General features: G+C 48.3%; 1 protein-coding gene and 3 pseudogenes across 1 annotated transcript in view; all 4 read right to left on the bottom strand.

Moving 5' to 3' along the window:
* The window catches only part of LOC149367763 (uncharacterized), a 105,233-nt gene extending 10,756 nt beyond the window's left edge, over positions 1 to 94,477 (bottom strand). The window contains exons 1-8 of the mRNA XM_089567410.1: positions 94,413 to 94,477; positions 81,869 to 82,234; positions 68,297 to 68,593; positions 60,150 to 60,197; positions 59,344 to 59,727; positions 41,315 to 41,562; positions 23,185 to 23,522; positions 16,844 to 17,055 (exon numbers count right to left, since the gene is read on the bottom strand). Of these exons, the coding sequence (XP_089423536.1) occupies positions 16,844 to 17,055; positions 23,185 to 23,522; positions 41,315 to 41,562; positions 59,344 to 59,727; positions 60,150 to 60,197; positions 68,297 to 68,593; positions 81,869 to 82,228 (1,887 nt within the window). The 5' untranslated portion in view covers positions 82,229 to 82,234; positions 94,413 to 94,477. The remainder of the gene's footprint in view (positions 1 to 16,843; positions 17,056 to 23,184; positions 23,523 to 41,314; positions 41,563 to 59,343; positions 59,728 to 60,149; positions 60,198 to 68,296; positions 68,594 to 81,868; positions 82,235 to 94,412) is intronic.
* Positions 94,478 to 122,459: 27,982 nt separating this feature from the next.
* Positions 122,460 to 247,856, bottom strand: LOC149367761 (uncharacterized; annotated as a pseudogene).
* Positions 227,985 to 233,455, bottom strand: LOC149367762 (uncharacterized; annotated as a pseudogene).
* Positions 247,857 to 286,426: 38,570 nt separating the features above from the next.
* LOC149367760 (uncharacterized) overlaps positions 286,427 to 288,358 on the bottom strand; it is a 3,579-nt pseudogene continuing 1,647 nt past the window's right edge.

Below are 288,358 nucleotides of genomic sequence, written 5' to 3'. Positions count from 1 at the left end.
GGAGCGCTTATATGTAGCAGTTTGTGGTTATTGCAAGCGTTCCTAATTCCTGCGAGGATCATCGCGCACAGCGGCGAGTAGGAGCTGCTCAGGATGAATTTCCTGTGCGCGCAAGAGCTGCATAGCACAGTTACAAGTGTCCGCTGTTGCGACCCGGGTAGCATGGCCGCACCGGTGATGGGACGAGGAGGACGGGAAACTGGGTTAAGAGGAAGGCAATGCAAACTTTATACAGTTATTTACATTATTTACAAAGAGCGACTGAGAATGGCTCTCAGTAGAAGGGAACTTCGTCAACCGGAGTCGACGGGAGCTAGCAGGCTTCTCTCGGCCGCACTCACAGCCGAGTTAAATAGGGTTCGGATTCCCCAGATCCCTGGCTGGGGAATAAAGTTCGAAGAGCACTGTCCAATCGGATGGACCGATGTGAACGCTGGTGTTACCACCCACGGCAGGGGCGGTGCTGGCTGTTCCGCTCTCTCGCAGCTCGGTCGATGGGAAGGGGTAGATGCTGACTAATCCAACACGGCTGGAAATGAATCTCCCGCAGACTACCAGCAGGTGAACAAACGTGCTTCCCCGCCGGATGTCCAGAACACGAGACCTCGGTCGAGGACACAGCCGTCTTCAATTAACAGCCAGCTTGACTGTGCGTAGCACCCTTCCGTCTTTCGGCGACCCGAGGGTATACATTCGGCCTAACTGGCGCCGCCGCGTCGCCGCCGCTTCCGCTGCGGTTGGCGGCTGTCTATGGCCCCGTAAGCCCCCTTCGCATCTTCGGCCTTCGCCGCTGCTGCCGTGGTCACCTCCGCTCAAGGAAGACCGCTGCCCTAATCCACTTAGGCTAGGAGGGGGGGCATCACAAGCACTAAACGTGTCTGCCGCCTTCGCTGCTGCTCGTTGCTGCCTGCTCGGGGCCCCGTGGCCAGAAGTACGATCATGACACCGCGTAGTGAAAGTGATTGCGATCGAAGCGCATTCTTTTCCGTCAAGGCAGCGAAATGTGCTCCTGAGAAAACCCACTACGCACGCCGTATTTTCCGAACGCTGAAATTAATTTGGCTTTCCGCTCTAGTTGCATTTGTTGCAGTGACCGCGACCGAAGCGAGCCCACGACGTTGTTTTCGCAACGTATCCAGCGCCGATCTTGATCAGGATTCGTGTAACTACTATACTTAAAAACTGGCGTGTGTGCGACGTTACCCGATCTTTGCTTCACCGCTGTCGGACCTGTTTTCAGCCGCGACAAAAGCAGCATCGCCGTCTCTGTGCGGCTTGGGGCTCCATACAGCACATTTTGTGATGATGGGTGCTTGGGTCACGACTGGCCGGCGCCAGTGTGTAACAAGCAAAAATGTCGGTGTGCAGTGCAGATGTCTCTTCCGGAGCGTCGTCATTTTTTTTCTTACTTCCTGCGGGCTATGCAGAGCTATGTATGCAATAAGTATTTGCGTGAAGAACTGGTGACTAAAAGCAACTTCCTCTGCATGATGATGGGCTGAGCCAGATTAGTAGTTTTCGGTTTAGGTAGTGACAACATGGGACCGCCAGATTAGGAACTTGCAGTATAAACAAGTATCGCCGCAATTAAACCGCGCCTGCTTCACAGTCTACAAATCCCTAATACGTACTAACGATGTAACTTTTACATGAGATTTCGACTTGATTTTATTGGTTATGGTTTATTGGGGGTTTAACGTCCTGAAGAGACTCAGGCTATTAGGGACGCCGTACTGAAGATCTCCAGAAATTTCGATCACCTGCGGTTCTATAACGTGCTATGACAACGCACAGTACACGGGCCTCTAGAATTTTGCCTTTATCCAAATTCGACCGCTGCGGCCAGGATCGAACCTGCCTCTTTAGAATCAGCAGCCGAGTGCCATAAATCACTGGGCCACCGTGGCGGCTGACTTGACTTTATGCCAAAAAAAAAATATGGCAGCAGCTTATGTTTCTAAAGTTATCAAGGCAAGCACCTTATATATCTGTACAGTCGTGCCACTTTAATACTGACACCTTTGTTCCTGATAAAAACTGTCCGCAGAGCAAGTTGTGCATAACAAGTCGTGGTGAAAAACAAAACAACAAAAATTGTTAAGAAAATCTCTGTGATTTCTTTTTCACTTTTTTCTGCAAACGGAGTTAAGTCGATAATGGAAAAATGCTTTGAAATATGAAGTTGAAGTGACATCTTGCTTTCCATTGTAATCAGAAAAGTGGAGTGATCTTGACTGGCCTCGTGGGCCATGGCATCCCTTGTGCCGATCTACCCATGGCTATGAAACTGCATCAACTTAATGATCCCTCGTTTGTTTTTGATGATGATGATGAAGTGTTTGTCTACAGTGCAACTGCTTGATACTCCAATGTATCGCCAGCAGTGCTAACAAGAGGAATTAGAGGCGAGCTCTGCCCTGTAAGTGCTTTTAGTCTACTGTACACTTTATACATATGTGCAAGAATTTACAGAGGAGAAAACGACTGCCAACTTTCCCGTTTGGATACACATCGAGTACGCCTGCCATTTGCTTTAGCGCGCTTGAAACTTAATAAGTCGCCAACTGTAGGATAACAGCGGAATTTTGATCATGCATTATTTTGCTTCTGACGTGCTTTTTTTCCACTATGTGTTCCACCATGGTTGTCGTTTCTTCTGTATTTTACCTGATGTCTGTGGAATGGCTTTCTGTGCAGTGGCTTTAATATCCAGTGTAATCAAGGGTTAATATTCACCTATACCAGAGTCTGTATTTGATGCACAAGGCAATGCTCAGAGTTCCCATAACAACTTCCAGTCAGCAATCTGTTCTTTAAACTTCCTAGTATTATTTACCCTCGATTTATATTTTCTGTGTATTTTAAACAAACGGGAAGGTGGTACCTTTCATAGAGGTTATCAATAACAGCCCCCTGCGAAGCTCCCAAGAGCAATGGAGAGCAAGTAGCGAGGTCTACTGCTTTGTACAGTTCTGTGTAGTATTAAGATATGGTGGTTCTGTTCTATAGAATATGCATGAGCCAGACGACAGTAGTAATTTTTTGGTTAGCGCACCTCGCGAATCGATTCTATCACCTCCGCATAATGGGTGGTGTGCGTTAAAATCGCCAACCAACAGGAACGGCTCCGGAAGCTGGTCAATAAGTTTTTCAAGTTCGTAAACCGACAGGAAATGATCTGGTGGGATATACGAGGAACATGCGGTTATTACTCTGCAGAAAGTTAGGGGTCGTATGCCACTCCATCTAAATCAGTAGCCAGGGAAGGATATCAGAAGGGAATTGAATTCTGAGCCACAAGAGCAACCCCATCCGCTGAGTGGCCACTGCATAGCCTGTCCTTCCGGTGTGTGTGTGTGTGCGCGTGTGCGTGTGCGTGTGCGTGTGCGTGTGTGTCTGTCTGTCTGTCTGTCTGTGTGTCTGTCTGTCTGTGTCTGTCTGTGTGTCTGTCTGTGTGTCTGCGCGTGTGTCTGCGCGTGTGTCTGCGCGTGTGTCTGCGCGTGTGTCTGTGCGTGCGTGTGTGCGTGCGTGCGTGTGTGCGTGCGTGTGTGCGTGCGTGTGTGCGTGCGTGTGTGCGTGTGCGCGCGCGCGTGTGTGCGTGTGTGTGTGTGTGCGTGCGTGCGTGCGTGCGTGCGTGCGTGCGTGTGTGTGTGTGTGTATATATATCAGAGAAGCCAACAACCACAGAAATCAAGGAGCACAGGGGATATATATATAGTGCATTTCCTGTAGGCAACGCATGTTTGGTCGATAGTGCGCAATATTTGATGCATGCCATCCAAGTTCTTAAGTAGCCGTCGGCAGTTCAAGTGAATAATGCTCTCGACAGCCATAGTTCTTAAGAGAGGATGCGAAGACTAGTGGGAGTTATTCAGGTAGCGCCGCCTTTACCAGGCGGCTTGACTGGCAGATGTCTTCTTGGTTTAAGGCGATCTAAGAAACTCTTCCTCTCTCCGGGGGACTCCCTCAGCGTCTCAGACGCTGAAAATCCTGGTGTTACCTCTTTTAGCTTCCGGAGTAGACGCGAAAGCGGCAGTGGGTTTGTCAAAAGCCAGAGACTCCCTCTCATTTGTCTCTGTTTTCCCAGAGGTCTGTGAAAAGTTGACCTCTGGGACATGGAAAGTTGGTGCAGCAGAAGGCTGCTTGGTAAAGGGCCGAGACGGGCGCGCATCAGCGACGCTGTACTGCGTGCCCACCGAGACGAGAGGCCGCCCGGCCTCCCGGCGCGCTGCGTCAGCGTAGGATGCTCCGAAGTTTAGCGAGAGCTCCTTCCGCGCTTCTGACAATGGTATGTTTTCTCTTACTTTGATCTGTATTCCTTTTTTCTCATTTTGAAATGCCTGACATGTCAGTGAGTACGCGGCGTGGGGCCCTTGACAGCTGAGACATTCTGCTCGAGTGGCACTGTAGTTATCAGTTGGGTGCTCATGATCACTGCACTTCGCAAGGGTCAGTTTTCAGCGGCATGTTTTAGATCCCTTGTTGAAGCATCTTCTCAGGTTTTGTACGCAGGGACGGATTTTACATTGAATGAATTCTGCTTTCCCAGCATCTGGTAGACGGGAACTCAAAAATGTCAGGATGATATTGGTGTCATCATCTCTTCACCGTTGCGCCTTATCGTGATGCGGTGAAAGGCAATGGCATCTTTATCCCGGAAGCCTTCAAGCAGGTCTGAATCTGTTTCGTGGATGAGATCGCGTTCTGATATTGTACCTTGTACAGTGTTCTGACTGCGGCGGAAAGGGGGGGGGGGATGGACACCAGGGGGTGAGCGAACTGTTTTTGCTTGAATAAGATGTCTGAGCATACTTTGTGACACTTAGACAAGAAGGTCACCGGATGCGAGTTTTCTTGCAGTATAGTTTTTGCCTATCATTTTATCGAGGGTCCTAGCAGTAACAAACACAGTGTCATGCCGGGAAACCCGCCCGGATTCCAATTCTGCCGGCCGCTAACTTTCTCCTACGAGCGTCCCTTTTGACAAGCCCTGGTGCTGCGCCGCAAGGCACGCGCCCTAACGCTCCCTGACAAGCCACGATGCTGCGCCGTACGGCAGCGGAGTCCTAAGGAGAAGCATCTGCAAGCAACACGCCTGGACCTGTCGCAAGAGGCCAGACAGCGAGGCGCCAGATTCCTTCTCTCTCGGACGCCACCGCGCGCGGCAAAATTTGAAGCGGTTGGCCCGCGCGATCGCTGATTGGTCCTTTCGGACTGCCGTCGAGTGCTGCCTTTGGATTGGCCAGTTCTGAGGGGCCACCGTTCCTCAGGCTATATAAGCCCCAACGCTGCAGCTTGGAAGGGTGTGACGGAGTGACCGAGTGACCGACCCACCGTGAGTCGAGTGCTGCTCACGAGTGGAGTCTGATGGTGTGACGTGCTGGTGTCTCGCTAATCGTCGCTGTGCGAGAACAGTCGCGTTGTGTAGCTCTCGGCCCCCGTGCCGATGTTGAACTATATTATGCCCTGTACATAATGTATAAAGCATTTTCTTAGTCTCACCGACGCCTGACTCGGAGTCTTCGCTACCGCTAAGAGAGCTGGCAACGCTCAGTCACGAAACGGGTGGCGAGCGCAACGGGACCAACTCTATGGCACAACATTGGATGGCAGCTATGGGATCGACCGACATCAGCTACCTCGGCGCGGTGAGTGCCTGAAGTTTTCCTCGAACGCCAGACTTTCTCTAACACAGGTTATAGTAGCTTAGAGAAAGAATTGGTGTAGCATTGTGTCAACCTTCTGTGTTTCAAGCCTAGGAAGAGTGTTTTGAAAACCAAGGGATGCTGAAGGGGTAAACAAGGCAGTGTGAGAAATGCTTGCGCGTGTCTAACTAATAGTGATATAGTAGTGTACGGCAAGTAGTTTCTAAAAAGGCAAACAGCAAGAGCCAGTGTGAACGATGGAGAGTTACAAGGTTAAAGAACTTCTCCAAATTTGTGAGGAGTTGGGCATTGATTTGGGCTCAACAAAAAGAAAGAAAGCGATCCTTGAGGTCATGAGGACTGCGGACGTGACGGCTGAGGAAGCCGAAGAGGCCTGGGCTGATATCAATGAAAGGCGTGAACGGGAGGAAAAGAGAGAAAAGGAACGTCGCGAGGAGGAGATGCGGGAGCGCCAGGCGCTTAGAGAGCACGAGGTTAAAATGTAAGAGCTGGAGCTCCGAAAATCCTCGCCAGCGCCTAGTCTTGCTTCGACGACGGTTCCCTCTAACACTCCAAAAATACGCGACCAACTGCCGCCCTTTGTAGTCGGCGAGGATATGGCTAAATACCTCGTTAAATTTGAGCATGTGTGCGAACGGAATGACATTGAGCGATCCCTCTGGGCACAGAATCTGTTAGCCTTGCTTCCCGGGGAGGCATCGGACGTGATAACTTGCTTATCGAAAGAGGCGTTTGAGAGCTACAGTGATGTGAAAGAAGCGCTATTGCGAAAGTACAAACTGTCGCCCGAAGCTTTCCGGCAGAGGTTCCGGTATGCACAGAAGGGCAGGGAGTCACATGTTGACTTCGCGTTTCGTCTAAAAGCCGACCTGGTTGAATGGCTGAAAGGCGAAGAGGTTTACGACGACCGCGATAAAGTCGTCGAATGCATCGCGTTAGAACAGTTCTACCGTTGCATTGATGAGGATGTCAAGCTCTGGCTGCAAGATAGGCTAAAGGAGGTTAAGCTAGACAAGGCAGCAGAATTAGCTGGAGAGTATTACCTCCGCCGCAGCTTGCACAGCAGGGCAGTGCGTGTAGAAAAAGCAGATAAGAGAGACGGGTTTTCAAGGAAGCCCGACGAACGGAAGCAAATCACGCGTCGCGAGTTTCGGAAAGACGAGTCCCTTACCAAAGAAACTGTGAAGGAAGGGCAGAATGCATCTCAGAATGCTAGCGACGGTCTCAAGCAGCGAAACAATGCGACGCGTTCTTTTGAAAAACGGAAGCCGTTAATCTGCTACAACTGCAAAAAGCAAGGGCACATCGCGGCGAACTGCCAAGAGAAAGTTGCTTTTGCAACGATACGGGAAACAAACAAAAACATGCGACTGTTGGAGCCCTACATGCAGGAAATTAAAGTAAACGGCAAGAAGTGCAGAACACTTCGGGACTCGGCAGCAACTATGGACGTCGTCCACCCGTCTTTCGTCTCCTCTAGTGACTTTACAGGAGAATGCGCTTGGATACGGCAAGTGGCCGAGGATGAGTGTGTCTGCTTACCGATCGCAGCGGTCATCATTGAAGGAGAGTTTGGAAAACTTAACACAGAAGCCGCTGTGTCTGCCGCCCTTCCGGAGCACTTTCCCTACCTGTTCTCAAATAGCTCGGAGCAGATGCTGAAGGATCAGGGCAAATGATTCTTTGCCGACGTGGCGTACATGGCCCTCACGCGATCCAAAGCGCGCCAACTGTCGAGGGAACTGGACTTTGAGTCGGTGAACGAACAGCCGTGCGGCACGCGGAGCGATCAAGGTAACTTGAGTGGCGGGCAGACACGGGAGATGCAGAGCTCGGAGACTGGCTTGGGAGAGCGTGGTTTGGACGAGACTGAGAGGGATACGTGCACTGCTAGCCGCGATCTAGACACGACGCCGCAGTTAGGCGACGCGGGCTCCATACTCGCTCCAGTTTCCGCCGGCTGGCAGGAGCTGGCCGCCGTTGAAAAGGAAACGCTCATTCGCGAGCAGCAGCAAGATTGCTCAATAGCCGATCTGATGAAGAGCGTCAGACTGGGAGTGGAGAAAAAGAGGGTTTCATTTTACGAGAGATCTGGCTTATTGTATCGCTGCTACACCGATAAGCAGGGTCGCAAATATGAGCAGATTTTGATCCCTCGAAAATATCGCTGTCAGTTACTGGAACTCGCGCACGAAAATGCGAGGGCAGGGCATCTTGGCTTAAAAAAGACCAAGGCTAGATTGGCTCAGGAGTTTTATTGGCCGTATTGTTGGAAGGATGTCGAACAATTCGTGCGATCTTGCGAAACCTGCCAGAGAGTGGGCAAATCCACTGACAAGTGGAAGGCGCCGATGAAGTTAGTGCCAGTCATAACAGAACCTTTTCGGCGACTGGTAATTGATATTGTAGGTCCTCTGCCAGAATCAACGAACGGGTGTAGGTATGTTCTGACGGCCCTGTGCGTCGCGACCAAGTTCCCGGAGGCGGTACCACTTAAGGAGCTAAATTCTTCCCAGGTCGTGGACGCTCTGCTCTCAATGTTCGCACGCGTCGGGTTCCCTTCTGAGATCCAGTGCGACAATGGCAGCGTCTTCACCAGCTGCCTAACTTCTACCTTTTTGGAAAGATGCGGCATTAAAGTGGTGCACAGTTCTATCCATCACCCGCAATCTAATCCAGTAGAGCGAATGCATTCGGTGCTGAAGCGCATATTGAGAGCCCTGTGCTTTGAGCGTCGCTGTGACTGGGAGGCCTGCATTCCCGCCGCTATGTTCGCCTTGAGGTCTGCTCCCCATGAGAGCACAGGCTTTAGCCCCGCGGAGCTCGTGTATGGCCGAAGCCTTAGAACTCCGCTGCGCATGTTGCGAGAGTGTTGGGAAGGCAGTGATGACGACCCAAATGTAGTCTCCTACGTCCTCGACCTTCTTCAGAGGCTCGGGAAAACAAAAGATATTGTAGAGAGGCACATGAAGGCGGCGCAAATCTTGTCAAAGGGATATTACGACAAGTCAGCAAAAAAACGCACCTTCGAAGTGGGTAGTCAAGTGATGTTGCTGCGTCCGTCGAAGAAAAACAAGCTCGAGGTTCACTGGGAAGGACCCGCGAAGGTTGTATCGAAGCTTTCCGATACCAACTACGAAGTGAAATTAGGGAGACGGCCCAACAAAATTTATCACAGCAACTTGATGAAGCCCTACATTCAGCGTCACGCGATTGTAAGCATGACGATAAATGCTGCCGATGAGGAAGGGGCGGAAATCCTGACGACAGCTGACATGAAAGATTGTGGTTTAGAGCTAATGTTAGAACAGCTGACTTTGGACGCGCGTCTAAGTACCACCCAAAAGGAGGATTTAAAGGGAATAGTTTCCGAGTTTAAGGAGGTTTTTTCGAACCGTCCCGGAAAGACCACGGTCTTAGAGCACGACATCGAGCTAACATCTGAGCAACCGATCCGCAGTAAACCGTATCGTTGTTCACCCCTGCAGAAAAAAATCATGGCTGAGGAGATTCAGCGCATGCGTGACTTGGGGGTTATAGTGCCAAGTGAGAGCGACTACACATCGCCCCTGATACTTGTCCAGGTTCCGGGAAAGGATCCGAGGCCATGCGTCGATTATCGGCGTCTGAACGCGATCACCCGAGATCAGACATATCCGATACCGAACCTAGAAGAAAGAGTGGAGACGGTGTCGAAGTCAAATTATATATCTACGCTGGACCTCGTGCGAGGCTATTGGCAAGTACCCCTTACGGAACGGGCTAGCCGTTGCGCCGCGTTCGTTTCCCCGTTCGGAACCTTCCGCCCACTCATGCTGAGCTTCGGACTTAAAAACGCGCCGTATTGTTTCTCTAGCCTGATGGACAGAGTGCTTCATGGTTTGGGCGAGTTTGCATCGCCATACCTCGACGATGTTGCCATCTTTTCGGACACTTGGGAAGAACATCTCGAGCACTTGCGAGTTGTATTGTGCAGGTTGAAAGAGGCAGGCCTCACTGTGAAACCAGCTAAATGTCACCTAGGTTGCGGTGAGGTGACTTATTTGGGCCATGTGGTGGGGCGCGGCCGGCGTAGACCTTCCGACATCAAGGTAGCCGCTATTGTAAACTATCCCCGGCCAACCACTAAGACGGATATAAGGGCTTTTTTAGGTTTAGCTGGATATTACCAACACTATGTGAGAGACTACTCTGACCTTGCCAGCCCGCTAACAGACGCGCTTCGAAAATCGGAGCCCGTTAAGGTGACGTGGGACTCGAAGAAAGAAAATGCGTTCCAAATGTTGAAACAAGCATTGAGCCATAAGCCGGTTCTAACGGCGCCAGACTTTTTGAAAGGTTTCATCATTCAATGTGACGCGAGTGATCGCGGAATGGGAGCGGTGCTATGCCAAGAAGATGCTAGTGGTCATGAACGACCAATTTTGTATTTGAGTCGAAAACTAAGTTGTAGGGAAGAGGCATACAGCACCTCTGAAAAAGAGTGCGCCTGCCTTGTGTGGGCAGTTCAGAAGCTGGCTTGTTATGTCTCCGGTTCTAAGTTTGTTGTGTAAACGGACCATTGCCCCCTAACCTGGTTAAGTAACATGTCGTCTAAAAGCGGCCGTTTGCTGAGGTGGAGCATGACCCTCCAGCAGCACAATCTGGTTGTCCGCTATAAGAAGGGAAGGTTGAACGCGAACGCCGATGCTCTAAGTCGTGCATTCTAGGCCTCGCTTCCTTCAGTGACCTCCTCGTTACTTACCTTCTCTCGCTTTGCAGCAAACTATCATGTTCGAAGGAAGAAAGGGGCAAAAATGAATGACCTCATTTGCTTCCTCAGTAGTGTGTTTTCGGTCCAAATGATTTCAATGGGACCAATCTGATTTTCATTATTATTGTTGATTATTAAGTGCTCCTGCTATTTTGATGTGTTGATACTTTGCAAAATGGTTGTTTGAACCTTGTGTACCAGATCGTACACATGCCTCTTGTTGCAGCGGGAATAAATGGGGACATCAATTTAGTTAGGTTAATTTGGATTATGGCTTCGTCTGGTGTTTGATGGGAGACAGAGGGCACTTGCTTGTGTTGGGTGTTGCCTTTTGCCGGTCGGTTTTGTAGTCTGCAGAACGACCAACCATGACCAGTGGCGAGAAGCAAGGGGATCGGAACGACCTCAGCGAAGCTGGTCGAGGTGCCTTGGCGACAACGAGGTCAACAGAGCTCCTGGCCTGCGAGTGGGACCTGGTGCTCGTGAAGTTACCTGGACTGGACGTGAACTTGGAAGAGCCTGACGAAGATGCGCGCCTGGCATCCGAGCCACGTGGAAGCAGCTCGTCTTCCCGGCGCCTTATCTGATGGCGGGGATGCTGTCATGCCGGGAAACCCGCCCGGATTCCAATTCTGCCGGCCGCTAACTTTCTCCTACGAGCGTCCCTTTTGACAAGCCCTGGTGCTGCGCCGCAAGGCACGCGCCCTAACGCTCCCTGACAAGCCACGATGCTGCGCCGTACGGCAGCGGAGTCCTAAGGAGAAGCATCTGCAAGCAACACACCTGGACCTGTCGCAAGAGGCCAGACAGCGAGGCGCCAGATTCCTTCTCTCCCGGACGCCACCGCGCGCGGCAAAATTTGAAGCGGTTGGCCCGCGCGATCGCTGATTGGTCCTTTCGGACTGCCGTCGAGTGCTGCCTTTGGATTGGCCAGTTCTGAGGGGCCACCGTTCCTCAGGCTATATAAGCCCCAACGCTGCAGCTTGGAAGGGTGTGACGGAGTGACCGAGTGACCGACCCACCGTGAGTCGAGTGCTGCTCACGAGTGGAGTCTGATGGTGTGACGTGCTGGTGTCTCGCTAATCGTCGCTGTGCGAGAACAGTCGCGTTGTGTAGCTCTCGGCCCCCGTGCCGATGTTGAACTATATTATGCCCTGTACATAATGTATAAAGCATTTTCTTAGTCTCACCGACGCCTGACTCGGAGTCTTCGCTACCGCTAAGAGAGCTGGCAACGCTCAGTCACGAAACGGGTGGCGAGCGCAACGGGACCAACTCTATGGCACAACAACAGACATTCCGACCACCGGGTCATCGACAAGGGAGTGGATGATCAGTAAACGAGGAAAATGTTGACAGTCAGGTAAGGTTCTTGCAAAACTCATCAGTGCAGTTCCTTTTCAGGGACCAATCAGGTTTTTTTTTCGAAGAAGAATTGCTGATTCAATATGGGTATACTGATGGTTCGTAAAATGTCGCTTGTGTGTTTCCGTATTATTCACAGGAAGGTCCCGGAGCCCCCCGACTGGCCTGAGCTTGACCATGGCCCCGACCGCCGCAGTTCCTAGTTTCTACCCTTCACCTTAAAATCTTTCACCACGGTGAGGATTACAGGAATCTTATTTCCTTCAAAACGTCATTAAACTGCCCACACGCGTAACTCCCTCGTCAGCAACAATGCTTGACCTGTTAATTGTCAGCAAGTCGACTGTACTTATATCGGCAGGAGTCATTGACAGTACCCTCAGTGACAATCTTCTAGTTTACGCAATTTGTACTTATGATGTCACACAAACTAACCCTAGCATGAAAATACAAAAGAAAATGCAGCATATTAATTGTGACACGTTAGATACTTTCAGAAGTGCTGTTATCAAGTTTGACTGGGGGCCTGTACTGAAATATATAAATGCTGATGAAGCATTCCATTTTTTCTTAGAACAGTTCATTTTAATTTATAGAGAATGTTTTCCATACAAGACAGTTAAAGCAGCTAAAAAGGCTCGCAAGCCCTGGGTCACGGCCCATATTCTTGAATGATTTCAAAGAAAAACAAACTGTATCAGAAATTCCTTAAAAGTCGCGACTCAGAAGACTTCTTAGTCTTCAAACGACATCGGAATAAACTAAATGCTGTCCTAAAGAAAGCGAGAAATGACTATCACATCAACCTATTTTATGGCATCAAAGATCAGAAGATCGATTGGAAAAGACTAAACACACTGTTGTGTAAGGAGCAGTCTAATGTGCCTAGCAGTTTAATTATTGATAACGAAACATTTACCGGTAAAGACCTAGCTGAGAAATTCAATGACTACTTCGTTTCGCTTGCAGATTCTGCACATGATCCTAGTGCTATTGATTACATAGGCAATTATAAGTCCAATACTCTCTTCTTTACTTCGTGTGACGACACGTAGGTACTGTCAGCCTTCAGGCGTATGAAGGTTAGTAAATGTGAAGACCCATTTGGAATTAAAATGCAACCAGTTATGCATGTTATAGATATTATTTCTCCAGTTTTAGCTCACATTTATAACTTAGCTCTAGATACAGGTGTATTTCCTTCTGAAATGAAAAAGGCAAAAGTGATTGTCTTACACAAGGCGGTTCTAAAGGTGTTCTAAATAATTACCGGCCTATATCTATTTTGCCAATATTTTCCAAGGGCTTAGAGCGAATAATTTTTGTACGCCTGTCTGATTTCCTTCAAAAATATAATGTCATTACAATGAAACAGTTCGGATTTAGGCAGCACTCATCTACAGAACTGGCACTGCTCCGACAAAAAGAATTCATTCTCACGAACATCGAGAACAAAATGATCACTTTAGGAATATTTGTGGACTTCTCAAAAGCCTTTGGCAGAATAAATCATACTACCCTTCTCTTAAAACTTTCTGCATACGGTATTAGGGATAAGATGCTTAATTTAATTTCCAATTACCTCAGTAACCGCGAACAGTTTGTCACTGTTGATAATTTTCACTCTGCTTACAGGCCTCTTAAACATGGAGTTCCCCTGGGAAGCTTACTGTGTCCGCTGCTATTCAATATATATATTAACGATCTAATAAATATAGATAAAGAAGTTTAATATGTAATGTATGCAGACGACACCACTTTCTTTTTAACTGGATCAGACGTAAATGGCTTAGTGGCGAAAGGAAATGAAGTCTTGGATAAACTGCATCTGTGGTCTATCAAAAATTCTCTCTTAGTTAACTCAAGTAAAACAAAAGCTGTATTTTTCAGAGCCAAAAACACGAATTATAACATAGAAAATCCTCTGAGATTGGGGTGAATGACATAGAAATAGCTAAGGTAGTCAAATCCCTGGGTGTTTACTTTAATGAATACATGCTGTGGGATGCTCATATTGAGCATCTACAGACCAAGTTGTCTCGTACAGTCGGAATTCTTAGAAAACTCCAATATATGCTACCTGAGAAAACCAAGCTTCTTTTCTATATAGCACTGTTCGAATCCAATATAAAATATTCTATCTTAATCTGGGGCAGCACTACAGCCACCAATAGAAACAAGCTGTTAACGGTACAAAAAACCGCTCTGAAAGCAATAGCAAATGTGCCTTCTTTTTCGTCTTCTGGGCCTTTATACTCAAAATATAATATAATTAAAGTTTCCTCGTTTTATGATTTGCGCCTCCTCCAACTGTAGAAATCATTGTCCGAACGTCGAATGCCGTTCTTAGAAGAAACTATCAATTTACGCGAAAATACGCACTCCCATCTAACTCGCCATCATGAAGTTTGGTATGTTCCACGTCCTCGCACTAATTACGGATTTCAAACACTAAATTACAACTTACCTGCTTTGCTTAATCAATTTCGCCTACCCAGCTCTTCCGTTCGTTTACCTTCGAACCAGCAGATGAAAACTTTATTTTTATAATATTTGCTAGCCTTGCCTTTGCGATACCTTGATTGTTGGAATGTGTTTGCTTTAAAATGCCTTTTCTTTTTGTATGTGATGTAAGATATATTATGTTCAATGCTTTTCCGGTTGCGGATAAACCGCACATTCTTATTTTCTCGATTTCTTTTTTGCTATGTTCAAATTGTGAACTAAGTGCTTTGTATGTTTGTATGTATGTTTTATATGATTTCATTATCCCTGCCGCCGATGTAGTTCAGGGGAAGGGAACGTTGTCAAGCCGCAATATTGCGGCTTTTTTTTCCCTCCTCCTGAGCCATGTGATTTTCCTTACATGTCTGGAATAAAGTTGACTTGACTTGGTATAGGGGCTAAGGGTCAGTGGTGACGCCAAGCAGCAAACTAGCTAGCCTTGTTACAAGGCCTTACCGGGAAAGGTATATTCGCTGCATACTGGTTCAAATACTCAGCCATTAATATGGCTTACAGTGAAGCATGGTTTCACCTTTTAATCCTTATACACCCACCCACAACCAAGCATATTTAGAACAGAACATCGCCTTAGCGTTACCGTCTTCTATGTTACTTGTTTTCAAATCCCTTTTGCAGTATCAGCTGGTCATTCTAACGCCACATGACACAAACGTAACTTCGCTAAGATCCTCGGATAAGTCCAGACCTGAGCTGTTCTTTTTATTCTCTCAAACTATTCTTGAAGCTACAGTGTCACCGCACTAAAGGTGAATCTGAAAATTTCTTTGTCTCGTGCACAAACTGCAGCTTTTTTTACTCTTTACCGTGACATAACCAACTAGTCTGTTCCAACTCGTGGTTCCTTCTGCACAACCCGCACAAGCACCGTTGTGCCTCAGTCAGATTATGCCACTGCATTTCAAGATTCCCTTTAGTTTGCGTTTCGACCGTTTAAAATCACTCCAATGTGCTATTTTGAATAACTGAATAATAATTTAAAGCACGCAATCTTAGCTATATTAAAAATGGGATTATCCCAGTTTTAATGAAGGACAGCTGTTAGTAGAACAGTGTGCTGAGCGGCTACTTGGTACGACATTATAAAAACGATAACTGCGCAAAAAGAACGCTAAAAGAGTCTGCGCTTATCCCGTGATCATGTTCTCTCTTTTCCCATGCCTTTTTGAGCAGTTCTTGTTTTTATAAGGTTTTTAGAAGCCTGCACTGCAGCCTGGCTTGTTCAAGTCACTGTGATTGTCCTGATCGAGAATTCACAACAAGAATCGCGTCGTCGCCCTGAAATCGCTATTGTAGGTTTGGGGGCAACATAACTTTTCAGTAAGTTTTAAAGCACAGTACCCTTAGGAACCGCGATCAAAATCTCTGAAGGATACGTAGCAGAAACAACCTCGTGTGCTCGCTTCGGTTGCGATCACTGCAACGAATGCAACTAGCTGCACAAAGCTAAATTCATTTCAGCATTCGAGAAAACACCGCGTGCGTACTGAGCTTTCACAGATGCACTTCCGCTGCCCTGACGGAAACACTTTCACTACGCGGACAATTGTCACTGTGCTGTTCCGCTTATGCACGTAAATTCACTGTGAGCAGTTGTTACTCGCCGTTGCTCATGGTGATTAAAACTCATTGAAATTGTAGCAAGTCGGAATCTTTCAAAGTGCGCAAGGAGGGGCGAGCTTTCGAGCACCTCTCCCCTGAGGTCATGTGACCAAAGTAGGTCTGGGTGGTGAAGGCAGTGCAGAGGCTGCTGGAACAAACTCCCTCGGTCTTGTCCCGGGGGCAGGTACTCGTGACCGAGTTAGGCCTGGCCATACGCGGAGTTAGCGTGGCCGTTCTATGGCGGGGTAAGGAGGCGGACGGAGGGGGGGGGGTGATGCAGGTATTACCTGTAAGCAGCGGACCAGGGGCTGTCATCTGAATTTTTACACTTTGTAGATCTGCTCTAGTCTCTTACAACTCATCCCATCAGCAGCCCATGAGGTTGTTCTGCTGTGACATCACGACTGACGAAGAGTGCACAGCAGTTAACAAGGACCAGTTACAGCGGACATGGAAAGAAAAAGGAACAATAAGACGCCTAAGCGCTGCGCTGTTCGAATTTCTTTTCATCATCTTTTTACTTGGGTAGTAGTAGCGTAAGCACTTTCCCGTTCTCCATGATTCATTCTAAGATGGCTCTAACGTCTTTTTCTTGCCATCCAGGTAAAAACGCGATGAAAAAAATCGAGCAGCGAAGCGCGTAGGTGCCGAGTTCGATTCACTTTTCATCGCGATTGTGGATCATGCAAAAGCTTATAAATAAGTGCTTCCCATGAAAGGCAATAAAAAGGTGGCATTGGTACGCCTGAAGTGAAGGGACACATGCCTTAAGCGAACGCACACAAAATGCACATCGGCGGCTGTCGATTGTTTACTCGGCGTGTTTCCTGCAATGTGAGCAGCCATGCTAAACAAATGTGATGGCCACATCAAGCCGAAAGTGCATTGAAGAAATATTTGATAGACACCTGCACATCAAACATAAGCCGCCTACCAGAGTCATGGCGTTCAGTCCAACTTCATCACTAGGCCACTGGGTCACATCGATGGACGTAAGCGTGTAGCTGCTCTGCAGAACCGTGGCCAACTTTTGCAAAATCAGTGCGTCTTCTTCGTCGGCCAGGGCCAGTTCCAGGCTATGCAGGCGCTGACTGCGCGCAACCCAGTCGCAAAGCACTTGCGCGTCTTCCTCGCTCACAGAAAACCCTGCGAGGACGCGGAAGAACTTGTTGTTGGTCAATTTTTGAAAGAGCACCAAGGAAAATTAAACCACAGTTAGCCTGCCACTCAGTTAAACGCTTAGAGGTACTACAAATTAGCTGAAAAAAGGCGCAAACCACAAAACAAATGCACTAATAAACGAAGATAGAAGGAAGAGGAAAAGGAAAATCAAACTCACGCAGTGCAGATTTTTTAGGGGGAAATGGTGCGCCGTTTTCTGCTTTGGTTTGGTTTGGTTTGTGGGGTTTAACGTCCCAAAGCGACTAAGGCTATGAGAGACGCCGTAGTGGAGGGCTCCGGAAATTTCGACCACCTGGGGTTCTTTAACGTGCACTGACATCGCACAGTACACGGGCCTCTAGAATTTCTCCTCCAAAGAAATTCTAACCGCCGCGGCCGGGATCGAACCCGCGTCTTTTGGGACAGCAGCCGAGCACCATAACCGGTGAGCCACCGCGGCGGCTGGTGCGCCGTTTTCTCAGGTATTAATGGGCAATTTTCGTCGCATTAATAGGGACCAGAACTGCGATTAAGATATGCGTTCATGCTCCCTGCCTTGAAGACGGAGCCAGCGTTACAAGAAACTTGAGGGGACACTTAAGCTCTCCTTGAAGGGTATTCCGCGATAGCATTTATAGGTTCCTTCACTTACCGGCGGTCCTCTTTCCTTATCGCTTCTCAGGCAGGGCAGTTCTCTACTTAACGTGCATAGATCGCGGAAGGTCGTAACTGGCACAGTGGTGCAATTGCTAAGCGATGTACTATCGCGCTCACTAAAACTTGCAACCCGCGAGCGTGTGGCTGCAGCGTTTTCGGAAGCATGGTGGGGCCGACAAGCGGCGCGTTTGAAAGCTAAGTGGAAACGATTCTGCTGTTCCATCAGCCAGGAGCATACCCCGCGTCCTCTCTTTGATTCTCACAGGCGCCGGCCGTCTAGCCTTGCACAGGTGTGGTTTTATGGTGGGGCCGACGTTTTATGCTAAGGCCGGTGGCGTAATTATGAGCTGAAGCAGTGAGCTACGAGAGCGAGCAGTCGCAGGAAGACCTGTAATTAATTCAGCGACATAAAACACCCCTGTACGAACAGTTCTATTTGTCAGAACGAAAAGTAAACAAATGAGGCGGAACGATGACCGTCGTTCGAAGAAAAGAAATAAAAACAGGCTGAAGACGCCTAATAGCGGGTCATGCTTCCATGAGCGCTGATCATTTCACGCATCCTCGACGGAAGGGACGCATAGAGGGCATCAACGTAGCTCGTGTCCGCTCGGACAGCATGCCACGCTGCTTGGATGGCGATCCACAAGTCGTCGTGAGATGCGCTGTGGAAGCCTTGCTTGCATAATGTGCTCTTCATTCGACACCTGAAATGTTCAATAATATTAACGTTCGCACCCTTAGGGATCCATGAAGCTTGGGTACACCACGTTCGTGTAGCAATGTCATGACCCGCCTTGCTGTGTGGATGGGGGATAGATCTTGCTAACAAAAAGAAGTTTTCGTCGGGAAACGGGCCATCCAAGACATAAGGAATCGTTGTGCAGTTCAAGATCTCACAATACTTTTCGCTGGTCAGGAAGCCTTCAATTCGGACCAATGGAACCAGTCCTTCCCCAGACATGATTCCTCATACGTTTGCAGCCGTCCTGCCGCTTGCAGCTACACCCTGAATATATTCTTGATCATAGCGAGCGTTGTCAGGCCGTGCCGTGTCTGGTCCCAGATGGTGGTGAAGGTCGACTCATCTGAAAAGACGACCGTTTCCCACTGGTCAACACTCCAGCCACTGTGCTCACTGGCGAAATGGAGGCGGGCCGCTTTGTTCTGCTGCGTCAGTCGTGGCTTCTGCACAGCCAGCCAGTTCTTTAGATAGCCTTCGGCCAGCTGTCTCCTCACTGTGGAAATGGGAGCCGAAAGCCTTGCAGCATCGGAGAAATCTTGCGCGGTGCCAAACGAGAGAGCGTAAGCAGCCCCGATCAAAACTTCATCTTCTGTCGCTGTAGTTGCCCGCGGGCGTCGGTTATGTGGAGCATCTGAAATGCGGCATCCCTTTCGATATGCTTGCACCGTACGGTTGACTGTGTGTGCTGACCACCACGTCATATCTGCCATATCTGCCATTGTGCGCTGAGTGTAGGACCTCAGGGAAAGTTCTGAGATCCGTATACTTTCGCTTTCCGTAACTCGAGCCGTATTTGCAACAGCAATGTGCACCGCTCCTCCAAAACCGGCTGAAACTGTCAAAACCGCTTCAGTAATACAGTGATTGAAGCGTGATTCGGGCCACGGGTTTATCGGGCATCACAGGTGAAAGTAAAAGGTGCGAAACAAAATCAACTGCGACATGCCCCTTGCATTTGTCACGCAAGCGCCGGCGATTGGATAACGCCATGGTACAGCAAAGACCAGACGGCACAGGGGAGAGGACTGAGTGGTGGAAGGGCAAAATTCTTTCCTTTTTGTTTTCAAGTGCGTCGCTTGTCGGCTCCACCATGCTTCTGGAGAGCGCTCCGGCCACGCTGCTTCAGATTGCAAGTCATATTGAGCGCGATAGTACCACTGCCCATTCAGGTGACTTTCAAAAAGGCCACCAGTGGGGCTTGTCACACCCAGGTTGCTGTGCCCTAGCAACCTCTCGAGACCAGTCGTCATTTCTCACGGTGAGCAGGTACCACGACCCGGATTTTTCGCTCACATCTCCGACAACGTCGACATGGCCAGTGCTGGATTTGCTGCAGAACGGCAGACTAATCGCTGTCGCGTTATTACACTCATGCTCTAACAATCGCCAAGAGATGCCTGGGTATGGTCGAGTTCGGTAAGCAGTAGATATGCGAATGAAGCACAAAGCAAGGATATCTAAAGTGTACGACACTAAGCCTTCAGTTCAGCGGCGCTGATAAGTTAGTGCTGACTCACAATCGTGGCCGAGGCTAGCGTCATAGTCATTAAAACTTCCTGTTGGGCGAGTTGGTAGTTCATCTTGAAGTAGAAATGTTATAGCGCAAACAAAGACACGGACAAGAGAGACGAAACACACACACACCCGCTAGGGTCTTAAACCAAAAAGTTGCCTTGACGGATCGGAGATAAGTTCCGCCGCCACGCGATCCTAAATCCGCCTCGTGTGGTAGAAGCCCAACATGTGGCCTTTTTCTTTCGCTTTGTCCCTGTGACTCTTGTCCATGCGACTCTTTGCCCACAGTGACGGGATTTGAAGGCGTAGCCTAGTTTCCCAAGCCATGCAACCCTAGGAAGCCGAGCACCAGACCGGGGCATAGCTTGAACCCATTTTGAGAAAACCGGTGGGTACCCGGCCGGCGCCGGGAGTCGAATCCACCACCTCCAGAAGCCACAGCGGGTGCTCTACCACGAGGCCACAGATAGCGCGTGTGTGTGTGTTTCGTCTCTCTTGTCCGTGTCTTTTGTTTGCGCTATAACATTTCTAGCGTCATACTGTGGTCGCTGATGGCGGAGTCTCTTGCTTCGCATGTGTCTCGTGACTACTTTTGTCCATTTTCTCCCTGTTGCATGCGCTTTTCGTGAGTTAGTAAATGACTGAGTTAGTGAGCGACTGAGTGAGGGAATGAGTGGCCAAGTGAGGGAATGAGTGGCTAAGTGAGGGAATGAGTGGCTAAGTGAGGGAATGAGTGGCTAAGTGAGGGAATGAGTGGCTAAGTGAGGGAATGAGTGGCTAAGTGAGGGGATGAGTGGCTAAGTTAGGGAGTCAGTGGCTGAGTGAATGGCAGCGACTGAGTAAATGACTGAGCGAGTGAGTGAATGACTGAGCGAGTGAGTGAATGACTGAGCGAGTGAGTGAATGACTGAGCGAGTGAGTGAATGACTGAGCGAGCGAGTGAATGACTGAGCGAGCGAGTGAATGACTGAGCGAGCGAGTGAATGACTGAGCGAGCGAGTGAATGACTGAGCGAGCGAGTGAATGACTGAGCGAGCGAGTGAATGACTGAGCGAGCGAGTGAATGACTGAGCGAGCGAGTGAATGACTGAGCGAGTGAGTGAATGCCTGAGCGAGTGAGTGAATGACTGAGCGAGTGAGTGAATGACTGAGCAAGTGAATGGATGACTGAGCAAGTGAATGGATGACTGAGTGAGTGACAGTGACTTACCGACTGGATGAGTGACTGAGTAAATGAGAGTGAGTGTCTGAGTGAGTAAATGAGAGAGTGAGTGCCTGAGTGAGTAAATGAGCGAGTGAGTGCTAAAGTAATGGTTGGTTGGTTTATGGGGTTTAGCGTCCCAAAGCGACTAAGGCTATGAGAGACGCCGTAGTGGAGGGCTCCGGAAATTTCGACCACCTGGGGTTCTTTAACGTGCACTGACATCGCACAGCACACGGGCCTCTAGAATTTCCCCTCCAAAGAAATTCTAGCCGCCGCGGCCGGGATCGAACCCGCGTCTTTCGGGACAGCAGCCGAGCACCATAACCGCTGAGCCACCACGGCAGCCTGCTAAAGTGAGTAAATGAGCGAGTGAGAGACTGAGTGAGTGCCTGAGCGAGGTACTCAATGAGTGAATCAGTGAGTGCCTGAGTGAATTCTGGAGCCGTACCTTTCTGCGGTCGCTACAACAGACCTTTCCGATGCATTGCAGGGCTACAACGGACCTACAAAGGTCGGAAAGATTCGTTGTAGCGGCCACAGAATGGCAAGCTCTCGTAGTAGCTTAGATTTGAAGAGGAAACGGAGGAAACTAGTGAAACTAAAGGCTATTAACGAGTTAGCATTAAGAGGGAAAGTATATGAATTCAGGATTTCGCTGCAGAATAGATTTTCGGCTTTAATTGAAGAAGACGACTGTAATTTTGAAACAATGAACGATAACCTCACAGCTGTCGTTACGGAGTGTGCCGCAAAAGTAGATAGTAGGATGGTTCGACAGGACAGGATTGTTGCCATCTCATTTCTGCGCCCAATGGCTTGTACTGTCCACTCTGCCCTGTCAATCAGCCGGAGCGGGTATTCGAGGTTCATGCCAGACAGAGCTGCCTCTTGGTGCTCAAGAGTTGAGTTGCGATTCGTCGGGGTAGCTCACGTTTTAAGGAATGAGCATGCTATGCGGTATAACCAGGGGCCACCCTCAGTGAGCTTTATTACGGTATACAGTTGCGTTGATTTCATTTAGAAGGCTATGGCAGGGATTGGCATTAGTCTGCAACTGTCTCCACGTTACCGATCATTCCTGGTAACGTCTTGCTTGGTGGTTTAGTGGTGGTAGTTCTTTTCAGACTCTCCGTTAGCATATACGCTATAAGCACATCTTTACTGAATACGAAAACAAAGGAATATTTAAGTTCTGCATAAAGAGGGAAGGGTGGTGGTACCGGGACAAAACTAGGTGTTTATTCTCAGCGCAGCCACACATGAAGCTACACATGGTCAACATGCACGACAAATTGCGCCTAGCTTGACTAACATGCCAACAATTGATGGTGGTACTGGAGAGCGAAATATACACGCTTGTTATGGTTATGCTTTGTAAGAGCGGATTCATCGGAAGTTGCCAGGCATCTCTGCCAGTACCCTCAATATAGTCTAGGTGAACTAGCACACGTCAGCTGCTGTCAAAGGAGGCATAATTTGCGTTTTCAGGCAGCTCACAGCCAGCTGTTATTTTAAGCTGTCATCTGTGCGGGCGAGCTTTGCAAAAGCTGCAGTAAGCATAGTGAAAGGCAGCGTACACGAGGAAACTGACGCTCACAACAATCAGTATCAAAGAAGTGCTAGAGACTGCGCTAGTTGGAACATGGTCATATGTAAGACGTGCACTCCTTTGGTTGACAAAGACAGTAAAAGACGATTACACGACCATTTAAAGGCAACCTACCAACTGAGACTTTCTTCCATTGCAGTGAAAAACACAGTTCACTTCCGTGTCATCTTTCTTTTCCCATGTATGTTTTTATCAAGATTTCATTATGTGCTCTTGTTTCGTTTTTTTTTTCACTACATCGAATGCAGTACAGATTGCATTTAACTGGTCGTGTTGTCTTTAAGTCTGTCTTTATCAATTTAAGCAGCGCACGTCTGGCACATAACTGAGCTTCACCTCTCAACTTTGCGCACTGGCAGCTGATAGACACCACCACTTACTTACACTTCAAACTGAGATACTCGATGCTGCTGTTCAGAGCGATACCCTCAATGACCAAGTGTGCGCCAGAAGTGGATGCTGGGAAGCGCACGTCGAGTCGCCTCAGACTCCGTGTGAGGGGCAGGTAGGCTCTCAACGCCGGCACAATCTCTGGATCCACGTCTCTCATCCGGAACACCACCTCGAGAGATGACAGATGATCTCCACACTGGCAGCCGACACGGTACGGTGAGCACGGTGGCGTGAACACCAGGTTGATTGGTACGTCAGGCTCTTCTACCAGAAAGTCGCGGAACGTGTAAAGGAGCGCCGCCGACCGGAGTTTGTTGCGAGCGCTCAACCTGGAACCACATGACAGCTTTCAGGTCGTTGCCAATATGTAAAAATGTTAGTTAGTTAGTTATATGGGGTTTTACGGAGCATAAGCAACTATGGCTATCATGCGCCAAACACAAGGTTAGATGATGTTATGTCAAGTGTATAGAGGTTACATTATATTAAATTTAAAACATTGGCTTTCTTTAGAAACTTACTAACAAGTGAAAACTCGACAAGTGTTTGCTCGCCTAAAAGCAATACGGGATGAAATGGAATGTGTTCATTCTAAAATACCCTAAAAAAATTTTTAGAAGTTCTTCGAGTTGCGAACAAGAAATTAAAATGTGATTTACTGTGAGCTCCTCACCACACATTTCACACACAGGTTTGTCTTTTTTTGTTAATAAGAAGTTATGGGTGACGTGTGTGTGGCCTATGCGTAAACGACATAAAATTACTTCGATAAAACGTTCTTTATGGCGGCATGATTTCCATTCTTTCAAAATGTGCTTTACAGTATGCAGCTTGTTGTTTCCTCCATTTTCCCAAGAATCTTGCCATTTGGCTCTTAGTTTGCTATGCACTAACTTCATGTAATCCTTAGGAGGCAAATTCACATGTTTTATTTCCATGGTTCTGGCTTGTGCAGCACACATGTCGGCTCTCTCATTATCCCTAATGCCAACATGACTGGGATCCCACCAGAATTTTATAACATGTTTTTCTGTTGTGACCTTTACTATATTGTGTATGATGCTTCCAATCAGTGGCTCCGTGGCATTTTTGGAGTTTAATGCTTTAAGGACGCTCAGTGAATCTGTATAAATGATGCTGTTTTTGATGTTTTCATTTGTTATTTTCTGTACCGCAGCACAAATGGCAGAACACTCAGCGGTGAAAACTGTAGCACATGAGGGCAGTCGTACTGCATTTTAATTTTTTCCTTGTATTCCTGCGCTTCCTACATGAGCATGGGTTTTTGACCCATCAGTATAAAATGCAGTATAATTTCTGCATTTTTCTTGTAGTCCTAGATATTGTTGTATTATATAGTCATGTGGTGTACACCTTTTCCCAAGGCGTGTTAGTGTGACGTCACACAGTGTGGGGAGAGCGTACCATGGTGGTAGCGCTTCGTGTCTTGGGGCAATATTTTAATTTCATTCAGTATGTTCAGAGCTTGGCATTTTTCTTCGAAGCGCAAGAGCAACAACTTAATCGCGTGAGGCTTGTTGAAGAGTATTCGGGATGGGCATTTCGTGACAATTGGGTAACAGAGATGTTTGGGCTGAGAAAGGATTTTGAGGATGTATGTACAAGTTAGTGCAGTTCTTCGATCTTCTAAGGAAGGTTCATTAGTTTCCACATACAGACTTGCTATTGGGGAAGTTCTGTAAACACCGGAAGACAACCTTAAACCAAGTTTGTGGATAGGATCCAGTCGTTTTATGTAAGATGGCAACGTTCGGATGCGAAACACCCAACGCAGTATTCATAAATGAGCACCTCACCCGTTGCAACAAGCAGCTACTCGGGGCTACAATGAAAAAGAAAAAGCAAGTTGGATGGAAGTATGCATGGTGCAAAGACGGAAAAATTTTTGCGCGCAAGGAAGATGGCTCGTATGTGATCCATATCGCATCAAGGAGTGACCTTGATAACATGACTAGCGATAATGGGACAACGTAGTCATATCTGTTTACCAAGGAGCCAAAGTACGCAGAAACATGAAATTTCATGCCAGTGAAGCCCGACTGCCTTAAAAGCCTGAAACCTGAAGGCACATTGTCTTTTCTTCACCTAAATTCCCGTTCGCTGGAAAATAAGCACGATGACTTTGAACTGCTACTCAATTCCGTGGATATCAAGTTTGATGCTGTTATGGTATCTGAAACTTGGTACACTGAAGCCTCCTGTACCTTTGATCATTCTGATTATAAAAGCTTTGCTCTTTGTCGTCCGCAGAAAAGGGGTGGTGGTTTGCTGCTTCTTTTAGAACACTGTTTTAACGCGCATATTGTTGAAGAATTTTCTGCGTCAAATGAGAACTATGAGGCACTGACTATTCGAGATGGCTGTAGATTTTTCACCGTGATTTATCGCCCACCGCATGCAAACATCACCGTTTTTCTGCGATTTCTTGAGCAGCTTTTTGACTTCATATCTTTAAACAAGTATTTCTTATTTCTTAGTGGGGACGTTAACATTGACCTGACTGTCTCTTCCAGCTATCGAACTAGTCTGTTACCAGTTTTCGATGCATATGGTTTCGTCAACCTCATAAATGAGCCTACACGTATAACATCATCTTCGCAAACTCTAATTGATATATTTGTTGCCAATATCGACAAGCCTTCAACTTCTGGCACCCTTGTGTGGGACATTAGTCATCACTTGCCTATTTTCGCATTTATTCAAGATAGAACAGCACCACAGATAGAAAACTCATCTACATGGTTTTTTCAAAAGATCACTAATGCTTCTTTAAACAGTTTTCGTGCTGATATTCAGGCCCACAACTGGGCTCATGTTCTTGAAAACACTGATGTTGATTCCATGTATGACGCTTTCCTGTCAGATATTACAGACATATACAAAAAGCATTTTCCTTACACGACACGCTCGAGTGCCAAAAACTCTCGAAAGCCATGGATTACAAGCTACCTACTAGCTCAAATTAAATTTAAAAATGCACTATACTGGAAATTCATAAAATCAAAAGATCCGTCAGATTTTAAAGCATTTAAGTCGTTCAGGAATCGTCTAAATGCTAAGCTTAAGAAGGCTAAAGATCAGTACTTAATGGCGCAGTTCAGTGATGCAATTAAAAGCACTGATTTATTATGGAAGCGGTTAAACAGTCTTCTTCGAAGTAAAAGCCCAGCTGTACTCACCAGCTTGAGTGTGGGTAATAACATTGTGGCTGACAAACAGCTATCTGATATGCTTAATGACCATTTTATTAGTGTTGGCACCTCAAACAGTGAACCAGCAATAAGCTCTGCCCCACTTCCTGGACCAAGTGCAGTTAGTAACAGTATGGTGTTCTTCCCCACAACTGAGACTGAAATCATTGCTGCATTCCAGACAATGAAAAATTCTAAATCACAGGATGTGAACGACATGCAGATTGCCCCAGTGAAATATATCCTAGACCTGATTGCACCTGTCCTGAATAAGATATACAACTTAGCTCTGGAGTGCAGCAGTTTTCCCAAGAACATGCAGATTGCAAAAGTGGTAGCCCTACATAAAGGGGGTGATAAAAATGCCATAAATAACTATCGTCCCATCTCCGTACTACCCATATTTTCAAAAGGCTTGGAGAAAATAATGCACACACGCCTTAACAACTTTTTAAACAAATTCTCACTTATCTCGCCGCACCAGTATGGCTTCCTGAAAGGCAAATCCACAGAATTTGCACTATTAACAGAAAAAGAATTCATTATTGACGCTTTTGAACACAAAGAACTTGTACTAGGACTGTATATTGATTTCACGAAAGCATTTGACTGCGTACATCATGTAACTTTATTATCTAAGCTGCAGCATTACGGAATACGCGGTAGTGCAAATCGTCTCCTTCCCTCATACCTTCAAAAGAGGTGCCAGTGTGTCAGCAATAACAATCATAATTCCGACATAAGAACCATCACTTCCGGCGTACCGCAAGGTAGTATTCTTGGACCTCTGCTATTTGTTGTTTATATTAACGACATTTTTTCTCTTCTAAACAATCCTACATGGGTTGGGTACGCGGATGATACTGCTATGTTTTTCAGAGGGGCAAATACTGATGATCTAGTCTGCTCGGCAAATCACGCTTTATCATTAGTTAGAGACTGGTCGCAAACAAATTACCTGCGGTTGAATACCAAAAAAACTCAAGCTATTCTTTTCCGTACTAAGAACACAAAGGTAAACATCAAGGGCAAAATTCTTTTAGACTGCGAAGAGGTAAGCATTGTCAATGAAATTAAGACTCTTGGCGTAACATTATAGGAAACTCTAACTTGGAACAAGCATGTTGATGGGCTTTGCAACAAACTTAATAAGGTTTGCGGGATACTAAACAGAAACCGCAACTTCTTGCCAACAGCAGTTAAACGCTTAATTTATAACGCACTATTTTTGTCGACACTTAACTACTGCCATTTAGTCTGGTCAACTACAACGAAAGAAAACATACAGAAACTTAAAATTTGCCAGAAACGTGCCTTGCGTGCTATTGCTAATGTTCCTTGTCATGCACACACTTCCGATTACTTCTTGCGCTATAAGCTTCTTCCCACGGAATGCATTTATCCTTACCGTCTAGCTTGTACATATCGCCCATCCGTATCGGCGTGCAATCACAGCATCCTGAATTTGTTAAACCTTCGCCCCCGAAGTTACATCTACAATACACGTCATAATGACGCATGGGTGGTGCCTCACTGTCGTACAGAGTACGGTCGCCAGTCCATTTCGTATCATGCTGCTATTCTTCTAAATAGCCTTGCACTCATCGATAAATTCCCGGAAAAATTGTCATCACGAGCGCTACATGAACATTTCCTTGCAGCCAACATCACATGATTCTCTTGTATGATTGCGTTTTGTGTTTTTCTTGGTGCCTTTTATTTTTTTTGGTGCCTTTTTGCTGTAAAATGTCTTAATTTCTGCTACCACTAAAGGTACCGTGTTTTAAGAATTTTTAAAAATTGAAAATTATTAAACTGAACGTGTTTTTAATCTGAGTGTGTTTGAAATTTTTATGTTTAAAACCTGATGTGTTCTAGAATGTGTGTTTCGAATGTATTTAAAACTGCATGTGCTTTCATTTGGAGTGTTTTTGTTCTGTAGGGTGCAAAATTTTAGGTCTGAGATGAAGTGTGAAACTGAATTTTGTATGTGCACGAGCAATACTGCCGAACTGTACAGAGGGGGCCGGGCTTTGTCAAGCCGCAGTTATGCGGCTTTTACCCGTCACCCCCTTTTCTCCTTGAGAGAGAAAAATAAAGACGATTTGATTTGATTTGTCTTGCTGAGCCACATACTATGGACCCATAGTCGAACTTAGAGCGGACCTGAGAACGATAGATGTGTAACAGGCATGCCCTATCAGAACCCCAGCGTTTTCTTGACACTAGTTTCAGCACATTGAGGGCCTGGGAAGCTTTTTTGTTTAAGCTGTTTATATGTGGCAAGAAAGTGAGCTTTTTATCGAAAGTTATCCCTAGAAATTTATGCTCTTGTTTGACAGGTAATGACGTTTGATTTAAATATAGTTAGGGGTCGGCCTGTAGGCCTCGTCTCAAAGAGAACAGAACCGCTACTGTTTTCTGAGGGAAAAATCTAAATCCGTTTCTATCTGCCCAGGTAGACAGTTTATTTGTTATTGCGAAGCAATACTACTTTCGCTACCACCTCTGCCCGTGCCGTGCCGCGGCCGCATAGCCATGCTTGACCTTTCGCGTGACCTCGCTGCATGACGTCATACCATCTGTGTAGAAACGGGGCACCATCTCACGCCGTCGCCTTGCGCGGCGCATAGCCACGGCCTGATTCCCGCTCCTCTCACCAGGGGCGCTGCGCGCTATGTGACGTCATACCATCTGCTTAAAAACGGGGCTCCATCTCACGCCGTTGCCTTGCGCAGCGCATAGCCACGGCCGAGGCCTCTCTGCGCTCTTCTCGTCAAGCCCATGAAATGCCGCCTCCAGCCTATACGCTTCGGCAGGTTGCAAACAGAAAGCATCAGTTAGCTGCGGAGACAGAAGAAGGACGAGAAGAACGGCAACAGAACCACGTATTGCTTCGCAATGCTATTAAGGCGAAAGCCTTTAATGTCTCATCGTTGTCAGCAGCAGTAGTGGACAGAAATGTCACGCTTTTCAGTTGGTCGAAACGGTCGTGACGTCACAGTGCGCCAATTTCAAACGGGGCCGATTGTACTTTGGCTAGTAACCATGCGACCAATTCAAGGGATCATATAGTGATGCTCCAAGTAAGTGGGACTGAGCTTAGTTAATTGCTTAAGTACCCAATTAACCTAATTAACTTTTCTAGTCAGGCCATATAAATAAATAAAACCGAGTAGGAAATTGGTCGAGCTCGGGAATCGAACCCCGGTCTTCGGAGTGCGACACGAGCATGCTCCGCCATGCCAGCTCGATGGTTTGGAATGAACAAAAGCGCGTCTAGTGAATACGGTGTCTTGGCACACTGCCATCCTCCTCCCTTCTCTTCCGGCGAGGTGTAGGTGTCCACCGGGATATGAGAGACAGATACATTTCCTTTCCTCAAAAACCAATTTACCGACGAGCGAGGCGTAGAACCGAATGAGCGATGGCGTTCTATGGACTCCGTGGCAGCGTTGCAAGACGCTGTCGCGTTCCACTCTTAGAGGCGAAGCTTAACATCTTAACCACACATCAGCGACCGCGCTTTAGGTCAGAAAAGTGCACCCCCCCCCCCCCTGAATTTTGACGGGTGTCCACCGAGATGTGAGACAGTTACTGAGTAATTTCCTTTCCTCAAATACAATTTTCATTTTCTTCATAACGGGCCATCTTTGTCTTTCTTCTTTCACTCCCACTTCCTCCCTTCCTCTACGGTGCGGTTAAGGTGTCCACCGAGATGACACAGAATTACTGCGCCATTTCCTTTCCTCAAAAACCGTTGCCTTCAAACGGCAAGGCATCGCGCCGAACGGGTGGTGGCGTTCCGTGTACTCCCTGGCAGCGCTACAACACGCTGTCGCGTTCCACTCCTAAAAGCGAATCTTAAGCGTCATTAATTAGCAGTTAATGAGCAGTCAGGCATTAATCAGTAAATAACCATTAATTAGTGATTTGTCATCACTTAGTAATTAGTACTCAGTTACATGTGGCGCCACCAGTGACACAGAAGCAGTCAAAGTGGTGCGGAAAACGCTTTCGCTTCTACGCACTTTAGACAGTCAAAGGGCCCCCTGAATTTTTGGAGGTCATCTACATAAACTGAGTACATTATGAATTTTGGGATTACTTTTCCTATGGAGTTCATTTTGATGATGAATAAGGTCGTGCGGAGGATGCACCCCTGGGGTACGCCAGTTTCTTGAATAAAAGTGTTGGAGAAGGTTGCGCCTAGGCGGACTCTGAACGTGCGATTGGTCAGGAAGTCGATCAAACAGCTCAGCATCCTGCCGCGGATACCTAGGCCCGCTAGGTCACGGAGGATACCGAACCTCCACGTGGTATTGTAAGCCTTCTCCAGGTCGAAGAAGACCCCGATACAGTGTTGGTTGTGGATGAACGCTTCCCGGACTGTGTTCTCAAAGCGTACAGGGTCAATCACACTTAGCGTGAACACGGCTCCGCGTGGCACCGCGCTCCGCGAAGCGCCGCTTGCAGCGCCCGCAGGAAGCGGCGGTGGATTCTCGGGCAGGCGCAGAGAGCGCGATGGGCGGGGCCACCAGCGCGTCGTCTGCTTCTGCGCGTCGTCTGCTGTCGTGTGGAGTGTCGCCGCGAAGAGCGCTTGCCTGAGGTGCTGACGGGAAATCGTCGACTGTTTCAGACCGATCAAAATGCTCGTTACGCAGCACACACTTCTCTAAAACGGTAGCTCAACATTACTAAAACTCTCTTGGCGTGTAATAAGGCAGTTGCACGGCCCTGACTTCATACTGTAGGAATGCGAAATGGCTGGTGAATGGCAGCCGCATGCCGCGCTCCCTTCCTCGCCTATCTCTCAGGAACAGCGAGGAGAAAAAAAAAGAGTTCGAATTGCTTCTTTGTTTTATTTCGAACGAGAACGATGCATGAAATTATCACATGAGGCATGTTTATCTCCGAGTTCTACTACTGCATTTAAGTGATCGTTACACGCGAATGTAGTCGACCTGAGTTTCCAGACTAGAAGCCACCGAAGACAAGCAAATGGCTGAAAAAATATCTGCAAAATGATCACGCAACACGGAGTGCCGCATTCTTCAAGTCATTGCGCTGTCTCGGCCGGGAGTCGGCACTGATGGTGAGGTTAGATCACTTCGAAAACCACGGTGGCTGCATGTAGTGTGCTTGCACGAAAAAAAAATGCTAGGCGTTGTTATTAAGGGTAAATATTCGATGTGGCAGAAAGAGGCGTCGTGGTTATCGCTGTGATCGAGACCAAGCGCCGCTGGCGGCTAGCCAGCCGAGTCAGCGCAATGAGCTGCAGAATGGCGCACTCGCGGAAAGATTGTGTGATGAGTTTGCAGAAATTTTAGGCAGTCATCGACTTATCACTGGCAGCTTTCAGTCAGAAATTGCAGCCCCTAAATGCAGTAGCAGTTAATCTGTGAACACAGAACCACGTCGTAATGTCTTGTGTTCCAGAGGAGCAAAGAGTACAAATTGTGGAAAAGTGTGTGCTGCGTAACGAGCATTTTGATCGGTCTGAAACAGTCGACGATTTCCCGTCAGCACCTCAGGCAAGCGCTCTTCGCGGCGACACTCCACACGACAGCAGACGACGCGCAGAAGCAGACGACGCGCTGGTGGCCCCGCCCATCGCGCTCTCTGCGCCTGCCCGAGAATCCACCGCCGCTTCCTGCGGGCGCTGCAAGCGGCGCTTCGCGGAGCGCGGTGCCACGCGGAGCCGTGTTCACGCTAAGTGTGATTGACCCTGTACAAGGTGATCGGTTGTGGAACATGTCTTTTTAAAACTGCACTAGTGTATATATAAAAGTTGCTGGGACTGAAGTATGAAGGTTAGTCTGATGTTTAGAATGCTTTCGAATGATTTTGCTATACAGCTAGTGAGTGCTATTGGCCTGTAACTGGTGGGACTAGTTGGTGGTTTCCCAGGTTTTAGGAAGGGTACTATGATCGCTTCTTTCCATGCTTGGGGGATTTCTCCACTCATCCATATTTTATTAAAAAACTTTAGGAGAGCCTCTATGGCAGTCTCAGAGAGGTGGGCAAGCATGGCATAATGTATATTGTCTGGGCCGGGTGCTGTTTTTTGTACCAGACGTTAGTACTGTGTTTAGTTCCTGCATTGCAATAAGCTCGCATAAGCTCGCATTAATAAGCATCGCATTATTCGCTGAATCATGGCTGACACCCGACATTCAAGATTTCGAACTACTTCATGACAATCAGTCATTTAACGTCTACCGGCGGGACAGCGTAGACCGCAGGGGAGGCGGCATCCTTGCTCTAGTGAAATCAAGCTTTTCTTCCACTCTAGTTAGTATTACCAGCCATAGTGAAATACTATGCATTAAATTCTCCTTTCACTCTGGTACCAACATACTAGTCGCATGCTACAGAGCCCCTGACAGCGATCCGTCGTTTATTGATGACCTTCACTCTGTTCTTGAAGACTTACGGTCTCGTTTCCCTCACGCCAATCTTAAAGTCTGTGGGGACTTCAATTTCCCTGACATCCCCTGAGAAAACCTGACTGCATCATCTCGGCAATCCAAAGACTTTTTAGAACTAGTCCTTACCTTCAACCTTTCTCAAGCTGTGTGCCTTCCAACGCGAGGTTCAAACATTCTCGACCTAGTCCTCGTTTCTAACCCTCAATTGATCGAATCGCTTTCGTGTACTAGTGGACTAAGCGATCACTGCCTAATATCTTTCAACCTTTCCATTCAAATTCCCATCCACCAACCGCCTATTAAATTTATCCGAGATTATTCCAAGGCTGACTTCGCGAGCATTAACGCCCATCTCGGAGATTTCCTTTGCGCTTTTGGAATCTCCAGACACACGAAATCGGTGAATGAAAACTGGTGTTTTTTTAAGGAAAAACTTTTATCTCTTATAGATACTTATGTCCCGCTAATCTGCATCCGAGGGGACACCGGCAAACCGTGGTACTCCAATGCGCTGAGAAAATTATCTCGAAAGAAGAAACGCTTTTTCCGCAGTGCCAAGAAATCAGGATGCACTGTGAGGTGGCAGAAATACGTTGATTGCCTACACGAATACATACACCTTTTACGATCTTCGAAAAGAAAATTTTACTGCCACGACCTCATGAACATATCACGAGTGAACCCGAAAAAATTCTGGAGCCTACTCATACCCAATAAAAACCATTCCTACAATATTTCTTTGAAGGCGCGAGACGGCTCCGATGTTACAGATCTCGAGCGCTCCGATGTAATGAACACATATTTCACCTCTGTTTTCACTCATGACCCCACACAAAGCAGCAGCTTTGACCTGCCTAACCTTAATTATGCACCTATGCCACTTATTGCCATCACGTCAGAGGGAATCTTAAATCTCATTGACAACCTGAAACCATACACTTCTCCTGGACCAGACAACATCCCCGCCAAGATCCTCAAAGGAACAAAATACATTACAAGCCAAATCCTACAACTGATTTTCGCCCAATCTCTCGAAACTAGCCAACTTCCGGAAGACTGGAAGATAAGCAAAGTTGTACCAAGTTTCAAAGCTGGAGATCACACCGACTCCTCCAATCACCGACGGATTTCATTGACATGTATCTCGTGTAAACTCTTCGAGCACATATTATACTCACAAATTGCATCTCACCTCGATCAGAATCCTTTTTTCTTTCTCAATCAGTATGGTTTCAGCGCAGGCTTTTCGTGCGAAACACAACTCTTCGAGCTCACTACTGAACTGATGGGCACATCACATAACAAAATTATGCGCTAGCGCTTCCAGGTCACTTGGATTCATCCGGAGATCACTTGCTATGTCCCCCCCAGCCATCAGAGAACTAGCATATGAAACGTATACTCGCAGCAAACTAGAATACGCCTCGAAAATATGGAACCCTCACCAAGTCTACCTCATTGACTCACTCGAAGCCATCCAGAACCGGGCACCACGTTTCATCACCTTGCAGTACACACCTCGGCTCAGTGTTACTCTCATGAAATCATCTCTCGGTCTCAAATCATTAGCGCTTCGCCGAAAAATTTCAATCCTCTGCCTATTCCACAAACTGTACTTCAGTTTTCCAGCACTTCGTGAAAACCTTCTGCGCACTCCGGTACGATCATCTCGCCGTTTATATAATTCATTTAGCATACAGCGCTTGCACGGCTCCGCCAATGCATTCAACAAATCGTTTCTTCTTTGCGCGATCGAATTTTGGAATAACTTACCCGAAAACATTGTCGTTGAAACTAATGCTTCCAACTTTAGACAGCTACTCATCGACCATTTCCAAGAAGAACAAAACTTTCCATGTATCAGCTGCGATGTGCTGCAAAACGATCGCTTTATTGGACGCGTTGTTTAACTGTGGTGCGTATTTCTGTATGTTTTTTTACACATTGTTTTTGATTGACTATATTAATGTATTTACTATTTTGCTTGTTTCTCACATTGTCTTTGATTGACTTCATAATTTGTTTACTGTTTTGCTTTGTCTAGTTTTCTTTCTAGTTTTTATTCTTTTTTTTCACTCTTCTTGTTCTTTTTTTGCCTTTTCTTATGTATGACCGTCGGACACTTGCATCCCCCCCCCCCTTATGTAATGTCCCCACGGGACCCTTAAGGGTTAATAAATGATGATGGTTTGGTTTATGGGGTTTAACGTCCCAAAGCGACTAAGGCTATGAGAGACGCCGTAGTGGAGGGCTCCGGAAATTTCGACCACCTGGAGTTCTTTAACGTGCACTGACATCGCACAGTACACGGGCCTCTAGAATTTCTCCTCCAAAGAAATTCTAGCCGCCGCGGCCGGGATCGAACCCGCGTCTTTTGGGTCAGCAGCCGAGCACCATAACCGCTGAGCCACCGCGGCGGCTAATAATAAATGATGATGATGATGATTGTAGTCTTGATGTATGCATTTTCCAAAAGGAAGTTTTTGTTTTTCTACTATTGTGTTTTGCTTTTGGAATGTGTGTGTGTGTCTAGTTGGATGAGCTTGAAACTGGAAAAATGCTCTCCCAATATGTTGGCCTGCTCTTCTAATGTTGTTTGAGTACCGGGTGTTGTTAGCTTCGGAAATGTGAAAGAAGTAAAATCTCCTGTGAATTTCCGCACCTGCTCCCACATTTTCTTTGATGATATTGAGCTGTTTAACAAGGATATGTACTGTTGCCATGATGCCCTTTCTACGTTGCGTCTAATGTATCGTGCTTTGCCTTTAGCCCTGTTGAAGGTGAGCAAGTTTCCTGCAGTGGGGTATCTTCGAAAGTTGCCCGAGCCTTGTTTTGCTTCTTTTTTGCTAATGTGCATTCATTTGACCACCAAGCTTTGTCTGTTTTTCGTGCAAGTTCAGACGTTTGTGGGATAGCCTCTACTGCTGCCGATATTGAACATGACACAAATTTTTCATTTACTTCTTCTATTGTATGGGTTTCGGCATATTCATTTTCCAGTGTGGCCTTCGTTCTGAAAAGTGCCCAATCGGCGAGGTGAATATTCCATCGCCGTGGCTTCGTAGGGAGGATGAATGTAGCTGATGTTAGCTTTAAAACCGTAGGTAAGTGATCACTTCCCTGAGGGTCGTCTAAAACATCCCAAAGAAAATCGTTAAAAACCGATGAAGATGCAAATGCTAAATCGAGGCAGGTCATTTTTACAGAGCTGGGGCAGCAGCACGTGGCTTTTCCCGTATTCATTAAACATATGCTATTCGAAAGAATGAAATCCTCGATGAGCTGACCGCTGGAATTAGTACACTCACTTCCCCAGAATGAAGAGTGTGCGTTAAAATCCCCAATTATCACATACGAGGGGGTACCCAAAAGAAACCGGACTGATTTTTGTTTGAACTTATTTGTTCACATTTTAAGCACAGACCTTCAATCTCCTTCAAAGTATTCCCCACTTGCAATGATACGCTTGTCGAATCTTTCATTCTATTTTTCAAAACATTGTTTAAATTCATCTTTTGTGATGCTTGACAGTGCCTCTGTCGTTTTTTTCTTCACCTCAGCAATATCAGCGAAACGCTTTCCATTCACCTATTTTTTCATTCTAGGAAACAAAGAAAGTAGCACGGGGCAAGTTCGGGAGAGTATGAGGGTTGAGGAATAGGGGTCATGCCATTTTTGGTCCAAAATTGTCGTAGAGACAGGGCTGTGTGAGCAGGGGCATTGCCATGATGGAAAAACCAGTCACCCGACCGCCACAAATCTGGCCGCTTCCACCGCACACTGTTGCCCAATCTTTTCAAAACATCCAAGTAGAAAGCCAGGCTAACTGTCTGACCCTGCGGAACAAATTCTCAATGGACGACTCCTCTCACGTCGAAAAAACAAATCAGCATTATTTTGAGGTTTGGTTTCACCTGACGAGCTTTCTTGAGGCGAGGTGAATTTGAAGTTTTCCATTGGCATGATTGTTGCTTCGATTCAGGATTCGATTCAGGAACACTTGAGTTGTCCCCATAGCATCGTCCTTGTACGTCTTTCTTAATATTTCAAGAGTTTCCATTCAACTTTTTCCGAGCAAAAATCAGAATTTCACCGGCGCACGCTGTTCACGAAAATCAGCCATTGCAAAAACGACATTCACACAAAACAGTCGTCACTCTAAAACTCTGCCTAAACTAGTCTGACCTCCTTCAACGACGGCAATCGGCTTACTGACTCTGGAATGTTCGTTCTATGCGCTCCTAGTGGCAAAACGCGGTATCACAGAAGCTTTGCCGACCAAAATATTTAGTCCGGTTTCTTTTGGGTACCCCCTCGTATGGCTCAGGCAATTGTTTCAGAAGTTCTTCTAGATCATGCATGGTAATTGTGTTGTGTGGTGGTGTGCACACAGTGCATATTGTTATTGTTTCATGTCTAACGATGTTTTCTGCGACCGCTTCTAAGTTCGTCTTTAATGATACCTCTCTTGCAGGGACATCGCTTTGCGTAATGATAGCGACGCCTCTTGAGAGTCGACTAGCTTGCACTCGGTCTTTCCGGAACATAGTACAATTCTTTAAGAAGTGTGTGTGCTGTGGCCCAAGGTTCGCTTCCTGCAGGCACACAGCTGTAGGTGCCATTGTTTTGAGCATATCGGTTATGTCTGTGTAGTTTCCGTGTAGACCTCTACGATTCCATTCTATTAGATAAGCCGTTGTGATAAGTTGGGGATTGGGGAAAGTTACTTATTCTCAAGAGCAGTGATTCATGGTTTCCCCTTTTTTTTTTTAATGAGACTTGCCGCCGGTGCAGCGGTGGCGAACCAGGAGTTGAATCCATCACCACTCTCGTGCCGCCGGATTTCCGCGGAGACGCCGCGGTTGTGTGAGTTTTAGATGTCGGCGGAATTTCGCTGACATCCGTATCCTCCACGGTGGACGTGGAGGATGCTTCTTGGTTGCGATGGCCGTGGCCTACGCATTAGTCTTTTTTGTTCGCACCGCTTAACCAGTCCCTGCTCCAGTGGCAGACTCAATTGGACCAGCAGTTGCCTTCTTAGAAGGGTTGGGCGACAGGTCCAGTTCAGCAGAGCTGTTCTGGGTGTCTGTCGCCGAGGATGCCGCAGCTTAAAGTGGGGCCTGAGGGCCTCCGACGAGGATCGCGTGGTCTTCTCGCGAAATATTCAGCGCTGTGAACTGTGCCACCGGCTTCTGTGGTAGGGACTTAGATGTCAACACCAGGTCCATCGGATCGACCTCGGTGCCGACAGAAACCGAAGGCCGCGGCGGTCACCGCGTCACCGCTTCAGAGTATGTCCCTTTCCGTTGGAAACAGACTTTTTTTGCCTCAAGGTAGGACAGGTTTTCTGTGGTCTTCAAAGTTATAATTTGTTTTTCTGTTTTCCAGGCTGGGCCCGACATGGAGTACGCGCCATGTGCGCCATTGTAGTTGATGCATTTCGGTGTGCATTCGCATCTTTCCTCGGTATGTGTGTCTTCTGCGCATGTGACACAAGTGGGTTTACCCCTGCAAGCCAGCATGCTGTGTCCAAAGCGCTGGCATTTGAATCATCGTCTCGGATTCGGTATGTATGGGCGGACTTTACAGTGGAGGTATGCGGCGTGAATGGAATCAGGCAGAGTTGTGCTATTGAAAGTTAGGACTATGTGTTTGGTCTTGATTTCAGCATTGTTTCTCCGGATGTTTATTCGTCTGGCCGCTATTAGTCCTTGTTCGGCCAGTTCTTCTATTACCGCATCAGTGCTCTGTAGGAGTTCAGATAAAGATATGACGCTCTTTGATTGGTTAAGGGTGCGGTGCGGAGTTACCTGTACACTCATTTCTCCAAGATTTTGTAATGACAGCAGTTTGTTGCATTGTTCTTTTGTGTTTATTTCTACAAAGAAATCTCCGGTTCGCTGCTTTTTTGCTTTGTAGTTTTTGCCTACACAGCTCTTTAGAGTGTTGGCGATGACGAATGCAGAGAAGTTCGCTATGGTTCATCAGTATTTGAGTGGACCATAAAAAACTTCGTAGATGTTTCTGGCTTCTGTGGCATCAATTTTCTGACGTCGGTGCTAGCCCTTTTCGGGGGCCGATCAGATTTTTTTGCAGATTTGTCCGTACGGCATGTACCGACTGAGGGTTCCTAATATTATGTCGCATCTGATTCACCCTTATGCATAGAGGAAGATCCCGATACATCCCGCCTGGTAGACAGACGAGGAGCCCATCGGCCTAGGATTGACCACTTCCTCGACCGCCACCGTTCACGGTTTCTTCCCTCCACCACTCAACCTAACGCCACGGTACGGATTACAGCTTCGGGCTAAGGGCGCGTGGTGGCGCCAGGCACCAACATCTCGCTACACAAGGTGCCCCTGCGGGGATGGGCACTTTGTGATGACGTCACAAGGTCATCTGACTAAGGCGGCAGGTGGCTGACTTTGCTTCTCTGGGGATTTGTCGCTCACGCCGCCGACGACTACGTCGGGTATTCGGTGAACGGCACCCTTATCTGAAGGATTTTAACGCAAGGATCGTACCTGAACAAAACTGAACACAACCGGAACATGCTAGATGCCGCGACTGCACGTGTGTTTCTTCTGAACGAGGTACTTCAGTGTTCTTGTTTTTCGTTCGGCGCAATGTTCATATTACATTTCAGGCTGCTATGCGAACCAGCGGTAAGCTGTTGACTTGACTATCCGCCTCGCATGCCGAGGCCGCAAGGTTCAATCCCTAGTGTTGCTGGGCACCACCGGTCATGCAGTGGGTACAAGCTTTCCCCTGGCCTCGTGCTACGCTTGTCTAGGATAAAATTCATGGGGCTTCAACGCCGATATAGAATGCATGCAGGAAAGCACTGATGACCAACGATAGCTCCTATACAAATTGCATGCGAAAGTGCTTTGCAGTTAATCGGAAGAACTCAGAGGCGCTGCGAGCTGTTTACGGTGGATAATGTGTAGCTCATGTATAAGGAAAAAAAAACAGCAGTAAAAGACCCTTTCAGAAGAATAAATTCTAGCACGTCCAGCGTCATCCTGTGTACTCTTAGCGAACGCGTCCTTTTCTAATTACTTTTACCCCAATGGTGAATAAATGTTCTAAGAAAACGGAACAGGACGGTTACGAGTGTGTAACACGAATGTTTGAGCGCTTGCTGTGGTGTTGCAGCAAAGAATTTTCCGCAGACATGGCTTGTTTTTTTTTGTTGTTGTTGTTGCAAAGGCAGACAGCCGGAGCTGAATCTTGACTTTGCCCAGGACTGCAGCGGTTTTCGGTAGGGCTCGAACCGACGACCTCCCGCAGCCTATGACGGTCGCCCAAGCCATTAGGCCACTGTCGCCTCCAGCGTAACACTGTTTCCTCTCCCATTTTCTCCTAAGATGGTGAATAGGATTTCCCTCTATTCACATCGCCGCCCATCGCCCGGCACCCTCTCTACCGCTTTCTTTCTCAGAGGGGAATTTCGTCTCTCCATTTAGCCACCTGCCAAGCGAGGCAGGTTGCAAGTGGCGCTGTGGACGCTGAAGGCGACGGCGCGCAACTGGGGCACGTTTTAATACGAGCTAACGCTAAACAATCCTTAATAAGCATCACAACTGCTGTGGCAGGGTTTCACGAAGTTTCGCTAAGTATAAACACGGCCTACTACAATGAGATCGGTCTAATAATAACCCAGCCAGCTATTGAATTCGCAAACGAAACCGTCCAAAAAACGTACATAAGTAGCAGATTATCCGCGTGCTTTTTTTTACATTTTGTTACGAAGACGAATAAGAGGGCAGTGGCGCGGGACGGAGCGCTCGCGCTAGGCCCACAGCCATTAAACCATATTATCATCTGTCATCATGTCGTCCTTTTCCTAGGCTTGCCACCTCGTAACATTTGGTGGAGGTGCGGGTTCCTCCTCGTCATCCCGGTCCCTGGAACATCGCCACCTTCTGCTCTCGTTCGTTGTTGGCCGAGGGGACCTGGACTCCGCCGCCGGCTCAACCCGAGCCCGACCTCACCATAACTGACCAGCCGCCTTCCCCAACCCCGACCACAAGACACGACGACCAGGACCAGACGCAGTATGACCCGACGACGCAAATCAAGACGGCAGCCCTGCCCAAGCTGTCCGGCGAGTCCTTAAACCCTGTGGGCGACCGACCACTGGACCTGAAGCTCCAGGGACAACCGTTCACCAGATCATCTCGTTCATTTTAGTGGCAAGCCTTTCATCTTCTATCTTTTGTGATCATGGTTATCGCCACCTCATCACTGAAAATTTAAGCAGTCGATTGGGGCGATCACTCGAGAGGGCAGTGGCGCGGAACAGAGCGCTCACGCTAGGCCCACAGCCATTAAACCATATTATCATCTTTCATCATGTCGTCCTTTTCCCAGGCTTGCCACCTCGTAACAATATGTACTTCTAAGACTTTCTTTTTTAGAGAATTAAGAAAGCCGCATATGGAGGACCAACCAAACGCACTGGTCACTCACATTCCAACGGCCAGCTTGCCCATGGAGCCCCCACGTATTACGGCGTGACACACAGTAGAATATTGCGTGATCCCAAGGCGCGGAAGGTGCAGCTCCTCGAGCGTGGCGCAGTCGCGAGCTGCGAGCAGGAGATGCTGCATCTCACTGATGGAGAAGGTGAACTTGATGGCGAGGCGCCGCAACGACCTCGTCGCCGCGAGACCGTGCGCCAAGTGGTGTACGCGCCAGCTCACCCGATCCGGGTCCACCTGCGAGTCAATGAAAAACGCCTTCTGTTGCATGGTTACTGAAATCTTAGCCCTAAGCAAATGTTTTAATTAAAACCTTTGCTTCGCATCAATGACTTTTGTGCACAAGTCATGCCCCTTTCCACAGAATACTTGTGACAGTATGAAAGAGTTGGAATGTCGCACTTTAAGTACGCTTGGGCGTTTCAGTGGTTGAGGGCCACAAGTGTGCTTATACCGCACGGGGCGGATTTAGGGTTGTTCGACGGCGGAACTCATCACTGGCTCGTCAACGCAACGTTTCGATCCAAGACCCTTTTCCCAAGCATTTCGCCCCAGAAGAGCCCAGTACCTGGCGGGGGGAAATCTTGTACCCATTACAAAACCGAAGGGTACCCTGCGGCACCGAAAATCGAACCCGGCACCTCCTAAATGCGAGCCAGATGCTACACTTTGCCACTAGCCAACCGTGGGAGGTCGCAGCTGGCTCTTCCATGTACCAACCTTGGCAGTTGGCTCTTGGCACCTGCCTAGGAGATACTTGTCAACTTGTTGTGGTCAAAGTGTGGTATCACTGGTGGGTGTGGGGACATCGGGCTCTTTGCTATCCTATAATCGGGGCGCGCCACTCGGCCGTCGAATCGTTCGAATCATTCCCCGTACAACGTACTACTGCAGGAAGTGAAAAGTTTTCGCTACGTCTCCGCGGTTGGTACCATGACGGGGCAGCTCTTTTCGGAACCGGTGCCGCACTCAAGAAGTAAGATGAGGTTAAGTTTGATCTGTAACTTATGAGAACGGCTGTCCTTGATGATCGAAAGCATACAAATTGGAACGACTGAAATTAAGCACACGCTTTTCGGAGCTCACGTAGCTCGAGAAAAAATTGAAGGAACAACTAGGCTCCGCCGTAAGCGTATGACGCGAAAGCTATAATCGGTCTTCTCAGCGGCCTGGGGTCCTCTAACCCCACCATAAAGAGGGCCCTATACGCCAGCGCTCGCCAGTACCACGGGCAGCTACTCGCCTTCTCCGACACCTACACGGACTCGACGATCACCACCAGCGATAAATTTAGGGAAGGAATCCACGAAATTGTCCACGACGAACTGCGACTACTCCTGCCATCTTTCCCACAGCCTAGAGCACCGACTCTCATAAATGTCGTCATCATCATCATCCTGACTATGATCCCTGCTACGCTTGCCTTTTCTTGGAATACGCTCCATTACCCTTAAGGGCCAGTGGTTATCTTCCTTTGGCATTACATGCCCTGCACATGCCCATTTCTTCTTCTAGATTTCGACTAGAATATCATTAACCCGCATTTGTTTCCCTCACCCATTCTGCGCGCTTCCGGTCTTTTAACCTTACACCTATTAATTTTGAAGAGGAAGTTTCACTACGCCATTTAAAGCCAAGGTCACGGACCGCAGTACTGTGACCATGATGTGAACGCCTTATTCCCGCTTTAAGCTACGAAACCCATGAAGAGCGACAGCTTCGAAAGGAAAGGAAAGGCGCGTAACTGACGCCCTGGAACAGTGGACATCTTAGCCGTGCTTTAAGCTACGTGGTGGTGGTAAAAACATTTATCATCCATTAAATTGTCACAGAGAGGTGATTGGGTAGGGTCCTATTGGCCCTTTCCCCTCACAATACTAGGCGGAGCCAATATTCCAGGGCCCCATTGGCAAGCAACGCCGCCCGCGTCCGGCGAACAAAGGCCTTTTGGTTCTTGAGGTCCTGCCAGCCGAGCAGGGCCGCCTCCCTGTCCTCTCTGATAATGTTGGGGGGGGGGGGATAGCTGGGTTCGATTGGCACGTCTAAACCATATCGGAGGTGTCAGCCACATCCCCACAGAACTGGCACGCGCCGTCAAATGTGTTGAAACACTTAAGCACCGCCGGGAAAAGTACAGTCTTAGTGAGAATTTTGATGAGGACGCGCTCGTCAGCGCGATCCAGACCCTTACAAGGGGCCGGGTAGCGCCGGTGCTCCTTTTTGTAGTAATCGGTGATGTGTATGAATGTAAGGGCCAGATTCTCTGATTGGTAATAGGCTTCCGGGGTCAGGAACATAGCCCGGGGAGAGATTGCGTGGGCGGCCTGATCGGCCTGTTCTTTCCCTGGAACCCCTGGTGACCGGGGGCCCAAATCAGGTTACGTGGTGTTGGATCTTCGCATCGGCACCTAGACTGAAGTATGCGCCAGGCAAGCGGGGGAGCCCACCCCAGCTCATTGTTCCGACAGGACCTTCGCGAGTCGGCGATGATGTGTTTCGACTTGCGATTGGTGAGAGCCAGAGGAATGACGATCTCCTCCGCCTGTGTTGGGCTGTAGGCTTTGAAAGTGAGCGCGTTAGCTGTACGACTGCGGCCGTGTACCATCCCCCGTGGGGTGGGCCGGCAACGTCCACGTACTACGCGTGCTGTTGGGGACCACAGTATCGCGCCAACGCATCCCCGCGCGCCTGGCGATGACCGCTATGGTCTTCTCTGGAGATGTTACGGGGAAAGGGTCGAACCCAGAGGGCGCGTCTCCAGGGTTCTGGCACTCTTTCCTAGTCGTGTTTGATGTGTAGCCAGTGTGAGAGGCGGCGACCGGACGTGCTCTGTGCGAGACGCGTGTATTGGCTGACTAAGTGGGCATCTCAAAGCTCGTGGAAGGCGTTCATCATGCCCAAGGCTAGAAGTCTCCGGTTGGAAGTAGCGACCGAGAGGTCGACAACCAGTTTGTCATCATCGTGTTAGCGCAGGTGCAAGTAAGGTGTCGAGTAGAGGATTCTACTCGCTACGAAAGCATGGACAAGCCGCAGTGCAGTCAGTGAGAGATAAGCGCTGCATGCGCAGGGATTGAAAACGTTGTGGCAGAAACGCGGCATTAAAGCCATAGGGCGTCAGTGTTCATCGTGTTAATTGCCGTTGCCGTTGGCAACGTTTCCGACTCGGACAACTTTAAGGAAAGGAACTGCGCATAACTGGCTCGCTGGGTCAGTGGACGCCTGAATCGCGCTTTGAGGTACGTGGGGTGGTGAAAGAGAGAGATGTTTCATTCATTCATTCATTCATTCATTCATTCATTCATTCATTCATTCATTCATTCATTCAAAGTTACAGACGCCAAGCCACGTATAACTGCTTGATACGCCATAGCTTTCGCTCTCTAACCAGGTTCTGCAGTAGTATAACTACACTGAAATTTACTTTAATTTTTTTTATTTATTTTTCGAATACTGCAGACCCTAAGATGGGACCAAGCAGGAGGGGCAAAAGTACATAAAAAGAAACACGGCAAATTACATAGCAGGAAACTAACATATAAGCAATAGGACATAGTAAAGAACAAGAAAAAACAACTCAGCAATTATCAATAAGCAATTTTGTTGATGGCATCAATGCTGTTTACAACCTCAGGCGGGAGATCATTCTATTGAGTTATTGTGTGAGGGAAAAATGAGTATTTAGAAGCATTGATTCTAGCACTGTACGGTGTTAGTGATTCCGTGTTACGATGTAGTGGTAGTCGCGTTGTGATAGGTTTAAGAAATAAATAAGGGCTCATGGAGAGTTAATTTTGAGTAGGAAAATAAATTTCAATCGTTGAATTTTTCTTCTTGTTTGCAATGTCTATATGTTGTTTTGGGCCATGAGAGCGGTTGGAGAGTCAGTAGAAGGATATTTATTAAAGGTGAATCTAGCAGATTTTCGCTGGATCATTTCCAGTGCCTCAATGTTATGTTTTGTGTAAGGGTCCCGGACGGTGCATGCGTACTCAAGTTTCGGTCAGATGATGGATGTGTATGCTAGAAGTTTTGCACTAGAAGGCGCACCTTTTAATCTATGCCTAAGAAAGCAAAGTTTACGAAATGATGACGTAAATATGTTGGTTATATGTTTATTCCAGCTAAGATTGTTGGTTATAGTAACACCTAAGTATTTGCATTCGTTCACTTCCTCAAGCGGGTGATTTGGAAGGGCATACGGAAATGATAGGCTACTTTGTTTATTGGTGACTTTCCTAAAGACTGTTTTGTCACTGTTAAGCTTCATCTCCCATCGACTGCACCATGAGTGAATGTTGTGCAGGTTAGAATTAAGGATGACTTGGTCTTCGTAGGATCTGATTTCGTGAAACAAAACACATCGGCAAAAAGCCTGATTTGTACTGGTTCACTAATTACATCCACAATGCCACTGATGTAGACCAAAAACAGTAATGGTCCAAGCACACTTCCTTACGGCTCGCCAGAAGTGACCGGAAGGCAGCTTGAACAATGGGCATCAATACTGACGAACTGGGTGCGGTTAGAAAGGTAAGCAGAAACCCAGGCAATTAGGAAAGAAGGAAGACCGATATTTTCAAGCTTAAAAATTAGTTTGGCATGTGAAACAAGGTCAAAAGCTTTCTTAAAATCAAGAAAAATGAACGTCCATCTGCCCTGATTTGTTTAGAATGTCCGCAAAACTATGAACAACAGATGTGAATGGAGTGAAGGTCGAAAAGCCCTTTCTAAATCGATCCTGGCGTGACGATAGAATGTCTCCGTCATTCAGAATGGAAGCTATACAAGTGACTACAATGCGTTCGATAAGTTTACAAGAAGATGTGATACTGGACGAAAATTAGTAACAGATGAGGCTGTACCTTTTTTGGTATGGGCAGAATCAGCGCAACTCTCCAGTCCGAAGGAACAGTGCCAGTTGATGGGCTCGCATGGGAAATTATGAATTGAAATTGGTGTAAAAGTTCACTATAACGGCGCAAGAACATTTCGAATTCCGTCCGGACCAGCAGACACTTTTGTTTTCAGATTCAACAACATTGAAAACACACCTGAAGAAAATACAATGCTTGGTTCAATGCATGGTACAGCAGGTTGACATAAGAGGGAACTTGATTTCGTGAAGACACTGTGTAATATCTGTTAAAATGCCCAGAAATGCTTGTTTTATCGGTGATAAGAACACCATTGTGCAGAATTTGGTCGAAAGGTTTGTTTTTCCTGCACAAGTGTTTCCAAAACTTCTGTGCAGCATTATGAATGAAGCTTGGTAGCGTGTGCTCAAAATAATGACGTTTTGATTGCCCCACAGCCTGTCGTAGAGCATCTGCGCAGATTCAATAGCGTTTCGGCAGGCACGTGCTCGCTTTCATCGCTTTAGTTTTCGTTGTAGATGCAAGACATCACGCGTAATCCAGAGATTATTTTGCATGTTTTCTTTACTTTGTTTGGAACAAATTTTTTTGGACAATACGTGCAGATTTCTTTAAATTTATTCCATAGTACAGACACGTGATTGCTATGAAAAACACTCAGGCAAAGATCAAGGTAATCAAGTACGATTTCATCCCTGGCCCGCGAATGGTCTTTCACACAAACAAGCTTAGCATGGGGAGGGTTGTGGGCCGGTTTTTTGAATTCTACATGAAAAATACACCATACTGGGGTCAGCAAGGCCGTTTTCCACCGAGACGGAAAAATTTTCAATTGATCGGCTGAAAAAACAAGATCAAGTTAGAAGCGCGAGTGCCCTAGACACGCGTTGGTTTCGTAACCACCTTTTGAAGGTTGTGTTGAAACATAATATCAAAAATGCCATACGTGCCTAGGCTGGAACCCGAAACAGGACAATTCCAGTCAACTCCCGGCAGGTTGAATCTCCAAGAAGAATAACCTTATCATGAGTGAATTTGATCATGTGATCAGCCAAATCAGAGAAAAACCGCTGTAACGAATGAGCTGGTCGGTAAACCGCAAATAAAAATAAAGGCCGGCCTCAGCAGCATAGTTTTAATGATACGCTCTCGTGATCATGAAGATGTAACATAAAAGGTAGAGTGCAGAGCTTTAAGTACACTTCAGGAGTCTGTGTAGATAATACCTCTTGTGGGGGGATCGTTTAATATTTCTTGTATGGCCTCCCAGACTGCGTGGCATTCTGCAGTGAAGATGGATGCGCAATGTGGAAGTCGTACTGTTTTCTCCGAATTGCTTCGCACCACTGCACTTCCTACGTAAACATCTGTTTTTGAGTCATCTGTATAAAAAGCTGTAAAAGTACTGTATTTTACCACGAGTGCAAGAAATTCTTTTAGTATATGTTGTTGTGGAGTTTGTCTTTCACGAAACTGCGTAAGGGTGAAATCACAGATTGCAGGATAATTGTACCATGGAGGCAATGGATCTTGTCTTTGAGCAATGCTGGGTAATGTGTCTAGTACGCCGAGGTTATGGCACATCTCTTCAAAACGGAGGAGGAGTGGCCTTATAGCTAGCGGTTTGTTGTTAAACAGTGTTCTTGAGGAGAGAAGCCAACAGCCACAGAAACCAAGGGGCACAGGGGTTTTTTGTTTCTGTGGCCCTTGGTTTCTGTGGCTGTTGGCTTCTCTCATATTTATAACGAGCCCCTCATTCTCCTTCCCTTGTTTGCTTAATTGCTTAGCGAGGGTCTCGGTTCTGGCAGCCTTGACGCCATAGGAAGCACAAGAGGGTTCTCACACAGCTTCCACCCTCGCCGTTCGATGACGTTCTACGTCACATGAGCGGTAACTCAGGACGTGCGACGTCCGCCGCTTAAGAATGTGGGTGGCGCTGGTGAACACTCCCAAGGTTAGGTTATTTGTAAAACATAAATACCCCCGAAAGCAGAAGATTTGACAGCCGTCGCCGTAGCTCAGCGGTAGAGCACCGGACGCGTAATTCGGAGGTCGTGGGTTCGGATCCCACCGGCGGCTTGTGGTTGTTTTTTCTTCTGCGTTTCTAATTAATTAGCTTTAAGCGATAACATATTCAGTAATATTAATAATTGATCAACACCACAAAATGAATTAATGAATTAAATACCTTGGTTTCTGTGTCTGTTGGCTTCTCTCATATTTATAACGAGCCCCTCATTCTCCTTCCCTTGTTTGCTTAACTGTTCTTGATGGGCACTTTGTGACTTTTCGTGACAGATGTGTTTATGTAGTGAACGGATTTTTAAAATGTATGAACACGTGAGCATCGTTCTTCTGTCTTTAAGTGATGGTTCGTTAGCTTCTGCATAAAGACTATTTATGGGCGAAGTCCTGTATGCACCAGTGAAAGGACGCAAAGCTAAATTATGTATTGGGTCCAGTCGTTCCAGGTACGATGATCTCGCTGACCCATGTACTATACATCCATAATCCAGGGAAGAGCGCACTACGGAGCGATAAATTTGTAAGAGAGTTGTCCTAACTTAACCGAAGCGTTTTCGGGAGAGTACTTTAAGTACATTAAGATATCGGGAGGCTTTTTTTTTCAGTGCGTTTAGGTGAGGCAGGAAAGTGAGTTTTCTGTCAAATGTTATGCCTAGAAATCTGTGTCCATTTTTTTACGGGTAACTCTATTTGGATTAGGTGTTGGGTGGGAGCTGTCTGTAAACCTCGTTTGAGTGAGAACAGAATGGCCACTGTTTTCTGTGGATAAAACCGGAAACGATTTCTGTCTGCCCGGGTTGCCAATTTATTAATTGTTAACTGCATTTGTCTTTCACATGTTGATATGTTGGAGGACGTGCTGGAGGTAGCCTACATACACTGAATACATAACGGACCTTGGGATTATTTTACTACGAGAGTTCATTTTTACAAGAGAACGTACTGCTTAAAATACACCCATGAGGTAACCTATTCTACTGAATGAAATTCTTCGAAAGGGTTGAACCTAGGCGTACATGGAATGAACGGTTAGGTAAGAAGTCTTTTAGGCAGTTCAACGTCATGCCGCGGATTCCAAGCTCAGCTAAGTCCTTAAGAATGCCGTACCTCCAGGTCATGTAATAGGCCCTCTCCAAATCGAAAAAGACAGCAAGACAGTGCTGCTCGGGAACAAAATATTCTCGAACATTGTTTTCGAGACTAACTAGGTCATCTCTAGTGGAACATCCCTTTTTAAAAACACAGTGATGGCTGTGAAAAAGTTCAGACGATTGAAGTACAAAAGAACTCAGTCTTATTTTCAGGACACTTTCAAAGGACTTGGCGAGAAAACTGGTTAGGGCGATGGGTCTATAATTGCTAGGCGAAGTTAGTGGCTTCCCGGATTTAAGGAAAGGTACAATAATAGCTCTTTTCCACTCGTGGCTACTTTCCCCGATACCCAAACTTTGTTGAAGAACGGCAAGTTGGGAGAGAAGGGCCAGCATTTCATAGTGGATTTGGTCAGGTCCTGGAGCAGTTTTTTCGCTTGTTTTCTCAGTACTGCGCGGGAACGTAGAGGCCGCGTGCGGCGCTCATGTCGGCGCCCCCGTAAGTTCACTGCGTACGAGAAATTCTTGACTGACTCAAGCTTCAAGGGACACCAATTACTCGCGCGACGGGCTCTCCAAAACTGCTCATGCTGGAAGGTCTTCTAGATGCAAATTCCACCGTCTTTTGGCCTTTATACCTCACCAGATGGATTATAGCGTACACATAGGCAATTTACGTTATACTGCGAGTTCATTTCAGTTTGCGGCTCTTGCCGTAACTTCGTATTTTTGCCGCGGACAATAAATAAATTGGGTAAAATGAGAACACCTCAAAATTTCGAAATTTTTCTTTTATATATTCATGCGCCAGAAAAAGTAAACAGCATAAAATGTTGATTAAAAACCCACGCTCTACATTTTTTTGTACTGAACCCGTTTGAACCCGTTTGAGCCGGTTCAATACGGTCCGAACCGCTTCGATCCGGAACGGAATGTCGCTCTGGAGCCGAACCCGGAACTGAACCCGAAAGGCATGAACCCGAAAGACATGAACCCGAAAGGTATGAACCCGAAAGACATGAACCCGAAAGGAATGAACCCGAAAGGCTTGAACCCGAAAAAATGAACCCGAACCTGAACCGAACCCGAAAAAGTCCGGTTCTACACCCTGATTGGGTATAATTTTCTTAGATACGACGGCCTTGCGTAGCCGTACACAAAGCACACATAATCTATAGGGAAGAACGCTCCAAATAGCGATAAACCTGAGAAGACATGTTCTGTCAGTCCCTCAAAGTTTCCTTGAGAACAGTTTAAGGATGTTCAGAGATTGAGCAACTTTCTTTTCAGTATGCATAAGTGCGGTAGGTATGAGAGTTTGTTTAATGTTATGCTTAAAAATGTGTGCTCTTGTTTCACTGGTAGTACGATTTCATTAAAGCGTAGGGTGGGGTCATTCTGTAGGCCTCTTTTGAGCGGGAATACGGCCGGTACTGTTGGTTGTGGGGTGAACTTGAACCCATTGCTAGCTGCCTAAATCGCTAGTTGTTTAATGCAGCTTGTATCTGCCTCTCACAGGCTGATAATCTGGAGGACGTGCATGCAACATGAAGGTCACCGACATACAAGGAATACATAATCGACTTTGGAATTATTGTGCCTATGGAATACATTTTTATAACGAAGAGCACAGTGCTTTAAATGCACCCCTGAGGTATCCCATTTTTCCTGAATGAAGTTCCTCGGCGTACGTGAAATGAACGAGCGAACAAGGAATCTTTCAAGCAGTTGAGTATCCTACCACGGATACCGAGTACCGAGGTCAGCAAGGCCGCGGAGAATATCAAATCACCAGGTGGCGTCATAAGCCTTTTCCATATTGTGACTTGACAGTTGACAGCCGTGTTGTGCGGACGCATGTTTAGGTGCTCTTAGGATCACGCGTGGAGACCGGCACAGAACAGACTGCGAGAACGACAGCGTTAAATAGATGAGTACTTTCTTTTAATATTTTGAAAGTACGGTGTTTTTAGTTTTTAGGTTGTTAGGGGAAGTGTAGGATAAAGAACAGAATTTAAGTCAGTGGCCTATAATCGGCCGGGTCTATTCTGGCCGGGAGCTATAGTTTTTAAGTGCTTATTTTTTCGTTAACTTTTTTAGAAAGATAGTAATTCCTTTTCTAAGTGATCGATCGGCATTTGTTGTGGGCAGAATTTTATCTGTGCACCTGTTTTTAAGCCTTTTTTTTGTGTTGAGCCTATAGATACCCTAGCATTTCGTGGTAGCAATAATGAGTGCTGCTAAGTAGGTTAAGCTACTGAAGGTTAAATGTAAGGAGTGCGAGGCGTCAATGAATTTAAAAGAAATTCGGTTCGAATCGGTGGAGGAGGCCGAGCGCGCAGATTTTATGTGCAGATGCTGCGTGTTAGGAGTACGCCTGGACAGGGCTGAACAGGCGAACATCAAACTAGTGCTACGTATGGATGCACTAGAAATATAGTCACAGAAAGAGAGGGCTGAGAAGCGAAAGCTTCAAGAACAGCTTCGTCAGTAGGAGTCAAAAATGGCTGACATCGCCATTTGAAGCCACATTGGCGGATATTCTAGCGCCAGCCACATGGATGCGGCTTGCACTGGCATGGACAACTATAAGCAAGTAAGTCAGACAGGTTCAGACAGGAACAGCTACGCACAGGTGGCAGCCAGGAAGTATAGAGGCGATGGAGGGAAGGGGAACAAGCTAAACCAGAGGAATGAGGTCGCAGTCACTGATAAGAGGCAGCAAAATCCGGAAGTTACGAGGGAGGGGCAGAGTACCCTAGTGCTTATTGCTGGTGACTCAAACATGGGGCGCTGCAAAAGAGCTATTCTGGACCGGGTGAAGGGTGATAGGCGGGTAGCAGTCAGGGTATTCCCAGGGAGGACAACGGACGAGGTACTGAGGAAGACTAAGAACTTTCTGAGAATGTTACAAGGCGTAACTTGGTAGTAGTAGGGCGGGGCTAAATGATGTCCTGAATGGTGACGCCGCACAAGTAGTGAAAAGATTAGCTGAGGGAGTTGACGGTATAAGGGCGATAGCGCAGCAAGCGCAGATCTTGGTGTGCACAGTGCCGGAGGTGTAAGGAAGCAATGCAGAGGTTGCCAACGATGTTGTGAGTCTTCAACGAGAGAAAAGGCAGTTAAGCCTCGAGAAAGGCTTTGAGGTGGCAGACAAATAGGGAAGTGCACAGAGCAGGCTTGGGCAGTGGTTTAGACGTGATGCCATTCATTTCAGTGGAAGGGTAGGAGAAGAGATAGGCTGGCGCCTGGGAGGCCGAGTGGTAGCCTTTTTAGGGTGTCCACGGTGGCTCAGGGCGTAGGGATATGTAGAAGCGATGTAGTAAATGTAACAATGGCGGCTGAGCCCAACAAAATGGCCACTAGGAGGCCCAGAAAAAAACTACAAAAAAAGAAATTGAACGCCAGGAACAGTTACATAAACATGCAAGAGGATAGACAGAGAGCGAAATGGCTAAAAATAGAGCAGCAGTTAAAGGACGAAGAAGTATTTGTGTACGCTCTATGGGAAACACATCTGAGGGTTCTAGAAGATCCGCCTTTAATGGATTCCAATGTCTAGGAAGAGTGCAACAGAACAACAACGGAGAAGAAGGGAAGAGGAGTAGGTATGCTGATACTTCAAGGAGTAAATTGGCAAATAATAAAATCAACTTGCAAAGAACATGTCTGAGTATCAGGTACAATTGCTGGTGAAAGGACATGGCTAGGGGTAGTTTATTTAGGGACCGGGGACAAATGCAGGCAAGAAAACAAGGATCTAGTTAACTAGTAAGGTGGAAAGTTGGGCGAGTTGATTCTTATTCATGATGAAGTTTGCGCCAAAAACGATGAGCAAAAGGAGAGAAGACACAACACGAGCGCTTTGTACTAGGAGGCCTCGCGTTGTGTCTTCTCTCTTTTTGGTCCTCGTTTTTGGCGCAAACTTCATCATGGATCTAGTTAAGCGCCTCAGTGAGGATATAAAGCAGTTTGGAGATGGTGGAGATATTATCCTGCCTGGCGACATGAATGGCCACATCGAGGATCTGGATAGATACACAGATTGTAACGGGAAGTTAATGCTAGACTTCTGTGAGCGACACAACCTAGTTATTGTCAGTAGAGAAATTAAATGTGAGGGACAAATCACATGGAAATCCCGCAACAGGCAAACAACCATTGGCTACTCTCTAATCTCGCAGGGCATCTCTAGCAAGCTCGCACTAATGGAAATTGACGAAGAGGGGAAGTACAGCCTAGCAAGTGATCATGAACGTATTAGCCCACAGTTGGGAGCCCAGATCAAAAGTGAATTGCAGCGATGTCAAAAGGGCAGCGCAACATTAAACGACGAGCAAATAGCGCTAACAGCAGCCTTCATAGAGGAAGCAATCGAGAAACTCCCCATGGAAAAGTGGGATTATAAGCAGTTAGAACTGCTCATCAGTACAAAAATTAAACAAGTAAAAGGAGTACACCGCTGGAGCGGAAAGAGGAAGCCACGAAGCTGGTGGAATATGGAAATTAAGCAGTCCACCGAACAACGACGGGTGGCTTCAAGAGAACACAGAGAAGCAAAGAGGGCGCAGTTATCCGAAGAGAAAATAGGCCAAACAAGGGCAATCTTATTGATAAAAGAAACAGCAAGTTCATGTCCTTGTCCAGTCTAAAATAATGTACTCTGATCAATGGCTGGGTGAAGTTCGCGATAAAGTTAAAAAATAAAGGAGGGCCAAGAAAATTCTCGAACTGTATAAGCTGGCTGGGTAAAACAAATAAAAGAAAGCAGGAACAGGTTATAGATGCTGAGGGAAAACGTTTAGAGGGAGACGATGCTGTTAACTACATTACGTCAGTTGTAGCTGCGTCTTTTAGCAACGCCAATAGTGTAATCTTGCCAAGTGAGGGAGCAACACAGGACAGCACATTAGGGAAAAGCTTAGGCCTGACTATTCTTAACTGGAAAAAGGCGGAAGCAAACATTCCTAAAACCACACCCGCAGGGATAGACGAAATTCCATTTAAGCTGATTAATGAACTTGGCTCAAGAACCAAGGAAACGTTGATAAAGAACATTGGAGGCAGTCATAACAAATAAGCTAATTCTGCACAGCTGGAGACAGTAAAATTAATTTCATTTGTAAAAGGAAAGTAGAGAAGATTGACATAAAATCCTTCCGACCGATTACGATAACATCTGTTATATACAGGCTGGCAATGCAGGTGGTGAAATTAAAAATGCAGTCACGGGTAGAAGGTAATACGATACCGGAGAACTCAGGAACGGGTTCAGAAGGTATAGGCCGTTAGATGATAGCCTGTTCGTGCTTACCCAATGCATAGAAATATCCAAGGCGGAAAACAGACCTCTATATTTAGCGTTTCTGAACATAAGCGTTGCATACGACAACGTGAACAGGGAACTCCTGTGGAACATATTAAAGGATGTAGGTGTCGGTAATGAGGTAACCGATTTTCTACAGGAAATCTACCGAGATAATAAAGTTGAAATTACCTGGGAAGGGATAAAAAGTACCACAACTGGGGGGGTACACGAAGGAATAAGGCAAGGTTGTCCTCTATCCCCGCTGCTGTTCATGCTTCGTGTGATAAATATGGAAAGAAGGCTACAAGGAAGTAATGTATGTTATAATCTGTCGTACGCGCTAGGCTGAAATGTCGTTGAGCGATGGCTCCCGGGTTTAATCTATGCGGACGATATTCTACTCTTAGCAGATAGCCAGGAAGATTTGCAAACTCTGGTTATTTGTTCTGGAGACGAAGGAGACGCTCTAAGCTTCAGTTGTAGCGCAACTAAGTCAGGTGTGGTGATTTTCAACGATACAAATGATCAGGTGCTTACAATACTAGACCACGAATTACCGAAAGTGGCCGAATACAAATACCTCGGGATATGGCTAAACAAAGGGCAGATATACACGGAAAAGCATGAACAGCCTCTTAAGTAAAAGGACGAAGAGAATCCAGGATAATGAAACATAGGGCATTATGGGGGTACAGCAAATATGAAGTACTGAGAGGTACTTGGAAAAGAATAATGGTGCCGGGGCTTACTTTCGGGAATGCGGTTCTGTGCTTAAGGGCAAAAGTTCAGTCGAAGTTAGACGTAAATCAGAGAGCTGTTAGAATATTAGCACTAGGTGCCCACGGCAAAACCACAAAAGAGGCAGTACAAGGGGATGTGGGCTGGGTATCGTTCGAAGCATGGGAAGCTAAGAGTAAAATGCTATATGGTTTGGTTTATGTTAACGTCCCAAAGCGACTAAGGCTATGAGAGACGCCGTAGGGGAGGGCTCTGGAAATTTCGACCACCTGGGGTTCTTTAACGTGCACTGACATCGACAGTACAAGGGCCTCTAGAATTTATCCTGCAAAGAGATTACACCGCCGCGGCCGGGTAAAATGCTATATGAACTATTTGAACAACACCTGAGGAAATTGGACGATAACAGGTGGGCAGCGAATCTATTTAAATAATTATACAGAAAGTGCGTTAGCTCACTGGGGCGGAAAAGAACTAGAAAACTAACTAGTAAGTATGCCGGTCATGAGAGCCGAGAAAGGGCATTAAACGACAGGTTAAAAACGCGGAAGTTAAAACTTAGATTAATTCAATGGAAAAGAAGCATAGTGTAGAACTATATCGATACTGGAAAAGGCAGATCAGGAAAGAATTTTTCGATGATAACTCAAGAGGCAGTGCCTTACTGTTTGAAGCCAGGTCATGGTGTCTTAAAACGCGCAGCTACAAAAAATAATAAAAATTCAACGAAGATGATGACACATGTGCTGTGTGTGATAGATCTGAGAAAAGAACTGAACACCTCATACTCAAATATGATGGTATCCATCCGAGAGTCGATGCAGGCACAGTCACTCTTCCGGAGGCCCTATGGTTTAAAGATAACAATGGTCATGTGAATGAATCTGCAGTGTAAGTTAGCAAAAAGCGATTGGAGGATTGGTGGCTGAAAAGCAGAGATGTGACATAAGGTTAGCTGTGTAGAAAACCGTAGTGAAAGAAGATGGCGAATCTTAATGAGAATTAACAACACAGTTGAACAAAAATAGAAAGCTGAGCATGGTGGCAATTGCCATCACCTCGTTTCAAAGGGGGCGCTGCCACCCATCCATCCACCCATCCACCCACCCATCCACCCATCCACCCACCCATCCACCCACCCATCCACCCATCCATTCACTCATCCATCCACCCACCCCCCCATCCACCCATCCATTCACTCATCCATCCACCCATCCATCCACCCATCCACCCACCCATCCACCCACCCATCCATCCACCCATCCACCCATCCATCCACCCATCCACCCATCCATCCACCCATCCACCCATCCACCCACCCACCCACCCACCCATCCATCCACCCATCCATCCACCCATCCATCCACCCACCCATCCACCCATCCACCCACCCACCCACCCATCCATCCACCCACCCACCCACCCATCCATCCACCCACCCACCCACCCATCCATCCACCCACCCACCCACCCATCCACCCACCCATCCACCCATCCATCCATCCATCCACCCATCCATCCACCCATCCATCCACCCATCCACCCATCCATCCACCCATCCACCCACCCATCCACCCATCCACCCACCCATCCACCCACCCATCCATCCACCCACCCATCCATCCACCCATCCACCCATCCATCCACCCACCCATCCACCCATCCATCCACCCACCCATCCACCCATCCACCCATCCACCCATCCATCCATCCACCCACCCATCCACCCACCCATCCACCCACCCATCCACCCACCCATCCTCCCATCCATCCATCCATCCATCCACCCATCCACCCACCCATCCACCCATCCATCCATCCATCCATCCATCCAATTAAAGTCACTGGATAAGTTAACTTATCCAGAACAGGAAAGGTCTATGCTTTTCGCGTGTTGTGTGATGTTTGCGGAGCTTTGTAAGGTTTCCTCTATGGTGCCGTCACTGCCGTGGGTGGTCCACAGAGTAATATCGTCCGCATAGAGGTTGTGTAGAAGGTGAGGCATATTGTGAACAGCGCGCGCTATAGGAATGATTGTGGCATTTAAGAGGAAAGGGGAGAGTACAGAAGCTTGCGGAGTGCCCACTCCGCTAAGGGTGTTACCGTGTTAACCTCATGCGTTCTGTCAACACTTGCCAGTTTCCAAACGCAAGCGACAATAGAGCAGCCCGCACGTTTCCTTTTCTTCCTCCTTTCCATGAAATGTAGAATCACTCGATAAGTTAACTTATCCATCGCCACTGACCAACACCGACATCATGGAAATCCATGAACTCATGAACGTTTAGCGCAGTGGGTCGTGCGGGGACTCAGGGACCTACTTGCCCCAAATACCATGGTCATTAAAGTTATTTCTCTCTCTTACTTTACCTCGCAGCCGGTATGGAACCTGCGAACTGCTGCTGCAGAAAACAAAATTATTAGATATAAGCGCACCGGCTCAGCGCACTAATCAGCGAAAGATGCTTTGCGTTAGAGGCCGAAAGCTACGAAGTGCCGACCCATACTGATTGTCACAAGCGACTTCCCGATTAGACGTCTCTCAGGCCCGTTTTGGCTTCTTGCGTGCACGTGCATACTCAACCTTCTTCGCTTCATTTCAAGGGGAGCTTGCGGCATGTGAATAAAAGAGGCCATAACTAAAGGAACAAACAAGGACATAACTAAGAGGAACTCAAGCACATTTGACTGTCAAAGCTTGGCGCGCGTTGAAAGGCAACAACCTTCGAAAGACATGGGCTCGAAAGTGCTGATTCAACAAAGATACCTGTTTTGTAATTCGCGCCAAAAAAATACGCATGCGGGACGTCAATCAAGGTCACGCACACGTGAGTATGCCACCCGCCCCCGCATCCGGGGACGTTGGGGTGCCTATGAGCCTCCATTTTTGGGGCCAATGGGCGTCTATGGAGCCTTCGCTACCAGGGTATATCCACCTTTTCTGGCGTAGCAAGGAGAAGAGAGGGGAAAGACGGATAACCGCGCCCTGGGGTTAGGCAGGTAGGTAGGAGTGAAAGAAGGAGGAAAGCAGTGCCATGGCTTGCCGAGGCTCAGGCTGCTCGCTCGTCGCGGGGGCAAGGGAGACGGAGAGGCTACCGCGGTGCTTAAACGAGGCGAAGAGGACCACTGGGCAAGGCGGTGGAGCGTATCCCGCAAGAACAGCCGCGGCACATGCATGCATGAGGCTTGAGAATGTCGCAGTGAGTCAGCTGTGGAATTGATGCCGCGTTGACGAGGCGCGATGAGCACGAGAACACGACGGATGTTTGCGAAAAGTATGCGCCGTGGGATGCTCGCAGACTCGCCACGCAATCTCAAGCGGATATTCTCTCTCCCTGCGGGAAGGTCGAAACAACGCTGATATTCGAGCTGAACGTGCAAGGCCGCACAGCTAGCTGTGGGCGAAGCGAAGTAGCCAAACTTGGGTGAAGGCGAAAATGAAGGCCAACTAGCTATGTAAACGTCATGTTGGCTCGTCGCTCATGAGACAGATGAGCTGGATGAGAATACCCCAACGGGCACAAACTACACGCTATTAGCAGCATGTATAACCGCTCCGCATTGCAACAGCGCTGTTCGAGCATTTCTCGAACCACCGCGGAATAAAGCATCCTACTGTAGTAAGTATCTAAAAGCTCAGCTTTTGAAGTTTACTCGGAACAAGAACACGTCTAAGTTGGCCTAGTGTCCCTTCCAGTTACGAACCCAAATTTTAAGTTCGAAATTATGCCGATTCAAAACTGATCGCAGGTTTCCTTTTCTCTTGTGTCTATAAGCGCACAGGCACTGAGAATAATGTTGCCTCTTCCTTCTCCGGAAATCTTAAACGTAGTTTTTCAAGATGTCCCTGGCTGATTTCCTGAAACTTCTTGCGCATCCGCCAAGTTAAGCAAAAATAAACTAAACTACTCTAGGAAGGCGAAATGCTATCAGTTATGCAGCAAAATTATGATCGCAGTCTAAGGCAACCACTTCCACTTACTGGTTGTCCAAGGCGCCGCCTCATCGTCCACTTGATCTTCAGGAGGCTGACATCTTCGATGGTGTCGTTCTTGGCTAGGAGCTTGGAGAATGACTTCGCATCCATGGCATCTAAATAGAAGCCTTCGACGCTAAGAGTTTTCACCGTTGTGTTTGCCATCAGCGCCTCGAACACCAAGTTGGCCTTGCGGCGATGAGAGCGATGGCGACACACCACGGTTAGCTCGGCTGGAGCCCATGGTTTGGCCAGAGTCTGCCTGAAGCTTCCGCCGTATTTTTGAACGGAAAACGAGGCGTCCACAATTAGCGTGGAGAGGCTGGCGTGGGTGATGAGAGCGCCCATAACCGCTCCCGGAAAATCGATAGTGTGCACTGCAAGGGATTTCTGTAAAAAATAGAAACACTTAGCGGCAACCGTTTGCGGCAGTTGCAGCTAACTTGCGAAACAGGCAACGATGTTGGAGAGTAACTGTGATTTGCCCCTCCACGTAGTTAACTGACCCTATGAAAAAGTAAAATATATTCGTACTTTGTACGTTTGCCTATTTAAAGAGTATGAAACAGTACTTTGAGATATGCGGAACCAAGCAGCCGCTGCTCTAAATATTGTCTCCACCGAAGCACCACACATTTCAGGGTGTATGACGATCAACCCATGGCTACACTGCAGTATCGCTAGCGTATTCGGAAATAATTTACTATCTGTCCTACACTGCAGTTGCAACAACCTAGGAGGCAAAGCAGAACGCACTCGTTCATCCAAGAACGAAGACTGCAATAGCTGTCCACAGCGCAGTGTCTACTCACTTGGTTGCGTCGACGACCGCGTGCCGCACTCTTCGGGATATCGCTCTCCTGCACAGAGGCGCGCAGGAAAGCAGGGTCAATACTTTACCTCAGAAATGGACACCGCCGTCTGTCAGCAGCCAGTGGCAGGTGGCAATCTTCCCACCAGGCCGCGAACTTAGTATACTACCTATACGAACTTGGTACACAACCTCGGATACAGCGAACCTTAGTATGCCATTTCGGATATAACAACCTTTCGTATGTTAACCTCGGATACAACAAACTTTAGTGTTCACCTCGAATATAACGAACATCAGTAAGCCGCCTCTGATATAATGGACTTGCGTGTGCTCACCCCGGCATACAATGAACTTTGGCGTGTTATTCGGATATAACCAGCTTTCTTGCCTGGACCTAGGATGTAAGGAATTTATTTCGTTGACGTCGGTTATAACGAACCGGAATGTAATACCTCGAAAATAACGAGGTTTAGTGCGTCGCTCTCCGATATTATGAACGTTTTGCTGCTAATTCATTCGAACGATCGGCCGGGGATCACCTAAGAGTTTCTTTTTTTTTATTGCAAGAGCTCAGCCATAGCGCGCAGTGTACATAGAACAGTCCATTCGTCCGAGCCTCAATCGGGGGCATTGAAACATCTCACTGTGCCCGATTATGCGTAATATGTCCATTATTCACAAGAGCGCAGGAAACACGGACAAAAGGGGGAGAATCGACCACACAAGTGGTCCCCATTTTTCCAGTGTTTCGTGCGCTGTTTGAATAATGAATAAGTACCAACTCACCCAATTTCCTTCACTCGTAATATGTTCCCTCACGCACCAAAGCGCCATCGACAGCAGCTGGCTAAACACCCTCAAACGTCAGTTCTAAACACATGCTGCACAGACGCCGCCCAAGACACCGTGATATTCTTTAGGGTGGCCACCATAAAAAATACGAAGTCGTGCCACAAACCACATACATGCGCTACACGCTGACATCAGCACGCAGAACGTGGCGGAACTCCTGGTCATCACAGATCACGCCGCCTACCTGTCTATTTAAGGAGGTGCAACCTTTTCTGGCCAGAAAACATTTGTCCACTGACAGAAAGTAGTGGTCTACTTTGTTCTGCTCGTGTATAAATTACACAAACACGAAAGCCATCAAATACCTCCTTGGGCTGTGAAGCTTGTTACGAAGTATCGAAGTCGAAGCATTACAAAACATCTCCACGTACTTGGCTCCCCGATAAATACATCTTACTCCGGAAAAAAAGTGTTGCCATGGCATTCATGGAAAAAAAAGACCAAATATCCGCTCCTTCTTGGTGAGAAGCTGCTACCCTACGTACGGACCCAACGATTCCTATTCGACCGAAACCTTCTTTACTCCGTGCGAATAAAGCAGCAGCATCACAAATCTTCCAGTTCATGGCAGTAACACGTTGGGGCTGCCGTTGCCGCTCTAGGTTCTCCTTCATGAAGCATATGTTGATGATCTTTTGCGCTATAGTTTACGGATTTTGCAGAAAATGTCGCCAACAAATATGAGTACGCTGGAGGCCGCGCGAAACACATGCCTGCGGATCTGTCTTGGCCTCCTGAACAGATCCTCCACCTCGAGAACTGTTGCGGAAGCATAATGTTTACCACTGGAAGTCATCGCCGCACAGGTGACGATTCTGACCCATCTACGTCATGTACTATTAGCAACGAATGAAACGCGAACAAGCAAACTGAGGTGGCAACACAAAAACACCAACGTATTAGCTCCTGTATTGGAACTACAAGCGCGGTTGAATAACACTTCTAAAGAAGAGTCTTTGTGCCTTCAAAATAAATTTAGCAGGAGCTAGTATTCAGCTTCCCCTGGCTAAGAGCTGCTTATTTTGCAGTGCGTGGTTCAGTTGTGTTGTTCGCGTTTCATTTCTTGCTCATAGTGCTTCAAGGGAATAAACATTTCGTGCACCGAGTCCATATAACCCACAGCAATTGCGGCTTTGTTCGAGCTGTGCAGCTATTGCATCTTCCTGCGATAAGTCAGCTACGGAATCTACTGGTTCCAGCTTTGTCCCCTTGGACACTCTCACCTCTTGAAATAAAACAGTTTATACCACGTGTCACTGCGAAGAGCGGCATGCCGCAAGCTGCGCTGCTACAGGTTGCTCTGAACTACTTAGTTGAGCAGTATTCGCTAGACGCACAAATCTTCACTGACGGCTCAGCTTGTCGCGACTCCTCATCATGAGGCCTTTACGAGGGGTACCCAAAAGAAACCGGACTAATTTTTTGAATCGGCACAGCTTCTGTGGTACCGCGTTTTGCCGCTAGGAGTGCATAGAACGAACAGTTCAGAGTCAGTAAGCCGAGTGCCGTCGCTGAAGGAGGGCAGACTAATTTATGCAGAGTTTTGGAGTCACGACTGTTTTGTGTGAGTGTCGTTTTTGCAATGGCTGATTTTCGTGAACAGCGTGCGCCGGTGAAATTCTGATTTTTTCTCGGAAAAAGTGGAACGGAAACTCTTGAAATATTCAGAAAGACGTTCAAGGACGATGCTATGGGGATAACTAAAGTGTTCCTGAATTAAATCCTGAATCAAAGCAACAGTCATGCCAAAGGAAAACATTAAAATTAACCTCACCTCAAGAAAGCTCGTCAGGTGAAACCAAACCTCAAAACAATGCTTATTTGTTTTTTGATGTGAGAGGAGTCGTCCATTCAGAATTTGTTCTCCAGGGTCAGACAGTTAACCAGGCTTTCTGCTTGGATGTTTTGAAAATATTGGACAACAGTGTTCGGTGGAAGCGGCCTGATTTGTGGCAGACGGGTGACTAGTTTTTCCACCATGGCAATGCCCCTGCTCACACAGCCCTGCCTCTACGACAAATTCGGACCAAAAATGGCATGACCCCTATTCCTCAACCCTCCTACTCACCCGACCTTGCCACGTGCTACTTTCTTTTTTTCGTAGAATAAAAAGACAGGTGAATGGAAAGCGTTTCGCTGAGTTTGCTGAGGTGAAGAAAAAAACGACGGAGGGACTGTCAAATATCACAAAAGATGAATTTAAACAATGTTTTGAAAAATGGAATGAAAGATTCGACAAAGGCATCATTGTAAGTGAAGAGTACTTTGAAGGATATTGAAGGTCTGTGCTCAAAACGTGAACAAATAAGTTCAAACAAAAATAAGTCCGCTTTCTTTTGGGTACCCCCTCGTATATGCCCTCATCAGGCCAAATGCTTTCATGGCGAATATAGTGTAGGACATCCTCCACCATAGCAGAGCTATATGGAATGAAAGAAGCTGTCTCCTATACCCTGCTACATAACCCAGGACGCTGGGTAATCTTCACGGACACGCAAGGAGCGCCACAAACCTTGTGCAACCTACTGAAGAGAACTACCTAATCACCAGCCAATTTCTCGTGACATTGGATACCTACACCACTTGGCTGTTGCTAAAGGCCACTGTATAATTTTTTTTCAATGGATTCCAGCTCACTGCGGCATCCTGGCCAAAGAGAGAGCAGACGAAGCAGCGCGCAAGGGTCCACAGCACAGTACATGCGTATCTGCGTCCCAACTCGCCAAACGATATACCCAGGATGAAAATGAAGAGTTTTTTTTTCGAAATGAGCCAGATCCACCAAAACAGAAACTTAGAACAAGGCCATAATTTCTTGTCTGAAAGGAATGCGCTGCTATTCAACCTAGTACCTCACAAGTTTTATGGGGCAGATAGAGCAGCCGAACAGCCTTAATCGCCAAAAATTAACCTGCATAGTTTGGCCTATACAACAATGGAAACATTGGATTTGGCTCATATCGAAGTGAAGCATCAGATTCGACCCAGTTTTCTTCTTGAAACTTTATTATTACTGCAGTATGTTTCAGGTTACATTCAAAACAATATGGAAAAATGCTTGTGCTGTGACTTCAGCAGAAAAAAAAAATAATTACAAGTATGCGTCACCCGCCTTACACTCACACATGGATAGCAGGCCTGTCTTCCTGGCAGCATAAGCAGCTTTCTTCGCAATCTGCCATGGGCTCCTTTTCTTGACAGCGACGAAAGGCAGCCTCTAAATACGCAAGTTCTTCGTTTTCTTTCCATGACACACCAAAGTGAGTCACCAGAAGGTTGGTCACGTCTCTCACCTTCAGTTCGTTGAGGTGGTGTGCATACAGCTCGCACTGTTTCGGTGTTTGTACAAGGGTCTTTCCCCTCTTTAGGACCGATACAAAATTAGACACCGAAACCCTGTAGTGGGGTTCGGCTCTAATTTGAGGGCTTCGGCCTGTCACATTTCTCTGAATGTAAAAAACCTTCGTTTCAGTAATCTTGAAAGGCAGGTTGGACGTTGATCTCATTACTTCCGTACAGTACGCCTTCCAGGGAACGTTCACCGACCTCTTCATACCCGTCGCAATCCATGCTGAGTCCGTCAAAGCAAAAGTCTTGAAAAAACAAAGGAGCTCGCGAAACAGACCACGCAGTCCGCGCTATCACGCACGAGCACCGCCGGCACGAGCCTACAAGGAGGCTGCCATGTTGGCTGAATCACGTGGTCTCCGGGTCAGTCTCCTATTGGTTGAACGGATTTCGCTCATTTCGATCCATGCAGTGGAAGGATTTGGCTCGTTTTCGATTTGAAATGTGATCTGCGGGCTAGCTCAGTTGGTGTAATTTGACCCATTTTGTTCCGATCTGTTTTTTAAAGGAAAGTTGACTGGCTTAGCTTGCCACTACAGTTGGGGTTGCGTTACTTTCGGTTTGTGGATTTGGCTCATTTCGAAAAAAAACTCCTCAAATAACCGGCCCTGGAAGTCGCCGAGTCATCGTTACCCCTTTCAACATCACATCGACCGACAGCTCACATCAAGACTACCACTGGGGCTTCGGTATAATAAAGAAGCAATTTTTAATCGCCTTGGTATTCAGATTGCGTTTACAAACAGTCTACGATACCGTTTCAAGCAAGCAGACAGTATGTATGGTGACAACTGCGGCCCAGTTGAGACTGTCTTTCATATTATTTTCGAATGTCCAGCGTACACCAACCAACGTCCGCCCTATGAACAACGCATGCAGTCCGTCACCCAAGTGCCACTCACTGTGGACTCTATAATATGTCCTTTAGGCTGTTGAAGACAGCAGCGACGTGCAATGACATTCTTATTTGTCTGTTTCGACGCTGTTGGTATTTTAGACAGACAAATTGCCCGAAAGCTTTATCACCCCGCTGTATATGCACAGAACCTGACTTCGGTCTCATCGAGAAAAGCCATCATGCACTGAACTATTGCGTTGGAACTATCTTAAATGAATATTTATCCAGTATATTTTCTACTTTCAAAATGACTGTGTACAGCGTGAGGAACTAGAGACCGCCAAAAAGTGTTCTGCTAGTATATCTGCTTGTTCATCAATACTTGTTTGTGTTCCTGGGGCAGCGAGAAAAGTGTCTGTGAAGGCGGAGTAGCTACCATTCAGTTTACGCGTTTGCTTCACATATTCTTCGATGTGGTTGAACTGTTCATACAGTTTTGCCGTGAAGTTTTCTAAGAGCACCTACGGCTGTGCCGGGCTGTGGCTCCTGCCTTTTTAAAACCCTATAAATTTCATATGTTGAGCACCTACAGAAAATTTCCCATGCTTTGCTTTGTTTTTTTTCGCTTCTCGACATTCTTGTGTATACCTAACTTAATGATTCTGTCGCACCTCTCCTGAGGATTCCGGAATTGGCAGCCGTGTGGCAGTGATCATACAAGTCGTGAACATTTAATTCAGTTCGTCTATACCCCGATCATCTGAAAAAAAAAATTCTCCAGACTCGCTTTTTCTCGCAAAAGTGACCAGTCGCTAAATGCAACTTCCAACGGCGAGGTTTTGGTCGGGATAATTGATGGTGAGGATGAAAGGCTCACACTCACAGGCAAATGATCGCTTCCGTACGGGCGAATCTAGACCATCCCACTTAATCTCGTTGAATGCAGATGGCGAACAAAAAGATAAATCCAAGCAGCTTATTTTTCCAGTGCTTGGAGAGAAATAAGTCCGCTTTCCCGCATTCCGTAGGCACACTTTATTCCAGAGAACACAATCTTCTAAAATACGACCTCTGGCGTCCATTTCTTCCCTACACCAAAAAGAGGAGTGTACATTAAATTGCCCTACTACAAGATACGGCTCTGGCAGCTGTTCGAAACGTGCTTCTATATCGTGTAGTGTTACGGATAGATGTGGCTGAAGATATACCGAGAGTATCGTTATTGTTTTAAAATGAAGTAGGGCGATTGCCACGGCTTCATATTTCGTGTTAAGACAACAATAGCAGCCCCTCCAGACAGCCTAAGCGGCGGTTGCTCTGTCACACCGAAAGACTTAATAATTCTTTAAAATATTTTTTGTAGAGGTCCCATGTTGCTCTCTTGCAGACATAGGGCGACCGTAGAAAGCAAGTTCAGAGTGCCTTTTATATCGCTGTATTTTGTTACGTCACGTTAAATTATTTATTTGTATTTTGCTACGTCACGTTAAAGTCACGTTAAATTAGTAGGTGTAACTAAAAACATAGGTCGGTTGTTGGAGTTTTTCTTTTTCGGTCAACCGCCTCCCCTGAAGCGGTGGCAGATTTGGCGTTGTGTCCATCGCCTCCCTAGAGGTGATAGAGGACCGCAGAGTAGGTACTGCTGAACGAGTTATAAGCCTGTCCCGACTGGGAGAAGCCTTGCGGGCTGTCGACCCAGGCGCCGGCGAGCCGGTTGTCATAGGTGACTGGACAGCCTCTGCTGCATCTGCCGGGGCGCGGATGGCCCTGCCACAGGCTAACTGCGTGTGGCCTGGGAGAGAACACCAGGCCGGTGTGGTTCCCCGCCCCGTCGTACCACATCGGTCAATTTTGTTTTTTTCTGTGAGCAGGAGCTTTCCTCGCGTTTATGGATTATGGCTTATGGGGTTTTAACGTCCCAAAGCGACTCAGGCTATGAGGGACGCCGTAGTGAAAGGATCTGGAAATTTCGACCATCAGGGGTTCTTTAACGTGGATTGAGATCGCAAGGTACACGGGCCTCTAGAATTTCGCTTTCATCGAAATTCCACCGCCGCGTCTTTCAGGTCAGCAGCCGAGCGCCATAACCACTCAGCCACCGCGGCGACCGTTCCTTGTCTTTGTGTGAGTTGTTTTCTTGCTTCTTGAGGTGTTATGTTTTCCTTAGTTTTAATAGTTACCTCTTTCTTTTTCTTCCTGGATGGACACGATCTCAAGTATGCGGGGTTGTCCCCTTCGCATTTAGTGCACTTTGGTGTGGCTTTGCAGCCAACGGATTCATGGACATTTGGTGCCCATTTGGCTGAAGTTTGCCGGCCGCGAAAGCTCCGGGAGACAGTGCCAAATCTTTCACCTTTCAAGCACCTTCTTAGATTTGGGATGTATGGCCGGACAGATATTTTCATGTATCCTACTTGTATGGTATCTAGGAGTTTGCCAGAGGTAAAAGCCAGGACTAAGTGCTTTGTTGGTGTTTCCTTATCGTCTTTGCGGGTTTTGATGCGTTTGACGTCAGTCACGTTCTCGTCTTTCAAGCTCTCCAACATTTCTTCTCCTTTCAGTGTCAGGAAACCATGTTCTGAAGCTGCTGCGGAAAATATCTGCGCGGCAATAAAGTCCATCCCCACAGCCCTTTCTACACCATGTCCCTTCCATGACCCTGCCCCACCGTCCTACTGAACACTGGCAGAGCGTGCTGTCCACACGACGCTCGGCTCATGTAGAACTCGTTGTCAGAGCCCTTACATTATGGGGCACTTTAAAACGAAAGGTGTTCGGTCGTTTGCAGCAGCCTATTAGTGAACGGCAACAGATTACAGAAAGAGTAAGAAGCGCCACTGCAGGTGACCGGCCGCGGTGGCTCAGTGGTTGGGGCGCTCGGCTGCTGACCCGAAAGACGCGCGTTCGATTCCGGCCGCGGTGGCTGAATTTCGATGAAGGCAAAATTTTTGAGGCTCGTGTGCTGTGCGATGTCAGTGCACATTAAAAAACCTCAGTTGGTCGAAATTTCCGGAGTCCTTCACTACGGTGTCCCTCATAGTCTGAGTTGCTTCGGGACGTTAAACCCCAATATTACTGCAATATTACTGCAATAAGCCAAACCTTACTTTCATGGCGACGTCCACTTCGACAATCTTCAGCAGCTTGAGAGTATCCGTTTTCGACAGGCTCTCTGTCAAGGCATCCAGCGGTGCCCGCGATGTCAGGACGACAACGACTTTGTCCAGCGCCAGTTCGACGAGCTGCTGCGTCAGCAGGTGCTGCATGGCAGCGAAGGCATTCGACGTGGCCTCGGCGCTCAGCTCGCATCCACAAAGGCGCAGGCTGGTCAGCGACGTGGCCGACTTCAGGGCATCGGACAGAAGTAGCACAAAGCGTCGGTTTTCACGTGATGAAAGGAGAAACTGCAAATAGAAAAAAAAAAACGTTAATTGTCGGGGCAGCTTGCAAACCTCGGACAGAAACTACAGAGAGAGGCCAAGAAAATGACGTACTCAATACCTCCAGAACGGTTTAGCAGTTGTATGAACCTGCGCGGACACTCAAGTGCAAAAGTGAGCAGTGACAGTACACAGTAGTCTGTGAGCTTAATTTTGACTAGTACTAGCGCTGCTTTATCGAAGATCCTTGATATCATTCACGTAGTATATGGAATTACAAAGCAGTTTCGATCTCCCAAACAGGCGCGGGCAATTTCTTGCCTATATTAATCCTGCTGGTCATGTGTCAACTAGTTCAGTACTGTACGGGCTCGTGCCCACCCACGGCGCTTCAAATAAAACCTGCGGGCTTCAGATGCCTCACAACAATGTACGTATATATTAAGGGAGTAATTACTCATTTGGCATCCACCCGAGCGCAGCCATACGGCTACAAAGGAAAGCTGTACAGCTTTCTCAGAAACTTCGTAGTTAAAGAAAAATTCGTCCTGGTCCTGGGTTCGAACCCAGGACCACCGCTACACCGGGCAGTCGCTCTACCAATTGAGCTAACCAGGACGGCAAGCTTATGGTAGGACGAGAGCGAATTGATCAATAACTCGAAGTGGGAACTGTGTTGGTCAAATGTTTAGGGGAATCCCCCAAGGTGGAGTAGATTTGTAATTGTGAATCCCTTGGGGGATTCCCCTAAACATTTGACCAATGTACATATATATTGTTACTGAGAAGCGGGAGTGGCTTTGGACGGAGCGCTCGCACTAGGCCGGCATGCATTAAAAATCGTATTTCATCTGTCATCATGAAGTTCTTTTCCTCGGCTTGCTGTCTGGTAACAATATAATATGCCGCAGGTGGGAACCGAACGGTACGCATGTGGTTGTTTTTTTCTTCTGCACTTCTAATAAATTATCTTTAATCAAAAAAATATTCACTGATCATCTCTGTGAAGTTCGCTGAACTTTCCGATGTGTCATCCAGCGTCCAGCACAGTTACCGAATTCATGTTACCGCGGACGCACCACGGAGACGCGGTGGCTGCTCGATTGTTGCTGGCGGCACCGTCGCCACAACGCTCGTTCTGTCTCCGTCTTGCCTCCCCACCACAGATACTTTCTAGCACGCAGCTTTCTACAGTGCAGTGTTTGAATGCCTGCAGTCGTCGTGTTTGTGGCCAGTGGATGTTTTTTTAACCTTCTCGCGTCCCTGCGGATTACTGTGAGGACGCAGGTGTACGGTGGACGATCGGTATGCGATGCGTCGCCGATGGGTCTATGAGCGTCCGATACTGAGAAGAGGCCCGTAGTTAAGCTGTAGTTGCCACTGGACGCTGGACCCCCTCCGCGACAGCGTTCCTTTCTTTTATAAGGAACCTTCAGTGATTGTTCCCGAGGAACACGTTTGTCCCACATGCACGTGCGGGTAGAGGGAAACGAAGAGGAAGGCAGAGGTTCGGAACGCAGCGAGTTCAGTGCTGTTTGTAGGCGTGCTCGGAACCTTCCCTTTCCCAAGTATTTGATTAGCTGACATCCTTTCCCCAGTCTTTGATCGGCTGACGGAGGCTTTGTTGTCCTTTCCCTAAGCGTCGATTGGTGAGAAGTGTCGCCTGTTGTAGTATTGGTTGCTGTCCCCGCCAAGGGCGGAGACAAAAGGCTTAACACAGAACGCGGTCGGTTGAGTGGCGCTCATTTCGTGTAATCAACGGTTCAGTCATGTTGTATATACTTTTCTCCTTGCTTGATTCTTCTCGTTTATTAATGTGTTAATAAATAGCTAACCTCCTTGTCCCGCCGTCGAGTAATGGGATTGTTTGCGAGTCCGAACCATGAATCCATAAAGAAATCCGATTTCATCATCTTCAAATGTTTCCTCACATCTCCCTTGAAGGGAAACTCAACTATCTCCATTGATCAACACAACATATTGATACATGCATTCGAAGAAGAGACAGAAGTAGCGCATGCGCTAGAAGAGGAAGAAGTTAGTTGGCTCTCTCGCGCGCGCTCGAACCACTAGGGGACCGCCGCAGGTTTTTTTGTCTCTGCGCGGGTGTTCTTTTTGGCGTTGCACGCTACAGTTTGGTGGAGGTGCGGGGTACGCTTCCCGACCTGCAAACTCCGTACAGCGTCACTACGGACCTCACACCGGTTCACCAGCGACCCAGCCGCCGTCTCCGCGGAGAGTCGCCTGAATTTGGGCCCCTTCCCCCGCCAACAAGGACGACGCAGCCTCGACCGCCGAGTCCAACTGACACGGCCACTGGCACCAGGACCCAGCCGCCGATCCAGCCTCTACCGTCGAGTCCAACTGCCATGGCCGCTGACACCAGGCCCCTGGCGCCGATCCTTTGCCACCCACCGCGAACACCGCCATCTTTTCACGGTGACGTGTTCGAAGACGCTGAGGACTGGCTGGAGACGTTCGAGCGGGTCGCACGCTACAACGGCTGGTGCGACGAGCGCAAGCTGAATAACGTCTACTTTGCCCTGGAAGAGTCTGCTCGGACGTGGTTTGAAAACCACGAGGCTACACTTCCCACCTGGGAGACGTTTTGCCGGAGTCTCCTGGCTACGTTCCCCAACGCTGACCGCCGGGAGAAGGCCGAAGCTGCGCTGCACTCCCGAAATCAGCGCACGAACGAAAGCGTGCGCATGTACACCGAAGACATGATCCGTCTTTTCAAGCGCGCCGACCCCAACATGACAGAGGAGAAGAAGCTGCGCCATCTCATGCGTGGGGTTAAGCAGGAGCTGTTCGCGGGCCTCGTGCGCAGCCCACCCCGCACGGTGGCGGAATTTCTAACCGAGGCGACCACGATGGAGACGACGCTGCAACAACGGGCCCGCCAGTACAACCGGGACATCAACTGCATGGTGCCCGAAGGCTTTTCGTCGTGTCTCGGCGGCAGTGCAGACACCTTGCGTTTACTAATTCGCTCCGTTGTCCGGGAGGAACTGCAACGGATCCATCTGCCTCAGGTTGCACCTGCGCCGCTGGCAGCGCTGTCCGAAGTTGTCAGGGACGAGGTGCGACAGGCTGCGCAGGCACCTCCTGTCCCCGAAGCGCCATCCCGGTTCGATGACCGACCCACGTACGCATCTGTTGTACGTCGCACGACAGGCTACGGTCCCATTACCCCAACGCCTGGCGTGAGCAACATCGGCACATGTCACGCAAGCGTGCCTGGCTACGGTGTGACCCCGTCGACCTCCGTGAGTAACATCGCCACGTATTCTGCAACCGCATCTGCTACAGCTGGGCCACGCCCTCGCAAGTCGGATTTGTGGCGTACACCGGACCGCAGGCCTCTCTGCTACCACTGTGGGGAGCCTGGTCACCTCTACCGCGCCTGTCCGTACCGCCAAGTGGGCCTTCGCGGTTTCCATCCCGACGCACCCTGCCCTCAGAACGGCGAACGACCGCATGAGATTGCACAGCATCTCTGGGCACGCCAGAACCCTGCCTACTCTGGAAGGCGCGAGTCCCGTTCCCCTTCGCCTCTCCGTTATCGCTCTTCCAGCCCTGGCCGCCAGAGTAGCTCTGCTGGCCGTCGCTCGCCGAGTCCGCGTCGGGAAAACTAACACCAGCGACCTCTGGAGGCAAGGCCGCTGACGTCGGGACGTGTCAAGATCCTCCATCGCGGAACCCTCGAGCTGACGATACCCGGACAGAGAGAGGCAGCGACAGTATCAGATACGCTGCATCCGATTTGCGTGTGACAATTGATGGCACTGACATTACCGCGCTGCTCGATACCGGTGCTGATTACTCTGTTATGAGCCGTGCCTTCGCTGGAGAACTTAAGAAGGTTCTGACACCGTGGACGGGGACCCCCATTCGCACCGCTGGTGGCCACCTAATTTCCCCTGTGGGCAAGTGCACGGCTAGAGTTGGGATTAGTGGTTTTACGTACGTTGGTGAATTTGTCGTACTCCCCGAGTGTTCCAGAGACTTGATTCTGGGGATCGACTTCCTGCAGTCGAACGGCGCTGTGATTGACTTTCAGGAGGCACGTGTCACGTTCTCGACCAAACAGGCCGTGGCGCGCTTTGACTCCCGCGATCCCTGCAGCAACGCTCTGCGCATTGTCGAGAACGACGTCACGGTGCCGCCGCGGTGCAGTGTTCTGGTGCTCGTGCGGAACGACCTCTTTCATGACTACGAGGGCCTAGCGGACAGCCATAGTCCACTGCTGCTTAAGCGGGGACTTGCCGTTGCAAGAGGTCTCGTCCAACTACGTGACGGCCGCACCCACGTCCTCCTGACTAACTTTGCCAACGAATATCAGCACCTGGCTAAAGGCATGGCTATTGCCTTCCTCCACGACGTTGCTGAGGTTCCAGGTTTGTGCACCGTGGGAGGACCCTCTCCGGAGTATGCTGGCCCACATCACGTTCTTCAGTCAGTCAGAATAAATCCTGCCTTGCCGTCGGTTCAGAGGGATCTTCTGTCGGCCCTCTTGGCAGAATTTGCGGACTGTTTCGCTACGTGCTCGAAGGTCGGCCGAACTCCACTCGCCAAGCATCGTATCATCACTGACGAGACTACGCGACCCGTCTGCCAGCGCCCATATCGTGTTTCCCCGGTGGAGAGAGAAGCCATTCAGAATCAGGTTGCCGAGATGCTTGCAGACGATGTCATCCAGCCGTCCACTAGTCCGTGGGCATTGCCTGTGGTTCTTGTCAAAAAGAAGGACAATACTCTGCGTTTCTGCTTGGACTACAGGAAACTTAACAGCGTGACCAAAAAGGACGTTTACCCGCTGCCCAGGATAGATGACGCGCTCGACCGATTGCGGGACGCCAGATACTTCTCGTCATTGGATCTTAAAAGCGGGTACTGGCAAATCGAAGTGGACGAGAGAGACCGGGAGAAGACGGCTTTCGTGACGCCTGACGGCCTCTATGAGTTTAAAGTGCTCCCATTTGGTCTGTGCTCAGCACCGGCAACTTTCCAACGCATGATGGACACTGTCCTCTCCGGCTTGAAATGGCAGTCCTGCCTGGTGTACCTGGACGATGTCGTTATATTTTCGCCCACCTTTGACCAACACTTGGAGCGGTTGCGCATTGTGCTACAAGCGCTCAAATCCGCGCAACTCACCATCAAAGCGGAGAAATGCCATTTTGGCTTTGAGGAACTTCGCTTTCTTGGTCACGTTGTCAGCGCACAAGGTGTTCGCCCGGACCCTGACAAGACTGCTGCCGTCTCAGGTTTTCCACGCCCAACTGACAAGAAGGCCGTTCGCCGGTTTTTAGGCCTGTGCTCCTATTATAGGCGCTTTATTCAAGATTTCTCGAAAATCGCGGAACCGCTGAACGCACTGACCCGTGACGACACGCCCTTCCTGTGGGGGACCGACGAAGAGGCTGCATTTGTCGAGCTTCGCAGCCGTCTGCAAAGCACTCCGATACTCGGCCATTTCGACGAGCATGCTGCCACGGACATCCACACTGACGCCAGCAATGTTGGCCTTGGTGCAGTACTGATCCAGTGGCAAGACGGTGCAGAACGGGTCATCAGTTATGCTAGTCGGACACTTACGCGCTCCGAGACCCATTATTCTACGACGGAGAAAGAATGTCTTGCAGTGATATGGGCCATCTGCAAGTTCCGACCGTACCTCTACGGACGACCCTTCCGTGTGGTAAGCGACCACCACTCCTTATGCTGGCTGGCGAGCCTCAAAGACCCCTCAGGACGCTTGGCTAGATGGAGCTTACGCTTGCAAGAATACGACTTAACAGTAGTTTACAAGTCTGGCCGCAAGCATCAGGATGCGGATTGTCTGTCGCGCGCGCCTATCCCAATCAATACCGAAGAAACCACCGATGATTTTCCTTTCCTGGGCTCTGTTAGTACCACCCAAATGGCGCAGCTTCAGAGGGCGGACACGGAGTTGGCGCCGCTCATCGATTACCTCGAAGGCAGTGAAGCTCCCATTCCGCGTGTTTTTCTTCGAGGGCTTCACACCTTCACTTTACGGTCTGGTGTTCTCTACAAGCGCAACTTTGCCAACAGCGAAGAAGTGTTCCTACTTGTCGTACCACCACAGCTGCGGTCTGAGATCTTGAGTGCCTGTCATGATGCACCATCCGCCGGCCACCTTGGAGTCAGCCGTACACTCGCGCGGATTAGACAAAAGTATTATTGGCCCCGGTTACTCCCATCGGTGCGGGCCTACGTCAAAACATGCCGTGAATGCCAACGTCGGAAGACTCCTCCATTGAAACCGGCCGGATTTCTTCACCCCGTCGATCCACCGAAGACCCCTTTCCATCAAGTGGGCATGGACCTCCTTGGCCCATTTCCGAAGTCTTCGTCTGGAAAGCGTTGGATAGTCGTTGCGACTGACTACCTCACACGGTACGCTGAGACCACGTCTCTTGCCAAAGGCACTGCTGCTGAAGTGGCGCAGTTCTTCGTCCACAACATTGTCTTGCGTCATGGAGCACCCGCCGTTGTTGTTACTGACCGGGGAACTGCTTTCACGGCCCGCTTAACCCAGTCCGTGATGACTCTCACGCACACGAGCCACCGACGTGCTACGCCGTATCACCCGCAGACAAACGGGTTGGTAGAGCGACTCAACCGCACACTAGCCGACATGCTATCAATGTACGTTGACGTCGAGCATCGAACTTGGGACGCCATTCTGCCGTACGTAACGTTTGCGTACAACACCGCCCTGCAGGAAACAACCCGACTGACCCCCTTTCAGCTTGTCTTCGGTCGCCAGGTGACCACTCCGTTGGATGCTATGTTGCCCGTCGACCCTTACTGCGACTCTGACGCTGACATCGACGTAGATACCTTCGTTCAGCGTGCTGAGGAAGCGCGTCAACTGGCCCGCCTGCGCATCCACCGTCAACAGGAGGCTGACGCCACTAAGTACAACTGTGGACGCCGTTTCGTCAGTTATGCTCCCGGCGACCTTGTGTGGATTTGGATACCTGTTCGTCGCCGCGGGCTCTCTGAAAAGCTGCTGCGCCGATACTTCGGCCCTTACGAAGTAGTGCGCCGTATCAGTGATGTGACTTATGCAGTAGCTCCCGCCCCGACAGCTTGTTCATCGCGCCGGTCGCACCGAACTGAAGTCGTACACGTTGTTCGCATGAAGCCTTACCACGACCGGCTACCTGACTGAACTGCGGTCCACTGCAGCTGTGTTCTACCCTTTCGCTGACTTTTCACTCCCAGCCGCATCGTGTCGATGCTGCAGAAGAGGGGGGCAGTGATACATGCATTCGAAGAAGAGACAGAAGTAGCGCATGCGCTAGAAGAGGAAGAAGTTAGTTGGCTCTCTCGCGCGCGCTCGAACCACTAGGGGACCGCCGCAGGTTTTTTTGTCTCTGCGCGGGTGTTCTTTTTGGCGTTGCACGCTACAATATTAATAAAAAAGGAGCTCCCCTATGCTCGTTCGTTTCTGTGGCTGTTGGCTTCTCTCATATGTTTAACGAGACCCTCATTTCTCTACTTCTGTCTGCTTAATTGCTTAATGAGGACCTTGGTTATGGCAGCCTTGATGCCATAGGAAGCATACGAGGGTTCTCATATAGCTTCCACTCTCGCCGTTCGATGACGTCACGTCACACCAGCGGTAATACAGGACGCATTCTGCCCGCTGCTGATGAACGTGGGTGGCGCTGGTGAACACTCTTGGTTACGTCACATGCAAACGAATTCCCCCGAAAGCAAAATATGTGACAGCCGTCGCCGTAGTTCAGTTGGTAGAGCACCGGATGCGTAACTCGGTGGTCGCGGGTCCGGTTCCCACAGGCGATACATAGTTGTTTTTCTTCTGATTTTCTAATCATTTATCTCTAAGCAGTAAAATATTCACTAATAATCTCCATAGGGGAACACCACAAATTAAAAAAAGGATCTCCCACATGCTCCTTGGTTATTGTGGATGTTCCACAACATTTCGATTATCTTCGTTTATTGCCAACAGTTTCGGACGGAGGACCGTCCTTCATCAGGGTATACAGACGAATGAAGACAGGTTCGCATAGTCAAGGCACCGTACGCAAAGGGAGAGGTGAAATCACTCTCTTTCCCATTACAGGAAGGGGAACCAAAGCCAGTGTAAGACGCGTGAGTGTTCCAGTCCATTTAGAGGAAAGAGGAGGAGAGTTGAGAAGGCCAGGGGGTAAAAAATAAAAACAAACAAACACAAAACACAAGTAGGAAAACAGCGGCAGCAGTGTAAGTAACAGAGCTATAGCGATAGATGGGGAGGGAACGAGTTGCTTCTCAGAAGGCGCCAGCCAGAAATATTGTCGGGAGAAGCTTCCTTCGGTGTGGGTGGCAAACCCTGGAGAAAGAATAAAAACGATCTCCTAACAGGGAAAGTCCGAAGCAAAACAAAAAAAAGCAGTGCACGCATGCATATGTACACTACATCGCAGAACTGACCGCTCCCCAGCGGTGCAGGTGTTCAGGACCGTTCTAACGTGAGTAACGAGTTAGACGAAGCCATTTTGAGCTCCTCAAGACGATCCAGTGTTCGGCACGGCGGAAGCGCGGCGCCGTGGTCGAGGGAGGCCAGACGCCGTGCGGCAACCAGATCCCGCAACCGAGTGCCGCGGCGGCTACTCCTCAGTAGGCCATTCCCTTAGTGCGTTCCGTCGCGAAGGCATACGCAGTACAGAGTGGCCCTTCAAAAGAAGGGGCCAAAAGGAGGGAGTGAAAAAAAAACCTAAAGAATAGATACCTTTAAAAACAGTACAAATAAAAATAAAAAAGGGGACGTATGGCACCCGGAGAGTGCAATCTTCATAGAAAAGGAGGGTTGAAAAAGTTGACAGCGTTCTAGTTACGTAGGCTTTTGAGAAAGGCGAAACTGCCCAAGCTTTCATTAATGTCAAGGGTTAGTGTCCGAAATTTGGGAATGAAAAAGGACTCTTTGTTCTCTTTGGCGACTTGTTTGGAAACCCGACTGGACTGGAGAAGGATGACCGGAACGTTTTCGAATGCATGTTGGCGTAGGCACAGATGCTTCGAAAAGGAAGATTTGGCGGCGCGTGGATGTGGGTCTTGTGGTTGTTAGAACATAACCTGAACGGTGCTTAAGTTTGTCCGATGTACTCTATGCCGACACACCGCAGTGTAACATATATATCACGTTTGCGCTGTCGCAATCTAGGTTGTCCCTAATCCTGAAGGTGAAATCAGAGAATGTACCTTTAGCAATGTTTCTAGTCTGCATATGACTGCAAACATTGCAGCGTGGTTTACGGCATGGTTGACATCCAGGAATCGGGTTGGCGTTGGGCGTTGTTCTGGACTTAACTAGAATGTCCCTCAGGTTCCGCCTGCGTCGGTATACTTTTATTAGTTGTTCAAAAATAAGGGACAAGTGACTGCTTTGCTGGATAATGTTAGAATGTTTTGAAAGGATGTTTTTCACACGTGGTATGTTAGATGAATGAATGAGAATAAGGTTGCTTGCCCTTTCAGTATCCGGCGAGTTTGGAGAATTCGGTATTTTATTCCTGTCAAAACCACCAGCTTTCGGGGTAGCGTCACCGACGATGGACGCTGGATATTCCTTAAGTAAAAGATTTGTTTTTCGTTGCCCAGCCTGGCGGTCAAAACCATCGAGTCAGAGAAAATCCGTCGGTATCTGTGAGCCTGTGGGTACGGTATGCCAGTCTTGCAGTAGCGTGGGTGGCTGCTCTTAAAATGTAGGTATTCCTGGCGGTAAGTGGGTTTTTTACAGGGTTGTCCTAAGCATGCTTCCTTTTTTCTCTGTTTGAACACCCAAGAAGTTTAGAAGTGTTGTGGAGATGCTGTGGGTGAACGATATGGAAGGATGAAACGCGTTTACCTCGCTATGAATGTCAAAAGGCTGGCTTCATCGTGAGGCCAAATGAAAGAGATATCGTCCAGGAAACATTTATAAAGGAGTGGTTTCAAGGACTTAGTGTCAAGGAATTCTGTTTCCAGTGCCGCCACGAATATGTTTGCGTGGGCCGGGGCCATCTTTGTTCCCATCGCCGCGCCGTTGACCTGAAGATAGTGTCTTCCCTCAAAACAGAAGTAATTGCAGTTCAATACTAAGCCCAAGATAATAGAACAAGTTTACTCATCAAGGTGAACAGGTTGATCAGTCCTCAGGTGCGCATCTATTGACGCGCACAAGCCGTCTGGGGGGGGCGAGTGATTTGTGTGCTGAAGGTAGGCCGGGATAGTTGGTATAATGTGGTACAATGTGCTTCAACATTCAAAATACTATGCTTGATGTGATGTTTCCGCTAATATTTTTTTCCTTGCAGGACATAGAACGCTATTGATAAAACCCTGTAAGTGGTTACGTTCTCAGACTTTAGTAAGGCCGATGATGTTGCGGTCATCGAATATATCGATTGCTACATTAACTAAGTTACCAGTGACGTTAACGGTTGTTGGCTTTGATCTTTCGATACATTAAAGGTCTGTATATATAAATTCGTACTTATGAAGGCCATTAGGCTTAGTTTAAATCCCTGGATGAACCGAGAAATCATACATGATAAGCGTAAGTTGAAAAAACTCAGGAAGCACCTTGCTGCTTTGAAAAGCTGGTTGTCAGTCAAGGTCAAACAAGTCGGTCATAACTTCTTTAGTCACGGGCTCGAAGAGTTCATGAATTCGGATTCACAAGAGTTTTGGCGTCACTTAAACACAGCAAAGCCAAAAATATCGATGATAAAAATAATTATATAAGGATATTAGACACGAGTACGACTGATACAAATATTTAGTTTTAGAGTGTATTCACGAAATTTGATGAATTTGAAGCTCAGACTCGGTCTCTTTACAAGTTAGTGACAACTAGCCGACGTGATGGGGCAGTGCTAACTAACCTGTCCAGTTTTATAATTCTTCCTTCCCTCATTTAATTAGAAGGGTCCTCCTGCTTGAGCTGAGCGACGGCTCGCAGTATGTGCAAAGAAAAAAAAGCAGCACCCAGCCCATCCAAGGAGATTTCCTAAGTTCGTCTCGAGACCTCACTGTTTATTGCTTACGGTTTGTGGGGGTTCGACCTCTCAAAGCGCCTCAGGCTATGAGAGACGCCGTGGTGAAGGGCTCCTTAAATTTCGACCACCTGGGGTTCTTTACCGTGCGCTAACATCGCACAATACACGGGCCTCTATTTTCACCTCCGTCGAAATTCGACAGCCGCGTCAGTGACCTAACCCGCGTCTTTCTGGTGAGCAGCTGAGCGCCATAACCACTGAGCCACCGCGGCGGCTCCGCGCCTCCGCGTGAAGTCCCAAACTATACTTTTGTTGGTATCGACTCCGCTCACTTCACCAACCATTTCGTATGTTTTCTCCGCACCACATGTCTCACCCGTATCCATTTCCACTCGGCTATGGTATCACGGACTTGTACACTAACCCACTCTGGTTCCTTCCTCTCTCAGATCCATGCACTCGAACTCCTTTTCTCAGTTACTTAGTAAGGCAACGCCATCAGGAAATCCTGGGTCGAGGTGTGCTCATTTAACTTACCGGGATCTAGCTCTTCGCAATCAAATCCTTTGTGCAGCTTTTGTGATATCATTCCCGATAGATAGTTTGTTGGGGCATTCCACATCCATTGTGAAGACATGAGCATTTTATCATAATAAATGGCAATGTGCATACCGTATACGGTCCTATTTCAAGCCCTACAGCTTTTGTGATATCATTCCCGAAAGGTAGTCTGTTGCGCCATTCCATATCGCTTCTGAAGGCATGAGCATATAATCATAATAAATAGCAATGGTTGGTTGGTTGGTTTATGGGGTTTAACGTCCCAAAGCGACTCAGGCTATGAGAGACGCCGTAGTGGAGGGCTCCGGAAATTTCGACCACCTGGGGTTCTTTAACGTGCACTGACATCGCACAGTACACGGGCCTCTAGAATTTCTCCTCCAAAGAAATTCCAGCCGCCGCGGCCGGGAATAAATAGCAATGTGCATACCGTATACGGTAGTATTTAGAGCCCTAGGCACTCGCAAATGATAGAAGTGCACTTTACTGGCGCGCCGTTCTAGCGCTCTAGACAGATGTGTCGACGACTGAGCAAGCTTTTTCCCCGGCCTTGGGCTCGGCTTATCTACGGTGAAATTATTTGAAACTACGACTTTGATCACACCTCGCGTAGACTAAACACCTTATGCTCCCGTCGGTGTGTATGGTATGCAGCGGTGGTCTCATTCTGTCGCAGTTACCTTATTGAACGCTGTGTAGAGAGCGGATTCTTCTTGTTATGCAGTGCAATTCTTCAAGTCTTTCACATTACCTTTCCTTTGACACAGCATAAGGTTAGCATTTGTTCATGCTTCCGGTGCGCTCGAGGCCACAAGGTACTGCGTACACGGAGTGGGAAGATCTTCTAGCCCAATGCCTCAACAGCCGAACAAATCTGCGCTGACTCGATCATCACCTGCCGGTTTTCTCCTCTCCGTTTCTCTGCTAGGCTTCCGTAACTCCATATTTTGTTACCGCCGGAATTTTCATTTCCTTGGCGCCACTATTACTGCCATAACATCAAGACTGTGTTGACGGTTGTTACCGCCGGAATTTTCATTTACTTGACGCCACTACAACTGCCGTAATATCAGGACTGTGCGGCGTCCCTCATAGCCTCAGTCGCTTTGAGACTTTAAACCCCAAAAAGAAAAAGAAAAGAAAGAGGACTGTGTTGGCGGCTGTAGATACCCTAATCCATATGCTATGCTAATTTTACCGTTTTTCTCCAACTGTCTTTCTTCCTTCTCTCCTCTAATGAGATTTTTGCAGCTTGTTTCTAGTGACGCATGTGTTGTGTTATTTTCACCCATGCCAAATTTCCTGTCCTGCTTTCAGGCTTATCCCCATTGCGTCTGAAATTATAGTCCCCACAATTCTATGGCATCTTCATTTCCCCGTGCCTAACAAACACCTCAACCTTCTTCACAATGCGAGAATGGACACATATAATGAACTCTATTTTATGCACAGCGCCCCATTCAGTCTCTTCTCGGCACTCATTCTCGTTCTGCGGAGGTGGAATTCGTAACTGTTGAATTATTTCGTTCTGTAATAGTTAATAGTTGTCTCCTGTTATGACTTGTATGCCTATGCCAGCTCGGCTTCCTGCTTCTATTCTACCTTCGCCTCGAAGTAGCTCACGAGTAGTGCACTGCTGCTTTTTTTCTTTCTTAGTTCAACGCCCGAACAATCCCAGGATATATCAGGACGCCTACAAGTGCCTAACGGGTCTCACCTCAGCGCTTTCCACGCAGCGGTGATGGGCAAGAGTGTAGTGGAGAAATACGGCCGCATACTCCCGGTACTCTTTGTTGTCTTCCCATATGTTGGGGGCACAGTTCTTGAGCGAGCGAAGGGCGAGTTTTCCTGGGGCGACCTCGGTCACCTCGGTTGCCACGCAAGAGAGCAGGTCGTTAAGCGTCGGCATATTCCTGGCGAGGTGACACGTCCTGTCTTCACTGGAGGTGCAGCGGGTGGGCAGCGCGAGGCCGCCTCCGCCTGGCTCAGGCGGTCGCTCTGCCAGCAGAGCGGGAACTTTTGGTAGGCCACCGCCAGTGTACCTTCGTACCGCCTTCGGAATGGTGCGCCGGACCATCACGACCTGCGAGCAGTGAGAGCAACGGCACACCAAGGTACTTTGTAACCCGTGCCCAAGGCATCGGTCAGGGTTTCTGCAACCAAAAATGGGGGCATCATTCGGGCAGTTATTTCTGTCTCTTTGCTGTGCTGGACATGAAATGTCGGGTATGTTTCGATTTTTAGAAGTACTCAGAAGTCACATCTCTCCGCACTCCTTCTTGAGGGCTATCATTTTTTTGTTGCAAAGGGGGAACCATAAAATATATATTGCTTGGTCATGGAGCCCAACGAGCGGACGGGACAGGAAATTGCAAACAAGTGCTGCCCGCGCTACCTGTACGCCCGAAATATTACCAAATAGGACGCAACTCAGGGCAGTTAGCCACACAAGGTTAAACCTACCCGCCTATGAGAAGTGAAAAAAAAACTAGAAGAGAAGAGAGAACGAGAGTGGAAAGTTGATTTAGTTTGGTTTATTGAGGTTTAACGTCCCAATGCGACTTGAGGCTATGAGGGACGCCGTAACGAAGGCCTCCGGAAATTTCGAACAGCTAGGGTTCTTTAAAGTGTACTGACATAGCACAGTACACGGGCCTCTAGAATTTCGCCTCCATCGAAATTCGACTGCAGCGGCCGGGATCGAATCCGCGTCCTTCGGGTCAGCAGCCGAGCGCCATAACCACTGAGCCACCGCGGTGGCTGCTTTCAAAAGATTTCGCATAACAACTTGTAAGGGTTATACGCGTATAACTACCATAGGAGGTGGGAGGCGCTCTTTCCTGTCACTTCCTCGTTTCGCCTTCGGGCTTCTTCTTTCGCGCTGTTTTCACCAATGTCGGAGGTGGGTGACTTTCCTCGTTTTATGAATGAAACAATAATGCCTTTTTTTCCAAGCCGGTGGTATTTTCCTCAGTTCCAATATTTTATTAAAAAATTTAAGAGAACTTGCATACAGGGTTCGGATAGATGGGCCAGTATTTCATAATGAATTTCTTCGGGGCCGTATGCAGTTTGTTTACATGTAGACAGTACTCTGAATTTTTTGAAATGCAATCAACCTATTGTATGCCTCGGTCGTGGTGCCTACCGTAGGAAGCCTTTGCTTTTCGGCCGCGTTTTTGTGTATTAGGAATAACTGTGTGTAGTGTGAGGAACTATAAACTGTAGAAATATGTTGGCCCAAATGTCGCCTTGGTCATTAATACTCGTCTGTATACCGGGGTCTGTCAGAAGAGGAAGTGTGAACAGGGAGTAGCTGCCTTTTATTTTTGAAGCGAAAAGCTTGACTACGAGGGTCAGAGCCGAGCTCTGCGTACGCCGTGAAACCGAATGGCGAGTTCTGCGCATGCGCGAAACCGAGTGACATCACGCGCGGCGCAGGTGGCCGCAGCCGTTGCCGCCGCCGACTCCGCCACCTGACCTTTCGGCGCAGCCGCGCGCTACTGCGCATGTGCGCCGCCTCCTCACCGCCGCTACTACTGCGCGCTCGCCTCCTCGCCACTGTTTGACCTTTCGTTGCAGCCGCGTGTTTACCACAGTTACTCCGCACGTGGAAGGAGGGCTATATAACGCGCTTGCCTACACCGTTATTGTGGTGCTCCCAGTGCGTTGTGCGCGAACTGCGACAGCCATGATGTTAAACAAAGCATATCTTCAGCTTTTCGCTTGTATGTCCAGGCTTAACCAGACCTGAGCCACTGCCAGTTTTATGCGAAGCATATTAACGTAGGTTTCGGGCCTTCGCGCGACGCACGGCGGTGGCCACCATTGACCCTGAAGTGGGGTCACGAGACATGACGTCACGTGATGACGTCACACCGGCTGCAGATGGGGCCTCATATCGCGCCGTCGGTCGCCTCCCGGCGGTGGCCACCATTGACCTTCAAGTGAGATCACATGATGTGACGTCACGTGATGACATCACACCGGCTGCAGATGGGGCCTCATATCGCGCCGTCCGACGTCACCCGGCGGAGGCCTCCACGCTTCGGTTCGCGCCGTCGCGCGCGACGCGGCGGCCGCGCCACCATCGCTGCATCACGTGATATGTGACGTCACGCCAGGGATGAAGCGGCGCGCGCCCGCCGTCGCGTCAGTCTCTGTGCCTGCAACCGCGCCAGCGTCTTTGCGCCGGGCGTGTATGCGGTCAAGATGCCTCCAGACGCTAAGGACGTTAATAATAGGAATGCCCCATCCACACTGAGGCAGCTGCTTAACATGCTTCGCATCCACTGGGCTTAACCTTGATAAGCCTCCAATTTTTTTTTCTAGCCTGCTCCCACATTTTTTTTTATTTTACTGTGCTTCTTATTGAAGACACATGACTTTGATAAGATGTTTTTCGCAGCTCCGGCGCATTTCTTTCTTCTTATTTCTTTCGGGCTTTAGCTTTTTCCTTTTGAAAATTCTGAGATTCTCATGAGTTGAATACCTACGAAAAACACCAAACGTTATTGTATTTTTTTAAGCTTCCTTGCATTTTTGCGCCCCGATACCTTGTGGCTCTGGCGCACCATTCCTATGGAATGGGGAATAGCTAGGCGTGCAGCATCGATGATACATTTCGTAAGAATTTCATTGAGTTCATTATGCTAAGTGTTCCAGAGAATCCAGTAATATGCGTTGTGGGGCTAGTTGGTTCATACTCAGATTTCTTTTATGCGCACAGAAAGACGACACAATAAGACAAGGTAGACAGGTCCTGTCTACTTTGTCTTATTGTGTCGTCTTTCGGTGCGCATAAAAGAAATCTGTTCCAGAGAAACTTTCTGAACTCGCTTTTTTTCTCTCAACACAGCCCACTGTTAAATGCAGTTTCCAATGTCGTGGTTTTGTATGCATGACAGAGCTCATTCTCCGCGAGGTTGTGGAGCAGTGTGTAGGTTTACCAAAGTTCAACAAACTGACGTTACTAGACAGAATAAAATCCGTTTTCTAACTGCCTGGAAAACAAGGGTGGGCATAAAATCTACAGATAATAAATAGCTATGGCTCTGGTAACTATTCTAAAAGGTTCCATAACTCATGGAGTGTTACTCTGAGGCGTAGTTCATGATGTACAGAGCAAAGTGTAATCATTTTGTAAGCAACCACTGTGGCGGCTACGGGTTCGAATCTAGTTTTCAGTTTCAGCTTGCGAGCTGCTGCTCCAGGTTTACAGAGATAGCTAAGCATCCTGAGAGTCTGCTCTCGTCCCCTCTCGGTCACTGCGGAAGACAGTACATTTCGTCAGCACATTTTTGTGCCGATGGCATAAGCTGGTTTGCTGGAGACATCATACAAAAGGAAAAAATGAGTTCAAAATAACTTTTATGCTAATTATTTCAGAGACATCTGCAATTCCATTTTATTATGAAAGCCATCTTTATGTTGTGTATCTATACACAGCACTTGGTTTTGGCCCAGTGACTCAACGCCTCTTTTTTTGACCGATCTAAGGAGACCCATCGTCCGTCCGACGTGGACGGCTCAGGGCTGCCTTGGGTCGTCATGTCCACACTCCACACAATGTACACCCTAGCCGCCAGAAAAAATGAAATACGAAGACGAGAGTAGGAGACAGGATAGTTGTGAGAAAGAAAATAGAAAAGCGAAAGATGGAAGGCAGAAGAGTAAAAGAAAAAGCGACTGCCGATTTCCTTAAGTCGGATCAGGCCGGAGGTGCCATCTGCGAAAAGATGGGGCCAAATGTTTTGTTGTCTCCGCTGGGGGGCCTTAAAGGTCCAAACGCTCGACATGGGCTCAACGACCAGGACCCCCTTTTGCACGGACACGGCTGAGCCACGTACGGCTAGGCGCGGGTGCTCGGGTCTGTGGTGGCGTACTGCTCACCAAAATCCCCCGCCGGGCATGTAGTACCTTCGGATGCTAGCGATGCTAGGGAACCCGTGGCGCCGCCACTCACCAACATATTCATGTTGCAGACGCCATTGTGTGGCAAGCTGGAGGATGCGCATGCAATGGGAAGGTCATCACCATATAAAGCATACACAATGGACTGTGTAAATGTTCTGCTATGGAATTCTTTTTCACGACGAACAAGGTAGTACTTAAAATGCACCCCTGCGATACCCAGTTTTCCTGAACGAAGTTCCTCGTAAGAGTTGAAGCCAGGCGTACATGAAATGAACGGTCACCTAAAAGATCTATGAAGTAGTTTTCAGCATCCTACCGCGGATACCTACCTCTGCAAGGTCACGCAGAATGCTGAACCTCTATGCAGTGTCGCAGGCTTTTTCCAAATAAAAAAAGACCACAAGACTGCGTTGTCTGTGTATCAATGTATCTCTCACTTTTTTCACGGCAGACAAGATCTCGGGCAATACGGTGCCGGGGCGTTGGTTAGAAGATAGGAACGCGCCGCAAGTGGGTGTCCTATCCTCAGCATGCACAAAGTTACTTCTTTGAATCTGTCTTCTTTTTCGGTAGTGTAACTTCCTATTCTGGTCTTTATGCCTGTAGTTTTTTCTGTTGCTGTGTTCCATTTCTCTTGCAATTTTGTCGAATCGTGTCGCAGATGATTGGTTTGAGGTTCTGGTATGGTATTTTCTCAATGTCTGCTGTATTCCAGTGAGCGGCTCACACTGCGAGCCGATAAGCTGCCAAATTTCCAGGTATCCTACGGTGTCCTGGCATCCGGCACTATAATTTTAGGCATTTATTTGTGAGCAGTCATGAGGTTTTTGAACAGGGAATTCATCGCTGGGTTCTTACGCTGTTTCTCTGAGCATATGGTAGTTACCACATATAGGGAGTCTACAAATTACGGACGTGCATATTGCCACATTCATCGTGCGAACAGATGCTATGTTCTATGCTAGAAACTACGTATACGACAGTGTCCTAAAAAAGCTTCAGGCTGTGTGATTTTGTTATCGTTGACGCAAGCTGAAAAACGCTGCACCGTGGCAAAACCTTTTGACCAGTTTTGAGATCCAGCCGGTTTAGTGCCGGAAGCAAACTGTTGTGTTTTGGGATAACGAGTTGTTGTGTTTTTGGGATAACGTAACAGCAATCTTTATTCACATGGGTTACACGTTACTCATGGCCGGCGTCTGGCCGTACACACACAGCACTTGCTGGGGCACTCGGAGCGCTGGCGCCGTCTCGTGCCATGCACTCAATACACGCACACACTGGCGCTGGAATGGTGGCGCCATCTCTTGCCACACACTCAATACACATACACAGCACTCCTCCTTCCTTAAGAAGGTTATCGGTAACGTAGGGGCTTGCGAACAGTTCTAGTTGAACGTCTCGCAGATGGCATCGCCGCAGCCTCCAAGGTGCTTGCGGTGCTGGCTACGTCTTCCTCGGTGCTTGTAGGTGTACCCGCTGCACTTGATGCTGGAGTGGCCAAGTGCTTTTTCACTTGGTTGTTGTGACGGCGAACTTTCCCTTGAGGGGTTGAAACCGTTACCATCGAAGTTCCGTTCGTTTCATCAACTTCGCCCAACCACCATTTAGCTCCTCTGCCGAAATTGCGAACTGCAACCTTGTCACCTTTCTTGTATTTGGGTCCCTTTTTCGTCTCTTCGCAATGCCTCTTGGATCCTGTCAGCAACTGCTCGGGTGCCCTCTCTTCCTCCCTTCTAGGAATGCAAAGATCCAGCTTCGCTTTCATTGGGTATGCCAACATCAGCTCAGATGGTGACGTTCCATTTGGGCGGGGTGCTCTACGGTACATAAGCAGCCATCTCGCTAGCCGGAGCTTGAGATCTCCACCCGTGGTTTTCTTGAGGCCGTCCTTTACAGTTCGAACTGCTCGCTCAGCCAAACCATTTGATGCCGGATGGAAAGGAGCTGTCCGTAGGTGCTTAATGCCATTTTCCGAAAGGAATGCCTGGAAAGCTTGGCCAGTAAATGGGGTTCCATTGTCTGTTACAATGCACCTTGGCAGCCCAAACCGTGCAAAAATATCCCTCAAATGCTCTACAGTGTTTTCCGCTGTTGCACTTGGCACGATGATAACTTCAAGCCACTTTGACTTGGCGTCTACAAGTACAAGGAGCATTTTACCTTCAAATGGTCCGGCATAGTCCAGGTGCACACGTTCCCAGCATTCATTTGGCTCAGGCCATGACACTGGTTCAGTTTTTGCTGGCATTGGAGAATTCTGCAGACACTGTGTACACTGTCGAGCACACTTTTCGATTTCAGCATCCATACCAGGCCACCAAAACAAAGACCTTGCCATGCCTTTCATGACAACCATTCCCTGGTGTGTTTCGTGTAGCAGTTCCAAGATATGCTTCTGGGCAGGAGTAGGCACCACGATTCGGTTACCCCAGTACAAGAGATTTCTGTACGTGTTCAGCTCATCACGTCTTTGCCAGAATGGCTGTAGGGCTTTGTCCGGGGTGCTTTGTGGCCATCCGTCCTTGACCCACAGCAGCACTTGGCTTAGGGCTTGATCACAACTCGTGTAGTGCTGAAGCTGCTTCACTGACACTGTCAGCTTTTCCATGCTTGAGACTGAATTCACCAGCTCTGGTGGTTCAGGTGGATCAGCAAAGAGCACTGCCAGTGGTAGCCTGCTCATGGCATCTGCATTTCCATTGAGACGTCCAGGTCGGTGCTCAATAGTATACGTGTAGGCACCAAGTGTGAGTGCCCAACGCTGGATACGTGAAGCAGTCATGGCTGGAATTGCTTTATCTTCACGGAAGATGCCGACCAGTGGCTTGTGATCAGTGATGAGGATAAAGCTGCGACATAGCAAGTAGTCTCTGAAGCGTGTGACACCAAATATAATGGCTAGTGCCTCCTTTTCCAGATGTGAGTAGTTTCGCTCCGCAGGTGTGAGAGTTCGAGATGCGAATGCTAGTGGGAATTCAACCCCTTTATCACGATGTGAAAGCACCGCACCTACACCATACGGCGAAGCGTCACAGGCTAGCACGAGTTCCTTAGATGGGTCATAGTGTGCCAACACTTTTGCCTCCATGATGGCTTCCTTGCTTTTGACAAAAGCTTTTCGTTCTTCATCTGTCCACCTCCATTGACTGTTCTTGTGAAGCAGTGCATACAACGGTGCTAGTAGTGTGGACAGGTTCGGCAGAAACTTTCCATAGTATGACAGGAGTCCAATGAAGGATCTCAGCTCACCAACGTCCTTGGGCTCGGGCGCTTCAATGATGGCTTCTGTGTTTTTCTTTGATGGTTGGAGACCAGTGGCATTGATCTCGTGGCCCAAGTAAATGAGAGATGGTTTGAAAAACTCACACTTTTCCTGTTTGAGCTTCAACCCTGACTCTTTGACTCGTTGCAGAACTTTGCGCAGATTCTGAAGGTGCTCTGCGTCAGTTTTTCCCGTCACCAAAACATCGTCTAAGTAGACTGATGTGCCTGGGATGTCTCGAAGGGTTTCTTCCATTCTTCTCTGGAAGAGGGCAGGTGCTGATGAAACACCAAATGCCAGACGGTTGTAAGCAAAGAGACCCTTGTGTGTGTTGATGACCAGTAGCTTACTGGTTTCTTCATCAACAGGCACCTGATTGTAAGCTTCGCGGAAATCCAACGTGGAAAACTTGACCCCGCCTTGCAAGGATGCGAATATGTCTTCAACTTTTGGCAAAGGGTACTGTGTCGTTACCACTGCTGGATTCACCCCGATCTTATAGTCTCCACAAATCCTGACACTTTGGCCATCTGCTTTGAGTACTGGTACAATCGGCGAAGCCCACTCAGAATGGTCCACTGGTGTGATGATGTTTTCACTTTGTAGACGCTGAAGTTCATTTTCAACCTTGGCCCGAAGTGCGTAGGGTACCGTGCGAGGTCTGAAGTATCGTGGCTGTGCATCGGGTCGAACGTTGATATGAACCGGTGGTCCTTTCAGTGTCCCGCAGCCTGGTCTAAAGATCTCTTCAAATTCCTGCAGCATTTCTTTCACTTTCCCTTCAGTGGTGCTTTCGAGCTGTGTCGCATTTACTTGGCGTGGTAGCAGGTCAAATGCTGTAAGCCAATCCCTGCCGCACAGGTTAGGGCTCTTGCAGGCTACTACAAGCAGTGTCTGCTGACATGTAGTCTTGCCAAGACATACGTCAACCGCCAGCGTTCCCTGCACCGGTATTGTTCCACGTATGCAGTTCAGCTTGATGTCTGTCCGTGAAAGCTGTGGCAAAACACCTTGGTGCTGCCGGTAAGTATCTTTTGAGATTAACGAAACGGGAGAACCTGAATCCAACTCCATTTCCAGTGGCACTCCATTGACTATGAATGTCACTGTGATTGGCTTCAGGGGTGACTGTGCACGCAAAGAATGCAGGTAGTACTCGGGTGGCTTCTCGGTCGACTGTACTGCATTCACTGCCGTTGCGCTCAGCTTCTTCCCTTTCTCAGCACCAGACAAACAGCAGCTCGCCAGGTGACCTACTTTGTCGCACTTGTAACACCTTGTGTTGATGTGCTTGCATTCCGGGGGCCTGTGATCACGGGATCCACAGCGTACACACGGCCTGGACTTCTCTTGGCGTCCGGTTTTGATTTTGCCTTTAGGCTTCGGGTCTTGCCCTTTTTGGCCACCGAGCCCTTGCAGGTACTTTTTCTTGTGCTTGACATAATTCGCTGAGCCTTCTTGAACCGGGGAAGTCGGTATGTCCGCGTGGCCCTTTCGCAGCTCGTTTGCGTTGAGTTCCGCCGCCTCTGCCGTTCTAGCAATCTCAAGCGCTTTATCTAGGGTGAGGCGCTTCTCAACTAACAACCGTTGCTGCACGGCTCTGTCACGAATTCCACACACAAGTCTGTCTCTCAGCATGCGGTTCAGCGCCGTACCGAAGTTGCAGTGTTCCGCCATTTGCCGGAGCTCGGCGACAAACACCGCGACGCTTTCATTCTCGAGCTGTACTCTGGTGTGGAAGCGATAACTTTCGGCTATCTCCGATGGAGCGGGGCTGAAGTGGCTGTTGAGAGTAGCCATGAGTTCAGTAAACTTCTTTTCTTTAGGCTTTTCGGGCGCTAGCAAACTACGGAGCGTCGCGTACGTGCTTGTGCCGACCGTCGACAAAAATACCCACTTTTTCTTATCGTCGTCTTCGATGCCATTTGCATTGAAGAACGCATCTAGCCGTTCCGTGTATGACGACCACGGCTCTTTGTTGTCGTATTCTTCGACTCGACCAAACGTCGCCATGTTTGCGCGGGAACGAAGCGTGCTTCACTTCACTGGCTACTGGCGCAAGTTCACTTGCCTGCGTGCATCACAATGCGATGTCTTCGCGCGACCTGCGTGCATCCGATGCGATGTCTTCGCTTGCGTCCGGGTCCCCGCTATCCCATGCTCGTCGCCAGTTGTTGTGTTTTTGGGATAACGTAACAGCAATCTTTATTCACATGGGTTACACGTTACTCATGGCCGGCGTCTGGCCGCACACACACAGCACTTGCTGGGGCACTCGGAGCGCTGGCGCCGTCTCGTGCCATGCACTCAATACACGCACACACTGGCGCTGGAATGGTGGCGCCATCTCTTGCCACACACTCAATACACATACACAGCACAAACAAACATGGTAATTCACACCTGCACACACGTCTTGAACAGCACATCGAGTCCGGGTTGCTGCAGGCTTTTTCTCTAATCAAGCGCGCTCTTCATAGCAGCAGGAAGGATCAGCGCTACCGACAATGCTGTTATATAAGCAGCTTCAGAGGTCCGAAATTCCTCTTTACAGGACTTTTTTCCTGGCGTTCCTCGTAACATCTTGTTGCGAAATAAAGCTGCAATTATGGTTTATGGGTATTTAACGTCAAAACGTGACTGCGGCTATGACGAACGCCGTAGTGAAGGGTTATGGAAACCTGCACTGACATCACTTTGTACACATGCCTATATAACTCGCCTGCATCGAAATCCGACCGCTGTGGCAGAGATCGAATCTGCATCTTTCGGGTCAGTAGCCGTGCACTGTAAACACTGAGCCACCGCGGCGGCAAAAGATGCATCTGCTTTATGGTTTATGGAGCTGTAACGTCCCAAAGCTACTCATGCTTGAGGGACGTTGTAGTAGTGAAGGGCTCCGGAAAGTTCGACCACCTGGGGTTCTTTAGCGTGCACGGACATCGCACAGTACATGGGACTTTGGATTTTCGCCTCCATCGAAATTCGACCGCCGCGTCCAGGATCGAACCCGCGTCTTTCGGGTCAGCAGCCAAGTACCATAACCTCTAAGTCACGCGGCGGGAAGATACGAGGGGGTACCCAAAAGAAACCGGACTAAATTTTTTGGTCGGCAAAGCTTCTGTGGTACCGCGTTTTGCCACTAGGAGCGCATAGGACGAGCATTCCAGAGTCAGTGAGCAGAGTGCCATCGTTGAAAGAGGTCAAGACTAGTTTAGGAAGAGTTTTAGAGTGACGACTGTTTTGTGTGAAAGCCGTTTTTGCAATGGCTGATTTTCGTGAACAGCGTGCGCCGGTGAAATTCTGATTTTTGCTCGGGAAAAGTTGAATGGAAACTCTTGAAATATTAAGAAAGACGTACAAGGACGAGGCTATGGGGACAACTCAAGTGTTCCTGAATCAAAGCAACAATCATGCCAATGGAAAACTTCAAATTCACCTCGCCTCAAGAAAGCTCGTCAGGTGAAACCAAACCTCAAAATAATGCTGATTTGTTTTTTCGACGTGAGAGGAGTCGTCCATTGAGAATTTGATCCGCAGGGTCAGACAGTTAGCCAGGCTTTCTACTTGGATGTTTTGAAAAGATTATACAACAATGTGCGGTGGAAGCGGCCAGATTTGTGGCGGTCGGGTGACTGGTTTTTCCATCATGGCAATGCCCCTGCTCACAAAGCCCTGTCTCTACGACAATTTTGGACCAAAAATGGCATGACCCCTATTCCTCAACCCTCATACTCTCCCGACCTTGCCCCACGCTACTTTTTTTTGTTTCCTAGAATGAAAAAATAGGTGAATGGAAAGCGTTTCGCTGATGTTGCTGAGGTGAAGAAAAAAACGACGGAGACACTGTCAAGCATCACAAAAGATGAATTTAAACAATGTTCGTCTGTTTAAATCTATACGTACAGCTGCAGTCAAAAGTAAATGGAAGGCGCGACAGTGTGGCAAACCATGTCGCAGCGTTTCTAACGCCGGCGCCGGTAACTGATTAGCTCGGTCGCCAGGAAGCCGCGCGAGCTATCAGCAGACCCTTGTCTCGAGCGTACGGCCATCACTTTCGGCGGCTCGAACGGATGCTTGTTGCTTTTCAAATGTGACGCCACGGATTTTGCGGGCGCTGCGTGCCGCTAAATGCGTCATCATCACCAAGCAATCAAAACACGCCGATGATAGCGGCGTCCGCTCGCCGCCACAAGGAGCACGGGCAAGCTGCTGACAATTTTCAAACGGCGCAAATCGCTCTTCGAACTAATCGCAGGCAGCGCCAGTGAAATCCCTGGTGTCACATTTGAAAAGCAACAAGCATCCGTTCGAGCCGCCGAAAGTGATGGCCGTACGCTCGATACAAGGGTCCGCTGATAGCGCGCGCGGCTTCCTGGCGACCGAGCTAATCAGTTACCAGAGCCGGCGTTAGAAAGCGCTGCGACATGGTTTGCCACGCTGTCGCGCCTTCCATTTACTTTTGACTGCACCTGTACATTGCATGCAATCAGAACGAGTGTTGCGCCCAGCACATTCGCCGCCACCAAGTTTCGCAGCCTTCGGTACATTACTCCATCAAACTCGAGGAACTAAAAGAATTGTAAAAGTTATCCCCGTAGTGAGTGCCACGCTCTCCTGGTTAAGAAGAATGGCGAGCTGGCCTAGTCGGCATGGATGGATATTGCAGGCGAACCAGAGCACAAGACGGGACAAAGAAAAGGACCGACGCACACAGCGCTGACAGCGTTGCGTGTCGCTCTTTTCCTTCGTCCCATCTTGTGCACTGGTTTTTATTCTCTACGGGTTAAGTCTTTTTTCTTCATGTCACTACCCAGGAGTACAGACGTAAGACGAGTTTGAACTTGCACCGCCGTAACCAGGGTCTACAGAAAAGAAGCAAACGACGAGAGCAGTAGTATTTTCATTGTAGTGTCAGCCTCAGCCATATGCGGCACTCTGTTCAAGATGGTGCTTGCCGCAGTAGCATTGCTTCGACCACTCTTGTTCGCAAGACAGGAAAGCTAGAAGGTGTATGCAAAACCGCTAGCCAAATATAAATGTTGCCGCCACAGCCGTGAGCGAAGAAAAGCAGTCTTACCTTTCAAGTAGATTCTGCCAAGGGTTGGAATTCCAAACCACACCATGCGCTGCGCTGTACGGCACGGAATTGTTCGAGCGAAGCCCGTCGCTGAAAATACGGCGGTGTGGCACAGCGCAAGATAAGCGGACGACTAAGCAGGCTTGGCTAGCCTTGGCTTTGAGACTGCGCACAAGGTTTGCTTCCGGTTGTGGTTCCTGTCTTCATGTTATTTCAGGAAACCTTCAAGATAAAAGTCGCAGGTCTCTGGAAAAGCAAAGCTACGCTGTCCGCCGCTACCGCATTATTTGACAAGTCCGAATAATAAGTCTCACACTGGAATATGAATGCTAAGTGCGTCGGTCTCAAATACCGACGTAGGACGCGACGTATCGGCTCAAATGAAATAGCAGCAGGTATACTCTGATGCAATGCCGCGCGGGCTTACTTATGTAAAAAAATTACAATATATACAGTTTTAATGCATTTACGAGCCGTCGTTAGGGGAAGTGACAACGACCGCTTGTGGCCTCAAAACGGGCATCAAGTCATCAATAGGCTGCAGCACACACGTATACAGTTTTTAAGCATGAAATGCTTTTAGCTCCCGTTGTCGGCAGTGTGGTGACGTCAAGCCGAGACCGAGAGCCAACATCCGGGCACTGAATTCCACTCATCCGGGCACTGAAACGAGAGCATCCGGGCACCGTACAAGATTTAACGAGACTCATTCGTAATCTGTTAGGGGCTTTCAGAGAGGGCCGCCTGGAGGAAGACCGGATCTCCAGGGCGAGAAGGGCTTTGGGCGGAAAAACTGCTTCGGCGCCGTCCCCAAGGATGGCGCCGCGGTCCCACGCTCACGCATGTAAAAGACCGGCCGCTGGGCCTTCAACTCATGACGTTTCTCCCTTTGGCAGGCAGATGTATACACGCTCGCGGAGTATTCGAACGCGCTGAATATACATCCTTGTCAGGCCGCGTCTCGTCGTGTCCGCGTACGCTGCTGTATCGTCCTGCATTTCAATGCCGCCACCGTCACAGCTGCTTAAGCCGAGCAATGGAGCCTGATGAAAGGAGAGGTAGGAAGCGTCTTGCGGGAAGCGGTCGCTTTGCGAGTGATACGCCACAGCAAAAGACTGCTCGCCCCTGCCGACAACGCCATGACTATGCGGCCGCTCCTGAAGGCGACAAGGCCGCCACGGTTAGCGGCTACCTACCTAACGCACTATTGCAAGCAATTGTTTCGACGCAACAGGAAGAGTGTGGTGTGGTGTGTTGAACACTAGACCCATTTCAAGATTTTGACTAGTACCACCTACAGCCAATGTGTTATGCCAGTAAACATTTCATGCTTACTGTACTTTCTGTTACGGGAGAGGCAGAGATTTTTTTATTGAGGCGTGCCCGAGAGGACGATCATTTTTTGCCTGCCTACGTACTGCGTACAGCATGCACCCTGCCCGCTTTGGATCACTAAATCCTAAACTCAGAGCTCCATCGCATTGGATGTTCTGGTAAAGGTCATTTTAAGGCATCGAAGGGCTCAAGCATGGATGCCAGCTCAAACAGACGTAAACGGGTTTTCAATGCCGAAATATTAACAGTCCCATCCATAACGACAAAACTTAGCCGCCGCGGTGGCTCAGTGGTTATCGTGCTCGGCTGCTGACCCGAAAGACGCGAGTTCGATCGCCCGTCGAATTTCGATGAAGGCGAAATTCTAGAGGTCCGCTTACTGCGCGATGTCGGTGCACGTTAAAGGACCCCAGGTGGTCGAAAATTCCGCAGCCCTTCACTACAGCGTCTCTTATTTCCTGAGTCGTCTTGGGATGTTAAACCATTATAAACCAAACCTAAAGAAAAGCATCACGAGAAAAGCCGGCGCCGTTTGTCTGTGTGAGAATGCGCGAGAGTGCGTGTGTGTGCATCAACTCGCAGACGGTATCCCAGCGATGGATAGAAGAAAACGGTGACGCCATCAAAAGGCAGTATGGCGTACACAGCAAGCTGAACACCACCACTCCAGACAATCTTATACACCCAGTTTGTCTATATACAGGGCGTTTCACCTAAGAGTTTACCTAATTTTTAAAAATATGCTTTTTAGTTACGCATTTTTCTCCAGAGCATTGTCAGCGGTATAGCATATCAGGATACAGCTAAGACGTCCTATCTAGCACGCTGGTTAATTGATATTGAGTCGATAACTTACTTTACTGTTAGGCTCCTTCATTATTGAGAGGCGTCTAGCCCACGGTAAATTTATTTATTTATTTATTTACATACGTACAGCGCCCTTGCCGGCATTAGTGTAGGGGGAAAGAAAAAAAACAATATGAGTACACAGACGATATCATACAAATTCAGCAGCAAATTGAAAAGCATGAAACAAGCAGTGAAAAATAAAACGATACGTATACACATAGTTGTCTTTATATTTGCATCACTTAAACACAATGTATCATGGTAAGTGGAAACACAGGTATGAGAAGTTAAATGTCCACATAAGTTTTTAGAATTTCGAAAACGAGGTTTCCCTCGGCGCTGTGACCCAACGGAGGCGGCAGTAGCTCTCAGAAGGATGTACTGACCGCATAAAAGGAAGTTACGCAAGCCTACCGTCTGGCCCGCAAACAATATCCTGTCAGCCACAAAACCCTAGCTAAAACCCAAGAAAACACCTGGCGCCGCTTAAAGACAAATACGTACCTTCATACCACAATTTCCTCGCACATTTACCCAGGCAAGTACACGGGTACATGTAAATTCTGCCCTCAGCCAGCCAACCTCACGCATATGATGTGGGGTTGCTCAAATCTTCTCAAACGACAGAGCAACATTGAAAATATGGAGCAGTGGGAGGCACTGATGCGCAGCTCAGATCCAGCCGTCCAAGTGGCGCCATGCAAGTGGGCTGCGGAGGCCGCCGGGGCTCAGGGGCTCCCGTCTGCCTGATCCCATCACCCTTCCCTTTTAAATTTGCGCACAAATAAAGTCTTAAACCACAACAACAACAGATTTTGCCTTTTTTCGGCGAATTACGTGCTCTTTAGGAGTTTCTTTGCATGCAGGCTTCTCGAAAGAGCAAATAATTTGGCTCGATGTAGCCAAAATTTGATGGTCCACAGCGACGAGGGCAACCACCTTTTTGAGGTTCTAAAAATTGATAAGGATATTACTTACGGTGGCTGCACACCTGTTAATAATTTATGATCCTAACAGCAATAGTTCAAAATTGGATGTGGCTTAGCTCAGCTAGGCCAGGATATACGTACTGAAAGCAGTTTCGTCTGCTGACATTTCGGCAGCGACTCGCCGTCGTTGGCGGCGTCCCTTCGCGAGACGTTCCTGTCGTTCTTCGGGCGTCTCGGTGCCAGCTTTCTCGCCACGTTATCACGCGGCGCATAAGCTGTGCGCGGTCCGCTACCTGCGCCATCTGCTGGGCCAGCGCCGCACATTGCGAAAGGGATTTTCAGTGGGTGCCGCATGAAGGCGCTTCTACAACAGGCCAAGTAGGGTGCCTCAATGGCCTGTGCCGCCTTCAGGGCGAGGACACCGCTCTCAACGGAGACATGCTGGGTCCCAATCACTCGTTGGGCTACGCTGGGAGCAATGCGGCGGCGGGCTGTTTCGAACGGAAAACTGCCTCTACCGCGTGAAATTCCACAAATTTGGTGTCATCCCACGACAGAGTGGTGCGATAGATTATTTAACAAGCGAATCAACTTTAGTTACGGAAAAATATATCTTCTTTCGCAGCTAATCTGCCTGGAAACTCGGCGCCTTTTGACAAGTTCATTACATTCTTACAACGGGCGCTGCATACTCCAATGGAATCTGTTTATCCGGATGCATTACATTTCATTACTTTGCAAACAAACAGGCTTACTTATTTCGAGCTATATTTTCATATTCGCTATAGACTGCCATTCAAACAGCTTCCTGGTCGACGCGAAGTGAAGTGAGAGAAGTTTAAGAGGGTGAAATGTAATGTTGCGCATTAATTATAACTCCACCCCAAGCAAACATTGCTCTGGACTGGAAACATTTAACATGCCTTGCCTCGCATACTTTGGAGTTCTGTGGGTTGAGAGCCATCTCACCTGACCAGTGATTCCCAATTCTCCGCCCTCTTCCCCGAGCAAAGTGAAATGGCCCCTGCCCTTATCTAGAGTGAGCAGAACACCCGGAAACACAAAATTCCCTCACAGCTTCATTGTGCGGCAGCCTCATGTGCACATCGAAGCTTCTGCACCATGTTGTGAGACGTCGCGTGTTTTGTAGAGACTAGCACGTGCGCCGATGATGTAGGCCGGAAAGCTGTAATCGTCCAGCAGTTAATTGCGCCAAGGGCAGGGGAGGATTAAAACTGGCCAGGCCATATCCAAATTTGCCGAGCGCTTCCTGAAGAATCTGACAGCAAAGGCGTTTCCCAGTAAGGCACCCATATTATTTAGGCGCGCTCTCGCTGGTAAGCGAGTATGTGAGCTGTCTGCAAGCATTTTGGTCAATTTCTTTTCTTTATGTCACAATGGCATTATAACCCCCCTCCCCCCATCCCTCTGCCTCTTTTCGCCAGCTCACTGCGAAATCCTAGCGGCGTAACTACATCCTATGCGCCAGTAAGCAAAGAAATCGCGACTGCATCCGTGACGCCAACGAAAGGAGCCTTTTTTTCTCCACTTCAAAGCAAAAAGGCCCATTTCGTTGGCGTCACGCAGCTGCATCACTAAAATTCGTCGCGCGTGTTTCTGGGCATGCATTTCATATAGTTTAGGTTCCCCCCTCTTGATGACAGCTGTGGAGATGAGAGCTTGTCTTTCCTGTTGACTCGTCCGTGTCTTTCTGTGCGCTTTACGTCAAACGCGGTTTTTCAACTAGCCCACACCCATACCTTAAAGAGAGATCTATTGCCTTGTCAGACTATACTACTGAGTGAGGCGACAAGCCAGCCTATAGACCTTTTTCAGGTGCGCGCGGCCATCTTTCAACAGCAGCGCCATCTTGCGTGTCCGATTTCTCCGCCATGTTACCTTGGGTGGCCGCCGCTGATATACAGGCAGCGAGTACTCGCCGCGCTGTCCAGCCTAATCCGAGTGTTGATTTTTGCTGATTTTGACCTGCAAAGTGTTGCACTGTATGCACTGAGCAACTGCGAACAAACTGACCCGTGCTTCGGCAAGCGGCGACGCGGACGTTTCCCTGTAAGTTGTGCCGAAAATCGACATTGAAGGTGTGCTTCTAAGCAAGTGTGCGCAATTCATTTAACGACTTTCTGGTATCTATAATGGAGACATTTATTAATGCGAGCACGAAACTTGCTGAGCGCTTCTATGTTGTAGTTATAATTATAAAAGAAAAACCACCCATTTCCGAGCTAACAGCAGTGTTGCCGTCAAGCGCTAAAGTGGTCTGCTCTGCGTTGCGCCGGTGACACGAACAGATTGAAACTGCGTTCGACCGCGTCTTTCACTGCATTTTCCCCCTGCACTGTCCTAAAAAACGGTAATTTCTGTAGTGCTTACATGGAGAAGGCACCGCTGGAGCGCATAAGCGCACAGAATTCTGTTGCGGCTTTTGGCTTTGCATAAATTTATTACTTTGTGCTAACGATAAAATAACTGGTGAAGTGTGCAAATGTATGGTGGTCCACTCTTAGCGTGAACATGCGAGTGTGTGGCAGAGCTCTTCGGAGCGCCAGTGCAAATATCGGCGCCGCGCGTCGAAGCAAAGTGTCGCAGGAACAGAGGAAACTAGATTTGGAGCTTCGCGTCGTCCGCCATTTCACTAAACTCGGAAAAAGATGTAGTAGAGAGGCATCTGGCCTTCCAACGCGATGTAATTTATACACTCGAAACCGGTGCACCTGCTGTGACAGTCCCTGAGGGGCATATCTGCTTGGTCCGTCTCGGATGCGGTCGCTGATTAATGCCGAAAGAGCGAGAAAGCGCGTGCGTGTGGTCGGGTGGGCACTGCGTGCCTGCGGATTGCACGTCCCTAATAGGCACATTTTTTTTTAAACAATTGGCACTTTGCATTATGGCGTCAGTTGAAAACAGTATTTGGTCGAAGCATGTGGTGTAGCGACGTAAGGTGGACACGTCAAAGCTGCGGCCTTCAGTTTTTTAAGTCCTGTTGGTTTATCGGATATTTACTGCAAGCAAACAGCTGTGGCATTTGTGCAATGCATCATGGCTTTCAAGCACTGTCAAATAGCTATGTTTACAGTACCGTTCTCGTTAATAATCAGTCGCCAGTGTCGGCAGTTAGAACAGAAATTTTTCACGTAACCCGCAGCGCTGCTGCATCATTTACCCAAATTATTACTTATGTTTTGATTTTGCAAGGGTAACAGACGACACATATCTTAGCGACATCAGCAGTAGGTGCTCGCGCGTAAGGTATGTGTAGCTGAAACAGCCCGCAACCGCACTGCTGTCGTGGCTCTCTGTGTTCCTCACACTGGTCCGCTTCAAGTCGCCTTCGCTTCCTGTAGTTGTTTCAACAGCAGACGACTGCGCACTGGTTTCCCAAAGACCTCGTTTCAGCTAATCGCACATACACCCAAATCGGGCTACTACAGCTAAGCAACCGCATACAGTAAACACAGAGAACCGCAGAGAACGCTCGGGACGCACGGACACCGCCTTTCCGAACCAGCCAGAGGAGGAAAGCAGCATGGCGGTGTTCGGCGCGCTGGGAGCGAGGCTGAAACTGAAAAAGCGCACCTGAAGTTTGCTCCCACTGCACCAGCGCCGCTTCTCCCCTGCCGGTCATTTTGGCGTTTCTATCCGGGCACGTCGCCGGCGGAGCGCAGTCAGCAGCGTCTCGACTTGTACGCGCGTGCTGCTCGCGCCGCTGGCACTCTCTCTTTCATTGTGTGCACGTGCCGTACTGCCACGGCCGCTTGATGCAAAGCGCGCTTTGCAACAAGCGGCCGTGCTACTGCTCGCCGGTGCCCAAAAGGTATTGCCTCTCGCCGGGAGTCATGGCTGGAGTTCCGCGACGTTCAAATAGTGGAGAAACTAACTGTTGTGTCGTGGGCTGTCACAATAGTTCTCTGAACACCAAGGGCCGAGAGCCACCCGTTAAATTGTACCGATTTCCTGGAAAATGGTACGAGACCGAGAGACGCCAAGCACGGATATCTGTTGTGCGCAGGGTCAAGTAATATCTCTTTTTCTTGCTAAACATGTTTGGTATTCTAGACGTGTAATATTATTTCTGATCAGTTTTCGTTGTAATTCACTAAGCAGGGTTTAGTAGTAGAGCTCGCTCTAACGAATCTCTTTTTTCGTGACTGTTCCTCATGGTTATTTATAAATAACCACACAGCAGCAGCATGCTTGCAGTGTCCTTGAATACATACTGCATGAGGTAATACATGCTGTGTACAAATACAGGATATACTTAACAAGAAGCCTCTCGCGCTTCGCGTTATCTATCTTCATAAATAATCCGTCTGTTTTGCAGCGGAGTGTTTGGGAAGCCCGCTAAGTGAAAATGTGGTTTTAAGCAGAGAAAATGACGAGTACCTGTTTCTTCTCAGTATACGCTTCAAACGAGCCTTCAGGGAAGGGACGAAGGAGAGAGGGGGTACAGAAAGTGCGAAATAAGTGGTAGGGTTTTAACGTAGTTAAACCGAGTAGACATGCGAAAGCAGGTGTTTATTGGCTCATGGTTTTGCTTCCCTGGGTTGTCGGCACGTCTGACGATGATATGACTCATATCAAGCTCCGAATGACGTTAAGCTGATCTGATCTCCGCGCCGCAGATGGAAGTTGATGTAGACGATGATGTGCACTGCACAACCCTAGAATATTGCCGCGTATCATTGTAGCGTCCGTTAGTTCGCGCAAAGCTGCAGAAAAGGGGCGTTATCATTTTTGTTCGTGCCGCGAGAAGCGACCGGTCTAATCTCGATTGTTCACAGCCATGAACAGCTACATCTACGTGTTTCCAGATTACTCTAGATGATCTCGACCTGTTATCTCGAAGTTTTCTTGCCGGCCTTAAATTTAACGATGCCGCTAGCAGCGGGCATTCGTAGTTTGACGATTGACGAGCACGCTTTGTGCTTACGTGCCTGACCGCTCTGTGTTTGATGCACTGACACTCACAAGAGACCTGTTCACATTTGCCAGCAGGACGGGCTTCAGCGGGTGCTTTGTTTCGCTTGATCAGGCGAAAGCATTCGATTGGGTGGAACACTCGTATTTGTTCGGAGTCCTCGAAGCCTTCGGATTCCCGCCGCAAATTGTTAGCAGGCTGTGCCTACTTCACTCAGACCTGAATGCTCGTCTCTCCGTAAACGGCCACCAGAGCGCTCCCTTCTCAGTCACCCGGGGCATAAGGCAAGGATGCCCTCTCTCCCCAACATTATTCGTGTTATGCCTGGATCCACTCATCCGGCGCATTAACGACAGCCCTTCCATACGCGGCTTCCCTCTGCCTGGCCAGGGTCAAATCAAGGTTTCAGCCTACGCCGACGACGTGTCGCTTTTCCTCAAGGACGAGTATAGCTACGCCGCTTTTGCGCGGCTGTTTCTCGAGTACAGCGAGATATCAGGGGCCCTATTGAACAGGGAAAAAAGCAAGGCACTAAGGTTTGGCACCTTCACACCGAACCTTGCGGGCGAGGTGGAGTGGGTGCAGGGAGTGAAAGTCCTGGGAGTAGTATTCCTCGCCAGCGGAGAAGTAGCCCGCGAAACCTGGACTAACCTCCGCACGAACGCTGAGAAACGCCTCTCGGTGGCGTCAACTTTCCGCCTTTCAATGGCAGAGCGCTGCTATTTAGTTAAGTCCACAATCCTAGCCGCATGTTTTTTTGTCGCCCGCGTCGCAAACCCACCGCGCACGTTCGCTCGCAGGCTAACCTCGGCCTGTGGCTCTTTCGTTTGGGCGGGCAAAGCCGAACTTGTGTCACGAATGTTCATGCGCCTTCCATCGTACATGGGTGGGTTTGGTATACCTTGCATCCGCAACATGTGTGCTCGCCTTGCGAGGAGTACGCGATCTTGTGCGCAACCCAGACTATCCCGGGAGAACACTCATCGCATAGTTTCTGGGTACAGCGCGTAATGTGTTTTTTACACAACACGTGGTTGGCCCTACAGCCGAGCAGCCACCGGCATTTTTCGTTAATGTGCTTCGCACACAGGCGTCGTTGTCTGCCAGCGTGCCCGATCTGGATGTTGATGAAACCCCGCCCTCCAGGATGTGTGAAGCACTAACGGTCGCTGAGCTGACCCGCGAACAACTCCAGAAAACGAGACGGGCACGCTGGCGCCAACTGACCTCAGCTGCGCTTCCTGCAGATGTCAGGGACTTCGGCTGGCTGCGAGGCTGGCGAGTCCTGCCCACAAGAGACCGCCTTGCGGCGTGGGGCGTGGCGCCCTCCGCCCGATGCCCGCAATGCGGTCTTTTAGAAACGTTGCGGCACGCTGTGTTCGACTGTGTAGTGGCGCGCACCTTTTGGGTACTAGTGTCACGGATGTTTTTAACCTGCCTCGAAGCGCGCACTAGTTCACGCGAACTGTTCACAAATATGCTCTTGTGTGTCGGCATGTTCGCTTTGTGGCGGCAGCGTGGAGCGGCTTCCTTAAATGGGCGTCCGCAAAGAGCAATGTTTCCAATGTTGCAGCGCCTCCGCACGCGCCTGTTTGAGCAAGCATGCGTGGACGCACTGTCAATGAGTGAGGCTGAGTTCTTGCGCAAATGGTCGACATATTTCATCGTCCTGCGCGGCGGTCGAGTGTCGGCTTTCTTACTGCCTTATTGACGTGCTCAGTGCTGCGTCACTGCGCATGTGCTTGACTGATCAGAGCATTGAGTTCAGCAGTTTTGCTTTGTATTTTTGTGACATTAGAAAAAAATAAACTTCTCTTTCTACGCCACCACCGTTTCGTTTGGGCGGGCAAAACCAAACTTGTGTCACGAATGTTCATGCGCCTTCCATCGTACATGGGTGGGTTCGTATACTTTGTATCCGCACCATGTGCAATGTGCTCGCCTTGCGAGGAGTACCAGATCTTGTACGCAACCCAGACTATCCCGGGAGAACACTCCTCACATATTTTCTGGGTACAGCGTGTAACGTGTTTTTTACACAACACGTGGTTGGCCCTACAGCCGAGCAGCCGCCGGAATTTTTCGTTAACGTGCGTCGCACACTCGCGTCGTTGACTGCCAGCGTGCCCGATCTGGATGTTGATGAAACCCCGCCCTTCAGGATGTGTGAAGCACTAACGGTCGCTGCGCTGACCCGCGAACAACTCCACAAGACGAGACGGGCACGCTGGCGCCAACTGACCTCAGCTGCGCTTCCTGCAGATGTCAGGGACTTCGGCTGGCTGCGAGGCTGGCGGGTCCTGCCCACAAGAGACCGCCTTGCGGCGTGGGGCGTAGCGCCCTCCGCCCGATGCCCGCAGTGCGGTCTCCTTGAAACTTTGCAGCACGCAATGTTTGAGTGTGTAGTTGCTCGCACCTTTTGGATATTAGTGTCACGCATGTTTTTAACCCGCCTGGAAGCGCGCACTAGTTCTCCCGAAGTGTTTCAAAATATTGCCACGTATCATTGTAGTGTTTGTTCGTTCGCGCTCAAGGCAGGAAAGGGTTGTTATCACTTTTGTTCGTGACGCGAGAAGCGACCAGACTAATCTCGATTGATCGCAGCCATGAAAGGCTGCATCTAGGTTTTTCCAGATAACAGGACAAGATCATCTACAGTAATCTAGAAAAACCTAGATGCAGCCTTTCATGGCTGCGATCAATCGAGATTAGTCTGGTCGCTTCTCGCGTCACGAACAAAAGTGATAACAACCCTTTCCTGCCTTGAGCGCGAACGAACAAACACTACAATGATACGTGGCAATATTTTGAAAAACTTCGGGAGAACTAGTGCGCGCTTCCAGGCGGGTTAAAAACATGCGTGACACTAATATCCAAAAGGTGCGCGCAACTACACACTCAAACATTGCGTGCTGCAAAGTTTCAAGGAGACCGCACTGCGGGCATCGGGCGGAGGGCGCTACGCCCCACGCCGCAAGGCGGTCTCTTGTGGGCAGGACCGGCCAGCCTCGCAGCCAGCCGAAGTCCCTGACATCTGCAGGAAGAGCAGCTGAGGTCAGTTGGCGCCAGCGTGCCCGTCTCGTTTTCTGGAGTTGTTCGCGGGTCAGCGCAGCGACCGTTGCAAATTGAAGTCGACGAAAGAGATCGCGAGAAGACTGCGTTCATCACGCCAGACAGACTCTTCGAGTTCAAGGTGATGCCATTCGGCCTCTGCTCTGCCCCAGCGACGTTCCAGCGAGTAATGGATACGGTGCTCGCAGAATTGAAGTGGCAGATTTGCCTAGTCTACTTAGATGACGTTGTTGTCTTCTCCTCAAGCTTTGAAGACCACCTCAGAAGGCTTCGGATAGTGCTCGAAACGATCAAGTCTTCAGGCCTGACACTGAAACCAGAGAAGTGCCACTTCGCCTACGAGGCGCTGCTCTTCCTTGGTCACGTCGTAAGCAAGGATGGAGTTCGCCCAGACCCCCAGAAGACGGCTGCGATCGCAGAGTTTCCACAGCCTAATGACGAGAAGTCTATACGCAGATTCCTTGGATTGTGCGCTTATTACCGGCGATTCGTCAAGAACTTTTCCCGCATCGCTGAACCTTTGACCCAACTTACCTAGGCTGACGTGCCTTTTAAATGGAAAAGGCCACAAGAGGAAGCTTTCAACGAGCTGAAGCGCCGCTTACAGTCCCCTCCTGTGCTCGGGCACTTTGATGAAAACGCCGAAACCGAAGTTCATACCGATGCAAGCGGGGTGGGCTTAGGAGCAGTCCTCGTTCAGAAAAATGGCAGACAGGAGAAAGTTATCGCGTACGCTAGCCGTTCACTGTCGAGAGCCGAAGCCAACTATTCGACGACAGAGAAAGAATGTCTCGCCATTATTTGGGCCACGTCCAAATTTCGCCCCTACCTATACGGACGACCATTCAAGGTTGTGAGCGATCACCATGCTCTGTGCTGGCTGGCCAATTTGAAAGATCCCTCCGGCCGCCTTGCTCGTTGGAGCCTGCGTCTTCAAGAATTCGACATAACTGTAGTCTACAAATCTGGCCGCAAACATTCCGATGCAGACTGCCTATCGCGAGCCCCCGTAGACGCAGCACCGGAAGAAGAAGACGACGAGGCTTTCCTAGGACCGGTAAGCGCCAGCAGTTTCGCGCAGCAGCAGCGCTCGGATCCTGAGTTGCAAAGCCTAGTTGATTATTTGAAAGGCAAGACCGCATCGCCTCCCCGGGGGTTCAAGCGCCAACTGTCGTCCTTCGTCCTTCACAATAATGTCCTCCTGACGAAGAACTTCGCGCCCAACAGGACAGTACATCTTCTTGTCGTGCCCAAGAATCTTAGGCAAGAAATTATGCAGGCATGTCATGATGAGCCGACTGCAGGACATCTCGGGATTGCTCGCACGTTGCACCGCATCCAGGAGAAGTACTATTGGCCACGGCTAGCTACCGACGTTTCCCATTACGTGAAAACGTGCCGTGAGTGTCAGCGACGCAAAACGCCTCCGACTAGACCATCCGGACTCCTGAACCCCATACCACCGCCAACTAAGCCCTTTCAGCAATTAGGGATGGACCTCCTCGGCCCCTTTCCGACCTCTTCATCAGGAAACAAGTGGATCATTGTGGCCACCGACTACATGACCCGATACGCCGAAGCAAAAGCGTTGCCTAGTGGTACCGCAACAGAAGTCGCAAAATTTTTTGTCGAACAAATTCTCTTGCGACACGGCGCCCCGGAAGTGCTCATCACAGACAGAGGAACGGCGTTTACAGCGGAGCTGACGCAAGCCATTTTAAACTACAGCCAGACAAGCCATCGGAGGACCACTGCCTATCATCCACAAACCAACGGACTCACAGAGCGTCTGAACAAGACCATCGCAGACATGCTCTCCATGTACATCGACGCCGAACACAAGACGTGGGACTCCATTCTGCCCTACGTGATCTTCGCTTATAATACTGCCGTCCAGGAGACAACCAGGTTTACCCCATTCCAGCTGATATACGGCAGGAAGCCCACGACAACACTCGACGCAATGCTCCCGCACGTTTCCGACGAAGACAACCTCGACGTCGCCGCCTACCTTCATCGCGCCGAGGAAGCCCGAAGACATGCGCGGCTTCGCATTCAAGACCAGCAGCACACCGACGTCCGACGCTACAATCTGCGCCGACGAGACACGCATTACAAGCCAGGTGATCGTGTTTGGATATGGACGCCAGTTCGCCGCCGTGGATTGAGTGAAAAGTTGCTGCGACGCTACTTTGGCCCGTACAGGGTTGTCCGTCGCATCGGTGCACCCCCGACGGCACGACAGCATCTCAGCGACGCCGCACACGCCCGGAAGGCGTACATGTCGTACGCTTGAAGCCATATTATGAACTCTGAAGGACTCGGAAGTTTTCATTATCCGTGTTTATTTTCATTTTAAAGCATCGAGACGATGCTTCTTTGGAAGGGGGGTAATGCCACGTATCATTGTAGTGTTTGTTCGTTCGCGTTCAAGGCAGGAAAGGGTTGTTATCACTTTTGTTCGTGACGCGAGAAGCAACCAGACTAATCTCGATTGATCCCAGCCATGAAAGGCTGCATCTAGGTTTTTCTATATTGAAATATACCTGCGCTTAAAAGACACGGACAGAAAGAAAGAGACACACACACAAAGCGCTGGACTTACAACTGAATTTTTATTCGGGAAACACTGCTCTTTATGCACACCAGCAGCTGATAAAAATGGAAGATGGTAACACCCGGATGATAAAAATTGACAACTGTCTCGTCACATGTCCAGTCCTACCTTCCCTTTTGTAAAAATTCCCTTTCCTTTGATAGTAGTGAAAGGGACGTGCTACTCACACATGCAACCCCACTGTCCGCTATGCTCATGGCTTCAATTATTTCACGCGCCGTTTGGTCACGGTTCCTGCTTACTATCTTCGTCTCGTTATAGGAAGGTACACATTTACACTCTTGACAATGAACAACCAAATTCCCATCGCCCTTCCGTTCCATGTTCTTCCGATGTTCACGGAGCCGCTCGTTCAAACATCGCCCCGTTTGGCCTACATATGCTTTGCCACATGTAAGCGGCAACCTGTACACCACACCTTCTGCGCATGCGACCATGGGGAATTGGTGTTTCTTTTTACACCCCTTAGCTTTTCTTTCTGGGTACGTTACTATTTTGCATAAGTTTTCCAATTTGTCCGGGGCTGAAAAAACGACCCTAGTTTTTACCTTCGAAGCAATTCTTTTAAGATTATGGGACACCCCATGAATGTACGGAATCACCACCGTTTTCTCCTTTTGTTTTGCTCCCTCCTTGCTAGGCACCGTACCCTTTTTGCCAAATTTCTTGAGCATGCTTTTTGCCATCGACACCAAAACCTGATCCGGATAACCTGCTTCCTTTAGCTTCCTTTAGGTTTTTCTAGATTACTGTAGATGATCTTGTCCTGTTATCTGGAAGTTTCCTTGCCGCCTTTAAATTGAGCGATGCCGCGAGCAGCGGGCATTCGTAGTTCGACGACCGACGAGCACGCTTGTTGCTTACGCCGCCGCCGAGTGATTCAGTTCTTTTGCGGGCGCAAGTCAGCCCAAATAAAGAGCTTCGTTTCCAAGACTCGTTGGTGTCTTCCTGACTGCTGGACTGCCGTCACTAGAACGTGACAATATGCTCCTGTGTGTCGGCATGTTCGTTTTGTAGCGTCAGCGTGGAGCGGCTTCCTTAAATGGGCGTCCGCAAAGAACTATGTTTCCAATGCTGCAGCGCCTCCGCACGCGCCTCTTTGAACAAGCATGCGTGGACGCTCTGTCAATGAGCGAGGCTGAGTTCTTGCGCAAATGGTCGACATATTTTATCGTCCTGCGCGGCGGTCCAGTGTCGGCTTTCTTACTGCCATACTGACATGCTCAGTGCTGCGTCACTGCGCATGTGCTTGAAAGATCAGACTTCAGTTCAACTGTTTTGCTTCGTATTTTTGTTCCTTTAGAAAAAAATAAACTTCTCTTTCCACGCCACCACCGAGTGATTCACTTCTTTTGCGGGCGCAAGTCAGCCCAAATAAAGAGCTTCGTTTGCAAGTCTTTCTGCTGTCTTCCTGACCGCTGGACGGCCCTCACTACAACGTGACATCTGGTGGAGGTGCTGGGTGGCCTTCCATGTACCGGACACCCCCTACAGGCCGTGACGCCAGCCCTCTGAGTCATTTACCATTGGACCTTAGTCCAGTCCACCGCGCAAGCCGACGTCTGCAAGGCGACGCACCTCAATTCGGGATTCTGCCGGACCCTACCCGGAAGCGAAAGCCAGTATCAACGTCCACCATGAGCTTGCCCCAGACGACGACTCCAATCATTTTTCACCAGCCCCTGGTGCCACCAACCTTCGACGCTTCGCCTGCGCCGACCCCGAAGAATGGCTGGAGCAGTTCGACCGTGTGGCTCTCTTTAACAACTGGGACGACGCCAAGAAAATTAGGTACGTCTTCTTCGCCTTGGAGGGACCAGCAAGAATCTGGTTTGAGAATGAGGAAGCTAGCCTTACGGATTGGGAAACCTTCAAGGAGCAGCTTCTAAAGACTTTCACAAACGTCGTGAGAAAGGAGAGAGCCCAGCAGTTGCAACAGTCTCGCAAACAACCACCAAACGAGACCGTTGCAGTATACACTGAGGAGATGAAGCGTCTCTTCCGGCGTGCCGACTCGAGCATGAAGGAAGACGAAAAGGTCAAGCTGCTTATGCGAGGAGTTAAAGAGCAACTCTTTGCGGGCCTCGTACGGAACCCACCGAAAACCGTCGCGGAATTTGTAGAAGAGGCATCCACTATAGAAAAAGCTCTTGATGCCCGAGCCCGCCAGTATAACCGCCAGCAGTGCATTTTCTCACCAAACTGCCTGGACACCACTAACAACGATAACCTGAGGGAGGTTATCCGTCAAGTTGTTCGAGAGGAGCTCCGACGATTGCTGCCAACGGGAACGCAGCCGCAGCTTTCATCGCTCACAGACGTCATCCGGGATCAAGTTCAACAGGCCTTGGGTGCGACGCCGACCACCACGAAGCCTATGGAGCCCCCAGCCATGACTTACGCCGCAGCTGTGCGCCGTCCTGCACCTCGACGACGGGACCCAAGCCCCTATCGCCCTCAGCCACCTGCGTTTGACCGCCGCCCTCTCACTCCAACCCACCCGTCCTACGACCGTCGCACACAGCCGAGGAAATGCGACGAGTGGAGAACTCCTGACCGGCGCCGCCCACTATGCTTCCACGGCGGCGAAGCCGGTCACGTCCTCCGGCAATGCCCATACAGAAGACAGGGCATCCGAGGGTTCTCTTACGACGCCCCACGACCCCGACCCGGCCAGCGACCAGCCGAAATCGAAGAGTTTTTGCGTCGGGAAGAATACTCATCGCCGAGCCACCTATCAGGTTCCCCGTCGCCATCGTCCCCGCGCTTTGTATCTCCTAGCCGAGGTTACGCCGTGCGTGGACGCTCCCCCAGCCCCCGAAGGTTAAACTGAATAAAGCAGCCTCTGGAGGTGAGGTTGCTTCTAAGCGCAATGACAAAGATCCTCCACCGACGAAAACGCAAGACCATGCCTCAACTACGACGACAACACCGACGACGACGACGACGCGGCCAGACTTGAAGCTTTTACCGCTGCCCAGTGAAGTAACATCAGAGTACGCCCACCGCAGCCCCACTACTCGACGAAGCCGAGATCGGACACCGAAGACAACGTGCAATACGAGAACGCGAACAAGTGACCTTGAAGTTACGGTCGATGGTCAGGCGGTTACTGCCTTGTTCGACACGGGAGCTGACTACTCTGTCATGGGCGGCCCACTCGCTGTCCGACTCAGGAAGGTAACAACAACTTGGGATGGCCCGCTGATCCGCACCGCAGGTGGCAACCTGATACGCCGTTAGGACGCTGCACCGCGAGAGTTACTGTAAACGGAAAAACCTATGCGACAACCTTCCTGATCTTACAGCAATGCTCGCGAGACGTGATTTTGAGAATGGACTTATTGAATGAACATCGACCGATCATCGACCTTCGATCTAAGTCGATCAAGCTTTCCACGGACAAAGCCATATCTGCAGCGACGACAGCGACTCATCACGCTGCCTTAAACGTCCTCGACGAAGCATTGAGCGTGCCGCCCCGATCAAGTGTCGTCGCCTGCATAGGTACTGGAGACATCGAAACTGCCGAAGGCGTCATCGAGGGGAACACCCAGCTACTCCTGGATCGAGGACTGGCCGTCGCAAGCGGAGTCGCCCAAGTCCGAAATGGCCAAGCCCAGGGGTTGCTAACCAACTTCACCGAAGAATATCGGCATCTAAACAAAGGTACGACGATCGCTTTCCTCGACGAGCTGGCAGACATCAGAGACATATTTGCCCTACCCGACCAACCCGTAGAACCATCTGACCAACGCCATCAACCAACGTTTGATATCAACCCAGCATTACCACGGAGCAGAAGAGACTAAATACACAGTCTTCTTCAAAAGTACAGCGACTGCTTCTCATCAGCATCGAATATGCGACGAACCAGGCTTGGCAAGCACCGCATTGTCACAAACGAACACGCCCGACCACTGCGACAGAGCCCCTACCACGTATCGCCGCTAGAACACCAAGCTATCCGCAAGCAAGTTGAGGAAATGCTTCCTGACGACGTTATCCAGCCATCAAGGTGCCCCTGGGCAGCACCAGTCGTCCTAGTGAAAATAAAGACGGCACCCTTCGCTTTTGCGTCGATTACCGCCGCTTGAACAGCATTATGAAGAAGGATGTCTACCCCCTCCCCCGCATCGACGATACATTGGACCGGCTGTGCAACGATAAGTACTTCTCATCGATGGACCTGAAGAGCGGCTACTGGCAAATTGAAGTCGACGAAAGAGATCGCGAAAAGACTGCGTTCATCACGCCAGACGGACTCTTCGAGTTCAAGGTGATGCCATTTTGTCTCCGTTCCGCACCAGCCACATTTCAGCGAGTAATGGATACAGTGCTGGCTGGCCTAAAGTGGCAGATTTGTTTGGTATATTTAGATTACGTCGTTGTCTTCGCCTGGAACTTTGAGGAACACCTAAAAAGGCTTCTAACAGTACTAGACGCAATAAAATCATCCGGTCTAACTTTGAAAGCAGAGAAGTGCCACTTTGCCTATGAAGACCTGCTGTTTCTAGGCCACATTGTTAGCAAGGAGGGAGTACGCCCAGACCCGCAGAAAACAGCTGCTATCGCAATGTTTCCGCCACCGGCCGATAAGAAAGCTGTGCGCAGATTCCTCGGACGGTGCGCGTATTACCGTCGTTTCGTCAAAAACTTTTCGCGCATCGCCGAGCCACTGATCCACCTGACAAAGGCAGATGTGCCATTTAAATGGGAAGCGCCGCAAATAGAAGCCTTCAGGAACTTCGGCGCCGTTTACAGACCCCACCAATCCTTACGCACTTTGATGAAAACGCCGAGACTGAAATTCATACCGACGCAAGTAGTGTGGGCCTAGGCGCTGTCCTCGTTCAGAAAATTGACGAAGTGGAGAAGGTCATCGCGTACGCTAGCCGTTCCCTGTCCAAAGCCGAAGCTAATTATTCGACAACTGAGAAGGAGTGCCTTGCCATCCTCTGGGCTACGTCGAAATTCCTCCCCTACCTGTACGGACGACCGTTCAAGGTGGTCAGCGATCACCACGCACTGTGCTGGCTCGCCAGTTTGAAGGACCCCTGCGGCCGCCTTGCTCAATCGAGCCTGCGGCTCCAGGAGTTTGATGTAACCGTCGTTTACAAGCCCGGACGCAAGCACTCTGACGCCGACTGCCTGTCACGAGCCCCTGTAGATGCTCCGCCGCCGGACGACGATGAGGACGCCTTCCTGGGACCCATCAGCTCCAGCTCTTTTGTACAACAGCAAAGCGCGGACCCCGACATAAAATGCCTCATCGAATACTTGGAAGGCAAGGTTTCTTTTTACCCCCCGCCTGGTTCAAGCGAGGATTGTCTTCGTTATGTTTACAGAACGAGGTCGTCGTGAAGAAGAACTTTGCAGCGAACAAGACAGCCTACCTCCTTGTTGTACCTGTAAGTCAGCGCGCAGAAGTTCTTCAGGCCTCACACGACGAGCCGACAGCTGGACATCTCGGGTTTTCTCGCATCCTCCGCCGCAGACCAACGGACTGACCGAGTGCCTCAACAAAACCATCGCCGATATGCTTGCCATGTATGTCGATGCCGAACACAAGACCTGGGACGTCATCTTGCCTTACGTAGTCTTCGCCTACAACACTGCAGTGCAGGAGACCACCCAGATGACGCCTTTTAGGCTCGTCCATGGCAGAGAGGCCACGACCACGCTGGACGCCATGCTGCCGAACGTTACCGAGTAAGATAACGTCGACGTCGCCGCCTACCTACAACGCGCAGAAGAAGCCCGAAGACTTGCCCGATTAAGGATCAAAGACCAACAGCGGACCGACGCCACACGCTACAACCTACGAAGACGCGACGCGGAATACAAGCCAGGAGACCGAGTCTGGGTTTGGACGCCCATTCGCCGCCGAGGATTGAGCGAAAAGCTTTTGCGACGCTATTTCAGCCCGTACAAGGTTCTTCGTCGGCTAGGTGAATTGGAATATGAAGTCGTCCCTGACCAAATGACTGCATCCCAGCGACGCCGCGTACGACCCGAACTAGTCCATGTCGTACGCCTAAAGCACGCAAAAGGACGCAGTGTTTCCACATTCGGTGTTTATTTTTGCACAATCCGTTTTTGATTGTTGATAGCCGCATTATTTTCTAATGCATAGAGGCGATGATTCTTTGATAGGGGAGTAATGCCGCGAGTCTTTGTGGCGTTTGTTTGTTTTGTTTATTTGTTCATGCTTCAAGGCTGCCGGCACGCCGCTTTATCGCTTCGTTTGTGACGCAAGACGCGCCTAGAATTATCTCGATGGATCGCATCAGGCTGGAGCCGGCTCTAGTTTGTGCCAGAATGTTCTAGTAACTTCTAAAGGTTTATCTCGAAGATTCGTTATCGGCTTTAAAAAGCACGGCCGACAGCGGTGGGCATTCTGTTCGACGACCGCCGAGCACGCTAGTTGCTACGCCGCCGCCGAGTGTTTCAGTTCTTTGCAGGCGCAAGTCAGCCCAACCAAAGAGTTTCGTTTCGAAGACGTTCTCGCTGGTTTCCTGTTCGCCGTACTGCAGTCACCACTACGTGACAATATTGTGAAACAGAGCGCAAGCACGTATTGCAGCAGAGATAGCACCATGTCACCTCCCGCCTGTCCTGTATAGCTTTTCTCGGGTCTATTTCAAAATGTGTTTTTCTTTTAAATCAGAACACTGGAGCAAGTTTTGTTTCAATTGTGTATAAAAGCCTTCCATACCTGCGCAGTGCAGTCATCCTCAGACTTTGAACAAACTGGCTGAGAGGACGTGGCTGAGAGGACTCGAGCATCGTTCGCAATGGATTGAAAGGTGTAATGAGAGTGTGCTTGTGAAAAGTAACCAGTCTCGTGCACGCAGTCATTTCGCCATAATCTTGTCTCACCCAAAGAGGAGTGCCTACACATGAAATAAATGTTGCTCTAATTTCAGTTTCATTTGGGGAATAAAGTTGCATACATGGATAGCTTACCTCCTATGGCTTGGCCACCCTGTATATCAGCACAACTTTTGTTATAGACGGAAGCAGCACCTCAAGACTGTTCGGACTTAATTTTCACTGGCAGAATGCTGGCCTGGTGTTGGAATGCTTAGTGTCTCCAGCAGTGAACAGTAATAGCCAAAGTCTTCAGTGCGGCTGCCCTATAGCTCTATGCGCGCCGAATCACACTATATATGCTTGCTAAAGTGCACGGCTGATTTCACTGCCTCCTTTTTCTAGATCCTCATTAAAAAAACAACGCATCACAAAAATAAACCCACAAAGGAGTTCAGCGTTGAACGTGGACTGCAAGAACACATCACGAGCTAGTTCGTTTTGGTTTGGTTTGGTTTATGGGGTTTAACGTCCCAAAGCGACTGAGGCTATGAGAGACGCCGTAGTGAAGGGCTCCGTAAATTTCGACCACCTGGGGTTCTTTAACGTGCACTGACATCGCACAGTACACGGGCCTCTAGAATTTCTCCTCCAAAGAAATTCCAGCCGCCGCGGCCGGGATCGAACCCGCGTCTTTTGGGACAGCAGCCGAGCACCATAGCCACTGAGCCACCGCGGCGGCTCAAGATACTAGAAGACATACCGAATACCTGCCAATTCATCAGTACTACAACGCTCCCAGTGGAACTTTCGACTTGGCAGTGGCTGCATCGTGGCGCGTGTCGACCCCACCGGACTAAACGAAATTAATTTCATTGAAGTGCACTAGATGTTACGCCCGCGCATTTTGAAATGTCTACAGTATATCGACACTGTTGCTGTTAGCATACAACCAACTAGAATTCAAAAGAGCGGAGTATGCATCGGCTCATGCATTGCTCCAATATTAAGCGATATCTACCTCGCCCATCATGACCGACTGATAAAAGAGCAGCTCTGTTCGTCAGCAGCCGTGAAGGTTTTCAGGTTCGTGGACGATTACCTACTCCTTTTGGCCAGTAATGAACGTACTTTTCTTAGCTCAGTTTCAGAAGTGCTCCTGTGTTTCAACGGTACCTCTCGCCCCTCGTTTTGACCCATGAGGTACCCGTGAATGGGTCTTTACGCTTTCTCGACTTGAGGCTATCGACGGCACAATATCACCTGTGTTGGTTGCATGAGCCAAGAGGGGGAAAGTCCTTGTTGCCTTACAGATCAGCTCACTCCAAGATCGTTAAGAGGGGCATTGTGAACCTCTGTTTCACAAATGCCTTAATGAAGTCCTGTGTCCACTCGATGGACCATTGTCTGAAAGAGCAGAATCGGAGGCTGATAAAAGCTGGCTACCCCGAGCACCTTCTGATCTCAGTAGCCTGCTCCGTCTTGAGGAAACTCAAAGGAAACCAAGTGAGTGCTGCCCCAGACCACCAACACAAAGTCGCTGTGGTGCCGTACCTGTATGGTCTTTCTCACAGGCTCAAAAGAATTGGACAGAAGGCAGGTGTCCGAGTAGTGTTCTCGGCGCCCGACAAGCTATCCAAGCTTTGTCGCAGAGTAAATGCCCCGGCTGTGAGAGTGCCAACCTGCCTTGTTAGGCACCGTGCACCCTTCGTTCCTTGCGAGGTTGGTGTAGTTTACAAGATAGCCTTGAGCAGCGGCAAGGCCTACGTGGGGCAAACCGGACGTTGCCTCAATGAGCGTCTTATGGAGCACTCAAATAATGTTTCTAACACCGTCAAGAAAAACCTAGGTGTTCACTGTTTAAAGTGTCCCTCCGGTTCCTCGCGAGAAACGCGCATCAATAAACACGCGAAATTATAGAAGCCGCCCTCATTCTAAAGCTAGGTGAAGATTGTGTTAGCACACCCTCTATAGCGCTAACGAAACGTGAGTTAGATTATTTGAGCCAGGCATACAGCAATTTTAATGTGTAGGATTCCGAAATTCGTCTTTTAGCCTTTTCTACCTTTTGGACAAGGTTGTTTTCTGTCTTCTGCTTTTAACGTCCCTTTTGGTTCTTTTACCGGTTTTAAAAATTTTTTAATGGTCTTTTTGGCCTTTTAGTGCATTTTGTTCACTTGTCATCTCCTAGTGCTTTTTGTCTAGTAGTAGTAGTAGAAGACGTTTATTCGGCCAAAATTTACAGGCCGAGCATATCGACCGCCTGGGCGACCAGAAGTCGCTGTTCTTCCTCCCCTTCAGCGCCAAGCCAGTCGAGCCAGGTGGTGATGGATAAAGAAGGTGGGGGGGTAGGAACCCGACTGCTGAGCAGCCGGGCAATAGAAGAGGCAATGGGCAAGGTCCGCATAGATACAGGGGCAGTTGGGACAGGAAGGGTCCGATCGATAGCGATAGAGAAAGAGGCGAGACGGGGTGATGATTGCATTCATTTGAACGTGCCGAAGAAGGCGAGCCTCCGGCACTGTGAGTGATGGATGAGGGGGAGGGTAAAGGCTATACACCACATACAGAAACGCACCCTAATCCCTTTTTGTCTATTGTACTGCCTGCTTACGTCATCCTTTTAAGCGTCATCCTTTTAAGCGTGATCCGTTTAATCGCCCCTCCACTTGTCTCTTTATCTTGTCTAGTTTTCATTTTTTGTTCCCTCCAAGGGTCACCCTTGCCCTCATGTTATTTTCAATTGCACTTTGTTATCTTTCGGCCGCGTGCAAGCACAGCAGACGATACTCACGTCTTCCCGCCCACTTTTTGAACCTCTATATATGTTGCTCCAAGATAAAATAATCAGTTGAAGTCAGCGCTGTATCGTCTTGCCTTTCTTTGTCCGTGTCTAAGGAGTGCGCTGTGTTTTTCCTCAAGATGAACTACCAACTAGCCCGCTCTTCCACCCTTGCTAGAATTCTTCGAACGTTCTAGCGAACTAGTTGATTCATTTCAATAACAGATAGGGCTGTGCAAATAAATCAGGACAAGTGACATAGAAACGAAAAGTAGACCTCGGTTGCAGACTTCAAACTGTTTATTCATGAATGAAACCGCAGGTTATGCAAGTGCGCAATCGAAGCATGAAAAAACCTTTGTAATTCGCACAGATTTTGATATAAGGTAACACAGTGGTCATATTTTTCTTTTCATGGGTAAACGAAAGCATCACAGCTTGCCTTGTCATGAATGCGCGACTCAGACTATGCGACGGACTCAGCCTACGCGAGGCGTGCTTGTGCTAGCGAAGAGGTTATCGCCCATCCTGCTCAGAGGTCGGTGGGTGAAGTATATCACCAAGGCGGCGAAGAGTGCATGTGTACAGAGCAGGTGTCCAATTATCGTCGCATCGCTCACACTATCGAAAAAAAGCACCGGTTTTAATGCGGCAGCATTGGGAGGGCCATCGCGGCGTAAACTGTCATGACTCCGTCGTCTATGTGAAGCCTCCGTTTGTCAACCGTAGTAGGTGGCGAGTTCGCTGCTGAAGCGTCGGCGATCGAAACGACCTTCGACAGAAGTTCGACGGCAAACCCTAGCCTCTACCGCAAACCTTGTATATACAGTATCCGTGGTACAGTATCCGCGTGCCTGTCGAGACTATAGCGGCTGCCGACCATATTTGAAGGGCTCGCGGATACTGTACTCTAACCGAAACCAAGTGTCAGGTGAATTGGTGGAAGCTTTTCCTATTCTAGATAAAGGGGAAATTTGTGTAGCGAAACCCTCAGTGAGCTTGCACAAAAATGTGGAGCGTTTCTGCGATATATGCTCGCAAGGCATTACTGAATGTTTTTTGCATACGTTGTGGTGATGTACTTCTACTTGCGTTTTCGCTGCTGTGTTAGGGAAGAGGGCACGTGTGTTTGGCAAGGTTCTATTCGTTAACCTTTTTATTTTTACCTTCCAGGACTTGCTGCGCATGTACGGTTTTATCTTGCTTATAAATATATTGCCTTCTGAAGGAAGAGATCACTGCTTAGTCAGTGCTGTGCTTGTCTCGTATCTTCTCGTTCGTCCTCCATCACGCCGTTTTTCAATATGGCAATTCCGTCTCCAGCCCACCTTTACACTGCTGTATTAACGAACAACGTCCGCGAGGAAGAGCAACAAACGCTTGGCGCCCCGCAAAAGACGATACGCACAGCGGAGCCCGCTGCCATGAAGCACGCCGCCGCAGTGCGCGGTCAGCAGTGCCCCGTCAACCTGCCCCAGACGCGTTATGTAGCATCCCATCGAACGCAACCACACGCGCGACCAATCTTGGACCGATGAGCCACGCGACGGAAAACACAAATCTGGAGAACATGCAATGACGCCGCCGCTGTGCCGCATTCCTCGGCACTGCCTCTACTGAGGAATGGACGCCCGCAGCTTCTCATTTGATGCCCCACTGCCCCACCCCCGCCAACGACCACGCGAGATCGACGACTACATACGCGGATCATGCCATCCAGTGGTCTGCCCGAAATTCATCGCCGCCCACACCACGCTTTTTCGTTGCAGGAAGGAGTTACGAAGGGTATATTGGAAGAAAGTCGGGCCGCGCCCCGGAGGGGAAACTAAAGAAAGCAACCTCCGGAGGTGAGGTTGCTTGCCGACCAATATTCTCCAGTGCCGACGACCAAATGCATCGCCCCATCCACTACGACGACTACGCGAACGAAGTGCAGCCCGAAAGTCGCCGGACGCAGCTTCGAGATGACAATGCTGGCATGCAAACCGACATCGACGTGCCCGACCGGCCGAAGCCGTTATCTCCCCACAGACCTACATGTAGTTTGAAGGAATGATCTTCCGACCTGGCAGTTCCTACTGACGGCTCAAAGTTACTGCTGTGGTTGACATGGGAGCACACTATTTCGTAATGAAGGGAACATTCGCTGCGTAGCTCAGGAAAGACACGCGCGCTTTGGGCGGCCCACGAATCCGCACAGCAGAAAACCGCTCTATTACACCATCGGAACGAAGCACGGCGCGAGTGACCGTCAACGGACACACCTATCTTGCCACCTTCGTAGAGCTATAGCGATGTTCCCACGGCGTCATACTGGGCATGGATTTCTTTAGTGAGCAAAAGAAGATAATTGACAATCAATCCAACCTCCTCAGGCTTTCGACGAACGAAGCCATTCTTCTGTGATGATCCTGGAACGCTACGTTCCGCTGAGTGCCCTGATGAACAAGTAAGCAACCGACCCAGCTCAAGCTTCATGGTCACCGTAGGTGCAAGGAAAGCCAGGAAAATTGACGCCATATTCGAAGGCAACTGGAGTTGCTTCTCGACCGAGGAATCGGCATCCCAAGGGGTTACTAATTTCCGCAATGGCAAGCAATGACGGCAATGACAAATTCAGCTACTAATACCGGCCCGTCAACAGAGCAACCAAGACTGCATTCTTAGACGATCTATTCGATCTTCGAGACGACTTGGTCCTCTCCATTGGAATCTCTGAAGATTCACCTAAAGAAGATCGCACGCGATACTCCGGCATCAACCAAGCGGTGCCCGGTGATAGACAAGACCAGATCTGCAGTCTCCTTCAGAGCTAAAGTTTTTTTTGCTTATTCAAAGGAGTGACGAATATCTGTTGCAAAGCATCGCATTATAACCGGTGAAGACACCCACTTCCTGCCCCATAGCCCCTACCGTGTCTCCACGTGCAAAAGTCAAGTCATCCGGGACAGAGTGGAAGAAATTCTTCGCGCCGACGTCATCCATCTATCGGGCGTCCCTGGGCAGCCCACGTAGTTCATGTGAAGATGGACGGTAATCTCCAGTTTTGCGTGAACAGTGTACAGAAGAAAGATGTCTACCTTCTAATGCACATCGATGATGCCTTAGAGCGCCTCGGCGCCAAATACTTCTTGTGCACAGACCTAAACAGCGGGTAATGGCAGTTAGAGGTCGATAAAAGGAACCAAGAGAACACTGCCTTCATCGCGTCTAACGGCCTCTGGAAATTCAGGGTAATGTCATTTGTACTTTGATCAGCTCCAGCAATGTTCCGTTGTGTAATGGACACAGTACTAGCAAGCATGAAGTGGCCAACTTGTCTCGTACACTTACATTACGTTGTTTTCCCCCTCGACCTTTCACGGTAATCTGAAAAGGCTTCAAACCGTGCTCGAGGCAATCAAGTCATCAGGGCTCACCCTGAAACCAAAGAATTGCCACTTCGGCCGTTATGGGCCACATCTCAAGCAGCCGTAAAATACACCAGGACCCGAGGAATACCGCTGTTGTCACAGTTTACACAGTCGACTGACAGGGAAGCTATGCGAAGATTCCTGGAGCTGTGCGCGTATTACATAAATTTATAAAGGGCTTCGCGCATCACAGGGCCCTTGAGTGCCATTGAAGTGGGAAGTTTCCGCAGCCTGAAGCATTCCAGGAACTTATGCGTTATAAATAAGGAAGTACTTAATCATCCACATCCTTTCCGAGAGCAGCCTTACGGCTACAAAGGAAAGCTATACAGCTTTCTCGGAAACTTCGTAGTTAGAGAAAAATTCGTCCTGGTCCAGGGTTCAAATTCGGAACTCTAGTCCTCAATGTGTCTTCATGACTTCTTGGCCAATCAACGGCGACGGCTCGCTCCACGGCGTGTCCTTAGGCGCAGGACGGTTATTTCTACTAAATAAGGCAATTCGCGCTTGTTTTTGGTTTATTTGCGTTTGATATTCGAATATACAGCATGAAAAACTATAGGATGCCGTTGCCAGCCCGATTTTCAAAATAAGTGCTTCAGTGTCTGTTTAAGAGGGCGGTAATGTCGAGAAGATAATTTAACAAAACTTCTGTTTGGGCTAGATGGTGCATAGCTTATTTTGAAATGAATTCAAACGCACAGCAATACGCACATAAGAGAGGAAAGACACAGGACAGGCGCTATCCTGTCCTGTCCTGTGCCTGTCCTGTGTCTTTCCTCTCTTGCGTGCGTGTTGTTGTGCGTTAGAATTCATTTAAAAATGTCGAGAAGCATTGTTTTTTGTTCACGCTCAAGGCCCCCGACACGCGCCTTAATAACTTCGTTTGTGACGCGAGATACGACTGGATTTATCTCCAATTCGCAACCGCTGCACGACTTCGCTAGGATTGATGTCAGGACACCCATCTATCTACTCTTGTAAAGCAGAAAGTGCCCAAGAGCTAGCCTTCTGGCGGAACTTAAGTATGCCTTCAAATTTTTCATTATCTTCTTTTACAACATTTTCTAGTATGGGCTATTGTCAGTACTTTAAAATGAGCAAAGCGTAGCCGCAAATTTCAATTTATTTGAGTGGGACACTGTCAGTAAGTAAAAGCGGTGAAATTTAGTAGCACACTGCTGCTGATTTTGGACAAAGAGAAATTCTTGTTTGCGGAGAGATCAGAACCCGTATTGTTCATCTGCAAGCATTCTCACCTCCCCCCACCCCTTTCCTTTTGCGTCCCGACCCCGGATCTCTCAGTTCTTGACCTAGCGCCTGCACCTCCGGACAGGAGCGGCCCTCCTGATGGCAACGCCGTCGCGTGGCCTTACTTCCGCCTCCTCGTCCAAGATGTCGCCGACCTTCAGATAGGGGCGGATGTGCTCCAGCACGTAATAGCCCAGTCTGTCGAGCTGACGCCTTTCCGCGGCGCCCTCTTCTAGGCCTTGGGGACTGTTGCACACCAGTTCCTCTTTCACGATGCCGGCCAGCTGCCAGAACTGCGCCGAAGGGAGAAACGCGCATGGCTATCAGGTGCACGACGTTTTTAGTGGTTGGGCGCACTACGCTGGAGTTAATGTACATAATCTTCGTCATCATCATTCGGACGACGATCATTGCAGATATAGGCATGTCCCATATCTCTGCAGTAACCCTGTCCTGTGCCAGATGTAGGCATCTTAAACCCGTTGAATTACAGGTCTGGCCGCCAGCTTAGTCAGTTGATCCGCTGCCGCTGTGTACTGAGGACCGATGGTTAATTGGTGCATTCGTATAGGAGGTTGTGTCCAAGTATTGCACCATGGTGGCCACACCTTGTTCTGGTGAGGGAGTGCCTTTTGGGCTCTGGTCACAAAGATCAGGCGGCGCCCCTGGACTGGTTATGCAATTCGGTCAGCAGGCGGATTTTTATTTTATCCGGTGAAGAATTGCGCGGCGCCCTGATTCGAACGCCGGTCCTCCTGCACGCGATGCGAATATTATACCTTTACGCCATAGAACTGCTAAGCAAGCTAGCTGTAACAAATATATTTCCTAACTGTGGCCTGACAGAGAGGTAACTGAAAGATGCAAATGGGCGTCGAATATCGACCAAAATATCACTGCGAGTAACGCATTTCGTACATATTGAGCTAATCGAATTCGTACTCTGGACTCAGCCATGTTCCTACGGTCGTGCAGCTGCAGCGTTTAATTTAGCGGGTTTCACAGGAGTATCTTAGTGCGCAAGTTAAAGCGCATGTGCGCCGTATGAACCTTGAAACAAAAACTTATTGAGCGCCTAATTTAACCTTAGGAGAGTACAGCAGCAGTGTTAGAGAGTCCTTCAGCTTACTTTGCATTTCATTCCATCCCTTTTGAATTCGCTCTCGTTACCTCGCTCAACTGGTCGAGAGGGAGCTCCTCCGCGGCGCAGGGGTAGCGCCCTCGGCTCCCGACCCCGGGTAGGAAGTTTGTATTTCACGTTTCGACGACTGAATTTCTTTAATACGCAAGTAATTTGCTATAATGTGAAAAAGCGTTTGGTAACTAATATTTGTAATGAGTACCGTTATAACATATTACTACCTCATAGACGCAAGCAAACCTACAAATACCATGTCTGACTTCACACCTGTGAACTGCAGACAAAAATAAGGCACCTGAAGCACCCTGATAGTACCAATCTGAAGCGATAGCTTCACTCTGCTAGGCAAAGCCGGGTATCGCCGTGTGTGCGCATGTGGGCATGGCTCTGGCAGGTGGTACCCAGAGAGCAACCTGGGAGGCAGGTGGGCCACCTTGGTCACGTGACCTTGCGGCGTCATCACAAACTGCCCTCCGCGGCAGGTGGCAGTTAAATTAATGACTGGTTGCTCGGGGAGATCAACCTAGGCCTCACAAGGCGCACCGCTGGGAGCTCCTGCCATCGAAGGAGGAGTGGCGCATCGCTTAACCGCTGCACTATACTGTGCCGTGAGTGGTACGAAGACTCCAAGGAATTCATGAATGTAAAGTGGAGAATGATATATTGCATATACGGGAATTAACCCACCGCGCTATCACGCCATGCCCTTAAGGCTGAGCTTAAGTGTCTCCTCCTTATTTGATGTGCTTTGTAATTTCCTTTATCTTTAAGAGTTCATATAAAATAAACTTCTCGGGCAACATAATTAGTTGATAGTTTGCGCCGTGTGTGTGGTTGGGCTTTTTACTTTCGGTATTGTTCGTACCCATGAGTAGCGCATTAAGAAGTCAATCGTTATCGCAATTTATCCAAATTTTAACTCCTTTGAAACGCCCCAAGCTTTCCATGTGTATGACGTCACTCACCGCGTAACACCTAGACGCCACCCCACTAGACAAATGACGTATGTGTGACTTATGACGCATGACTTTTTTGCTAATCCGAATTATCGTCACACCACTGGATCCCCTGCTTTCTCCGCAGTTGGAACTTAGGTTAAATGTTTAGGGGAATCTCCCAAGTCGGAGTGGACTTCTAATAAGGGAGTAATTACTCACTGTCACGCACGTAAGCGAAGCCTTGCGACTACAAAGGAAATCTATACAGCTTCCACAGCTTCCATTTCGTGTTGGATTCGTCTATGACTTTTTCTTTAACTACGAAGTTTCTATGAAAGCTTTACAACTTTCCTTTGTAGCCGTAAGGATGCGCTCAGCAATCCACGTCAAATGCAGCCGTTGTGAAGCCGAGCGTGGTGGCAGCTGCCGTCGCTGATTGGTGGGTCCAGAGTGTGATGTCACGCATTATGTGATCCGGTGCAAGCGTCAGTCGTCAACTGAGCTTGGATACGCACGGCGACGAGGCCATATGTGCTATGGCTTTGACGCATTTAATTTAATTAAGTATCCCCCCTCCACCCTCCTAAATTTGACGAAACCAATGTCAGAATCCTAACACAAATGCCTAAAATTTTTCCGGGAGGCAAAAAAATGATCTATCCGAAGCCTTCGTGCTCTTTTTCAGTCGAGATAAACGAGACCCACTATCAGCAGAATGAAAAAAAAAAATAATTCGGCAGAGTGACTGAAGCTACGAGAGGTTTTGCTGTCGATAGTACATGTAGGGGAACGCTCTCGGTTTTTCATGCCTATCGATGTTCTCGACATCAGTTGCTATGCCGGCGAGTAGATGTATTTGAGCTTTTTTTGAAACGTGAGAAATGAGCAGTGAGGGTAGCACAGTCTATTTAGGATAAGCACCTCGTTTGAGAAGCTGCCTCCGATCACGTCGCCGCAAGGTTGCGACGATACCATTTGTGAGCACTAGCCAACTATACTGTGTTTGATCGCGATTTAGTAACAAATTAACAGGCCAGGAGAAATAAAGCCAGCTGAAAGGAGAATAACTACAATCAAGGCATGCCTCAAGCAACTGCAGTTCGTCACTCTATGGCGTTTCAGAGGTATATTTTTAGCAGTTGCTGATTTCGCTTAATGTGTTAACATTACCACGAGAATCGTTGATGTCCAAAGGACAAACGAAGATCAGGCTGCTCTCGCTCCACCTAAACAGTTTTATTGCGAAAGCATTTATTAGTCCCATTACTATAAAAGCCGTCGGCGCCTACGTGTGTGAATGCATGTGGCACATACCAGCAAATGTTACAGAATTTCCCAGCGATAGCAAGAAAAATAGGCAGACGAAATCAAGCGGCCCTTTGACGCACACATCAGGCCAGGCACCACCCCTTCAAGCAGTTCTATACATGTCGCTCTTCCCCATACACTCGCCACTGCCCAACCTCCATGTGGCGCCAGCTTTCCCGACATCCGCAGTGCGAAATTGCAAAGGAATCATTTGTCGTACAGCGCTCCGGGTAGTGTCATACTGACTGCTTCATTCCAAGCAATTTAAAAGTTGCCATAGTTAAACCACTACAAAAAAGTGGTTTATAGGCCTACAATTATAGGCCTATTTGAATTCTACCTGCGATTGCGCAGATTCTCGAAAAGCACCTATTCCGAGTTATGTGCAGTTTTGTTCTCATGAATAACATCCTATCAGACGCACAGCTTGGTTTCATTGAAGGTAAAGGAACGTTTTGGTTATTAGAACGTTTTACTGATATCATTTACTCATAGTTCGATAATGATGTATTCGCATATGGTCTGTTTTTGAACGCATATGGTCTTCGCATATGGTCTGTTTTTGATGTGTCCGTCATGAACTACTGCTAAAAGAACTTGATGTCATGGGTTTTAGGGGTCCGTTCAATGATCTCCTGAAAGATTTTTGCTAATCGGGCCCAAGTTGACGAAATAGGCGGGCATCGAAGTACAGAGTCACTTTTGTCGGCGGGTGTTTCACAGAGCTCTGATTTCTCACCTTTGCTTTTCAATTTAGTTATGAATGATATATCAAATGCTGTAGCAGAATGATACCCTTTATAATACGCCGATGACACGCTTTTGTTGTCAACAAATGTTTCGGTGGGCCATGGATGCTCTTAGAACAGATGTGGTGCATGTTATGGGATGGTTTTTAAACAATTCTATTTTAATTAATAAACAAAAATCTAAGCTCGTCTCTTTCACAATCCCCTTGTTGAACCTGTGTTTTATATTTTTCACACTGTCTTAATTGTTGTTGCATTCCTATTAATTTCGCAAATAGTGTCAAATATCTTGGAATGCTTTTTGACAAAGATATGTCTTGGAATAGTCATCTTATCTTAGTATGTAACAAGCTTCATGCACCGATATTTATTACCTTTCCAGATTCGCAAACGTATTGCACACTCCCTCATTTATGGTATCCTCATATATGGAGTCTGCGTTTTATCACTGCTCAAAAACTCGGCGAATGAAATAAAATGCCATACTAAGTAACATCCTTCGATCCGTGGCATAAAACATGGACGGCTCACCTGACTGTAATTTATTTTAGTTTTTACAAGTGCCCTCTTTGATGCCCTCTTTTATCATGTAGTTATTCATTCTCGCTTTTAGGAAAGTGAATATTTGGTTCATTTCATTCCTGTTCGATCTTTTCGACATCATCCTCGTTTTACGGTACCCCGCTGCTACACTCATCATGGGCGCTTCAATCCTGATTATACACCCAAAATTTTTAATTCTCTGTCTGATTAAAATCTTTTCAGTTTCTTCGCTGTCACAATTAAAACATTTCTTAAAAACTCTTGTGCCGGTAACTTAAACTGTTTCTTTGTTGGTGTTTTATTATTAAGGCTACTTTTGTTTGCTTGTTTTCCCACGAATGTATTGCAGAATCTTTGTAATTCGCCGACTGGTGGGTGCTGCCCCAGAAACCTTTAGGGCTTGGGCAGACGTGTCTTAAATATGTAAAGATGTTTTTTTTGAAAAATAAAGGTGTATATTATTATTATTACTGTTATTGTTATTATTATTATACAAATTCTTCTTGCATGTAGCTTACATCTGCTAGTCAAGTTGGAGGTCAGCTTGCTACAGGGATTCGAGCCGACGACATAGGAACCTCCTACTTTATGCCTTTCCAGAGTTTCGTGTAAAAATTGTGATGCAACCTTTCGTCGTATGCCGTTTCAAGTAGTGTCATACGCGCTTCCTTTCGCATTCCCGCACGCAAGCAGTATCCAACTAACTGCACGCTATTGTCGATTTTCGCCAACTAGAGGGGACGGTTCAATCGGTACAGTATGGCTACCCTGTGTAGAATCGTCTCGTGTCAGCATAGGTGGAATCGCTCTGTCATGGCAACGTACCTCTTTTGTCGATAAAGCTACCCTAGGCCAGAAGAAGCGCATTTCGCGGTGCATGCCAAAGGCCACAACTGCGCATGCGCCGTTACCAAGGCAACCAGTTGCTCTGGAGCCATAAGTGTGCGTCGCGCGCCGTCGCTCCGCTGAGTTCCGATCACTTCGCTATGCGACTCACTACGCATGCAGAGAGCCACGCCGCGTAGCTGGGATATAAGCCGGAAATGATGCGCTCGCTCCTCAGACGCGCACCATGGAAGAAGGAGAGCGGCCGTGCTCCTCACGGCAGCAGTACAGGCTGCGTGAAATTGAGTCTTCCGATCCAGAAGTCGTCGCATGGTACAAGGCCGGCCGACAGCGTGAAAAGAGGCGAGAAAGGCTAAGCGGGCGGCCGAGACGCGTGAAGAACGAGAGGAAGGTCTCGCGAAGAGACGCCGCCAAGCTGCTGAACGACAGCGACGGCGTGTAGCAACCGAAATGTCGGTAGACGAAACTGCTTTCGCTACGTATATCCTGGCCTAGGTGGGAGAAGCGTGCCAATTTTTTCGACGGTGGTGGTAGCCCTGTGTGATACAAACGGTCTTGTTTGTCAGTGGCGCAAAAGAATAAACGAGGGACAAGAAAATAATTGCTGTCTGTCTTTCAAAAACAGCCATCGTGGAGGCGGAGCGGTAGACGGTGGACACGTGCTTTGGAATCAACTTAAAACCAATGTGTGCGTTGTATTGTGCTTCATGGCAGGCAAGCACTTAAGGTCATCATCATGCGCCGAACAAAAAGTTCAAGTTTCCGCAAAATGATTTATCACCTGAAAACGTGTTCAGAAGGTTTCATCATCACCATCAGCCTCACTACGCCCACTGCAGGGCAAAGGCCTCTCCCATGTCTCTCCAATTAACCCTGTCCTTTGCCAGTTGCAGCCTCTGTATCCCCGCAAACTTCTTTATCTCATCCGCCCACCTAACTTTCTGCCGTCCTCTGCTACGTTTGCCTTCTCTTGGAATCCCCTCCGTTACCCTTGAGGACGAGCGGTTATCTTGCCTTCGCATTACATGCCCTGCCCAAGCCCATTTCTTCCTCTTGATTTCAACTAGGATATCATTAATCCCCGTTTGTTCCCTCAACCACTCCACCCTCTTCCGATCTCTTAACGTTACACCAGTCATTTTTCTTTCTATAGCTCGCTGCGTTGTCCTTAACTTAAGCTGAACCCTCTTTGTTAGCCTCCACGTTTCTGCCCCGTAGGTGAGTACCGGCAAGATACAGCTGCTGTATACTTTTCTCTCGAGGGATATTGCTACAGAAGGTTTAGTGCCTTCAAAACCATAAAAACAGATAAAGTACAACTGCTTTATCTCGAATGAAAGGGTTTAATGGGAGGTGTTCATAAAATTGTGGGAAATCTTTTTCATTTGTCTCTCTAGGTTTCTGCATGAAAATAAAATGTGGTTTGCGTTCACCACATATCTACATAATGCACATGTGGGTTTACATTTGTCTGTAAAGCTAAAGCCGGGTGTAAAATATGTGTGCCCACTGCGTATACGACCTAATATCGCTACATACATTCTTTATAATGCATGCTTATTTTCATGATTTCATTGTTGCGAGCTAGTGCAGAGCTTATGTCCGCTATTTCAATGCCATCAATTACTACACGGCTCGCAATATTTTTCGTTATGATGTTGCGTTGCGAACCTTGTTATATTCTTTATCATATATCACAAACTAAGGGTTTGATTGCATTGCTGGAGTGTAATGCTCTTAGTAGGCTGAAAAAACCAGGTCAGATAATGTTCTTGGTGCTTTCGTTCCGTATTTCCTAACAGCCGAAAATAGAACAAGATATTCGGCTGTAAATATCACTGCACAATGCGCAACTTTCGATACACGCGTTTTAAACTCAGTGTAGCTGCAATATTGTTCTTTTAGTACGAGATTTTTAACATCATGTGTTCTGTCGGCGTTTTTTCTTGGTGAAAGGCGTAAACCTGAGACAACAGACATTGGGAGAACTATATAATGGGTGGTCGTGCTCTGCGTAATACCAGGTAATGCGTCCAATATGCCCAGGCTGCGGCACATCTCATCAAACCACGAAAGTGGTGGCCTCCTTGCTTGGATTATATTTGTGGATGTCATTCGAAGAGAACAAAAATAGTCATTGGATAATAAAGGTATTTTTCTCGTGTTGTTATGCTGAGAACGTAGGGAGAAATGAGTGCAGTTCGCATATTTTCTAGTAAAGGCTTATTTCCAATAAAGAAGTGAAAAATATAAGAATGAAACTGAATCGAAATGAAAGTATTCTATCACCTCCGCTCTCCGCGGATAAGAAAGCGAGATAACACCATACATGCATCCCGTAATATGGCCTGCCACTATACAGCGTGACGACACTTTTAGAGCTTGAAATGTGCCCTTTAGTCTTATGTTCTCATGAATGTTTGTCGACAAATAGCGCCTTGTGTTTACATAGGCCCTTCGTTTCAGGGAACAAAACCTTTTCTGGGATTATAGGCTCGCGCCCTCGTAACAAATGCACTCATGATATTGCACGCGTTCTACTAAACCCTCTGCTCCAATTTTCACCGTCTGTTTCTGGCACCACCAAACTCATGCAATGACACTTTGCTGCTTTTCACTACCGTTATCGCGCAAGCATCTGTTTAAGGCACTCTTAACGTATATTTCAACAACAAATCTCCGGCAGCTGTATGTGCAAGGGCCAGCGAACTACATAACAAACGGAGCAAACTACGTTCTTCCGCGCTGCCGATGTTTCGTCTACGAGCTGGCGGCGCTGTAGCAGTGTGGCGTTGATTTTGTGAAAATATCCCATACTTCGTAAGCTAATCGAAATCGAATGTCGAAAGCGGACGTCATTGCTCGCAAATCTCAAAATCTTTCGGCATAGTCGAAACAAAGCTGCAGACTGCAGCATCAAGGGCCTTATTTTTAGTTTTGCTTGAATTTATGGGGTTTGATGTGCAAAAACGAGTCAGACAATGAGGAACGCCGTAGTGCAGGACTCCAGATAATTTCAGCCACCTGCAGGGATCTTTAACGTGCACTGACATCGCACAGTACACGCGCCTCTAGCATTTCGCCTCCATCTAAGTGCGACCGCCGGAGCACGATGTATACACACCGAATGTGACCGACGCGACCTCTTTGTCGAGGGTCCGCAAGATCGGCATTCTGCACGGGCTTACCTCGTTCTGGAGCCGCCTGGTCCCCTCTCGGATGCTCAGCGCGGCATCTGCCTCGCTCAGGGACCCAATGCGCTGGACAGCCGTGGAGAGGCGCGGATGCCACGAGACCACCTCGAAGGCCACCGCAGCGCGCTTCATAGAAGAGCCGAGGACAAAAGCAGCCGCGCACTCGAAGAGTGCGTAGTTGCGCCGAACCTGCGAGGGTACAAAGGCGTTGGCACTCATTCTCACACGCACGATTTGATAGACAATCGGTGCAGGCAAATTGCAGGCTATGCCCGAAAGCGGATGATGGTCACTGTTGTGTTGTGTTTAGTGGCACATAAGCATCCAAGACTGATGATCACTTGGTCAGGGATGCAAAGCGGTGGAAACAGCGTCCCTACGGCGTAGCACGGCGTAGCCGCCAATTCATGTGGCTGCCTGTCGGCGAGCGGGAACGGTAACCGGAAGGCGTATTGCCAAACCATACCCGGTAGGCGCACTCGAGCAAACGACGCCCAGAAGCGCGATAATGTTTCGTGACGTCACTTATTTCGAAAGCAAAAATGGCTGCTTTATGTGCGTCCGCGGTATTTTCACGCAGTTCCAGACATGTGATCCGAAGGCTCTATGCAAGCCGCGGCAACTGCTCGTTTTGTCCTGCGTATTTGCCTCTGAATGCGCAAAGTGCTTCGACTCCAAGCGATATGCGCCGCTGGAGGAAGCATGCTCGCCCCTCGGATCGAGTCTTCAAACTGACGCGAGACCTACCCAGTGGCGATGCCATGGAGCGTTTATATGTAGCAGTTTGTGGTTATTGCAAGCGTTCCTGATTCCTGCGAGGATCATCGCGCACAGCGGCGAGTAGGAGCTGCTCAGGATGAATTTCCTGTGCGCGCAAGAGCTGCATAGCACAGTTACAAGTGTCCGCTGTTGCGACCCGGGTAGCATGGCCGGACCGGTGATGGGACGAGGAGGATGGGAGACTGGGTTAAGATGAAGGCAACGAAAACTTTATGCAGTTATTTACATTATTTACAAAGAGCGACTGAGAATGACTCTCATTGGAAGGGAACTTCTTCGTCAACCGGAGTCGGCGGGAGCTAGCAGGCTTCTCTTGGCCGCACTCCCAGCCGAGTTAAATAGGGTTCGGATTCCCCAGATCCCTGACTGGGGAGTCAAGTTCGAAGAACACTGTCCAATTGGATGGACCGAAGTGGACGCTGGTGTTACCACCCACGGCAGGGGCGGTGCTGGCTGTTCCGCTCTATCGCAGCTCGGTCGATGGGAAGGGGTAGATGCTGACTAATCCAACACGGCTGGAAATGGATCTCCCGCTGTCTACCAGCAGGTGAACGAACGTGCTTCCCCGCCGGATGTCCAGAACACGAGACATCTGTCGAGGACACAGCCGTCTTCAATTAACAGCCAGCTTGACTGTGCGTAGCACCCCTCCGTCCTTCGGCGACCCGAGGATATACAGTCGGCCTGACTGGCGCCGCCACGTCGCCGCAGCTTCCGTTGCGGTTGGCCGCTGTCTGTGGCCCCGTAAGCCCCCTTCGCATCTTCGGCCTTCGCCGCTGCTGCCGTGGTCACCTCCGCTCAAGGAAGTCCGCTGCCCTAATTCACATAGGCTAGGAGGGGGGGTATCACAAGCACTACAAGTGTCTGCCGCCTTCGCTGCTGCTCGTTGCTGCCTGCTCGGGCCCACGTGGCCAGAAGTACGATCATGACACCGCGTAGTGAAAGTGATTGCGATCGCAGCGCATGCTTTTCCGTCAAGGCAGCGAAATGTGCTCCTGAGAAAACCCACTACGCACGCCGTATTTTCTGAACGCTGAAATTAATTTGGCTTTCCGCGCTAGTTGCATTCGTTGCAGTAACCGCGACCGAAGCGAGCACAAGACGTTGTTTCCGCAACGTATCCAGCGCCGATTTTGATCAGGATTCGTTTAACTACTGTATTTAAAAACTGCCGTGTGTGCGACGTGACCCGATCTTTGCTTCACCGCTGTCGGACCTGTTTTCAGCCGCGACAAAAGCAGCATCGCCGTCTCTGTGCGGCTTGGGGCTCCATACAGCACATTTTGTGATGATGGGTGCTTGGGTCACGACTGGCCGGCGCCAGTGTGCAACGAGCAAAAATGTCGGTGTGCAATGCAGATGTCTCCTCCGGAGCATCGTCATTTTTTTTCTTACTTCCTGCAGGCTATGCAGAGCTATGTATGCAATAAGTATTTTCGTGAAGAACTGCTGACTAAAAGCAACTTCCTCTGCATGATGATGGGCTGAGCCAGAGTAGTAGTTTTCGGTTCAGGTTGTGACAACATGGGACCGCCAGATGAGGAACTCGCAGTATAAACAAATATCGCCGCAAGTAAACCGCGCCTGCTTCGCAGTCTACAAATCCCTAATACGTATTAACGGTGTAACTTTTACATGAGATTTCGACTTGATTTTATTGGTTATGGTATATTGGGGGTTTAACGTCCTGAAGAGACTCAGGCTATTAGGGACGCCGTAGTGAAGATCTCCAGAAATTTCGATCACCTGCGGTTCTCTAACGTGCCTCTAGAATTTTTCCTTTATCCAAATTCGACCGCTGCGGCCAGGATCGAACCTGCGTCTTTAGGGTCAGCAGCCGAGTGCCATAAATCACTGGGCCACCGTGGCGGCTGACTTGACTTTATGCCAAAAAAAAAAAAATATGGCAGCAGCTTAGGTTTCTAAAGTTATCAAGGCAAGCACCTTATATATCTGTACAGTCGTGCCACTCTAATACTGACACCTTTGTTCCTAATAAAAACTGTCCGCAGAGCAAGTTGTGCATAACAAGTCGTGGTGAAAAACAACAAAAATTGTTAAGGAAATCTCTGTGATTCCTTTTTCGCTTTTTTCTGCAAACGGAGTTAAGTCGATAATGGAGAAATGCTTTGAAATATGAAGTTGAAGTGACATCTTGTTTTCCATTGTAATCAGAAAAGTGGAGTGATCTTGACTCGCCTCGTGGGCCATGGCATCCCTTGTGCCGATCTACCCATGGCCATGAAACTGCATCTACTTAATGATCCCTCGTTTGTTTTTGATCATGATAAAGTGTTTGTCCACAGTGCAACTGCTTGACACTCCAATGTATCGCCAGCAGTGCTAACAAGAGGAATTAGAGGCGAGCTCTGCCCTGTGAGTGCTTTTAGTCTACTGTACACTTTGTACATATGTGCAAGAATTTTGCAGAGGAGAAAACGACTGCCAACTTTCCCGTTTGGATACACATCGAGTACGCCTGCCATTTGCTTTAGCGCGCTTGAAACTTAATAAGTCGCCAACTGTAGGTTAACGGCGGCATTTTGATCATGCATTATTTTGCTTCTGACGAGCTTTTTTGCACTATGTGTTCCGCCATGGTTTTCGTTTCTTCTGTATTTTACCTGATGTCTGTGGAATAACTTTCTGTGCAGTGTCTACAATATCCAGTGTAATCAAGGGTTAATATTCACCTATACCAGAGTCTGTATTTGATGCACAAGGCAATGCTCAGAGTTCCCATAACTTCCAGTCAGCAATCTGTTCTTTGAACTTCCTAGGATTATTTATCCTCGTGGAATGAAGAAGAAGATCCAGCACCGCCACCAACGACGACGAAGCGCTAGCGCCGCCCGTAGGAGGCTCGTGCTGGAGAACTGCCGCTTGTGTGCCGGTCCCTCGCCTCGCTCGTTCCTAGACTTCTTGCGCCAGGGTCTTCGTCGCCAGCGCTTGAAGGTGCCAATAAACCGCTCTACATTTGGTGGAGGTTGCTGCGGTCACCACCGTTCCCCCTCACCTTGGAACTTCGCAGTCGCACCATCCCGATGTCCAAGGCCGGTCAGCAGCCCCCCAGTCAACAGCCATCCCCCACGCCGGAGCCAGTCATCTGCTCCGGTGCCGTCCGGCAGCGGGACCCCGCTGTTTTCAGCGGCCACAGCGATCAAGATGTGGAAGATTGGCTGGAGTCGTATGAACGGGTGAGCCGCCATAACAACTGGGACGACCGCGTCAAGCTCACAAATGTGATATTCTACCTGAGCGACGTCGCTAACCTATGGTTCCGAAACCACGGGGCCGACATTCCCACCTGGGCCGTTCTAAAGACCACCCTCGCGGAGGTTTTCGGTCGTCCCGCCGTGCGGAAGCTGCGCGCTGAGCAAAGCCTGCGTGTCCGAGCTCAGCACACCAATGAGACTTTCACGAGCTACATTGAGGATGTAGTAGACCTTTGCAAGCGTGTTGACCCGTCTATGACCGAGGCTGAGAAGATCAAGCACATCCTGAAAGGCATCGACGACGACGCCTTTCAGATGTTGTTGGCGAAGAGCCCCACCACCGTTGCCTCGGTGTACACCCTGTGCCAAGGTTTCGATGAGTTGCGCAAACAACGCCTTTGCGCTCGTCGCTCTCCCCCACCTGCCGACTCCATCTCCGGCCTGGGCATCAACAATGAATTACTCGCTACCATCAAAGACTTCGTGCGGGACGAGGTAGCCAGGCAACTCTCGCTCCTATCGCATCAACACCCGTCACCGCCCGTCATCAGTCCTGAGATCCGGCACGCCATCACGCGGGAGGTCGCCGATGCACTTCCTAGTCTTCGGCAACCGGCACCCTTGACTCCCCAGGCCGGTCTTTTCCCAATCCAGCCCACTCCTGTTGCCGCCCCGTTGAGCTACGATCCTGCAGTAACAGTGCCGCCCGCACCCGTGCCTCTCACATATGCCGACGTTGTCAGAAGGCCACCGCCGCCGCAGGCCTATGCATACGCTCCTCCTGCGGTGTCTGCGCCTGCTGCTCCCCGGCACCGTTTCGCGCCCGTTCCCTACAATCCTTGGCGCACACCTGACAACAAACCTATCTGCTACGCCTGCGGTCGTCCCGGCCACGTCGCGCGCCTCTGTCGACGTACTCTGCCTGCACCCCTACACCCCATGCCGGATTACCCCGCTACGGATCGCACCTTTCGCCCATCTTTCGAACCACCCCATCGGGGCACCTCACCTGATCGCGCTCATGGTCGTCAGCCCTACGTTTCCCACCGATCGCCGTCCCCTCGCCGCCGCTCCTTGTCGCCCATGAGGCGTCGCACCGTCACCGCCGATTCGGAAAACTAGCAGCCGCAGTTCCTGGCGCACGAACTGCGCTATCATCGCCCTGTTCAAGTCCTCGCCTTTCACCGCCAAATCTTCTTGACGTGTTTGTGGACGGCGTACCGACACTTGCGCTTGTGGACACTGGGGCCACCGTTTCTGTGATTAACGAAAATTTCTGCCGTTCGCTTCGAAAAGTTACGACCCCATCTTCTGGACTCTCCCTCCGTACAGCTAGCGCCGAGCCCGTTCATCCTTCTGCCGCTTGCACAGCCCGCGTCGTCATCGCCGATGTTTTATACGTTGTCGAATTTTTAGTCCTCCGTGCAAGCTCCCATGACGTAATCCTTGGCTGGGACTTTCTATCCCGCCATAGCGCCGTCATTGACTGTGCCCGTGCGCACGTTGTCTTTTCTCCGCTCTGTGATACACTTTTCGACGCACCTCCGATTCGCTGTGATGATAAGCTTGTTGTTGCCGAGGACACCGATATTCCCCCTGAGAGTGCTGTGTTCGTCCCTGTGTGCACCGCCTCTGTTTCTGACGCCACCGTTCTCTTCAAGCCTTCCACCCTCCTTGCCTCTCGCCGACGTCTCTCTTCCCTTCGCCGTCATCGACATTCACCACGGTGCTGCCGCAATCCTTGTCTCCAACACCTCATTCTCTGCGTTTCCCCTGCTTCGTGGCGAGTGCCTTGGTCATTTTGAAACCGCTGACTTCATCTCTTCCTTGGATACCGATGCGCCCTCCTCCAGTCTCGACCTCGCTGCCCTCACCCCACGTGGCGCTCCTCGCGATCACCCACTGCCTTCGGACATTTTCGACCGCTCTATTGATCCCGCCCTCGACACAGCTCAACACGCGCAGCTTCTTGCCCTGCTCAACCAGTTTCGCTCCTCGTTTGACCACCAGTCCTCTTCTTTGGGCCGTGCGACCAGTGTCGAGCACCACATTGAAACCGGTACCCATACTCCTCTCCGCCAGCGCCCCTACCGTGTGTCACTTCCCGAGCGCCGCCTCATCGCTGAGCAAGTGGACGACATGCTACAACGCGGCATTATTCAGCCATCTGCCAGTCCTTGGTCATCCCCAGTGGTGCTGGTGAAGAAGAAGGATGGCTCGATACGATTTTGCGTGGACTATCGCCGGCTCAACAAAATTACGCGCAAAGACGTCTACCCGCTACCCCGTATTGACGACGCCCTAGACTGCTTGCAAGGCGCCGAATTCTTCTCCTCTCTGGATCTCCGTTCCGGCTATTGGCAAGTGCCGATGTCTGAGTCCGACCGTCCTAAAACGGCATTCGTTACCCCTGACGGCCTATATGAATTCACCGTAATGCCATTCGGTCTGTGTAACGCTCCCGCCGCGTTCGAACGAATGATGGACAATGTATTGCGCGGGCTCAAGTGGAACATTTGTCTCTGCTACTTGGATGATGTTGTTGTGTTTTCGCCCGATTTTCCGACGCACCTCCAGCGCTTGCGCCAGATATTGAGCTGCCTCACCCGTGCTGGCCTTCAGCTTAACCTCAAGAAATGTCACTTTGGTGCCCGGCAACTGACAATACTCGGCCACCTCATATCCAAAGATGGCGTCCTACCTGATCCTGACAAACTCCGGGCTGTGGCTGAATTCCCTAAACCGACCTCTACGAAACAGGTGCACCGATTTGTGGGCCTCTGCTCCTATTTTCGGCGCTTTGTCCCTAATTTCGCCTCTATCGTCGCGCCCCTTACGAAACTCCTCACTGGTCCCGCCGACCTGTCTACGTGGGACTCTGCCTGCGATGAAGCTTTTGCTGCGCTCCGTCGTCGTCTTACTTCACCCCCTATTCTTCGGCACTATGACCCCAGTGCTCCTACTGAGGTGCACACCGACGCAAGCGGAATTGGCCTCGGTGCTGTCCTGGCCCAGCGCAAGCCCGAATTTTCTGAATACGTTGTTGCGTACGCCAGCCGTGCTCTCACCAAAGCAGAGTCGAACTACAGCGCGACTGAAAAGGAGTGTCTGGCCGTAGTGTGGGCTCTCACAAAATTCCGCCCTTACTTATATGGCCGCCCGTTCACCGTCGTTACTGATCACCACGCCTTGTGTTGGTTGGCCTCCCTCAAAGATCCCTCAGGACGCCTTGGCCGCTGGGCACTCCGTCTTCAGGAATTCGATGTTACCGTTGTCTACCGGTCGGGCCGCAAGCACTCCGACGCCGACGCCTTGTCACGCTCGCCACTGCCCTCTCCTGCGCCCTCTTCCCTCGTATCTGATTCCCCACTCGCAGCGCTCACTGCTATCGACATGCCCAATCAACAACGCCAGGATCCATGGATTTCTTCCTTGCTGGATGCCCTTCGTGCGCACTCTACGTCCTCCTTCCCTCGGGCCCTTCGTCGCCAAGCTTCCCATTTCGCCATCCGCGACGATCTCCTATACCGCCGCAACTATCGTCCGGACGGCCGAAAGTGGCTCCTCGTGATTCCCCGCCATCTTCGGTCTGAGATCTGTGCGCACTACCACGCCGACCCTCAAAGCGCTCACGCTGGATCGCTAAAAACCTACGAGCGGCTACGCCAGAGGTACTACTGGCGGGGCATGTACAACTTTGTTCGTCGATTCGTTCGCTCCTGCACAGCCTGTCAGCAGCGGAAGTCGTCACCTCGACCCTCGACTGCCCCGTTACAGCCATTACCGTGCCCGGCTCGCCCTTTCGATCGTGTGGGCATCGACCTATATGGGCCGCTCCCCTTCACGACCGCCGGGAATCGATGGATTATAGTCGCCGTGGACCACCTCACTCGGTATGCTGAGACCGCTGCCCTACCTGCGGCTACTGCTCGCGACGTCGCCTTCTTCCTTCTTCATCACTTCGTCCTGCGTCACGGCGCTCCGCGAGAACTTCTCAGTGACCGCGGCCGTGTTTTCTTGTCTGAAGTTGTTCGCGAGCTTCTCGATGCGTGCCACTCAGTCCACCGTACCACTACCGCTTACCACCCCCAAACCAACGGCCTCACCGAACGATTCAACCGTACTCTTGGGGACATGATCGCCATGTACATTAGCTCCGACAGCTCTAATTGGGATCAAGTCCTTCCGTTCGTGACCTATGCATATAACACCGCATCCCAGGCAACCACCGGCTTTTCCCCATTCTTTCTTTTATTTGGGCGCGAGCCTTCCTGTCTGCTGGACACAATCCTTCCCTACAACCCCGACAGCTCAGAATATACTTCCATTTCTGACATTACCCGCCATGCTGAGCAGTGCCGCCAGTTGGCTCGCTCCTTCACCGCCGAACGTCAAGGGCTCCGGACACATGAGTCGGACCAAGACACGCCCGCTACACACTTCTCCACTGGATCATTGGTCTGGCTCTCTGTTCCGGCTGCGTCCAAATTTTCGGCCAAGCACATTGGTCCTTACCGCATCTTAGAGCGTACGTCACCAGTGAACTATATCATCGAACCGGTGACACCTTCTTTGGACCATCGCCGCCGTGGTCGCGACGTCGTTCATGTCAGCCGCTTGAAGCCTTATTACAGCCCTCTCGTCGTCTCCTCGCCTTGAGTCGCCCGGATGGCTCCCTCTTTCCGCCGGGGCAGTTGGAATGAAGAAGAAGATCCAGCACCGCCACCAACGACGACGAAGCGCTAGCGCCGCCCGTTAGGAGGCTCGTGCTGGAGAACTGCCGCTTGTGTGCCGGTCCCTCGCCTCGCTCGTTCCTAGACTTCTTGCGCCAGGGTCTTCGTCGCCAGCGCTTGAAGGTGCCAATAAACCGCTCTACACTCGATTTATAATTTCTGTGTATTTTAAACAAATGGGAAGGTGGTACCTTTCACAGAGGTTATCAATAACAGCCCCTCCGAAGCTGCCAAGAGCAATGGAGAGCAAGTAGCAAGGTCTATTCCTGTGTACAGTTCTGTGTAGTATTAAGATATGTTGGTTCTTTTCTATTTAATATGCATGAGCCAGACGACAGTAGTAATTCTTTGGTTAGCGCACCTCGCGAATCGATTCTATCACCTCCGCATAATGGGTGGTGTGCGTTAAAATCGCCAACCAACAGGAACGGCTCCGGAAGCTGGTCAATAAGTTTTTCAAGTTCGTAAACCGACAGGAAATGGTCTGGTAGGATATACGAGGAACATGCGGTTATTAATCTGCAGAAAGTTAGGGGTCGTATGCCACTCCATCTAAATCAGTAGGCAGGGAAGGATATCAGAAGGGAATTGAATTCTGAGCCACAAGAGCAACCCCATCCGCTGAGTGGCCACTGCATAGCCTGTCCTTCCGGTGTGTGTGTATGTATATATATATATATATATATATATAGTTGCAGGAGGTCTTGTCGTTCAATGGGCCAGGAAGACTTGTAGAAGAAGGGGTCACAACCTTGCAATTATCTTAATACCGACAGTTTCGGACGGAGGACCGTCCTTCCTCAGGGTATACACAAGAATCACCCTGAGGAAGGACGGTCCTCCGTCCGAAACTGTCGGTATTAAGATAATTGCAAGGTTGTGACCCCTTCTTCTCCATATATATATATATATATATATATATATATATATACACACATATATATATGTATATATATATATAGTGCGTTTCCTGTAGGCAACGCATGTTTGGTCGATAGTGCGCGAGTATTTGGTGCATGCCATCCAGGTTCTTAAGTAGCCCTCGGCAGATCCAGTGGATAATGTTCTCGACAGCCATAGTTCTTAAGAGAGGATTCGAAGACTAGTGGGAGTTATTCAGGTCTCGCCGCCTTTACCAGGCGGCTTGACTGGCAGATGTCTTCTTGGTTTAAGGCGGTCTAAGAAACTCTTCCTCTCTCCGGGGGACTCCCTCAGCGTCTCAGACGCTGAGAAACCTGGTGTCACCTCTTTTGCCTCCGGTGTAGACGCGAAAGCGGATGTGGGTTTGTCAAAAGGCAGAGACTCGCTCTCATTTGTCTGTGAAAAGTTGACCTCCGGGACATGGAAAGTGGGTGCAGCAGAAGGCTGCTTGGAAAAGGGCCGAGACGGGAGCGCATCAGCGACGCTGTATTGCGTGCCCACCGAGACGAGAGGCCGCCCGGCCTCCCGGCGCGCTGCGTCAGCGTAGGATGCTACGCAGATTAGCGAGAGCTCCTTCCGCGCTTCTGACAATGATATGTTTTCTCTAGATGCAGCGATGGCGTAGAGGTAGAGCAACCGCCTCGCGTGCTAGAGGACCAGGGTTCGAATCCCGGTGCCACGCAATTCTCCACCGGATTAAAAAAAAAAACTCCGCGTATCGATGGAATTGCATAACCAGGCTTGGAGTGCACCCTGATATCGGTGACCAGAACCGACAACGCACTTTCTCACCAGAACAGGATTTGGCCACCCTGGTGTAGTACTTGGCCACAACCTTCTATGAACAAACCAATTAACCCTCGGCCCTCAGTCCCCAGCGGCTGCGGAGCAACTGACCAAGGCGGCGGTCAGATCTTTGACGCAGCGAAGGTTGCTAAGAATCTCTGGCTCCGGACAGGCCGCCATTGGAAACTGAACCTGGCAATGTTTAACGCAACAACCTTATCAAGTGAGGCTAGCTTAGCAATGCTATTGGAGGAATTAGCCGGTATTAAATGGGATGTCATAGGGCTTAGTGAGCTTAGGAGGACAGATGAGGCGTATACAGTACTAAAGGGCGGGCATGCACTGTGCTATCGTGGATTAGCAGATAGGCGAGAACTAGGTGTGGGATTCCTCATTAATCAGGATATAGCTGGCAACATCGAGGAGTTTTACAGTGTTAACGAGAGAGTGGCAGCTATCGTAATCAGACTTAATAAGAGGTACAAGCTGAAGGTGGTGCAGGCCTATGCGCCTACTCAAGCCAAGATGACCAGATAGTTGAAAGCTTCTATGAGGATGTGGAATCGGCAATGACCAAAGTGAAATCACAGTACACTGTACTGATGGGCGACATTAATGCAAAGGTAGATAAAAAGCAGGCTGGGGACATGGCGGAAGGTGACTATGGCATAGGTTCTAGGAACAGTAGGGGAGAATTATTAGTAGAGTTCGCAGATAAAAATAATTTGCGGATTATGAATACCTTCTTCCGCAAACGAGCAAACAGGAAGTGGACGTCGAAGAGCCCCAATGGTGAGACTAAAAATGAAATAGACTTCATACTGTGTTCAAACCCTGGCATCGTAGAGGATGTGGAGGTCCTCGGCAAGGTGCGCTGTAGCGACCACAGAATGGTAAGATCTCGTGTTAGCTTAGATTTGAAGAGGGAACAGAGGAAACTGGTGAAGCGAAAGGCTATTAACGCTATTAACGAAAGGCTATTAAAGGCTATTAGCATTTAGAGTGAAGGTAGAGGAATTCAGAATATCGCTGCAAAACAGATTTTCCGCTTTAACTGAAGAAGACGACCGTAGTGTTGAAACAATGAAGGATAATCTTACAGCTATCGTTACAGAGTGCGCCGCAGAAGTACGTGGTAGGATGGTTCGACAGGATACCAGCAAGCTATCTCAGGAGACTAAATATCTCATTAAGAAACGCCAAAGCATGAGGACGTCTAACTCAACAGACAGGAAAGAACTAGCAGAACTATCGAAGTTAATAAATAAGCGCAAGGTAGCCGACATAAGAAAGTTTAACATGGAGAAAATCGAGCATGCTCTAAGGAACGGAGGTAGCCTAAAATCAGTGAGCAGGAAACTGAGCATAGGTAAAAACCAGATAGATGTATGCGCTAAAAGGCAAAGAGGGCAATGGCTTCAGGAATATGGATAAGATAGTTGAATTAGCCGAAGAGTTCTACACAAATCTATACAGTAGCGAATGTAATCATCAAGTTACTCTGGGAGGCAGTCGAGCACAGTAATGGGACATCCTGCCAGTAACGAAAGAGGAAATAAAGAAAGCCTTAGGAGCAATGCAAAGAGGGAAAGCAGCTGGTGAGGATCAGGTAACAGCAGATTTGTTGAAGGACGGAGGAGAGATTTTGCTACAAAAACTAGCCACCCTGTATACGCAATGCCTTGTGACCTCGACAGTACGAGAAGCTTGGAAGAACGCTAATATTATCTTAATTCATAAGAAAGGAGAGGTCAAGGACTTGAAGAATTACAGACCAATCAGCTTATTGTCCGTTGCCTACAAGGTATTTACTAAGGTAATCGCTAATAGAATCAGGACAACCTTGGACTTTAGTCAACCAAATGATCAGGCAGGCTTTCGTAAAGGATACTCAACAATAGACCACATTCACACTACCAATCAGGTGATAGATAAATGCGCAGAATATAACCAACCCCTATATATAGCCTTCATTGATTACGAGAAAGCATTTGACAAAGTGGAAACCTCAGCTGTCATGCAGGCATTGCGGAATAAGGGTGTAAATGAGTGTTATGTGAAAATATTGGAAGATATCTATAACAACTGCACCGCTACTATAGTTCTCCATAAAGTCAGCAATAAAATTCCAATACGGAAAGGTATCAGGCAGGGAGACACGATCTCGCCAATGCTCTTCACTGCCTGCTTACAGGAGGTATTCCGGGGACTGGAATGGGAACAGTTGGGGATAGAGTTAATGGAGAATACCTGAGTAATTTGCGATTCGCTGATGACATTGCCTTGCTAAGCAACTCAGGACAAGAACTGCAAAGCATGATCAATCAGTTAAACAGGCAGAGCAGAACGGTGGGGCTAATAATTAACATGCAGAAAACCAAAGTAATGTTCAACAGCCTAGCAAGGCAACAGCAGTTCGCAATTAGTAGCGAGGTGCTGGAAGTAGTAATAGAATATGTCTACTTAGGGCAGGTAGTGACCGCAGATCCGGATCATGAGAGGGAAATAACTAGAAGAATAAGAATGGGGTGGAGCGCATATGGCAGGTTCTCTCAGATCATGAATGGTAGCTTACCAATATCCCTGAAGAGAAAAGTATACAACAGCTGTATCCTACTGGTAGTCACCTATGGGGCAGAAACGTGGAGGCTAACAAAGAGGGTTCAGCTTAAGTTAAGAGCAACGCAGCGAGCTATGGAAAGGAAAATGATAAGTGTAACGTTAAGAGATCGGAAGAGGGCGGAATGGGTGAGGGAACAAACGCGGGTTAATGACATCCTAGTTGAAATCAAGAGTGCGCTTGGGCAGGGCATGTAATGCGAAGGCAAGATAACCGCTTGTCCTTAAGGGTAACGGAGTGGATTCCAAGAGAAAGCAAACGTAGCAGGGGACGGCAGAAAGTTAGGTGGGCGGATGAGATTAAGAAGTTTGCGGGGATACAGTGGCGGCAAATGACAAAGGACAGGGTTAATTAGAGAGACATGGGAGAGGCCTTTGCCCTGCAGTGGGTGTAGTCAGGCTGATGATGAAGATGATGATATTTTCTCTTACTTTGATCTGTATTCCTTTTTTCTCATTTTGTAATGCCTGACATGTCAGTGAGTACGCGGCGTGTGCCCCTTGACAGCTGAGACATTCTGCTCGAGCGGCACTGTAGTTATCAGTTGGGTGCCCATGAGCACTGCACTTCGCAAGGGTCAGTTTTCAGCGGCATGTTTTAGATCCGTTGTTGAAGCATCTGAAGGTTTTGTGCACAGGGACGGATTTTACAGTGAATGAATTCTGCTTTCACAGCGTCTGGTAGACGGGAACTCAAAAATGTCAGGATGATATTGGTGTCATCATCTCTTCACTGTTTCGCCTTATCGTGATGCGGTGAAAGGTAATGGCATCTTTATCCCGGAAGCCTTCAAGCAGGTCTGAATCTGTTTCGCGGATGAGATCGCGTTCGGATATGGCACCTTGTACAGTGTTCTGGCTGCGGGGGAAAGGGGGGGTGGGGGCGGTGATGGACACCAGGGGATGAGCGAACTGTTTTTGCTTGAATAAGATGTCTGAGCATACTTTGTGACACTTAGATAAGAAGGACACCGGATGCGAGTTTTCTTGCAGTATAGTTTTTGCCTATCATTTTATCGAGGGTCCTAGGAGTAACAAACACAGACATTCCGACCACCGGGTGAATATCTGCAAGGGAGTGGATGATCAGTAAACGAGGAAAATGTTGACAGTCAGGTCGGGTTCTTGCAAAACTCATCAGTGCAGTTCCTTTTCAGGGACCAATCAGGTTTTTTTTCGAAGAAGAATTGCTGATGCAATATGGGCATACTGATGGTTCGTAAAATATCGCTTGTGTGTCGCCGTATTATTCACAGGAAGGTCTCGGAGCCCCCCGACTGGCCTGAGCTTGACCATAGCCCCGACCACCGCCGTTCCTAGTTTCTACCCTTCACCTTAAAATCTTTCACCACGGTGAGGATTACAGCTTCGGTATAGGGGCTAAGGGTCAGTGGTGACGCCAAGCAGCAAACTAGCTAGCCTTGTTATAAGGCCTTACCGGGAAAGGTATATTCGCTGCATACTGGTTCAAATACTCAGCCATTAATATGGCTTACAGTGAAGCATGGTTTCACCTTTTAATCCTTATACACCCACCCACAACCAAGCATATTTAGAACAGAACATCTCCTTAGCGTTACCGTCTTCTATGTTACTTGTTTTCAAATCCCTTTTGCAGTATTAGCTGGTCATTCTAACGCCACATGACACAAGCCTAACTTCGCTAAGATCCTCGGATAAGTCCAGACCTGAGCTGTTCTTTTATGCGTAGCATACTACTTTAGCTACCACTTCAGCCCTTCACCGCGGTTATGCGCCTCCAAATCACGTGATACATGACGTCACACCACGTGACACGATGACGTCACGACAGTGGAGAAACGGGGGCCCACCTCGCACCGTCCCTGTGGTTGTGCGCCTCCAAATTACGCGACACGATGAAGCCACACCACGTGACACGATGACGTCACGACAGTGGAGAAACGGGGGCCCACCTCGCGCCGTCGCTGTGGTTGTGCGCCTCCAAATTACGCGACACGATGATGCCACACCACGTGACACGATGACGTCACGACAGATCGCCGTCACGCGCTGGGAGAGGGAGAACGATGCCATCGCACAGACGCCGGAATGTCCTCGAGCGGCATTCCCGCGCATTTCGAACGCGCGTTCACACTCGGTGCAGGTGAAACGCTCGCTCCACCGGGCAGGCGGACGCGGCTTCCGTGGCAATCCAGGCGCTCACCCAACGCGCGTCTCGGGGTTAGTCGGCGTTCCGCTGTAGCCATGCCGTTGTCTTCCCCCCCGACGAAGGCTTCTAGTGGTTGTATTAAAATGACCAAGTATTCAACCAAGGAAAGCCATGTATTACCAAGCATAGCCATCAATATGCTTCGCATCTGACTAGGCTTAACCTTAGCTAAGCCTCAGCCATTTTTTATTCTCTCAAACTATTTTTGAAGCTCCAGTGTCACCGCACTAAAGGTGAATCTTTAAATTCCTTTGTCTCGTGCACAAACTGCAGCTTTTTTTACTCTTTACCGTGACATAACCAACTTGTCTGTTCTAACTCGTGGTTCTTTCTACACAACCCGCACAAGCACCGTTGTGCCTCAGTCAGATTATGCCACTGCATTTCAAGATTCCCTTTAGTTTTTTGCCTCGAAAGGCTGGAATGGTCCTCCACCTCACAAGGCCATGCTCAAAAACCTGTTTTTTTGAACTCATCACTGCAGAAATTAATGCCGTAAATGATAATGCTTGAAGCTGCACTCTGGCTTGTGCAACTGCAATGTGCGCTCAAGAAAAAAACTGCTAAAAGACAATTGTGTCCCGCTTTCACTGTGCTAAACAAAGCCGTGCAATTTATCCGAGTGATGGATGAATTAGCTTCTTTGCAGTTACACAGTGTTATTCCTATCCTGGCTTTTATAATGAGCTGAAAGACAACAAAAATAAATCAGTATTGTTGCATTGTCGCGGTTCTGTGCAATGCAGAACTGCTATAGTTACCACTGATTTTACGTGGTCCAAATGGCTGAAAACGTTAATTTTTTATGTGCATTTTCAATCATCTTTGAGAGCAGTGTACTGAAATGTGGATTTTTAATGCATGCACAAATCACATGCATACATCTCTCTCTCTTACACACACACGCAGACGCACTCACACACACGCACGCACGCACACACGCACACACACGCGCGCACACACGCGCGCACACACGCGCACACACGCGCGCAACGCACACGCGCACGCACGCACACACACGCACGCGCGCGCACGCGCGCACGCGCGCACACACACACACGCGCGCGCACACGCGCACGCACGCACGAGCACACACGCGCACACACACGAACACATTGAATAGAAAAACATGTTTTTTGCAATAACTGCACTAACGGAGCGAGGAAACAAGCCTGTTTACGTGCACAGTGACAACTACTGGGCCCGGCTCTGGAAACAGTGCATGTGCATTTATCCTTTTCTCTCTCAGCGAAGCAAGCAACAACAGATAACACTCTCAATGGCAGCGACACTAATCTACCGCCTACGTACAAAAGATGCCTGGTAAATTACTGCGGCGCACTTAAGCATCAGAATTTTCGTCTAGTGAACAAGGCTTCGGTTGGCAAGCAAGGTCGGAAAAAATCTTTTATTGGCGTTTGGTTGGCGGTTGGCGTGTCGACCGTGTAAAATCACTCCAATGTGCTATTTTGAATAACTGACTAATAATTTAAAGCCTGCAATCTTAGCTATTTTAAAAATGGGATTATCCCAGTTTTAATGAAGGACAGCTGTTAGTAGAGCAGTGCGGTGAGGGGCTACTTGGTACGACATTATAAAAACGATAACTGCGCAAAAAGTACGCGACAAGAGTTTGCGCTTATCCCGTGATCATGTCCTCTCTTTTCCCGTACCTTTTTGAGTTGTTCCTGTTTTTACAAGGTTTTTACAAGCCTGCACTGCAGCCTTGCTTGTTCATGTCATTGTGATTGTCCTGATAGAGAATTCGCAACAAGAATCGCGTCGTCGTCCTGAAATCGCTATTGTAGGTTTGGGGGACACATAACTTTTCAGTGTAAAGACGAAGACGAACATTCTGTGCAGTGGCGGCAGTGCCATCGCTGCGCGTGCTTTGGGCTCGCTTTGGCTGACCGCAGACTGTTGCCGCCCTGCTCCTTCAATAAGGTGCCAGTGCTTTAATAAAGACGGGGGTTTATTAAAGGCACTGGGACCTTATTGAAGGAGCAGGGCGGCAACAGTCTGCGGTCAGCCAAAGCGAGCCCAAAGCACGCGCAGCGATGGCACTGCCGCCGCTGCACAGAATGTTCGTCTTCGTCTTTACATCAGTAAGTTTTAAAGCACAGTACCCTTAGGAACCGCGATCAAAATCCCTGAAGGATACGTAGCAGAAAGAACGTCGTGTGCTCGCTTTGGTTGCAATCACTACAACGAATGCGACTAGCTGCACAAAGCTAAATTCATTTCAGCTTCGAGAAAACACCGCGTGCGTACTGAGCTTTCACAGATGCACTTCCGCTGCCCTGACGGAAACAATTTCACTACGCGGACAATTGTCACTGTGCTGTTCCCCTTATGCACGTAAATTCACCGTGAGCAGTTGTTACTCGCCGTTGCTCATGGTGATTAAAACTCATTGAAATTGTAGCAAGTCGGAATCTTTTAAAGTGCGCAAGGAGGGGCGAGCTTTCGAGCACCTCTCCCCTGAGGTCATGTGACCAAAGTAGGTCTGGGTGGTGAAGGCAGTGCAGAGGCTGCTGGAACAAACTCCCTCGGTCTTGTCCAGGGGGCAGGTACTCGTGACCGAGTTAGGCCTGGCCATATGCGGAGTTAGCGTGGCCGTTCTATGGCGGGGTAAGGAGGCGAACGAGGGGGGGGGGGGGGGGGGTGATCCAGGTATTACCTGTAAGCAGCGGACCAGGGGTTGTCATCTGAATTTTGACACTTTGGAGATCTGCTCTAGTCTCTTACAACTCATCCCATTAGCAGCCCATAAGGTTGTTCTGCTGTGACATCACGACTGATGAAGATGGTTTGGTTTGGTTTGGTTTATGGGGTTTAACGTCCCAAAGCGACTAAGGCTATGAGAGACGCCGTAGAGGAGGGCTCCGGAAATTTCGACCACCTGGGGTTCTTTAACGTGCACTGACATCGCACAGTACACGGGCCTCTAGAATTTCTCCTCCAAAGAAATTCAACCGCCGCGGACGGTATCGAACCCGCGTCTTTCGGGTCAGCAGCCGAGCACCATAACCACTCAGCCCCCGCGGCGGCCACGACTGACGAAGAGTGCACAGCAGTTAACAAGGACCGGTTACAGCGGAGATGGAAAGAAAAAAGAACAATAAGACGCCTAAGCGGTGCGCTGTTCGAATTTCTTTTCATCATGTTTTTACTTAGGTAATAGTAGCGTAAGCACTTTCCCGTCTTCCATGATACATTCTAAGGTGGCTCTATCGTCTTTTTCTTGCCATCCAGGTAAAAACGCGATGAAAAAAATCGAGCAGCGAAGCGCGTAGCTGCCGAGTTCGATTCGCTTTTCATCGCGATTGTGGATCATGCAAAAGCTTATAAATAAGTGCTTCCCATGAAAGGCAATAAAAAGGTGACATCGGTACGCCTGAAGTGAAGGGACACATGCCTTAAGCGAACGCACACAAAAGGCACATCGGCGGCTGTCGATTGTTTACTCGGCGAGTTTGCTGCAATGTGAGCAGCCATGCTAAACAAATGTGATGGCCACATCAAGCCGAAAGTGCATTGAAGAAATATTTGATAGCCACCTGCACGTCAAACATAAGCCGCCTACCAGAGTCATGGCGTTCAGTCCAACTTCATCACTAGGCCACTGTGTCACATCGATGGACGTAAGCGTGTAGCTGCTCTGCAGAAGCGTGGCCAACTTTTGCAAAAGCAGTGTGTCTCCTTCGTCGGCCAGGGCCAGCTTGAGGGTATGCAGACGCTGACTGTGCGCAACCCAGTTGCAAAGCACTTGCGCGTCTTCCTCGCTCACAGAGAACCCTGCGAGGACGCGGAAGAACTTGATGGTCAATTTTTGAAAGAGCACCAAAAAAAATTTAACCACAGTTAGCCTGCCACTCAGTTAAACGCTTAGCGGTACTATAAATTAACTGAAAAAAGGCGCAAACCTCAAAACAAATGCACTAATAAACGAAGATAGAAGGAAGAGAGAAAGGAAAATCAAACTCACGCAGTGCACATTTTTTAGTGGGAAATGGTGCGCCGTTTTCTCAGGTATTAATGGGCAATTTTCGTCGCATTAATAGGGGCAAGAACTGCGATTAAGATATGCGTTCATGCTCCCTGCCTTGAAGACGGAGCCAGCGTTGCAAGAAACTTGAGGGGACACTTAAGCTCTCCTCGAAGGGTATTCCGCGATAGCGTTTATAGGTTCCTTCACTTACCTGCGGTCCTCTTTCCTCATCGCTTCTCAGGCAGGGCAGTTCTCTACTTAACGTGCATAGATCGCGGAAGGCCGTAACTGGCACAGTGGTGCAATTGCTAAGCTATGTACTACCGCGCTCACTATAACTTGCAACCCGCGAGCGTGTGGCTGCAGCGTTTTCGGAAGCATGGTGGGGCCGACAAGCGGCGCGCCTGAAAGCTAAGTGGAAAGGATTCTGCTGTTAAATCAGCCAGGAGCATACCCCGCGTCCTCTCTTTGATTCTCACAGGCGCCGGCGCGTCTAGCCTTGAACAGGTGTGGTTTTATGGTGGGGCCGACGTCTTTATGCCATGGCCGGTGGCGTAATTATGAGCTGAAGCAGTGAGCTACGAGAGCGAGCAGTCGCAGGAAGACCTGTAATTAATTCAGCGACATAAAACACCCCTGTACGAACAGTTCTATTTGTCAGAACGAAGAGTAAACAAATCAGGCGAAACGATGACCATCGTTCGAAGAAAAGAAATAAAAACAGACTGAAGACGCCTAATAGCGGGTCATCCTTCCATGAGCGCTGATCATTTCACGCATCCTCGACGGAAGGGACGCAGAGGGCATCAACGTAGCTCGTGTCCGCTCGGACAGCATGCCACGCTTTTCGGATGGCGATCCACAAGTCGTCGTGAGATGCGCTGTGGAGGCCTTGCTTGCATAATGTGCTCTTCATTCGACACCTGCAATGTTCAATAATATTAACGTTCGCACCCTTAGGGATTCATGAAGCTCGGGTACACCACGTTCCTGTAGCAATGTCTTGACCCGCCTTGCTGTGTGGATGGGAGATAGATCTTGCTAACAAAAAGAAGTTTTCGTCGGGAAACGGGCCATCCAGGACATAAGGAATCGCTGTGCAGTTCAAGATCTCACAGTATTTTTCGCAGGTCAGGGAGTCTTCAGTTCGGACCAATGGACCCAGTCCTTCCCCCGACATGAATCCCCATACGTTTACAGCCGTCCTGCCGCTTGCAGCTACATCCTGAATATATTCTTGATCATAGCGAGCGGTGTCAGGCCGCGCGGTGTCTGGTCCCAGATGGTGGTGAAGGTCGACTCATCTGAAAAGACGAACGTTTCCCACTGGTCAACACTCCAGCCACTGTGCTCACTGGCGAAATGGAGGCGGGCCGCTTTGTTCTGCTGCGTCAGTCGTGGCTTCTGCACAGCCAGCCAGTTCTTTAGATAGCCTTCGGCCAGCTGTCTCCTCACTGTGGAAATGGGAGCCGAAACCCTTGCAGCATCGGAGAAATCTTGCGCGGTGCCAAACGAGATAGCGTAAGCAGCCCCGATCAAAACTTCATCTTCTGTCGCTGTAGTTGCCCGCGGGCGTCGGTTATGTGGAGCATCTGAAATGCGGCATCCCTTTAAATATGCTTGCACGGTACGGTTGACTGTGTGTGCTGACCACAACGTCATATCTGCCATTCTGCGCTGAGTGTAGGACCTCAGGGAAAGTTCCGAGATCCGTATACTTTCGCTTTCCGGAACTCGAGCCGTATTTGCAACAGCAATGTGCACCGCTCCTCCAAAACCGGCTCAAACCGTCAAAACTGCTTCAGTAATACTGTGATTGAAGCGTGATTCGGGCCACGGTTTTATCGGGCATCACAGGTGAAAGTAAAAGGTGCGAAACAAAATCAACTGCGACATGCACCTTGCATTCGTCACGCAAGCGCCGGCGCTGCGATAACGCCATGGTACAGCAAAGACCAGACGGCACAGGGGAGAAGACTGAGTGGTGGAAGGGCAAAATTCTTTCCTTTTTGTTTTCAAGTGCGTCGCTTGTCGGCTCCACCATGCTTCTGGAGAGCGATCCGGCCACGCTGCTTCAGGTTGCAAGTCACATTGAGCGCGATAGTACCACTGCCCATTCAGGTGACTTTCAAGGAGGCCACCAGTGGGGCTTGTCAGACCCAGGTTGCTGTGCCCTAGCAACCTCTCGAGACCAGTCGTCATTTCTCACGGTGAGCAGAAGGCACGACCCGGATTTTTCGCTCACATCTCCGACAACGTCGACATGGACAGTGCTGGTTTTGCTGCAGAACGGCAGACTAATCGCTGTCGCGTTATTACACTCATGCTCTAACAATGGCCAAGAGATGCCTGGGTATGGTCGAGTTCGGTAAGCAGTAGATATGCGAATGAAGCACAAAACAAGGATATCTAAAGTGTACGACACTAAGCCTTCAGTTCAGCGGCGCCAATAAATTAGTGCTGGCTCACAATCGTGGCCGAGGCTAGCGTCATAGTCATTAAAACTTCCTGTTGGGCGAGTTGGTAGTTCATCTTGAAGTAGAAATGTTATAGCGCAAACAAAGACACGGACAAGAGAGACGAAACACACACACACCCGCTAGGGTCTTAGACCAAAAAGTTGCCTTGACGGATCAGAGATAAGTTCCGCCGCCAAGCAACCCTAAATCCGCCTCGTGCGGTAGAAGCCCAACATGTGGCCTTTTTCTTTCGCTTTGTCCCTGTGACTCTTGTCCATGCGACTCTTTGCCCACAGTGACGGGATTTGAAGGCGCAGGCTAGTTTCCCAAGCCATGCAACCCTAGGAAGCAGAGCACCAGACCGGGGCATAGCTTGAACCCATTTTGAGAAAACCGGTGGGTACCCGGCCGGCGCCGGGAGTCGAATCCGCCACCTCCCGAAGCTACGGCGGGTGCTCTACCACGAGGCCACAGATAGCGCGTGTGTGTGTGTTTCGTCTCTCTTGTCCGTGTCTTTGTTTGCGCTATAACATTTCTAGCGTCATACTGTGGTCGCTGATGGCGGAGTCTCTGGCTTGGCATGTGTCTCGTGACTACTTTTGTCCATTTTCTCCCTGCTCCATGCACTTTTCGTGAGTTAGTAAATGGCTGAGTGAGTGAGCGACTAAGTGAGGGAATGAGTGGCCAAGTGAGGGAATGAGTGGCCAAGTGAGGGAATGAGTGGCCAAGTGAGGGAATGAGTGGCCAAGTGAGGGAATGAGTGGCCAAGTGAGGGAATGAGTGGCCAAGTGAGGGAGTGAGTGGCTGAGTGAATGGCAGCGAGTGAGTGAATGACTGAGCGAGTGAGTGAATGACTGAGCGAGTGATTAAATGACTGAGCCAGTGATTAAATGACTGAGCGAGTGATTAAATGACTGAGCGAGTGATTAAATGACTGAGCTAGTGATTAAATGACTGAGCGAGCGAGTGAATGACTGAGCGAGCGAGTGAATGACTGAGCGAGCGAGTGAATGTCTGAGCGAGCGAGTGAATGACTGAGCGAGCGAGTGAATGACTGAGCGAGCGAGTGAATGACTGAGCGAGCGAGTGAATGACTGAGCGAGCGAGTGAATGACTGAGCGAGCGAGTGCATGACTGAGCGAGTGAGTGAATGACTGAGCGAGTGAGTGAGTGACTGAGCGAGTGAGTGAATGACTGAGCGAGTGAGTTTATGACTGAGCGAGTGAGTTTATGACTGAGCGAGTGAGTGAATGACTAGGCAAGTGAATGGATGACTGAGCAAGTGAATGGATGACTGAGCAAGTGAATGGATGACTGAGTGAGTGACAGTGACTTACCGACTGAATGAGTGACTGAGTAAATGAGAGTGAGTGTCTGAGTGAGTAAATGAGAGAGTGAGTGCCTGAGTGAGTAAATGAGCGAGTGAGAGACTGAGTGCCTGAGCGAGATACTCAGTGAGTGAATCAGTGAGTGCCTGAGTGAATCCTGGAACCTTACCTTTCTGCAGTCGCTACAATGGACCTTTCCGATGCATTGCAGGGCTACAACGGACCTACAAAGGTCGGAAAGGTTCGTTGTAGCGGCCACAGAATGGCAAGTTCTCGTAGTAGCTTAGATTTCAAGAGGAAACGGAGGAAACTAGTGTAGCGAAAGGCTATTAACGAGTTAGCATTAAGAGGGAAAGTATATGAATTCAGGATTTCGCTGCAGAGTAGATTTTCCGCTTTAATTGAAGACGACGACTGTAATTTTGAAACAATGAACGATAACCTCACAGCTGTCGTTACGGAGTGTGCCGCAAAAGTAGATGGTAGGATGGTTCGACAGGATACCGGCAAGCTATGTCAGGAGGCTAAAGATGCGAATAAGAAACGCAAAACCTCAGGACGTCTAACTTCGAAGACAGAATAGAACTAGCAGAGCTATCGAAGTTGATAAATAAGATCAATGTAGCCGACTTAAGGAAGTTTAACATGGAGAAAATTGACCATGCTGTAATGAACGGAGGTAGCCTAAAAGCAGTGCGGAGAAAACTGGGTATAGCTAAAATCCAGATGAATGCCCTAAGAGAAAAAAGAGGGCAATACCATTAGCAATATGGATATGATAGTTAAAGGTTTTACACAAATATATACAGTAGCGAATGTAATCAGAACGTTACTGAGAAAGGCAGCCGAGCAAAGAAATGGGACATCCCGCCTGTAACGAAGGAGGTAATAAAGAAAGCCTTACGAGCAATGCAAAGCAGAAACGCAGCTGGTGAGGATCAGATAACAGCAGATGTGTTGAAGGACGGATGCGAGATTGCGCTAGAAAAAATTGCCACCTTGTATACGCAATGCCTTGTGACCTCGAGCGTGCCAGGAGCTTGGAAGAACGCTAACAGTATCTTAATTCATAAGAAAGGAGACGTCAAGGCTTGAAGAATTACAGAATATAGAGTGAGGTTGTAAAGGACAACCTCAAAAAGACTACCGCATGATAACATGCGGCTTGAAGAATTAGACCGATTAGCTTACTGTCAATTGCCTACAAGGTATTTACTAAGGTAATCGCTATTAGAGTCACGAAAACCCTAGACTTCAATCAGCCAAATGATCAGGCAGGTTTTCGTAAAGGATACTCGACAGTACGTCATATTCACGCTATCAATCGGATCATAGAGAAATGCGCAGAATATAACCAACCCCTATACATAGCCTCCATTGATTACGAGAAAGCATTTGACTCAGTGAAGGCCTCAGCTGTCATGCAGGCATTGCGGAATCTGGGTGTAGAAGATTGTTATATGAAAATATTGGAAGATATTTATAACAATTGCACAGCTACTACGGTTCTCCATAAAGTCAGCAATAAAGTTCCAATAAGGAAACGTGTCACGCAGGGAGATACGATCTCGCCAATGCTATTCACTGCCTGCTTACAGGAGGTATTCCGGGGCCTGAAATGGGAAAAGTTGGGGATAAGAGCTAATGAAGAATACCTGAGTAATTAGCGATTCGCTGTTGACATTGCCTTGCTGAGTCACACAGGACATGAACTGCAAAAAAACAGGCAGAGCAGAACGGTGGGGTTAGATATTAACATGCAGAAAACCAAAGTCATATTCAACAGTCTAGCAAGGGAACAGAAGCACGCAATTGGTAGCGAGGTGCTGGAAGTAGTAAGGGAATATGTCTACTTAGGGCAGGTAGAGACCGCTGATCCGGATCATTGGATGGAAATAACTAGAAGAATAAGAATGGGGTGGAGCGCATATGGCAGGTTCTCTCATATCATGAATGGAAGTTTACTAATATAACTCAAGAGAAAGCTATACAACAGCTGTATCTTGCCGGTACTCACCTATGGGGCAGAAATGTGGAGACTAACAAAGAGGGTTCAGCTTATGTTAAGGACAACGCAGCGAGATATTGAAAGAAAAATGATAGGCGTAACGTTAAGAGATCTGAAGCGGGCGGAGTGGGAGAGGGAACAAACGCGGGTTAATGACCTCCTAGTAGAAATGAACAGGAAAGAGTGGAATTGGGCAGAGGATGTAATGCGAAGCCAAGATGACCGGTGGTCCTCAAGGGTAACTGAGTGGATTTCAAGACAAGGCAAACGTAGCAGGGGGCGAAATAAAGTTAGGTTGGGAGATGAGATTAAGAAATTTGCGGGGATGCGATGGCTGCAACTGGCAAAGGTCAGGGTTAATTAGAAATAGATGGGAGAGGCTTTTGCCATGCAGTGGGAGTATTCAGATGATGATGATGAGTGAATCAGTGAGTGCCTGAGTGAATCAGTGAGTGCATCAGTGGGTGACTGAATGCATCAGTGAGTGACGGAATGCATCAGTGAGTGACGGAATGCATCAGTGAGTGACGGAATGCATCAGTGAGTGACGCAATGCATCAGTGAGTGACGCAATGCATCAGTGAGTGACGCAATGCATCAGTGAGTGACTGAATGGATCAGTGAGTGACTGAATGGATCAGTGAGTGACTGAATGGATCAGTGAGTGACTGAATAAATCAGTGAGTGATTGAATAAATCAGTGAATGACTGAATGAGTGAAGGATTGAGAGACTGACTGTCCTAATGAGTGAAAAATTGACTGACTGATGGAGTGAGTGAAAGAATGAGTGAAAGTGTAAGTGACTGACTGACAGAAAGAGTGAGTGATTGAGAGAGTGGGCGAGTGACTGCATGAGGCAGTGGAAGAGTGAGTGAGTGACTCCGTGAGTGAGTGACTGACTGAGAGACTGAGTAAGTGAGAGACTGACTGAGAAATGGACAGAGTGAGTGAGAGACTGACAGAGTGAGTGAGAGATTGACCTAGTGAGCAAGAGATTGACCGAGTGAGCAAGAGACTGACCGAGTGAGCAAGAGACTGACAGAGTGAGCGAGAGACTGACAGAGTGAGCGAGAGACTGGCAGAGTGAGTGAGAGACTGGCAGAGTGAGTGAGAGACTGACAGAGTGAGTGAGAGACTGACAGAGTGAGTGAGAGACTGCCAGAGTGAGTGAGAGCCTCATTCACTGACAAAGATAGACTGACTGCGAGTGTGAGAGACTGACCGACGGACAGAATGTGAGAGACTGATTGACTGACAGAATGTGAGAGACAGACTGACTGACACAGTGTGGGATATGTTGTGTCTTGCGCGTAGACGCGTAGACGGGGGACAAACGAACCGCTCAGCCAGTGCGCGATTCCCGCCGAGGTGTTGTGTTCGGGTTGCGCGTGTGAACGAAGGGCCGACGAACCTCTCGACGTTCCCTTCCTCTTTCCCCCCAGCCCTCTCCTGTCTGCACCAGCCTGCCGTGCCTAGACAGGAGAGATGACTTCGGATCGCGCCGATGAGCGGCTGCCAGCGCGCACCGCTTGAGTCGAGCGATAATAAATAGTTTTGTGTTCGCAAACGCCTTGTATCTTCGGGGCAACCGTGGACATAACAGGATACTGACTGACTGATAGTGTGAGACTGATTGACAGTGTGGTACTGACTGATTTACAGAGAGAGAGAGACTGACTAAATGACCGTATTTGAGAGACTGACTGACAGACAGAGAGATTGAGTGAGTGAGTGAGTGAGTGAGTGAGTGAGTGAGTGAGTGAGTGAGTGAGTGAGTGAGTGAGTGAGTGAGTGAGTGAGTGAGTGAGTGAGTGAGTGAGTGAGTGAGTGAGTGAGTGAGTGAGTGAGTGAGTGAGACACTGACTGAGTGACTGACCTAGTGTCTAACTGGGTGACTGATCGAGTGACTGACTGACTGAGCTAACTGAGTGACTCATTGAATGGCTGAGTGATTGAGTGAAGGACTGAATTAGTGAATGACTGAGTGAATGAATGACTCGCTGAATGACTGACTGGCTCACTGGCTGAGTGAATCAGTGAGAGTGAAAAACTGAAACATTGTTGCCATCTCATTTCTGCGCCCAATGGCTTGTGCTGTCCACTCTGCCCTGTCAATCAGCCGGAGCGGGTATTCGAGGTTCATGCCAGACAGAGCTGCCTCTTGGTGCTCAAGAGTTGAGTTGCGATTCATCGGGGTAGCTCACGTTTTAAGGAATGACCTTGATATGCGGTATAACCAGGAGCCACCCGCAGTGAGCTTTATTACTGTATACAGTTGCGTTGATTTCATTTAGAAGGCTGTGGCAGGGATTGGCATTAGTCTGCAACTGTCTCCACGTTACCGATCATTCCTGGTAACGTCTTGCTTGGTGGTTTAGTGGTGGTAGTTCTTTTTAGACTCTCCGTTCGCATATACGCTATAAGCACGTCTTTACTGAATACGAAAACAAAGGAATATTTAAGTTCTGCTTAAAGAGGGAAGGGTGGTGGTACCGGGACAAAACTAGGTGTTTATTCTCAGCGCAGCCACACATGAAGCTACACATGGTCAACATGCACGACAAATTGCGGCTAGCTTGACTAACATGCCAACAATTCATGGTGGTACTGGAGAGCGAAATATACTCGCTTGTTATGGTTATGCTTTGTAAGAGCGGATTCATCGGAAGTTGCCAGGCATCTCTGCCAGTACCCTCAATATAGTCTAGGTGAACTAGCTCACGTCAGCTGCTGTCAAAGGAGGCATAATTTGCGTTTTCAGGCAGCTTGCAGCCAGCTGTTATTTTAAGCCGTCATCTGTGCGGGCGAGCTTTGCAAAAGCTCCAGTAAGCATAGTGAAGGGCAGCGTACACGATGAAACTGACGCTCACAACAATCAGTGTCAAAGAAGTGCTAGAGACTGCGCTAGTTGGAACATGGTCATATGTAAGACGTGCACTCCTTTGGTTGACAAAGACAGTAAAAGACGATTACACGACCATTTAAAGGCAACCTACCAACTCAGACTTTCTACCATTGCAGTGAAAAACACAGTTCACTTGCGTGTCGTCTTTCTTTTCCCATGTATGTTTTTATCAAGCTTTCATTATGTGCTCTTGTTTCGTTTTTTTTCTCCACTACATCGAATGCAGTACAGATTTCATTTAACTGGTCGTGTTGTCTTTAAGTCTGTCTTTATCAATTTAAACACCGCACGTCTGGCACATAACTGAGCTTCACCTCTCAACTTTGAGCACTGGCACCCCCCCTTACTTACACTTCAAACTGAGATACTCGATGCTGCTGTTCAGAGCGATACCCTCAATGACCAAGTGTGCGCCAGAAGTGGATGCTGGGAAGCGCACGTCGAGTCGCCTCAGACTCCGTGTGAGGGGCAGGTAGGCTCTCAACGCCGGCACGATCTCTGGATCCACGTCTCTCATCCGGAACACCACCTCGAGAGATGACAGATGATCTCCACACTGGCAGCCGACACGGCACGGTGAGCACGGTGGCGTGAACACCAGGTTGATTGCTTCCGCAGGCTCTTCTACCAGAAAGTCGCGGAACGTGAAAAATAACGCCGCCGACCGGAGTTTGTTGCGAGCGCTCAACCTGGAACCACATGACAGCTTTCAGGTCGTTGCCAATATGTAAAAATGTTAGTTAGTTATATGGGGTTTTACGGTGCATAAGCAACTATGGCTATCATGCGCCAAACACAAGGTTAGATGATGTTATGTCAAGTGTATAGAGGTTACATTATATTAAATTTAAAACATTGGCTTTCATTAGATACTTACAAACAAGTGAAAACTCGACAAATGTTTGCTCGCCTAAAAGCAATACGGGATGAAATGGAATGTGTTCATTCTAAAATACCATAAAAAATTTTTTTCGAAGTTCTTCGAGATGCGAACAAGAAATTAAAATGTGATTTACTGTGAGCTCCTCACCACACATTTCACACACAGGTTTGTCTTTTTTTGTTAATAAGAAGTTATGGGTGACGTGTGTGTGGCCTATGCGTAAACGACATAAAATTACTTCGATAAAACGTTCTTTAAGGGGCCGCCGCGGTGGCTCAGTGGCTATGGTGCTCGGCTGCTGACCCGAAAGACGCGGGTTCGATCCCGGCCGCGGCGGCTAGAATTTCTTTGGAGGAGAAATTCTAGAGGCCCGTGTACTGTGCGATGTCAGTGCACGTTAAAGAACCCCAGGTGGTCGAAATTTCCGGAGCCCTTCACTACGGCGTCTCTCATAGCCTTAGTCGCTTTGGGACGGTAAACCCCATAAACCAAACCAAACCACGTTCTTTAAGGCGGCATGATTTCCATTCTTTCAAAATGGGCTTTACAGTATGCAGCTTGTTGTTTCCTTCATTTTCCCAAGAATCTTGCCATTTGGCTCTTAGTTTGCTATACACTAACTTCATGTAATCCTTAGGAGGCAAATTCACATGTTTTATTTCCATGGTTCTGGCTTGTGCAGCACACATGTCGGCTCTCTCATTATCCCTAACGCCAACGTGACTGGGATCCCAGCAGCATTTTATAACATGTTTTTGTGTTGTGACCTTAACTATATTGTGTATGATGCTTCCAATCAGTGGCTCCGTGGCATTTTTGGAGTTTAATGCTGTAAGGACGCTCAGTGAATCTGTATAAATGATGCTGTGTTTGATGTTTTCATTTGTTATTTTCTGTACCGCAACACAAATGGCATAACACTCAGCGGTGAAAACTGTAGCACATGAGGGCAGTCGTACTGCATTTTAATTTTATCCTTGTATTCCTGCGCTTCCTACATGAGCATGAGTTTTTGTCCCATCAGTATAAAATGCAGTATAATTTCTGTATTTTTCTTGCAGTCCTAGATATTCTTGTATTATATAGTCATGTGGTGTACACCTTTTCCCAAGGCGTGTTAGTGTGACGTCACACACTGTGGGGAGGGTGTACCATGGTGGTAGCGCTTCGTGTCTTGGGGCAATACTTTTAATTTCATTCAGTATGTTCAGAGCTTGGCATTTTTCTTCAAAGCGCAAGAGCAACAACTTAATCGCGTGAGACTTGTTGAAGAGTATTCGGGATGGGCATTTCGTGACAATTGGATAACAGAGATGTTTGGGCTGAGGAAGGATTTTGAGGATGTATGTACAAGTTAGTGCAGTTCTTCGATCTTCTAAGGCAGGTTCATTAGTTTCCACATACAGACTTGCTATTGGGGAAGTTCTGTAAACACCGGAAGACAACCTTAAACCAAGATTGTGGATAGGATCCAGTCGTTTTATGTAAGATGGTCTTGCTGAGCCATATACTATGGACCCATAGTCGAACTTAGAGCGGACCTGAGAACGATAGATGTGTAACAGGCATGCCCTATCAGACCCCCAGCGTTTTCTTGACACTAGTTTCAGCACATTGAGGGCATGGGAAGCTTTTTTGTTTAAGCTTTTTATATGTGGCAAGAAAGTGAGCTTTTTATCGAAGGTTATCCCTAGAAGGGTATATGCTTGGGCTTGTTGGTTCATAACTGAAAGGTGAAAAACGTAGCGCAAAGAGATGAGGACACAGAAAGACGGACAACACACGGCGCTAACTTCCAAACCACCTTTCTTTCTGAAATAAACCATTGTTGGAAGTTAGCGCCGTGTGTTGTTCGTCTTTCTGTGTCCTCGTCTCTTTGCGCTACGTTTTTCACCTTTCATTTATCCCTAGAAATTTATGCTCTTGTTTGACAGGTAATGACGTTTGATTTAAATACAGTTAGGGGTCGGCCTGTAGGCCTCGTCTCAAAGATAACAGAACCGCTACTGTTTTCTGAGGGAAAAATCTAAATCCGTTTCTATCTGCCCAGGTAGACAGTTTATTTGTTATTGCGAAGCAATACTACTTTCGCTACCACCTCAGCCCGTGCCGTGCCGCGGCCGCATAGCCACGCTTGACCTTTCGAGTGACCTCGCTGCATGACGTCATACCATCTGTGTAGGAACGGGGCCCCATCTCACGCCTCTCCTTGCGCGGCGCATAGCCACGGCCTGATTCCCGCTCCTCTCACCAGGGGCGCTGCGCGCTATGTGACGTCATACCATCTGCTTAATAACGGGGCCCCATCTCACGCCGTTGCCTTGCGCGGCGCATAGCCACAGCCGAGGCCTGTCTGCGCTCTTCTCGTCAAGCCCATGAAATGCCGCCTCCAGCCTATACGCTTCGGCAGGTTGCAAAGAGAAAGCATCAGCGAACTGCGGAGACAGAAGAAGAACGAGAAGAACGACAACAGAACCACGTATTGCTTCGCAATGCTATTAAGGCGAAAGCCTTTAATGTCTCATCGTTGTAAGCAGCAGTTGTGGACAGAAATGTCACGCTTTTCAGTTGGTCGAAACGGTCTTGACGTCACAGTGCGCCAATTTCAAACGGGGCCAATTGTACTTTGGCTAGTAACCATGCGACCAATTGAAGGGATCATATAGTGATGCTCCAAGTAAGTGGGACTGAGCTTAGTTATTTGCTGAAGTACCCAATTAGCCTAATTAACTTTTCTAGTCAGGTCATATAAATAAATGAAACCGAGTAGGAAATTGGTCGAGCTCGTTAATCGAACCCCGGTCTTCGGAGTGCGAGACGAGCATGCTATCCACTCCGCCATGCCAGGTCGATGGTTTGGAATGAACAAAAGCGCGTCTAGTGAATACGGTGTCTTCGCTCACTGCCATCCTCCTCCCTTCCCTTCCAGCGAGGTGTAGGTGTCCACCGAGATATGAGAGACAGATACATTTCCTTTCCTCAAAAACCAATTTACCGACGAGCGAGGCGTAGAACCGAATGAGCGATGGCGTTCTATGGACTCCGTGGCAGCGTTGCAAGACGCTGTCGCGTTCCACTCTTAGAGGCGAAGCTTAACATCTTAAACACACATCAGTGACCGCGCTTTAGGTCAAAAAAGTGCAACCCCCCCCCCCCCCTGAATTTTGGCGGGTGTCCACGGATATATGCGAGACAGTTACTGAGTAATTTCCTTTCCTCAAATACAATTTTCATTTTCTTCATTACGGGCCATCTTTGTCTTTTTTCTTTCACTCCCACTTCCTCCCTTCCTCTACGGTGCGGTTAAGGTGTCCACCGAGATGACTCAGAATTCCTGCGCCATTTCCTTTCCTCAAAAACCGTTGCCTTCAAACGGCAAGGGATCGCGCCGAACGGGTGGTGGCGTTCCGTGGACTCCCTGGCAGCGCTACAACACGCTGTCGCGTTCCACTCCTAAAAGCGAATCTTAAGCGTCATTAATTAGCAGTTAATGAGCAGTCAGGCATTAATCAGTAAATAACCATTAATTAGTGATTTGTCATCACTTAGTAATTAGTACTCAGTTACATGTGGCGCCACCAGTGCCACAGAAGCAGTCAAAGTGGTGCGGAAAACGCTTTCGCCTCTACGCACTTTAGACAGTCAAAGTGCCCCCTGAATTTTTGGAGGTCATCTACGTAAACTGAGTACATTATGAATTTTGGGATTACTTTTCCTATGGAATTCATTTTGATGATGAATAAGGTGGTGCGGAGGATGCACCCCTGGGGTACGCCAGTTTCTTGAATAAAAGTGTTGGAGAAGGTTGCGCCTAGGCGGACTCTGAACGTGCGATTGGTCAGGAAGTCGATCAAACAGCTCAGAATCCTGCCGCGGATACCTAGGCCCGCTAGATCACGGAGGATACCGAAACTCCACGTGGTATCGTAAGCCTTCTCTAGGTCGAAGAAGACCCCGATACAGTGTTGGTTGTGGATGAACGCTTCCCGGACTGTGTTCTCAAAGCGTACAAGGTGATCGGTTGTGGAACATCTCTTTTTAAAACCGCACTGGTGTATATCTAAAAGTTGCTGGGACTGAAGTATGAAGGTTAGTCTGATGTTTAGAATGCTTTCGAATGATTTTGCTATACAGCTACTGAGTGCTATTGGCCTGTAACTGGTGGGACTAGTTGGTGGTTTCCCAGGTTTTAAGAAGGGTACTATGATTGCTTCTTTCCATGCTTGGGGGATTTCTCCACTCATCCATATTTTATTAAACAAACTTTAGGAGAGCCTCTATGGCAGTCTCAGAGAGGTGGGCAAGCATGGCATAATGTATATTGTCTGGGTCTGGTGCTGTTTTTTTACCAGACGTTAGTACTGTGTTTAGTTCCTGCATTGTAATAAGCTCGCATAAGCTCGCATTAATAAGCATCGCATTATTCACTGAATCATGGCTGACACCCGACATTCAAGATTTCGAACTACTTCATGACAATCAGTCATTTAACGTGTACCGGCTAGACAGAGTAGACCGCAGGGGAGGCGGAATCCTTGCTCTAGTGAAATCAAGCTTTTCTTCGACTCTAGTTAGTATTACCAGCCATAGTGAAATATTATGCATTAAATTCTCCTTTTCCTCTGGTACCAACATACTAGTCGCATGCTACAGAGCCCCTGACAGCGATCCCTCGTTTATTAATGACCTTCACTCTGTTCTTGAAGACTTACAGTCTCGTTTCCCTCACGCCAATCTTAAAGTCTGTGGGGACTTCAATTTCCCTGACATCGACTGAGAAAACCTGACTGCATCATCTCGGCAATCCAAAGACTTTTTAGAACTAGTCCTTACCTTCAACCTTGCTCAAGCTGTGTGCCTTCCAACGCGAGGTTCAAACATTCTCGACCTAGTCCTCGTTTCTAACCCTCAATTGATCGAATCGCTTTCGTGTACTAGTGGACTAAGCGATCACTGCCTAATATCTTTCAACCTTTCCATACAAATTCCCATCCGCCAACCGTCTATTAAATATATCCGAGATTATTCCAAGGCTGACTTCGCGAGCATTAACGCCCATCTCGAAGATTTCCTTTGCGCTTTTGGAATCTCCAGACACACGAAATCGGTGAATGAAAACTGGTGTTTTTTTTTAAGGAAGAACTTTTATCTCTTTTAGATACTTATGTCCCGCTAATCTGCATCCGAGGGGACACCGGTAAACCGTGGTACTCCAATGTGCTGAGAAAATTATCTCGAAAGAAGAAACGCTTTTTCCGCAGTGCCAAGAAATGAGGATGCACTGTGAGGTGGCAGAAATACGTCGATTGCCTACACGAATACATACACCTTTTAGGATCTTCGAAAAGAAACTTTTACTGCCACGGCCTCATGAACATATTACGAGTGAACCCGAAAAAATTTTGGAGCCTACTCATGCCCAATAAAAACCATTCCTTCAATATTTCTTTGAAGGCGCGAGACGGCTCCGATGTTACAGATCTCGAGCGCTCCGATGTAATGAACACATATTTCACCTCTGTTTTCACTCATGAGCCCACAGAAAGCAGCAGCTTTGACCTGCCTAACCTTAATTATGCACCTATGCCACCTATTGTCATCACGTCAGAGGGAATCTTAATTCTCATTGACAACCTGAAACCATACACTTCTCCTGGACCAGACAACATCCCCGCCAAGATCCTCAAAGGAACAAAATACATTACAAGCCAAATCCTACAACTGATTTTCGCCCAATCTCTCGAAACTAGCCAACTTCCGGAAGACTGGAAGATAAGCAAAGTTGTACCAATTTTCAAAGCTGGAGATCGCACCGACCCCTCGAATTACCGACAGATTTCATTGACATGTATCTCGTGTAAACTCTTCGAGCACATATTATACTCACAAATTGCATCTCACCTCGATCAGAATTATTTTTTCTTTCTCAATCAGCATGGTTCCAGGGCAGGCTTTTCGTGCGAAACACAACTCTTCGAGCTCACTACTGATCTTCACTTAAATTTAGACTCCTCATTTCAAACCGATATCATCTACTTAGATTTTGCCAAAGCCTTCGATCGCGTCCCCCACCAACGTCTGCTGTCCAAGCTCTCCCGTCTGTCACTCGACCATCTTACTTTATACTGGATTCAGTGCTTCTTAACCAACCGCCAACTGTTCACAGTCATCGCCGGTCGTACTTCCGAAACTACTCGAGTAATCTCAGGGGTCCCCCAGGGATCGGTTCTTGCTCCGTTACTGTTTTTAATATTTATCAATGATCTACCTTCTGGCATCTCATCAACCGTCCGTCTTTTCGCGGACGATTGCGTCCTCTATCGCCGCATCAGCAACAGCAGTGACCAGACTGTATTACAGGAAGACCTCAGCAGAATCCAGAAGTCGTGCTCCGACTGGTTAACGCAGCTCAATGTTTCAAAATGTAAATTCATGCACATTTCACGCAAACGCTCAAATCTTTATTTCCCATACACCCTGAACTCCATAGCCGTGTCTCAAACTAATTCATACATGTACCTCGGCATTGAGATAACGACCAGTCTAACATGGACAGATCACATAACAAAATTATGCGCTAGCGCTTCCAGGTCACTTGGATTCATCCGGAGATCACTTTCCATGTCCCCCCCAGCCATCAGAGAACTAGCATATGAAACATATATTCGCAGCAAACTAGAATACGCCTCAACAATATGGCACCCGCACCAAGTCTACCTCATTGACTCACTCGAGGCCATCCAGAACCGGGCACCACGTTTCATCACCTTGCAGTACACACCTCGGCTCAGTGTTACTCTGATGAAATCATCTCTCGGTCTCAAATCATTAGCGCTTCGCCGAAAAATTTCTGTCCTCTGCCTATTCCACAAACTGTACTTCAGTTTTCCAGCACTTCGTGAAAACCTTCTGCGCACTGCGGTACGATCATCTCGCCGTTTATATAATTCATTTAGCATACAGCGCTTGCACGGCTCCACCAATGCAATCAACAAATCGTTTCTTCTTTGCGCGATCAAATTTTGGAATAACTTACCCGAAAACATTGTCGTTGAAACTAATCCTTCCAACTTTAGACAGCTACTCATCGACCATTTCCAAGAAGAACAAAACTTTCCAAGTATCAGCTGCGATGTGCTGCAAAACGATCGCTTTATTGGACGCGTTGTTTAACTGTGGTGCGTATTTCTGTATGTTTTTTTTCCACATTGTTTTTGATTGACTTGATAATTTGTTTACTGTTTTGCTTCGTCTAGTTTTCTTTCTAGTTTTTATTCTTTTTTTTCCTCTCTTCTTGTTCTTTTTTTGCCTTTTCTTATGTATGACCGTCGGACACTTGTATCCCCCCCCCTTATGTAATGCCCCACGGGGCCCTTAAGGGTTAATAAATGATGATGATGATGATTGTAGTCTTCATGTATGCATGTTCCAAGGGAAGTTTTTGTTTTTCTACTATTGTGTTTTGCTTTTGGAATGTGTGTGTGTCTAGTTGGATGAGCTTGAAACTGTGGAAAAATGCTTTCCCAATATGTTGGCCTGCTCTTCTAATGTTGTTTGAGTACCGGGTGTTGTTAGCTTCGGAAATGTGAAAGTAGTAAAATCTCCTGTGAATTTCCGCACCTGCTCCCATATTTTCTTTGATGATATTGAGCTGTTTAACAAGGATATGTACTGTTGCCATGATGCCCTTTCTGCGTTGCGTCTAATGTATCGTGCTTTGGATTTAGCCCTTTTGAAGGTGAGCAAGTTTCCTGCAGTAGGGTGTCTTCGAAAGTTGCCCGAGCCTTGTTCTGCTTCTTTTTAGCTAATGTGCATTCATTTGACCACCAAGCCTTGTGTGTTTTTCGTGCAATTTCAGACGTTTGTGGGATAGCCTCTACTGCTGCAGATATTGAACATGTCACAAACTTTTCATTTATTTCTTCTATTGTATGGGTTTCGGCATATTCACTTTCCAGTGTGGCCTTCGTTCTGAAAAGTGCCCAATCGGCGAGGTGAATATTCCATCGCCGTGGCTTCGTAGGGAGGATGAATGTAGCTGATGTTAGCTTTAAAACCGTAGGTAAGTCATCACTTCCCTGAGGGTCGTCTAAAACATCCCAAAGAAAATCGTTAAAAACCGATGAAGATGCAAATGCTAAATCGAGGCAGGTCATTTTTACAGAGCTGGGGCACCAGCACGTGGCTTTTCCCGTATTCATTAAACATATGCTATTCGAAACAATAAAATCCTCGATGAGCTCACCCCTGGAATTAGTACGCTCACTTCCCCAGAATGAAGAGTGTGCGTTAAAATACCCAATTATCACATATGGCTCAGGAATTGTTTCAGAAGTTCTTCTAGATCATGCATGGTAATTGTGTTGTGTGGTGGTATGCACACAGAGCATATTGTTATTGTTTCTTGTCTAACGATGTTTACTGCGACCGCTTCTAAGTTCGTCTTTAATGATACCTCTCTTGCAGGGACATCGCTTTGCGTAATGATAGCGACGCCTCCTGAGAGTCGGCTAGCTTGCACTTGGTCTTTCCGGAAAATAGTACAATTCTTTAAGAAGTGTGTGTGCTGTGGCCCAAGGTTCGCTTACTGCAGGCACACAGCTGTAGGTGCCATTGTTTTGAGCATATCGGTTATGTCTGTGTAGTTTCTGTGTAGACCTCTACGATTCCATTGTATTAGATAAGCCATTGTGATAAGTTGGGGATTGGGGAAAGTTACTTATTCTCAAGAGCAGTGATTCATGGTTTCCCCTTTTTTTCTAGGGAGACTTGCCGCCGCTGCAGCGGTGGTGAACCAGGAGTTGAATCCATCACCACTCTTGTGGCGCCGGATTTCCGCGGAGACGCCGCGGATGTGTGAGTTTTAGATGTCGGCGGACTTTCGCTGACATCCGTATCCTCCACGGTGGACGTGGAGGATGCTTCTTGGTTGCGATGGCCCGTGGCCTACGCATTAGTCTTTTTTGTTGGCACTGCTGAACCAGTCCCTGCTCCACTGGCAGACTCACTTGGACCAGCAGTTGCCTTCTTAGAGGGGTTGGGCGACAGGTGCAGTTCAGCAGAGCTGTTCTGGGTGTCTGTCGCCGAGGATGCCGCTGCTTAAAGTGGGGCCTGAGGGCCTCCGACGAGGATCGCGTGGTCTTCTCGCGAAATATTCAGCGCTGTGAACTGTGCCACCGGCTTCTGTGGTGGGGACTTGGATGTCAACACCAGGTCCATCGGATCGACCTCGGTGCCGAGAAAAACCGAAGGCCGCGGCGGTCACCGCGTAACCGCTTCAGAGTATGTCCCTTTCCGTTGGAAACAGACTTTTTTTGCCTCAAGGTAGGACAGGTTTTCTGTGGTCTTCAAAGTAATAATTTGTTTTTCTGTTTTCCAGGCTGGGCCCGACATGGAGTACGCGCCATGTGCGCCATTGTAGTTGATGCATTTCGGTGTGCATTCGCGTCTTTCCTCGGTATGTGTGTCTTCTGCTCATGTGACACAAGTGGGTTTACCCCTGCAAGCCAACATGCTGTGTCCAAAGCGCTGGCATTTGAAACATCGTCTCGGATTCGGTATGTATGTGCGGACTTTACAGTGGAGGTATGCGGCGTGAATGGAATCAGGCAGAGTTGTGATATTGAAAGTTAGGACGATGTGTTTGGTCTTGATTTCAGCATTGTTTCTCCGGATGGTTATTCGTCGGGCGGCTATTACTCCTTGTTCGGCTAGTTATTCTATTTCCGCATCAGTACTCTGTAGGAGTTCAAATTCAGTTATGACGCTCTTTTATTGGTTAAGGGTGCGGTGCGGAGTTACCTGTACACTCATTTCTCCAAAATTTTGTAATGACAGCAGTTTGTTGCTTTGTTCTTTTGTGTTTATTTCTACAAAGAAATCTCCGGTTCGCTGCTTTTTTGCTTTGTAGTTTTTGCCTACACAGCTCTTTAGAGTTTAGGCGATCACGAATGCAGAGAAGTTGGCTACGGTTCATGAGTATTTGAGTGCACCATAAAAAACTTCGTAGATGTTTCTGTCTTCTGTGGCATCAATTTTTTGACATCGGTGCTACCCCTTTTCGGGGGCCGATCAGATTTTTTTGCAGATTTATCCGTACGGCATGTACAGACTGAGGGTTCCTAATATTCGGTCGCCTCTGATTCACCCTTATGCACAGAGGAAGATCCCGAGACATCCCGCCTGGTAGACGGACGAGGAGCCCATCGGCCGAGGATTGACCACTTCTTCGACCGCCACCGTTCACGGTTTCTTGCCTCCACCACTCAACCTATCGCCCTGGTACGGATGACAGCTTCGGGCTAAGGGCGCGTGGTGGCGCCAGGAACCAACACCTCGTTACACAAGGTGCCCCTGCGGGGATGGGCCGGTTGTGATGACGTCACAAGGTCATCTGACTAAGGCGGCAGGTGGCTGACTTTGCTTCTCTGGGGATTTGTCGCTCACGCCGCCGACGACTACGTCGGGTATTTGGTGAACGGCACCCTTATCTGAAGGATTTTAACGCAAGGATCGTACCTGAACAAAACTGAACACAACCGGAACATGCTAGATGCCGCGACTGCACCTGTGTTTCTTCTGAACGAGGGACTTCAGTGTTCTTGTTTTTCCTTCGGCGCAATGTTCGTATTACATTTCAGGCTGCTATGCGAACAAGCGGTGAGCTATTGACTTGACTATCCGCCTCGCATGCCGAGGCCGCAAGGTTCAATCCCTAGTGTCGCTGGGTACCACCGGTCATGCAGTGGGTACAAGCTTTCCCCTGGCTTCGTGCTACGCTTGTCTAGGATAAAATTCATGGGGCTTCAACGCCGATATAGAATGTATGCAGGAAAGCACTGATGACCAACGATAGCTCCAACACAAATTGCATGCGAAAATGCTTTGCAGTTATTCGGAAGAACTCAGAGGCGCTGCGAGCTGTTTACGGTGGATAATGTGTAGCTCATGGATAAGGAAAAAAAAGAGCAGTAAAAGACCCTTTCACAAGAATAAATTCTAGCACGTTCAGCGTCATCCTGTGTACTCTTAGCGAACGCGTCTTTTTCTTATTACTTTTACCCCAATGGTGAATAAATGTTCTAAGAAAACGGAACAGGACGGTTACGAGTGTGTAACACGAATGTTTGAGCGTTTGCTGTGGTGTTGCAGCAAGGAATGTTCCGCAGACATGGCTTGTTTCTTTTTGTTGTTGTTGTTGCAAAGGCAGACAGCCGGAGCTGCATCTTGACTTTGCCCAGGACTGCAGCGGTTTTGGGTAGGGCTCGAACCGACGACCTCCCGCAGCCTATGACGGTCGCCCAAGCCATTAGGCCACTGTCGCCTCCAGCGTAACACTGTTCCCTCTCCCCTTTCTCCTAAGATGGTGAATAGGATTTCCCTCTATTCACATCGCCGCCCATCGCCCGGCACCCTCTCTCCCGCTTTCTTTCTCAGAGGGGAATTTCGTCTCTCCATTCAGCCACCTGCCAAGCGAGGCAGGTTGCAAGTGGCGCTGTGGACGCTGAAGGCGACGGCGGGACACTGGGGCACGGTTTAATACGAGCTAACGCTAAACAATCCCTAATAAGCATCACAACTGCTGTGGCAGGGTTTCACGAAGTTTCGCTAAAGTATAAACACTGCCTACTAAATGAGATCGATCTAATAATAACCCAAGCAGCTATTGAATTCGCAAACGAAACCGTCCAAAAAACGTACATAAGTAGCAGATTATCCGCGTGCTTTTTTTTTTTACATTTTGTTACGAAGACGAATAAGAGGGCAGTGGCGCGGGACGGAGCGCTCGCGCTAGGCCCACAGCCATTAAACCATATTATCATCTGTCATCATGTCGTCCTTTTCCTAGGCTTGCCACCTCGTAACATTTGGTGGAGGTGCGGGTTCCTCCTCGTCATCCCGGTCCCTGGAGCATCGCCACCTTCTGCTCTCGGTCGTTGTTGGCCGAGGGGACCTGGACTCCGCCGCCGGCTCAACCCGAGCCCGACCTGACCATAACTGACCAGCCGCTTTCCCCAACCCCGACCACAAGACACGACGACCAGGACCAGACGCAGTATGACCCGACGACGACCCAATTCAAGACGGCACCCCTGCCCAAGGTGTCCGGCGAGTCCTTAAACCCTGTGGGCGACCGACCTCTGGACCTGAAGCTCCAGGGACAACCGTTCACCAGAACATCTCGTTCATTTTAGTGGCAAGCCTTTCATCTTCTATCTTTTGTGATCATGGTTATCGCCACCTCATCACTGAAAATTTAAGCAATCGATTGGGACGATCCCTCGAGAGGGCAGTGGCGCGGGACGGAGCGCTCGCGCTAGGCCCACAGCCATTAAACCATATTATCATCTTACATCATGTCGTCCTTTTCCTAGGCTTGTCACCTCTTAACAATATGTACTTCTAAGACTTTTTTTTTAGAGAATTAAGAAAGCCGCATATGGAGGACCAATCAAACGCACTGGTCACTCACATTCCAACGGTCAGCTTGCCCATGGAGCCCCCACGTATTACGGCGTGACACACAGTAGAATATTGCGTGATCCCAAGGCGCGGAAGGTGCAGCTCCTCGAGCGTGGCGCAGTCGCGAGCTGCGAGCAGGAGATGATGCATCTCGCTGATGGAGAAGGTGAACTTGATGGCGAGGCGCCGCAACGACCTCGTCGCCGCGAGACCGTGCGCCAAGTGCTGTACGTGCCAGCTCACCCGATCCGGGTCCACCTGCGAGTCAATGAAAAACGCCTTCTGTTGCATGGTTACTGAAATCTTAGCCCTAAGCAAATGTTTTAATTAAAACCTGTGCTTCGCATCAATGACTTTTGTGCACAAGTCATGCACCTTTCCACAGAATACTTGTGACAATATGAAAGAGTTTGAATGTCGCACTTTAAGTACGCTTGGGCGTTTCAGTGGTTGAGGGCCACAAGTGTGCTTATACCGCACGGGGCGGATTTAGGGTTCTTCGACGGCGGAACTCATCACTGGCCCGTCAACGTAACGTTTCGGTCCAAGACCCTTTTCCCAAGCATTTCGCCCCAGAAGAGCCCAGTACCTGGCGGGGGGAAATCTTGTACCCATTACAAAACCGAAGGGTACCCTGCGGCACCGAAAATCGAACCCGGCACCTCCTAAATGCGAGTCAGATGCTACACTTTGCCACTAGCCAACCGTGGGAGGTCGCAGCTGGCTCTTCCATGTACAAAACTTGGCAGTTGGCTCTTGGCACCTGCCTAGGAGATACTTGTCAAACTGGTGAACAGCGCAAAAAAGGCGGGACAACAACAAGACAAGCGCTGCTACTAATTGTTGTCCTGCCTTTTTTGCGCTGTTCACCAGTATGAATGCATACCAACTCGACCAGATCTCAGCCTTACTAAATACTTGTCAACTTGCAGTGGTCAAAGTGTGGTATCACTGGTGGGTGTGGGGACATCGGGCTCTTTGCTATCGCATAATCGGGGCGCGCCACTCGGCCGTCGAATCGTTCGAAGCATTCCCCGTACAACGTACTACTGCAGGAAGTGAAAAGTTTTCGCTACGTCTCCGCGGTTGGTACCATGACGGGGCAGCTCTGTTCGGAACCGGTGCCGCACTCAAGAAGTAAGATGAGGTTAAGTTTGATCCATAACTTATGAGAACGGCTGTCCTTGATGATCGAAAGCATACAAATTGGAACGACTAAAATTAAGCACACGCTTTTCGGAGCTCACGTAGCTCGAGAAAAAATTGAAGGAACAACTAGGCTCCGCCGTAAGGGTATGACGTGAAAGCGTCGATCGGTCTTCTGAGCGGCCTGGGGTCCTCTAACCCCACCATAAAGAGGGCCCTATACGCCAGCGCTCGCCAGTACCACGGGCAGCTACACGCCTTCTCCGACACCTACACGGACTCGACGATCACCACAAGCGATAACTTTAGGGAAGGAATCCACGACATTGTCCACGACGAACTGCGACTACTCCTGCCATCTTTCCCGCAGCCTAGAGCACCGAGTGGTGTGTGCATTTCTGGCAAGGAACTAGCCGACGCTTTCAATACTCTTTTCATTCAACAATCTAATCAGATTAAGGTTTGTAGTAATGATAGTATGGACAACTTTGACCGGTATCTGCCGGAAATGTACAGCAGTCAGTCTATTTCTTGCACCCACAAACTGCTCAGAAGTTTATTCTTCCATGAATGCTATAAAAAACAGTAAAGCTCAAGACTCAAATGGCATGCAGGTGATCCCGGTAAAGTACGTTCTTGACCTAATCTGTCCAGTTATCACTCATATTTATAACCTAATTTTATGTACAGGCATATTTCCTGAAGAAATGCAGGTCGCTTGTGTAATACCCATATTTAAACATGGGGATAAAGGTACACTAAGCAATTACCGTCCAATTTCCATATTACCTATTTTCTCAAAGGGAATCGAAAAAAATATTACACATAAGAATTTCTTCATTTTTTTCGCAACACAGTATGTATTCTGACTTTCAGCATGGTTTCAGACGGCACCGATCAACAGAGACGGCCCTTGTAGCACAAAAAGAGATCATTTTAGAAGCTTTTAGCAAAAGAGAGATTATAGCAGGCATCTATATCGACTTTACGAAAGCGTTTGATCTTGTAAATCATTTCATCCTTCTTTCCAAGCTACATAGATACGGAGTCCGCGGCATTGCTCACACACTGCTTAAGTCATACCTTGGAAATAGAACTCAGTACGTTGACATAAATGGCAGTAAATCTTCCGTGCTGGCTGTATCAACTGGAGTCCCGCAAGGAAGCATACTTGGGCCACTGTTATTCATCATCTATGTCAATGACATTGTTCGATGCACAGACAGCGCTCAGTTTGTCTCGTACGCAGATGATACGACGCTTTTTGTTAAGGGCAAGACAGAAGTAGACATTGAATTGCTGTCGAATAAAGCGCTTGGCGATTTACACCAATGGGTTAACGCAAACTGTTTAAGGATAAACCCGTCTAAAACACAAGCAATTTTATATTCACCAAAAGGAAAACATCAGCTGACTTCATTGAATCTACGTCCAGGTACAGATGGCATCCAAATAGTCGATACAGTGAAAATACTTGGTGTTCATTTCTCAAAGCATTTAACTTGGAACAAACACGTTGAGTACCTTCAATCGAAAATATCCAGTGCTGTTGGTGTTATTGCGAGACAGAGAAATTTTGCCTACCAAGGTTAAAATTATTCTCTATAATTCCCTAGTATTATCTCTTCTTCAGTACTGTATTATTGTCTGGGGCAACACTGGTATGACTGACTTAAAAAAACTGCACTTACTTCAAAAAAAGCAGTTCGGTATATCGCTAATGTGTCTTTTTTGCACCACTCGGCCCCCCTTTTTGAGAAATATAATGTTCTCCCAGTGTTTTGCCTATATAACTATAGGTTAATGCTAATATATAAATTGTTTGTGAAAGAAAAAAGTAATTTTTTTAATATCTTTAGCCCAACTACAAGAAAACGCCAGACCTCGCCTTACGAGGCACAAGGAAAAATGGCTTGTACCTAGATCTCGCACCTCATACCATACGCAATCTTTTAAATATATTACTCCCACATTACTCAATAGTTTAGAGTCGTCGAATTTCGATCCAGCATACGAACCTAAACATACCATTAGTCTGTTCTGTCGGCAGAAATTATTATAGTTGTCTTAGATCTTGTAATGTGAGACGTTTTCTGCGCTGTAATTATTGTACCCATGTCCCTTGTAGAAATTTACTGTCGCTTCAATTCGTTACATACTGTGCCCAGAATGTCCAACACATTGTACTTCATCTATTTTTTTTCTTTGTTTTCTTTTTTTTCAGTGTTTGAAGCGTTACAAACTGTTGTTTGCCTTGCAATGTTGAATTTGTATTTATTTGTTGCTCTTGAACTATATTGTCTCTGTAATATGTATCTGTATTTATTTTTCCTTTGTTATGGTGATGTTGTTTCCGACACGCTGCAGTGCCACCATGTAGGGGGCCGGGGCCCCTGTCAAGCTGTTTTTACAGCTTTTAGTCCCGGCTCCTACCTTTTCGAAAGGAAAGGAAATAAAGAGAGAAATGAAATGACTCTCATAAATGTCGTCATCATCATCATCATCATCCTGACTATGCTCCCTGCTACGCTTGCCTTCTCTTGGAATACGCTCCGTTACCCTTAAGGGTCAGTGGTTATCTTCCTTTGGCATTACATGCCCTGCACAAGCCCATTTCTTCTTCTAGATTTCGACTAGAATATCATTAACCCGCATTTGTTTCCCTCACCCATTCTGCGCGCTTCCGGTCTTTTAACCTTACACCTATTAATTTTGAAGAGAAAGTTTCACTACGCCATTTAAAGCCAAGGTCACGGACCGCAGTACTGTGACCATGATGTGAACGCCTTATTCACGCTTTAAGCTACGAAACCCATGAAGAGCGGCAGCTTCGAAAGGAAAGGAAAGGCGCACAACTGACGCCCTGGAACAGTGGACATCTTAGCCGTGCTTTCAGCTACGTGGGGGTGGTAAAAACATTTATCATCCATTAAATTGTCACAGAGAGGTGATTGGGGTAGGGTCCAATTGGCCCTTTCCCCTCACAATACTAGGCGGAGCCAATATTCCATTGGCAAGCAACGCCGCCCGCGTCCGGTGAACAAAGGCCTTTTGGTTCTTGAGGTCCTGCCAGCCGAGCAGGGCCGCCTCCCTGTCCTCTCTGATGGTGTTGGGGGGGGGGGGGGGGGATAGCTGGTTCGATTGGCACGTCTAAACAATGTCGGAGGTGTCAGCCACATCCCCACAGAACTGGCACGCGCCGTCAAATGTGTTGAAACACTTAAGCACCGCCGGGAAAAGTACAGTCTTAGTGAGAATTTTGATGAGGACGCGCTCGTCAGCGCGATACAGACCCTTACAAGGGGCCGGGTAGCGCCGGTGCTCCTTTTTGTAGTAATGGGTGATGTGTATGAATGTAAGGGCCAGATTCTCTGATTGGTAATAGGCTTCCGGGGTCAGGAACATAGCCCGGGGAGAGATTGCGTGGGCGGCCTGATCGGCCTGTTCTTTCCCTGGAGCCCCTGGTGACCGGGGGCCCAAATCAGGTTACGTGGTGTTGGATCTTCGCATCGGCACCTATACTGAAGTATGCGCCAAGCAAGCGGGGGAGCCCACCCCAGCTCATTGTTCCGACAGGACCTTCGCGAGCCGGCGATGATGTGTTTCGACTTGCGATTAGTGAGAGCCAGAGGAATGACGATCTCCTCCGCCTTTGTTGGGCTGTAGGCTTTGAAAGTAAGCGCGTTAGCTGTACGACTGCGGCCGTGTACCATCCCCCGTGGGGTGGGCCGGCAACGTCCACGTACTACACGTGCTGTTGGGGACCACAGTATCGCGCCAACGCATCCCCGTGCGCCTGGCGATGACCGCTATGGTCTTCTCTGAAGATGTTACGGGGAAAGGGTCGAACCCGGTGGGCGCGTCTCCAGGGTTCTGGCACTCTTTCCTAGTCGTGTTTGATGTGTAGCCAGTGCGAGAGGCGGCAACCGGACGTGCTCTGTGCGATACGCGTGTATTGGCTGACTAAGTGGGCATCTCGAAGCTCGTGGAAGGCGTTCATCATGCCCAAGGCTAGAAGTCTCCGGTTGGAAGTAGCGACCGAGAGGTCGACAACCAGTTTGTCATCATCGTGTTAGCGCAGGTGCAAGTAAGGTGTCGAGTAGAGGATTCTACTCGCTACGAAAGCATGGACAAGCCGCAGTGCAGTCAGTGACAGATAAGCGCTGCATGCGCAGGGATTGAAAACGTTGTGGCAGAAACGCGGCATTAAAGCCATAGGCCGTCAGTGTTCATCGTGTTAATTGCCGTTGCCGTTGGCAACGTTTCCGACTCGGACAACTTTAAGGAAAGGAACTGCGCATAACTGGCTCGCTGGGTCAGTGGACGCCTGAATCGCGCTTTGAGGTACGTGGGGTGGTGAAAGAGAGAGGTGTTTCATTCATTCATTCATTCATTCATTCATTCATTCATTCATTCATTCATTCAACGCTACAGACGCCAAGCCACGTATAGCTGCTTGATACGCCATAGCTTTCGCTCTCTAACCAGGTTCTGCAGTAGTAGAACTACACTGAAATTTACTTTAATTTTTTTTATTTATTTTTCGAATACTGCAGACCCTAAGATGGGACCAAGCAGGAGGGGCAAAAGTACATAAAAAGAAACACGGCAAATTACATAGCAGGAAACTAACATAAGCAATAGGACATAGTAAAGAACAAGAAAAAACAACTCAGCAATTATCAATAAACAATTTTGTTGATGGCATCAATGCTGTTTACAACCTCAGGCGGGAGATCATTCTATTGAGTTATTGTGTGAGGGAAAAATGAGTATTTAGAAGCATTGATTCTAGCACTGTACGGTGTTAGTGATTCCGTGTTACGATGTAGTGGTAGTCGCGTTGTGATAGGTTTAAGAAATGAATCAGGGCTCATGGAGAGTTAATTTTGAGTAGGAAAATAAATTTCAATCATTGAATTTTTCTTCGTGTTTGCAGTGTCTATATGTTGTTTTGGGCCATGAGAGTGGTTGGAGAGTCAGTAGAACGATATTTATTAAAGGTGAATCTAACAGATTTTCGCTGGATCATTTCCAGTGCCTCAATGTTATGTTTTGTGTAAGGGTCCCGGACGGTGCATACGTACTCAAGTTTCGGTCTGATGATGGATATGTATGCTAGAAGTTTTGCACTAGAAGGCGCACCTTTTAATCTATGCCTAAGGAAGCAATGTTTACGAAATGATGACCTACATATGTTGGTTATATGTTTATTCCAGCTAAGATTATTGGTTATAGTAACGCTTAAGTATTTGTATTCGTTCAATAACTCAAGCGGGTGATTTGGAAGGGCATACGGAAATGATAGGCTACTTTGTTTATTGGTCACTTTTCTAAAGACTGTTTTGTCACTGTTAAGCTTCATCTCCCATCGACTGCACCATGAGTGAATGTTGTGAAGGTTAGGATTAAGGATGACTTGGTCTTCGTAGGATCTGATTTCGTGAAACAAAACACAACCATCGGCAAAAAGCCTGATTTGCACTGGTTCACTAATTACATCCACAATGCCATTGATGTAGACCAAAAACAGTAATGGTCCAAGCACACTTCCTTGCGGCTTGAACAATGGGCATCAATAGTGACGAACTGGGCGCGGTTAGAAAGGTAAGCAGAAACCCAGGCATTTATGAAAGAAGGAAGACCGATATTTTCAAGCTTAAAAATTAGTTTGGCATGTCAAAACAAGGTCAAAAGCTTTCTTAAAATCTAGAAAAATGAACGTCCATCTGCCCTGACTTGTTTAGAATGTCAGCAAAACTATGAACAACAGGTGTGAATTGAGTGACGGTCGATAAGCCCTTTCTAAATCGATCTTGGGGTGACGATAGAATGTCTCCGTCATTTACAATGAAAGTTATACAGGTGACTACAATGCGTTCGATAAGTTTACAAGAAGATGTGATACTGGACGAAAATTAGTAACAGATGAGGCTGTACCTTTTTTGGTATGGGCAGAATCAGCGCAACTCTCCAGTCCGAAGGAACAGTGCCAGTTGATGGGCTCGCATGGGAAATTATGAATTGAAATTGGTGTAAAAGTTCACTATAACGGCGCAAGAACATTTCGAATTCCGTCCGGACCAGCAGACACTTTTGTTTTCAGATTCAACAACATTGAAAACACACCTGAAGAAAATACAATGCTTGGTTCAATGCATGGTACAGCAGGTTGACATAAGAGGGAACTTGATTTCGTGAAGACACTGTGTAATATCTGTTAAAATGCCCAGAAATGCTTGTTTTATCGGTGATAAGAACACCATTGTGCAGAATTTGGTCGACAGGTATGTTTTTCCTGCACAAGTGTTTCCAAAACTTCTGTGGAGCATTCTGAATGAAGCTTGGTAGCGTGTGCTCAAAACAATGACGTTTTGATTGCCCCACAGCCTGTCGTAGAGCATCTGCGCAGCTTCAATAGCGTTTCGGCAGGCACGTGCTCGCTTTCATCGCTTTAGTTTTCGTTGTAGATGCAAGACATCACGCGTAATCCAGAGATTATTTTGCATGTTTTCTTTACTTTGTTGGGAACAAACTTTTTGGACAATACGTGCAGATTTTTTTTAATTTATTCCATAGTACAGACACGTGATTGCCTTGAAAAAGACTCAGGCAAAGATCAAGGTAATCAAGTACGATTTCATCCCTGGCCCGCGAAAGGTCTTTCACACAAACAAGCTTAGCATGGGGAGGGTTGTGGGCCGGTTTTTTGAATTCTACATAAAAAATACACCATACTGGGGTCAGAAAGGCCGTTTTCCACCGAGACGGAAAAATTTTCAATTGATCGGCTGAAAAAACAAGATCAAGTTAGAGGCGCGAGTGCCCTAGACACGCGTTGGTTTCGTAACCACCTTTTGAAGGTTGTGTTGAAACATAATATCAAAAATGCCATACGTGCCTAGGCTGGAACCCGTAAGAGGACAATTCCAGTCAACTCCCGGCAGGTTGAAATCTCCAAGAAGAATAACCTTATCATGAGTGAATTTGATCATGTGATCAGCCAAATCAGAGAAAAACCGCTGTAACGAATGAGGTGGTCGGTAAACCGCAAATAAAAATAAAGGCCGGCCTCAGCAGCATAGTTTTAATGATACGCTCTCGTGATCATGAAGGTGTAACATAAAAGGTAGAGTGCAGAGCTTTAAGTACACTTCAGGAGTCTGTGTAGATAATACTTCTTGTGGGGGGATCGTTTAATATTTCTTGTATGGCCCCCCAGACTGCGTGGCATTCTGCAGTGAAGATGGATGCGCAATGTGGAAGTCGTACTGTTTTCTCCGAATTGCTTCCACCACTGCACTTCCTACGTAAACATCTGTTTTTGAGTCATCTGTATAAAAAGCTGTAAAAGTACTGTATTTTTCCACGAGTGCAAGAAATTCTTTTAGTATATGTTGTTGTGGAGTTTGTCGTTCACGAAACTGCGTAAGGGTGAAATCACAGATTGCAGGATAATTGTACCATGGAGGCAATGGATCTTGTCTTTGAGCAATGCTGGGTAATGTGTCTAGTACGCCGAGGTTATGGCGCATCTCTTCAAAACGAAGGAGGAGTGTCCTTATAGCTAGCGGTTTGTTGTTAAACAATGTTCTTGTGGAGAGAAGCCAACAGCCACAGAAACCAAGGGGCACAGGGGTTTTTTGTTTCTGTGGCCCTTCGTTTCTGTGGCTGTTGGCTTCTCTCATATTTATAACGAGCCCCTCATTCTCCTTCCCTTGTCTGCTTAATTGCTTAGCGAGGGTCTCGGTTCTGGCAGCCTTGACGCCATAGGAAGCACAAGAGGGTTCTCACACAGCTTCCACCCTCGCCGTTCGATGACGTTCTACGTCACATGAGCGGTAACTCAGGACGTGCGACGTCCGCCGCTTAAGAATGTGGGTGGCGCTGGTGAACACTCCCAAGTTAGGTTATTTGTAAAACATAAATACCCCCGAAAGCAGAATATTTGACAGGCGTCGCCGTAGCTCAGCGGTAGAGCACCGGACGCGTAATTCGGAGGTCGTGGGTTCGGATCCCACCGGTGGCTTGTGGTTGTTTTTGATTCTGCTTTTCTAATTAATTAGCTTTAAGCGATAACACATTCAGTAATATTATAAATTGATCAACACCACAAAATAAATTAATGAATTAAATACCTTGGTTTCTGTGCCTGTTGGCTTCTCTCATATTTATAACGAGCCCCTCATTCTCCTTCCCTTTTTTGGTTAACTGTTCTTGATGGGCACTTTTTGACTTTTCGTGACAGATGTGTTTATGTAGTGAACGGATTTTTAAAATGTATGAACACGTGAGCATCGTTCTTGCTTTATGTGATGGTGCGTTAGCTTCCGCATAAAGACTATTTATGGGCGAGGTCCTGTATGCACCAGTGAAAGGACGCAAAGCTAAATTATGTATTGGGTCCAGTCGTTTCAGGTACGATGATCTCGCTGACCCATGTACTATACATCCATAATCCAGGGAAGAGCGCACTACGGAGCGATAAGTTTGTAAGAGAGTTGTCCTAACTTAACCGAAGTGTTTTCGGGAGAGTACTTTAAGTACATTGAGATATCGGGAGGCTGTCTTTTTCAGTGCGTTTAGGTGAGGCAGGAAAGTGAGTTTTCTGTCAAATGTTATGCCTAGAAATGTGTGTCCATTTTTTTACGGGTAACTCTATTTGGATTAGGTGTTGGGTGGGAGCTGCCTGTAAACCTCGTTTGAGTGAGAACCGAATGGCCACTGTTTTCTGTGGAGAAAACCGGAAACGATTTCTGTCTGCCCGGGTTGCCAATTTATTAATTGTTAACTGCATTTGTCTTTCACATGTTGATATGTTGGAGGACGTGCTGGAGGTCGCCTACATACACTGAATACATAACGGACCTTGGGATTATTTTACTACGAGAGATCATTTTTACAAGAGAACGTGCTGCATAAAATACACCCATGTGGTAACCTATTCTACTGAATGAAATTCTTCGAAAGGGGTGATCCTAGGCGTACATGGAATGAACGGTTAGATAAGAAGTCTTTTAGGCAGTTCAACGACACGCCGCGGATTCCAAGCTCAGCTAAGTCCTTAAGAATGCCGTACCTCCGGGCCATGTAATAGGCCCTCTCCAAATCGAAAAAGACAGCAAGACAGTGCTGCTCGGGAACAAAATATTCTCGAACATTGTTTTCGAGACGAACTAGGTCATCTCTAGTGGAACATCCTTTTTTAAAAACACATTGATGGCTGTGAAAAAGTTCAGACGATTGAAGTACAAAAGTACTCAATCTTATTTTGAGGACACTATCAAAGGACTTCGCGAGAAAACTGGTTAGGGCGATGGGTCTATAACTGCTAGGCGAAGTTAGTGGCTTCCCGGATTTAAGGAAAGGTACAATTATAGCTTTTTTCCAGGCGTGGGTATTTTCCCCGATACCCAAACTTTGTTGAAGAACGGCAAGTTGGGAGAGAAGGGCCAGCATTTCAAAGTGGATTTGGTCAGGTCCTGGAGCAGTTTTGTCGCTTCTTTTCTCAGTACTACGCGGGAACGTAGAGGCCGCGTGCGGCGCTCATGTCGGCGCCCCCGTAAGTTCACTGCGTACGAGAAATTCTTGACTGACTCAAGCTTCAGGGTGCACCAATTACTCGCGCGACGGGCTCTACGAAACTGCTCATGCTGGAAGGTTTTCTAGATGCAAAATCCACCGTCTTTTGGCCTTTATACCCCTCCAGATGGATTATAGCGTACACATAGGCAATTTACATTATACTGCGAGTTCATTTCGGTTTGCGGCTCTTGCCGTAAATTCGTATTTTTGCCGCGGACAATAAATAGATTGGGTAAAGTGAGAGCACCTCAAAATTTCGAATTTTTTATTTTATGCATTCATGCGCCAGAAAAAAGTAAACAGCATAAAATGTTGATTAAAAACCCACGCTCTACATTTTTTTGTACTGAACCAGTTTGAACCCGTTTGAGCCGGTTCAATACGGTCCGAACCGGTTCGAGCCGGAACGGAGTGTCGCTCTGGAGCCGAACCCGGAAATGAACCCGAAAGGCGTGAACCCGAACCTGAACCGAACCCGAAAATGTCCGGTTCGACACCCTGATTGGGTCTAATATTCTTAGATACGACGGCCTTGCGTAGCCGTACACAAAGCACGCATAATCTATAGGGAAGAACGCTCCAAATAGCGATAAATCTGAGAAGACATGTTCTGTCAGTCCCTCAAAGTTTCCTTGAGAAGAGTTTAAGGATGTTCAGAGATTGAGCAACTTTCTTTTCAGTATGCGTAAGTACGGTATTTATGAGAATTTGTTTAATGTTATGCTTAAAAATGTATGCTCTTGTTTCACTGGTAGTACGATTTCATTAAAGTGTAGGGTGGGGTCATTCTGTAGGCCTCTTTTGAGCGGGAATACGGCCGGTACTGTTGGTTGTGGGGTGAACGTGAACCCATTGCTAGCTGCCCAAATCGCTACTTGTTTAATGCAGCTTGTATCTGCCTCTCACTGGCTGACAGTCTGGAGGACGTGCATGCAACATGAAGGTCACCGACATACACGGAATACATAATCGAATTTGGAATTATTATGCCTATGGAATACATTTTTATTACGAAGAGCCTAGTGCTTTAAATGCACCCCTCAGGTATCCCATTTTTCTGAATGAAGTTCCTCGGCGTACGTGAAATGAACGACCGAACAAGGAATCTTTCAAGCAGTTCAGTATCCTACCACGGATACCGAGTACCGTGGTCAACAAGACCGCGGAGAATATCAAATCACTAGGTGACGTCATAAGCCTTTTCCATATTGTGACTTGACAGTTGACAGCCGTGTTGTGCGGACGCATGTTTAGGTGCTCTTAGGATCACGCGTAAAGACCGGCACCGGACCGACTGCGCGAGCGACAGCGTTAAATAGATGAGTACTTTCTTTTAATATTTTGAAAGCAGGGTGTTTTTAGTTTTTAGGTTGTTAGGGGAAGTGTAGGGTAAAGAATAGAACTCAGGTCAGTGACCTATAATCGGCCGGGTCTATTCTGGCCGGGAGCTATAGTTTTTCAGTGCTTATTTTTGCGCTAACTTTTTTAGAAAGATAGCAATTCATTTTCTAAGTGATCGATCGGCATTTGCGGTAGGCTGAATTTTATTTTATTTGTGCACGTTTCTTTAAGTGTTTTTTTTTTGTTTTGAGCGTGTAGATATCCTAGCATTTGGTGGTAGCAATAATCGAGTGCTGCTAAGATGGTTAAGCTACTGAAGGTTAAATGTAAGGAGTGCGAGGCGTCAATGAATTTAAACGAAATTCGGTTCGAATCGGTGGAGGAAGCCGAGCGCGCAGATTTTATGTGCAGATGCTGCGTGTTAGGTGCACGCCTGGACAGGGCTGAACAGGCGAACATCAAACTAGTGCTACGTATGGATGCACTAGAAATATAGTCACAGAAAGAGAGGGCAGAGAAGAGCAAGCTTCAAGAACAGCTTCGTCAGTAGGAGTCAAAAATGGCTGACATCGCCATTGGAAGCCACATTGGCGGACATTCCAGCGCCAGCCACATGGATGCGGCTTGCACTGGCATGGACAACGATAAGCAAGTAAGTCAGACAGGTTCAGACAGGAACAGCTACGCACAGGTGGCAGCTTCTTAGGAAGCATAGAGGCGATGGAGAGAAGGGGACAAAGCTAAACCAGAGGAATGAGGTCACAGTCACTGATAAGAGGCAGCAAAATCCGGAAGTTAGAAGGGAGGGGCAGAGTACCCTAGTGCTTCTCGCTGGGGACTCAAACATGAGGAGCTGCAAAAGAGCGACAATGGAGCGTGTGAAGGATAGGCGGGTAGCAGTCGGGGTATTCCCAGGGAGGGCAACGGACGAGGTACTGAGAAAGACTAAGAATTTCTGAGAATGCTGCACGGCGTAACATGGTAGTGGTAGCGGCGGGGCTAAATTATGTCCTGAATGGTGACGCCACACAAGATTAGCTGAGGGAGTTAACGGTATAAGGGCGATAGCACAGCAAGCGCAGATCCTGGTGTGCACAGTGCCGGAGGTGTAAGGAAGCAGTGGAGAGGTTGCCAACGACGTAGTGATTCTTAAACGAGAGATAAGGCAGTTAGGCCTCGAGAAAGGCTTTGAGGTGGCAGACAAACAGGGAATTGCACAGAGCAGGCTTGGGCAGTGGTTTAGACGTGATGGCATCCATTTCAGCGGAAGGGTAGGAGAAGAGATAGGCTGGCGCCTGGGAGGCCGAGCGGAAGCTTTTTGAGGGGGTCCACGGTGGCTCAGGGCGTAGGGGTCGGTAAGCGATGTAGTAAATGTAACAATCGCGGCTGAGCCCAACAAAATGGCTACTAGGAGGCGCAGAAAGAAAACTAGAAAAAAGAAATTTAACGCCAGGATCAGTTACATAAACATGCAAGAGGGTAGAAAGAGAGCGAAATGACTAGAAATAGAACAGCAGTTAAAGGACGAAGAAGTAGATGTGTACCCTCTATGCGAGACACATCTGAGGGATCTAGAAGATCCGCATTTAATGGATGGCTATCTCTATGAAGGGCGCAACAGAACAACAACGGAGAAGAAGGGAGGAGGAGTAGGTATGCTGATTCATCAAGGAGCAAATTGGCAAAGAATAAAATCAACTTGCAAATAACATGTATGAGTATCAGGTACAATTGCTGGTGAAATCGTATGGCTAGGGGTAGTTTATTTAGGGGCCGGGGACAAATGCAGTCAAGAAAACAAGGATCTAGTTAAGTAGTAAGGTGGAAAGTTGGGCGAGTTGAATCTTAATCATGATGAAGTTTGCGCCAAAAACGATGACCAAAAGGAGAGAAGACACAACACGAGCGCTTTGTACTACGAGGCCTCGCGTTGTGTCTTCTCTCCTTTTGGTCCTCGTTTTTGGCGCAAACTTCATCATGGATCTAGTTAAGCGCCTCAGTGAGGATATAAAGCAGTTTGGAGATGGTGGAGATATTATTCTGCCTGGCGACATGAATGGCCACATCGAGGATATGGATGGGTACACAGATTGTAACGGGAAGTTAATGCTAGACTTCTGTGAGCGACACAACCTAGTTATTGTCAGTAGAGAAACTAAATGTGAGGGACAAATCACGTGGAAATCCCGTAACAGGTAGACAACCATTGACTACTGTCTAATGTCGCAGGGCACATATAGTAAGCTCGCAATAATGGAAATAGACGAAGAGGGGAAGTACAGCCTAGCAAGTGATCATGAACGTATTAGCCCACAGTTGGGAGCCCCGATCAAAAGAGAAATGCAGTGATGTCAAAAAGGCAGCGCAACATTAAACGACGAGCAAATAGCGGACATAGAGGAAGCAATCGAGAAACGCCCCATGGAAAAGTGGGATTATAAGCAGTTAGAACTGCTCATGAGTACACAAATTAAAGAAGTAACAGGAGTAAAGCGCTGGAGAAGAAAGAGGAAGCCACGAAGCTGGTGGAATATGGAAATTATGCAGTTCACCGAAGAACGACGGGTGGCTTCAAGAGAACACAGAAAAGCAAAGAGGGTACAGTTATCTGAAGAGAAAATAGGCCAAAAAATGGGAATCTTATCGACAAAAGAAACAGCAAGTTCAGGTCCTCGTCCAGGCTAAAATAAAAGAGTCCTCTGATCAATGGCTGGCTGAAGTTCGCGATAAAGATAAAGATAAAGGGGGGCCAAAAAATTCTCGAACTGTATAAGCTGGCTGGGTAAAACAAATAAAAGAAGGCTGGAACAGATTATAGATGCTGAGGGAAAATGTTTAGAGGGAGACGATGCTGTTAACTACATTACATCAGTTATAGCTGCGTCTTTTAGCAACGACAATAGGGTAATCTTGCCAAGTGAGGGAGCAACACAGGACAGCACATTAGGGAACAGCTTAGACCTGACTACTCTTAACTGGAAAAAGGCGCAAGCAGGTATTCCTAAAACAACATCCGCAGGGATAGACGAAATTCCATTTAAGCTGAGTACTGAACTTGGCTCAAGAAGCAAGGAAACGTTGAGAAATAACATTGGAGACAGTCATAACAAATAGGCTAATTCCGCACAGCTAGAGACAGAGTGAAATGAATTTCATTTATTTAAGGAAAGGAGAGAAGATTGACATAAAATCCTTCCGACCGATTACGATAACATCTGTTATATACAGTCTAGCAATGCGGGCGGTGAAATTAAAAATGCAGTCACGGGTAGAAGGTAATACGATACCGGAGAACTCAGGAACGGGTTCAGAAGGGGTAGGCGTTTAGATGATAGCTTGTTCGTGCTTACCCAATGCATAGAAATAGCCAAGGCAGAAAACAGACCTCTATATTTAGAGTTTCTGAACGTAAGCGTTGCGTACGACAACGTGAACAGGGAACTCCTGTGGAACATATTAAACGATGTAGGTATCGGTAAAGAGGTAACCGATTTTCTACAGGAAATCTACCGAGATAATAAAGTTGAAATTACATGGGAAGGGATAAAAAGTACCACAACTGTGGGGGTACACAAAGGAATAAGGCAAGGTTGTCCTCTATCACCGCTGCTGTTCATGCTTCGTGTGATAAATATGGAAAGACGGCTATAAGGAAGTAATGTATGTTATTATATAGAAATGTCGGAAATGTCGACATTTCCGCTAGGCGGAAATGTCGTTGACCGATGGCTCCCTGGTTTAATGTATGCGGACGATATTCTACTCTTAGCAGATAACCACGAAGATTTGCGAACTGGTTAATTGTCTTGGAGACGAAGGAGACGCCTAAGTTTCAGTTGTAGCGCAACTAAGTCAAGTGTGATGATTTTCAACGATACAAATGATCAGGTAAGCACCTGATACAATACAAGGCCACAAAATACCCAAAATGACCGAATACAAATACCTCGAGATATGGCTAAACAAAGGGCAGATATACACGGAAAAGCACGAACAGCATCTTAGGGAAAAAGGACCAAGAGAATCCAGGATAATGAAACATAGGGCATTATGGGGGTACAGCAAATATGAAGTACTGAGAGGTATTTGGAAAAATTAATGGTGCCGGGGGTTACTTTCGGGAATGCGGTTCTGTGCTTAAGGGCACAAGTTCAGTCGAGATTAGACGTAAATCAGAGAGCTTTTAGAAAATTAGCACTAGGTGCCCACGGCAAAACCACAAACGAGGCAGTACAAGGCGATATGGGCTGGGCTGGGCTAGTGCACTGCACGGGCTCGGGGCGCGGGACGGGCCGGGCCGGGACATGATTTGTTTTGCCGGGCCTGGGCCGGGCCCGGGCCGGAAGTTGCGGGCCCGGGCCGGTCTTAAAGCTGCGGACCCGAGCCGGCCTTGGGTCCGTACAGAAACGGCTGGTGTCCCACTATTCATTCAGTAATGCAGAGTGAAGTACACAACTGCGGCATTGGACCAGCGACACGGATGAGCTATGAGTTATAGTACGCACTGAGAAAAAAAATTAAGGTTTATTCATTGACTTATTTATTTCCCTATTTCCATACGGCGGTAGCTTAGTGGTCAAGTTTCTTGACTACTGAGCCGGGGAACCAGGGTTTTCTCCTAGCCTCGGCGGCCGCATATCTATTTAGGTGGCAAGCATGGCAGCCATGCACTTTGTAGTATCATTGCTCGTTGAAGAAACCCAGGCGGTCGAAATGATCCGGAGACCTTCGCTTCGGTGTCTCTCACAGCCTGACTCCCCTTGGGCCCTTAAGCCCCAAAAACATAGCTTTTATTTTGTAGCTATATTTTTCTCATGAAAGAAAATTCACAAACTGAAGCGCGTTTGCTTTTCTTTTTGATCAGCTGACCGGAACATCTTGTAAATGAAATAGCCACAAAAGCTCGCGACAGTTTGTGAATCTCATCTCATAACCACATCTATCCTTCCTCGCTTCTTCATCCTGGTTGTCATGACAAGTGTTTTGCCCTGTAAGTTATCACGTGGTTCGCGCGTTATGTTCTGCTCCACCAGTAAGAAGAAATTTCAACCAGCCTTAATTTGCCGTTGATTTTCGTCATCCCACAACATACCTATACACTATTAGAAATGCAATCGGGAAGAACGTATAAGTATAGGACGCTTATAGTCTTCAAATACACTCCGCGAAATACTCAAGCGCTGTGTTGTCCTTTTCCTCCTTTCCTCTGCTCTCTTTTTTTGCCTTCGGCCTTGCGCTGTTTCAATCATATCATGTAGAACCAACTCGCCTATCAGCTCGTGCTTTCAAGCCTTTTAGCTTTGCGTTTCTGCTGAAAGGCGACCAGTTCGGCTATGAGTTCAACCTGAGAGATCGCGTTCACTAAAAAAAAGTCATTCCACTGCTTGTTAGGCAGCTTTAATGTTTATACTTCGCGGGCGGTAAAATATAACTGATTAAAATCATGAGGGAATGAAAAGTAGTCTATTACGTTCGTACGCAGCCCTTTTTATTTGGCTCTCGGAAGTTCCGAGATCTTTGCGCACCTACGCGAGATCACTGTCCAAAAGACGGGCCTGGCGAGCACTACTCTTAATCACTTCCTTCGGGGTTAAAAAGAACCAACTTTCTACAAGCCAAACTGTGGTTTCAGAACCTTTGTCAGCCAGTTCCTTATCGGTCAAGTAGCAGTCTACTTATTCAGAGTGAGCAGTATACCTCAAGCGTTACTGTGAAACGGGCCGGGCCGGGCCCGGGCTGGGCCTCACTCCGGGATTCACGGACCGGGCCGGGCTCGCTAGAGCGATAATTTAGCGGGCCTGGGCCGGGCCCGGGCTTGAAGCCGCGGGCCTGGGCCGGGCTCGGGCTTCAGGTATCGGGCCCGGGCCGGACTTGGGCCGGCCCGTGCAGTGCTCTGGGCTGGGCATCGTTCGAAGCATGGGAAGCTAAGAGTAAAACGCTATATGAAGAACACCTGAGGAAATTGGACGATAACAGTTGGGCAGCGAAGGTATTTAAATAATTATACAGAAAGAGCGTTAACTCACAAAGGCGGAAAAGAACTAGAAAAGTAACCAGTAAGTACGCCGGTCATGAGAGCGGAGAAAGAAAGGGCATTAAACGACAGGTTAAAAACGCGGCAGTTAAAACTTGGATTAATTCAATGGAAAAGAAGCATAGTGTAGAACTATATACTGGAAAAGGCAGATCAGGAAAGAATTTTTCTATGATAACTCAAGAGGCAGTGCCTTACTTTTTGCAGCCAGGTCAGGGTGTCTTCCAACGCGCAGCTACAAAAAAAATAAAACTTCAACGAAGAGGATGACACATGTGATGTGTGTGGTAGATCTATGGAAACAACTGAACACCTAATACTCAAATGTGATGGTATCCATCCAGATGTCGATGCAGGCACAGTCACTCTTCCGAAGGCCCTATGGTTTAAAGATAACAATGGTCATGTGAATGAATCTGCAGTGGAAGTTAGCAAAAAGCAATTGGAGGATTGGTGGCAGAAACGCAGAGATGTGACATAAGGTTAGCTGTGTAGGAAACCGTAGTGAAAGAAGGTGGCGAATGTTAATGAGAACTACCAACACAGTTGAACAAACATAAAAAGCTGATCATGGGGGCAATTGCAACCCCCCGCTTCAAAGGGGGCGCTGCTATCCATCCATCCATCAATCATCCATCATCCATCCATCCGTCCATCCATCCAATTAAAGACACTGGAGAAGGTGGCTTATCCAGTGATTCTACATTTCATGGAAAGGAGGAAGAAAAGGAAACGTGAGGGCTGCTCTGTTGTCGCTTGCGTTTGGAAACTGGCAAGTGTTGACAGAACGCATGAACTTAACGCGGTAACACCCTTAGCGGAGTGGGCACTCCGCAAGGTTCTGTACTCTCCCCTTTCCACTTAAATGCCACAATCATTCCTATAGCGCGCGCTGTTCACAATATGCCTCACCTTCGACACAACCTCTATGCGGACGACATTACTCTGTGGACCACCCACGGCAGTGATGGCACCATAGAGGAAACCTTACAAAGCTCGGGAAACATCACACAACACGCGAAAAGCATAGACCTTTCCTGTTCTCCGGAAAAGTCTGAGCTCCTTCTCATACGCCCCTCACCAAGTACCCTTGCAACAGCCCCATCAACGCTACTCTGCACGGACACCCTGTCCCGGAAGTTGACACACTCCAGACCTTGGCCTTCACATCTCCAGAACAACGGCTTGAGCACTTTCGCTATCAGGAAACTAAAGCGGGTGACGGAAGCGCTCTCGCACCTCATCCGCAGAGTTTCCAGAAAACACTATGGCATGAAGGAGAACGATTTGCGCCGTCTAATTCAGGCGTTCATACTTAGCCGCTTATACGCAGTCCCATACCTCCGACTCCTACAAGAAAAAAACGCCCCCCTTGATGCTATGTTCCGTAAAGCTTACTAGGTGGCCCTACACCTTCCCCCTAGCACCCAAACCACTAAACTTGTCCAGCTTAGCCTCCACAACACTACACACGAACTCATAGAGGCCCACAGACAGGCACAACACACTCACATAGCTCAATCTTTCACAGGACGTCACATTCTTGACAACCTCCAAATTCACATACCAGCAGCCGACCTCACACTATTGCCAGTACGCCGCCCCATACACACACAGCTTCTAGTAAAACCCCTCCCTCGAAACACCAACGCCACCTATCACTCGGCTCTCCGCTTAGTCCGCGCAAAGGCTCTCCACAAAGACTTTGGTTCGGAAGCTGACGCCGTGAGGTGGACGCAGCCTGCACAGGCGAAAGTGCCGCAATTGCAGTCGTTAAAGGGCAACTCCGGCGATTTTTCGATGTGCATCGATTGAAATGAAATTTTAAGGCTGTATTCTTTATGATAGTCTGATGCCTCATGTAAAATTTCGCACCTGAAACCGGCGTAGTTTTTCCGCAAGCGAATTTTGAAGACAAGCGCTCCTCGACGCGAGCGGCACCCACTGATCGAGCAACTTCTACAGGCCACCCTGTTCTGTGACGTCACTGGCGGGGCGGCGTGTCAAGCTGGTTGGGCGCGCGCTGGCGCTGGCAGTGCAGGGGAAAACTGAAAATTGGTTTTGAAGAAAGTAAATGACGCAGCAATGGACACCCGAACCGCGACGTAAGGGAGGAGTGAAAGAAGAAAGGAAGAAAGAGGTCCGTAGTGGAGCTCTCCGGAATTATTTCAACCACCTGTGCAATTTCGCGCCATCTCAACGTGCTTGATGTGATGTGTACGCCAGAGAGATGGGTCACGGCAACTTTTGTTGTGCTGTGGGGTGCACAAATTCTTGATCTGTGACAACGGGCGTGATCTAGCGTAGGTTTCCTAGCGATAAGAATCTTCGCGATAAGTTGGTGAGAGCTGTCCGCCGTGTAAACTGGTCTCCGAGGAAGCATACCCGCTTGTGCTCGCGCCAGATTGCTATGAAGACAGCGTGTACTTCAAAGAGAGCTTTTGACTCGCTAAGGCTTCGTTCAACTGGCGCTTGAAGGCATATTCAGTGCCACCATTATTCTAGTACAACCGTCTATCGCAGCGGCCAGCTGAACGAAGCGCGGCCGTCAAGAAGCGGTATGTTGGATTGTAGAACTGTAGCTGGCGTGAACTCAGTTCGAAAAGCTCGCCGTCGAGATAAAGCTTCGCAGAGAGGACTGTTGGTGATGCACGTCCCTGTAAGGACGTTGTGCACCGCGGCAACGTTCCGGCAGCAGATTCTTTCATCATGCTGGGTCGGCCGGCACTGGCCACACGAACAGCTGTCGGCGGGTGCATCTCATTAAATTTCGTTCTGGCGACTCTGTCACAAATGCATGCACGAGAAATGACTGAAGTAGTCACTTCTCCGAGTTCAGACCGTCTCCGTGCTGCAGGTGACGCGGCCTGTGGTGTGACTCGGCTGGCTCGCTCGGCGGTGGATCATACCTAAAAGGCGACTCGTCCAGTCCAAAATCGTCGAATGAGTCGTCTTATAAAGACTGGCTGGTCTCGGAAAAGCTATCCTCCGCGCTTTCAGTCATGTCGACAGCGCGGCTCAGGGTAGTTGTGATATCTTCGGGGGCTTCACAGCGCGGCGAACCCGCTCGTGACGTCACAGTCAATACCGCACGAAGGCATCTCCCCGGTTTCGGTTTTGCGGTTTCGGTTTCGAGTTTTGCGTTTTTTGCTGTTTAAAAATTATTTTACGGTTGCTTTTGAAAACCTTGTATCGTACACATTACAGGAGGTTCCTAGGAACACAAAACAGCCATTAACTTAAAATGGCTGAAAAATCGCCGGAGTTGCCCTTTAATCGCAAACTCGAACCCATCACCACTCTTCACCTTCCTGCCACATGCACACCGGAATCCTCGGAAGAGGCGGCAATCGCGCTTGTCCTTGCATACACTAATGAACAGTAAAACTGCACTCCTAATTTTGCACGTGAGCGAGTACATGATACCATTTTCCGTATCCTCAGCTCGCCCCCCGTAAACTCGCCTCGCCATGTGGAGCTTATCTGCGTGCCTGCACACTCTGGGAACCCCGGCAACGAAACCGCCGATGACCACGCCCGAGGTCATCTGAACCGGGCGGCGACGGAGTCGGAGTCAGGCTCTTACCGGGAGCGCATGCACTCCTTCAGACAGCTCACCCCGGCATATCGCTTCGAACGCCAGCTGTACCCCCGACCCCACCACACACTTGACAACTACCACTCTTCCCATCCCTTATTTGCTCTCCCGCATCCACCCGGGAGCATACACACCCTCTTCTACCCAGTGCACCCATCCCTAGGCTACTCTTAATCACATTCTCCTTGATTGCCATGCAGACCCCCCCCCCCCCCCCCCCCCCGAGGCCCGGAGCTCCGGACCACTTGGGAGGAATGGGAGATCTGGCAAGGCGGAAGATCGCCACTGACCAACACCGACATCATGGAACTCCATGAACTCATGAACGTTTAGCGCAGTGGGTCGTGCGGGGACTCAGGGACCTACTTGCCCCACATACCATGGTCATTAAAATTATTTCTCTCTCTTCCTTTACCTCGCAGCCGGTATGGAACCTGCGAACTGCTGTTGCAGAAAACAAAATTATTAGATATAAGCCCACCGGCTCAGCGCACTAATCAGCGAAAGATGCTCTGCGTTAGCGGCCGAAAGCTACGAAGTGCCGACCCATACTGATTGTCACAAGCGACTTCCCGATTGGTTTGGTTTATGGTTTATGGGGTTTAACGTCCCAAAGCGACTAAGGCTATGAGAGACGCCGTAGTGGAGGGCTTCGGAAATTTCGACCACCTGGGGTTCTTTAACGTGCACTGACACCGCACAGTACACGGGCCTCTAGAATTTCTCCTCCAAAGAAATTCTAGCCGCCGCGGCCGGGATCGAACCCGCGTCTTTTGGGTCAGCAGCCGAGCACCATAGCCGCTGAGCCACCGCAGCGGCCTTCCCGATTAAACGTCACACAGGCCCGTTTTGGCTTCTTGCGTGCACGTGCGTACTCAACCTTCTTCGCTTGCGGTCTTGGGTTGGGTCGCGCTCCCGGCACACTTCACGAACTTCAGGGCCCTCTTGCATGAAGAAAATGGTCAAGTTCCCAGTGTTGTCTTACTCGCAGTGTAAACCCTCTGTTGGTTTTGAGGAAAGGAAAGTCCCATCACTAGGTCAGTAGACGCCTCAATCGCGCCGGGAGCTGGCACTGGTCTCCACCTAGAAGCTCAGGCAATTATGAGTTTTTCCTTTTCTCAGAACCAACGAAGGGTCCAGGCTGGTTTGGCTTAGAAGAAAAGAAAGGCGAATAAGCGGGTCCCATTGTCAGTGGACACTTCAGTCACGCTTTGACGTACGTGACGGTGGTGCTGACTTAACGCGTTACACGGCTGCCGTTGTATCCCCTAGATTGTTTTTACTAAAGGGCATGAACAGAACTACTGCTGCTAGCGCTGTAAAAAAAATACATAGTACCTTGCCATCGCTTTAGTGATCTAATCCTCGGAAATACTGCAAACTCACATGTGGCTCATTCATCTAGCCCGTACTGATAATGCTGCGATCTCCAAACCAAGTGCTGTTCAGTTTGGAATAACGTGCGTGAAGGCGCGTAACTGAGGCACATCCTGGCTAAGTTCAGCAAGGTCAGCCGCTTGAGGCGCTATGCGCACCTAACGTCACATGCGGCTAAGACACTGTGGGGCAAGAGGGCAAGAGGGACCCACGACCAAATAATCTGGTGGTGCCGACAGTCCCCAGGGGTAGTGCAAACTGTAGGAAGTAGAGAAGCCTGGGAGACCATGCTGCGAAGCGCTGACCCTAGCATACAGCGACGCACCATTCATCTGGCGGAAGAGGACGCAACAAGCCAGGGGCTGTCTGCCAGCCTCTAATCAGCGGGCGCACGACTCCGTCTTCCCAGGCCTACGTGCCGGGGGCGGGGAGGAAGGCGCCCTTTTTCTGATGAAAATAAAAGTGGTTTCAGTCAGTCATTTTCCTTTCACAGCAAAGGCTGCAGTGAGTGGGTACAAGCCACTTAGGGGTCCAGAGGCTGCCTTAACGTGCCGTAACTCTCTCCTGTCGACGGGAGCGGGTGGAAGCCATGGCGCCGCCGTCTGCTACGGCACCGGCCGAGCAGAGCGCACCGTCGGGACCAGAGAGCCGGCTTAGCAGCAGCTGCCGATAGATGGATGTATAGTAATGGCGAAGGCTAGGCCAACGTTATTAGGTAAGGATAGTTGGAGAATTTGCTCCGGGGATGCGGCCCCAGTTCTATCGCCGCTTTAATCTCAGAGACCCGACCGCCACCTATAGGGCTGTGTCAGTACTGCGTCTCTTGTACCATGCCCGTTGGCTGCGCTTAATCACGTGGTCAGTTTGCTGCATACATGGAGGAAGGAGTTTTCCGTCCTTCATGGCTGCATAACTGGTCGACGCTGGCTCGCGCCTCGCATCGTCAGCGCCGGGGGCGGCTCCTTCTACCCGCGCGTCGCTATTGATGTTCACAGATTGGATTTCGTCTACGTATTAAAAAGTTCGCGTGGGCTCTACACCTGGGGTGCTAGAGGGCAGGATGCTCGAAGTTGAGCTTTTTGGTGTAGATCTTGACCGAAACTGAAAGCCCTTCCTTCCGTGGTCTCACATGATGAAATCGAAGAAACATGACCTGCCGCTTGCCCCCTCGTAGTTTGGCTTGATAAAATTTTTCACGGGGGTAATATGCTGCTGGTCAAAGTAGTTTGCAGGTTCGCTTCGTCTTGGCTAAAGTTGCAGTAACGTACAGCACTAAATTTCTTGAAGTGCGGGCCCCTTATTGCTCACATTGAAGCACCGACTGGAGTAGAAAAGCTCGTTATTAGAGTTTCCCTTGGCTTCTTTTAACAGCTTTGTTAAGGAATAAAAGAATGAGTGATTGACATTTCGGATGTAGTTGAAACACGTACTGAATTTCGCAGCCTCTGCCTGGGTGCAAAGTCCTATTTACATCGTAAAATTACCCAGTTAAATACGAAATCTGACTTTTAGAAGATACCAAAAGCGACTTTAAGAAGGATAACGAAACTAAATTGCCTCAGGTTGCAAGCAGATGCGGTTCATAAAGCCCGAACAACGAACTTTTAAGCTTCCACCACGGAACGCAGCATTCCCTCACTACAACAGCTCACTGAAAGTTTGCACAGCTAGGAAGGCACAAGGAGAATAGCAGCCGTTTGCCAACGTGTCTTTAACATGCCCGGCTAAAGGTATGGGTCTAAATGCTACTAAATTGTCTTGTTTTACTAATACAAAACTGATCAAGGCGAAAACTACATTTGTATTCCTTAAATACGTTCCTGTAGGTACGCGAGCCGCCGCCCGCTGCGCTCCTCAGAGAAGCAGACTACTCACCCATCCTAAAATTCGGGTGGATGGATGGATGGATGGATGGATGGATGGATGGATGGATGGATGGATGGATGGATGGATGGATGGATGGATGGATGGATGGATGGATGGATGGATGGATGGATGGATGGATGGATGGATGGATGGATGGGCGGGTGGGCGGGTGGGTGGGTGGGTGGAGGGATGGATGGATGGATGGATGGATGGATGGATGGATGGATGGATGGATGGATGGATGGATGGATGGATGGATGGGTGGGTGGGTGGGTGGGTGGGTGGGTGGGTGGGTGGGTGGGTGGGTGGATGGATGGATGGATGGATGGATGGATGGATGGATGGATGGATGGATGGATGGATGGATGGATGGATGGATGGATGGATGGATGGGCGGGTGGGTGGGTGGGTGGATGGATGGGCGGTTGGTGGGTGGGTGGATGGATGGATGGATGGATGGATGGATGGATGGATGGATGGATGGATGGATGGATGGATGGATGGATGGGAGCGCCCCCTTTGAAACGGGGTGGTGACAATTGCCACCATGCTCAGCTTTTCTTTCTTCATTTTTGTTCAACTGTGTTGTCAATTCTCATTAAGATTCGCCATCTTCTTTACCTACGGTTTCCGATACAATTCTAACCTTATGCCACATCTCTGCTTTTCAGTCACCAATCCTCCAATCGCTTCTTGCTAACTTCCACTGCAGATTTATTTACATGACCATTGTTATCTTTAAACCCTAGGGCCTCAGGAAGAGTGGTAAAGAGACAGCAGCGCGACCGCCTAGGCGGCGATCGCATAACTCCGCGCCGCTCCCTGGTACGGTGTGGCTCTTTTCCAACTGCCCTTATCTAAAAACGTTGGGCTTGGCCCTGAAGCAGCATAGTGCGACTGCAGCATAGCCACAGGCTGAAGGGAGGGGGAGAGGGAACACTTCTATTGCTGCGCATCTTTGCAGCGTTTTTTTGTTGTGTTTATTTGTGTATGTTTCAAGGCTGCCGGCACGCCGCTTTATCGCTTCGTTTGTGACGCGAGACGCACCTATATTTATCTCGATTGATCGCATCGAGGCGGAGCCGAATCTACTTTGTGCCAGAATGTTCTAGTAACTTTCCAAGCTTTACCTCGAATGTTCGCTATCAGCTTTAAAAAAAAGAGCACGGCCGGCAGCGGCAGGGATTCTGTTCGACGAACGCCGAGCGCTCTTGTTGCTACGCCGCCTCCGAGTGATTCAGTTCTTTGCGGGCGCAAGTCAGCCCAAATAAGTTAGTTATATGGGGTTTTATGGCACATAAGCAACTATGGCTATCATGCGCCAAACACAAGGCTAGATGATGTTATGTTAAGTGTATAGAGGTTACTTTATAATAGGTTTAAAACATTGGCTTTCTTTAGAAACTTACAAACAAGTGAAAACTCGACAAGTGTTTGCTCGCCTAAAAGCAATGCGGGATAAAATGGAATGTGTTCATTGTAAAATACCGTAAAAACTTTTTCCCTAAGTTCTTCGAGGTGAGAACAAGAAATTAAAATGTGATTTACTGTGAGCTCCTCACCACACATTTCACACGCAGGTTTGTCTTTTTTTAAGGCAGACAGCTGGGCTAGTTGGTGTTTAGATTGAGAGGACATAGTAGTAGCGCTTAAAAAACAAGGACGACTGGGTAGAGAAAGACAGCACTAGCGCCTGTGCTGTCTTTCTCTACCCTGTCGTCCTTGTTTTTTATGCGCTACTACTATGTCCTGTCTTTTTTTGTTAACAAGAAGTTATGGGTGATGTGTGTGTGACCTATGTGTAACCGACATAAAATTACTTCGATAAAACGCTCTTTACGGCGGCATGATTTCCATTCTTTTAAAATGGGCTTTTTGGTATGCAGCTTGTTGTTTCCTTCATTTTCCCAAGAAGCGTGCCACTTGGCTCTTAGTTTGCTATGTACTAACTTCATGTAATCCCTATGAGGCAAATTCACATGCTTTATTTCCATGGTTCCGGTTTGTGCAGCACACATGTCGGCTCTCTCATTTTCCCTAATGCCAACGTGACTGGGAACCCAGCAGAATTTTATAACATGCTTTTGTGTTGCGACCTTTACTATATTGTGTATGATACTTCCTATCAGTGGCTCCGTGGCATTCTTGGAGTTTAATGCTGTAAGGACGCTCAGTGAATCTGTATAAATGATGTTGTTATTGATGTTTTCCTTTGCTATTTTCTGTACCGCAAAACAAATGGCATAACACTCAGCGGTGAAAACTGTAGCACATGAGCACAGTCGTACTGCATTTTTATTTTTTCCTTGTATTACTGCGCTTCCTACATCAGCATGAGTTATTGACCCATAAGTATAAAATGCAATGTAATTTCTGTATTTTTCTTGTAGTGCTAGATATTCTTGTATTATATGGTCGTGTGGCGTACATGTTTTACTGAGGCGTGTTAGTGTGACGTCACACACTATGGGGAGAGTGTACCACGGTGGTAGCTCTTCGTGTCTTGGGGCAATATTTTTAATTTCGTTTAGCATGTTCAGAGCTTGGCATTTTTCTTCGAAGCGCAAGAGGCTTAATCGCGTGAGGCTTGTTGCTGATGAGTATTCGGGATTGGCATTTCGTCACAATTGGGTAACAGAGATGTTTGAGCTGAGAAAGGATTTTGAGGATGTATGTACAAGTTAGTGCAGTTTTTCGATCTTCTAAGGCAGGTTCATTCGTTTCCACATACAGACTTGCTATTGGTGAAGTTCTGTAAGCACCGGAAGACAACCTTAAATCAAGATTGTGGATAGGATCCAGTCGTTTTATGTAGGATGGTCTTGCTGAGCCATATACTATGGACCCATAGTCTAACTTAGAGCGAACCAGAGAACGATATATATGTAACAGGCATGCCCTATCAGACCCCCAGCGTTTTCTTGACAGTAGTTTCAGTATACTGAGGGCCTGGGAACCTTTTTTCTTTATGCTATTTATATGTGGCAAGAAAGTGAGCTTTTTAACGAAAGTTACTCCTAGAAATTTATGCTCTTGTTTGACAGGTAATGGGGTCTGGTTTAGATATAGTGTGGGGTCGGCCTGTAGGCCTCGTCTCAAAGAGAACAGAACAGCTACTGTTTTCTGAGGAGAAAATCTAAATCCGTTTCTATCTGCCCAGGTAGCCAGTTTATTTATTCTTATTTGTATCTGTCGCTCACAAGTAGGTATGCTGGAAGACGTGCATGCTATTTCGAGGTCATCTTTGTAAACTGAGTACATTATGGATTTTGGGATTACTTTTCCTATGGAGTTCATTTTGATGATGATTAAGGTCGTGCTGAGGATGCACCCCTGGGGTCCCTATTGAAAAATCCGGTATCGCGGCAAACCGGATTTTACCGGAACATATCGGTTTCATACCGGTCCGGTATCACTCTCATACCGGCGAGACCCGTCCGGTTTGATCGCTATACCGGTTCATACCGGTCCGGTATCGATCCCAAACCGGACAGACCGCTCCGGTACGGAGCTCATACCGGACAGTCCATTCCCGGTTCGAAGCTCAAACCGGACAGACCAGTCCGGTACGGAGCTCAAACCGGACAGACTAGTCTGGTACGGAGCTCAAACCGGACATACCTGCCTGTATTCAGAGCGATATGTGCTGCGGTTTTGGTGCTTGGTCTGCAGATTGACTGTTGTACGCCAGCAGATATTTTTAAGGGGAAAGGGGGGGGGGGGGGGGGGGGTAAGCGTGCGCATAAGTGCGATAATCAACACATACACGGTTTTGTTGAAAGGGTTAGTAAAAGAAAATGGCTAAGCGTGGCAAAACATGCAGTTTGTGTATGACAGGCGGGGGCTGCATGAAGGTGAATGGCGCGCAACCGCCATATTGGCTTCCCGTGCAGCACCCTGACAAAGCCAGGGCTGCTGTGTGCGGGTAAACGGCTAGTATACATCCGCCAGCAGTCTTCGTAAGTCCTGCGCAGATTACTCTGGGTTTCACAGTGCAGAACTTCACGACTGGCTGATAAACATGGCGAGCCTCCGGTGACTGCGCCAGAGGCTCCAAAAGGTTTGTTACTGTCGCGTTCATTGCAGCAGCTTTCTTAATGTTCGCTAGCGGCAGTCTGTAGCGACGCATCGGTGAAATAAAATTCTTGGTTTTCGTGCAGGAATTCTTTGCACTTCTTCTTCATCAAGTGATAGTCCATTGATAACGCAACTTGTCCAAGCGCCATCGCGAGCGGCCCCACCCTTCACTCCATCAGGAAGACATACTAATCACAAATCGCCCAGAACATTTCTATCGACGAAGAAAAGGTTAATTCAACGGAGCCGGCAGCTTGGGTGTTCCCTTAAGGGCGACGCTTCGTGCTAGCTGAAAGATACAGCGCTCGAGAGAACAAAATAAAAACAAAAACCACCTGTAGAAACCTTACACGAGTAACCCGTCTCTTCGCAATTTTTTTTTAAAGCTTTTTTTTTTCTCTCATCACTACCTTCTCTGCTTTTCCTGGGTCTGAGAATTCTCAAGGCATGCGCGCTTTCCTTTCCCCCCGCTCTGACGTCAGCCACTTTGACCGCTGACCCCTCCGCATTCCTCCGACACTGAGACGTCTCCTTTCTTCCCTCAACCAGTTCTGCACCCTTCCGTAGTCGTGTAGCCGGACATGTCAGCGTGCGCTGCTGCGTTTTATTGCTGTTGCGTTCGTGAGTGCTGGCTAGGAAATTGCTTGTCATCGTGATACCTAAATCTTTGCGCGTCGTGACCTGCTGTTGAAGCAATAGGTCGCTGCTGCGTGCCCAACTGTAGAGTAAACTATGACAACGGACCAAAAGTGCTTGTGTTTTCGTTCCCAAAAGACTCACGTAGGATTACGTGGGAGCGTGCTGTTCGCCGCGACGACGTCGACATACGGACTGTGCGAGATTCTAAGGTACTGTACGTTGTGTCTGCGCATCGAAGCAATCGTTGAAGTCTAATAATTTATCACGGTGCTAAAATATGGACAAGGTGCGGTTCTAAAATTCATGGGACGCGATGTTTGCCCTAGACTGCTGGTATCTGTAAATATATATTTTTCTCTTATGTACCAGGCAGTGTTCTTGTGTGGTTGAAAGATACAAATTTTCAAGTTCAGGGCGGGCGTTCATGTCATGGTTAAATAAATATGCCTATGAATATCATCGAATTTTGCAGAGAGCATACATACACTAACGAGATATATTCTTGCATCTTGATTCAACGTTTCGACTATATTTAGTGTGCGTAGTGTTTTGGCTAAAGAATGCTCAGTATATTTAGGTAATTGAAGCCATTCTATGCATTTGCGCAATGAATAAAGTAATAATGGCCGTAAGTTGCATGTCACAGTGCTCAATGCATTATGTTGTGTGTCAGTGCCCAATTAAATGATAAGCTGGGGGCATTATGTACTACCAATCATATTTACTTTTCAGCAGGTGCTTTTGACTACTTCATTGGCCAGCACCCTGTAGAGACCCCAGCGCCGGTAGATCGTCGCAAAGAGTTCAATTATTACCTCAGTGAGCTGGTTCAAGACATGCGAAAAAAATAAACATCTTTTGGAGTTTTTGATGCATTATAATACTCACCAAGCTACCAATACTTGGTAAAAGCTGGGAGCAAATAACACAATTGCACATCGACTGCAATACGAGTCGCTGATAATCGCAGATTACCAATTTCTGAGGCTCTGTATATTGCAGCATTTGGCATGTACACTTATGGCCCCAGTTTTTGGGCAGATTTAGTCCAAGTGGGATATATTTGAAGCATTTTATTCCTGCCTTTGTCGTGTGATACAGGGCCCTCCTGTATAATACGGGCCTAGCCTGTAGAATACAGGACTGTCCTGTATGCCGGTATGAATTTTAAACCGGAACCGCATACCGGGTTATTGTACAGGATTTGCGATACCGGATTACCTGAGTATCCTGTACAAAACAGGGGAGTCCTGTATTAAACAGGACTGTCCTGTTTTATACAGGATATTCCGGTAATCCGGTATCGCAAATCCTGTACAATAACCCGGTATGTGGTTCCGGTTTAAAATTCATACCGGATTTTTCAGTAGGGGTACGCCTGTTTCTTGTATAAAAGTGTTCGAGGAGGTTGCGCCTAGGCGGACTCGGAACGTGCGGTTGGTTAGGAAGTCGGTCAAACAGCTCAGCATCCTGCCACGGATACCTAGGTCCGCTAGGTCACGGAAGATACCGAACCTCCACTGGTACCGTAAGCCTTCTCCAGGTCGAAGAAGACCCCGATACAGTGCTGCTTGTGGATGAACGCTTCCCGGACTGTGTTCTCAAAGCGAACAAGGTGATCGGTTGTGGAACATGTCTTTTTAAACCCGCATTGGTGTATATCTAAATGTTGCCGGGACTGAAGTATGAAGGTTAGTCTGATGTTTAGAATGCTTTCGAATGATTTTGCTATACATCTGGTGAGTGCTATTGGCCTGTAACTGGTGGGACTAGTTGGTGGTTTGCCAAGTTTTAGAAAGGGTACTATGATTGCTTCCCTCCATGCTTGGGGGATTTCTCCACTCACCCATATTTTATTGAAAAATTTTAGGAGAGCCTCTATGGCAGTCTCAGAGAGGTGAGCAAGCATGGCATAATGTATATTGTCTGGGCCTGGTGCTGTCTTTTTACCGTATGTTAGTACTGCGTTTAGTTCCCGCATATTAATCAGCTGATTGTAGTCTTCATGTATGCATGTTCTGAAGGGAAGTTTGTTTTTATACTATTGTTTTGTGCTTTTGAAAGGAGTGTGTGTAGTTGGATGAGCTTGAAACTAGAAAAATGCTCACCCAATATGTTGGCCTGCTCTTCTAATGTTGTTTGTGTACCGGGCGTTGTTAGCATTGGAAATGTGAAAGGAGTAAAATTTCCAGTTAATTTCCGCACCTGCTTCCACATTTTTTTTATGTTATTGAGCTGTTTATCGAGGATATGTACAGTTGCCATGATGCCCTTTCTGCGTTGCGTCTGATGTATCGTGCTTTTGCTCTTGCCTTTTTAAAGTTTATGAGATTCTCATGTGTTGGATATCTCCGAAAATTGCCCCAGGCTTTGTTTTTTTTCTTTTTTGCATCTCCACATTCTTTTGTGTGCCAGTATTTGTGATTTTGTTTTACTATTAAAGAGGATTGAGGAATAGCTAAATGTGCGGCAGCTAAGATACAATTTGTGAACTTTTCATTGATCTCATTGATGTCAGTATTTTCTAAAACTATTTTCTCTAATGTGGCTTTTGCACTAAAAAGTTGCCAGTCAGCTAAATGTAGCTTCCAACACCGTAGTTCTGTGGGAACGACTGTTGGCGATGATGAGAGACTTATTACAACAGGGAGACGATCACTTCGATATAGATTGTCTAAAACACTCCAGTTAAAATCGTTAAATACAGACGGTGAACTAAAAGACAAATCTAAAACACTCATTTTCCCCGAGGTTGGGGAGCAGTATGTGGGTTTATTAGAGTTGAGTAAACAGACGTCATTGCATAAAATAAAATCCTCTACGAGATGGCCTCTAGCGTCAGTTTTGTCGCTTCCCCAAAAACATAAGTGTGCATTAAAATCTCCAACTACCAGGTATGGCTCTGGTAGCTGCTCTAAAAGATCCTCTAAGTCATGTAGTGTTAAATTAAAGTGCGGATCGATATATAGTGAGCACACTGTGATGGTTTTATGGGCAACCTGAGTGGCTGCGGCAGATCCGAGTCTTGTTTTTAGTTTAAGCTCTAGAGCCGGAGTACCGTTTTCCACTATGATGGCTACGCCTCCCGACAGCCGGCTCGCCTGTTCCCGATAGCGGCGGAAAACATTGTAATTCTTAAGGAAGTTATATTTTTGGGGACCTAAATTTGTTTCTTGTAGACATAAGGCGACAGGAGCTTGTGCTCCTAGTATGTCTTTTATGTCCCTGTAATTGTTTAAAAGTCCTCTACAGTTCCATTGTATTATGAAAGCCATCTTAATTTTGTGTTTCTATAGGGTGAAAAGGTAGATCAAGTTGTTGATGGCCCCGTGACTCGGGGCCTGTCTTTTTTTGATCGATCCAGAGAGCTCCGCCGACCGTCCGACATGGACGGCGCGGGGCTGCCCGGGGTCGTGTCCATCGCCTCTGCGGAGGCGCTGGACGACCGTGCAGAAGGCACGTTCACGTTCGAGTTTGACCTCGGCCTGTGGAAAGAGGTCTTGAGGAACGCCGACCCGGGGGTCTGCGCAGCCTGACTTGGAGTTGGCAGAGTAGCGTTAGCTGCTCTGCCTTGGGGCGCGGATGGCACCGCCACAGGCTCACTGCGTGTGACCTGGACGAGTGCCGAAGCCTGGTGTGGTGCGCCGCGCCCACGCACCACATCGGCGAAGTTTTGTTTTGTTGTGAAGGAGAATGAGTTCGTGAGTGCAAAACGCCTTCTCGCTTCTTTAAATGAAATGTTTTTCTTTGTCTTTATGGTGATTATCTTTTTTTCTTTTTTCCAGGACAGACACGTCCTAGAGTATGCTGCATGGTCTCCTTCACAGTTTGCGCAGTGCGGGGCTGCGTCACATTGATCAGAATGATCATTCGAGGCGCATTTCGCGCACGTTTTCCGGCCGCGGCAACTTTGGGAGCCGTGACCGAACCTTTGGCGGTTGAAACATCGGCGAGGGTTGGGAATGTATGGTCTTACGTTAACTTTCAGATATCCTACTTCGACTGTGTCGGGCAGTGTGCTGGTGTTGAACGTCAGGATCATATGTTTTGTGTCTATTTCCTTATTATCCTTCCGGATCTTGATTCTGTGAATATCTATCACGTCTTGGTCACTCAGACCTTCGAACGTCTCTTTTTCAGTGATGTGGACAAAGTCATTTTCGGATATAACGCCTCGGACGGTGTTCAGATATCGGTGAGACGTCACGGAGACAGGAATATCCCCAACAGATACAATGTTTACAAGTTTTGAGTGTTGGACGTTGTCACGCAGTTCGAGCAGTAAGTCACCGCTGGCCATTTTAGATACCTTGTAGCCAATGCCCAAGGCTTCTGTCAAACAATTTGACACTAGGAAGGTTTGGTTTGGTTTGGTTTATGGGGTTTAACGTCCCAAAGCGACTGAGGCTATGAGAGACGCCGTAGTGAAGGGCTCCGGAAATTTCGACCACCTGGGGTTCTTTAACGTGCACTGACATCGCACAGTACACGGGCCTCTAGAATTTCTCCTCCAAAGAAATTCCAGCCGCCGCGGCCGGGATCGAACCCGCGTCTTTCGGGACAGCAGCCGAGCACTATAGCCACTGAGCCACCGCGGCGGCGACACTAGGAAGGGGGACAGGATTCTAGCTTGCTTATCTTGTACTTCACTATGGATCACATGGCACTTAGGAAAACTGACTTTTCTTTTTTGACAAAACTCTTCTGCTTCGTTCCGCCCTCTCTTGAGAGAGCGATCTGGTTTGAAAAAAGGGGGAGCCATAAAAATTCTAGTTTTTCGGTCATGGTGCCAGCCACCCACCATGGAGCCCAACAAGGGGACGGGACAGGAACTTGCGAGCAAGTCCTGCCCACGCCAGCTGTACACCTTAACTATAACCTAATATGACTCAACTCAGGGTATGATTGAAACAGCGCAAGGCCGAAGGCCAAAAAAGAGAGCAGAGGAAAGGAGGAAAAGGACAACTCAGCGCTGTGTTGTCCTTTTCCTCCTTTCCTCTGCTCTCTTTTTTGACCTTCGGCCTTGAGCTGTTTCAATCATATCATGTACAACCAACTCGCCCATCAGCTCGTGCTTTCAAACTCAGGGTAGTTCGTCACACACGGTTAACCCTCGCCGCCAGGAAAAAGAGGAAAAAACGAAGAAAAGAGGAGGAGACAGGAGGGTTGTAAGAAAGAGATAGGAAAGCGAAAGATAGAGGGGAGGATAGGAAAAGGCGACTGCCGATTTCCCCCGCTCGGGTCAGGCCGGAGGTGCCGTCTACAGGAAGCTGGGGCCAAAGTGGCGTGTTGCCTCTGCCGAGGGGCCTTAAAGGTCCAAACGCTCGGCATCGGCTCAACCACCAGGATCCCCTTTTCCCCGGACACGGCGATGCCACGCACGGCTAAGCGCGGATGCTCGGGTCCGTGGTGACGCATTGTTCACTATCATCCCCCTGCGGCGATGTCCCTGCGGATGCTCGGGTTAACCCCGTGGTTTCGCCACTCACCAACGTCTGCATGCTGCAGACGCCCCCCTGTGGGGAGTCAGCCCAAATAAAGAGTTTCATTTCGAAGACATTCTCGCCGGTTTCCCCTTCGCCGAACTGCAGTAATCACTACGTGACAATATAAAGTAATTAGAACTACAATTGTAGCTTTAATTTCTTTATACAAATGAAATGCTATGCATCCTGATGAAAATTTTTGGGCGCGAACAAACAAAAGGCAGCGAAGAAACCACAGGACAAGCGCCTTATGCTATACATATGTTGATGCTATGTTGATGCAATGCATCAACAGAAAAATTTATTTTAAAACTTTTTTGATGAAAGAGGTTGATGAAAACATTATGACAAATTTTGTATTTTTTGTAAAACTCTTGTCCCACCCTCTGTTCATGCGCGTGTGATGCACTGACAGCGCGACTTTACAGACCATGTTTCGGTTTCTGGCCACATTACGAAGCGATCTCTTATCGCGAGCTGTCCGCAACGGCGCGTCTGGGAAAACGCATTCATTTACCCCGGCGGTCACAAAATTCCCCTTTTGGGAAGGCTTTTTCGTCCTTGCTCGTCGCTTCTCTGTAACCGTGTGGTAAGATTTGCAAACCACTGCACCGCTGCAGCATTTTTTTTTTTTTGGTTCTGTCGTTTTCTGCGGCGGGCGGCTAGTGCGAAGCCTTTTTCCATCGTTCTATCACGATTCGCGCTATCCATTTGAAGCGTTCAGGGCTTCATTTCAAGGTGAGCTTGCGGCATGTGAATAAACAAGGCCATAACTAAAGGAATAAACAAGCACATAACTAAGAGGAACTCAAGCACATTTGACTGTCAAATGTTGGCGCTCGTTGAAAAGCAACAACCTTCAAAAGACAGGGGCTCGAAAGTGCTCATTCTACAAAAATATCGGTTTTTTAATTCACGCCACAAAACAAAACAAAAAACGCTTGCGTGACGTCAATCAAGGTCACGCACACGTGAGTATGCCACCTGCCCCCGCATCCGGGGACGTTGGGGTGCCTATGAGCCGCCATTTTTGGGGCCAATGGGCGTCTATGGAGCTTTGCTACCAGGGTACATCTACCTTGGCTGGCGTAGCAAGGAGGACAGAGAGGAAAGACGGATAACCACGCCCTGGGGTTAGGCAGGTAGGTCGGGGTGAAAGAAGGAGGAAAGCAGTGCCGTGGCTTGCCGAAGCTCGGGCTGCTCGCTCGTCGCGGGGGCAAGGGAGACGGAGAGGCTAGCGCGGTGCTTAAACGAGGCGAAGAGGACCGCTGGACAAGGCGGTGGAGCGTTTCCCGCAAGAACAGCCGCAACACATGCATGCATGAGGCTTGAGAATGTCGCAGTGAGTCAGCTGTGGAATTGATGCCGCGTTGACGAGGCGCGAAGAGCAGGAGAGCACGACGGATGTTTGCGAAAAATATGCGCCATGGGATGCTCGCAAACTCGCCATGCAATCTCAAGCGGATATTCTCTCTCCCTGTGGGAAGGTCGAAACAGCGCTGATATCCGAGCTGAACGTGCAAGGCCGCACAGCTAGCTGTGGGCGAAGCGAAGTAGCCAAACTTGGGTGAAGGCGAAAATGAAGGCCAACTAGCTATGTATACGTCATGTTGGCTCGTCGCTGATGAGACAGATGAGCTGAGATGATTACACAGATGAGAATACCCCAAGAGGCACAAACTGCACGCCATTAGCAGCATGTATACCCGCTCCGCATTGCCACAGCGCTGTTCGAGCTTTTCTCGAACCATCGCGGAATAAAGCATCTTACTGTAGTAAGTATCTAAAAGCTCAGCTTTTGAATTTTACTCGGAATAAGAACACGTCTAAGTTGGCCTAGTGTCCCTTCCAGTTAAGAACCCAAATTTTAAGTTCGAAATTATGCCGATTCAAAACTGATCGCAGGTTTCCTTTTCTCTTGTGTCTGTAAGCGCAGAGGCACTGCGAATAATGTTGCCTCTTCCTTCTCCGGAAATCTTAAACGTAGTTTTTGAAGATGTCCCGGGCTGATTTTCTGAAACTTCTTGCGCATCCTCCAGGTTAAGCAAAAAAAAACTAAACTGCTCTAGGAAGGCGAAATGATATCAGTTATGTAGCAAAATTATGATCGCAGTCTAATGCAACCACTTCCACTTACTGGTTGTCCAAGGCGCCGCCTCATCGTCCACTTGATCTTCAAGAGGCTGACATCTTCGATGGTGTCGTTCTTGGCTAGGAGCTTGAAGAATGACTTCGCATCCATGGCATCTAAATGGAAGCCTTCGACGCTAAGCGTTTTCACCGTTGTGTTTGCCATTAGCGCCTCGAACACTAAGTTGGCCTTGCGGCGATGATAGCGATTGCGACACACCACGGTTAGCTCGGCTGGAGCCCATGGTTTGGCCAGAGTCTGCCTGAAGCTTCCGCCGTATTTTTGAACGGAAAACGAGGCGTCCACAATTAGCGTGGAGAGGCTGGCGTGGCTGATGAGAGCGCGCATAACCACTCCCGGAAAATCGATAGTGTGCACTGCAAGGGATTTCTGCAAAAAATAGAAATACTTAGAGGCAACAGTTTGCGGCAGTTGCAGTTAACTTGCGAAACAGGCAACGATGTTGGAGAGGAACTGTGATTTGCCCCTCCACGTAGTTAACTGACTCTATGAAAAAGTAAAATAGATTCGTACTTTGTACGTTTACCTATTTAAAGAGTGTGAAACAGTACTTTGAGATATGCAGAATCAAGCAACCGCTGCTCTAAATATTGTCTCCACCGAAGCACCACACATTTCAGGGTGTATGACGATCAACCCACGGCTACACTGCAGTAGCGCTAGCGTATTCGCAAATAATTTACTATCTGTCCTACACTGCAGTTGCAAAAACCTAGGAGGCAAAGCAGAACGCACTCGTTCATCAAAGAACGAAGATTGCAATAGCTGTCCACAGCGTAGTGTCTACTCACTTGGTTGTGTCGACGACCTCGTGCCGCGCTCTTCGGGATATCACTGTCCTGCACAGAGGCGCCCAGTAAAGCAGGGTCAAAACTTTACCTCAGAAATGGACACCGCCATCTGTCAGCAGCCAGTGGCAGGTGGCAATCTTCCCACCGGGCCGCGAACTTAGTATATTACCTATACGAACTTGGTACACAACTTCGGATACAGCGAACCTCAGTATGCCATTTCGGATATAACAACCTTTCGTATGTTAACCTCGGATACAACAAACTTTAGTGTTCACCTCGAATATAACGAACATCAGTAAGCCGCCTCTGATATAATGGACTTGCGTGTGCTCACCCCGGCATACAATGAACTTTGGCGTGTTATTCGGATATAACCAGCTTTCTTGCCTGGACCGAGGATGTAAGGAATTTATTTCGTTGACGTCGGTTATAACGAACCGGAATGTAATACCTCGAAAATAACGAGCTTTAGTGCGTCGCTCTCCGATATAATGAATGTTTTGCTGCTAATTCACTCGAACGATCGGCCGGGGATCGCCTAAGAGTTTCTTTTTTTTTATTGCAAGAGCTCAGCCATAGCCCGCACTCTACATAGAACAGTCCATTCGTCCGAGCCTCAATCGGGGGCATTGAAACATCTCACTGTGCCCGATTATGCGTAATATGTCCATTATTCACAACAGCGCACGAAACACGGACAAAAGGGGGCTAATCGACCACACAAGTGGTCCCCCTTTTGCCCGCGTTTCGTGCGCTGTTGTGAATAATGAATAAGTACCAACTCACCCAATTTCTTTCACTCGTAAATCCCTCACGCACCGAAGCGTCATCGACAGCAGCTGACTAAACAGCCTCAAAAGTCAGTTCTAAACATATGCTGCACAGACGCCGCCCAAGACACCGTGATATTCTTTAGGATGGCCACCCTAAAAAATACGAAGTCGTGTCACAAGCCACATACATGCGCTACACGCTGACATCAGCACACCCTCAAAAGTCAGTTCTAAACATATGCTGCACAGACGCCGCCCAAGACACCGTGATATTCTTTAGGATGGCCACCCTAAAAAATACGAAGTCGTGTCACAAGCCACATACATGCGCTACACGCTGACATCAGCACACCCTCAAAAGTCAGTTCTAAACATATGCTGCACAGACGCCGCCCAAGACACCGTGATATTCTTTAGGATGGCCACCCTAAAAAATACGAAGTCGTGTCACAAGCCACATACATGCGCTACACGGTGACATCAGCACACCCTCAAAAGTCAGTTCTAAACATATGCTGCACAGACGCCGCCCAAGACACCGTGATATTCTTTAGGATGGCCACCCTAAAAAATACGAAGTCGTGTCACAAGCCACATACATGCGCTACACGCTGACATCAGCACACCCTCAAAAGTCAGTTCTAAACATATGCTGCACAGACGCCGCCCAAGACACCGTGATATTCTTTAGGATGGCCACCCTAAAAAATACGAAGTCGTGTCACAAGCCACATACATGCGCTACACGCTGACATCAGCACACCCTCAAAAGTCAGTTCTAAACATATGCTGCACAGACGCCGCCCAAGACACCGTGATATTCTTTAGGATGGCCACCCTAAAAAATACGAAGTCGTGTCACAAGCCACATACATGCGCTACACGCTGACATCAGCACACCCTCAAAAGTCAGTTCTAAACATATGCTGCACAGACGCCGCCCAAGACACCGTGATATTCTTTAGGATGGCCACCCTAAAAAATACGAAGTCGTGTCACAAGCCACATACATGCGCTACACGCTGACATCAGCACACCCTCAAAAGTCAGTTCTAAACATATGCTGCACAGACGCCGCCCAAGACACCGTGATATTCTTTAGGATGGCCACCCTAAAAAATACGAAGTCGTGTCACAAGCCACATACATGCGCTACACGCTGACATCAGCACACCCTCAAAAGTCAGTTCTAAACATATGCTGCACAGACGCCGCCCAAGACACCGTGATATTCTTTAGGATGGCCACCCTAAAAAATACGAAGTCGTGTCACAAGCCACATACATGCGCTACACGCTGACATCAGCACACCCTCAAAAGTCAGTTCTAAACATATGCTGCACAGACGCCGCCCAAGACACCGTGATATTCTTTAGGATGGCCACCCTAAAAAATACGAAGTCGTGTCACAAGCCACATACATGCGCTACACGCTGACATCAGCACACCCTCAAAAGTCAGTTCTAAACATATGCTGCACAGACGCCGCCCAAGACACCGTGATATTCTTTAGGATGGCCACCCTAAAAAATACGAAGTCGTGTCACAAACCACATACATGCGCTACACGCTGACATCAGCACGCAGAACGTGGCGGAACTCCTGGTCATCACAGATCACGCCGGCTACCTGCCTATTTGAGGAGGTGCAACGTTTTTTGGCCAGAAAACATTTGTCCACTGACGCAAAGTAGTAGTCTACTTCGTTCTGCTCGTGTATAAATTACACAAACACGAAAGCCATCAAATACCTCCTTGCGCTGTGAAGCTTGTTACGAAGTATCGAAGTCGAAGCATTACAAAACATCTCCACGTACGTGGCTCCCCGATAACTACATCTTACTCCGGAAAAAAGTGTTGCCATGGCATTCATGGAAAAAAAAAGACCAGATATCCGCTCCTTCATGGTGAGAAGCTGCTACCCTACGTACGGACCCAACGATTCCTCGGCATTGTCATCGACCGAAACCTTCTGTACTCCGTGCGAATAAAGCAGCAGCATAACAAATCTTCCAGTTTATGACAGGAACACGTTGGGGCTGCCGTTGCCGCTCTAGGTTCTCCTTAATGAAGCATATGTTGGCGGTCTTTTGCGCTATAGTTTACCGATTTTGCAGAAAATGTCACCAACAAATATGAGTACGCTGGAGGCAGCGCGAAACACCTTCCTGCGGATCTCTATTGGCCTCTCCAACAGCTCCTCCACTTCGAGAACAGTTGCGGAAGCATAATGTTTACCGCTGGAAGTCATCGTCGCACAGGTAACGATTCTAGCCCATCTACGTCATGTACTTCTAGGGAATAAACATTTATTTCCTGCGCCGAGTCCATATAACCCCCAGCAATTGCGGCCTTGTTCGAGCTGTGCAGCTATTGCATCTTCCTGCGATAAGTCAGCTACGGAATCTACTGGTTCCAGCTTTTTCCCCTTGGACACTCTCACCTCTTGAAATAAAACAGTTCATACCAGGTTTCACTGCGAAGAGCGGCAAGCCGCAAGCTGCGCTGCTACAAGTTGCTCTGAACTACTTAGCTGAGCAGTATTCGCAAGACACCCACACATCTTCACTGACGGCTCAACTTGTCGCGACTCCTCATCATGAATATTTATGTGCCCTCATCAGGCCAAATGCTTTCATGGCGACTACATCGTCGGACTTCCTCCACCATAGCAGATCTGTACGGAATATAAGAAGCTGTCTCCTACATCCTGCGCCATAACCCAGGACGCTGGGTAATCTTCACGGACTAGCAAGGAGCGCCACAAACCTTGTGCAGCCTACTGAAGAGAACTAATCACCAGCCAATTTCTCGTGGCATTGGATACCTACACAACTTGGCTGTTGCTAAAGGCCACTGTATAATTTTTTCAATGGATTCCAGCTCACTGCGGCATCCTGGCCAAAGAGAGAGCAGACGAAGCAGTGCGCAAGGGTCCACAGCACAGTAACTACATGCGTGTCTGCGTCCCAACTCGCCAAACGATAGACCCAGGATGAAAAGAATCGGCTCTGGAACTCGCCAAGTAATCATTACCCCTTTCAACATCGCATCGACCCACTGCTCACATCAAGACTACCACTGGTGCTTCCGCGTCATCAAGAAGCAATTTTTAATCGCCTTTGTATCAAGATTGCGTTTACGATAGTCTACGATACCGTTTCAAGCAAGCAGACAGTATGTACGGTGACAACTGCGGCCCAGTTGAGACTGTCTTTCATATTATTTTCGAATGCCCAGCGTACACCAACCAACGTCCGCATTATGAACAACGCATGCAGTCCGTCACCCAAGTGCCACTCACTGTGGACTCTATAATATGTCCTTTAGGCTGTTGAAGACAGCAGCGACGTGCAATGACATTTTTATTTGTCTGTTTGGACGCTGTTGGTATTTTAGACAGAGCCTAAATTGCCCGAAAGCTTTATCACCCCGCTGTATACGCACAGAACCTGACTTCCGTCTCATCACGAAAAGCTATCATGCACTGAACTATTGCGTTGGAACTATATTAAATGAATATTTTTTCCGGTATTTTTTCTACTTTAAAAATGAATGTGTAGCGTGAGGAACTAGAGACCGCCAAAAACTGTTCTGCTAGCATATCTGCTTGTTCATCAATACTTGTTTGTGTTCCTGGGGCAGTGAGAAAAGTGTCTGTGAAGGCGGAGTAGCTACCATTCAGTTTACGCGTTTGCTCCACATATTTTTCGATGTGGTTGAACTGTTCATACAGTTTTGCCGTGAAGTTTTCTCTGAGCACCTACGGCTATTCCCGGCTGTGGCTCTTGCCTTTTTAAAACCCTATAAATTTCATATGTTGGGTACCTACAGAAAATGCCCCATGCTTTGCTTTGTTTTTTTTTTCGCTTCTTGACATTCTTGTGTATACCTAACTTCATGATTCTGTCGCACCTCTCCTGAGGATTCAATGAATTGACAGCCGTGTGGCAGTGATCATACAAGTCGTGAACATTTAATTCAGTTCCTCTACACCCCGATCATCTGAAAAAAAAATTTCTCCAGACTCGCTTTTTCTCGCAAAAGCGACCAGTCGCTAAATGCAACTTCCAACGGCGAGGTTTTGGTCGGGATAATTGATGGTGAGGATGAAAGGCTCACACTCACAGGCAAAAAATCACTTCCGTACGGGCAAATCTAGACTATCCCACTTAATATTGTTGAATACAGATGGCGAACTAAAAGATAAATCCAAGCAGCTTATTTTTCCAGTGCTTGGAGAGCAATAAGTCCGCTTTCCCGCATTACGTAGGCACACTTTATTCCAGAGAACACAATCTTCTAAAATACGACCTCTGGCGTCCATTTCTTCCCTACACCAAAAAGAGAAGTGTACATTAAATTCCCCTACTACAAGATACGGCTCTGGCAGCTGTTCGAAACGTGCTTCTATATCGTGTAGTGTTACGGATAGATGTGGCTGAAGATATACCGAGAGTAGTGTTATTGTTTTAAAATGAAGTAGGGCGATTGCCACGGCTTCATATTTCGTGTTAGGACCACAATAGCAGCCCCTCCAGACAGCCTAAGCGGCGGTTGCTCTGACACACCGAAAGACTTAATAATTCTTTAAAATATTTTTTGTAGAGGTCCCATGTTGCTCTCTTGCAGACATAGGGCGACCGTAGAAAGCAAGTTCAGAGTGCCTTTTATATCGCTGTATTTTGTTAAATCGACGACAATTCTAGTGGATTAAAAAGTCACGTTAAATTAGTAGGTGTAACTAAAAACACAGGTCGGTTGTTGGATTTTTTCTTTTTCGGTCAACAGAGCTACGCCTCCCCTGAAGCGGTGGCAGATTTGGCGTTGTGTCCATTGCCTCCGTAGAGGTGATAGAGGACCGCAGAGTAGGTACTGCTGAACGAGTTATAAGCCTGTCCCGACTGGGAGAAGCGTTGCGGGCTGTCGACCCAGGCGCCGGCGAGCCGGTTGTCATAGGTGGCTGGACAGCCTTTGCTGCATCTGCCGGGGGCGCGGATGGCCCTGCCACAGGCTAACTGCGTGTGGCCTGGGAAAGAACAGCAGGCCGGTGTGGTTCCCCGCCCCGTCGTACCACATCGGTGAATTTTGTTTGTTTCTGTGAGCAGGAGCTTTCCTCGCGTTTATGGATTATGGTTTATGGGGTTTTAACGTCCCAAAGCGACGCAGGCTACGAGGGACGCCGTAGTGAAAGGATCTGGAAATTTTGACCACCAGGGGTTCTTTAACGTGGACTGAGATCACAAGGTACACGGGCCTTTGCGGGTTTTGATGCGTTTGACGTCAGTCACGTTCTCGTCTTTAAAGCTCTCCAACATTTCTTCTCCTTTCAGTGTCAGGAAATCATGTTCTGAAGCTGCTGCGGAAAATATCTGCGCGGCAATAAAGTCCATCCCCACAGCCCTTTCTACACCACGTCCCTTCCATGACCCTGACAAACCGTCCTACTGAACATTGGCAGAGCGTGCTGTCCACACGACGCTCGGCTCATGTAGAACTCGTTGTCAGAGCCCTTACATAATAGGGCACTTTAAAACGAAAGGTGTTCGGTCGTTTGCAGCAGCCTATTAGTGAACGGCAACAGATTACAGAAAGAGTAATAAGCGCCACTGCAGGTGACCCGCCGCGGTGGCTCAGTGGTTAGGGCGCTCGGCTGCTGACCCGAAAGACGCGCGTTCGATTCCGGCCGCGGTGGCTGAATTTCGATGAAGGCGAAATTTAGAGGCTCGTGTGCTGTTCGATGTCAGTGCACGTTAAAAAACATCAGTTGGTCGAAATTTCCGGAGTCCTTCACTACGGCGTCCCCCATAGCCTATGTTGCTTCGGGACGTTAAACCCCAATATTACTGCAATATTACTGCAATAAACCAAACCTTACTTTCATGGCGACGTCCACTTCTACAATCTTCAGCAGCTTAAGAGTCTCCGTTTTCGACAGGCTCTCTGTCAAGGCATCCAGCGGTGCCCGCGATGTCAGGACGACAACGACTTTGTCCAGCGCCAGTTCGACGAGCTGCTGCGTCAGCAGGTGCTGGATGGCAGCGAAGGCATTCGACGTGGCCTCGGCGCTCAGCTCGCATCCACAAAGGCGCAGGCTGGTCAGCGACGTGGCCGACTTCAGGGCATCGGACAGAAGTAGCACAAAGCGTCGGTTTTCACGTGATGAAAGTAGAAACTGCAAATCGAAAAAAAAACGTTAATTGTCGGGGCAACTTGCAAACCTCGGAGAGAAACTACAGAGAGAGGGCAAGAAAATGACAGACTCAATACCTTCAGAACGGTTTAGCAGTTGTATGAACCTGCGCGGACACTCAGGTGCAAAAGTGAGCAGGGCAGTACACAATAGTCTTTGAGCTTAATTTTGACTAGTATTAGAGCTGCTTTATCGAAGATCCTTGATATTATTCACGTAGTATATGGAATTACAAAGCAGTTTGCATTTCCCAAACAGGCGCGGGAAATTTCTTGCCTATATCAATCCTGCCAACTAGTTCAGCACTGTACGGGCTCGTGCCCACCCACGGCGCTTAAATAAAACCTGCGGGCTTCAGATGCCTCACAACAATGTACAGGCGCGGGCAAAAGTAAACGGAGCACGCAACTCTCTTAGAATATTTTTTACGCGTTACCTAATTGAAATTTCCAGCAGTGGTACGCGCATGCTGGTAGCGCAGGTTGGTCGGCTTTCTTTTAGACAAAGAACGCTTCTTCATTACCAATGGAGAAAGCGGGATTGCACTTCGAACGCAATAACGTGCTCTGTTTACTTATGGCCGCGCCTGTACATATATATTGTTACGGAGAAGCGGGAGTGGCGCTGGACGGAGCGCTCGCACTAGGCCTGCATGCATTAAAAATCGTATTTCATCTGTTTCATCTGTCATCATGAAGTTCTTTTCCTTGGCTTGCTGTCTGGTAACAATATAATATGCCGCAGGTGGGAGCCGAACCGTACGCATATGGTTTTTTCTTCTTCTGCACTTCTAATAAATTATCTTTAATCGAAAAAATATTCACTGATCATCTCTGTGAAGTTCGCTGAACTTTCCGATGTGTCATCCAGCGCCCAGCACAGTTACAGAATTCATCTTGCCGCGAACGCACCCCGGAGACGCGGTGGCTGCTCTATTGTTGCTGGTGGTGGTGGTGAAAAAGTTTATTATTCAAAGAGAGCTGGAGGGTTATAAAACCCTGCTGCATGGTCGGTATCCTTAGTCCGGGACACCGCACGACGAGGCCCCGTCTCGCGCCCGCTTTACTAGAGCCCTTTGGGACTCCAGCGTGGAGCAGTTGAGGAGGGCAGTCTCCCATGCCTCTCGGGTGGGGGTGGGGGAAGGGGAAGGTGAGGATTCTGAGTACATGCCCACACCATGTGAAAGATATCGCAGATCTCTCCACAGTGCGGGCAGCGCCCATCTGTGTTCTGATCGAAGTGTTTTGCTATGGCAGGACAGAGAAGGGTTCCTGTCTGCAGGCGCCGCAGAGTTCGCTCCTCCGCCTTACTCAGCCCCTTGGCAGGTGCCGGGTAGAGCTGGCGGCACCGTCGCCAGTACGCTCGTTCTGTCTCCGTCTTGCCTCCCCACCACAGATACTTTCTAGCGCGCAGCTTTCTACAGTGCAGTGTTTCAATGCCTGCAGTCGTCGTGTTTGTGGCCAGTGGATATTTTTTTAACCTTCTCGCGTCCCTGCGGATTACTGTGAGGACGCAGGTGTACGGTGGACGATCGGTGTGCGATGCGGCGCCGATGGGTCTATGAGCGTCTGATACTGAGAAGAGGCCCATAGCTAGGCTGTAGTTGCCAATGGACGCTGGACCCCTCAGCGACAGCTTTTCTTGTTTTTAAGGAACCTTCAGTGATTGTTCCCGTGGCACACGTGTGTCCCGTATGCACGTGCGCGGAGAGGGAAACGAAGAGGAAGGCAAAGGTTCGGAACGCAGCGAGTTCAGTGCTGTTTGTAGGCGCGCTCGGAACCTTTCCTTTCCCAAGTAATTTATTAGCTAACATCCTTTCCCCAGTCTTTGATTGGATGACGGAAACTTTATTGTCCTTTCCCTAAGCATCGATTGGTGAGAAGTGTTGCCTGTTTTATTTTTGGTCGTTGTCCCCTCCAAGGGCAGAGACAGAAGGCTTAAAACGGAACCCTCTCGGTTGAGTGGGGGCTGATTTTGTGTAATCAACGGTTATGTTGTAAATACTTTTCTCCTTGCTTGTTTCTTCTCGTTTATTCATGTGTTAATAAATAGTTAACCTTCTTGTCCCGCCGTCGAGTAATGCGATTGTTTGCGAGTCCGAACCATGAATCCATCAAGAAATCCGATTTCATCATCTTCAAATGTTTCCTCACACCTCCACTTGAAGGGAAACTCGACTATCTCCATTGATCAACCTCCTCTTTATTTTCCGCCCTGGGCAAGTTCCTTCACTCTCTTCCTTCTAACTCCCATCTCCTCTTTGGTGGCGACTTTAATGCCCCTCACACACTCTGGGGCTACCCTCAAACCCTCAAACCCGGCCGCCTCCTCCACTGTCTGGCCCAGGAACGCCACCTCACCCTTCTCAATACTCCTGGCTCCCCTACTCGAGCGGGCACTGCCTCACAGCGCCCCACGACACCCGATCTCACTTTCTCTCGGGGTTCACTTTCATTTCACTGGCAAGTGACAGCCGAAACTCTTCTCAGTGACCACTATCTTGTCCACATTTCCACCTCTCTCTCCCACATCCCTCGATGTCATCCGGTCACTCATACTGACTGGAATGCCTTCCGCGCTAATCTCGCCTCTGACTCCTTTCAATCCTACGACGACTGGACGTCGCGCATCACTGCAGCGCTCACGCCAGTAGCCGTCGTGTTCGCTCTTGTCACCCAGTCCCAGACCCAGATCCTCACCTACTCCGTTTATGGCGTCGCCGTAAACGTCTTCAACGCTCCTTCCGCTGCCAACCCCACAATGCCCAACTTTCTTCCCGGATCACTGCTCTGCGGGCCGAGATCGTCGCCCACTGCGCCTCACTCGAGCACTCTCGTTGGAGTGCTCTTTGTGACCGTCTTGACTCTGCATTGCACTCGCGATCCCCATGGTCTCTCTTCAAATCCCTCCTTGGCACTAAACCTGCCCTTGCTCCCACTCTAGCTAAAGCCCTCACTCAAGGAACTCCCTCCGATGTTTTCGATCAGCTCGCCTCTCTCTATCTCCCGCCCCCTCTGGCACCCTCCTACCCGGTGTACTGCGGTGGACCTAACCCCGATCTGGACCAATCCTTCACTCTCCGGGAGCTCGAATCGGCTCTGGCTGCTAATGCTACACGCTCGGCTCCCGGTGAGGATGCCATTACATACACCACACTTCGCAACCTTCCTGACTGCGCCAAAGAATTCCTCCTTAAAACCTACAATGATGCATGGGACAGCGGCTGCCTGCCCAGCTCCTGGACCTCCTCCCTCATTTCTATGATTCCAAAGCCGGGCAAGCCTCCCTCTCTCTCTAACCTCCGCCCAATCTCCCTGACATCATGTGTTGGTAAGACCCTTGAGCGAATGGCCCTGACTCGCCTCTCTAATTTTCTCGAGACGAGGGAGTTCTTTCCTCATTCTCTCATCGGCTTCCGACGCCACGTCTGTGCACAGGACATGTTTCTGGTTCTCCAGCACACGTTTCTGTCACCTACCCCCACTCAAATTCACGCACTTGTGACCGTCGATGTTCGCAAGGCCTTCGACGGTGTTTGCCATGACCACATCCTTTCCCAACTCGCCTCCCTAGACTGTGGCTCCCGCATGTACTGTTATATCCGCTCATTCCTCTCTAAACGTGTCGCTCGCTTTCGAGTCGACACCTATCTGTCCGACCCCCATAACCTCACCCGAGGCACTCCTCAAGGTGCTGTTCTCTCTCCTACCCTTTTCAATCTTGCTATGGCCCCTCTCGCCTCCCAGCTAGCTGAAATTCCCGACCTGCATCATATATTTTACGCCGATGACATCACTCTCTGGTGTTCGTCTGGCTCTCCCGGTCACGTACAGGACACCCTGCAACGTGGCCTAGATCTCATCGACTCCTTTCTCACCACTGCTGGCCTCTCTCCTGCTCCTGAAAAATCCGAGCTCCTTCTCCTCAACCATTCCTCATACCAGCGCTCACACAACCAATTCGTCTCTCTCTACCTTTCTGGCTCTCCCATTCCTGTCGTCAAGCAGTGCAAAGTTCTTGGCTTTCCTTTGCATGCAGCCAAGAACGTGCAAGCCCTCCACCGTGCTGTCACCACCTGCCACTCCGTAACTCACCTCCTGCGGCGCGTGGTCACTCGGCGCTCAGGTCTCCACGAGGCTCATGCGTGCCGAGTTGCCCACGCGCTGGCCCTCAACAAGGTCTTATACTTTGCACCCTACGTTTCCTTCAATCAGACTCAACTTAACGCTCTTGAGACTGCCCTTGTGGGCCTCTACAAGGCAGCTCTCAACCTCCCTATCACTACCTCTACTGCAAAGATCTTTGCAACAGGCCTCTTTCATCCTCTCCGTTCTCTGCTCTCTCTCCATCATGACTCGCAGATTGCCCGGCTTTCCCTTACCCGTCAGGGTCAGTGGTTACTGACTCAAGCGGGTATCTCGCCCCTTCCCTGCGCCCCGATTACCTCTCCTATTCCCACCCCGGCTCCCAATCTTCGCATCCTCCCCCTTCCGTCCAACATGTCCCCCGTTCTCCACGCCGGCCGTCGTCATGCGGCCGCACAGCACCATTCCCCTCTCTTTGATACCCAGGGTGTAGCTTACACGGATGCCTCCTTCGTGGCTCCTCGAGGTTCCTGCGGCTACGCCCTGTACCACCCCCACCTCCCCGCTCCTGAAACTCACACCAGCGGGCCGTTTCTACGCCCTCCAGATGCATTGTCCCTCGAGGTCCTCGCCATTGCGCATGCACTCCAGTCATTTGCCCTCCTTCCCTCTCTTCAAGAGTACACAGTCTATTCAGACTCACAAGCCGCTATACACCACATACAGAAACGCACCCTAACCCCTTCTCTTCAACAGGAGGTCGAACGAGCTGTCTCCGCATTGCAGCCTTCCATCGTTTTCCTCCGCTGGGTCCCTGGGCATTCAGGGATTGACGGCAATGAGCTGGCTCATCAGCTCGCCCGTGACACACTTTTCCGGGCACCGTTGATCCCCTGGCCCAAGCCCTCGGAGGACGGTGGGAGACTCACCCTTCGCCGCACCATAAAAGAGGTCTACCTCGAGCTCCGCCTCGACAAACGCCTTTACCCTCCCCCTCATCCATCACTCACAGTGCCGGAGGCTCGCCTTCTTCGGCACGTTCAAATGAATGCAATCATCACCCCGTCTCGCCTCTTTCTCTATCGCTATCGATCGGACCCTTCCTGTCCCAACTGCCCCTGTATCTATGCGGACCTTGCCCATTGCCTCTTCTATTGCCCGGCTGCTCAGCAGTCGGGTTCCTACCCCCCACCTTCTTTATCCATCACCACCTGGCTCGACTGGCTTGGCGCTGAAGGGGAGGAAGAACAGCGACTTCTGGTCGCCCAGGCGGTCGACATGCTCGGCCTGTAAATTTTGGCCGAATAAACGTCTTCTACTACTACTACTACACAACATATTAATAAAAAGGAGCTCCCCTATGCTCGTTCGTTTCTGTGGCTGTTGGCTTCTCTCATATGTTTAACGAGACCCTCATTTCTCTCCCCCTGTCTGCTTAATTGCTTAATGAGGACCTTGGTTCTGGCAGCCTTGATGCCATAGGAAGCATACGAGGGTTCTCATATAGCTTCCACTCTCGCCGTTCGATGCCGTCACGTCACACCAGCGGTAATACAGGACGCATTCCGCCCGCTGCTGATGAACGTGGGTGGCGCTGGTGAACACTCTTGGTTACGTCACATGTAAACAAATTCCCCCGAAAGCAAAATATGTGACAGCCGTCGCCGTAGTTCAGTTGGCAGAGCACCGGATGCGTAACTCGGTGGCCGCGGGTCCGGTTCCCACAGGCGATATATCGTTGTTTTTCTTCTGATTTTCTAATCATTTATCTCTAAGCAGTAAAATATTCACTAATAATCTCTATAGCCGAACACCGCAAATTTAAAAAAAAGGAGCTCCCACATGCTCCTTGGTTATTGTGGATGTTCCACAACATTGCGATTATCTTCGTTTATTGCCAACAGTTTCGGACGGAGGACCGTCCTTCATCAGGGTGTACAGACGAATGAAGACAGGTTCGCATATTCAAGGCACCGTACGCAAAGGGAGAGGTGAAATCACTCTCTCCCATTAGAGGGAGGGGAACCAAAGCCAGTGTAAGACGCGAGAGTGTTCCAGTCCATTTAGAGGAAAGAGGAGGAGCGTGTTACGAAGGCCAGGGGGTAAAAAATAAGAACAAACAAACACAAAACACGAATAGGAAAACAGCGGCAGCAGCGGAAGTAACAGAGCTATAGCGATAGATGGGGAGGGAACGAGTTGCTTCTCAGGAGCCGCCAGCCAGAAATATTGTCCCGAGTAGCTTCCTTCGGTGTGGGTGGCAGACCCGGGAGAAATAATAAAAACGATATCCTAACAGGGAAAGTACAAAGCAAAACAAAAAGACAGTGCGCGCATGCAGATGTACACTACATCGCAGAACGGACCACTCCCCAGCGGTGCAGGTTTTCAGGACCGTTGTAACGTGAGTTACGAGTTAGACCAAAACATTTTGAGCTCCTCAAGACGATCCAGTGATCGGCAAGGCGGAAGCGCTGCGCCGCGGACGAGGGAGGCAGGGCGGCCGGCCAGACGCCGTGCGGCAGCCCGATCCCGCAGCCGAGTGCCGCGGCGGCTATTCCTCAGTAGCCATTTCCTTCGTGCGTCCCGTCGCGAAGGCATACGCAGTACAAAGTGGCCCTTCAGAAGAAGGGGCCAAAAGGAGGGGGGAGGGGGGGGGGATCTAAAGTATAGATACTGTAGCGAGATTTCCGGGGAAACAGCCTAAGAACAGCTAGCCAAAATGGCGGTCCGAGCTCCGGGGCATCAACCCAACGATCTCGCGCCTTGCGCTGGCGGTGTGGCTGCCGCCGCTGCCCAACTTCCTCTTTACAATCGCCCCCGGCTGAAAGCGAAGCCATCCTGGCGAGTCAGGGAGACAAGAGTGCACACGAGTCATAGTACGGCTTCAGGCGTGACACATGAACAGTTTCGCGGCTACGTCGGCGTTGATCTGTGGCGGGTGTCACGGGGAGAAGTTTGGAGCAGAGGCCGGGTGTGGTAGACGGCACGCGAAGCCACACGAGAGAGCCGGGTAGAGAACTGTCAGCAGTGTGGGTGGTGTCGAAGAGGAATTTTTGACGCCCCTGCTCGCCGGACGTTAACGACCGAGCGAGCTGACGGCACTCCTCGGCATGCTTGGAAGCCTCCGAAATGGTGGTGCACTCAGACTGGTCAGGCCGGTAGGAAGTACAGTATCGAGCGGTGAGGAAGGTTCTCGTCCGTAGAGAAGAAAAAACGGCGAGAAGCCGGTGGTGGTCTGCGTGGCGGTGTTGTATGCGTAGGTGATGAACGGCAGGATCTTGTCCCAGTCGGAATGGTCGGAGGACACTTACATCGACAGCATATCGCCCAAGGTGCGGTTAAACCGTTCCGTCAAATCATTAGTCTGAGGATGGTAGGCCGTGGCGGTGTGGTGAGTGATCTTACACTTTTTTTTATTTATTTGGAGATACTGTCAATCCTTTTAGAGATTTTTACAGGAGTGGATTAAGTGCCCGTATACATTTGCTCATAGAACCATACACACGTTTGTACACAAGAGTACGCGAAGACACTACAACAAAAAAGAGGCAAGCACATAAAAAAAAACACTTAGGATACCGTCATTCATGCACTGACGTTATCACAGATTTACATTTATACATAAAAAGCAAAAGGAAGACACATAAGTGATGACATTACATCCGCGTTGTTGACAGTACAGAAATGCTAGCAAGTTCAACAAATTTGTCAATTGAAGACTACGAGACCACACTCTGATCTAAAGAATTCCACTCACGCACAGCTCGCGGGAAAAACGAAAAACTGTAGGTATTGGCACAAAAATATTCTTGGAGTGTGAATTGATGCTTATGACGGGTTTCTCTGCAAGTATTGAAAGAAATGTAGGTATCAGGATTTACGTTACTCATGTTAAGCAAGATAAGGTACAAAAATTTCAGACGTTGTAGTAGCGCACGGCTGGTTAGTGTATGAAGCCCAATCTCGGTCAGCATCTGCGTGGGTGAGTCGGCGCGCAGGTATCTGTTGCAGATAAAACGTGCGGCCTTCCACTGGACAGCTTCGAGCGTAGATATTTGATTTTGGGCAAACGAAAACCATGCCACGTTCGCATATTCCAAGATCGGGAGAATACACATCACATAAGCCAAAAGTTTGGCTTCCCTCGTAGAATACCGCAGGGCCCGTTTTAGATACATTAACTTCCGCATCGCTTTGTTTGCCACATAGTCTACATGAGCTGACCAACCAATATCTGATGAGACCACGACGCCCAAGTACTTATACTCAGTGACTGTTTTGAGGATCGTACTGTTACATCCGCACGGAAAACAAAGCTTAGATTTCTTTTTTGTTATAGGCATTGACACTGTTTTGCTAAGGTTTATGGCCATTTGCCAGTCCGTGCACCATTGGGCTATCAAACCAAAATCCTTGTTAAAAACAATTTGGTCTTGCCGGTTCAGAACTTCTCTATGCAGGATGCAGTCATCTGCGAATAGTCTTATCTTGGAATCCACCTGACTAGCTATGTCGTTTACAAACAAGAGGAACAGGATAGGCGCTAAAACGGAGCCTTGTGGTACACCCGAGAGGACTGGCATTGTTCGGGAAGTATGGGCGCCGAATTTGAACAAACTGGCGGCGGTCAGATAAGTAGCAGCGAATCCATTTCACAACTGGCCCATCCCCTAGAATATATTTGAGGTTAAGAAGCAATTTTGCATGGCAGACACGGTCAAAGGCTTTTGAAAAGTCCAGGTAAATTACGTCTATTTGTGTTTGGTCATTAATTGCTTTAGCGAAATCATGTAGAATCTCAACAAGTTGGGTGACAGTAGACAGACCACTTCTGAAGCCATGCTGGTGAGGGTGAAGAATGTTATTTTCTTCGACAAACTGCGTAATAAATTTTAAAATGATATGTTCTAAAATTTTGCAGCAAGTACACGTCCGAGAAATGGGCCTATAATTTGATTGGCAAGAAATATCTCCGGACTTGAAGATAGGCACTATTTTTGCAATTTTCCAATCCGCTGGGAGGCATTGTTCACTGATGGATATATTGTAAATTAGACATAAATATTTGCTTATAGGCTCCGCATAACGTTTAAGAAAGCAATTAGGGATACCGTCTGGGCCACTGCACTTTTTGTCATCTAAATTTAACAGCAGCGAGAACAGTCCTGCTTCATTTATGACTGGTGCACCTAATGCATCATTTTGCTGCAATGTTTCTGGCCTGTAATCTTGCATCGTGCCATTATCAGGAGTAAATACGGAATGGAAGAAGACATTGAACGCTTCAGCTTGCTTCCTTCCTTCCGTCGGTGACAACGGTTCTCGGGGGTTATCTTTGTGGCTAATATAACGCCAGAATTTCTGGGGCGAATCTTTGATAAAATTGTTCAGCGTTGTACTGCAAAAGCGTTGTTTGGCTGCTGCTGTTTGTTCCTTTATTTGTATGTTTAATGAATTCACTTTCTTGTGGTAGTCTGGAACTGGGCGTAATTTATTAGATTGCCCTAACCTTTTAATTCTGTGTTTTAAATGGATCACTTCACGTGTAATCCAAGGATTGTGTTTATTTATAGTCTTTTTTACCTGCGGTACAAATTGCCTCAAACAGTGCATTACATGGGCTTTGAACTGCAACCAGATTTCATCTATGCTAGCAGAGCCTTCTGTAAAGAGTTCATAGAAATCGTAGTACTCGTGGGCAAGGTAAGTCATTATGGCATCATTATCTGCTTTGTTAAATGCGTACACGCGCTTCCTAGTGCTGGGTTGGCGAATTTGATTTGTAATTGAAAGCGTGCACAGAACCATATCATGGTAAGATAAACCTTCAAGTATATCGACATTAATCCTTCCTTTTAAGAAGTAGTCACTGACGAAAATAAGATCTAATATAGAACTTGAAGTGCCCTGCACACGAGTAGGCTTGGAAACTATTTGGGTCAGGTTGAAGATAAACAGAAAACTGAGCAAGATGTTGTTCGTAACGTTTTATGGGCTCAAAGAGGTCCAGTTCACGTCCGGCAAGTTAGTCTCCTGCCATTATTGTGGCACTTCCCACCATATGCGTGCGCATATAGTCTAGAAGCTGTTCAAGATAAGATACCTCAGCCTAGGGGGGTCTGTACACTGCACCGACACAGACATGGCTCCGTCCTGCCTGGATCTTACACCAGACCGCTTCCACACCTGGGACATCTGGCATTACTGAGTAGCTTATGCCTTGTTTCAGGAGCAAAGCAACACCGCCGCCTCTAGATGCTCTATCCTTTCGCACGATGGTATAGCCTGGGGGAACCAGTTCGTGGTTTTCAATGTCAGCGTGCAGCCATGTCTCAGTCAGGCAGATATCAGGCGCGTGGGCGATAAGGACGGCCTCTAACTGTTCAATTTTGTTCACAAGGCTGCGCGCGTTAACATTGAGAACAGTTACGGCCGACGGCGGTTTCGAATCCGCTTGGCTGGTCCCTCGTCCAATTCTTCGTTCTTTGCAGCTTCCACTATGTCATTGGTTTGTTCGTCCCAGATGTACAAGCGGTTATTTATTTTGACTTTGTCATAAGAAATACTTTCTCTTTCCGGTCCCTATGAACTTTCGTTCTTTCCCATAGTTTCTTTCTGATGTCCCTTACTGTTCGCGAAAAGTCCTCACTCACTGAGTATTCTGAGCCTTTTAGCTTCTTACAATTGCTAAGTATGTTGGCTTTATCGCGATAGTCGAGTAACTTCATAATGACAGGTCTGGGCTTGGGATTATCAGTCTCTTGCTTTCGGCCGTGGCGGTGAATTCTTTCGAAATCAGCCGTTTTTATTCCTAACTTATCTTCAAAGATTGTTTTCTCGACAGCATTCCACAGATCTTGATGAGTTTCATTTTCGTGTTCTGTAATACCATACACGATAAGGTTAGATCTGCGGCTTCTGTTTTCTAATTCGTCGACTTTTTTAGTCAAGGACAGAACCAGTTGTTCGAGGTTGTCAACTCTATCTACGCATTCTGATGAGTGTTTTTCTATTATTCCTATTTTTCTAGCTTTTTGTCTATCGCGCCTAGCTTTTGATTGGTGATCGCTTTTTCATTCTTTATCTCTTGGATGTCTTTCGCAATTGCTTTAAGTTGCTCGATGAGTGTTGTATCGTCGGGCCCAGGATTAGTCTCGACATCCCCTGCTAGCACCAGCAGAAATCGCAAAGAAACTAACAGATCACAAAACCAGTCAAGCAAAAGGTGTGGGCACGGCAGCACAAGAAGGCAGACATTGTTGCTGCGAAATGATTTGCCAAAGCGCTTTCTCACCTGGGTTGCAAACAATAACAGGTTTGAGCGAAGCATCTTGGCATTGCTGCCGCACCCACTGAAGGTTCCGACGCAGAAACAGTTCCTTAAGTAGCCATCTCGTGACGTCACGGTCAATCCCACAGATAGCGTTGCACTCTTCGGGGGGGGGGGGGGGGGGGGGGGGGGCGTAGCCGTCGGTTCCATCTGGTATTTGATGAAAGTCCCAGTCATAACCCGGGATCACAGGCAGCCGGAACAATTCCGTCGTAGAATTTCTTGTAGAAGTCGTCGAAGAAGGTCCGGAAAAAGCCAGCAGCAAACCAAGCGAAACCTGGGTTGCAAACAAGAACGGGTTTGAGCGAAGCATCTTGGCATTGCTGCCGCACCCACTGAAGGTTCCGACGCAGAAACAGTTCCTTAAGTAGCCATCTCGTGACGTCACGGTCGATCCCACAGATAGCGTTGCCCTCTTCGGGGGGGCGTAGCCGTTGGTTCCATCTGGTATTTGATGAAAGTCCCAGTCATAACCCGGGATCACAGGCAGCCGGAACAATTCCGTCGTAGAATTTCTTCCAGAAGTCGTCGAAGAAGGTCCGGAAAAAGCCAGCAGCAAACGAAGCGAAACCTGGGTTGCAAACAAGAACGGGTTTGAGCGAAGCATCTTGGCATTGCTGCCGCACCCACTCCAGAAGGGACTCCACGACCTCGGACAGAAAGACGCGTCCATGGTCACTCAGCAGTTCGCGGGGCGCTCCATGGCGAAGAAAGAAGTGATGCAGGATTAAAGAGGCAACGTGGGGTGCCGTAGCAGCAGGAAGAGCCGCGGTTTCGGCGTAACGCGTGAGGTGGTCCACGGCTACAATAACCCAGCGGTTGCCAGCAGCAGTATAAGGAAGCGGGCCGTAGAGGTCAATCCCTACTCGGTCAAAAGGACGGGAAGGGCAAGTGAGAGGCTGCATCAGGCCGACTGAATGATGAGGAGCGAGCTTCCGACGTTGACAGTCAGGGCACGAGCGGACGTACTTGCGGACGTAGGCGAACATACCGCGCCAATAATAGCGGAGACGGAGTCGCGTGTATGTTTTAAAGGCACCGGCATAAGCAGACTGCGGGTCATTGTGAAACAGGGCGCAGAATGTTGACCGTAAATGGGCAGGGACGACAAGCAACCACTTCCGGCCGGTAGAGACGTAGTTGCGGCGGTACAGGAGACCAGCACAAATGGCGAAGTGAGCAGCCTGGCGGCGTAGGGCACGAGCCACAGGTGCCGCCGAGGAATTGGCGAGAAAACGTAGAAGCGCAGACATCCAGGGGACCTTTTGTTGCTCGCTGTCCATGGTATCTGTTGGAATCGACAGCGAAGCGCAACCGGCTGGCGTGTGGCAGCCAGCGTCAGGCGGCAGTGGAGAGCGGGACAAAGCGTCGGCGTCGTTGTGTTTTCGGCCGGAGCGATAGACGACACGGATATCGTACTCCTGTAGACGTAGGGCCCAGCGAGCGAGGCGGCCTGTAGGGTCTTTTAAGGAGGCCAGCCAACACAGGGAATGATGGTCCGTGACAATGTCGAAAGGGCGGCCGTAAACGTAAGGGCGAAACTTTCCGATCGCCCAAACAATAACCAAGCATTCTTTCTCATCTTGAATTAGAAATGTTATAGCACAAACAAAGACACGGACAAGAGAGACGAAACACACACACAAGCGCTAACTGTCAACTGAATTTATTCGTCGAAAGCCACACGTTTTATATCCAGAAGGATCGTGAGAGAAAATGACAAAAAAGCAAAAACTTGTCCGCGTCTTTGTTTGCGCTATCACATTTTTAATTCGATGAACTACCAACTCGCCCAACAGGAAGTTTTACTGGAGTTTCTTTCTCAGTGACTGAGTAGTTGGATTCCGGCTTTGTCAGTGCACGGCTCGCGTAAGCAACGACATGCTCGGGAAATCCGGGTTTACGTTGCGCAAGGACAGCACCGAGGCCAACGCCGCTGGCATCGCTGTGGATTTCGGTGGGAGCAGTAGGGTCGAAGTGGCGCAAAATGGGAGGCGCTGTGAGCGGCCGTCGTAAGGTGATGAAGGCGTCGTCGCAGTCAGGTGACCAACCGGACAGGTCGTTGGCGCCCCGCAGAAGGTTCGTAAGTGGCGCGGTGATAGAGCCAAAATTTCGGACGGAACGTCGGAAGTAAGAACATAGGCCGAGAAAGGTGCGAAGTTCCTTCAGAGTCGACGGCTTGGGGAACTCAGCGACGGCACGAAGTTTGGCTGGGTCAGGAAGCACGCCGTCCTTAGAGACGACGTGACCTAAAATTGTCAGTTGGCGGGCGCCAAAGCGACACTTTTTGAGATTCAGTTGGAGCCCCGCGGAAGTTAAACATGTCAACACGTGCTCCAAGCGGTGAAGGTGCGTCTCAAAATCAGGCGCGAAGACGGCAATGTCGTCTAAGTAGCACAGGCATGTTGTTCACTTGAGGCCGCGTAAAATGGAGTCCATCATACGCTCGAAAATCGCTGGGGCGTTGCAGAGGCCGAAAGGCATGACGATAAATTCGTAGAGGCCATCTGGTGTAACAAAAGCCGTCTTGGCACGATCAGCCTACGCCACAGGGACCTGCCAATAGCCCGATTGCAGGTCTAAAGATGAAAAGAATTCCGCGCCCTGGAGGCAGTCAAGGGCGTCATCGATTCGCGGCAGCGGGTAAACGTCTTTACGGGTGATCTTATTAAGGCGCCGATAATCGACGGAAAATCGTATTGTGCCATCTTTTTTTTTTTTTTACCAGAACGATAGGAGAGGCCCACGGACTACTGGATGGTTGAATTACGCCTCGCTGAAGCATGTCGTCCACCTGAGTGTTGATAATCTGGCGTTCGGCTGTCGAAACGCGGTACGGGCGCTGACAAAGCGGCAAGTGGGCTCCGGTGTCGACGTCGTGGGTGACGGTAGACGTGCGACCGAGTCGATTTTGAGCGACGTCGAAAGAAGAACGAAACTGATTCAGTAGGTTGAGAAGTCGGGCGCGTTGCGGTGCGGCAAGTCTGGCGTCGATGGAATCAGCAAAGGCGTCGTCTGTGGCCAAAGCGGGAGATGCGGACAAAGTAAGCGAATTAGTAGGAAGAGAACATGACTCGGCGCAACGTTCGTGTTCGAGCAAAGAGTCGACGGGCTGAATATTGTCAAGGCATTCGCCACGGAGAAATATGCAAGGGCTCCGAAAAGGGTTCGAGATCGGGATGAGGCTGCAGGCGTCTTGAACCGTGAGCACAGCGAACGGCAGAGGCAGACGATGTCGAGAGATGAAGACGTCGGATGGTGTAAAGACGAAGGCGCCGTCAGATGGAGTGAGGCAGGAGACAGGGACAGGAACAGATGCGCGTTGAGGAATCTCGATGTCGTCAGCCACAGACAGTTTGCAACACGAAGATAATAGATAATATATCAAGCGAGGCAGCACTGCACGGAAGAAGTTAGAGCTCGGCACAAGCACGGTCGATGAGGGCCTCACGTTGGGAGAGGAAGTCCCAACCTAAAATAATGTCATGCGAGCACGATGAGAGAACGACAAATTCGACAGTATATAAAGAACCGTGGATGATTACCCTGGCTGTGCAGGCGACGAAAGGCGAGATTCGCTGCGCATTAGCTGTATGAAGCGAAAATCCAGATAACCGCGTCGTCACTTTGCGAAGTTTGCGGCACAGTTTCTCATTCATCACAGAAACAGCAGCGCCAGTATCGACAAGCGCCAAGGCGGTGTGGCCCTCCACAGAAGCATCGAGCAGATTAGCGGGGAATAAACGAGGTCTTGAACTTGCCGCCGAATACGCAGTTCTTGCCTCGCGAACTGCGGCAACTAGTTTTCCTGGCGCATAGGGGAATGAGGACGCAATGGCGACACAGAGCGGCGCCGCGGGGATGGCGAACGGCGGCGAGAATACGGGCGGCGATCTGAGGCATCAAACTGTTCGACAGACGACGGACGTGGTGGGGGCTGTGGTGCCGCATAAACGTAGGTTCTGGGGTCATCCACAGGTGGCAGCACACGGCAACGGCAGAGACGCGCAACGTGACCAGGGGCACCACATGCATAACAAATGGGGAGGTTGTCACGGGTGCGCCAGGTGTTAACACGAGAAGGAGGTGGCCGGGTTGGAAAGGTAGGCTGCGGCATCGGAGGATAGAACCGGACAGACGCCTCGGGCCTTGGTCTTCGGACGACATCGGCGTAAGTGAGCGGCGCCGCAGCAGGAGCCGGCGGAAGAGCAGGTGGTAACGCTCCCGACACTTGCTCGCGAATCACTGTTTGGAGGGTCGGAGCCAGGTTGTAGGGAGGTCCCTGACTGCAATGAAGAAGTGACAGCTGTCGAGCCACCTCCTCACGCACAAAGTCTTTGATTTCGTCCAGCAGCGAGCTGTGAGAGGTCGTTACAGTGAGGCTGGAAAGCGAGTCAGGCTGCTCGGAAGGTGATGGTACCAGAATACGCTGCTTGCGGAGCTCATCGTAGCTCTGACACAGGGTGAAGACGTCGGCAACGGTGGTAAGGTTCCGGGCGAAAAGCATCTGAAATGCATCAGCTTCGATGCCTTTCAGGACATGCTTGATTCGGTCCGCCTCGGACATAGACGAGTCCACCCTTGTACAGAGGCTGATGGCATCCTCGATATAACTCGTGAACGATTCTCCCTGAAGCTGGGCTCTCACTCGCAGCCGCTGTTCGGCTCTCAGCTTGCGTACTTCAGGGCGCCCAAAGATGTCAGAAAAGGCTCGTTTGAAAGCCGACCAGGTGGTAAAGTCTGCTTCGTGGTTCCTGTGCCATAGGCTGGCCACGTCCGACAGGTAAAACACCGCGTTGTTGAGCTTCATGGCGTCGTCCCACCGGTTGTGGCCGCTTACCCGCTCGTAGGAGGCAAGCCAATCCTCCACGTCGTGGTCATCGGACCCGCTAAATATGGCTGGGTCCCGTTGCCGGAGAGCGCCAGGGCAAACGACCGGCGTAGGCGAAGGGGAAGATGACTGTCCTGCGTCGGTTGACATAGTTGACGCGATGGTTCTGCTTCGAAGCTCCAGGACGCAGGCCAAAGGCTGCACCCAGCACAGCTCCACCAAATTGTAGCGAGATTTCCGGGGAAACAGCCTAAGAACAGCTAGCCCAAATGGCGGTCCGAGCTCCGGGGCATCAACCCAACGATCTCACGCCTTGCGCTGGCGGTGTGGCTGCCGCCGCTGCCCATCTTCCTCTTTACAATACATTTAAAAACAACAAATAAAAATATAAAAGTGGACGTATGGCACCTGGAGAATGCAGAGGTCATAGAAAAGGAGACATTGAAGAAGTTGAGAGCGTTCTAGTTATGTAGGCTTTTCAGACCGGATTCTATTGGAATGCATGTTGGGTTAGGCACAGATGCTTGGAAAAGGGAAGATTTGGCGGCGCGTGGATATGGGTCTTGTGGTTGTGGTTGTCCGGTGTACTCTATGCCGACACACCGCAGTGTAGCATATATATTACGTTTGCGCTGTCGCAATCCAGGGTGTCCGTAATCCTGAAGGTGAAATCCGAGAATGTACCTTTAGCAGCGCTTCTAATCTGCATATGACTGCAAACCGTGCAGCGTGGCTTACGGCATGGTTGACAGCCACGACTCGGGTTTGCGTTGGGCGTTGTTCTGGACTTAACTAGAATGTCCTTCAGGTTCCTCCAGCGCCGGTGTACTGCTCTTGGTAGTTGTTCAAAAATGAGAGACAAGTGACTGCTTTGCTGGATAATGTTAAAATACGTGGTAAGTTAGATGAATGAGTGAGGTTGCTTGCTCTTTCAGTATCATGCGATTTTGGGGGATTTAGTATTTTATTCTTGTCAAAACCACGAGCTTTCAGGATAGCGTCATCGACGATGAACGCTGGATATTCCTTAAGTAAAAGATTTGGTTTTAGTTTCTCAGCATGGCGGTCAAAGTCTTCGAGCTCAGAGCAAATCCGTCGGTATCTGTGAGCCTGTGAGTACGGTATGCCAGTCTTCCAGTACCGTGGGTGGCTGCTCTTAAAATGTAGGTATTCCTGGCGGTCAGTGGGTTTTTTTAGAGGGTTGTCCATACATGCTTCCTTTTTTCTCTGTTTGAACGCCCAAGAAGTTTAGAAGTATTGTGGAGATGCTGTTGGTGAACGATATTGAAGGATGAAACGCTTTTCTGCGCGTGTTTTATGTTGTTGTGTACGTGCTTTCATCGCCGGCCTTTTATCTCCTAGTCTTGTTCATTTTCGAGTTGTTTTGTATTTCCTTCTTCCTTCCCCTCTTCCATATCAGCAGTATATATTCCGATAACCTTTCCAATAAAAATTCAGTCGTGAGAAAGCGCTCGTGTCCTGTCTTCACCTTTTCTGTGTCTCGTTTCTCGCGCTATGTTTTTCTAAAATGAAACGCTTTTACCTCGCTATGAATATCAAGAGGCTGGCTTCATCATGAGGCCAAATGAAATGCACCGCGAGCGCAGAAAGGGCTTCTTCCCTATGACTCTGCCTATTCGAAAATAGTAAAGAGAGCCATTGTTAGCTCGTGCCTGGGATCTTCTCTGACGAAGCCATGCCCGCATGCAATGCACACTAGCTTTTATAATCAGATAAAAAAGGCTGCTTTCAGCCGGCTTCCCCTGCGAGGTCATCTCAGCTGTGGCCGAGAACCTTCTTCGGAAGGTAAAAAAAGGAAACCGCGCCAACAACGAGGAGCGATTACCACGAAGAAAGACTACGGTCGTCCCGTATGTTCACAAGGCGGCCCACAACATAAAAAAGTGGCAAATAGGCATGGCGTCCCTGTGGTGTTTTCGGCGCCACGCAAGCTCGCCGGGTTGTGCCCAAGAATCAGCGCGGAAGGCGCTCGACGAAGAGTATGCGAGATAAAGCATGCGGCACAATTTGTATATATATGTATATTTGTTGTATATCTTATCCCGCTCCAGTGTGGTCGCGTGTATATGGGCCAGGCAGGACGTTGCGTGAATGAACGCGCAGGGGAGCATCAGCGTTCAATTAGGAACAGAGAAGGAGCAAATTTGCCTGCTCATTGCATTGCATGCAACGGTTGTGAGCCACTGCTAAAAAGTATCAGATTTCTGGGCAGGAGCAATAAAGTTTCCCGTGAACTTCTAGAGGCATATCACATCAAGGCAAGAGTTGATAACTGTGTGAGTGACACATCCGTTTCACTGTACAACGCGGAAAATAATTTTTTGGAGCGTTTGTGATGGTTTGTCGCGCAGGGTTTGATTTGCCTCCTTATCCTCTCTTTCCCCTCTTTGTAGGCACGTGTGCACACTGCCTATAAAGCGGCACTGAATCCAATAAACACCAGTTGATAGCGCTCTTTCAGTCTCCCTCGTGTGTTTTTTTCCTGTGTGTGTCTTTTGTGCGCAATTCGTACTACAACAGTATGCACCAACTCGCCCAACAAGAAGTTCTTCTTAACCAAATGAAAAGGATATCCTCCAGGAAACGTTTATAAAGGAGGGGTTTCAAGGAATGAGTATCAAGGAATTCTGTTTCCAGTGCCGCCACGAATATGTTTGCGTGGGCCGGTGCCATCTTTCTTCCCATCGCCGTGCCGTTGGCCTGAAGATACTGTTTTCCCTCAAATCAGAAGTAGTTGTAGTTCAGTACTAAGCCCACGATTATAGAACGAGTTTACTCATCAAGGTGAACAGGGGGTTCAGTCCGCAGGTACACATCCTTTGACGCGCGCAAGCCGTCTGGGGGAAGAGGGGGGGGAGGGATTTGTGTCCTGAATGTAGGCTGGGATAGCTGGTATAATGTGCTTCAACATTCAACGTACTATTCTTGATGTGACATTTCCGCTAATATTTTTTTTCCTTGCAGGACACAGAGAACGCGACTGATAAAACCATGGAAATGGCTACGTTCCGATGATGTTGCGGTCATCTAATATATGGATTGCTACATTAGCTAAGTTACCAGGGACGTTAACGGCTGTTGGCTACGATCTTTCGATACATTAAAGTTCTGTGTATATAAGTTCGTACTTATGAAGGCTATTAGGCACAGTTTAAATCCCTGGATGAACCGAGAAATCATACATGATAAGCGTAAGTTGAAAACACTTAAGAAGCAGCATAGGACGAGAACCGCGCAGTTTGCTGCTTTAAAAAGCTGGTTCTCAGTAAAGTTCCAACAAGCCAGACGTAACTTCTTTAGTGACGGGCTCGAAGAATTCATGAATTAGGATTCGCAAGAGTTTTGGCGCCCCTTAAAACAAAGTAAAGTGATAATAAAAATAATTATATAAGCATATTAGACAGAAGCATGACTGACAAAAACATTTACTTTTAGAGTGTAATCACGAAACTTGATGAATTTGAACCTTAGACTCGTTCTCTTTGCGGGTTAGTGACAACTAGCTGAGCGCAGTTTGCTGTCCAAACAATAAACACCAGTTGAAAGTCAGCGCTCGTGTGTGTCGTGTCTCCCTTCGTGTCCGTGTCTTAGTGCGCGCTGTTCCGGTGAAAACTAGCCGAGGTTATGGGGCAGTGTTAATTAACCTGTCTAGTTTTATATTTCTTCCTTTCCTCATTCAATTACAATCATTCTCCTGCTTGGGCCGAGCGACGGCTCCCAGTAAGTGCAAAGAAAAAAAAAGCTGCTCCCAGCCTATCCAAGGAGATTGCCTAAATTCATCTCGAGACCTCACTGTTTATTGCTTACGGTTCATGGGGGTTCGACATCCCAAAGCGGCTCAGGCTATGAGGGACGCCATGGTGAAGGACTCCTTAAATTCCGACCACCTGGGGGTTCTCTAACGTCCACTGACATCGTACAGTACACGGGCCTCCGTCGAAATTCGACAGCCGCGGCAGGGGCCGAACCCGCATCTTTCGGGTCAGCAGCCGAGCGCCACAACCACTGAGCCCAACCACTGAAGTCCCAAACTGCATTTTTGTTCGTAACCACTCCGGTCCCTTAACCAAACCACATCGCATCTTTTCTCCGCACCGCAGGTCACACTTTCAGCGGGGAACACAGGAGAGTTCTGCAACCGTTACCTCAAGGCATTGGACCCTGGACTGCGTCTCCTTTTTCCATGTGATGTAGCGTGTCGTGAAGCAACATTACTGTGCCGTCTATGGCTCGGCGTTGCCTTCACTAATCAGTATGCTTTCCGGATCGCGAAGGCCGACAGCCCTTCTTGTGTAAACCGTGCCTGTGAAGAGACAATCACTCATCTCTTGGGTGAGTGCCCTGTTTTTGTGACCAAAAGAAATAAGCTGCGTTGTGCTCTGGACAGCCTTGATCCTCGCCCTTTCACAGAGGCCAAGATCCTCAGTTCGTGGCCACAACACTCGACTGCCATCAAGGCTTACAAGGCACTGTTTTCTTTTTTGAGAGACACTGCTTTGATTGACAGGTTGTGACTGTGTTTCCCGTTCCTTCTCTCTTCCCTCTTTGATCCCCTCATTCCCTTCCTCAGTGCAGGGTAACCAACCGGAACCCTTTCTCTGTATCTCTCTCTCTCATGTCTCACCCGTGTCTATTTCCACTCGGCTATGGTATCACTGACTTGTACACTAACCCACGTTAATTCCTTTCCTTTCTCAGGTCGTTGGCCTGGTCATTTTCCCTTCAACCGTTCTCTAAGCTGCCCTCGATTTACTCAGCGTGTTGGGCGAGTTGGTTTGTAATTACCACTGAAATTATCACCGGGAAAGCAAATAAGACACAGTACAGCACTTCCTTTAAGTGTTTGGATTACCACTGCTACGTTTGCCACTGTATTTGCCGATAGCTGTTGCGATGTAGCTATGGTTGTCCTCAGTTGAGTCTCGAGCCGTTCTAGCACCCTTCCAGATTATGCTTCACAGAGCAGAAGTGGGAGAGCGCAACTGTTTTACTTCTATGCTCATGACTTCAGAGCGCATACCGAATGCATTCCACCCCGTTCAATATTACTGATAGGCCTCTTATTAAGAAGTTTGCGGGTACACGGTCGCCGCAACTGGCAAAAGACAGGGTTAATTGGAGAGACATGGGAGAGGCCTGTGCCCTGCAGTGGGCGTAGAAGGCTCATGATGATGATAATGATGATGATTATTTCTCCTTCGTGAGTCGGCTCTCTGTCATCAGTTGTCCTGATTGGATGTATTTATTTACCACTTCCGACACTTTGCTTGCTACCCTATACTGTTCTCTTCTGAGACCGTGGAACATTAAATTTGGTCTTTTCGATATTAAGTTTTCGTACCGCCGTTTTGCACTCATTGCTTAGAGTACAAGTGATGCACCCGAAGCATCGACAGATAACTTCGCCGTCACCGCCTACAGGAAACTGACGTCATGGACCACGGGATTTAAGCACTACAAAAGGAAGCAGCGAAAGGCGACCCTCCGCAGTCCGGTGGAGCATCGAATGTTGTGCTAATTCTTGTCCTGTTGCTCTTAGGTAAGCGACACTTTGTTTTGTTTTTTGTTGTTGTTTTCTTGTACACTCCACTGGACTGCACCTTTTTTGTGACCTTCTTTGTACTCACCAATGGCTCTTCAGCAGTGTTTCTCTTCTTCGAATAATTTTGGCAAGAAAACTACGTTTTTAACATGCAGTAACTGTGAAAAGTCTTTCCACATAAAATGCTCAGGTACAACTAAATCAGCTCTTAAGAACATAGGTTCAGGCGATTTATCGGCCTGGAAGTGTGTTGACTGCAGGGAAACAGAAAGTACTGATGATGATACATCAAGCAGCGAAAATGATGAGACAATGCAGAGTAGCAGGCCCCCGTCTCCCAAGACAACCGCTATGAACACTCTGATTGAAGGCTTCAGCCAGAAGCTTACAAAAATTTTGAGCCGACTAGAAACGCTTGAAAACAAGGTAGACAAACAGAGTGCTACCACACAGGCAGTAGAAAAAGCAATGGAAATGCTTGCTTCCAAATACGACGAACTCTTGTCAAAGATTACCAGTCATGAAAACGAGATAACTGAACTAAAGGAAACAACTGAAGAACTGAATGAAAAATTGACTGAAAAGGACACTGAGATTGCCAGGCTAAAAGATTGTGTTGAAAGCGCAGAGCAGTACACAAGGCGCAGAAATGTAGAAATACATGGGATTGCTGAAGCCCCCAATCAGGACCTTTACCAAGTTCTGACTGACCTCAGTGAAAAGTTGAATGTTCAGACACCAGAGCGACAGAAAATAGAAGGGCTGCATCGACTCAAGGCACAAAAAGATAAGATTGCGCCGATTATTGTTCGCTTCGTGGACCAAGCCACACGGGACATGTGGCTGGCGAAAAAGCGCGCGCTGAAAACAGAAAAAATCTACATAAATGAGAACCTGACCAGAGCTCAAAAAATGCTGCTTGCTGATTGCAAGAAGCTTGCGAAAGATCGAGGGTTCAAATTCGTCTGGGTGAGCAACGGCAAAATTCTTGTCCGAAAAAGTGAAGGTGCATCGATAATTAGTATCAACTCTGCTAAGGATCTTGAGAAACTAGCGTAATGGCGTCCTTTGACTCATTTAGTGAGTGGAACGTTCATGTTGAAACTGCACAGAGAGATGCAGATTTGAACCATGAACTCGGTTTGCTGCACGTCAACATCAGAAGTTTAAACAAATACTGGGATGAAATAGGATTCATTTTAAAGACTGCTGCGGTTCCATTTGATGTTATTATTCTCACAGAGGTGAATATAGATGTGTCGAGAAAATGTGCATTTACATTTGCAGGGTACACTCAGTACGCATTGTGCCGTGAAAACCGTAAAGGAGGCGGTGTTATGCTGTTCATAAAAAATGAGTGGATGACGAATAGAATTGACGTCAGCTTTATTCACGCAGAGGCGGTCACTCTCTCTATTTCCAAAGGAAATACAGATTACACTTTATGTGCAATATACAGGCCACCAAATCTGAATGCCAGTGCATTTCTAGATGAGCTGCATACTTTTTTTCATAAATATATGAATGAGAAGAACTTCATCATTGCAGGGGATCTAAACATAGACATTATGAAAGAGACAAAAGGTATCACAGCAGATTACCTCAATTTGCTGGCAGAATTTGGTCTTGTGAATGTAATTAATGAATGCACGAGAGAGGAATACTTAGGTGCTAATATTACCAAGTCATGCATTGACCACATAATTATTCGTTTGCAAAACCAGCAGTATGTTTCGGGAGTTATCAAGCAAAAACTAGCTGATCATTACTTTGTGACGGTTGCAATTCTGTCTGAGGATCATACAACAGATGGAGGTATTATTACAGGTTCTGTTCTAGATAACAGAAAAGTAGACCAATTAATTCGCAATGTTAACTGGAGTTCCTTTTTAGACTTAGATCATATCAGCTTATATAGCAAAACTATTGAAATCTTTCACAGCGTCTATGCACAGTCAACTAAATCTGTTAACATCAAAATAAGAAGACCAGATCAGAAGTGGATAACTCATGAGATAGCACAGTTGTGCTGTGCAAAAGATAAAGCGTGGCAAAAATGTAGGAAGCAACCTGAAGATAAAGCTCGAAGAGATGAATATCGCGCTCTGCGGAATCAGGTAACGGCGAAAATGCGTCTGGCGAAAAGATCCTTTTACGCACGACAGTTTTCACTGAACAAACATGACGGAAAGAAAACGTGGCAAATTGCCAATGAACTGATGGGTAGACAGAGAAAGGCTTCCGTTGATGAAGCAGTAAAAAAGAATTTTCCAAAAGAGAACGTGAAAGTGTTGTGTGAAAAATTTAATGACGTGTTTATACACACAACCGAAAAGTTGCGGAATATAGTTGTCAGTAGGCCTGTACCACATCGACCGAAGCGGACATGTGTGCATACTGCATATCTGCCACTGATATCAGTGGACGAGCTATGGAGCATTATGTGCAGAATGAAGCAGTTCAAGCCACCTGGGTATGATGGCATTCGTCTGAGAGATCTTTGCAGAAACTTTGACGCTTTGAAAGAAGTGCTTATGAACATATTGAATGGTATATTCGAAACTGGTGATATCCCCGAAGAACTTAAGATATCTGTTGTCAGGCCAATCTACAAACACGGGAAGAAAGGTGATTTTACAAATTATAGGCCGATCGCAATACTGTCATCAATAGCACATATTATGGAAAAGCATGTTGCATATGTTATGGAATCATTCTGTGAAAAATATTCTTTGAACAATGATGCGCAGTTTGGCTTCACAAGGAATAGAAGTACGACTACACTTCTTGAAGAATTTTCTGACTATGTTTACAATGCACTAGAAAATAATCACATCGTGTTAGCCTTAATTCTGGACTTAACTAAGGCATTTGACACAATAGACCATACACTACTACTCGAAAAATTAAGCTCACTTGGGTTCCGCGGTCATTTTAACAAGTTTTTTGTCAATTATTTTACAGGTAGATTGCAGTGTGTGATGCTTGATAATACGCATGGAGATTTAAAAAATGTTAAATTCGGTGTACCTCAGGGAAGTACACTTGGCCCACTACTTTTTAACATATATGTATCCGATTTGGGTTTGTTACAGCTTAAGGCAAACGTTTTTCAATACGCTGACGACACAGCGCTAGCCCTTGAAGCTACTGATTATCGCACAGGCGTGGAGTCATTTCAAACAGATATAAGTGAAGTTGTTGACTGGTTCTCGCAAAATTTTATTTTTTTAAACGTGAACAAAACAAAACTGACATGCTTTAAAAACCCTCATAAAATTGTTGCTTTCAACCAACCACTGTATCTTCATACATCCCATTGTTACCAGTGTAATTGTAAAGCTATGCAAATAGAGCGAACAGTTCTGTATCTCGGCATCCACTTTGACCAACACCTTACATGGAGCGACCACATCGTCTACCTCTCTCGAAAGATAAGGGCCATTGCGGCTATGATGTATCACCTTCGTGGTAAAGCTCCGCTCCATCTTAGGCGACTGATCTATACAGCATTAGTAGAACCTGTTTTAAAGTACGGCATTACTCTATACGGTAACTGCTCCGAATACAAGAAAGAACCATTAAATGTTATCCTAAAAAGAATGGTCAACACTATATCGTACGGCACAAAACTACACTCGGTTGACATGAAAGAGAGATACGATGAGTTAGGCATCCTTCAAATTCGTGAGCTATTTCACTTTGTTGTGTTAACACGGTATTATTATTCAAATGAATATAAGACTCCCGTAAAAAAAGATGTCACCTTGAGAAAAACAGAACGTTTTTTTAAGCCACGGGTTTACACAAACTATGGTAAAAAGATGCGCAGTTATTATGTACCGGCTGTATTTAATGAAATTCCAGATGATCTATGTATTGCAAGTAACAAACGTAGGATGATGACTGACATGAGAAATTGGTGTGCAAATATATTTCCCTGTGTATAGCTTGAGTTCTTTCGTATGTGCAATTTTGTGTTCAAAATTTTTTTGTTTGTGTTTTGTTTGGTTTATTGTTTTTTTTTCTATGTTAGTATGAGTGTTTAGACAAGTAAAGTATACATATGAAAGTATTTCTCCACCTGCTGCCTGATCAGCCAACAAGCAAAATGTGCTTAGGCAGATCAGAATTTATGAATGTGTACGTATACAGACAAATAAAATTTTGATTTGATTTTGATTTGATTAACTCCTTCTCTCAGTTACTTAGTAGGGCAGTGCCGTCAGAAAGTCCTGGGTCGAGGTGGGCTCATTTAACTTACCGGGAGCTAGCTGTTCTCAATCGAACCCTTTGTACAGCTTTTGTGATATCATTCCCGATAGGTAGTTTGTTGCGGTATTTCTCATCGCTTCTGAAGACATGAATATTTTATCTTAATATATAGTAATGTGCATACCGCATACGGTCGTGTTTGGAACTCTACTGGTTTGGTATATTGGTGTTTAACGTCCCAAAGCGACTCAGGCTATGAGGGACGCCGTAGTGAAGGGCTCCGGAAATTTCGACCACCTGGGGTTCTTTAACGTGCACTGACACCGCACAGTACACGAGCCTCTAGTATTTCGCATCCATAGAAATTCGGCCCTGCGGCCGGGATCGAACCAGCGTCTTTCGGGTGGTGGTGGTGAAAAACATTTACAATGCAATAAATATTTACAGAGAGGTGATTGGGGTAGGCCCTATTGGCCCTTTCCCCTAACAATACTAGGTGGAGCCCCTATTCCGGGGCCCCATTGGCAAGCAACGCCGCCCGCGTCCGGTGAACCAAGGCCTTTTTGGTCTTTAGGTCCTGACAGCCGAGCAGGGCCGCCTCCCAGTCCTCTCTGGTGGGGTTGGGGTTGGGGGGGATAGATGGGTTTGACTGACACGCCCAAACCATGTGGAAGGTGTGAGCCACCTCCCCACAGAACTGGCATGCGCCATCAAAGGATGTATTGAAATGTTTAAGCACCGCCGGGCACAGTACAGTGTTAGTAAGAATTTTGATGAGGAGGCGCTCGTCAGCGCGATCTTGGTTCTTACAAGGGGCCGGGTAGCGCCGGTGCTCCTCCTTGTAGTAATCGGTGATTTGTTTGAATGTAATGGCCAGATTGTCTGATTGGGAGTACCCTTCCAAGGACAGGGAGATAGCCCGGGGAGAGAGTGCGCGGGCGGCCTGATCGGCCTGTTCGTTTCCCTGGAGTCCCTGGTGACCGGGGGCCCAAATCAGGTTGCGTGGAGTTGGATCTTCAGATCGACAGCTATATTCCAGTATGCGCCAGGCAAGCGGGGGAGCCCAGCCCAACTCGCAGTTCCGACAGGCCCCTCGCGAGTCGGTGATGATGTGTTTCGACTTGGGAGTAGTGAGAGCAAGAGCAGTGGCAATCTCCTCCGCGTGTGTTGCGCTGTAGGCTTTGAAAGTGAGCCCGTTGACTGTGTTTGTGTTGTGTACGACTGCGGCCGTGTACCACACCCCGTGGTGTGGGCCGGCAACGTCCACGTAATACACATGTTGTTGGTTACCATAGTATCGCGCCAACGCTTCCGCGCGCGCCTGGCGACGACCGCTATGGTCTTCTCTGGACATGTTGCGGGGAAGGGGTCGGACCCGGAGGGCGCGTCTCCAGGGTTCTGGCACTCTCTCCCTTTCCTCAATATGGTAGTCATGTTTGATGTGTAGCCGGTCCAAGAGGCGGCGACCGGACGTGGTCTGTGCAAGACGCGTGTATTGGTTGACTAAGTGGGCCTCTCGAAGCTCCCGAAATGTGTTCACCACGCCCAAGGCCAGAAGTCGCTGGTTGGACGTGGTGACCGGGAGGTCGAGAGCACGCTTGATGACTTTCCGGTGGATGACCTCCAGTTGGTCATCATGTTTGCGCAGGTGCAAGTAGGGGGTTGAGTAGAGGATTCTACTCGTTACGAAAGCATGGGCAAGCCGCAGTGCATCCTTGCTTCGTAATCCGCCCCGCTTGTTGGGCGCGGTAACCACTGAGCCACCGCGGCGGGGCAGTTGTTTGGGGCTCTAGGTCACCCGCAAATGATAGAAGTGTACTTTACCGGCGCGCCGTTCGAGCGCTCTAGACAGATGTGTCGATGGCTGTGCAAGCTTTTTCCCCGGTCTTGGGCTCGGCTTATCTAGGGTGAAATCATTTGAAACTACGCCTTTGACCATACCTTGCGTAGACTAAAGCACTTTATGTTCTTGTGGGTGTGTCTGATATGCAGCGTTGGTCTCATTCCGTTGCGGTTGCCGTATTAAAAGCTGTGTAGAGGGCGGATTCTTCTTGTTATGCAGTGCAATTCTTCAAGTCTTTCACATTACCTTTCCTTTGACGCAACATAAGGTTAGTATTTGTTCATTCTTCCGGTACGCTCGAGGCCACAAGGTACTGCGTACATGGAGAGGGAAGATCTTCTAGCCCAATGCCTCAACAGCCGAACAAATATGCGCTGACTCGATCATCACCCGCCGGTTTTCTCCTCTCCGTTTCTTTGCTAGGCTTCCGTAACTCCCTCTTTTGTTACTGCCGGAATTTTCATTTCCTTGGCGCTACTACTACTACTGCCGTAACATCAGGACATGTTGGCGGCTGTAGATATCCTAATACATTTGCTATGCTAATTGCACTGTTTTCCCCCTAATTGTTTCCCTCTCTTCTATCCTCTAATGATATTTTTGCAGCTTGTTTCTAGTGACGCATGTGTTATTTTCACCCATGCCAAATTTCCTGTCCTGCTTTCAGGCTATCCCCATTCCGTCTGAAATTATAGTCCCCACAGTTCTATGGCACCTTCATTTCCCCGTGCCTAACAAACACCTCCACGTTCTTCACAATGCGAGAATGAACACATATAATGAACTCTATTTTATGCACAGCGCCCCATTCAGCCTCTTCTCGGCACTCATTCTCGTTCTGCGGAGGTGGAATTCATAACTGTTGAATTATTTCGTTCTGTTATAGTTAATAGTTGTCTCCTGTTATGACTTGTTTGCCAATGCCAGCTCGGCTTCCTGCTTCTATTCTACCTTCAGTTCAGGTTCTCTATCTTCCTTCTTCGCACCAGGGTGCCCCGCCAGAGACGGTTTGTTTAACTTGAAGACCGAAGCTTGATCTTCGCACTAGGGGTGCCCCGTCAGAGGCGGTCTCACGATGAGTTGACACGCAGGGATAAAGGGAATGCTTGAAGATGTATATACAGATATGTACATCATATACAAGTTAAGGCACTGGAGACAATTTAAGCAGCGAAAGGACAAACAACAAAAAGGGTGGAACTGGCTAACACTAGGGGAGGCCCCTACTCGGCATAGCCAAAGATGCATAGCATCTCACCTTAGCGCAGAACCTTTTTTCTGGCGCCGGAGCCCGGTTTTACAGACCTCAAGGCCCGGCCCACATTTGGTAGCACCCAATCATGCCACACTCCCAACATGATTGGCTCATCGAGAGCATGGCCAGCCCCCCAGCTTCCGCAGGGAAAACCACCCTCTCCAGCACAAAACACAAGCAAAAACCACACACGCACAGATGCGCCAGCACATGCGAGGCAAAACACCCTCTTCCTCGCAAAACAACAAAAGAAAAGCGAGTGCAAACACCCAGTCGTGCCCGCACGTGCAAGGTAAAACATCCTTTCCTTCGCACAGAAGTACACGCGGGGCGGGGGACACCCGTACTTCCCGGCGCATTCGCGAGCGGCCGCGTTCCGAAAAAGGAGACGCTTCGCTTTGAGCGCCCCTGCCGCCCCCTCACGCCGGTGGCGTCCATTGAAGACGGCAGCGGCGGGGTGCTGACAAAGAATTAGCGTTACTAACGACCCCGCACGCACTACCGATCCCTTACATCATTCCCTCTGAAAATATAGTCCCCACAATTCTAAGCCAGCTACACTTCACCGTGCCTAACACTTCCAAATTTTCCACATGCTGAAATCGCCACATATAATGAACTCTATTTTATGCACAGCGCCCCATTCAGCCTCTTCTCGGCACTCATTCTCGTTCTGCGGAGGTGGAATTCGTAACTGTTGAATTATTTCGTTCTGTTATAGTTAATAGTTGTCTCCTGTTATGACTTGTTTGCCAATGCCAGCTCGGCTTCCTGCTTCTATTCTACCTTCGCCTCGAAGTAGCTCATGAGTAGTGTACGGCTGCTTTTTTTCTTTCTTACTTCAACGCCCGAACAATCCCAGGATATATCAGGACGCCTACAAGTGCCTAACGGGTCTCACCTCAGCGCTTTCCACGCAGCGGTGATGGGCAAGAGTGTAGTGGAGAAATACGGCCGCATATTCCCGGTACTCTTCGTTGTCTTCCCATATGTTGGGCGCACAGTTCCTGAGCGAGCGAAGGGCGAGTTTTCCTGGGGCGACCTCGGTCACCTCCGTCCCCACGAAAGAGAGCAGGTCGTTAAGCGTTGGCATATTCCTCGTGAGGTGACACGTCCTGTTTTCACTGGAGGTGCAGCGGGTGGGCAGCGCGAGGCCGCCTCCGCCTCGCTCAGGCGGTCGCTCTGCCAGCAGAGCGGGAACTTTTCGCAGGCCACCGCCAGTGTACCTTCGCACCGCCTTCGGAACGGTGCGCCGGACCATCACGACCTGCGAGCAGTGAAAGCAACGACACACCAAGGTACTTTGTAACCCGTGCCCAAGACATCGGTCAGGGTTTCTGCAACCAAGAATGGGGGCATCATTCGGGCAGTTATTTCTGTCTCTTCGCTGTGCTTTACATGAAATGTCGGGTATGTTTCGATTTTTAGAAGTACTGAGAAGTCATATCTGTCCGCACTCCTTTTTGAGGGCTATCATTTTTTTGTTGCAAAGGGGGAACCATAAAATATATATTGTTTGGTCATGGAGCCCAACGAGCGTACGGGACAGGAAATTGCAAGCAAGTGCTGCCCACGCTACCTGTACGCCCGAAATATTACCAAATAGGACGCAACTCAGGGCAGTTGGCCACACAAGGTTAAACCTAGCCGCCTATGAGCAGTGAAAAAAAAACTAGAAAAGAAGAGAGAAGGAGAGAGGAACGTTGGTTTAGTTTGGTTTATTGATGTTTAACGTCCCAAAGCGACTCAGGCTATGAGGGACGCCGTAACGAAGGCCTCCGGAAATTTCGAACAGCTAGGGTTCTTTAACGTGCACTGACAAAGCACAGTACACGGGCCTCTAGAATTTCGCCTCCATCGAAATTCGACTACAGCGGCCGGGATCGAATCCGCGTCCTTCGGGTCAGCAGCCGAGTGCCATAACCACTGAGCCACCGCGGTGGCTGCTTTCAAAAGATTTCGCATAACAACTTGTAAGGGTTATACGCGTATAACTACCATGGGAGGTGGGTGACTTTCCTCGTTTTATGAATGAAACAATAATGCCTTTTTTTCGAAGCCGGTGGTATTTTCCTCAGTTCCAATATTCTATTAAAAAATTTAAGAGAACTTCCACAGAGGGTTCGGATAGATGGGCCAGCATTTCATAATGAATTTCTTCGGGGCCGTATGCAGTTTGTTTATCTGTAGACAGTACTCTGAATGTTTTGAAATGCAATCAACCTATTGTATGCCTCGGTTGTGGTGCCTACCGTAGGAAGCCTTTGCTTTTCGGCTGCGTTTTTGTGTATTAAGAATAACTGTGTGTAGTGTGAGGAACTATAAACTGCAGAAATATGTTGGACCAAAATGTCGGCTTGGTCATTAATACTTGTCTGTATACCGGGGTCTGTCAGAAGAGGAAATGTGAACAGGGAGTAGCTGCCTTTTATTTTTGAAGCGAAAAGCTTGACTACGAGGGTCAGAGCCGAGCTCTGCGTACGCCGTGAAACCGAATGGCGAGTTCTGCGCATGCGCGAAACCGAGTGACATCACGCGCGGCGCAGGTGGCCGCAGCCGTTGCCGCCGCCGACTCCGCCACCTGACCTTTCGGCGCAGCCGCGCGCTACTGCGCATGTGCGCCGCCTCCTCACCGCCGCTACTACTGCGCGCTCGCCTCCTCGCCACTGTTTGACCTTTCGTTGCAGCCGCGTGTTTACCACAGTTACTCCGCACGTGGAAGGAGGGCTATATAACGCGCTTGCCTGCACCGTTATCGTGGTGCTCCCAGTGCATTGTGCGCGAACTGCGACAGCCATAACGTCAAAGCATATCTTCACCTTTTCGCTTGTATGTCCAGGCTTAACCAGAGCTGAGCCACTGCCAATTTTTTTTCTAACCTGCTCCCACATTTTTTTATTTTACTGTGCTTCTTATGTTTTTTGCCGCTCCGGCGTATTTCTTTCTTCTTTTTATTTCTTTCGGGCTTTAGCTTTTTCCTTTTTGAAAATTCTGAGATTCTCATGAATTGAATACCTACGAAAAAAAACAAACTTTATGGTATTTTTTTTAAGCTTCCTTACATTCTTGCGCCCCGATACCTTGTGGCTCTGGCGCACCATTCCTATGGAATGGGGAATAGCTAGGCGTGCAGCATCGATGATACATTTCGTGAGAATTTCATTGAGTTCATTGTGCTCAGTGTTCCAGAGAAACTTTCTGAACAGGCTTTTTTCTCTCAACACAGCCCACTGTTAAATGCAGTTTCCAATGTCGTGGTTTGGTATGCATGACAGAGCTCATTCTCCGCGAGGTTGTGGAGCAGTATGAAGGTTTACCAAATTCAACAAACTGACGTTACTAGACAGAATAAAATCCGTTTTCTAACTGCCTGGAAAACAAGGGTGGGCATTGAAATCTGCTGATAATAGCTATGCTCTGGTAACTATTCTAAAAGGTTCCATAATTCATGGAGTGTTACTTACTCTGAGGCGCAGTTCAAGATATACGGAGCAAAATGTAATCATTTTGTAAGCAACCACTGTGGCGGCTACGGGTTCGAATCTAGTTTTCAGTTTCAGCTTGCGAGCTGCTGCTCCAGGTTTACAGAGATAGCTAAGCATCCTGAGAGTCTGCTCTCGTCCCCTCTCGGTCCCAGCGGAAGACAGTACATTTCGTCAGCACATTTTTGTGCCGATGGCATAAGCTGGTTTGCTGGAGGCATCACACAAGAGGAAAAAATGAGTTCAAAATGACTTTTATGCTAATTATTTAAGAGACATCTGCAATTCCATTGTATTATGAAAGCAATCTTTATGTTGTGTATCTATACACAGCACTTGGTTTTGGCCCAGTGACTCAAACCCTCTTTTTTTTACCGATCTAAGGAGACCCATCGTCCGTCCGACGTGGAGGGCTCAGGGCTGCCTTGGGTCGTGTCCACACTCCACACAATGTACACCCTAGCCGCCAGGAAAAATGAAATACGAAGACGAGAGTAGGAGACAGGATAGTTGTGAGAAAGAAAATAGAAAAGTGAAAGATGGAGGACAGAAGAGTAAAAGAAAAAGCGACTGCCGATTTCCTTAAGTCGGATGAGGCCGGAGGTGCCGTCTGCGAAAAGATGGGGCCAAATGTTTTGTTGTCTCCGCTGGGGGGCCTTAAAGGTCCAAACGCTCGACATGGGCTCAACGACCAGGACCCCCTTTTGCACGGACACGGCTGAGCCACGTACGGCTAGACGCGGGTCCTCGGGTGTGTGGTGACGTACTGCTCACCAAAATCCCCCGCCGGGGATGTAGTACCTTCGGATGCTAGCGATGCTAGGGAACCCGTGGTGTCGCCACTCACCAACATATTCATGTTGCAGACGCCATTGTGTGGCAAGCTGGAGGATGCGCATGCAATGGGAAGGTCATCACCATATAAAGAATACACAATGGACTTTGTAAATGTTCTCCTATGGAAATCTTTTTCACGACGAACAAGGTAGTACTTAAAATGCACCCCTGCGATACCCAGTTTTCCTGAACGAAGTTCCTCGTAAGAGTTGAAGCCAGGCGTACATGAAATGAACGGTCACCTCAAAAATCTCTGAAGTAGTTCAGCATCCTACCACGGATACCTGCCTCTGGAAGGTCACGCAGAATGCTGAACCTCTATGCAGTGTCGCAGGCTTTTTCCAGATGAAAAAAGACCACAAGGCTGCGTTGTCTGTGTATCAATGTATCTCTCACTTTTTTCACGGCAGACAAGATCTCGGGCAATACGGTGCCGGGGCGTTGGTTAGAAGATAGAAACGCGCTGCAAGTGGGTGTCCTATCCTCAGCATGCACAAAGTTACTTCTTTGAATCTGTCTTCTTTTTCGGTAGTGTAACTTCCTATTCTGGTCTTTATGCCTGTAGTTTGTTTTCTGTTGCTGTGTTCCATTTCTCTTGCCATGTTGTCGAATCGTGTCGCAGATGATTGGTTAGTTAGTTAGTTAGTTATATTGATTTTTATGGCGCAAAAGCAACTGAGGCTATGCTGCCCCAAACACAAGGTTAGAGTTTTTGTTAATGGTGAAGCTTTCTAAAAATACTTAGAGTTTGTTTAAAACGTTGGCTTCCTTGAGAAACCTAAAAATACATGAAATGTCAACCAGTGCTCGATCACCTAAGAGTAACATGGGGTGTAATGGGATGCTTTCCCTGTAAAATGTTGTGAAATATTTCTTTCTTAGTTCTTCTAGTTTTATGCATGAAATTAAAATGTGGTTCACTGTGAGTTCAGCACCACACATTTCACAGAGAGGTTTGTTTTGTTTGGCTAGCAGAAAGTTGTGCGTGAGGTGGGTGTGTCCAATGCGGAGCCGACATAAAATAACTTCGGTAAAACGTTCTTGATGCCTACATGACTGCCATTCCCCTAAAATTGGTTTCACAGAATTTAATTTGTTGTTTACGTGATCTTTCCATGCGGCCTGCCACTTATTTCTGTGTTTACTGTTGATAAACTTTAAGCAATCCCTGTGCGGTATGCTCACTTGTTTTATTTGGCCATTCCGGGCTTGTGCAGCGCATACATCTGCTTTTTCATTACCTACGATTCCAACATGGCTAGGAACCCAGCAGAATTTAATGTTATGTTTTTGTTTTGTGATTTTAACAATGTTATGTATGATGTTACCTATTATGGGTTCAGCAGCATTTCTGGAGTGCAGTGCTTTGAGCATACTCAGGGAATCGGTGTAAATGATGCTATTTTTGATATTCTCTCTTACTATTTTTTCCACAGCTACAAAGATGGCATAACACTCAGCAGTAAAAACCGATGCGAATTCTGGTAGTCGCATTATCTGTTTGTTTTTTCCTTGGATTACTGCACTTCCAACGTGACTTTCTGTTTTTGAGCCATCGGTATAAAATTCAATGTAAGTGTCATACTTTTCTTGTAGTGCAAAGAATTCCTGTAATATGTACTCATTTGGCGTTTGCTTTTTATCTAAATGTGTCATTGTGAGGTCACATACTGAAGGCAGGCTGTACCATGGTGGTAAATATTCATTCCTTTGTGCAATATTCGGTAGGGCATCTAGTACTGTTAGCTCTTCACATTTATCTTCAAAGCGCAGCAGTAATGGTCTGATAGAATGTGGTTTGTTGATGAATAATCTTTTAGATGGGCACTTGGTGACAACTGGATGGCAGAGATGTTTCGGAAGAGAACGGATTTTTAAGACATATGAGCATGTAAGGGCGATTCTTCGATCCTCAAGAGCGGCTTCATTAGTTTCAACGTAAAGGCTAACTACTGGTGATGTTCTGTATGCTCCGGATGATAGGCGCAGACCAAGATTATGAATGGGGTCTAATCTTTTTAAGTAGGATGCTCTTGCCGAACCATATACTATGCACCCGTAGTCCAGCTTGGAGCGCACCAGAGAGCGATATATTTGTAAAAGGCTTGCTCTATCGGACCCCCTCCGCTTCCGTGAGAGAACTTTTAAGATATTGAGGGCTTGAGAAGCTTTCTTTTTAAGGTTGTTAATATGTGGTAGAAATGTGAGTTTCTTGTCGAAAGTTACGCCTAAAAATTTGTGTTCAAGTTTAATTGGTAGCGCAGTGTGATTCAAGTATAGATTGGGATCGACCTGTAGGCCTCGTCGCAATGAAAAAAGAACAGCTACTGTTTTTTGAGGAGAAAATTTAAACCCATTTATGTCTGCCCAAGCACCTAGTTTATTTAGTGTGATTTGTATTTGTCTCTCACAGGTTGATATGCTGGAGGACGTGCATGCTATTTGTAGGTCATCTACATAGACTGAATACATTATGGACTTGGGTATTACTTTAGCTAAGGAATTCATTTTTACTATGAAGAGTGCCGTGCTTAGAATGCACCCCTGGGGTACGCAGTTCTCTTGGGTGAAAGTCATGGAGAGAGTTGCTCCTAGGCGGACTCGGAATGTGCGGTTAGCCAGGAAGTCGTTCAAGCAGTTCAACATCCTGCCGCGGATACCTAGCTCTGCTAGGTCACGGAGGATGCCGAACTTCCACGTAGTATCGTAGGCCTTCTCCAAGTCGAAGAAGACCCCAATACAGTGCTGCTTGTGGATGAACGCCTCCCGGATGGTGTTTTCTAGACGGACAAGGTGATCTGTGGTCGAGCATGCTTTTTTGAACCCACATTGGTGTGTATCTAATAGTTGCCGAGATTCAAGTGTGAAGGTCAATCTAATGTTTATTACACTTTCGAAAGATTTAGCAATGCAGCTGGTGAGGGCTATTGGTCTGTAACTGCTAGGACTTGTTGGTGGTTTTCCGGGTTTGAGAAAAGGTATTATGACTGCTTTTTTCCACTCGTCAGGTATATTGCCAGTTATCCAGATTTTATTAAAGAATTTTAACAGTGCCTCTACAGCAGCCTCGGAGAGATGTGCAAGCATAGCGTAATGCACGTTGTCTGGTCCCGGTGCTGTCTTTTTGCCAGAAGATAGTACCTTATTTAATTCTTCTAGTGTGAGAGGCCGGTTATAATCCTCATGAACACCTGCTCCAGATGGAAATTTTTGTTTTTCAGCTATTGCTTTGTGTTTTTGAAATGTGTTTGTGTAGTTGGATGAGCTTGAGATCTCAGCAAAATGCTCGCCCAGTATGTTGGCCTGTTCTTCTAAAGATGTTTGTGTCCCGGGTGCTGTCAAGAGAGGAAGTGTGAAAGGGGTATGGTCACCAGTAAATTTACGCACTTTTTCCCACATTTTCTTTGATGTTATTGAACTATTTATTGAGGAGACATATTTCTGCCAAGAGGTTTTCTCTACATTTCTTCGCACATACCGCGCTCTGGCTTTTGCCTTCTTAAAGGTGAGTAGGTTCTCTGCAGTGGGATATCGACGCAGAGCGCTCCAGGCTTTGTTTTGTTGTTTTTTTGCTAATGTGCATTCTTTTGTCCACCACACCTTGTGTTTCTTTTGTGAAAGTCCTGTTGTTTGTGGTATAGCGAGTGTTGCGGCCGATATTATGCATTCTGTAAACTTCTCATTAATTTCATCTGTGCTAAGGTCGTCACAAAATTCCTTTTCCAGAGTGGCATTTTTTGTAAAAAGTGACCAGTCGGCGAGCTGAATTTTCCAGCGCCGTGGCCTTGTGGGGATGATTGGAGTGGATGATGAGAGCCTGATGACGGTAGGTAAGTGATCGCTGCCCATGGGGTCATTTAAAACATCCCATTTAAAATCGTTAAAAATTAATGGTAATGCGAAAGCTAAATCGAGAGAGCTCATTTTGGCTGAGCTTGGACAGCAATATGTGGCTTTTCCCGTATTTAAAAGACAGACATTATTCGAAAGTATAAAATCTTCGATTGTTTGGCCTCTAGAGTCACAGCGTTCGCTTCCCCAAAACGGAGAGTGAGCGTTAAAATCGCAACTACCAGAAATGGCTCCGGCAGTTCATCGATCAGGCCTTCTAGATCTTGGCATGTTAATGTGATGTGTGGGGGAAGATATACAGAACATATTGTTATGATTTTGTAGCTGATGACGCTAACCGCAACCGCCTCAAGTTTTGTTTTCAGTTTGATTTCTTGAGCCGGGACGCCGCTTTGGATGATGATTGCGACGCCTCCCGAGAGTCTATTTGCATGTTCGCGATCACGCCTAAAAGTTGTATAATGTTTTAAGATATTTGAATGTTGTGGACCAAGATTGGTCTCCTGGAGACATAGGGCTAGAGGCATCACTGACCCTAGAATATGAGTTATATCACTGTAGTTCCTCAACATTCCTCTACAGTTCCATTGTATTATGAAAGCCATCTTAGTTTTGTGTTTGTACTGATTAAAAAAAGCTAGATCAAGTTGTTTATGGCCCCGTGACTCGGGGCCTGTCTTTTTTTGACCGATCCAGGGAGCTCCGCCGACCATCCGACGTGGACGGTGAGGGGCTGCCCGGGGTCGTGTCCATCGCCTCTGCAGAGGCACTGGACGACCGTGCAGGAGGCACATTGATTTTTGAGTTAGACCTCGACCTGTGGGAAGAGGTCTTTGGGCCCGCCGATCCGGGGGTCTGCGTCCCCTCCTTTGGGGTAGGCGGAGTAGCGTGAGCTACTCCACCAGACGGCGCGGATGGCCCCGCCCCAGGCTCACTACGTGTGACCTGGACAGGTGCCGAAGCCTGGTGTGGTGCGCCGCGCCCACGCACCACATCAGCGAAGTTTGTTTTTGCAGTGAAGGAGAATTTGTTTGTTTGAGAGTATTGCCTTCTTGCTTCTTTGAAAGAAATGTTTTGCGTAGTCTTGAGAGTAATGATTTCTTTTTCTTTCTTCCAGGACGGACAAGCCCTGGAGTAGGCAGCATGGTCGCCTTCACAATTTGCACACCGTGGGTTAGCAACACATTCTTCGGATTGGTGGTCCTTCGAAGAGCATTTTGCGCACGTTTTGCGGCCGCGACAACTCTGTGAGCCGTGGCCAAATCTCTGGCAGTTGAAACATCTGCGTGGGTTAGGAATATACGGTCTTACATTTATTTTCAGGTAGCCTACTTCAATGGATTCGGGTAATGTGCTCATGTTGAATGTCAAGATCAGGTGTTTGGTGTCCACTTCTTTGCCATCCTTCCGGATTTTGATCCGGTGGACATCTATAACTTCTTGGTCAGTAAGTCCTTCGAGCATTTCCTTTTCAGAAAGGTGGACAAAATCTATTTCAGAAATGACGCCTCGTACAGTATTCAGAGACCGATGTGGGGTCACAGAGACAGGGATGTCCCCAATGGATACAATTGTTGCAACTTTTGAGTGTTGTGTGCTGTCGCGCAGTTCAAGAAGTAAGTCGCCACTGGCCATTTTTGACACCTTGTAGCCAAGGCCTAAGGCATCTGTCAAGCGTTTTGAGACTTGGAATGGGGATATTATCCTTGCTTGCGTTTCTTCTGCTTTGCTATGGATGACGTGAAATTTTGGAAATGATACTTTTCTTTTTTGAAAAAAGTCGTCTGCTTCGGTCCGCCCTCTCTTGAGAGAGCGATCAAGTTTTGAAAGGGGGGGAGCCATAAAAAATTGAGGTTTTTCGGTCATGGTGCCAGCCACCCACCATGGAGCCCAACAGGGGGACGCGACAGGAACTTGAAAGCAAGTCCTGCCCACGCCAGCTGTACACCTTAACTATAACCTAATATGACTCAACTCAGGGTAGTTGGTCACACACGGTTAACCCTCGCCGCCAGGAAAAGGAGGAAAAAACGAAGAAGAGAGGAGGAGACAGGAGAGTTGTAAGAAAGAGATAGTATAAAGTGAAAGATAGAGGGGAGGATAGGAAAAGGCGACTGCTGATTTCCCCCGGTCGGGTCAGGCCGGAGGTGCCGTCTACAGGAAGCTGGGGCCAAAGTGGTGTGTTGCCTCCGCCGAGGGGCCTTAAGGGTCCAAACGCTCGGCATCGGCTCAACCACCAGGATCCCCTTTTCCCTGGACACGGCGATGCCACGCACGGCTAAGCGCGGACGCTCGGGTCCGTGGTGACGCATTGTTCACCATCATCCCCCTGCGGGGATGTCCCTGCGGATGCTCGGGTTAACCCCGTGGTGTCGCCACTCACCAACGTCTGCATGCTGCAGACGCCTCCCTGCGGGGAGCAGATGATTGGTTTGAGGTTCTGGTATGGTATTTTCTCAATGTCTGCTGTATGCCGGTGAGCGGCTCACACTGCGAGCCGATAAGCTGCCAAATTTCCAGGTATCCTACGGTGTCCTGGAATCCGGCACTATAATTTTAGGCTTTGATTTGTGAGCAGTCATGAGGTTTTTGAACAGGGAATTCATCGCTGGGTTCTTACGCTGTTTCTCTGAGCATATGGTAGTTACCACATATAAGGAGTCTATAAATTTCTCCGTCATTTTCACGACGTTCGTGCCGTTCCTTCACATATTCATATAGTACAGTAATCTTACAAAGATTATACGAATACAGATATCCCGGCCTCTGTTAACACAAGACATGCCATCGTCAAAACACATTGACGGCATCTGCAATAAGGCCCCTAAAACACTAGGATACTTACCTCGCACCTTGCGCGCCGCTCCTCAACAAACCAAGCTTTTAACATATAGAACACTCATTCGCCCCATCCTCCAATATGCTTGCGTTCGTTGGAACCCCTATAAGCAGTGTGAGATAATTCAACTGGAATCTGCAAAAGAAGGCCGCGCGTTTTGTTTTTGTTTTTTTTTTGCAGGAGATGTGACATGGATTTTTCGCCATCTACTTTTCTTTTCCAACTAGACCTCACTACTCTTGCCGCACGTCGTGTTGAATTCCTGTAAACCATGTACACTTCAGTCAATTCACCTCGTTTTTCTTCGCAACATAATTATCTGACACTTTCAAAACCTTCGTCTACAAGGTGCCGCCAAGTCCTAAACATTTCGCCCTTTTATGTCCCCACTAACTACATTTAGTACAGCTTTTTCCCTCATACCATGGATATTTCGAATTCCATAAAGGCAACATGCGTTAATTACATTAATTACAAGAATTATTAATTAATAGCCTCTTCCTAACGTTGCATGAATGCTCTTTACTTTCTGTTGTTCTTTGTATTGTTATTTTGTATTCACCCCACACCTAGAACAGCCTCGCTAGAGGCTGCAGTATGTACAGATAAGTAAATAAGCTCCCTATTACGCAAGGCGCGGTTTCAACGAGGCGTAAGCCTCTGAAAATGGGGCGAAAGTCAACACTAGCACCGACGATGGGCTCTAAAACGATGACGATTAAAATCGCGGGTGTTCATTGCACATTCCAGTAAAGGAATGGTATTATGCAGCTGACCGAGGCCCGAGGGTTGTGTGCTTATACTTCATGCACGCAGCTGCTAGTGTCGGCGCGCAGGAAAGTTTGCACTGCCAGAGCAGTTGATCAACACATATATGTGCACTCGGTGCAAAACAACCACACGTTCCCTGCCAGATAAATTTGCGTCCACTCGAAAACAAAATATACATGATAATGCGTGATGCCTGAGAGGATGCATAAATGTGTGCATTAAAACGATAGTGGCAGAGGGTTCGACTTTGCACCCCACTTCGCAGTGCCGATTTTTGCCATCACCTACCGAGCCGGAGTACCCGGGTTTGAACCCGACCATGGCTGCCGCTTTTCGATGGAGGCGAAACACAAGAGGCGCCCGTGTGCTGTGTGATGTCAGTGCACGTCAAAGATCCCCAGGTGGTCGAGATTATTCCGGAGACCTGCTCTAGGGCACCTCTTTCTCTCTTTCTTCTTTCACTCCCACCTTCCTCCCTTCCCTTACGGCGCGGTTCAGGTGTCCGCCGAGATATGTGAGGCAGATACTGCGCCTTTTCCTTTCCTCAAAAACCAATTTACCAGTACCAGACATCAAGAGAAGTTGAGGTCGCGATAGGCACATGGCGTCACTTATTGAGGGTATGGTATACACTCTTCGTCAGAAGTTTGGAGCCCAGGCGGTTTGCCCGTACAGTTAGTGAAAAGATGTGCAGTGGAAGCAGCGCTGCGACTGAAGCTTGCCTTTTTGAAGTTCCACGCGCAAGATTCATGAGAGCTATAGCGGTATTAAAAAATTCAGGGGGCATTTTGGCTCTCTAAAGGGCTGCAAGGCGAAAGCGTTTCCTGGCGCACTGTTTATTTTAATTTTTCATATTTTTTATTTTTTAATTTCTTCTTTATTTCTTTTATTTATGACACCCGCGCATTCACTAGATGCGCCTTTATTCATGCTCAAACCCTTAGCCTTCGTGGCGGAGTGGTAGCGTCTCCAGTTCAAATGCCAAAGGCCCCAGGGTTCGATTTCCAGGCTCGACACAGTTTCTTTTTAAATAGTGACGCCGAAACGCAGACAGATTTGCTAACATTCCTTGGTCACGACAGTATGAGGCATTGAAGGCTTTCGCCTTAAAAGTACGCATAGCAAACGACGCACCAACTCGACGAGCTCGAGCGAACAAATATGGAAACCGGCAGCTGTGGGCGCCATGTTGCCAGACCAGCAAGCAGTTTCCATCTATTAGCCCAAAGAAAAATCAGCATCGAAAGCTGGCGTGTTACCTGCACCAGCGCCTTATCCCACACTGCGTGGAATGCTTGGCATACCGCGCTGTCTTATCAACCAGAGCGACAGGTGTCGCCTGCAACGGCGCAAACCTCTTCAAACGGCGCGTCATTGATAACGGAGCCCTTCAGGGCTAAAATCACCATTAGCATCCATGTTTGCTTGTAAACGATAAAATTGTGCACAGGATAGTAAGGCAGGGTGTCTCGCGAACATACGCGTGCTACCAGAAACATTTACTCATTCATAGGAGGAGGAGGAAGATCAGGAGGAGAGGCGGGGAGGTTAACCGGTAGATGAGAGCAGTTTGCTACCCTGCACTGGGGGAAAGAGATGGGGGCACATAAAGGTGAGAGAGGAGACGGGGAGCTGAAAAAAAATTTTAAGGCGAGAAGGCTTACGCAAAGTCACAGCCTGTCGTGTAGGCCCGACACTCGCAACAACCGCAAGAGGGCCTGGCAGATCCTCACAGCCGTTGATCTCCGCGGCCAGTGTCCCAGAGTCGGGAACTCCGTTAGCGGGCGTGAAGCGGTGGGTTCCAGCACAAGGCGCAGAGAATGTCTTTCAGAACTGCACGCTCGTGCTTATTCATATCGCCACGCGTCTTTGTACCGTGTGTTTCCTCACTCCGTTCAAAGCCGGTGGCACTCGTTTTAGTGCGAAGGCATTCATAGGATCATCACAGTTGAGTAAAAATCTTGCGTCTATATTGCTCGTTGCAATAGCAACCGTCTCTCCAAGCGGCAAGGATTTGGCCCGATGATGAAGTTTGCCGGGATAGCGTGGCAGCAACTGGCAAAGGACAGGGTTAATTGGAGAGACATGGGAGAGGCCTTTGCCCTGCAGTGAGCGCAGTCAGGATGATAATGACTCTCGAAATTTTACCTTCGCCGATTTGGACCAAGATCGATATCTAACCATAATTTACCGTGCCCGACACAATGGCAAACTCCAGATTTCATCCTGCTAATTTCCGAATATTTGCTCTAGGACTAGAAAAAGTAGTTCACAGCTTTCAGATTTGCGCCATCCGGTTGCTATGGTTTCACTTGTGGCCTATCCATTTACGTCACCGCGCTTTCGCACGTCACATATAGGTTTAAAAGGCAACTGCATCGGTTCTAGAAATCGACGAGCTTAGAGGGGTCGAGTGTGTGAATCTTGCAGGTAAAGCATGCAAAGTACTTTTGGGCGAACATTTGAATTCGTGCCGTAATCGCCGATTAAAATCACGACGGTCTTCAAGCTGCACCGCAGCGCACAGCATCAAGAGAGGGGGGTCTCGTGATGACGTCATCGAAGACACCGGCTCATTTCCAAAGCATAAACGCTTGCTTGCAAAAAACTAACGCAACTGAAGGCAAAACCTGCCGAGCGTTATTTGGCGGCATCCAAGGAGGCATGGCAGCGTGCGGTTGACAGCAGCGGTAATTTGAAACCTCAACTTCCGTGACGTCACACGCAGCTTCCCCGCACTCCTACATTGCTTTGAGGAGAAGCCTAAAAATCAATCGTCGATTAAGTCACTATCTTAAATGCTAGCGAAAAAACACGTGGCACCCTATACCTACAGCCTCTATAGATATGAATCCTAGAATATCGCGGAATTCTCAAAAAGTGGTGCCTTTGCTTTTAAGGGGAGTTAACTCCGGCTTATTTTCTATGAGACTGCGCAAGAATGTCTATATCGTAAGCATAAGGATGGGGTGACTTCACAATACGTCATGTTCACTGCATACCTACACCAGTTTACATGTCTAGAACATTGAAAAAGCTGGGAAAATTTTTACTGTTGCTGACATTCTTGCCCGTCGGAGAGCAACAGACCGATCCCCTCGATCCTTCTGCGCATGCGTCGCTTTTCCGGAAGTTGCCCCGTCGCCATGTTAGTTGTAGCCAACTTTTCAACTGCACCACCGCACGTTGAGCACTGCGCACAAACTTTTCGGACAGGTCTCCGACTTCACGACCGAGAAAAATTTGTCATGTGATTTGTTTGTTGTTTATTGGGTTTTATGGCACATAGGCAACTGAGGCCATCATGCGCCAAGCTCAGGGTACGAGGGAATGGTCCTGTGCAGAATTTTATAGAAATATTAAAACAATCGCCAGTGTAGAGAGCCTATAACATTGGTATGTGTTATCTAGTGACGACAGAGGAAAAAAATTTACGAATGGCTAATGATAAAAGCTTTAACAAGGCCAGGTAGGCTCCGCGGACATCCTTGGCTGTGCAAGGACGTTGAGCCTCCCAACCAACCAAATAAAATCTTCAGTCTCTTTCTCAGGAATGCCAAGGTGGCTGAAGTGTATCTTAAAGTAAAGTGAGGCAGTGGATCAAAATTTCGAGTCTGTTGAGCAGACCTGCTTCTCTTAAATATCAAGCACGCAAGCTGTGTTAACAATTTGTCATGTGAGTATAGTGAGAAATTGCAGTGCCAGTTCCTTGCAGTGTGCAAGGCGAACGTTGTAAAACGTTTGCTGCTCTTGAATTTATGTTCTTACCGGCCAATTAAGCGTTGTTGAATCTTGGTTCAGCACGAAAGACGAACACAAAGAAAGGAAACGACACACACGGAGCGCTGAACCAAGATTCAACTATGTCCCACCAACTAGCCCAGCACGAAGTTTTGTCAATTAAGCGTTGAGTATCATCTTGGTTCGTGTTTTGTATGAAGCAAAGGCATTGAGGAGTATTAGCTTACTACAGATGCGCTTTTTATGCGAAAGCACTATTACGACGGGTAGACGTCGAACAAGATCTGTGCGATGCTTCTCACTTTGTGGCTAAAAACTTGCGATGTTTGTGGGTTTGTGCCAAGTGGGTTTGTGTCTTCTCTCCTACTCTGGTCCTCGTTTCTGGCGCTTACTTCATCATAAACAAATATTCCTGCTCCTGCTATTATAACCCGCGGGGGCGCGAACAGATCACCTTCGCTGGCCAGTGCTGGAGAGCGCTAGATAATCAGCGCAGCAGCCGAACACGCTTCATGTTAAACCGCAGCACTGTTTCGCGCTGTGCATTGCTCATCGCCGTCTTACTCAGCTTCAATCTGCGGCGCAAACAGAGAATTCTCTGTGCCTTCGCGCCGCAGATGAAAGTTGAACCTCTCTCTTCATCTTCGTCGCTGGTATTCATTCTGCTTTGGTTTGGTTTAATGGGGTTTAACGTCCCAAAGAGACTCAGGCTATGAGGGACGCCATAGTGAAGGGCTCCGGAAATTTCGAGCACCTGGGGTCCTTTAACGTGCACTGACATCGCATACTCCACGGGCCTCTAGAATTTCGCCTCCATCGAAATTCAGCCGTGGCGGCCGGGATCGAACCCGCGTCTTTCGAGTCAGCAGCCGAGCGCCGTAACCACTGAGCCACCACGGCGGGGCCATTCTGCTTCAACATGTTTATTGAATTTAGGCAGAAATTCTCTCATTGTTTTATCATTTTCTTGTGACGCGAGATGCCACCAGACTTAAATCTGGTTATCGCAGCCCCACGCAACTGCTTCCATTTTGTACCAGATCATTCAAATTTGCTACCCGCCACTACTCTTCCAACCAGTTATCTGCATCTTCTCCGGCGGTGCCGTTGAGAATGGGTGGCGTTCGGAGATTCTGGAGCATAAACGGAGCCTACGTTGATGCCGTGGTCATCGTCGATGTGGAGCCTTCCTTCGAGGTTCTAGTACGCTCCAGTAAAGTCCATGTTCCGGTTGGAGCTATTAGAAGCGGCGGGTGCTTCGCACGCTATCTTCAGTCGGAGCGGCTTTTGTGGCTTTGGCGGTGTTAGCTTTACGGTTTGCTCCTTGGGAACAGCTTGGGCTGCTTCGGAGGACTCAAGGAGTGAGAAAGCGAGGGATATCCCTCACCCAGCACATCCACCGGTTGTCAAATAATGATGCCGGTAGTAAGAAAAGCGGCGAAAAGGCTTCCAAGAGAAACTCGTTATTGGGCTCGCCTGTGCCCATAAAAAACTGACTCAGTAGCAGCGTGGCAACAAGCGTGCTCGCGGCCGTCGAACTCGGCCGCGCTGAATTTAACGCTGGCAAGGAACCATCGATATAAGCTGCGAAAGCAACTACGGCAATCTGAAAAAAGTGGAAGCAGTTGTACTTGGCTGCGATCCCTCGAGATAAGTCTGGCCGCACCTCGTGAAACACGCGATTGATAAAACCGAGGGCCGACGCTATCGAGCATGAACAAACAGTACAAAAATATTTCGCAATATCGCCACCCCTGGGATCTGGGAATAATAAGTTCTCAACGCCCCAGTGAATTTAATGCAAGCAACAGACTGGCCACTGACCACTTCGTTTCAGAGAGCGCAGTATATTGTGTTTGCTCTGATCACTGCTTTTGTGCGTTCGCTGCGACGTTATTCATGACTGAGAGTACAAAAGCGTAGTCCCGCTGAAATCTCACGTACTGTGAATGGGAGTGTCAGAACTCTGTTCAGGATTGCCTGACCTATCCCAGATCTGTTAGTGATTACTGTTCAAGCAACACTTGTACAATAACGCGCGAATTCAAAGCAAGCACGTGTGGCTGTCAAAAAATCACTTCCCACCCCTTCAAGCTGCGAAACGCGTCCGCAACAAACACGGGCATGCTTGCTGAAAAATCAGCATGCACCCGTTGAAGCTCGAAAGCTTCATGACTGAATGCTAACAGTGCACATTATTTGAACAGTGCTGCGGAACCAATCCTTTTCACATCCTCGGTCGTAATCGAGTATCGTTCGTCCGGTAGTCCGTTCGTTCGTCCGAGTATCGTACGTCGCAAAGCAACTCAGTCTATGAGGGACGCCTTAGTGAAGGGCTCCGGAAATTTTGACCACCTGGCGTGAATTAACCTGTACTGACATCACGCAGTACACGGGCCTCTAGAAATTCGCCTATATCGAAATTCGACCAGCGCGGCCGAGATCGAAACCGCGTTTTTCGGGTCAGCAGCGGAGCGCCATAAGCATTGAGCCACCGCGGCGGCTGTTCGTCTGTTTAAATCTATACGTACATTGCATACAAACAGAACGAGTGTTGCGCCCAGCACATTCGCCGCCACCCAGTTTCGCAGCCTTCGGTACATTACTCCATCAAACTCGAGGAACTAAAGGAATTGTAAAAGTTATCCCCGTAGTGAGTGCCACGCTCTCCTGGTTAAGAAGAATGGCGAGCTGGCCTAGTCGGCATGGATGGATATTGCAGGCGAACCAGAGCACAAGACGGGACAAAGAAAATGAGCGGCACACACAGCGCTGACAGCGTTGCGTGTCGCTCTTTTCCTTCGTCCCATCTTGTGCACTGGTTTTTATTCTCTACGGGTTAAGTCTTTTTTCTTCATGTCACTACCCAGGAGTACAGACGTAAGACGAGTTTGAACTTGCACCGCCGTAACCAGGGTCTACAGAAAAGAAGCAAACGACGAGAGCAGTAGTATTTTCATTGTAGTGTCAGCCTCAGCCATATGCGGCACTCTGTTCAAGATGGTGCTTGCCGCAGTAGCATTGCTTCGACCACTCTTGTCCTCAAGACAGGAAAGCTAGAAGGTGTATGCAAAACCGCTAGCCAGATATAAATGTTGCCGCCACAGCCGTGAGCGAAGAAAAGCAGTCTTACCTTTCAAGTAGATTCTGCCAAGGGTTGGAATTCCAAACCACACCATGCGCTGCGCTGTACGGCACGGAATTGTTCGAGCGAAGCCCGTCGCTGAAAATACGGCGGTGTGGCACAGCGCAAGATAAGCGGACGACTAAGCAGGCTTGGCTAGCCTTGGCTTTGAGACTGCGCACAAGGTTTGCTTCCGGTTGTGGTTCCTGTCTTCATGTTATTTCAGGAAGCCTTCACGATAAAAGTCGCAGGTCTCTGGAAAAGCAAAGCTACGCTGTTCGCCGTTACCGCATTATTTGACAAATCCGAATAATAAGTGTCACACTGGAATATGAATGCTAAGTGCGTCGGTCTCAAATACCGACGTAGGACGCGACGTATCGGCTCAAATGAAATAGCAGCAGGAATACTCTGATGCAATGCCGCACGCGCTTACTTATATAAAAAATACAATATATACAGTTTTAATGCATTTACGAGCCGTCATTAGGGGAAGTGAAAACGACCGCTTGTGGCCTCGAAACGAGCATCAAGTCATCAAAAGGCTGCAGCACACACGTATACAGTTTTTAAGCATGAAATTATTTTAGCTCCCGTTGTCGGCAGTGCGGTGACGTCACGCCGAGACCAAGAGCCAACATCCGGGCACTGAATTCCACTCATCCGGGCACTGAAACGAGAGCATCCGGGCATCGTACGAGATTTAACGAGACTCATACGTGATCTGTTAGGGGCTTTGAGAGAGGGCCGCTTAGAGCAAGAGCGGAGCTCCAGGGCGAGAAGGGCTTTGGGCGTAAAAACTGCTTCCGCGCCGTCCCCAAGGATGGCGCCGCGGTCCCACGCTCACGCATGTAAAAGACCGGCCCCTGGGCCTTCAGCTCATAACGTTTCCCCCTTTGTCAGGCAGATGTATACACGCTCGCGGAGTATTCGAACGCGCTGCATATACATTCTTGTCAGGCCGCGTCTCGTCGTGTCCGCGTACGCTGCTGTATCGTCCTGCATTTCAATGCCGCCACCGTCACAGCTGCTTAAGCCGAGCAATGGAGCCTGATGAAAGGAGAGGTAGGAAGCGTCTTGCGGGAAGCGGTCGCTTTGCGAGTGATACGCCACAGCAGAATACTGCTCGCCCCTGCCGACAACGCCATGATTATGCGGCCGCTCCCGAAGGCGACAAGGCCGCCACGGTTCGCGGCTACCTACCTAACGCACTATTGCAGGCAATTGCTCCGACGCAACAGGAAGAGTGTGGTGTGGTGTGGTGTGGTGTGGTGTGGTGTGGTGTGGTGTGGTGTGGTGTGGTGTGGTGTGGTGTGTTGAACACTAGACCCATTTCAAGATTTTGACTAGTACCATCTATACAAGTATACAACAGCTGTATCCTACCCGTACTCACCTATGGGGCAGAAACGTGGAGGCTAACAAAGAGGGTTCAGCTTAAGTTAAGAACAACGCAGCGAGCTATGGAAAGGAAAATGATAGGTGTAACGTTAAGAGATCGGAAGAGGGCGGAGTGGGTTAGGGAACAAACGCGGGTTAATGACATCTTAGTTGAAATCAAGAGGAAGAAATGGGCTTGGGCAGGGCATGTAATGCGAAGGCAAGATAACCGCTGGTCCTTAAGGGTAACGGAGTGGATTCCAAGAGAAAGCAAACGTAGCAGGGGACGGCAGAAAGTTGGTGGGCGGATGAGATTAAGAAGTTTGCGGGGATACAGTGGCGGCAACTGACAAAGGACAGGGTTAATTGGAGAGACATGGGAGAGGCCTTTGCTCTGCAGTGGGTGCAGTCAGGCTGATGATGATGATCTACAACCAATGTGTTATGCCCGTAAACATTTCATGCTTACTGTACTCTCTGTTACGGGAGAGGCAGAGATTTTTTTTATTGAGGCTTGCCCGAGAGGGCGATCATTTTTTGTCTGCCTACGTACTGCGTACAGCATGCACCATGCCCGCTTTGCATCACTAAATTGTAAACTCAGAGCTCCATCGTATTGGCTGTTCTGGTAAAGGTCATTTTAAGGCATCGAAGGGCTCAAGCTTGGATGCCAGCTCAAACAGACGTAAACGGGTTTTTAATGCCGAAATATTAACAGTCCCATTCCATAACGACAAAACTTAGCCGCCGCGGTGGCTGAGTGGTTATCGTGCTCGGCTGCTGACCCGAAAGACGCGAGTTCGATCGCCCGTCGAATTTCGATGAAGGCGAAATTCTAGAGGTCCGCTTACTGCGCGATGTCAGTGCACGTTAAAGAACCCCAGGTGGTCGAAAATTCCGCAGCCCTTCACTACGGCGTCTCTTATTTCCTGAGTCGTTTTGGGATGTTAAACCGTTATAAACCAAACCTAAAGAAAGGCATCACGAGAAAAGCCGGCGCCGTTTGTCTGTGTGAGTATGCGCGAGAGTGCGTGTGTGTCTGTGTATCAACTCGCACATGGTACAAAACATCCCAGCGATGGCTAGAAGAAAACGGTGCCGCCATCAAAAGGCAGTATGACGTACACAGCAAGCTGAACGCCGCCACTTCAGACAATCTTATACATCTCGTTTGTCTATATGCAGGGCGTTTCACCTAAGATTTTACCTAATTTGTAAAAATAGGCCTCTTTAGTTACGAATTTTTCGCCAGAGCATTGTCAGCGGTATAGCATATCAGGATACAGATAAGACGTCCTAACTAGCGGGCTGGTTAATTGATATTTAGTCGATAACTCTTGAATTATTACTGTTAGGCTCCTTCATTATTGAGGGGCGTCTAGCCCGCGGTAAATTTATTCATTTACATACCTACAGCGCCCTTGCGCGCATTAGTGTAGGGGGAAAGAAAAAAACAATATGAGTGCACAGATGATATAATACAAAATTCAGCAGCAAATTGAAAAGCATGAAACAAGCAGTGAAAAATAAAACGATACGTATACACATAGTTGTCTTTATAGTTGCATCACTTAAACACACTGTATCATGGTAAGTGGAAACACAGGTATGAGAAGTTAAATGTCCACATTAGTTTTTAGAATTTCGAAAACGCGGTTCCCCTCGGCGCTGTGACCCAACGGAGGCGGCAGTAGCTCTCAGAAGGATGTACTGACCGCATACCAGGAAGTTACGCAAGCCTACCGTCTGGCCCGCAAACAATATCCTGCCCGCCACAAAACCCTAACTAAAACCCAAGAAAACACCTGGCGCCGCTTACAGACAAATACGTACCCTCATCCCACAAGTTACTCGCACATTTACCCAGACAAGTACACGGGTACATGTAAATTCTGCCCTCAGCCAGCCAACCTCACGCATATGATGTGGGGTTGCTCAAATCTTCCCAAACGACAGAGCAACATTGAAAATATGGAGCAGCGGGAGGCACTGATGCGCAGCTCAAATCCAGCCGTCCAAGTGGCGGCATGCAAGTGGGCTGCGGAGGCTGCTGGGGCTCAAGGGCTCCCGTCTTCCTGATCCCATCACCCTTCCCTTTTAATTTTGCGCACAAATAAAGTCTTAAACCACAACAACAACAGATTTTGCCTTTTTTCGGCGAATTACGTGCTCTTGAGGAATTGCTTTGCCTGCAGGCTTCTCGAAAGCGCAAATATTTTGGCACGATGTAGCCAAAGTTTGATGGGCCACAGAGACGAGGGCAACCACCTTTTTGAAGTTCTAAAAATTGATATGGATATTACTTACGGTGGGCTACACACCTTTCAATAATTAATGATCCTAACAGCAATCGTTGAAAATTGGCAGTGGCTTAGCTCAGCTAGGCCAGGATATACGTAGCGAAAGCAGTTTCGTCTGGTGACATTTCGGTCGCGACACGCCGTCGTTGTCGTTCAGCAGCTTGGCGGCGTCCCTTCGCGAGACGTTCCTGTCGTTCTTCGGGCGCCTCAGTGCCCGCTTACTCTTTCTCGCCCCGTAATCACGCGGCGCATAAGCTGTGCGCGGTCCGCCACCTGCGCCATCTGCTGGGCCAGCGCCGTACATTGCGAGAAGGGTTTTCAGTCGGTGCCGCATGAAGGCGCTTCTACAACACGCCAAGCATGGAGGAAGAAAAACTATTTAACAAGTGAATCAAATTTCGTTACGGAAAAATATATCTTCTTTCGCAGCTAATCTGCCTGGAAACTCGGCGCCTTGTGACAAGTTCGTTACATTCTCACAACGGGCGCTGCATACTTCAATGGAATCTGTTTGCCCGGATGCATTACATTTCATTACTTTGCAAACAAACAGGATTACTTATTTCGAGCTATATGTTCATATTCGCCAAAGAGTGTCATTCAAACAGCTTCCCGGTCGCCGCGAAGTCAAGTGAGAGAAGTTTAAGAGGATGAAATGTAATGTTGCGCATTAATTATAACTCCGCCCCAAGCAAACATTGCTCTGGAATGCAAGCATTTCACATTCCTTGCCTCGCATATTTTAGAGTTCTGTTGGTTAACAGCCGTCTCACCTGACCAGTGATTCCCAATATTTTTCTCCGCTCTCTTGCCCGAGGAAAGCGAAATGGCCGCTGCCCTTTTCTAGATTTATCAGAACACCTGGAAAAACAAATTCCCTCATAGCTTCATTGTGCGGTAGCCTCAGTACACATCCAAGCTTCTGCACCATGCTGTGAGACGTCGCGTGTTTTGTAGAGACTAGCACGTGGGCCGATGACGTAGGCCTCGAAAGCTGTAATCGTCCTGCAGTTAATTGCGCCAAGGGCAGGCGAGGATTAAAAGTGGCCAGGCCATATTCAAATTTGCCGAGTGCTTCCTACAGCACCCGACGACAAAGACGTTTCCCATTAAGGTACCCTATTATTTAGGCGCGCTCTCGCTGGTAAGCGAGAATGTGAGCTGCCTACAAGCATTTTGGTCAATTTCTTTATCTTTATGTCACGAAGGTATTCAATCACCCCGTCCCTCTACTTCTTTTCGCCAGCTCACTGCGAAATCCTGGCGGCGTAACTACATTCTATGCGCCAGTAAGCAAAGAAATCGCGACTGCATCCGTGACGACAATGAAAGGAGCTTTATTTTCTCCACTACAAAGAAAAAAGGCCCATTTCGTTGGCGTCACGCAGCCTCATCAGTAAAATTCGTCACGCGTGTTTCTGGACAGGCGTTTCATAGAGTTTGCGTTCTTTTTTTTCCCCATCTTGATGAGAGCTGTGGCGATGCGAGCTTGTCTGCTCTGTTGACTCGTTCGTGTCTTTCTGCGCGCTTTACGTCAAACGCGGTTTTCCAATTAGCCCGGACCGATACCTTAATGAGAGATGCATTGCCTTGTGAGGCGTACCGTTTCGTGCGCTGGTATGATTAGGGTGCCTCGATGCCAGCGCCGCCGTTCAGGGTGGAGACGACATTTTGCTGGAGTGGAGAGGGCGCGCTGCGACCGAAGCTGCCTGCCGCCATCTTACCAGAGGCAAAAAGCGCGCTTGGCGCCCTCTCGTGCCGCTGTTTTCCGGAGTTGTTTTGCAGATTCCACCTGCTGATTCCAACAAAAACATTCAGTTTGTCTTAGATGCGTGTCACATGATAAAGCTTGTGCGGAACTCGTTGCCAACTGTAAGCCACCTTATTGACATGGAAGGAAATCACGTGAAGTGGGCCTATATAGTGGCATTGGAGGCATTACAACGTGGCGAAGGGTTGCGGCTTGGAAACAAGCTCACAAAAGTGCACGTCTAATGGGAAAAACAAAAAACGAAAGTACGATATGCAGTACAAGCCCCGAGTGCTTGAGTTGCTGACGCCTTGGATTTCTGCGAACAAGTGCTCAAACTGCCACAGTTGAAGGATGCCAGTGCAACATGTAAGTTCATTAGGCTTTTTGATCACTTGTTCGACATCATGAACTCTCAAAATCCATTTGCATGATCATACAAGGCACCTCTTCGGAAGGAGAATGAAGGCTGCTGGAAGCTATTCTTTTCCAAGGCTCGTACCTACATGCATGGGCTAAGAGATCCGGCAGGACGTCCAGTTATACAGGGACTGAAGAAAACTGGGTTTGTTGGATTTTTGGTGTGCATGACCAGCACATAAAAACTGAAAAAACGGAAAGTTTGTTCAACGATAGCATGTGAACAGTGCATCGCAGCCCTGCATTCGGGTGAGCTGCCAGCTTTAATTAGGCAAAAGAGCCGAGGTGGACTTATTTCACCGGCGCAAGACGTTGTTAGTCTTTGTGAAGCAGTTGAAAAGTGGCTTCGACGGCTACAGGCAGAATATTGTTACAGGTTCTATTTACAAATACTATTTACAAGGCAGATCGAGAAGAGCCTGGGGCGCCGGCGGCAGGATACTGGACTTTCTCTTCTTCTTCCAGCCGCCGCACATCTTCTTTGTTCCTCAGAGCCCATGCGCAGCACGTGACATTTCCCCGTTCGCAGACGAAGCCCTCTGGGCCAGTGAATCAATCGGGATCCCGAGAGTGGAATGGCTTCAGCCGTGCGACATGCACGACCTGGGTTGTCCTTGAGCGGCGTCCTTGCGTTGATTGGGGAGAGACGACATAGTTGAGGTCATTGAGGCGAGCAACAACGATGAACGGGCCTGTGTAGTGGGATAGCAGCTTTTCTGATAAACCACGCTTGCGTAGGGGCGTCCACAACCATACAACGTCACCGGGCAGGTAGGAGACATCCTTGCGCCGGCGGTCATAACGCTGCTTAGAGCGATGCTGTGATGCCAAGGTGCGTATCCGGGCAATCCGACGGGCTTCTTCAGCGCGACATAGAGTGTTGGCAATAGAAGGCTCGGTGTCGAGAGAGAAAGGTAAGATGCTGTCGAGGGAGCTTCGAGGCGGACGGGCATAAAGGAGGAAGAATGGGCTGTAGTCAGTTATTTCATGCCTCGACGTGTTATAGGCGTAAGTAGTGAAGGGAAGCACGTCGTCCCAGTTCTTATGGCGGGAATCGACATACATGGCCAGCATGGTCGTGAGTGTCCGATTGGTACGTTCAACCAGTCCATTCGTCTGGGGGTGGTACGGCGTCGAGTGGCGAAAATGGCATGAACTAAGACGCAGAAGCTCTTCCACAACGTCTGCCGTAAACTGGCGACCGCGGTCACTGATAACAACGCGAGGAGGTCCATGCCGGAGGATGACAGCACGAAGAAGGAAGAGCGAGACCTCAGCAGCGGTGGCGCAAGGTAGGGCGGCGGTCTCACAGTAACGGGTGAGGTGATCAACGCACACTATAATCCAGCGGTTACCGTTGGACGAGCGGGGAAACGGGCCGAGCAGATCGAGTCCAACTTGTTCATATGGCGTGCTTGGAGGTGGCACAGGATGCAGGCGTCCAGGCGAAGAAGTCGTGGGAAGCTTGAACCGCTGACACTGCACGCAGGTGGCCACGTAGCGCTGAACCATATGACGCATTTTTGGCCAGTAAAAACGTTCTTTGATGCGGTTAAGGGTCCTGGCAAACCCCAAGTGCCCAGCCGTGACGTCATCGTGCATTGCCTGCAGAACAGAGGAGTACAGAGTAGCCGGAACGACGAGGAGAAAGCGCGCACCTCCAGGCGAGTAATTCGTTCTATAGAGTAAACCGTCGCGAATGCAGAAAGGGCTTGCGGATGTCGGGTCACGGGCTTCGGCAAAAAGCGGCGCCAAGTGCTGATCCTTGCGTTGTTCCGTCTGGAAAGTGCCAAGATCTGGAAACCCTTGGGAAACGGCAGCGAGATAGTCGTCGAAGTTTTCATCATCGGAAGTAGTAACCGTGAGCGGCAGCCGCGAGAGGCAATCTGCGTCGGCGTGTTGGCGGCCACTTTTGTAAGACACTTTGAAGTTAAACTCTTGGAGGCGTAACGCCCAGCGGGCCAACCGACCGCAGGGGTCGCGTAGATTGACCAGCCAGCACAGAGAATGGTGGTCTGTGACGACTGTAAAAGCACGTCCATAAAGGTACGAACGAAACCGTTGTACGCCGAAAACAACGGCGAGACACTCTTGCTCTGTTACAGTGTAATTGCGTTCCGTCTTGCTGAGGGTGCGACTTGCATAAGCGACAACGTGTTGATTGCCCTCATGGCGTTGGATAAGCACAGCACCCACGCCGATGCCGCTGGCGTCAGTGTGGAGTTCAGTCGGTGCTGTCGGGCAGAAATGACGTAATATTGGCCGCGAGGTGAGGAGAAACTTGAGCTGCCGAAACGCGGAGTCGCATTCGGGAGTCCAGTGGAAAGGGGTGTCTTTCTGCAGGAGACTTGTAAGCGGGTAGGCTAAATCAGAAAACTTGGGAACGAAACGCCGAAAATATGAGCAAAGTCCTAGGAAACTCCTGAGCTCTTTCACTGATTTGGGTTCATTGACACTGCTTACAGCTTCAACCTTCTGCGGGTCGGGTCTGACGCCATCCTTGTCAACGAGATGACCAAGCACAGTAATTTGGCGTTCACCGAAGCGACACTTCTTCGAGTTCAGCACGAGGCCCGCTCTCTCTATGCAGTCTAGGACGATGGCTAAGCGGCTGTTATGTTCGGCGAAGGTCCTACCAAAAATAACAACATCGTCCAGATAACACATGCAAACTTGCCACTTCAGGCCACGTAAAAGCGTATCCATAAATCGTTCAAAAGTGGCAGGAGCGTTGCAAGGCCGAAAGGCATAACATTAAATTCATACAACCCGTCAGGTGTCACGAATGCTGTCTTCTCTTGTGAGAAGCCATAATACGCTGATTCTACCATTAGAAAACACTGCTCGCCACGTCTAGCCAAGAGCCACGCAGGATGTGTCAAAAAGCCTTTACAAATCTAATGCAACAATGCATGCAAATTAAGAAGGAAAAATGGCTTCAGCTACAAATGGAAAGAGATGCCTCACACATTCACAAGTACACATCATACAGGAAAAGTAAATGAAACAAAGCCCTGCTTTCAATATGTGCATGTTGTGGCATGACTGGGCGTACAACTCTTGCACAGGATCACCAGTAAGAAAAAAATAATATTAACGAAGAGGGGTGAAATACAGCCAACAGGCCACATTATATATACACAAATACATTGCGACAGACGAAGGTGAGCTAATCATCGTCGCCAGGAGCGAGCTTCACTATCTTCCTCCTCTTTGTCATCCACCAGCAGAAGGTCTTCCTCCAGGCCCAGGTTTGACTCCTCATCGGCAGCCAGGTCATCCTGAGCCAGATTTGAGGCTGATGCAGAGTCACTGGTGGAGGCTGTTCGAGAAGGTTCCTTGAACCAAGCCCATTGTAGTGGCCTGTTCTTGAACTCGTTGTATTTGCTCCGTTGTATTTGCTCACCCGCTTGTAATTGGTGAGCCAATCATCCACGTATTCGCCAGCCTTCCCGGAAAACGTCCGCGGCTCACGGTAGTGCTGCCAAGCGGGCGTTGCTGCGCCGGTCGGACGTGCGTCGGCTTCCTTGGGCATTTGCACGGGCAACGGTGGCAATCCGGCGATTCTGCGGCTGCAGCGGTTGCGAGAGGGGTCCGTGGTGATCGACCCAGCACCTCCACCACACTGTTACAGGTTCTATTTACAAATACTATTTACAAGGCAGATCGAGAAGAGCCTGGGGCGCCGGCGGCAGGATACTGGACTTTCTCTTCTTCTTCCAGCCGCCGCACGTCTTCTTTGTTCCTCAGAGCCCATGCGCAGCACGTGACAATATGATACAATTAAAATGGTGACGATAAGACTGAAACACCTCATCCTTGAAGTCCTGGGAACCTCCACAGAGAAAAAGTGGTTTCAGAAACTGGAGGACCACGTCCTTGACCTTGACCCAGTTGACAACCATATTTATAGTTTGTGCAAAAAAATCGCTGAAGAATATGTGAAAGTGAAAATACATCACATGACAAAAGAACGAAACAATGAACTGATCAGAAACAAAGTGAGACCCACTTTTGTCGAGGGTGATTATTTTCAATCACCAGTAGGCTATTTGTCATGATGTTTTTGACCGCGTGTAAGATTTTTCCTTAATATCTGCGCAGTTGAGCTGTCCTCTGCACATCTGTTGGCTGCTGATTGATTGAAAATAAACGTCGATTGAAAATAAACGTCTAAAACTTGAACCGCGCATGCTGATTCCTTTCGAAATGCGAGCAGCTGCATCAGCAAAGCGAAAAGGCATGAGCGCGGCAGCACTACGCTTATCTCCATAAAATTTGTGCCTTAAACTGGCTTTTACATGCCAGTTGGCTGCTAGTTGATGGAAACGAAACGTTTATAACTGGAATCGCTGGTATTCGCTGCTCCGCAAATGCAAGCAACTTCATCCGCAGCGCGGAAAAGCACGAGAGACGCAGCGCTAAGCTTTTTTCCTTAATATCTGAGCTGGCAAACTGCCTTCTACATGCCAGTTTGCCGCTGGTTGACGAAAACTGGACGTTTACAACTAGCGAAGTGAAGTGAAGAAACTTTATTTCCGCCAGAAGAAGACCCGTACCCCTCCGGGTCCGCACGCAGGCGTCCGGGGAGGGGCAGCGTCGCAGCTGGAAGGCTAGCAACGATATAGTCGCGCAGCTTCTGCTGCTAGGCGGGTAGCGTATCGTTGTATGCTAAGTTCGACAGTTCTGAGTATGGTCTCCCATTCCTCTGCATTATTAATTCTGACATATCCTGGGGCACTGGGGCATCTCCATAATATGTGTTCGAGTGTAGCGCTATGCCCGCAGAACTCGCACACCTCTGCATCCTCCCTCGTGTCACTCCTGTCCAGCTCCTCCAGAGCGGGGATGCGAAGTTTCTAGCTTGGAGTCTTCTCCAGTCATAGGCCTCAGCCGAGCTAAGCCCAGTAAAAAAAAAAACCATTGGAACCAATTGGATTTCCAACTGGTTCCAAATGGTTCCAATTGGTCTAGTTGAGTTTCCAGCTGGTTCCAATTGGAATGGTGTTCCAATTGGATGGTCCAGTTGGACTATCCAATGGGACCATGGTCCAATTGGACTATCTAATTGGACCATTTGGGTTTCCAATTGGTGGGCCCAATTGGTCTTACCCATTACATCCAATTGGACCGCCCACTGGCACCCAATTTTTCCAATTAAAGTTTTCATTTTTGACAAACAAGGTAGAACCAGTATGGTTCCTACAATAAGAGCTATCAGCAGCTTAACCTACTAAATTGTACTCATCATCTGCACCACCACTGCAGCTGAAATTAAATTAAATAACTGCGCTCAGTGGGCAAGCGCCACTGGCCCCAGCATGAGAGCCTCACAAATGGGGTATATAAGTTGGAGCAGAAGTGCATTCTCTAGATCTACATATTGAGCTAATATATGCTGTTAGTGTCTGAATGTTGCTTGCGTGTGATGTACTTGTGCCTGTTGACTTTGATTTCCATAAAAACATGTTAATCTCAATTCCGTAGAACAATGTTAATTGGCACTAGGCATGACATCTCCCTGCAGTCCTCATAAATGAGTTTTCCTTTTGCATATTATAGGTTGGTTTATGGGGTTTAACGTCCCAAAGCGACTAAGGCTATGAGAGACGCCGTAGTGGAGGGCTCCGGAAATTTCGACCACCTGGGGTTCTTTAACGTGCACTGACATCGCACAGTACACGGACCTCGAATTTCTCCTCAAAAGAAATTCAACCGCCGCGGCCGGGGTCGAACCCGCGTCTTTCGGGACAGCAGCCGAGCACCATAGCCACTGAGCCACCGCGGCGGCTTTTGCATATTATATGTTCAGTTGTAGAAATATTTGTCCAAGATTCTAGAGCATATTATTCACAAACATTTAGCTACCTCTCTCAATGAACATAACATATTTTGTGAATATTTTCTGGGTGAAATAACTGCCTGGCCTAATGGGTCCAATTGGCTAGTCCAGTTGAATCCAATGGGTCAGGTGTCCAAAAACACCACTGGAACCAACTGGTTCCAATTGGGAAATCCAATTGGAACCAATGGGAATGTCCACTTGGTTCCATTTGGAATGTCCAATTGGTTCCAACGGTTTCTTTTTTTTGACTGGGAGCGATCTATCCGGAGGAGAATAGATCATTTTGTTCTTTTTCTTATTGTCTGTGATGCTATTAAAGGTATTGGTTTCCTCTTTAGTGCTGAATTCGTATGAGGTGTAGAACCACTCGTTTGCGTTGCTTTGTAAACGCAAAAAAGCTTGGCTGCGCTATGCTTTTCCCCTTAATATTTCCGTAGTTAAACTGCCTTCTTCACGCCAGTTGGCTGCTAGTTGATGGAAAATAAACGTTCACAACTAGAGCCACACGTTTTCGTTGATTTCTGAATGCTAGCAACTTCATGAGTAGCGCGAAAAACTAGAAGCACGGCTGCGATCCGCTGCTTTTTGCCTCTGCAGGCTGCGCTATGCCTTTCTCCTTAATACTTCTGCAGTTGAACTGCCTTCATCACGGCAGTTTGGTGCTGGTTGATGGGAAATAAGCGCTTACAACTAGAACCACTTGTTTTCACTGCTTTCTGAATGAGCGCAACTTCATCAGCAGCGCGAAAAAGCAGAAGCGCGGCCAGGCGCGGCTGCGCGCTACGCTCCTTTTTGCCTCTGGTAAGATGGCCGCCGCCCGTTCGGCGCGGCTTCACCCTTGCCCATAGGCGCGTATAGGTGGCTTCCACTCCAGCAAGTTTTATATATCCTCCTTGAGACGACATCGCGGGCGCCGCCATATTGAATCACACGGGATCAGCTGCGCTAGTGTGTGTAACGGCGCCACTCTTACTCTCGGCGGGCGTGAGAGCGCTTTTGACTAGAACAGTCTTTTTCATCAACATCGCACTGCGTATCTTTTCACTCATAATAGCCGTTTTAACATCTGAGGGTCGAAGACGTAATTGCATGACTTAATTTTACAGCCCCAGGTGGTCGAGGTTGAACATTTACTGTTCCGTCTGTTGGTATGAAAAACGCGCTAATATTTTAAAGATCTGTTGCCGGGAAGGTGCTGCTGCTCCATGCGGATAGAAGAAATTGCTGCCTCTTTTTTTTCCACGATATTTTAGATTCTAATTCCCACGTTCTGTTAACGCCCGCGTGTCGTCAGCCGCCCGAGCGCTGCGGCTGGTTGCGCTATCGTCGCGCGTGCTGTTTCCGTTTCTTCTGCTCGCAAACACTGGTGTCTGTCTGCTTTCTAATCCTTCAAAGGGTAAGTTCGAGTTGCTCACCCATTTATTGCTCACAAGGGCGCAATTACATCTGCTTATGGGGCGGGCGCTGGTGTATACAAATGATGCCGCCGTATACCGACGTTGCCACTGCTCCTGCGTTTTCTTTCTCGAGACCGAAGAAAACGAATCGCCCCTCGTTGGCGATAGCATAAAGGATTACTGGAAGTTTCTCACTCGTTTCATTTTTATGAGGGGCGCACAACCACCGAATGTTCTTGCGTGCGCTCGCATGCACACTTCGCTTGCGCCATGGACATACGCACCGGTTGCTTTCCTGCGATTCCTCATTTTGTGAGACACAATTCTACACATTTTTTTTCATATTTATTTTATTCAAGCCAATCTGTATTCATTAATAAACCATGCATGTTAACCTGCTCAAAAAGGGTGGATTTTAGTCATTAAGAAACTGCAGTAATACTGAAAATTTTAAACTCGAAATCGAATTAATCGACATTGAAAAGTCACGCTTTCGACCACAGAGGGTTCTGCTAAAAAAAAACGCGTGTTTTAACGTTGGCTATCCGTGTATTTTCTATTCTGTCTACAAAATTGTGTGCTGATGGGTTAGGCTGTTCGAAAAATAGCTCCTACCTAAAAGTTAATCTTTATTACTTATGAAGACCAATATGTCACATAGCTTTCCAGCCTACCCTCTTACAGAGGGCACAGAGAACAAAGCAAAAGAAAATGCAAATTATTCATTTAACGCCAACTGTAATTGCAGGTCATTAAAAGACACGAACTACAATATAAGTAAGCAAGACATCGGGACAGAAAATTGGGGCATGTATCGTGAGGTGTAACCTTAAAGGAAAACATAAAAGCAAGGCATGAAAAAAGGTTCAAGCCACGAAATAAGTCAACAAGACTTAGGGCGAAAATGTTGTGCACAGTGTGGTGTAACCTTCGCCGCAAACATGAAAACAAAGTATGAAAAAAAAAGATGCAAACCACGAAATAGCAGACAGAGACAGAGTGGTAAAAAAGCACAGTGGGGTGTAACATTTAAAAAAAATGTACTCTAGCGCTGATCCCGCTTTACTTGAGCTTCACATTTTTTCCTTCGCACGGAGTCTCGGGGGAAGCGAAAACAGCGTAGGCCTCTTCGCGTTGATCCGGCGCACATTGGCACACAACAACCCGTCATGCTGCCTCGGTGGACTTGACAAGCTCCTCAGTCATGTGGCAGAGCACTGTCAAACAAATAAAGCCACCAGCGATCGTCCGCAGCCACTGGGCCTCGAAAAACGGAAGCTCAGATGCTTGCACCAAGCAACTGAGACCAGCCCGACCGACCGCTGTGATTCAAAATGGCGCCGCAGAGAGAGAGAAGCGGCGTTGAAGCGGTCAAAGGATGGCACCACCGCTCCAGAATATGAAGCGCCACCTGCGGCCGAACCGGTCGGTAGCCGTCTGCTCCACTATTTCAACAATGGCAGCGTAAAGCCTTAGCTGCGTGCTTTTTTGCAGTTCCAAGTTGATTGAAAATGTGGAAGAGTTTTTTAAAGGCAGCAGCGTGAAACTTGGCAAACAACTGTTTAACGCGCAGCATGTTTACGGCGTCAGAGAAGAGCTTTCTAGTGTCATGGGGCCGTCAGACATCAGACGAAAATTCGTGGCGGTAATAAAGAGGATCGATTACGACGTGCGGCCTGAGGTAAGCGCCTTGGTTTTAGCTAACACATTCGCACGTGCCTGAGCTCTTAATATGGTTATTTAGCATTCGGGAGGCGAGAGGAAGATCGTGAGGGCTGGTGCAAGCACGATGCGGCTCTGGCTGCTTACGTAAACCACCATCACCGTACGGCCGCGTTTCGGTGGAGGCGAAACGCAAGAGGCGCCCGTGTGCTGTGCGATGTCAGTGCACGTTAAATTCCGCAGACCTCCACTGCGGCACCTCTTTCTCTCTCTCTTCTTTCACTCCCTCCTTTATCCCTCCTCTTACAGCGCGGTTCAGGTGTCCGCCGATATATGTGAGACAGATACTGCGCCATTTCCTTTCCTCAAAAACCAAACCAATACGACGTGCACGCACCTGCCATGGATGGATGGAAACAACTTTATTACCCAAAAAAATCTTCCAGGGTGGTCCCCTACTCGTCCAGGAGTCCACGGGCTTGTGCTTCTCGTAAAGCCCGATCCGCCAGCCATTTCTGGCCGGCGGGCTGAGCGGTCCGTAAAGGAGCCTCCCAGGAAGAATGAGTGGGATTGGGGATGGGAGGTACTGCCTTTGGGGAAGGACATTCCCAAAGGTAGTGGAAAAGTGTGGATCTCGGAACGCCACAGGTGGTACAATCAGGAGGAAAGGTGGGGTGAAAGCATGAGAGACGGTGGGGGGAAATAAAGCAGCCTGTCTGTAATTGTAGCCATGTGGAGCTGGATGAGGGCGAGAAGGTACTGTGGGATGGTGGCACTGTCACGCGGCTGAGTTTGTAGAATGGTGTGATTTGATTATATGCAGAGAGGACCGATGGGGCCTCTTTCGCAGAGTTGGGTGCCTGATCATTCGGGGTCCGGGAGGAGAGTTCTCGGGCCAGCGCATGAACGCGCTCATTACCGGGGATCGAGGCATGCCCAGGGACCGACGTCAGAGTAACCGTTCGGTCGAGAGAGGTGACTGTGGCAAGAATAAGATCTGTTGCCGGCGTCGCCACGCCCTTTAGGTAGTGGCGGTACGCGGCTTGGGAATCTGTGCAAATCTCGGTTAAGTTTTTGACAATGGTGGAGTGGGCCAGAGCAAGTGCGATGGCGGCTCCTTCCGCTTCTGCAGGCGAATTAGTCCGGATAGTGGCGGCGGCCCCCACTGTGCCGTCTTCATAGGCTGCGTCTGCCGTGAAATATCCTGATTTCGAATTTTCTGCCGCGTCGACATAAAGGATATCGGAGCGGTTGCTGTATGTTTTCGTGTAATAACTCGCTCGTGCCTGCCGCGTACCCTGATGGAGACTAGCGCTCATATTGCGCGGTAGGGGCTTCTGATATATATGATCCTGAGTGCGCAGAGAAATCATGTAAGGTGTAGGACTTTTTGGGGTGGGAATGGGTGGATTGAGACGTAGCTGTCGCCGTAGGCGTTGTCCTGTTTCTGTGCGACTCAGGCGGAGTAAAGTTCCACAGGTTCTTCCGTCTTCCTTGCACCAGGGGTGCTCCGCCAGAGATGGTTTGTTCCAACTGGAAGACTGAAGCTTCTTTCTTCGCACCAGGGGTGCCCCGTCAGAGACGGTCTCTCGATGAGTCGAGACGCAGGGATAAAAAAGGCAATAACTGGAGATTTATATACAAATATGTACAATAGATACAAGTTAAGGCACTAGACACATTAAGCAGCAAAAAGGACAAACCAAACAACAAAAAGGTGGATCTGGCTAATACTAGGGGAGGCCCCTACTCGGCGTTGCCGAAGATGCGTTGCATCTCACCTTAGCCCAGAACCCCGCTTCCAGCTCCGGGGCCCGGTTTTAAAGCCCTAAAGGCCCGGCCCACATTTCGTAGCTTCCAATCATGTTGTGCTCTCAACATGATTGGTTCTTCAAGGGCATGGCCAGCCCTCCGGCTTCAAAAAGGTAAAACCACCACAAAATAAAAACAAACACAAATAGACATTCGTGCCAGCACGTGCGCGAATCGGTACCGCGGGGCGGGGTGGACACCCGTACTTCTTGGGGCGTTCGCAAGCGGCCGCGTTCCAAATAGGAGACGCTTCGCTTTGAGCGCTCCCAGCCGCGTTCCGATGACCCCGCGTACACTGCCGATTCCTTACAGGCGGACTAATTGGTTGGTGCGTTTAGCCTCCATTAATTCGATCACTGTACTGTGGGTACCAGTGGCCAGGAGACGTTTCATGCTAACCGTCCGTGGAAGACGTAGGGCGGAGGTGACAGCCGTTCGTATTAGGATATCTGCCTGTTGTGTTTGCCGCTGAGTGAGTATGTGGTATGAGAGGCGGTATAAAATGCGGCTAATGATTAGTGCATTTGTCATATTGAGGGTCTCGCGTTCAGACAGCCCATGATTTCGTGCTGCCACCCGCCTGATAAGTGCAGCAACCTGTTTGGTCTGTCTTTGCAAAAGCTGAAGGGTGGCGGTTGCATCGAGTGTGTTGCTAATGAGAAGGCCGAGAATCTTCACCTGGGGCACAATGGGCACTGGATTCCCGTACATGAGCAGTTCAATCTGGGGGTCACTGGGCAGGGGCTTCAGCTGCAGGAGTTCCGATTTATTTGGAGAGCAACGGAGTCCTGTGTTTGCTAAATGAGTGGTGGTGATGTCTATGGTAGATTATTTTATTATTTTTATTTATTAATACTGCAATCCCAGGAAGGGATTTTCGCAGGGTGAGCATACAGAATATAGGTAAGTACAAATATTAAGAAAAAAAAGTACAAAGGCCACAAATTAATAATAAGCAACAAAAACACAACAGCAAAATTGAAAGGCTCAATGACGTAACACAGCAAAAAAGTACAATAAGGTTTGGGGCATATAAATACACTACTATCAAGTCATCAGTGAACATGGTCAACAGGAAATTAATTAAATGAAGAAAGAGCACCAAAACGATCACAATATTAAAATCAGGTCATAAAAAATGGGAAACGGGAATGCATGACAGAGGACATTATTGTGTACTGAGGTTGCCGATGAATGATGTTACAGATAGCTGTAGGACTTCGTCGTTAGTAAGTTGATTCCACTCCGTTACTGTTCGCGGAAAAAAATAATATTTAAAGCAGTTATTACGCTGGGTGAAAGGGGTGATTGTAAGATTGTGACGTTGTCTTGTAGAATAACCTGAAGAGAAGGATATTAGTCCATCAATGTTAATTTTAAAATGACCTTTGACCAATTGGTATAAGAACTTTAGTCGAGCAACGCGATTCCTTTCGGTTATAGATATTAAAGCAGCCCTGTTTAAGAGGTCACTTACTGATGTGCGTCCATAGCTATTGTAAGCAAAACGTACTGCTTTCTTTTGTATTTTTTCAATTTTATTTACGTTTGTTTTGGTGAATGAATCCCAGATTATTGCCGCATAATCTAGTATTGGAAGGACAATCGATTTATACGCTAGAAGCCGAACTCGGGGTGTGGAAAGTCTCAATGCACGCCTAAGAAAGAAAAGTTTACGGTTTGCATTATTTACAGTTTGATCAATGTGTTTAGTCCAGTCAAGGTTGTTAGTAATCCATAGCCCTAGATATTTGTAGTGTGAGACTTCGGAAAGAATGTTGTTATCAAATGAATATTGGAACATCAGTGGACTTTTCTTGTAAGTGATTCTCATATACACGGTTTTTTGAAAGTTGATAGGCATCTGCCATGCATCACACCAGGCATTAATTTTCTGAAAAGCCTCATTAAGTTTTACCTGATCTGACATGTTTTTAATTTCGGAGTATAGCACACAATCATCCGCATATAGTTTAATATTAACAGGAATGTCTTTCACGATGTCGTTAATGTAAATGATAAACAAGAGTGGCCCAAGCACTGAGCCCTGAGGGACGCCAGAGTCAACAAAAACAGTTTGAGAGGAATGTTCCCCAAAAGAGACATATTGCTGACGGTTACTCAAATATGCTGAAATCCAATTAATGATTTTGTTATTTTTGAGTGTGCCATTAATTTTGGAAAGCAGTTTTTTGTGAGAGACATTATCAAATGCTTTGGCGAAATCCATAAAAATGGCATCTGTTTGGCTACTATTGTTAATAGCATTCGCAAAATCGTGTATAGTCTGAACTAATTGGGTACAAGTAGAATAACCTTTCCGGAATCCGTGTTGGAAATTTGTAATAAAATTGTGTTGTTCAAGAAAATGGGAAATGCGGGTGTGTATTATGTGTTCCATAATTTTGCAAACTGTCGATGTTAATGAAATCGGTCGGTAATTATTAATGTACTGTTTGTTTCCATTTTTATGAATTGGTTGGACTGTGGCTGTCCTCCAGTCGCCCGGAACCTGTCCTTCGTTTAGAGACCTAGAAAAAATTATAAACAAATACTTGGACACCCATTCTGCATACCTCGTTAGGAATGCATTGGGTATTTTATCAGGCCCAAGGGATTTTTTTACGTTAAGATTCAAAAGAATTTTAGTTATACCCTGTTCACTGATGACAAGATCAGGCATCGGAGGTAAGCATGTTTCGAACACAGGTTGTATGCCATTATCCTTAGTAAAAACGGATTTGAAGTATTCGTTAAAGGCGGTTGATATTACCTTTCCGTCATGTGTTAATGTGCCATTGATTTCAAATGCATGAGAATCCCTAGATACTGGTGAGATTGTACGCCAAAATTTTTCAGGTGAGCTAGTTATAAAATTAGGCAACAAATCGCCAAAATAATTTTCTTTATCAAGTGCTACCTGTCCTCGTAGTTGACTTGACAGAGCGGAAATTTTATCCAGCAGGCCTTCAGGTTGGAAAACTGCTTGCCTTTTCTTTTTCAACTTCTTTAATTTTCTACGCATTTGTATTGAAGTGCGGGAAATCCAGGGATTGTCACGTTTTGTCTTTTTAACAATGCTTGGCACAAAACGGTTAATACACATCATAACCAGATCCTTAAAAGAAATCCACAGATCGTCTACATTTGCGGTAGACTTCGAAAAACTATCAAAATAAAAGGATAAGGTATCTATTATTGATGTGTCATCAGCGCGTGAGAAGTTAGGAAAACATGACTGCTTTGGATGCCTGTCAATAGCGGCATCAGATAAGGTAAGGAACACGGCCTGGTGATCGGAGATTCCTGGGATTATTTCGCATTTTGTTTTAGTACTAATAGATCCGCTTACGAAGAAAAGGTCCAGTATAGATTTAGCGCTATCGTGTACCCTGGTGTACTCGTCAACAAGTTGGGATAAATCAAATGCAAATGCTATGTCCAACATGGCATCACCTGTTTTGTCGTTATGGTTTTTGAGGGACATCGTGCGCCAGTCAATATTAGGCAGATTAAAGTCGCCAGCTAGAATTATCCGATCGCCAGGTTTTAAATATGTGTTCATGTAAGTTTTCAAATCATTTAAAACCGATATGGAAGAAGAAGGGGGCCTGTACAATACACCTATAATGTACCTGATTGTACCACAATATGTTTTACTGAAAATGCACTCTACATTAGGCACATCAGGCATCCTTAAAACTCGTAATGATTTCTTGTATATCATACAGACGCCGGCACCTTTTCCAGTACGGTCTTTCCGGAGTACATTGTAACCAGTAGGCACGAATTCACTGTCGAAAATTGCATCATGTAACCATGTTTCGGTTAGCACAGCAATGTCTGAATCGTTAGTAAAAAGGAGCCCTTCAAGCTCGGTTACTTTATTGATTACACTTCTGCAGTTAATGTTTAAGATTTTCAAGGATATAGGATCATGCTTTTTCTGTCAGTTATTTTTCTTATTGACCAATCTGACACGCTCTCCTTTCTGGGCATCCCAAGCAAACATAACACTATCAATGCTAATTTTATCAAAGACCAGCTTTACCTTAGCGCCATTTGCTTTTTCTTCCGCTGCGCTGTCCCACAAAAGTTTACGTAAGTCACGCACGCGCTTTGAGAAGTCTTCCGAGATAGAGTACGACGATCCTTTTAGTTTGTAGGCTGCTTGTAAAATGGATGCCTTTTCCCGATAGTCAAGAAATTTTATGATAACCGGTCTAGATTTGTCACTGGATTTACGCCCAAGCCTATGAAGTCTTTCTATACCTGTAGGTGTTATACCTATCTTCTCTTTTATTATGTCGTCTTTCACTCTTCAAGCGTCTCGTTTTCTGACTCTTCTAAACCGTAAATTATAAGATTATTGCGACGGCTTCTGTTTTCTAAGTCGTCCACCTTATTCATCAGAAAGGACAACTGGCTGTCAAAATCTGCTATTGTTTTTTCTATTTCGCTTACTTGTTTTGTCAGCGTGCCTAGTTTGGACAACTGTTGTTCAATGCTATCTATTCTGTTGTTTAGTGTAACCATTTGCTCTTTTATTTCGTTCTGACCGTCGATAATTCCTTCAATAGTTCCTTGCACTTTCTTTCGGCCGTCTAGCAGTTCCGACAGCAATTGCTTCTCAGTTGGTCCCGGGTTTGTCTCAATATCGCCCGAAAGAAGTAGGTTAGTAGGCAATAAAGCAATGTGCGCCAGAATACATTTGAAACACTGTGGGCAGGGCAGCAGCAACAGAAACCGGTTGTCACTACGATAACAGTACATGGAAACGTTTTTACTAACCTGTAGAGCAAGACAAAAATGGTTGCTGAGCATGTTGCCGATACTGCTGCTGGCCTGCCCACTGAAGAAAGTCGATGTTGCTCGCTCTTTTAAAGGGGCTTGCTGAGCCATGTGATGTGACGTCACAGTTGTCGAGATGAAGCGATGCGCTGTCAGTTGCGGAACGGAAAGCAATGTAATCGCCGGGCACCTGGCACGAGCCAGATTTTCCGATGCCGGTTCACTGAACACATCCACGTCGATTGCCCTTGATGCGTAGGCGCTGGGCCACCATTCATTCCCGCGATGCGAGGGCTCGTTGACCAGGTCAAACGACGTAGCCACTGGGTCGCAGCCACGCGGTGGAACTGGTCCGCACAGAAGGGCCGCCAAAATCTGTAGAGCAAGACAAAAATGGTTGCTGAGCATGTTGCCGATACTGCTGCTGGCCTGCCCACTGAAGAAAGTCGATGTTGCTCGCTCTTTTAAAGGGGCTTGCTGAGCCATGTGATGTGACGTCACAGTTGTCGAGATGAAGCGATGCGCTGTCAGTTGCGGAACGGAAAGCAATGTAATCGCTTGTAATTGCAATGTAATTGCAGGATATCCTGGGCTGTTCCAAGAAATCCTCCGGTTGTCCAGAGGGTTATATCATCTACGTATATGGCTGTGTGGAGCCCTGTGATAGCAGCAAGGGCCTTTGCCAGTGGCGCCAGGGCAATGTTAAAAAGTAAAGGTGACAAAACCGCCCCTTGTGGGGTACCACGGTTAGGCAAGGGGAAAGGCTGGGAGGCAATATCCCCAAGGTGGAGTTCTGCCGTGCGTCCCTGAAGGAAGGCCCGAATATATTGCCATATGCGGGTGCCGCATCCCGTGGTGGCTAATGTCGTGAGGATATGGTCATGGCTTATTGTGTCGAAAGCCTTATGAATATCCAGGGCCAGTATGGCTCGCGTACTGGCTGTAGGGCGCTTGGTGCAAAAGAGGGACTCTAAGGGCAAGAAGTACGTCTTTCGCCGAGATGTTTGGGCGGAAGCCGCATTGAACGTTGGAGAGAAAGCCTGTTGTATCTAGAAACGGTTGCAGACGATTGAGAATGACATGCTCGAAAAGCTTGCCGACACAGCTCGTTAAGGAGATGGGGCGCAAATTTTGAAAGGTAAGGGGTTTGCCCGGTTTGGGTATAAATCGTATGCTGGCATGGGTCCAGGCTGATGGGAGCGTCCCAGCTTGCCAGTGGTTATGAAAGAGCTCCGTGAGTTACTGGAGGCAGACTTCGTCCAGATTGAGTAGTGCCTTGTACGTTATGCCATCCGGCCCCGGCGCTGTAGAGCGGCGAATACTAAAGAGTGCTCGGCGGACTTCGTTAAGGTGATGTCGGCATCAAGTTCTGGGTTAGGTGGAAGTAGATTGGGTGGATCTGCTGACTGAAAGGGTGTGGGTATTTAAGTGTCCCGTAGTTCGCCAATTACGTCGATGCCCTTTTGGAGCTCTAGTTGTATTAGACGTTGTGTGTTTACTTGTGTCTGAGATTTAGTGGTTGTTGGATCTAAGAGAGCGCGTAGGAGGGACCACGCGCGTTTTGTGCTTAACGTACCCTTGAGATCGTTACAAAAGGGTGCCCAGTTTGCGCGGGCTAGCGTGTTCGCGTATTCTTCTGCCTCGCGAGTGAGAGCGGCTATGCGGAGTCTCAATTTGCGATTGTGTCGCTGGTGACGCCAGCGCTTGAGAAGTCCCTGTCGGGCGTCCCATAGATGAGCCAGATGCGGATCAACCTGCGG

Source organism: Amblyomma mixtum, chromosome 1, assembly GCF_055824585.1.
Source record: "Amblyomma mixtum isolate Tamu chromosome 1, ASM5582458v1, whole genome shotgun sequence".
Taxonomy (NCBI): Eukaryota; Metazoa; Arthropoda; class Arachnida; order Ixodida; family Ixodidae; genus Amblyomma; species Amblyomma mixtum.
Note: the sequence above shows the minus strand (reverse complement) of the source record. Positions and strands in the feature narration are given on the sequence as shown.